The following is a 244,110-nucleotide window of genomic DNA, read 5'->3' as shown; positions in this document are numbered from 1 at the left end:
ACTTTCAGAAAAGCACCGATGTGAACGAAAATTGAATAAAACTATGTTCATGACTATATAATGGGCTTTATTATAGGCTCCTGTGTCCTACGTTATTGTCTTGTGACGAACGGAAGATATAAAAAAAATTATCAGCACAGATAGAACGTATTCTATGAAAATGTAATCTGTAGGCGTGATAGGCTAAAAATTCTGAAATTAGATAAAGGCCACACAAGCCATTTGGACCTTCTCAATGAGTGAACAACGATGGGCTCTCAGACATACATTGTCGGTAATTTACACCTGCAGCACGATCTTTGTTTTCCTGTACGCATTCTCTGGCATGTTGTCATAGGAACGAAATTATGACAACAACTACAGTGACGGCCATTTGTGATCGTCGAAAGCAGTGACCTCGAAAGCAGTAAGGGGTACCAATCCTCCCTCAAGATTCACACTTCGGCCAGTAATTGTGCGTGAGGTGTCGTAGCGTTCGGTCAGTGTATTATTGCTTCTGTACCACGAAAACAGGACAGGTGCTCTCCTTCTTCCTAGCTACCCTCCCCATGTCACATCTGCAGTTTGTAAGTGTTCAAGCACTTCCAACCATTGATCTTACGACGTGTAGTCTTACGCTGTTTGCTTCGCTGTTTGCTTCGCTTCTACCGATTTTGTCAGTTCAAGCAAGCACTGCTCAAAGTGCAGGCACTTTCACGGCCAGGACGCCAAAGAAGAGAAGGATCAACGTGGGGACCAATGACGATGCCGCAGCCGTCGAGTCGTCCGGAGGATCTTGCAGCCGGACGGCGTACACGACTGCACCGGGAGATGGCTGTAGCTTGAGCGGCGCCGGCTCGCCGTACGTCCACTGTTTGACCATGGCTGGAGCTGTCGGCTTCTTCGAGGGAGACGACGACGGGCCGTGGTATTTGCACGTCGTTGGCCAGGCCCGGCTTGTCACCTCCTGGCCACTCCTGTCGAAAAGTAGGGGATGTGGGAGCGTTAACGTGTCTGCCCCATGAGGACTAACCTCGTGGCACTAAAACGACATGTATAGCCAACATCCAGCTTTACGTCAAGCCTTACAGATAGCAATGAACAATACTCGCGCTTGATCACCTAAGTCATCCATGTTTTCCGAGATAAGCAATAGATGTCAGGCGCCCGTAAGTTTCACTATAGTGTAGACTTTTAGTAAAATTGGCAGAATACCACACGATTATTATTTTCGAAAGACTACGATACAGGAATAGTACAGATGCGAACAGCAAGTTCAGTAGTGCTGCTGGTACCACCATGTGAGGTGGACCACAGCGTGCGTATACAAATATTTATTTTCCATAAAAAATCTCAAGTTTATCATCATCATCACCACCACCACCACCACCACCACCACCACCACCACCACCACCACCATCATCATCATCCTGACTATGCCCCCTCTACTTCAAAGGCATCTCCCATGTTTCGCCAGTCAACACGGTCCTGTGCTTGCTGTTGCCACTTTATACCCGCAAACTTCCTAGTCTCATCTCCCCACCTAGTTTTTTGTCTCCCCTTCACTTGCTTGCCTTCTCTTGGAATCCAGTCTGCAATCCTTAATGACCAGTGGTTATTTTGCCTTCGCGCTACGTGCGGTGCCCATGACCATTTCTTTTCCTTGATTTCGACTACGATGTCCTTAACACCCACTTGTTTCTTTATATACTCTGCTCTCTTCTTGTCCCTTAGGGTTACACCTATATATTTCCTTTCCATTGCTCGCTGCGTTGTCCTCAACTCGAGTTGAACCCTCTTGGTAATCCTCCAGGTTTCTGCTTCGTAGCTAAGTACCGGCAAGATACAGCTGTTATATACCTTCCTCTTGAGGGATAGTGGCAATCTACCTGTCATAATTTGAGAGTGCTTGCCAAATGTGTTCCACCCAATTCTTATTCTTCTAGTTACTTCAGTCTCGTGGTTAGGCTCCGCGGTTATTACCTGCCCTAAGTAGACATAGTCTTTTACAACTTGAAGTGCACTATTACCTATATCGAAGCTCTGCTCTTTTCCGAGGTTGTTCTACATTACTTTCGTTTTCTGCAGATTAATTTTAAAACCTACCTTTCTGTTCTCCTTGTCTAATTCAGTAATCATGAATTGCAATTCGTCCCTTGTGTTACTCAGCAATGTAATGTCTTCGGCGAAGCACAAGTTACTAAGGTACTCTCCATTAACTATCCCTAACTCTTCCCATTCTAGGCTTCTGAAAACCCCCTGTAAGCACGTGGTAAATAGTATAGGGGAGATCGTGTCCCCTTGCCTTACACCTTTTTTTATTGGTATTCTGCCGCTTTCTTTATGGAGCACTATGGTGGGAGTTGATCCGCTGTAGATTTCTTCCAGGATGTTTAAATATGCTTCGTCGACGCCCCGATTCGGCAGTCTCTTGACTGCTGATATCTCTACTGAATAAAATTACTTGTCGTTATCTATGAAGGCTATGTATAGTGGTTGGGTGTATTTTGAGCCATTCTGTATCACCCGATTGATAGTATAAATTTGGTCGATTGTTGGGTATACGAAATCCTGCTTGATACTTATTATCAACGGTGTAGAAGCATCGGCAGAAACGTCATGATTATTGCGCAAAAGATTTTTTTTCTCCTTTAAAATTTAGTTCGACGAGGTTCGAAGGGCCTGTAATGTTATATACAGTAACATTTGTGACGCACTGTGGCTGAACAAGATGACAATTGAGGTCCCCCGGACAACACCGCTGCTTTCGTCCACTAAAGAATGAGCAAGTGATGCTACATCGTATAGGCTGCAGTGCGTCTGAACATTGCAGCCGTTCCCGCCCCGCCCTCTGATATGCGTGTGAGCATCGCCTTTTCGAGACCACTACGCCGAAGAGACAAATAGTCATTTTCCCTCCGATCATCTCACCTGTTAAGGACTAGCTGGAAACAGGAGCCCTCGAGGGCGAGCTTTTCGCCGCCTATGCTCACAGCCAGGGAACGAGGTTTGGTCAGATCTAACTTGGCCTCAAAGTTAGACCACGAATCCGGAAGCATCATCGAGACGCCATTGTCGCCAAGCACGACAGCATTGCGACCCGGCAGTGATGCCTTTCGACAGCTCCCCGTGTTGTTCGCCTCCACGCTCCAGCCTATGGCAGCGCTCTCGTGCATGGCGATTTCCGAGTCCATTTCAGGAACAGCCTCTTCCATGATGTTCTCCAGCCGGTGATCCTGGGGCAGGTCGTGGACGACGTGCGCCGACAGTCTTGCCATGCGGAGGGCGTGGGTCATGTTGGGGTGCGGCGCTTCGCCGTCCGCGTACCAAACGACAAGCGTCGCGTTGGGCATCACGTCGAACAGCCACGAGAGCTGCGCCAACGATGCCTCCACCATGGATGCCCGCACCTTGAAGGCCACGCGCGACAGGAAGGGGTAGCCGCAGCTCGCCAGCCGGGCCATGGATTCCACCTGCATTGTGACGGGTCGCAAAATTCACAAAGGAAATCGAGAGCGTGTCACAATAAGACAGGCATCAGATGCTAACGCCCGTATATTTATTGCAGCCTGTTCGAAACGCGTTTGTGCTGTACTGAACGCGGTGACAAGTCAAGTTCAAGTCAAGGAGCGTTTCTGAATACAGAAGTCAAGGTATCCTGGGGAACCAGCTTACATATCCACTCGCTAGAATAACAACCAAATGCATTTTGCTGTCTTTTTCCACGAAACAATATTAAAACGGAACGTGTGGCTCATCTGATTATAGATATTATTGAAGGCAAGTTGTTACCTTTTCTTTTTGTTCAGTGATGTTATTGATGAATTCTTCAAATACCATTGATATGCTTGTTATGTGTATAATTAGTACACTTATGCGCAATCACCTTCTTTATTCACTCGCCCTTATCCTGCATGTTTTACTTCCCTCCTCCCCTCCACCGCCCGCCTTTACTTTTTCCAGTTAATGACATCATGGCTATGTAGGTACGGTGTACAGAAGTAAAAATAAACTGCTTGTTCCTGATAGTACGAAGAAGAATAGTGGCAATTCAGCTGCTTGATTTTAAGGAGATACTGAAATAATACGTTCGAAATGCAAGTAGCGGCGTAATAGCTCTGGAAACATGGTATCATTCTGGTATAGAGTGCACAATTCTTTCACAACGCCTTCCAGAGATGGCTGTATCTTTTGAAGTTTATACGAGCGCGGGCCGACGCCCCGCCTATACTCAAGGCAGCAGGCACAGACGGTGGAGCACCATCGTGTGCCGTCATTTTATGTATAGGTGCATGCATGCGTGATCAGCAGCAACGAGTTTCCAACAAAGAGTTCCAAGGGCAAGACACCCATGGTTGTGACGGTTGCGCAGCACGGTTGTGATGTCTTAGTATGCTTTTGCGTTTACGCGTGGTGCTGCAGTTGTTTCACAAATCACATTGCAATGGCACACAGCTCGAGTGGACTGAAGGTGTACACCACAGAAAAAAAAATAGAATTGGCAGCTTAACGCAACTGAACATTGGGCGTTTGCACGGCACGGGCAACGGCTGACGATATCGATGGAGATGACTCGCACACGGTAATATCTTATCCTGAAAGTTTTGGGTTTGTTTCAAAGGAAGAGACAGCCACTCAAAACGCGAATTGAAATAACCCCACTAGTGGAAAGACTGTTTCTTGTATTTTTTAATACGAACACTGTTTTTTCTCGTTACGACTCAGATTTGTACAAATTTATTTCTTCACGCAAAATTTCTTTTGTCGCCTGACGCAGCCAAAAAGTGAAGATGCACTTGATATCGATCACGTGACATTTACTCGTGTACGCTGTCAATTGTCCCTACAGTAACGTTGAAAGGCGTTACACCTTTTTTTATTATAGCCTTTTCTAACTTCAACGTTCAGATAAGTCTTTGCAGAACAGTGGCGCCGCCTTCGCTTGGCGTGTTATTCCATGTTCGCGATCGGTAGCATGAACTATAGGGTATACTTAGCGGTATTTGCCATTGAGTTGGAGAAGTACGAGGACCGCTTCGAAGCCTCCACGATTAGCTCTATGGAGCACCACGTTGCCTGAGCTGATCTACGTCTAACGGGAAAAGATGGGTTCGTTTTAGACACTACATAGACAACCTTTCCAACAGTGATTCCTCGAATGTGTTGTGCAGGCAATCATGTTGCGTTCGCAAGCGTTTTTTTCTGTTGTTTCTAGCAGAAATGACTCTGACGATGTGGACTAATATAGTTCGAGCGACGAAAACCCATTGGACGAGCCCGGATCATAGTGAGATTTCAATCAGTATATATATATATATATATATATATATATATATATATATATATATATATATATATATATATATATATATATATATATATATATATATATATATATATATGTGTGTGTGTGTGTGTGTGTGTGTGTGTGTGTGTGTGCAGATCATTTTTTAGGCAGAGTGAAAGGTCGCGAGACTTTTTGCGCGGGTATATTTTATATTTGTATAGTGTTTCAGCAGTATATGGATGATCCAGCTTCAGCTAGCAGAGCATGATATTGAGGTGAAGAAGGGTACCCGGCCATTATTTCAGTGTAACTGTGCGCAGTTAAGCGATATATGCCGCAGGAAAAACCAGCGTTTCCCAGCAGAAGTAGGATTTGTGTAAAAAAAAAAGTGCAAGTGATGCTGTAAATCCCATAAAAGCAGTCTTACGCCGATTACGCCGAGTGTGGTGGTTCTTGCGAAATGGTCACAGCTATATACAGAGAAGGTAAATTTCATTTGCCCAATCACCTCTTTGGGCCAACGTCGAGCTTCCAGGACTGTAGACTTCCCCAATATAAGCACATTTAGAGCAAGTCCTATAGAGACAGGGGTGCAACCAGGGGGTGGCACATTGGGCACGTCCCCCCCCCCCCCCCCCCACTCCCCCGAAATGTTTTCCCGCCATGGCATAGAGAGCGAGAAAAGGCCATTTTAAGGGGGTGTTTTTCCCGAAATCAGGGTAATGCCCCCCCCCCCCCTCACCCCTTCAACCTAAAAAAATTTCTGGACACGCTTTTGCCTAGAGACCGACGAAGTGGAGAAATGACAAACGCCAAGGGGGCAGGAAACTTCACTACCAAACAAATGCCACTTGCAAGGCTGTTTTGCTCCGTGGCATACAAGCGTTAGAAAAAAGAAAACATGTTAGAGCTTTCAGGCATGGTTGCACCTGTTCAGGTGGTGTCATGCATCGAAATGTGAAGACTTCTCTTGTAGCTTATACGCTTGGAACATTGTTATTTGTAGGCACTGAAGCAACACATAAGTATGGCTTTGTGGCAGGCTCAGCACTACCTTTTAGTATATCTGAATTGTTCTCTCTGCTGTTATTTAGCATAATTGGATAAAATTTAGATCGCTAAATATAACAACTTTATTCCTCTGTTTAATTCCAACCATTTCATTACTGTGCTTGGAAAATTTGTTGAATGTAAAGTATATAATAGCGTGACTTGATCAAACAATACAGTTTTCACTCGACTTGACAAAAAAAAGGTGGGGGGGGGGGGGGGCAACTCACGCTTTTTTTATCTACATCACTGAAGTTTTCCTCTAATACAGGAAACTGCTGAGCGAAGAATTTGTTATTTCATATTATTTTTCTTAAAGTTTCCTGTAATGTTGGCATAACAATATGAGAGGCCTTCTAGGCCTTATTGAGCATTGTTTTATTTCAGAAATATTCTTTAATACTATACTTTTATAATAATTTGTTAAAATAATACCATAATACCATTGAAAAGTGCTAAACTTAGCATTACAGTGATGATATGATATTGCACTCTATCTGTAATATTAATAACAGCCATAAAAGTATTTCTAAAATCTACAATATACTGACTATTTTGAGACGGTAACGAAAGAGTTGAAAATGCAAGAAAAAAAGAAGAATCCTGTCCTGTGTGAGCGAAGGTTTTTCAGCGTACATAGCAGAGCGTACATACCTGTCCCCAGGAGTACGCGCCCTTGGGCTTGGTGTTCCAACCCAAAGAGATGATGGCGAACGGATGGAACGGCAAGCTCTGGCGCATGAACAAGTTGGCTTCCACGGGTGGCTTGCCAGCTGAACCGGAAAGGACGTCTGCGTGAATCCACAGGTCGACCAGGTTCTGCAAAACACGATGAATCACGTGCACCGTGCTGTTGTGATCCACCGCAGCGTCACCGTTCCAAAATAAAGCAACAAGAAAAAAACGGTAGGCTGTGAAGGGAAGCATCATAGGGATTGTAAGTTCACTTGCCTACTTTGATTATATCGTTGAATTTTTGTCGCCATAACTATCTTTAACGGTATTATCGGCGTTCAAGCATTCTATAGCTCTCTTTCTTTCTGCACTCGAGAAAATGAAGACAATAACGGAACCAATGACGGAAAGCAAAATTACAACCTATACAGGTGCCTACAATGGCGCTACGTCTAAGTCTTTTCGCCGTATAAGCTTCAGTCGTGAAATTTGAAATCAGCGCTCTCATGGTTTCGTTATGCTTATTTTGTTTTGTTTCGAATATGGCACATTTCACAAGAGAAGAAAAGAAATAGTCAAAAAAGGAAAACAAAAGTTGGTGTTACATATCTGTGTGTATCAATAAGAATAACCACTGATGACTACAGCTGTAGTCTACGACTCATATTTTAGCTGAATGCAGGTTTGAGATATTTTGATGACAGCTAGAAGCCCACTCATAAGAAATAGTTGGAGGAGGCTAAATCACACAATAGTTCAATTTTTTTTTTCAATTTCTTCCTAAAGTGGAATAACCCCCGCCAGCCGGTGGCATTGATTGATTGAATGAAGTAACTTTATTGGTGGCATCGCTGTTTAAAAGTGCGATTGTTCTGTGACATAACTCAAGCTTCAGATCCAGGCAGTGACTTCAAGCACAATCTCTCGATAAATACAGCTTTATTATTATTATTATTATTATTATTATTATTATTATTATTATTATTATTATTATTATTATTATTCAGGAATGTCCAAGGACACGGATAAAAAAAAAAAGGAGAGAGCAAGCTGACAGCTGCCATCTAGAAAGCTCCCCTACTCTTTCAGTACTAGGGATGAGACGAAAAAACATGAGTATAGAGCACAGAAAAGGCACAGGAGATTTGGAAATAAAAACAAAAAAGACGATGACTTGGACGAAATACCTGCGAAGAAGCCGTATGCACGCGCTCGCCACCGCAAGCGTACTGTAAAATCTCCGTTCGGTGACTCTAATGGTGAAACTAATAGGCGGTCATGGTTTAACACTACTTACCTAAACACGCTGATAAAAAAAAAAAGGCTTTGTGCGAAGAAAAAAAAATGTGGAGGTGCGGGGTATCGATCCCCGTACCTCTCGCATGCTAAGCGAGCGCTCTACCATCTGAGCTACACCCCCGACGGGCGTATTCGACAAAATAAAGGGAGGTGTTCGACGGAGCTCTTTTTCAGCGTGCAACTACTGGCAGGTTTTTGTTCGTGGTTTCAACAGACTAGGCAGTAATTAAATTACAACATTGTAAGGAAATCATACTTTTGCCATAACTAGTAATCTAATAAAATGTTTTTGAGGCCGGTATTGCGATGGATAATTTCAAGCAAGTGATTTCGAGAAACCACGTTGTGATGCTAGAAACACATTCATTACTTTCCATATTACTTTTGACCAAAATATGACGTGTCCGCTTCACATGTGCAATATAAAACTTGGCCGGATAACGAAGGAAACGTTCATCTTAGGGCGAACCGTCAGGCGTGCCGAAGTTCAATAGAGATTGCCGAAAAAAAAGTGCTGCATGCAGGAATAACTTTTTTTTTAATTTCACAGCAATTTAAGTACTTTTCAAAAATTACTATCATATAAGCGTTGTCTGTTTTTTTCAGACAAACAGTGAGAGGCAGCCAAGATCTCAGCTAAACCCCTCTGCGGCAAAACACGATGGATGGATGGATGCTATGAGCGTCCCCTTTATAACGGGGTGGTGACAAGTATGCCACCAGGCTCGACAAAAAAAAAAAAAAAAAATTTTTTTTTTTTTATGTTGGCCTAATGCCTCTACTTCGATAAATTCTATCTTAATGGAAAAAAGGTAAATTTTCAGCCTAAGTTCTCTGCCATTTACGGCACACTGTCCATATTTTATTTTTCCAATATTTATTTTTGTCCTTTCTCTCTAATTTTCTGCCACCAATACTCTAACCGTCTCTTACTTATTTCAATCGCGGGTGTGTTCAGCTTTCCATTGTTGTCCCTAAAACCCAAGGCTTCCTGTAGGCTCGTGCCCAAACGTACACCTGGGTGGATATCTCCACATTCAATCAGAACATGCTCCGCCGTTTCCTTATCTTTCCCGCAGCATGTGCATTGTTCTTCTTCTTTACTGAATCTTGCTTTATAACTACGCGTTCTAAGGCAACCCGATCTCGCTTCAAACAGTAAAGCGCTTCCCCTTGAATTATCGTAAAATGCCTCCCTCCTTATTTCATTTTTGCCCTTTCGGTAGTTACTCAAAGCCGGTTTTTTTCTCCATAGCTGCCATCCAGTAAATCCTCTCCGCCTCCCTGACTTTTCCCTTAACGCTCTTTGTTGCCAAATGGCTTACAATACCAGCCGTATATTTACTAGTGAGTCTTCTAGTTCTTTTTCTCCACTGTGTGTCCACGCTCTTCCTATACAAATAACGGAACACCTTCTCTGCCCATCTACTCTCCTTCATATTTCTTAGCCTTTCTTCGAACCTTATTTTGCTCTGCGCTTCCCTCGCCTCAAAACCTGCCCACCCCATATCGCCCTTTACAGCCTCGTTTGTCGTCTTCCCGTGAGCACCCAACGCGAGGCGTCCCACAGTCCTTTGATTTACATCCATTCCCGATTGCACCTCTGCCCTCATGCACACCACTGAGTTCCCAAAAGTAAGCCCTGGAACCATTACACCCTTCCACAGACCTCGAAGCACCTCATACCTATTGTATCCCCACAACGCTCTGTGCTTCATTATTGCCGCATTCCTCTTTCCTTTTGCTGCCGAGGCTTTTTCCTGTACCTCCATGTATCTATCACTCTCATTTACCCATACTCCAAGGTACTTGTATTCACTTACCCTCGGTATTTCTTGGCCTTGTATGGACACCGTCTGATCACAGGGATCATTGAATACCATCAATCCACACTTCGTTACACTGAATCCTAGTCCAAGAGCTTCACCTTCCCTTCCGCATATATTCGCCAGCTGCTGTATATCATCTCGACTGTCCGCAAATAAGACGATATCGTCCGCATAAAATAAACCTGGAAGCTTCTGCTCAATCATCATGCCGCCCTGTTTGTGTGACAGATTAAAACCAATGTTGCTACCTTCTAGCGCTTTTTCCATGCTCACCATGTACAGCATGAATAACAGCGGGGACAAAGGACATCCCTGTCTCAGACCCCTGCTAACCTCAACGTTCTCTTTGCTACGCATTCCTTCCCACTCTATGCAAACTGTATTTTCTCGGTATATCTCCCTCAAAAGCTGTATACAGTCGTCGCCCATGCCCATTCCTGTCAATATATCCCACAAAATTTTCTGATTAACGTTGTCGTATGCCCCAGTGATGTCTAGAAAAGCCACGTACAAGGGCGTACAAGCCACGTACACGATGCGTGCGCTGTTAGCGCCATCTGCATTCACGTGCGTCAGTTTCGGACGTTCACTTCGAGCCTCCGGGACGACCTACTGGCGGGGTTTTCAAAAAAGAAAACAGCCGACTGTTTAGAGTTTCATACAATATACCTAAAGACGAATCTGGCGCTGCGATCTTGTGCCTTCATGAAAATTAAGGAAAGTACAGGCTTCGGATTGGATAGATTTAGCTGACGAACTGTCTACGGGCTTTTTTTAACAGTTTCAGTCTCGTTCTTCGCGCAGCCCGGGTAGTGAGGTGCAGTGAAAAAGGCTGAAGCAGTGCCTTTGTTGTTCGAATAGGTTGACGACCACTATATCTCCTAATGTGCTGTGACGTTGGCGCTTTACGTGTCGCATTTGACAGTTTAAACGAAGCGTCGTCCACTCACCGCTGCGCATAGATGTAGCGTCTCATGGCAGTGCAGGATATTGCATCGAGTTAATGTTTTTTTTTCACGAGCGCGTCTTGCCTAAACTTGTTTTAAATTGACTGCAAAACTATGGCGAAGCTAAGCAGACGCACCGTGACGCTCCGCTGGCTTGACTTCACAACAAACCAGAGATGCATTGGGGGCAGACCAGTTGGACAGACGCACCTGGCATCATGACGTAACACTGACGTCACATTTTAGTGCTTATAGCGACCGACAGTCGCGCATAGTCGCTAGCGATCCCCAAAAAACTGCGATTTCAAACGGGCGTCATTAATTACAAAAAGCATATTGTGCCGAAATATTTTGGAATTGGTATCTCCATTCCTTATTAAATCAGGGAAAATTGCAAACGGGAAGTTGCATTTTCGTTTCACGACCCCTTTAAGTATTTCTCACCTAATAGTGTACTGTCATTTCAATAAATAGTTAGCGTGTACTTTCCAGAGCAAAACAAGCATGCTTGTTTTCAAGTGTTCTGAAAACAATTCTTAAAATCTTGATGCCGAATCTGGAATGCAATGGCAGAACAATGCATACCATGATGAATAAATTTGCCCACGTTTCATTTTTGCCACTTCGTCAGCAAAACTTTTTGCAATAAAGTTTATGTACAAATAAATAAAGCAATTTTTAATTAAATGTAACTCGATGGCACTTTGTTTCACATTCAGCAAACAAGCGTCGCGAATTTCAAAAACGCAATCCATCTGAAGCAGATCCGAAGCCTGTACAGTACTTCCCATAATTCCCATGGGGGTACAAGCGCCGCTGAAGGTGCCCGCGTAGACACTAGCGCCAGATTCCCCTCTAGGTGTTATTGTATGAAACTCTATCGTGTACCGGTGGTGTTTCCGAAAAAAAAAAAACAGTCAACATACAGTCTCGGAGGCCATGTTTCGCTCAAGGTCACCTGGATAGGCGTGCGTGAAGGGGTGGCCGCCGAGCGTGTCGCTCTATGCGCCCGTGGTCAGCTTATGCAAATTCGTCAAATAATGCTCCCACGTCCCACGTCCTTTGCTTGTCGCATAGGCAAATCAAGCGGTTGCATAAAGGCTTGCAGTTGTATGAGCTATTGATTTTCCTTCATGACATGCGCGGAGCTATTTAAAGGAGTACTAACAAAAAGTTTTGAAGGCGGTATAATCGGCGGAGCAAGTTTTCGTGGACACGCAGGTATCACCTACGAAATATCACCGGGTAATGTAGCCTGAGACATAGTATTGATACGACATCTTTAAGGGGACGTAACCTGTAACATATAGTTTATGTGGGCACGCGTGCATCATCTAAGAGATAAAAAAGGATAATAGTCGCGCCACTGCACGCGAAACTCGCCTTTGGTTTTCGTGTAAAGGAGCAACCACCACCTGCTTCACGAGCTTGCGCTTGCATCGCGAGTGCTTTCTCCTATAGCGTGGCTTTGAAGCATGCGCACGCGCATATGCCCAGAGGCATAGCGGACACATAGCTGGATGGTTCGCGCTATACCATCGCGAAGGCTGTTCGAGTTACATTTGCCGATGATAGCACATATTGAAAACAACAACAACAACAACAAAAAGGCGCGAGATGCGCATGACACCATCCATTAACAATCGCCTAAACGCCCATGTGCCGTAGAACCATAGAGATAAAAATTTGGGGACCCGTAAGGTTCACCTTTAACCACCGTATTCACAAACGCTCCTCGACTCGACTTTCATCCTTCACTTGACAGAATTGAGCACTGCGCCGCCACTTGGCTGAAAATGGCGCTGCGCTACTCAAGAATCGCAGCGGATTATCGTTGATATGCAGTGACTTGTCGTGACCCGAGACAGCGCTCCCATTGGCCTTCTGGAGTGAAGGTGGAGCGTTCTAGAATACGGGGGTAAGAGTCGAACGCGATAACAGCATGCGGTCCCTTTTGCGCACTTGAACCATTTACTGCATACTTTCTATTGTATGATTTATGATGATTTATTCAAGAAGTTTATATTGTGGATGACTACGATGTAATCGATAAAGTTGGAATTGGCTTGTGTCAGCGAAACCATCGAATTGGGCTGCGTCCTGCGTAATGGATAGCGTGTTTAAACCACGACCACGTGAAAACGATTATCGGCGCGAAATATTTTCGAACATTGTGTTCGTCAAATAAGTGGATAGCAATATGGTGCGTCGTCCGTTACGGCACTTTCGGTTCGAGGCCTATCTCTTCTCGACTTCAAGGTGCCCATTGCGAAGTGTAATCGGGTAGGAAACATGTGAAATTCTGTGACGCGTTTGTTGCCGCTTGTTCAGTGATCGTGTTCTTTTGTTAAATATTGTTTGGGAATGAATAGACGATATTTAGCACACTTCAGAGAACGAAGTGAGAAATAAAAATGGGCAAACACTGAGAACGGTAAGAGGCGGGTTCGGAACGCAGCATGTGATTATGGTTTGACAGAGGCATGCAGTAGCACTTTCTAGAACCACCGTTGGATTTAGTAATTTCGAGCCTGAATGGTGAACACTTCACAATTACTCGCACTTATTGGTACATGCTGCTGAATGTCGACTTACGTTCGATGACAAAAGAAGTATACTCTGTCAAATTCATGGAAACCACTGAGAGCGTCATACGCCCACGGGAGAAAACGGCTGTTCTATTCATGGTATCGTGGGACGTGAAGCAATTGAAGTAGCCTTTGAAACATCAAGTAGCATGGTATGGCGTACTTATTGTGTCAGACTTGCAAACCTAAAGTGCCGATAGGGCGTGTTATGTACGTTGTGTGCGACGAATTTCGCATACGTTGAAACACTATGTTCGAGAGCGTCAGAGAACGAGATCTCACGTTAAAAAGCTGGAAATGCGTAAAAAAGCCAGAAAACTACGAGCGCGTTTCATATTCATAGTAAAAACGGTTTACTATCGCCATTTATTCATATCGAGCCCGGAATGCCGTGTTTGTAACAGAAAAGCAGAGAGAGAGAGAGAGAGAGAGAGAGAGAGAGAGAGAGAAGAAATGTAGGAAAGGTAGGGAGGTTAACTAGACTATGCGTCCAGTTTGCTACCCTACAAATGGGGAGGGGGAGAGGGGAGTAAAAGAGAGAGAGAAGGATAGACACATGTCACATCACAAACACAATGCCGAGTTTCACAGGCGGTCCCTCCATGAAGTTGCTGTCAAGTATCTCAGGAGGGCTCGTGTGGCTTTATGTGCTGATGCGCTGCGCGACCAGGCTCCTAAGATCTTTGCTTCATTAATTGGCCGGTCATCGAGTCTATTAAAGGCACACTGGAGAGTCCGGCGATCTTCATCAAATTGGGCACAGTGGCACAAGAGATGTTCAATAGTCTCTATACAGTTGCAGCTTTCACAGAAAAGCAAATATTGTTACCGGTAAGCAGCATGAAACAAATGGTCGGATAATTCGTGATGTCTAGAAAATTATTGTATGCGACACAAGCTTGCTTGTACCACCTTTTGCAGCAAAAATCTAGCATGTGTCTGGAGGTGCATGCCGCTTGAATGAAGAAATGACCACTCGCACGATTATACCTATCTCAGAGTGACTGCATTTGTCATTCAACATAACTACATCGCTCTTCAAAATATTACGAAGGAATTTCTGAGAAAAGGGCACCGTGAGTGCTGGGTGGAACACGCAGAAAGCGACAGCGCTGAGAAGAATGCCCGTATGGCGGCACGGCATCTCAAATCGGAAGTCGATGCAGACGGGCGCCGTAGCCCACACTTCTTTGCGTGAGCTACGATATCGCTATCCACCCATTTCAGTGTGCACACGAGGTCCCGCGAGGACTACCGCGCTTCCGCAGTCTTCCTACCTCGCAGTGAAGCTTTGCCGATGTTTGGTTTGGTTTGGTTTGCTTTATTCAAGGCAAAATTGAACAAGATTGCCTTGGGGGACACGACTAAAGGCTAAGTAAATGCCTGACTTGGTCGTGCCACCCTGGCAGCAAAGCAGAAACATACCGCAAGTACAGTACGCAGAAAATTACAACATCACGTGTTATCTTACACGGGTACCATAGTCGAACATGAAGTGCCAGAAGTGTGAATAAAGGAATAGAAATATAAACAGTCCTTATTCGAGTGGTGGCAAATACAAACAAATGCATGTTTTCTATCAAATAAATTAACAAGAGACATCTTGACTAGGAAATCGAGTTGCTCTACAAGACAAATTAGAGTATAATAAAGAACAGGCAAAGGGACAATAATGAACAAGGTGCAACGAATACAAAAACATCATTAACTACAAATTTCAAAAATCAAGAAAAGCATCGGTTTCATCCACTAGAAACTCTTTCGTTATTTTTTTTTTCAATAATATAACGAAAACGTTCATCTGTCGAAATTGTATTCCCACTCCCACACCCTGGCTTGTGTAAGGCGCAGGCAGCACACTATACCTCAAGACCGTGCGTATCCTACCTAAACGGTCTTGCATGCCATAAACGTTGATCCCATTTACCCTGCATGCCATGAGACGCCCATCACATCAGGAAGAAAGGACTTGCTTGCTGAGAGTATGTCGTTGATTGCCCACTTCAGATAGTACGCTGCCTCGAAATGCGAGAAGGAACTGATTACCGCTGTGCGTTAAGCACAGCGGTAAGCCTTTCCTCTCTATTTATCTCTCTCTCAAAATGTTTTCAGCGACAACTTACCACCCAATAACATGGGTGAACTACTGCACGCAACCTGGAAAGAAACACGAGTGGTACCGCAAAGTCCCACTCTCTTATCTGGGTAGGCGTGCACACACACATTGCTCATCTCAGGGTAATATTGTAACGTAAAATAATCATGTAGGAAAACCTTTCACCTGTGCCCGTTTGATCGGCAAGAACACGAGCGGGTAAAGCATTCGCACGGACCAAAGAAATATATTGCCCCCCCCCCCCCCCCCCAAAAAAAAAAGAATGGTGAATAGCGAATGCGCAATATGAGCAGAGTAACTACAACAGCGCACACTACACCAGTGTACACCGGGATAGTGTTTACTGCACCACACATGCGCAGAATTCCGGAGGCATGCGCACGCGCTATGGGCACGCGCATACAGATTTTCACATGCGCGCGCGCATACACATTTAAACTTGCGCATGCGCAAACGCATTGGCGCATGCGCATACTAATTGGGGCATACGCACGTGCAGTCGCATTTTGGCATGCGCACGCGCATACGTATTCCTGCATGCGCATGCGCATACTAATTAGGGCATGCGCACGCGCATACTATTTAGGGAACGCGCACGCGCACGCGCATACTCAATGGGGCATGCGCATGCTATTTCGGGAATGCGCACGCGCATACGTATTTCTGCATGCGCACGCGCATACTCATTAGGACATGCGCACGCGCATGCAATTTTGGGAATGCGCACGCGCAACCGCATTTTGGCATGCGCACGTGCATACGTATTTCTGCATGCGCACGCGCATACTCATTAGGGCATGCGCACGCGCATGCTATTTTGGGAATGATCACGCGCGACCGCATTTTGGCATGCGCACGCGCACTCATTAGGGCATGCGTACGCGCAGTCGCATTTTGGCACGCGCATACTTATTTGGGCATGCGCACGCGCATACTTATTAGGGCATGCGCACGCGCATACTATTTCGTGAATGCGCACGCGCATACTATTTCGTGAATGCGCAAGCGCACACGCATTTTAGCATGCGCACGCGCATACGCATTTGAGCATGCGCACGCGCATACGTATTTCTGCATGCGCACGCGCATAATCATTAGGGCATGCTCACGCGCATGCCATTTTGTGAATGCGCATGCGCATACGCATTTCCGCATGCGCATACGTATTTCCGCATGCGCACGCGCATGCTATTTCGGGAATGCGCACGCGCATACTCATTAGGGCATGCGCATGCGCATACTGTTTTGGGAATGCGCACGCGCAGTCGCATTTTGGCATGCGGACGCGCATACGTATTTCTGCTTGCCCAAGCGCATACTCATTAGGGCATGCGCACGCGCATGCTATTTTGGGAATGCGCACGCGCAACCGCATTTTGGCATGCGCACGCACATACGTATTTCTGCATGCGCACGCGCATACTATTTTGGGAATGCGCACGCGCATACGCATTTTGGCATGATCAGCCGCGTATGCAATCGGATTAAAATACAAAGATTTCAGATTAAAATCAAAGGTTCACCAGGTTTAAAGTTGGCTAAAGCCAACTATTAAGTCGACGTTGATTGTTGAAATGGCGGTCCAGAAATTTTGTATATATAGTGTTACTTTCGTGCTAAGGAAGGGCCTATTTCGAAATAAAATCACGTTTTAGTGCTCCGCATCAAGTTAGCGCGCATCAAATTACCCGCCTCAAGAAGCGGACCGACTGGTCCGTCTCACGTCACTGTTGCCGTGCACAACGTTGCCCGGCTTTACTACGCTAGTAGCAGCAGACTGAGATAAGCGGGAGCCACAGCAGCAACAACGGCCCTTGATCGATTTCCCGCCATTGGCTTCGAGATTGCAGACGCTTCTTTTGTTTCAACTGCGCCACACTAGATGACACCACCTGTCCCATGTAACCACGCGAAAATTGAATTTGTTGAAACATTCGTGCCATTCCCCATAGTAACGTCCGGCGGTTCTGTTTTTCTATAAATCAAACAGAAACAAACAAGCAGCCTTTTATTGCGCCTCTTGATACACAGAAGGTCCTTTATTTAGTGGAGTTAGATCAATTTTTTAGTGATTAATTGTAGGCGGTTCGTCTGATGTCATGGGGATCATTATGAAGATGTCCTACTGCAGCGCTTGTGTTCTTGTGCATTTACCTTAATTTCTCCGTAAGTAGGGCACTGTTGTTGATATTATTGTCGTTTTAGATGTTGTCACACATTGAGCTTTCACTCTGACGTACATTGTTATTTGACTTTAGTGTCCCTTTAAGGATTCATTACCACAAAAATGTCTTGTGTAAGCTATGAACGTCGTCAACACGGATCGAACGGGGAGTGCTGAAAGCTAAGTTCCGCTCGCCTGCACTTGTATATTTGTCTTTTTACATCATCCCTCGGTGTAGAAAAACCAAAAAAAAACTACGTAAGTTCGCTTGCCAATCCTCCGTCAAAATATTTCCCTTTGGGGAAAAATGCAAGGAACTCCAACGCTCTTAAACGCAGGCGCATTTGAAACAGCCCCGGATGGTCCAAAATATTCAGAAGCTCTCGACTACGGTGTTCCTCGTAATCAAATCGTGGTTTTGACACGTAAACCCTCGGTAAAAATTATTACCCCTCTATCCAAATCAGAAAAATAAATAAAAGGAAGAAACAGGGAGGTTAACCTAGAAGTACTCGTTTGCTACTCTGCGCAAAAGAAAATAGATACTGCCCCAGAAACTTATTTCTTCCGTACCGCTGCTTTCATTTACACAGGAAATTGTCGAACAATAGCAGCATTTCTTTCATGTGTACGCGCTATAAGTAATTATTTGAAACGCGCAATTATTTCATATCAAGCACACAAGAGCAATGGAGTTGTTCTGCAAAATATATAAAGATTTGAACCACGCAAGTATTTCATAAACAGCACAGTAAGGCAATGCGGTTGTTCATGGCTAGAGTTACTGTGAGCATTCACATATTAATGCCAACGATCACTTTCAGATGACACTTTGAATCGAAGCATACGCTCTGCACAAGTCCGATAGCCAGAAAGTACAAAACACGTTCTACCCATTGCGAGAACCTCTCAGCAATTTGGTGTCACCTTCATCGATAGAGAGAGAGAGAATAAAATGAGGGAAAGGCAGGGAGGTTAACCAGAAATTGGATCATCCGGTTTGCTACCCTGCACTAAGGGAAGAGAGCATGAAGAAAGATGCGAAAGAAAGCGAAACACAAATTGACACGCGAAAATGAGAGAAAAAAATTGAGCTGGAGTGCTATAGCCTATACAATAGGCCACTACCACGCAAAAAGTTCAATTAGGCTTTCACTGATTTTCTGTGCGAAGACAGATCATGTCGCCTTTCAAGCACTGATTGTTCTGACAAAGGTCTTTCGTCAAGGCGAGCTAACGCAGCAGCTAGCAGCCGTTCTTGCACGCTATAACGAGGGCAGTGACAGAACGTGCTCTATCGTTTCATCGCTGCCGCAATGACCGCAAGCAGTACTGTCTTCCATGCCGATTCGGAGGCCGAAAATTTTGATGAAAGCGACACCAAACCACAGTCGGCAAAGCACCGTTGTCTCAAGACGAGAGTCCGGACGGAGGCCGAAGTCGACGAGACGCGTTCAGCCTATGCAGTTGCGTGTGCCCTTAAGCACTCAGCTTCCAAAACGAAGTGATTCGTTTACGGAACACACCTTGCTCGTCTTTGTGCTTTTCTGGATTTTTCGCCGCAGTTGTGGGGTCTATCGCCCCATATATCGTGGTGATGGATGTTCAACCTCACGGGGCACCGTCTGAGTCCGGTTCGATCGCGGGGACTGCTTCGAGGAAGTGAGGAAACGCGTCCAGTGAGAGTGAGGACACTGAGCTGTACTCCGCATCAAGCGACGAGTCCTCGGCCGACGGCTTCCAACCAGTCCTGTACCGCAAGGCTAAACGACGGATCGTCAATGCATCTTCGGCATCAAGCACGACCACCGTGAAAACTGCCCCTCAGCGATGGCCTCACTCTATCGTGTTTAAGCCGCTGAAGGCTACCGACAGTCTACGCGGGCTGAACAGGCAAGCGCTCTCTGTGTATCTCGAGAATATTACGCCAAATCAGATCAAAGAAGTACGTCTAAACGTAAGAAGGAACATCTTGGCAATCGATGTGCTGAACCCACGTGCGCTAAACGCGCTTCAGAAAGTAACGCAACTGGGTAACGTCAATGTCAAGTCTATAATACCAGCTGATAGCACCACTTCAACAGGAGTCATTTATGACATCGCCACTGAAATTCCAAACTCGGATCTCTCAGTGCTAATAAAACCGGCAAATGAGGATAACGTTATTGTGAATGTAAGCCGCCTTGGTAACACACATTGTGTAAGAATTACGTTCAAAGGGGACTGTCTCCCCTCCCATGTGAAGGTTGGCCACTTTCGTCACCAGGTCCGACCATTTATTCCAAAACCTATGCGATGTCATAAGTGCCAGAAGATCGGCCATGTGCAGGGAGCGTGCAGGAACTCCGAAGTGTGCCCCCGATGCTCAGAACCACACACCGAGGACAAATGCAGCGCAACCATACTAAAGTGCCCTAATTGTCCAGGTGCCCACAGTGCATCTTCCAAAGACTGTCCACGCATAAAGAAGGAGTTTACTATTCTTAGACAAATGGTGCGAGACAGCTCTACACACAAAGAGGCTGCGGAAAAAGTCCGGCGAAGACGACGTCACCGTCGAAGATCTTCGCGAAGATCCAGTCAACTACAAGAAGTAAGTCAACACATCTGGAAACGGCGCCCACTGCAGGGTACACCGCGGCGAACGCTGACGATGGACGAGAGAAAACAAGTAGATCTCTCTCTACTGAAGAGTGGCCGCCACTTACGCGCACGCAACTTGTGGAATAACCGCATCAGAAGCCGCATTCATCAGAGCAAGCTGCGACAACAGAGGAGCAGCGGAACTTGGATAAGCAAGTGATTGCTCTTCTACGGCCCATAATTAATGCCATTCGCACGGTGTTAAACAACATGCGCACAACGTCAGCCAGAAGTGCACTTTAAGTACTGGACGCTCTGAGTCCAGTACTGGCGGCTCTTGAGTAGATAATGGCCCACCAGCCACTGTCTTTCAGGGAAGAGGTCAAAAAAGCAACAATTTTTCAGTGGAATGCACGGGGACTGAAATCACGCATTGCAGATTTCCGTCGGTTCGTTTCCACCAATATGTTTCCCATCATCGTCATCTACGAGCCAAATTTATCGAGCGCTATCAGACTCTCCGGATACGGATCTTTTATGTCGGCTTGTTATAGTGGAAACAGCAAGGTCCTGCTGTTTATTCGACGTGACCTGACCTACATTCTTCGGCCTGTACCACCTGACAACGATAACCAATATATATGCTTAACAGTGAAGAAAAAGGGTCTTATTGTCACTGTTGTCGGTGCATACCTGTCGCCATCAAGTAGATTTGACCACAGAAGACCAGGACACATCCTATCATCCACTCCTGGCCCATGGGTGATCATTGGAGACTTCAACGCCCACCATACGCTACGGGGGAGCCCGAAGGTCAGCGCAAAGGGTAGAAGTCTGATAACGTTTGCTTCAGACAACGTGCTGTGCTTGTTAATTGATGGCAGCCAAACAATTTCACGTGGGCCTGGATACAGCAGTTGCCTTGACTTGGCTTTTGTTTCTCGAGGTCTCGTCAGATGTGCCAGATGGTTTGCGGACATAGAAACACATGGGAGCGACCACATCCCCACATATGTCAAGATCAGAGGATTATCACCTTGCAAGGTACGCGAAACTATCCAGAGTGGACTGGACCAAGTTTGAATCTCTCATGGAAGAACGCTGTCAAGAGAACACCTCATTTGACTTAGAAGAGGTGATCAAGTCCACAGTGTAAGACACAGTGTGCACCCTCACGTGCTCTTCGAGAGTAACCGCATTTGATGTGGAATTAGAACGACTTCGGGCTCTCCGATGGCGTGCGAAACGAAGGTACCGACGCACGAAAGAAATCCACGATTTACGAATCGCTAGACGTCTTCAGAAGAAGATACAACGCCGCATAGACAAGCTAGAGTCACAACGTTGGGCAGCCTTCTGCGCTTCGTTAGATCCTCGCAAGCCTTTATCACACTTGTGGAGGACAATAAGAGGGCTCCGGACAGCTCCCATTCAGCGGTCTCCATTCAAGGCTCTAGCCCTCTCTCAACAGAGATCGGAGGTCGACGTGGCAGAAGGGTTCTGTGCCAACTTATCTGGTCAACTCGCAGATCCCAACATCTCCACGCTCTCACGTGGTGGCACGACATCTCACCATCACAACATGGACCAATGTTTTTCTATTCATGAGCTTAAAGCAGCACTGGCTTTGTGTAGACGGACATCAGCACCCGGGCCTGATGGAATATCATACAGAGCACTGTGTCACCTTGGTGAGTGTGCGAGGACTGCCCTCCTCGAGATATACAACGATTCGTGGCGAGAGGGCACCCTCCCAGTTAACTGGAAGACCAGTCGTTTGGTTCCATTACTGAAGCCTGGCAAGTCACCATTGGTGCTCACATCATACCGCCCGATTGCACTGGCTAGTTGCTTGGGCAAAGTGATGGAGAGGGTGGTACTTGGACGGCTAGAATGGTTCCTGGAGCATCACAACATCTACCCGGACGCTATGACGGGATTTCGCCGTGGCCGGTCATCAATTGATAGCGTCATAGTACTGGTCAGCTACGTGCAACACGAAAAAGGCCGTAAGCGTCTCTGCGCTTCTTCATTTGTTGATGTTAAAGGGGCGTACGATAACGTCACACATGAAGCTGTCCTCACCGCTCTCAAGGAGGTAGGAGTGGGTGGTCGGATGTTTCAGTGGCTACGCAGCTATCTTTCTGAGCGATCCTTTTTCGTGAGAACCAAGGATGGTGACACTTCGCTACATTACAGCCACCGTGGTGTTCCCCAGGGTGGCATATTTAGCCCTGTACTATTCAACCTGACGCTAATAGCTCTCAATGAGCATCTGCCAAGTACTGTCAGATTGTCAATTTACGCGGACGACAACTGCATTTGGACGTCTGCAGTAACACGTCTACAGCTGCGAGCGCGAATTCAGAGAGCTGCCACTCAAGTTGCTATTTACCTCCGTCAACGAGGTCTGGAAATTTCCTCGGAGAAATGTGCACTTGTGGCATTTACGCGCAAACCAATGCAGAACTACAGCGTTCTGATAAACAGCGAAAGGATACGTCACCTCCGATCATACAAGTTCCTAGGTGTTATAATTGACAGAGATCCTTCATGGAGCTCACATGTATCATACATAAAAAGGCGATTGACAGGCATCTGTCATTTGTTCAAGTTCTTCGCTGGAAAGAACTGGGGAATGTCCACAACTGCTATGTTGCGACTATACAGGATTCTTTTCCTTGAATTCCTTCGGTACAGCCTACCTGTGTTAACCGACGCAAGTAAAACAAGCATACGAATGCTTCAAAGTGTCCAGACTCAAGCACTCCGGATATGTTTAGGCTTGCCCCAAAGTGCGTCAACAGCGGCAACTATCGCCATCACAAGGGACAACCTTATCAAGACCCACATTAATGTGGAAGTGCTGAGGACACATATACGACACCTTGCTCGAACCTCTCGACATCACCTAGCCTCTCTACCAGTGGTCCGACCATGCACATCTTACTGCAAAACAGTGACCGCACATGGTGAGTCGATCCCAACTTCGTTCTCTCCTGCCTAGACCTGTGACTCCGCCATGGTGCCTCGCTTAACCAATGATTAATATTAACATACCTGGCGTCCAGAAAAAGGCCAATTTGTCGTCACCGGCTCTTAAACAGCTCACACTACTTCTCTTGTATGAGAAATATCAAGACTCCACACATATATACACTGACGGATCGGTTCAGCCGGACAGCTCTACAGGAGCAGTAGTGATACCAAGGTTGGCCACGACAATTAAATTCAAGACATCTCACGCAACAACATCAACGGCAGCAGATTTGGCAGCACTTCGTGCCGCATTGCAATTTGTAGTTGATCAACCTACACGCAAGTGGACTATTTTCTGCGACTCGAAGGCGGCACTGCAGTCTCTGCTATCAGCCTTACGCCGTGGACCACACGAGCAGCTGGTACTAGAGATAGCAGAGGTTATACACCACCTGACTGAGAAAGGGCACAAAATTACATTTCAGTGGTTGCCCAGTCACTGCGGAATCATCGGCAATGAACGGGCCGATCAAGCTGCCCGCTCAGCCCACACAGAGGATCATAAACTGCGACTACCACTTTCTAGGACAGATGCTGCACGAAAGATCCGCAGGCTTGCTCGCCAGCAAACCACATCACAATGGAATCAGCCACACTTCAAGCATGCCCGACTGTACTCGCTTGACCCTACACTAAGTCTTCAAGTCCCGTCGAGGCTTTGCCGAGCAGACCAGACCCTGTTATGTAGGCTGTGGTTAGGCGTTGCGTTTACCAACGCCTACGCTTTCCGCACTGCGATGGCCGACACCGCAGCCTGTGGCCACTGTGGCAAAGAGGAAACAATTCAACATATTCTTTGTGAGTGCCTAGCGTATAGTAAACAACGACTATGCCTTCACAAGTAACTCAACAAATTAGATGATCAACCTCTGTCGGAGCAGGGAATTCTGCAGTATCGTCAGGATGCGACTTCACAGAAGAGGGCCCTGAAAGCGCTACTAAACTTTTTGCGATCGACCGGCCTTACTGAACGATTGTAGCTATAGGACGCCCTTCCTGTGTGTGTTTTCGTTTTTTTATGAGTGTGCGTGCGTTTTTTTTGTTTTTTTCTCTCTATCTACCCCCTCTTTCTTGCCACTACTTCCCCGCCCCCAGTGCTGGGTAGCAAACCAGATGCTAATATCTGGTTAACCTCCCGGCCTTTCCTTTCTCAAACTCTCTCTCTCTCTCTCTCTCTCTCTCTCTCTCTCTCTAAGCACTCAGCGTTACAAAGGGATTTTACTTCATTAGTCATTTTTCGGATTCTCATTGCGGCATCAGTCCTTGAAAAGTGTATAGATTCTTCTTCACCATCTTCATGTGCTGATCGAGCAGCTGCATCGGCATGTTCGTTGCCCATAATGCCGCAGTGACTTGGAAGCCACTGAAACATGATTTTGTGTCCCTCGTCGAAGAGGTGGTGAAGCAGCTCTCTATTTTACAGCACTAGTTGTTCATAAGGTCCCCGTCGTAAGGCGAATACTAAACACTCTAGTGCTGCATCGGAGTGCGTGAACACGCTCCATGTCTTCTTGGTGTTTAATGACTTCAACTATGCTAGGTAGAGTAGCAAGTTCCGCAGCTGTCGATGACGTCTGGTGGTATAACCGAATCTTCGTCGTTGTCACTGTTGCAGGAAAGATCACCGACCCTGCAGACACTTTAGTTGAAGCGTCAGTATATAGATTGGTATGATCACTGTACTTCTCGTACAACAAAAGAAGAGAAAGCTGTTTTAGCGCTGGAGATGAGAGCCAGGTTTTTGACCGTATGCCTGGAACAGCGAGTTCAAGATGTGGATGAATCATACACAATGATGGAGTTGCAATTCTGGGCGGAGTTGTATATCCCGTGGGTACGTGTGTGCGATATATGACAAGACTGTCTGTCAAAATGAGGCACGAGGTCCATCTTCTGGCAGTGAGGCTAGACGATGGGCAGGGGCGCGAGTAAGACGCCTAACGTGTGCTCTGAGCACTTCCATTAGGATATGCGTCTTGAGCGGGTAGTCATTTGCGATCGTGATTGTCTCAGCTGTTCTGTTCTAACTGTTTTGCTGTGGAGAGGTTGAGGTCCATGTTGCCCCGGCTACTCCAAATCAATAAGTTCTGCAGCGAAAGAAAAAAAATAATGCTGAATAGTACCCTAAAATGAACAATACAAAAAACAAACATATTAGCACACTGAAATCAGTTCAAATATCAGCCAATGGAAATTTTGCTTGCAGCAGTTCACAGTCAAACTGTTCACACACAAACCTCCCTTTTCTGCTGCCAGCATATGCATGTACTAATACATTTCATATACATCAAACCCTGGCTGTCTATCACAGACGCTTATCCAGCGCGGTCTCCACTAAGAATTTTGTCAGGAAGATGTTCGCTTTTTCCTAAAGATGCATCTCAGGCCGTGGTCCAAGTAATTTCTTTAACGTGAGGGGCCGTCTGTCCAAACTTGCTAATTTGTTTCTTAATTTTTCTTTTTCATTCGCGTATTTACCGCACTCCAAAAGAATATGGCGAACATTTTCTTCTGCATGACATCAATGGCATTCCGGTGAGTTGGATCGATGCATCTTGTGCAGAAAGCTGTTTGTGTATGCTACTTCCAATCGAAGACGGTGGATTAATGTCTCTAGGTGTTGTGGGAGGTCTGTAGCTATGGAAAATTTTCTGTGTGGATCAACTTCATAAAGTACCGTTTCCTTTGATTTAGAGCTCTCAAAACACTTCTCCATCGATCAATGGTTAGTTCCTTGCGATATAAAATGTCGAATATCCGCCCCAGACATAGGGAATGTGCAGTCTCGTCCTTCCTTCAATGCTTTCTTCGCGAGGCTACAGCCTCTTCATTTCCCTTTATTCCAATGTGGCTGGGTATCCACTGGAATACGATGTTGTGACCCTGCGCTGAGGCATATTCCACAGTTTCTGCAATACATTGTGCTATTTCAGCATTTTTGTAAGGTGATCTCACATTTCTGATTAGCTGAAGAACAGGTTTGCTATCAGTGCATATCACCCATTTTCGTGGCTCAGTATTCTCGCAGATAAGCTTAACTGCTTCAAAGACAGCCACAAATTCTGCTGTCGTTGATGGATATTTGTGCGGTAATATGTACATTCTCTTCTGAATTTCGGATATAAGGACGCACAGGCTGACGCTTCTTCAGTGCATGATTTATGTGTATATCTCTTCGCTTCTTCATTATGCATTATATGAAAATGATGAAGTACCATCTGTGCCACTTCTAGAGGCGCCATGTCTGCTTTCTTCCGTATGCCATCTATTTCACAGCTGTTGATTAACGTCGTGGTAGGCCCAGACAAACTCGCAGAGCCATAGCCTGGATGCTTTCGAGTGTGCGAATGGTGGTTCTGCATTTATTGGTCAACGCAGGCAAGCTGTATCGCAAATTTCCGAGAAAAAGCGTCTTGTACGCTTGCATCATTGCATGTACTGAAGTCCCCCAGGTTTTTTTTTTTCCTCCAAGATACTTGAATAAGTTAGCGATGTCTGTCAGCCTCTTCTTAAAGTGGGCCACATGTGGGCCCCAGCAGTAGTCTCTGTCAGTGAATACGCCTAGAAATTTGTTCATCCATAGAATAATATTGAAGACACGCGAACAACAACAACAACAACAACAACAACAACAACAACAACAACAACAACAACAACAACAACAACAACAACAACAACAACAACAACAACAACAACAACAACAACAACAACAACAACAACAACAACAAAACTGGCTTCGAAACTGCGTGGTCACACATGCCAACATCAAGATCGGCAGCAAGCGCATTGCTGCTGAGCGTGCCGCCGAGACGGCTGGATGGATGGATGGATGCTATGAGCGTCCCCTTTATAACGGGGTGGTGACAAGTATGCCACCAGGCTCGACAAAAAAAAAAAAAAAAAACTTTTTTCCTTTTTTTTTATGTTGGCCTAATGCCTCTACTTCGATAAATTCTATCTTAATGGAAAAAAGGTAAATTTTCAGCTGAAGTTCTCTGCCATTTACGGCACACTGTCCATATTTTATTTTCCAATATTTATTTTTGTCCTTTCTCTCTAATTTTCTGCCACCAATACTCTAACCGTCTCTTACTTATTTCAATCGCGGGTGTGTTCAGCTTTCCATTGTTGTCCCTAAAACCCAAGGCTTCCTGTAGGTTCGTGCCCAAACGTACACCTGGGTGGATATCTCCACATTCAATCAGAACATGTTCCGCCGTTTCCTTATCTTTCCCGCAGCATGTGCATTGTTCTTCTTCTTTACTGAATCTTGCTTTATAACTACGCGTTCTAAGGCAACCCGATCTCGCTTCAAACAGTAAAGCGCTTCCCCTTGAATTATCGTAAAATGCCTCCCTCCTTATTTCATTTTTGCCCTTTCGGTAGTTACTCAAAGCCGGTTTTTTCTCCATAGCTGCCATCCAGTAAATCCTCTCCGCCTCCCTGACTTTTCCCTTAAAAAAAAAAATTTAGCGGGTCAGCCGCTAAAACGAGCGGCTGACCCGCTCGTTTTAGCGCCATCTAGGAAGGGGCCGCTGAAGCTGCTATATTACTGACAACGACCCGAACATTAGCTGGATGCACTGGGATTGCGCTTTTTAAGACGTTGCGGGGAGATGGCAGCACCTGTATATTCTTACACCGTGCTCCTATATAGCAGACCTTTACAGCTGAAAGAAGGAACAGACTTGGACGGGTGTACAAAGGCTGATGTCATTGTCTCGGTGGTGCATTTCTGGCATGTTACACATGCTTACAACGAATCAAAAAGGCTTCGTTGAAAACATTTGTCAACGAGGTGCCAATGTGCACTCTGTTTCGTGTGCCCCCGTAGCGCGTTGCGTTTACATGAAAGCCACTATTGGCACCACGTCCCTCGCCGCTCTCTATTGCCAAAAGTACAGCTGGGTACTTCAAAGCAGCCTCCAAATATTTAGCCATCATGCGCCCGAGCAAACGAGCTTTCCAGAAGTGATAAAAAGCGTGTCGTTAGCTACTTATAAAAAAGAAACTTAATCATCATGAACTTCACGCGCTCTCTTCGTGGTATGCAATACGTCCTAAGCGCGAGCGAATGAACACGGAGAGCAAAAGAAGGCGATAGGTAGAAAGACAAAGGGATAAATAGAAAGAGGGGGAAGAAACAGAAAAAAAAAATGATACCACGACAAGAAAACAAGTGGACGCAGAGAGAAACAAATAAATAAAGATAAAAAGCGATAGGAAAAACAAGCGGCAACACAGAAATAAAAAGGGAGCGAGAGGTAGATATAGAAAGAAAAGGCAGGAAGTGAGGTATACAGAGACAGAGAAAGAAATATGGGAAAAAAGCAAAAAAAGAGAGACAAAAAGGAGATAGTCAAACAGAGAAAGATAGAGAAACAGAGACAAACAAAACGGGCCGCCCATCTTCACTATTTATTCCAGCATTGTACCGCTAAGCTATTGTTTTTTGTTGATGTCGAGAGCCGCAACATGCATTTATTATTAATTAATGAATTTTCCGAGTTAGCATGTATACCTACGACCTTATTGTTGTCGCAGTCTCTCGGTTCATGGCTTGCGCGACGAATTTATTATGTCACGAAAAGCCATATTTATCTAGTTTGCATATTATATACACATCTTGTCGTTCAGCAAATGCATTTTATTTACTAACTCGGGTTTAATTGATATTGTAATGCATCTTGTTTTAGCATGTGTAATATATTCACGTAAAGCATATTCCAAAGTTGAGACGGCTTCTTTTCTTTATATGCGTGTAGACCTTACCTCGTTCTTCGGTACGCGGATACACCTGTCACTTTTCGGTTCATTGACTTAGTTACTTTGTGTTGATTTGATTATTCGACACATTTTCTTTATTCATTTATAACTAATGTTGTTCTTCATTCGATGCTGGGGCTACGGTTTCCTAAATATTTCTTAGCGGACCTGTGATTAGCCTTTGGCTACAGGTCCGACGAGTCTGTTATTTCTATATATATGACACGAAATAAACGTATGATTTGATTTCAGGAAACAAAGGTTATGGCAGCTTCGCATTAGTGGCGGTAAGCCTGCAGATGAAAGAACGGATCTCGGTGACGCTTCTCCTTTTTTTCCCCCTTCTCTTTCTTTAATTCTCTCTGTTTATACAGTCTTTTTTAGTACCCGTTTCCTTTCGTTCCTCTCTTTTTATGTCTTCCTCTTTCTATTCGCAACTTTCAGTGACTATAGGGGGCGCCACAAGAAAACCAATATGGCTGTCGATGCGGTGATGCCCTGTCTGCGCAGAGCCTTCGTCACAGGTGTTCTAACTGTGACGAAGGCACGTGTAGGATAATTTGCTGTGGCTTTTAAATTGCCATGAAGGAAGCAGCTCATGCTAGAGTGCATAAAGTAGGGGGCACGCGGTGTGACTTCACCGAATTCGACGTCCGACGCGCTCCTGTAGCAGCCGCTGGTTCGGTGACGTTCCGTCACACTGAATTGTCGGATCGGGCATCAAACTCGGCAGATTTTTTTTTTGTCATCTACTCGGACGGCCGATCGTGCAGCCGTATATCGACAACACGGGAGACATGTGACGCAGGGCCGCTTGTGCTACCGGTCATTTCTTTACCACTTCGATCAACTTCACCGAGGGTGCCGGTTTCATGCCAGCGAAGATGGGTTACAATTGTTTCATCACACAAACTAGTGATTCACCCGATAAACTTGTGCTATCGTATGTCACTTATTCGAAACAGCGTCGGCTTACAAGGTAGGAGCGAGCTTGGGAACCACGATGCTTGCACATTTCGCAGGTATGAAACATTCGGCACCGGAGGCAATCTCGCCCAACCGGATTCTTTGCTGCGATCTTCATATTGATGTTGTGGAGAAAACTGCTTGCGTATCTCGACGCAGGCATAAGACTAGAAATGTCAATCACGTTGCTGAAACTTGAGCCCCCTAGACCGGCTTAGGCTCGATAGCGGACCGCGGCGGTGTCTGCCCAACATGCTGCACAACGGACGCATGCCGCTCGCATAGGCCAGTTGCGGGGAGCCGTTACGTGCTTTTCACTCGCGAAAGCATAGTTGTATTTACCGTGTTATTGTAACTCTGCTCGCCACTCCCCATCAAAAAAAAAAAAAAAAAGGGGCACTCGCCTGTTGCCTCAGGACTACGCACCATGGTGTAGCATATATAGCACGCTAAGTGCAGAACTGCTGAGTTCGGTGGCACGGGCTAGATTGCCAGCCACGGTGGGGAAATTTGGATAGGGCTAAATGCAAAAGAACAAACAGGTGCTAAAATTTAAGAGCACTTTAAAGCCCCCCAAGTGGTCGAAATGAATACCGATGTCCTTACTACACCGTCTCATCACTCATCGTATCGTCGTTTTTGTAAACAATATCTAAGCAGTTCTGTTGCGTCCCAAGAAGTGGCCACATTGTTATCGTGGAAAGTTTCAAGATGTGCAGTTCGATAGACCATTGCTTTTTTCCGTCGCCAGCCGAAAAGAAAACCAAGCACGTGTATGACGCGCCTTTCACGGTGCGCGGTTTGACCATTGCAGCCAGCAGTAAACGCGATTGCTCTTGTGTTATTTGCCCATTATTGAAGCTGAAAGGTTCCACAACCTTGTACCAAAAAAAAAAAAAAATTAGTGTACTTCATTTCCCGCAAGCGCAAGAAGTTGTCCGACAAAACGATCACGAAGCACGGCTGGCAATGACACGTTGTCGCCAGGCAAGTTTTATTCTATCACCGCATCACGGTTTTCGCCGGTTGCCGTATGGCGGCGCCACCGTAGCTGAAAGTTGCGAATACATTTCTTTCTTTCTCTAGCTTTTTATATCTGTATTTCGCTTTCTCCCATTCTTTATCTTTATCTGTCTGTTTGTCTCTCTTTCTTTGTTTCTCTTTATTTCTTCATCTCTCTGTCTTGCCATCTGTCTCTATCTTTTTCTCTCACCCCGCCGTGCTGGTCTTTTGGCTGAGGTACTCGGCTGCTGACCCTCAGGTCGCGGGATCGAATCCCAGCTGCGGCGGCTGCATTTCCGATGGAGGCGGAAATGTTGTAGTCCAGTGTGCTCAGATTTGGGTGCACGTTGAAGAACCCCAGGTGATCGAAATTTCCGGAGCCCTCCACTACTGCGTCTCTCATAATCATATCGAGGTTTTGGGACGTTAAACCATATCAATTATGATTGGGCAGATTTCAGCAAGACCAATTCCGAGTACTTCTTTGCCGTACATTGTGCGATCTGATGTCACTTTATCTTTGCATGCGAACTTGATAATTTCGTGACCACATCTAACGGGCTGCGTTCCCCGTCTCTTAGTATCGCTTCAGTTGTTGTAACTGGGCGCCCGTTGCCTTTACCACATATGACGTTACCAACTCCGGTCTATTTCTTTCGCTGAATGGGAACTGGAACAACGGTTATCCCTGTGCGTTCTCCGAACCACACTGCTCTCTTCCACTTTCTCAATGTGACACGTATTTTGATATACTGTCCTATCAAGTCCTACGCTTGTTCTCCATCAATCGTTCACCAGCGCGGAATACCTCGGTACATCAAAGTGCCGAGAAGAATTCCAGCATTTCCGCGCCTGCGTCGCGCTGAATGGGTTTCCAAGCACAATACGAGTCAAAGCAACGCCTGCAGACCGGGTATGACAACCGTATCATAGACAGTGCCAGCATAATCTCCGCCCTTCTTCCTGCGTCACTGATCATGTACCCTGGCTGTCAATATGCAATAAAAATAATCTGCAAGTCCTTTCAATTTACCCCCCCCCCCATGTGGCCAAGATAAGCTGACAATTTCCAAATCGCATCCAGCCCCCCCCCCCCCCCCCCCCCCACGCGCTCGATTCAGGGCGTGCTCACCGCGGAGTCTTCATCCCGCCCACACGCACACAAGTCATTGCCAGGGCACCACGGTCCTTGCTCTTCGGCCGTTATTCAACGGAGTCAGGGGCATTGAACCTAGAAGACAGCCTTCCTCGCGGCCGTGGCATGCACAATGCGGCGGCAGGGAAGGAGGCACGCGTTACGACGCTTTTCCGCGAAAACGAACACGGGGCTCTCCCACAAACGGAATGTAAACAAAGCCCGCGCCCTACTGGCTCCGAGAAGATGAACGCGCCCAGCGCCTCTTCCGGCAAGAACGGGACCGTGGCCAGAAGGGCGCGTACAGCAGGACGGGCGATGCGTGTAACGCTCAGCGGCTGTTTGTCTATACGCTGAAAGGCGGGCTTCATTTAGTTCTGTGCAGCTCTGCAGAGGAGAATGCCGAGTGCGATGAGAATCGAGCCTTACGTGTCATTCGCGACAGCCTCCTACAGAATTCGTCCATATAATAGCGTGCGTATGTGTCGTGCGCATGTTAATATGCAGGTGTCTGCAACAGCAGCTGCTGAAGAGACGTATAATGCTGACGAATGGGGTGGCTGTGTAAATCTATCACAAATGTTCTTTCATTCACTTATCAGATGTACTTTTTTTTTACTAATAGGATCTGCAACGATTTGCCTTGATGGTTAGAGAAGCTTCTGGATTCTACCGTGGCCGGTCTGAGGATCACTCACCCACTCACTCACCCACTCACTCACAGGTACCTGCTCTGTTTTCGACTAATATTTTTTTTCACGCACAAGAAAAACGACGGTTACATCACCTAGGTGGCCCGCGCTCGCGTTTACTTGGCGTGCTTTTCAATTATGGATTTATAGAGATGACACAAAGCAGCGCACCATGGCAGGTCCACACACAACGCTGCAGAGATTTGGAGAGGGGGAGCCAAGCTCTCGCTTCCTCTGTGGGAGCTGTCTTTCTTTTTGTTTCTTTCGCATTTGCATTTCCCGCGCTGCTAGTGGAGACACCTACACTTGCTCCACATCGCCCCCTCCTTGACTTATCGCCTCATTTACGCTCGACTTCTCAAGTCCTCCGGGGCGGAACACTATACGTGCTCATGTGGAGAGCATCCGCAACAGGCTTTGTAGCGAAACGAAAGAACAGCTTAGCGGGAACTCTTGAGGGTCACTGCCCTTCAGAGTGGTGCAACTGCTAGCACGTGACCCTACAGACATTAGCATCGCCAACGCTCTCTATCGGTATAATCGGTGACAACACCGTTATCTATATTCGGAAGCGTATGAGGACACTTACAAGGAGAAAAGGGGAGAGGACTGCATGATAGACAATGATAGAGTTTTTGTATAGAATAGGCTTTCTGAGCAAACAATATAGATACCCTAGGGGAAGTTGGTTCTATCACAACGCAGCTAAGGAAATTATTGATGATGAATGAATAATTATAATCATAATCATCATCACCGTATATCAACTTCAGGTTGAAGGTCACCCCACACGATCTATGATCGCCTCTGTCATGCACGACGTTCCCCCCCCCCCCTCCACACACACAAACGCGCGCGCGTGCTATGTTTAACAACAGCTTATTGAATATAACATTCGGCTTGACCAGATCGAACAGCGGAGTCTCGAACTCTCATGATCAATAGCATGGATAATAGGGCCACACTCGTCTGATAAGCCTTAGTGATCACGTACCACCACGCTTTTACAATTCCGTTCAACGAAAGTGGACCCTGTGCAGCTAAGTATATGTTACGCCTTCATGGGCCCTGAACATTCCGACACCCCTCGTGTGCTACTGCGCTCTTGAGGCTTTTTACACGTGCCGGCTTCGAGATTACCACACCACGTATATGCCTGTATCAGAGAGCTAAACAAAAGCCGTTATACGTATTCCCGATTCTAGAAGAAACCAGGCGTGTCTATTGTAACCACCACGTCCAGTGTCTTGGTCCCCACGAATGCACAGAATTAACCAGCAGTCGGCGGGAGCGTGTGGCCTTTGATGTACATATATATAGAAGGGTGGCGGAGCGAGGTATAAGCGGCATTACTTCACGATGGATATGTTATAGACCGCAGGTGGCGTTTGGTGATAGCCACGTATCTGCGGTATACACTTGAAGAGATCCTCCTGCTTGATGGGCTATTTTCGGTGGGAGGAGGCAGAGGAGGTGTTTCGGGAGCTTTGTAACAGTTCGCTCAGTCGCTTGTATCCATGCGAGTAAGCACTCATTGACGACCGAAAAGCAATTTGTCTGCCTGCCGTGGCTGGACTAGCGCCAAAGCCTCAAGCGTCTACAGCCACGGTGGTGCGGCGTGCGTCCCGTTTGATGCAATAGGTCCGGCTGCTCTCGAACCACGAGAGATCACGGCTCTTGATCTGGCCGCTATCCAACGCGAGCCACGGACATTGTGTAATGGGGCGCATTAGCTCTGTCCGTCATTGTTTCGCTTTTGTTACGCAAGCAATTCTCATGTGTTTTTTTTGTTTTTTTTCGCGCGTGACAACACACCTCCCATGCGATTGAAGCATTCGCGAAAGTCGCGGTCAGCGAAACAATTAAGGAGTGTATTAGGCATCACTGAATTACGATAGAACGCCCACCCTTAATGCAGGAATGCTGGCTGCGCAATAGGAAATGTATAGCAGTGACTGTTGTCCTTGCAGAAAAAATTGCGCTAAAAAGAAAGGACCCACAAACACTTCGACAGATCAGTCGAGCGCAAAACTGTTGTCTCGTTCTTGTTGTTTTCAGTTCGTGAATAGCTGGTTGCTCCATGTTTTGACATTGCAGGGTTAGGAAGACTCTTTCGCGGCGGCTGATGTGTGAGCACATGGGTTCGTGGCATGCAACTCGTAGGTTCTACGCGAATGCGTGCACTCTATGCGTGAGTGTAGCGTGTGATACACATGAGTGACTCCATAGGTGCGACCTTCCAGTGTAGAACGCTATAGAAGCTTGACCAGGTAAACATGTCTGCAGAATACATCAGAAAATGCGTCTAACAGTCTTATATTCGGCTGCCATAAACATTGAGCAGCTATAGCCGAGGATTCGTTAAAGGTTTGTCCACACGCAGCTCGGTGACCACAGGAAGCTCAGAGCTTGCCCACACATGCGTGCGTCCATATTTGGTTGAAACTTTTTGAAGACCGTTATCATATCTTCATGATGTAGCGTACCTCTATATGAGATATTTAAACGACGAAATAATGAGATTGTGTAAAGCTATGTTCACACTACGGTCGTAACGTGCGTAACAGCTCGTTCGGCGTATCGAACGCAACGGCTATAAAAAGCGTTACCGCAGTTATGCCGATACCTTTGTTCACATTTACACCTACGTACATTATGATTTTTACGATAGGCCAATCATATTTGTCGCTGTAGAATCGACGTCACTAGCGGTCCAATATGGCTCCCATCAACACGCGAGCGCTGGCCGAGTTGGAAGAAATTCACGCTCAAAATGAGCTTATAGTCGTGTATTCAATCGCCCGAAGACGGCGAAGGCGACAGAGAAGAGTTTGGGTGCGCCAAGTATTCCTCGACAGGGCCGTGGATGGTGACTTTCACAACCTTCTCGGCAAGCTCCGACTTGGAGACGCTGCGATGACAGTACGGCAGGCAGCGCGGAACAACTTTTTACGCACGTTGCGAGCAAACAAAGCCAACCCAATCGTCACCGCGGAATGGCGAAGTAGCACTTCCCGCACCGGCAGCTACCGCCATCGCCTCCGCGATGCTGCTGCAGCCGGGAGGACGGAAGTCCCGTCAGGTCTCGTGCCCGGTTGTTGAAAACCGAAAGCTGATCGGTCATTGGCTGTGTCGTAACGGTCGTAGTATCGCAGTCGTAAAAGTTGCCTAGCCTTTAACACTCTCACTCACGATTTATGCGTTCGTTGCGAACGTTGGTACCTTTACGTTCACAGTCTGAACTAGACGCATACGCTTGTTGTGCTTCCGCTTACGCGTGTTATGAAAAATCGATGCCTTACGTCCGTAGTGTGAACATAGCTTTAGCCTCGTTATGACGCATGTTTTTGTCGCTTCTACACTCCGCATTTTAAAGTTGGGTCGCCATGAAAACATCGTTGCGTTTTGATGCTTAGCTGACACTATTCTCCGCTCCTCATTCTGTTTGAACAGCACATGTTCCCCACCCCTTTCCCATCGCTGCAAACATAATAAAGTTTAGCCAGCGTTGTATCTAGAACAAATCAGAACACATGGATGGCAGCGCGAACGGGCACACAAAATCCGTGTCGGAAACCCCCGAGCTACAAGGGACTGCAATTGTAGCGCACGCGTTAAGGCGATACGCATGCACACACATTCGCTGGCATCAGACGTTGCCCCCTACCAACATCTAAAGCGCTGGCAGGCGTGTCGTGACGGCTGCGCGACAGCGAGCGTATCGGCTTTCCCGCCTTCCGGCACCGGCGACGCTGCTTTTTCAAATGTCCGCGCGCGCCGACACTGACGTATCGCTGAACAGACAGCGACAGTCGGTCGCGCTCTTCGCGTTTGCAAACACGCCGTTGGCTTGAGACTGCGCGGCGCTTGTTTTTGTGAGTCACGGGCGCGGGCGGCGTCTCGGGACTTCAAGAAGGGGACAGAGAGCGGTTGAGCCGCGGCAGGAAAGGATACGATCACCAGCAGTCATCATGGCGGCCTCGCCCTGCACATGTTACAGTGGTCTCGTGTGCGCGCGCCTCCCCCTTCCTGTAGCGCCGCAACGGCAAACGTGCGCAACAGGCGAGCAGGCGCGAGTAATTAGTGAGGAAGACCGCTTGTTGTGGCGAGGGCATGCAGTGAGGATGCCGTTGGTGCGGGAGGAGAGTCGACTCGAAGAAGGACTGCTGAGGAGGGAGAGTGGTGTGAGCGGAAGGGAAAGACGAAGAACCGCGTGGCTAATTGCCCGACACGGCTGCCCTTTGATAGCAATTGGAGAAACAAGAAGCGCCCATTGCGGCGGTGACTCGCCCACTTATGCCGCATACGGCGGCGATGACGGCGAAGGCGCGGGGGACGCAGCTTTGAAATATCGCGCGCGCGCGCTCTTGGGGGCCACATGCGCCGAAAAAGGGGGCGACAGCAAAAAGAGAAACAAGCGGCGTGGGGGCTGCTCTTCACCGTGGCCTCGATCGGGTGCCTGCTGTGTCGACACAGGGGCGGGCGTCTTCAACGAACCTTTAACCTAGTTGGCCCACAGCAACATAGGGGTCGTTGCAATACTGCCTCCGGCCTCGTACTGTATATGCAGTCAGATATCTGTCAATTGCCCGTGACCTGGGCGACACCAGTTTAGGAGATGGTCGCGGCTGAGGTGCAAAAAGTGGAACGGATATGGGCTAGAAACAGTTCGCACGCAGATGAACGGTCGTTTCGCCTTCTAGTTGGCGCACACAAAAGTGTGCTCTTTATATCGCGCCTGGCCTCCATGACCAGCGTATCACTTCAGGTCAGTTTAAAATCGAGATGCATGTTGTTACTACCTTAGAAGCTTATGACAGCATCTTGAATTGACGAGGAAGTCCACGGTTTAAAAGTTTCATGCAGCCCTGGCTTTGGGAGTACACTCAAGCAGATACGTAACGGGGCCTACAACATTTCCATCTATAATTGCTTTTTCAAAAAAAAAAAAAAACCATCACGTGTGTCATGGTTAGAATTTAGTCCGACATGGCGGCATTTTACGACATAGACATACTATGACCACCACGGCAAATATGGTCGAAAAAAGATGCGACAACTTCTGTGTGGCATGTAATGCATCTGCCCTGTGTGCATGTAGATGTCGGCTATCCGGCGACATTTCCGCGGTTTGTCCTGGTAGTGTTTTCAAAGTCCGAAAGTTTGTGCCGTCTCATCGTATCAAGCAATGCAGCAATGCTCAGGGCATATAAAGTGCTAGTCCGCCTTGAGGTACTTGTGCGTACGTTTAAGAAATGGGAATACAATCGGTATGGCTAGCTACATTCCGGTTGAAGTGGCATCCATTTCTAAACATAGAGCCCACCTCCCAATTAGTGTACAATGCAAATGAGTGTTGAACTCACCGACACAATCTTGCAACCCGAATGCGGGGAACTATCATAAAAAGGAAATCCGGTTCCCACTTTAACGCAGCGCTGAGCCACACTTTTTCGAAAGCTACGGAGTTGGAAAGTTTTCGCTGAATTAGGAATCCGCCGGGTCCCACACATCTCATATCCAACGTCCAATCGCTGTATGTCGGAGAAGAGAAACGGGAATTTGCAGTACAGGCACCACAAACGCGAGTCAAGAAGTCTACAAAGTGAAGAGACAGAACATAGTTTCTGCAAGTGTATACGAAAGGCGGACGCAGGTGGATCCGTTTTCCAACACAAGCACAGGCTATTGTAGATGAAAAGCTCAGGAGGAACTCATTTCGTTAATCAGCTCAACATAAGGGCAATCGAAAACATCCCGTAAAGTTTCGTATAGAAAAATTCGTAAACCTCGATGATGTGGTCATTCCACTACGCCATGAAAACGGACTCGTCCAATCGTATTGCCCATGACTGTAAGCATTGTTGCGGGGTCATATAATTAGGATTTACCATTTCACACTTTTACGCCACCCGTTTGTCATCGGAAATGTTATATCACGTATACAGTGATGCAGTGTTCATATACAGTGATATATACATGTTTACGTGAAACAGTAATTAAAAAAATGCGAGAAAGATATACGAACAGCAATCCCTCCCTGCCCCCTTTATATCCTTATACTCATCGGAGTAGCCAACAGTGCGGCATGATACTTATGCGCTGGTATAGACCACGTGGTCTGAAACCCGAGTTCCATCTTGATAGAAGACCACTATCGTAACAGAACATCCCTGGGACCTCATGGTTCCGTACATGCACAATGCCACGAAAGCCCTGCCGTGCTTCTTGAAAAAACACCGTACCTCACCAGTTCCTGTGAACCAACAGCACGAGTTCTTGTTTTGAGTGTTCGAACTCATTGCTCATTCTTCTCTCTCTTACACCTGTTTTTTTTTCTTCTCTATCTTTTCCATCATTCCTGCTTTCCCCAACCCACGTGTAGGATAGCAAACCGATTCAAAGCTTGGTGAACCTCCTTGTTTTCCTTGCCTCTTCACTTTTTCTGTATCTCATAAATGTTCATTGAACAACTTGTTTTTCTTAAAGCACTGCATGGAAAGCAAGATATATCTCTACCAACAGATGCACCGAATGTGAACTTTGGCATTTAGCCCAGGGCGTCGCTAAAACTTCACTTTCCGAAGTCGCAAAACTGTTTGATGTCCGACGTGGCGAAATGCTGGAACATTTATGTAATCTCCGCCACTTCCATGTTACCAGGACCGCCACCCTTAATACCGCCGCTTGCACGAGTGCCACAGTTTCACTTGTAGTATACGTTTGCCGGAAACCGTATATACGTGGTCGACCAGCGTGCAAGCAGACCCAGTGTGCATCGCCCCTCGATGTCGAGAGTTCGTCCTTCTTGCCATGCCAAGAATATATATTGCGCTAGAAGCTAGACCCCCTGTTCCACGCAATGCCTGGCATCAGCGTCATTCACTGCTGAACTTTTGCCAGCGCTGCTCACACTTTTACTCCGAGGAAGTTCCCGCCATCGTAGGTGTTATATCACGTTATATAGACAATGTTGCCACGTTCGCATGCAGTGTTATACAATGTTACATACAATGTTTACGCAAAATAAAAAGACAAACAGCTATAAACACGCACGGACCGCAGTTAAAAGCTGCTTGACACGGCTTTCCGCCTTATTCCCTCTAACCTTTTTGTACTGTACGGAAAGAGTGCACACAATAGCATGGGCTGCTCTTACCGGAAGTCACAGTTTTGTTTCGAATGATCGAAAAAATACGAAGATAAAAACTGGGAAGACGAGATGACCCTATAACATGCACAAGGTGTGCCGCTTCTTTTTTTGCATATATGGCACAAACACATGCCATCAATGTACTGACCCACCCACATGACGTCACGACCGCAGCTTCCCAACGTATGCTGGTGCCCCAACCTGGTGGCCACGATGGCGTTCACTTTGCACTTAGCTGCAGCGGGTGGTCACCTTCGCAGAAATGGGATAAACATTCAGCCGGAACGTCATTTGCCTGTAGGCCATGATAACGACAGCACTGGCCTGCGATGTAGCAACACGAACACAGCGTCGCGAACCTAGCTTCCTGTCGTACTTGTGCAACAACGCATGGCAGAGACAGTGAAGTCAGTGCACGCAATCTTCACCACACCCGGCACTGAAGTAAGGATTCTTTCAAAAGGCTTCAAGTCTAAGGTCAGCTGCACGCAAAGCTAAATAATCAGTGAGAATCCACTGAGCTTAATCAGGATTTGATAAGGCTTCCAAAATACCGTGCAATGACCTAAAGGCGGGTGCGTGCTCCCAAAGCCACCTAGAAGGTGGCTTTGGTGCTCCGCGGGAACGCAAGCACACCGTTAGGCTACAGACGAGTGAGTCGCAACACTGCGCCTGTTGGGACACTCACGACTGCGTCGGGCGTCTACGCTCCCGTCAAGCGTTATCTATTTCAATGATAGCGACACCCTTATCAGATTCTGATTAAGCTTGACGTATTTTAACCATTTTGCGCGCACATGCATGCCTCCACTCATTACGTTTCATTCGCTTGTGCGTTTGCGCTCCTACGCTATGAATCTATATGAACTAACCAAATGATCCACCTATTATTTTGCAGGGAGATACAGTGTTTGTTGTTTCGTACTCATACACTCTCTGCTGTCAGGATTAATGCTTCACGTAAGCATTTGCCTATGTATGACACTGCATTCGATTTCGCCTAAGCAGCCTTATGAATGTAAACAGTTTCGCCCACACCGTGCGTACAGATATACACACATTAAACATGAACAGCTGCTAGCTGCGTAAAAAAAGCAAGAGAAATGAGTGCACGATTATCTAGGTTTGAAGTGGATTTTAGAGGGAAAGAACGCTGACCTCGGTCAAGGCCACCATGAGCACTCCGAACGCCTGGGGCAGCACCTCGGTACTCCTCAAGTTCAGCTTGAGCGTCACCCGCTTGGGCTTCTGGGTGACCTGGTAGAGGAGCTCGTTGAGCGTCACGTCCCACAGGCGTCCACGGGGCGGCTCCAGCACGGGGATGCCGTTGTCAAGCACGACGTCGGCCTCCACGAACACCGGCTGGTCGCCGCTGAGCGCCGCACTCAGCCTCTCGCGCGTGTTGGTCGCGCGGGACCAACGCATGAACTTTGACGTCTGCAGCGAAGTCGTCGTAGGTTGAGAATCCGCGTGCGCACAGGTCAACACTGCGAACAGAGTGAATAGGAGGACTGCTACGAGAGGACGGCTACACATCATCCCGCGAGGACTGATCGTCACCGCTGACACCGCACTTGTCGGCGCCATGTGCTATCTGTTCTAGAAGCAGGGATTGAAGAACGCCTGGCCCCGGGTCTCGCCCGCGCGAAAAGACCACGAGACCTCCCTTGGAGTCGGTCGGCTGGTGTGGGCCAAGGACGCCAGATGAAGTGCCCTCCAGGCGGGCTCTCGACGCTAGACCAGCTGTCTCCGTACGTCCCGATTCGTGAACACTCAACTTCCCCCTCCACTCTTGACGCGTCGTCTTGGTCGGTGGCAAGCGCAGCGAAAGGGGACGGGCAGTTATTTTAAATCCCCGCGCCGCTGCCGCTCAGCTGGTTTCTGCCGCGCGTAAATATTGCCGTGAGAGGCAGGGCCCCCATCTACGCTCTTCTGTTCGAGTGGCGTCCCGCCAGGAAAGCTGTGGGCGGCTCTGAGGAGAGGGAACAAGAAGAGGAGGAGGAACGCGCTCGTCGTTGTTGCGTCGAAGTTGCGTCGTCGCTGTCGGCCGGCAGCTTTTCGAAAGCGTGTTCTGCAACTGCGCGCGTCGGACTCGTCGTACCGAGGCAACGTCGTACGCGCGCTCACGTTTGCAAGCCGAGTACGGTGAGAGAGAGAGTGCGTAGCGTTCGTACGTACTACGACTTTCCCGCTCGCTCGCCCGCTCACCCGACCGACGCGGCTGTTGTCCTTCCCCTAATTCACCTTCTCAATTGAGCCGAAGGCTAGCGGAGGCCGCGCAACAGTCTCTCAGAGGAGGAAGGGGCAATCTTAGCAATTCGCGGCCGCTCGATCTGCATGCTCTTCGACCCTTCCCCTCTTCCCCTCTCCTTCCTGTCCTGCGGTGCGTGTTTATGCATCGGGCGACCGAACCCTCCCCGCCAGGCCGACCGGACCACGAAGTGAGAGCGCGCGCGTGTCGGCGAGTTCGAGGATGTGCCTTTTTTAATGGTCGTCCAGCCAGCTATTCATGCATATGCGCAGGATATGCGCTGGCTCGTGTTCACACTCCTTCGGGGCGCGTGCTTACGCGTGGTGGCGACGGCATTGAGCAACGGTGTAATCTAATGGGAGAGGGTGTGAGCCAGCTAGACCTATTAGATTGCGCAATGGGCTCTTTTCGCGGGAAATGAATCGGTCGTCCGGCGCGGAGTGCGTCTCGCGGCTTTTTTTTTTTTTTTTTTTTTGCCTTGTTGGGACGCTGCCGGGGGTGAAGTGCGGTGCGATGGAGCGTTGAGTGATGGGAGGGCCGCAGTGTCAACAATATGGCTTTCGTCGGCCCCATTACGGAGGCCGCGTGCCTTTTAGCCTGTAATAGATGCATGTTTTGCCGGCCCTTTTGGACTGCGTGTGCGCTTGGCGGCTATGCAGTTGGGTCTCGGGGTAATAGAGGTTTGCTGTTAGCGCTATTACGATGTCGCGGTTTCCTTTGGCGTAATTCCTAAAGCTTCAACCTTGAGGCTTTCGGGCACTGCACTGCATTACAAGACGTTCAGTGGCCTCTCCTTAAGTGCTTAAAAATTTAAAATAAAAATAAACAATAACAGATTAAGAGAGAGAGAGAGAGTCCGTAATTTTGATGGAAGTTGATGAATTCATTTCAAAACGGTGTGTCACCGTCTTTTATTTAACCGCCTCCTCTCCAGCTGTGAAGAATGAACATCCGGCGTACTCTGCGCAGTGACCTCGGAAATCAGCCATGCGTCAAGCTGTCCGTTTCTCTCAGGTCATGAACAGACGCCCCTTTCATGCTGCGCCATTGTTAACTGGCCTACACGAAGTGTTTCACTCTTTTGATATTGCGCGACACCTTCAACGAACGCCAATGTCACTCTAAAATGCGTGGTCGCGTACTGAAATGGTTGCTCGAATTTCCGTCATGTCAGCAGACAACCACGCCCGCGAACGAGTAGGCGAGTTTTTACATGTACGGGGAGGTGTTTACATCGCCGGGACTTCTCTTACAAAGCCTAAATTACTTTTCCGCGACTTCATCTCGTAACACGCTGCCAGGAATGGACAAAGGCATACAGAAAACGATAGGCTCATGTGAGTGTGGATTCAGTTTTCCTCTGTCTTTGTCGATTCGTGGCCGCATGTTGCAAGACGAAGTCGTACCAGCTATAGCCCCCATGCATTCAACCTTATTAGCGTACTTTTCTGCGAAGACTATTGTTGATGTGATGGAACACTTATAAAACGGATCAAGCATAACATTAGGTAGTGCGACTGAACGGAACACAAGATAAAAAAGCGATACATGACCCAAGCACAATCCCATTCTCTATTCGGTACCGGCCCATTCTATGTTCTATGTTCATAGCGAAATCTGTACTGCGCAATGCACCCTGGGAGCGACACATAGGAGATGTTTGTGAGAGGGGCCCAACAGACGCTTGCGTACGTAAGCTCTTTGCGTTTTTGTGCATTCTCAATAGAGAGTTTTAGTACAGCGTACGTGGCGGCGTTGCGTACGTAAGGATGCCACGTTCTGCGTAGTGCGCATGCGCAGACCGCAACTCGCACGTATCGCGTTACGTACGCAGCCGCCACGTACGCACGCATGAGATGCGTGCGTGCGTACGTATGAGCTGATCGCGCCGCTCTCGAACAAGTTCGCGACAGCGCGAGACTTCGTTTTGCAAAATGGCGGCATCGAAGGCAAGCACCGACCGGCTCTGTGGCTTAAAATATGGCCGTAATCTGGCTATAACACTTGGATTGGCTCACATTGGCTGTCAACAACACGTGCTTCTGTTTTGATCTACCAGATGACGCAACACGCTTCACGCTCGTTAAGTACGCGGGTACTACGGCGTACTAAAAGCCGATTATTGGCAAACGACGCCACGTAACGCAAGGCGCTTGCGTGATGCGTACGTAGCACCATTCCGCAGTACTAAAACTCTCTAATGAGTGCGGCTTGGGGTACAAAGGAACGCAAGCACGTGCGGAAAAGGAGACTCAAACTGAGCATGCCAAGGAGCAGTCTTTAGCACGGTTGGATGCTCCCAAGGAGGCGCCTGTGGTCACTGAACAGATCAGTAAACTCTGCCACAAGCGGCTCGTGGTCCCCGGAACTAAAACTCTATTGATTCCAATGAATATACACCGCGAAAAACACGCCTCCCTGCATACAACATATCTTCTGCGTGTACACGCAAGCTTGACCTAACCACACACCTGGGGTGGAAGACACTATTGCCCAGCTATAGACACAGCTAGTCAGTTAAAGATGCAGCCAGCTAACAAATGGGAGCCAAAGACAACTGGACTGCGGAAACCTGCTACTTTTCAGCGGAATGCACTTTTCCTGTTAGTTCACTCGCTATGCCATTTCAACAAAGAGAAAGGAAAATATATTTTGTCGGTGGCCTTATATAATCAACTAACTAGCACTCCTATGAATGAAGAAAGGCAGAAAGTATTGAGAAAATTTACCTTCTACTCGGTCAATGCCCTCCATTGGGTATGTGCCATGTCCAGAAGAAAAAAAACAGCAAAAACTAGGGATGTGTTCCGCACACGTACCTGCTTCAGAAATTAAGACGAATAAGCATTCAAATTTGGGCAACGAGTCGTAAAAAAAGGGTTACCCCCCACTTCGCCCGAACGAAACTGCCGGACTTCAAATAATGTTTATTCATTTATTCAACTTGGGCGGAGACGCGAGGATTTCGTGGCTGATGGTTGTCCCTTCCGCGAAGTCCCCTTTTCGGCACTGATCGGGGCCCCGTCCGCGGGCTTCTCCTACCGTGTCCCAATCTTTACTTCTCTCCCTACATTTTTTATTTCCTCATTATCCTTTACCCTGAGAACCACTGCTGAGGTGTCACACTTTGATGCGGACAGTTGTGGGGTTTGCTTTTCTTTTTATTTGCTCCTTAGTAACACTTCCCAGAGGTAACTTGTAGTTTTGTCAAGCTAACCCGTAGACGGTGCTACCAATCCAAAATAATGAAACTTGATTATTTGGCAGATCCATGCAATCGAATTAATAGGGCTCTTCTGGTTAATGGTGTAATATGTAGCATTTAGTTCTTATTGTGGGATCCGTTAAGTCTCTCAGCAGTAACGTTGGTGCCGTTATGTCACTGCGTGGGGCACTTCCATTATGGGCCCGCATGCGACATGAGACGGTCCCGTCGATATAAATTTTATATACGATGTCAGAAAACCAGCACTTGGTCCCTTTTCTCTCTTTTTATGTTATTTATGTTATCATTCACGTGCATGGTGGATCTACGTCATGGAATTTCGACCAGAGCATTTCGAGCCCTTTTCAGTTGTATTATTTGGATGTCAGCTTTAATTAAAAAGCCCCTAAACAACGGCTGCAAATAGGAAAAAGAAGCACAATACTATTTTGTGGCATTCTCGGTTTTTTTCGGCACAAGTCATGACAACAGCATGCACGCTGTTCAAGTGACGTCATGATGAAATAAGCACTCTATTGATTTACCCCCGAGAGATATCATTTGCGAATCGCCTCCTAGTTTCCTTCGCCACGCAGTTGCACGGCCTTGAATGTCTTTTTTGCATCATTAGCATGCACGATCAACTGATTAACTGATTTCGCTTCGTTTTGCGGATTTTTAACTGCCCAAGAGGAGATATAACAGTGCGTAGACGAAAGGCGCAAATCCTGATAGGCTCAACGGTTACTGCTGGAACTGGCCACGTGTTTCATGATGAATCAAGCGGCAAGGAGAAAATAGCGTTACTATAGGGTAGCGAATGCGCATGAAATAAAACTGCTCTCTCGTATCTACCTAACTTCGAAGTGGTTTAGGGACCAGTAAGGAGGAGATCGAAGAAGGAAAAGCAGTAAGGTCAACCAGGCGAGCGTCCGGTTTGCTATTCTACACCAGTGGAAGGGGATTGAGGGATGAAAAGAGAGATAAAAAGAAGAGAACATAAAAAAAAACACAGGTGACCTTAAACTAGACTGCTTCGTTCAACCATTAAGGTGGCCTATTAAGTGATACAGTACTATAGGTGCACGTTCATGTATCATCTATACGCTTTTGTCACCGTTCATTAGTGATAAAAAAAAAAAAAGTCACTCGTACAACATTGCGGCGCTACATAGGAAACAGGCGCACATATATGAATAGCGAGAATTTCCAGCCCTGGTACCGTTCACTAAACTAAATTTACATATCAATAATTTCCCATGCTTCACCTGTTACACGTAAGTTAGCAGTTTTTCCTTTTCGTATAACTAGCACGTGTGGCCAGGAGGCGTACATGGAAAAGGTACCGCTTCTGAAGGCAGTTTCCTCTCCGAATACGCAACCCCTTTGGCACGCATTCACATATTTCCGCGCTTGCATCGCTATAGCATAAACGCATGCACCGGCTTCTGGAATGTTTTCTATATTCACTTTTTCTCCCGCTCCGATTCTCACTTGGAATGTCCGTATAAGTACACCGCCAGCATGCACACGCGATACCGGAAAGATTGTAAGCCTGCAACGCCCATAAGAAGTTTCCTATACGAAACTTACTAGAAGGATCTCGCGATCATTCAACGTGCACGCTTGGATATGGATTTGCCTAATCTTCGCCCTTGCAACTTCATACGTTCGTGTGACTTTATTTCTCACATTTATTCGTCTGTAGAGAGCATTCATACAATTACGGAAGCGGGGGAACTATATGTCTATATGTCACTCGGTGTTCATGTGCGCGGTCATTTGTGAACTATACAAGACTTTCAATGCAGCTTATAGTTTCTCGAAGTTTGTTGTTAACGATGTGGTGATGCACAAAACGAAGGAGACGTTTTACAGACAATATTTAGGGTCTCAAAATCGGAAGACTGAAGGGGGACCCACAATGAAGAAAGCACGTAAGAACAATTCAAAGGTGAATGGTAAGACAGCGCACAGTGTCAAAAGCCTTGAAGCTTTCTTCTACACGATAAAGTACGAATGTTAGGTGCTGAATTCACGCACTGCATACGATTCCGTCTGTGGCGAAACTAATTCTATCGCTGTGCTACATATTGCATATGAATAGTTCATTCGATTGCTTGCTCAATCATAAATTCACACAGAATCACTCAGACCTAGATAGACTGGCAAGTCTCAAGTTCTAGCAACCCCGTCCGAGATCAAGTTGGTTAAGTTTGAGTCTGACTGAATTGCTACGTGTAGAAAATTGGTGATTTGCGAGTTTGTGTGAGCGATGGAGCAAAAAAAAAATTAAAGCCTATAGTTATAACTATGATCGACAGCGAGCGAGAACTCATCTACAGCGACTCCTGACTCCAGACCAGCCATCAAAGCCTCCAAATGCGGATTCATCGCCGACCAGGAGTTACGTATCCTGCGCAGAGCGAACCCGAGTGCCCTGAAGCACCACACTGTCATCTGGTTCCCCGCACATCTCGGCCAGGTGCCGGGTGCCCTATCCAACCTCAACGAGATCGCCCATGATGCAGCGCGCGCACTTACCGAAAGCACCGCCACAGGGTAACCCCATCTTGCTGAGTTAGACACCAATCGGGATGCACCCATTACGTACAATGACATAACAAAACACTTTTACCTTGAACGCCACATTTTTTCACCCCACATCCGAAACTTAACAGACCGCAGGCATGAACCCTACGCCTATTACAGACACACACGTACCCAAACCTTGCCACGCTTCACGTTTATTATCCCGATGCATACCCCAGCGACACATGCCCATCATGTGGACACACAGCGACACTCGCACACATGCTCTGGGAGTGTAGAACAACTCCTCCCGACTCTACCTCAAGCAAGTGGGAGAGGTCCCTCAGGAGATCACTTCTCGCCGACCAGCAATGGGCCGTCCAGCAGGCCCACGAAGCGGCCGCCAGGTACTTCCTGTCGGTCCCTACGTGGGAGACGCCCGCTACGCGCTAAGCGCGTCCTGCAGGACTGAAATGAAGTGTTTTCATTCCATTTCATTTCTTCCACTACTGTGAAAATGGCAGCCAGTGAAGCTGCGGCTGCGGTGAGTCTAGTATATATAGTAATTATCACTATAGTGAACTCATGTATTGTCATTATCGACTATATTGATCAAATAAAGATACACAACCAAAACATTTCGGAATTTTTCTTGCACATTTCGAAAGAACAAAAGTGACATCACTTCCTATGGAAGTGGTCTTGCCTTTGAAGCAAAATTGTTCATGTCATTTCACCATGCCGGCAAAATTATGCACTCTTATGCCCATTTTTACGTCATGCCCATTTTATCACCGCAAAAATGTCGGAGTAGTCGACTTAATTGGCACGCAGACAATTGCTCTTCTACACAAGTTTGTCTGCGTACGCTATCGCCAGAACGTCACCATGCATATCAAGTTTCTTAAAAAAGAAGGCCTAATTATCAGATAGATTACATTACGCTTGGAACAGCGTATAAAAGTATAAAGTGTAGTGTGGCTTACAGTAACGTTAACCAGTGCTGAGAATGTGCTTTTATATACGCTGTAGTAGGAGACTGTCAGCAGTGCATACAATCTAAGAATTAGGATGGGAGAGGCACAATAAGGAATTTTATTCAAATATATGACATTCGGAATACTTAGCGCGTTCTTTTTTTCTCGTGTTGTGTATACGTTAAGACTAACCTTTACTTTTTTGTTACTCCCGCTTCTTAACGAGTTAATCTTTTTTCTCCATTCATGATGAGGCCGAACTATCTCGCTTTCTTGCTGGATGCTTCCCCGAACATTAATCACAGTTCCGAAAGGCAACCAAAGCGCTGCTGCGGTTTCTTAAAGGGGCCCTGCAACAGTTTTTGAGCATGGTCAGAAAGCGCTGCCGATCGGTAGTAGAGGCTCCCGACAACACGTGAGCCAAATATTATAGCACAGCACGCGGCCTGAAATTCATAATAAATTATCAAAATCAGCTCAAATTTGCTTTCTCTTTTCTCGACAAATCACGCAATATACCCCAAAATGACACGTTGCAAGCCCATCTATCAGCCATTGGCCGATTTGAACATGGCACGCTCGCTCGTTACAGAGATCGCCGCGGGAGGCCGCTACCTGTCCACGCGTGCGCGCGCGATCACACTGAGAAGCCGCGCATTTGAACAAAAAAAAAAGTTCTCAAGGTCACGGAGCGAGCGTGACGTTTCTCTGTGGCCCTGCCATTCCTCCCTGCTTAGCTTCCAGCGCTTTCATCGGGACAAGAGATGAGAGCTTGTGATTGCAGCGTGTGACACATCTTTGTAACTCCACTCGTACTAGGCCGGATTCTTAACATTTTTGCGGCATTGAATTCGTGAGGCAATAAGCCTTTTTAGTGAATTCATTCCATGGTTACTTGGAGAAGAGTTTCAGGGCCCCTTTAAGGATATCGGACTTATTCACCATGTGCAATACCAAACGAGGAACATGTTGCTACATCAGCTGCAACAGTGACTTTTCTCCTCCATCGTCCTGATGTGAGACCGATATCACAAATGAAGATCCTGGAGCGTTCACACACGGTTTCGTGCAATAGGGCCATGAAAGTCAAATAGTACTACTTGAAGACGGCCGGACTTTACGAGCGTCTGTGAACTACCGGCACCACTTCGTGTTGAGTACGTTCACATGAAATATTCAGTTCTTGTTCTTTATTCTGTATGCTTTCTATTATTCTCTCTTTCCTCCAGTGAAGGGTAGCCAACCGAACCAAAGCTTAACCTCCCTGACTTTTCTCTTCGTCTCTTTGTAGCTTTTCTTTCCCTTTTCTAGTACAGGTTAGCCAACCGGATCCCTAGTTAACTAAGCCTATAGTTAGCCCTTATTTTATTCTTTTCCTCCATCCAACAAGGCATCTCCGCTCGGTGGCTTATATTCCAGATGCGCAATCCTGCAATGCTGCCGCTGTCACTCGCGATTCCACCGCTCTCGAGATAACCACGTTGCCACCGCGCAGCCACCACGAGAGTTTTATTTCGAGACGAAGGTCGACGGCGCGGAGGGTTTCGAAACGAGGTCTTAATTCGTGACCGTGCGTCTCCCTCTCAGCCTAAATTTCGGTCTCGTGATTCTCGCAACATCACGCAACAGGGGCGATGGTGGTTGCTCTCTCCCTCTTCCATAGACGTTGGGTGTTTCCTTTGAGTGGGCGTGGCGTGGTTGGCACGTCGAGTGTATCCCGTGCCAAGGTGCGTGTGACAAGAGTGTTTCGAGGCACGTACGTATCCGTCACTCCTTTAGCGACTCGATTCTGTAGCGCTGGCTGTGCCCGCTTCTCTATGGCGGTACAGATTTGCTACATATTTATTTATTTATCACATACTGCGGACCAAGTATGGTCCATGCAGGAGAGGGCAATGCAGTTCAAAATTCTTCTACATACATACACTTCCGCTGCAGTATACATTCACTGCAGAACAAAATTCATGTACAATAAAAATTCGTGAAAAACAAGGGACAAATACAGGCAAAAAAGCAGGCTTAAGCGACAAGAAAAGGGAATAGTTTCATCTCGGCGTGTCGAGCATAGGGGAATCATGGGGCAGAGCATTCCAATCAGAGACAGTTCTAGGGAAAAATGAATACTTGTAAATGTTAGTGCGTGCAAATATAGGTGTAATGCTACGACTATGTTTATGACGTGAAGCCCTGGTTGTGTCCTGTGTTATGTAATCTGGTGCATGCAATCCTGATCTGGAAAAGTATAAAAGGCGGAAAAAGTTACTACTACTGTGTTACTACTACATAAAAGGAGTTGCTGCAGGCCCAGGAGGTGAATGCTGGTGATGAAACGAAGCTCCAATGAAGTAGAATGATAAACTATGTAAGGAATGTTTATTTTAAATAATTATGTGTGCTATGTACGCTCTGTAGACGGTACTGCGAACAGATGTTTCGCACCTGCGGTGCGACCAGGGACGAGGGCGATCCTCGACAACAATTATGGATGGACAACCTGAGGCAGCTTCACTCAGCATCCAGTTGCAGCATCCAGTTGCCGTTATTCTGGACTGCAATCAGTACTTACTGTTTCTCTGCTTTGTTTCCCTGTTTATGTTTTTCGAAACGTGTCAATTGTTGTTTTAGCCCCAAAATGACCATCCACCATGAAAAAAGTTTATCTGGTGATGCAGCTCGAGGGAATGCACCACGCAATCTATGCCGACAGTATTTATTACAATTTGCACTATAACACTGGCTCCCCAGCGCAAATCGAAGAGCGCCTACAAAAGGCTACCCGTCTGGTAAACGTCTACGCTGCTTCGTGGGGCCGAGAGTGCTCTCCGGCTAAATCGGCTATTCTCTTGGTATTCCACTTACATCCACCACAGGTTTTGTTTCCGTCTGGTTCCGTTCCATCAGTCGAGAAAATTTGAATTCTTAGGTTTCATATCACATCATCATTGGATCCCAACAGCACAATAGCAAGCCTCCGACGCACCAGCGAACAAGTCAGCCGTATGCTACCGAGGCCCTTCACAGTGACGAAAATACTAGGTCCATGGCCTACTGCAGGTCTTGAGCAAAGAGCACTTGTAGCCTTCAAGATATTTCTTGAGGAATTGAATATTTTATGGAAATATTGACCTACCGTATGCGATATCATCTTCATGCAAAAGGAAGTATGTAATACTTTTATACTGTGTTTAATATGTGTAATTATCTATCTCAGTGTGAACTGACCTTGTATGAGGAAATTGTGTACATATGTATCTATTAGGCAAACATGAATGGTCATGTGAAGAGAACTGACCTTGTGTGTGGAACATATGAACCTATTAACTGTATGTGAACTGATGTGTGAAGTTTCGTTAATGTGTACTTTCCCATCGTATGTTGTACAGACTCGCATTTTGTGCCCTTATTGTTGATCGTACGGCATATTTTGCCTACTGAGAGAAAAGGAGTAGCCGATGCCACCATAATGGCACCACCCTCTCCTATTTCATAATTTCATTAAAAAAACGGCGGGTATCTACCAAGCGTGGCGGCCTCCGTGGGGCCCAGTCCATGCGGTTGGCACATGCGTTTGTGACCAGTCGTGTCTCGTACGCCTCACCTTACTTTCGTCGGCGTCATCACCACGAGCACCAGCTGGACGTCCTCCTTTGCTCAGTATACAAACGTGCACTATACCTTCCCATTGCCACATCTCTCAGCCGACTCGCAGCACTGGGGGTACACAACACATTTGCAGAGCTGCGGCAAGCTCATCGCTTCAGCCAAATTAATCGTCTGTCGCAGGCGCCCCTTGGGTTACGTCTGCTACACAGTCTCGGCCTCCATGCGATCTCTGACCAAGGCACTCCGACGCCCATACCGGAATCGTGGCGTCAAAAACTATGCGTGGAACCACTACTCAACAACATGAACCCCGAGCTACATCCCGGTCGTAAACTAGCACGTTCCGAGGCCCTTCAGGCGTGACACTCCGATCGTCCTGGCGTGTTCTGCGTGGACGTCTCGGGCCCCTCCCCCTCGGGTCACTTCACGGCCGCCGTGATCATAGAGGGAAAACATGTCGATGGTGTCTCTTTTAGAGCCAACACTGTGACGCAAGCTGAGGAAGTAGCCATTGCTTTGGCCGCCTCGCATCCCACCTCACGCACCATCCTGACGGACTCGCGCTCGGCCTGTTCGCAATGCCTTCAGGGTTCCATCACCCCGCTGGCAGCTCACCTACTTCGGGCAGCCTCTTGGCGCTTCAACCTTCACCCCCTTGGCATATGGACCACAGGCCGCTTGGGCCTGCCCGGCAACGAGGCAGCGAATGCCACTGCCCACGCTTCTCTCATCCGAGCCGTTGCCTCTCCATGTCCCGAGTCGGAATCTGGCAATACGAACCGGACGTGCTTCCTCAAAACTCTGGCTTATCACCGGTCTCCGCACCGTCTCTACGCGGACCCCGCACGTGGTCTTGAGAAAGTGGACGAGCGAATACTACGCCACTTGTAGACGAACACCTATCTCAGTCCGGCGGTCACCAGGTATTTTTTGTCGGAAATCAGTGGCACTTGCTCGTACCCTACCACGTCGCCACTGTGTGCCCCACAAACCCGCTTCCTTTCTCATGCCCTTTCCCCATCTCAACTAGAGAGACTTGGGAGGAGTACCTGCCCGGCTGTTCTACCTTCGATGCTCAACGCTCTTCGGTGAGGCGCACTCAGGCAGTGGCCAACTCCATTGGCATCCCAGAATAGGGTCTTGCCACTCAAGAATGCAATATGCCGCAACTCTGTGGTACATTTTCTGTGATAAAATGTTTTAATCCACCACCATGTGTCAAGCAAAGGCATTCGTATAGGACACCTCAAGACACATGCGCCAGAGAACGGTTGTCTTAGCTCGGTATAAACCAGATGGAATCGTATAAGTATAGTATGCACCAATCCAGGCGATCAAGACGGGTGTGAAGAATATCGGGCGTGTTACACAGTGAACTTGCGATGCGCGATTGGGTTAATCGTTGCTGCTGCGGCACTTTTTGATTTGATTGATTTGTGGGGTTTAACGTCCCAAAACCACCATATGATTATGAGAGATGCCGTAGTGGAGGGCTCCAGAAATTTTGACCACCTGGGGTTCTTTAACGTGCGCCCAAATCTGAGCATATGGGCCTACAACATTTCCGCCTCCATCGGAAATGCAGCCGCCGAAGCCGGGAATCAAACCCGCGACCTGCGGGTTTGATTCCCGGCTGCGGGAACCGAGTACCTTAGCAACCGAGTACCTTAGCCACTAGACCACCGCGGCGGGGCCCACTTTTTGATAGCGTCCCGGAACAGGATCAATCTGGCCATTTCATTCTTTGCTGAATAGTCGGCATGCTCGTTATCGATGATACCACAGTGGCTTGTTAGGTAACCTTGGACAAGTTACATCTTGCATGTCCTAAGCATGAAGATGCAACCAATAATTGTGGAAGCCTTCAGTGCAGCATCGGGTTGAACCAACGCCACCTAGATATCAGGCCTGCTCACTGCCGCCGTGACGTCATGCGCCTTGACTGAGCTAGCGCGCATGGGAGGCTGTGAAGCCACTCGTACCATCGTCTTCCGTGAAAGAATAAGACGTTCGCGGCGAGTTTTGCATGTGTACAGCAGCTTGATTCAACCCTTTGTGCCCGGATTGGCACTTTTGCAACGATTGTATTGCGCTTTAAATTTTTTGGAGATTTATTCGTAAGCAATAATTATTCCATCTGGACGTAGTAAAATATTTTGCGCTATCAAACAAACAGCCAATTTATAAGAGTAAAGCTTTGTGGCCCGACAACGAGGCGAAATGTAGGTAAGGTAAATCTTATTAAGTTTTATTTAGGCACACAGACAAGTCCAGAAAATTCACACTAAGTTTTCTCTCCTGAGTGAGTGCGTCTGTTCTGTTGCGCATATTTGCGGATCAGTGTAATTGGTATTCGTCCTCAAGTATTTGGGCTTGAAATGAAGCTAACACACATAAAAGAACATTTAACAAAGCGTTTTATCGCAGGCTTTCTGCTACCCACGCGCCTTATTGAGAAGCCACAAAACAGGAAAATCATTGGGAGATGATTTAGACTCCAACCAAAAGTTTTTAAAGAAACCCGACTTTTCGGAACCGACTTGGTTCCTTCCTCAGGAGTAACTGCGGAGGCTACGTAGCAGCGTCGTCTGCAAAACACTCGCGGGGTGGCTAATGAGCCTACCTCTCTCTCTCTCGTTTTGCCGTGGAGCGCAGTCCGTGTGAATACACTGGGAGAAGGGTTCCGAGAGAGCGGTGGATATTATGGGCTGTCATTTGTATGTGCCACGACTTGAGTAACAACCTTCTCCAGTTCGGCTCGCTTTCAAGGATGGCCGTCGCTTCGAAATTTATTTTGTGATCCAACGTCTCAACACGATCGGCGACTGTGCTGCGCTGTTCGTAGAACTTCCGCACATCGTTGGCATCTCCCAGTTTCATACCCAAACAAACTTCTGTCGAATGTTTACTTTCAAGGAAAATTATTGAGGTATGAACAGGCATCAAAATTTGGCTGAAGAGCAGCAGCACATATTTCAAAGTACTCAAGAGACTAGTACATATCTATATTATCGCCAAGTTTCGATCGGAGCGGCGGTAAAAAATACTATGCAGTACACGTAAGGGCCGGTTCACGCTAGCGGCAAGCCTGCCGTAACGGCGCAATGCCTTAGACCGGCGGCCAGCGCCGCCCGCAGGAGAGCTGTTCGAATTGCACGGCAAGTTCCTCTGACAAACATGGCTGTCCTTGCAAATGCAGTTGTCGACCGCCTCGAATCTATCAAGCGGCCGCCGTGCGCTCTGTAGCTCGTAAGATCCGAACTGATGCTTCCATATGCTCTAGACTCATGTCCTTTAGCTTCGACAACATAGTACTCGAATGGATTCTTCACCGTTCTTGAGAACCATACTTAAACAATTGATGCTCTAGGCCTAAGCAAGCCTTTACGAATCTCGGAGGGCATAATTACACGTTGGTTTGTTGTTAACGCTGGATAGCTGGCGCCACTTGTCCAAATGCCTGCTTGGGGAACGTCATTCTCAATTGCTCTGCACTTTTTTAAATACTGGACAGGCGAAAATGCTCTATTCACTGCTGGAACGTAGTCTGGGCACAACACGTACGACATAGCGCGAAAACCGCGGAGCAAGAAGCAAGCAGCTCGAAGTGTCCCGCGGCAGACGCAGGCAACGCGGAGAGGCGAAATCAGACGACGCGGCTCAGCCATGTCACTCCTCCGTCGCTGATTGGCTGAACCACTCTTTGGCAAACGGCTCAAAAATGGGTCTCGGACCCATTTTTCGAACGGCGAAGAACGGCAGACGTGCGTGAAGCAGGCACGCACGGCTGCCTGAGAACGCCAAACGGCGAGACATGCTTGTCGTGAACCGGCCCTAACAGATGCACGACACCACGCACTAGCCCTCCTTCCCTCATCTAAACAGAGGAACAGGAGGTACTACAGTAAGCCAGAGGTTCTATGCGAAAATCGCAAAATATTTATCGACCCTGAAGGAATAACGCCTTTTCTGAGAATACATTGCCACGCGGTGATTGTTGCTTTATTTTGAAGTGTGGGCAGCGCAACCTAAAACGCAGCTGATTGAGTGAAGCTCCGTCTACTTCATTTCACCGTTCTTTCCAGCCAAGCAGACTGCGTCTCAGCAAATGCTCTCGTCAAAAACACACAAAAAATCTATGCAGTTTCGAGCACTATCCCGGGACGATACGTTATCGCGGGGGTGAGCGCCAGCACCGCTCAAGCTGAAAGTGTTCAAGGTCAAGGCTTCCGCTAACAGTTCAGAAGCGTACACGGCACCGTTTCACAGAAAGAACAGAACGTGCTAAAGGTTATACCTTTAAAACAACTCAAAATTAAGGAGTATAGACCAACACATACCTTCGAATCACGGAGAGAAAGCTATTGAAAACAGGGGAACCTTCGGCACATTGTCAATGTCGGTGGCAGCTGGATCCGCAGCATTGCCCCATTGCGAGATCTTGCAGGTGTACGCTACGTGAACAGTAAGTGCACGAAGCACTTCACGTGAACCCGCAGCACTTCGCATACGCAGAAAAACACGTTCATCTTCATGCAGTCGCCAAAAGGAACGCCAGCACTCCACGAACATGCTTCGTCAGGCTTAGCAATCCTGCTATCTCGAACGGCGGGAGCACGCATGTGCACGTGTACTCGGCAGGAGATGAGTGTGACAACTGAGTGACGTCTGAGGCCATGCCCGGAGCCGTTAGCAGGCCTGAATTATCTTTCTAGGTGGCATTGGTTGAACCCACTGCTAAATCATCGAAGTATACTGCAAGGTCATAGATAACACGGACGGGAAAATGACAAGGACAGGCGCAGCCCTTCCGTGTTTCTACCGTGCAGTATACTTCGATCACGTATCGCCCAACTTGCCAAATCATCCACTGCTAAACACCATGGAGCCGCACGTGTCAGTTTTAGGTAGTTAACCATTTGTAAGGGGTGCTGGGGCGGGAATGTTTCATCAGTTATTTTAAATTTTAACGTGATAGCGTCACAAAGCTCGTTTTGCAGAAATTCCGGTGTCGATCGATGACGCTGGCTGGAAGCGAAAAATCGTCATCTTCTGCGTGACCGAGAAATCGAGAAACATATGCAAATAATATAAATAATAAAAATTTCAGACTCCGAGTGAGAGCCGAACTCAAGCCGTTTGGGCGGCAAGCAGGTGTTCTGCCACAGAGCCACGCGTCTATTCTGTTTCAGCATGGTATTCAATCGAATGTGGAGTAAAAATAGTACACAGTATCGCACACTGTTGCAGTTCTATGGCGACAATAAGTGTCAGAAAGAAGGTCGAAAGCTAAAGTCTTATGCAAGGAAATGCAGTAACATCGTATGGTTGGAAATGCAGTGAAAGTGACTTGCATGATTTACAAACACACGCGTCCTGTGTACATGTTTCGCAATTCCACATGTAATATAGCAGTAATAATGCGTGACACAAGCGTACATTGCGATCGAACATCAGAACACGTGATTATCATGACTTTCTGGGTTAAAGTGTGATCCACTACAAAATTGATTTGGTTTATATGTGGGGTTTAACGTCCCGAAACCACCATATGATTACGAGAAATGCCGTAGTGGAGGGCTCCGGAAATTTCCACCACGTGGAGTTCTTTACCGTGCACCCAAGTCTGAGCACACGGGCCTACAACATTTCCGCCTCCATCGGAAATGCAGCCGCCGCAGCCGGGATTCGAACCCGTGACCTGTGGGTCAGCAGCCGAGTACCTTAGCCACTAGACCACCGCGGCGGGGCATCCACTACAAAAGGCACACACGTTTACGTACCTCGTCCTGCACTGTAGTCGGCGCATGGCAAAGTTCGAAGCGATTTCGAGCGCACAATTCGTGTTTTTTATTCAAATAATAATATGCATTAGATCAAGCACCACAATTCCCTAGGTCATCGGTAATCTTTCTATTATATGTACATTATTCTAAATCTGAACAATAATTTTTAAAAACACTCAGTTCTTGGCCAATCCCCCATAGTGGGTATGCGCCACGGACAGTAGGGGAATAAGAACGATTGCCCGTGGTTTAAAGAATGCTGCAGAATGGAGCCGTATGCGAAAGCTTCGCCGACGCAAGCCATTTTGAACTCAGTGCGCACTAACGACAGGGTATAGCTATCGCGTTGAACTATTAAAGGCGAAGCTTATCGATTGAGCGATTTTTGTGAGTTCATATTAACCCATGTTTAACCATTGCTAACCTTGTTATGGCCAGTATTGAGTGCTTCTCTGTATTCGTCATCCTGCCACATGAGTTAAGTGCTGCGCACTTAAAGATTGTTGTGGATAACATAGGGATGCGCGCGGGGAGGGGCAGGGGCACGGAGGCTTCTAAAACCCCTTAGAAGGGGGTGAAAAGCTGGTTCCAAACCTTTGCACAGTTCAACCGATAAAGAAGAACGTGGTGACTACGCCGATTTTCATAATAGTGGCTGCCAGAGGCTCCTGCTGTTTCATTTCCACAACATCTTTACGGCCCGAAAGTCCAGGGACCGAAGTCAGACCATTGTGAGAAGCACGTCATCACTGCATTTTAATTATTTTTTTCTCATCCATTGTGAAGCATGTTGTTTCAACTCAACCAACCGGAGCGGGGGAGGGGGGATGGACGTTCACTCCTCCTCCCATAATAAGGAACCCTGCGCACGCCTACATGGAGTATGAAATGGTTAGAGCTGGTTTCGACAATTACAATTCGCTTCGTCAAGGAAGCAAGAAGGACAACACTATGGGAACAGGACATCAGGGGCAGTTATTCACTGAACAAGAATAGGTCACTTGTTGAATCCTTGGCTTCATTGGTATGCCCGGTGCTTGCGTGCGTGCGCGCGCGTGTGTGCGTACATGTGCGTGTGCGTGTGTGTGTGTGTGTGTGTGTGTGTGTGCGTACGTGCGTGCGTGTGTGTGTGTGTGTGCTTCGTGTGAACCAAAGGGACTTCGTTCTGGATTTTTCGCCAGAGATAAGTGACGCATCCTTAGTAACAAAATAACTTTCAAGACTTGGAGACGACCATAAATGTTGACTTGAGCCTTCAGTAGTGGTCCTAGCCCCTTGTCGTTCTTGTGCTTTGGTGTATTTCAAGGGTTAACCTGGCGTTTCGTAGAGCCACCGAAGGGGATCCCCGAGACCACGTGGACAGACGTACGTGGCTGAGATGCGCTCCGCCTGGAGCTGCCAAAGATGGCAGCTGCTCAAAAGAAAAGCGTTCTGTGTTTCAATGAAGTAATTCCACTAATTCTGTTTGTTTATATCGACGGCTAATTGACCCTTATATTAAGCGAACGTATTTTCCAGTATATCATAAGTATCCAATATAACTCTGAACTTGAACCAGAACAACCGAATTCGTACCACTTTCCATTTTTTACCAGATATTTTGTGAATGTCTGAAAAACCGGAAGTGAGTACTAAAACAGAAATGCCTGAAAAAGAAAAAAAGAAGAGTGTCTCTCAGTGCCCGTGGCACCGATGAACACTACTTACGAACGAAAGACACAATAGATGTTACACTAAGAAACGGTCCTACACAAGTGTTGCTTGATATTGTTCTCGGGGCTAGAGGAAACCAGAAACGCCATTAAACGGGATTTGCAGTAACTGCGGGTGACGCCAGCAACGCCCAACTTTTGCGCAGTGTGCACACGGGCACCATCTAAAACTCTCTGCTTTTTACATCGGCCTTACGCGCTCTGAAAGCCTCGAGTCGGGCTGGCTTCCCACGAAAACGGGCTTCTCCTCCCACGTGTGAGCCCACTGGCACCGCACTTTGCCAGACGCATCACGTGCCGACGATAATTGCCCATATGGCACGGGGTGGAGGAGTTCGAGGCGCCGCCGCGAAGTTGAGGGCGGAGAGGCCGACCATTTTGTGGGCTTAACTCTCCCATAACTACGTATATACTCTCGGTGTACTAATCAGCATACGCATACATTTCACGGGAGATGATGACGCAGAAGTTTAATGAACCAAGGCGAGGTGGTCAGAGAAGGCACCGGGCACACAACCACGAACTAATCGCACGTAAGAACGAATAAGCTAACAATATATAGCAGCACACGCATTGTACCTAAAACGGTAAGAATGAGTAACGTTATACACCCATTTGAATAGTATATAAAAACTGTTGTAAAAATGCATATTGCAATTTATCTTCCTTCCTGTCGATACTAAAACTGAATTTTTTTCATGTTTACAAGGCAGGGTAGGGTGGGGTAAAATACGACAAAAATGTAAAATAGTAAATATTTATTTTTATTTCATTCCTTAAAACAAAACATCAATGCAGAAACTTTCCTTTTGGGTACAATGTACGTGCTACCTAAACATTGACACGTTGCCACCGTTCAAAACAATATTTTAAAAATAAATAAAAAGGTCTAGCTGTCTCATTTTGCCCCATCCGGTGGGCAAAGCAAGAGAGAGTGAAAAATGATTATTCCTTCAGTTTTCGCAGTGGAAATGCTTGAAATTCATTCTGTGGGCCCTTACGCAGTCTTAAGGAGCCCAGACCTTGGACTACACGCATCCAATCTAGACTGAACAAGGTCTTGTGTTGCCCCGAAACTCCCTGCAGATCAAACACCGCCATTCCCTCTTTGTGCCAATGTTGTCTTTTGTTGAACGCTTGCACCTCATTGGGTAGTCCTATAACTGGGTGCTAGAAATGTTTTGACGCATCTTCTTCACCTCTTTTTTGCCGTTTTGGTGCAGGACTGCTCAGGCGTTTTAGGGCTTTTATCTTCAACAGCTGGGCTTTATGAGGCAACAAAGTTGGGCTAGATTGAGATTTTTTACCAATTCACCTTTTTTTGTTCAATTAGGGTATTAGAGAAACGTCATTGAAACTCGATCTCAAGACGTGTTCGTGAACGACTTGACTTGAACATTCCGCCATTTTTATGCATTTTTTGAGAGCATCCTTGGAAACATGAAAAACCTAAATGCAGCACGAATGGAGGGAGCCATGTGCTGAATGGCAATCAGTGCTTCTTCGAGGCGTTTTTTTCCAAGGAAAATATTATTCTCTTGTATGTCGAAACCCTCTTAATTAAATAAATACAATATATATCGAGTGTAAGTTAATGATTCTTTCAATAAGACACTCTCTAAGCCAATTGGATGCCTTTTTTGTCGCGTTTTCGCCCTCTCACATGCCAGGATTAAAAAAAAAATCCTCTTTGTCCCGGGGCACAAAACGAACTAAACTTTTGTGTTGTGTAGCTCGTAGTCTAAAGTAACAAAATAAGTATTTACGTTGCTGTACTGACGCAGGAGTGGCTTCATGCACGGATCCGAAAATTTGGCCGAGCAGAATTTTGTCCCTTTTTGACGGGTCACGAAAATACCGACAGCAGCCGCGTAATTTTTTCCGACGCCAACGGTGGGAACAAACAACCACATGAAAAGGTAGACAGGGACCAGCACTTGTCACTGGAAAAGGAAAACAAAAAAAAAGTACTTTTTGCATTAGCTACAGAGGCTGGCAAATTGAAAACGTCGCGTTTCGCCCCGTGTCTCATTTTGCCCCACCCTACAGGTCCTCATTCAGTCTCCGACTCCAGACCTCTCACTGTATACTGAACTACAATAACTCTCACTCATGATTATGAAATTTCTAAATTTCTTAATTTTAAAAGCAAAGACCTTTCTTGGTGCAGTACACGTAACGGAATCTGAGCGCCAGTATAAAAAAAAAACTGAAAAAAAAAACTAACGTCTACCAACTCTGCAGCTTCTGAATGCTAACATGGAGAACCAATGTATAGGTATGCCGTAAAGTCAAATTATGCTTTTTTTTTACTGCACGCAACACTACAGGATTGTTAGTCCGTGGTGTCAAATGTGTGACCGATAAAAATAACTAGCATCGACGACACTGGCCACATTAAACATACTTGCAGGATGGAGTGCTTTGCAATGTAAACGTGTGGGACAAAAGCGTGATCATCTACACGAGCACAAGAAAAATAGTGCCTGGATGTAACCTGCTTCTACTTACTGTTTAGAAAAAAAAATTATGTACACTATGTACAGAGCACAAATTTTGCGCGACAAATCTGTATAGTATATTCACTTTTTGCAGCAGCATCCATATAAGTAAGCTTATGCTTAGATTCGAGATTGGTATACTTGGATAAAAGTTAGCTGGTTGCCGCGATAACTAAGTGGTTCTTCTGGTCGGCGTGTACATGCGTTTTGTATTAATTAATCAATAATTGAAATGACAGAACTTGACACAACAATGCACTGGCCAAAAACATTTTATTCAACACTTAAAGTAAGAAATTTTAGGGTGCTATAAATTTGCATGTTTTATACCCCACCACACTATGCTGGGCCTTGTGCTGTGAAGATAAAATTTAAGTATATGGCTAGAAGATTGGGTTCTGACAGTGGCTTTTAAATAAAGCAGAGTGTCGCCTGCCAACGCTGTTGGGAAATCTTTTTAGTCCTTTGTCCCGCATGATGTCATATCCGTGGCAATATTACGCATATGCACAGAAGAATTTAGAAAATTCTGATTTTCAGTCAGCAAGCTAACTGACCACCTTTAAGATAGAACTCAGCCCCTGGAAAACTGGCTGCCCCCTGCATCACTATCATCGCTTGCCGACACGTATGGCCAGAGTTATCACTGCAAAATAGTCTTTATTGAATAAGCCGTAATTAAAACAAGCTGGCATGTTGCAGGCGACCCCAGTATAGTTATGATAAAATTTATTTAGATGTGCATCGGCGGTTGTTGCAATGCTCGTTAATGTGCGCAGATTACAGACTTCAGCGGCATCACCTGCGAGCTATTCAAGTTCATGGACCTTAAGCATTTGGTAACAAACTGTTCAACTTCATTCATTGCCGCGGGTCTCGTTTATACTGGGCACCTGTTGACCAACGCGGCTAAGCATGAGGCAAACGTTAAGGAATCAGTACACACAGGACGAAGAAAATTACATGGAGAGCTTGAGTTTTCTCGTTTCTTCTTCTATATCATAGACATTATAGTGTCTATGATATGTGCTTCAGGCCATGTCTATAGATGCAGATGCACCAACTCGCATAACAAGCTGCCGTAACCAGTTGGCAAGTTATTCTGTTGTGGCATTCTGACGTTTAACTGCTTTCTCGTGATCTTTTCATCACAATATGTCGCCAGTGCTACCGAAAGCACGCTAATAATGTACTTTGTAAACAAGCGTCTTCAGCTCTCTACGAGGTATGACAAACAACAATTACCACGGCAGTATCAGAAGCAGTCGCCAGCAACGCAAAATGACAAGACGGCCAGCCGTCAAGACGTGTATTATTAATGAATTTAGTGCATAGATCCCTCGCACCACTTCTGAAGAATAGCGTACCTTCGCAGAGCCCATATCTTTTCAATTACCAGGCCCACAAAGAAAATATTAAACCTGAATTTCCACATGATATCCGTCCATATTCATGTTAAGGCGTCACGGCATCAGCACAGCAGTAAGGCAGCCAAGGCGGTAGCGACACACAGGAGCAGTAACGCAGTCAACGGTGTCGCACGTGACACGGCCGACGAGAACGAGATGCGGACATCGTACACCACGGCAGCACCCGGAGACTCGAACAGGAGCGAATTTGAAGGTGCGGACACCATGGGCGTCGGCGTTGATGTCTGTGTCGGCGGTGATGGCGACGACGGCCACTGGCGGGTCACCAGGGGCTTTTCCGAGCGCAAGGTGTAGCCTTTCTTGTCGTGGTCTTCTTCGTCGAAAGAAGAGCTAGTCGGCAGACAAGAGGAGGCCCACACCTGCGCCGTCACATTGGCGCCGTTCGTCAGCGCTATGTAGAAGCAGCCACCGTTGATCTGCACCTTGTCCGTGTCCTGTCCCCAGCCCAGAGCCAAACTTCCTACACGGCTCAGATCAACCTTGGCTTCCACCAGGTCCCACTTGTCCGGCATCAGGAGTCTGGCTCCAGGTCCGGCTAACACGACCGCGCGCTTGCCTGCTAGCGCCCTGTTTTGGCAGGAGTACCCGATGCCCAGTGACCATTCCGGCAGTGGGCCGTCGTCGACGTGATGATTGTGCGGAGTAGGTGACGATACGAGGGCTTTAGCGCGGTCGAAGTCTTCTTTCTGGTCAGATGGTAGGTCGTAGTACACGGCCGTCAAAGGAAGAAGGGCCCGTAGCTTCATCAGAGCTTTCGTGCTCCACGGATCCCGCGGTGAAGACCAGACGGTCAGCGTCGAGCCAGGGATGAGGTCCAGCAGCCACAGTAGCTGTGGCGTCGACGCGGCGAGCATGGAGGCTCGCACGGGAAATGTGACCCGCGGAACCCGGTACGGTCCGCAGACCAGGAGCCGAGCCATGGCTTCGACGTGAGCCCAACTGTACGATGACATGGGACGCGTGGTCCAGCCGAGCGACAGTGTGGCCTGTGGGAAGCGGCTGGTGCACAGCTGAAGGAAGTGCTGCGCATCCACGTCGGGCCTGCCACCTGGTCCTTCGACGATGTCAGCATTCAGCCACAGGTCACGCAAGTTCTGCGAATGAAAACAGCGATGTTTTTTTTATTCTTACTTCAAAAATAAATTATATGTCTGCCGGGGCAGCGCGCAGAGACAAAGGCCGAAAACGCGTCCATCTGGGCGAAGACGATCGAAGCAGCCGACAGGTGCACCGCGAATTGCCGTAAGCACTTTGACCTCTTCACACTAGTCTTCTACCGCCCTTGCACCCAGTCCTATCTTGCCATCAGAGGCAATGTATCAAATTGTGAAAATAAATGTATGGGAGAATTATTGAAAGCACGGCCGTATGCTAGGACACAGAAATCGCTTTAAGGTACGCCGTGATAGTTAGTTTTGTATCTCTTTATTTGTTCGCGCGGCCCCGCCGCGGTGGTCTAGTGGATAAGGTACTCGGCTGCCGACCCGCAGGTCGCGGGATCAAATCCTGGCTGCGGCGACTGCATTTTCGATGGAGGCGAAAATGCTGTACCATGTGCTCAGATTTAGATGCACGTTAAGAACCCCAGGTGGTCTAAATTTCCGAAGCCCTCCACTACGAAGTGTCTCATAATCATATGGTGGTGTGGAGATCTATCTATCTATCTATCTATCTATCTATCTATCTATCTATCTATCTATCTATCTATCTATCTATCTATCTATCTATCTATCTATCTATCTATCTATCTATCTATCTATCTATCTATCTATCTATCTATCTATCTATCTATCTATCTATCTATCTAAACACACAAACACACGTACACGGAGGGAGAGACAGAAAGAAGGCGAACGGCAGCACCTGTTTAAGTGCGCGTAGGTGCAGAAAGTAAATAAAAAAAATGAATGTGCGTCCAATTGCCCAAAATGGGGGCGTGTCACTTTGCCTATTCACCGAAATGGCACAAGGAAGTCACGTGTTGTGGATCGAATGACGAAACACGAACGCTTTGATTACTTCGCTACAAGTTGTGGACATATTCAGTTGGGTATCGGTGAGGCGCCCTTGCGTGTGCTCAGACACTTCGAGATAACATTGTCCTAGAGACACTTGTCATTCTGTAGCAAAGGAAACCTATGCCTAGCTTACACTTTCTTGCAGCTTTGTTCCTAGCAAAGACAATCACTGTAACCTAATCTATATTGCTGTGAATGAAGCCCATATGTTTAGCAGATGTGCTATATATATATATATATATATATATATATATATATATATATATATATATATATATATATATATATATATATATATATATTCGTATTTTATCGCAGGGCTTGTATATTGACGGCACCACCTTCGGCAACCTCTTGTTTCCTTTTTCTGTTGCTGTTTGATATCGTCCGAGTTTTCTCCAAGTTTTCCGTGCATGCACCGGCATTTTGCGACGGTGAAAGTGCTAAAAGGACATGGCGCACAAACTATACGTATGTACACATGCTGCCGATTAAAAGGCGGCGTGTTCGATCTCAGCCTTGGCAGTCACATTTCGATGGAGGCGTAGTGCCAGAGGCCCGTGTTGTGTTCAATGTCGGTGCACGTTAAAGAACAGCGGGAGGTCTAAATTTCCAGAGGCCTCCACTATGGCGTGCTTGATAATCATATCCTGCTTCTGGTAACGTGAAACGCCCGATATTATTACGCAAAGCGTACAAACCCTGAGCTACAAATATGCGTATCTTTTACGAGAAACCGTTATGAGGCGATATAGGTAACTACAATGGCACTTCTGTCTATTTTCTTTTACGAGTGTCTCATTTGCATGACTAATGTTTATTCCTACTTTAACGATGCGCATGTTTCGTTATCGGTAAGATATCTCTGCCCTTTTTTTGTGTGTGTGCGAAGCCCCCGCAATGCGATGCGCAGCCCAGTTAAATTGCTCGAATTTCCTAAATGTGGGCCGTTCTGCTTGAGGCGAAGTAACGTCACACACGTCATTTCCAGGTTTAGGTTAGGAAGTGCTTGGTCGTAAGATAGGAAGGACAGTAGCGTACACGTGGTCGATTACGTTTTAGTATAAGTGATCCCGTCACTTTTGTGAAGCAATCATCTGTACAAATGCACTTACACTGCGCAATGAAGTGATTGTTGTTGTAATAGGTTACTTCCTCCTCCATTTCAGTCCACTCGGACATATGTAGACATCACTTGCTGTATTCGTACAGCTATATGATTTAGGGTAATCAAAGGCATTAAGGAACGTGGGACTGGCACCAAGCTATGTGGAACGCACAAGAAATTGTCGGCCTCCACTATATAGTGTCACGACCAGCTGCAACCATCATAATAACGACCCGATACCACAATGTATCGTTTCAATTCATCCTCAACCCAAACGTTATATCACACATATAATGCACCCACGCACACCATACGAAATGTTTTAAGGGCAATTCTGCGTCACAATGAAATAAAAGAAATGTATCACTATGCCCATGCATGAATGATACCTTTGATATGTGCAGCATGAAAACGCACCTGAAAAACGTTGGACCTTGTCGTCTTACCATATGCAAGCCATCACTTATCACCGTGCATTGGATCATGCATCGTAAATACTGCCTACATAAATATATAACGACTGCCTTGCTCTAAACGATAACGGCAAGGCGTGGATCACGCTTTTATATGATTGACAAAATAACATTTCACCCGATTCTATTCACACTTTGGATCCTGAATGTAGCTGCGTTAGTCTACTTAGCGCAATAAAGAAATATAATAATGTTACCGCGCAGCCGTCGAGAACTAGTTTTGCTGTTATACTCTGTGTACAGTAAGCACATCGTGTCCCACATGCGTGTTAATGTTGCCGGTTATTCAATTCAGTTTTATTTTTTACTTACTTATAACAAACTTATTACATTAAGCTGGTGAGTTAAGAATAAGACTGAAAGCAACCATGTTCTAAGAAGCATGCATGACCATCGGTTTATTCAAAGTGCTGCACGCGGTATGCGTACGGAGTCCTGATCCCATAATCCTTATCGCATTGTGCAAAGAGGAATATGCATCGACAACCACCTGCGTAAACATGCGGCTTCACTTAAAGGCTTTGAGAACAGTCCCCGTCAGCTATATACTCGTCGCCAAAAGTATCAATTGACCCGGTGAGTACACTAGTACTTCTTTCTGCTCTCTATCTTTCATCTCCCCTATCCCCCTTCCTTGCGCAGGGTAGCAAACTGGCTGCCTACAGGCTGGTTAACCTACCTGCCGTTCTTTTCCTCCTATTTTCCTTCCTTCCTCATCTTTTTCTTGGCTGTACGCACCGCATTTGCAAATGAAGCATTCAGTCGTGAAGCATTAAGGCTCAGTGTGATTCGTCCTATGTTCACGTTGTTTGATATTTCTTCATTTGACTATGCTCATAGACAGACGCAACATTATTGAACACGATGTGTTGCCGGAGCAGACGTGTCCAATAGCAGACCTTTCTTCAAGGCTGCAACCTTGAAGACAGGTCCGCAAGTCGACAACGTTGATTCCGGCAACACCCCGTATACCCAGTAATTTTTCATGACTTCAGGATTCCACATTCACCTGAACTACTGCTTTTTCAGACACAGAGATAGTACTGAATGATTTACGTTGTTGTTGATGCATATTTGTAGCACGGAGGTATTCAGGTAAAGCGTCATCGCTCTGCTTCACAAAGGACCAGTAAGCAGCACAGATATAAGGGGATACTTAAGTCTGAGCGCTACATACAAGCCGACAAGTTACATGTACGAGCTCTGTCCTGCGTGTAAACGCGATGACGGCATGGTCTACAATACCGCAAAATTTCACAACGAAAAATTCGCAATTGTAGAAACGCTGTGGCGACCCGCACACGTACCTCGAGGGGCGCGCTCTCCAAGTCCAGGAAGGCGCTCTCCAGCACTTCGCTCGCCTTGAAGTCCAGCTTGAGGGTCACGTTGCGCGGCGTGCCACACACGATGCGCAGGAACTCGCGCAGGCTCAGGTCCCACGAGCGCACGGGCGGGTGCGCCATCACGGCCATACCGTCGGCCTGGCTCACGTCCGCCTCCACGTACGGAGCCGTGCGGCCGCTGAGCGCCTGTTCCAGCTTCCACCGACTGTTGGTGCCGTGCGACCACTCGATGAGGGACACGTCTTCTCCGGCCACACGTGCCGCACCGTACGCTGACGCGACTCCGTGGGGTGCCGCGAGGCAGAGCAGCAGGAACAGCGAGATGGGCGCGAAGAAGTCGAAACGAGACGTCGACAGTTTGACGACCAACCTCCGTGGTCCTCCGGGTATCGCCGGAGTCGTCGTCCTCCTGATCCGTTCCATGGTTGGCGTTGTTCTTCTATGTCTCACGATCAACGCCACGGCCGGTATAACACGCGCGCGGTTTCGTTCGGTGCTGCGGTCGCGTCCGTCCGTCACTCAAGGCGCGCGCGGCTCACAGGAAGCGTGGGACGGTCGGGGGCTCGCACTCGCGGTTGTCGCGCTGCAGAGGAGGACAACGCAACGCAAGGCCAATATGGAAGAGGAGAGGTGTCGCGCGTCGAGGGCCTCCTCTCGCGTTTGTGGCGCGTCACACTATAGCAGGGCGACGCTCGGGGAGCTTCTGCGCCGCCACAGATCGCGCCGTGGCGCCGCGGTCCGCGCTAAATTGCCGCGCTGATGCCACTTTCCGTGACCCATATACACGTGTCACTTCTTGGTGCTGTCGTCTATACGCGCCCGCCTGCTGGGAAGGGTAGTAGATACTACAGCGCTCGCGCGGGTGTCGCACTCCAACGACGACGCGCTCGCTTCCTCCGCATGCAACTGCGCGAAGCTTCGTCCTTCTTGGGCCGAAGCGCCGGATGCGCCGAAGCACGTCTTGGGAGATCGACGTCGGCTCGCGGTGTCTTGATCAGCTTCGAAGGCACGTCCGCTCGGGCTTGCTGTACGTGTTTGAGGGAAGGGACGGAGGTTATATTACGTATACGGACTTCCCGACTGAAGACGTCGCCTTGACCTATGCTGGCTGGATGCATGCCCGCGTGCTTCACCCTTCGCACAGTGCATGCAGCACTTGGGCGCTGCTGTAATCTAATATGCTTTTCTAATCTAAATCAATTTGCATAAGCGGACTTTTGCGAAAGCTTGCTCGTGGATGCATATCATCTGAGATTTCGAAAAACAGCAGGATTTTCATCAACAATACGTAGCCCTGATAGTGGTGTCACCTAAACTAGACGTTTTAATTCCGACTGCAAGAAAAAAGAAGGAAAGAACAATTGTTGAGAGTGAGGAAAGTTTGACGGTGCACGAAAAATGTACGCGGGTCGCAACACTTGAATGCTTTTTTAAATGTACGATTAGTGAAAGTTAAGTGCAGAGTGCATGTATGGAATTTCCGAATGCTGTGTTGTTTTCACGTATCCTGGCAGGAAATAGAATTTTCGAACCTACAGCTGCTTTCAAATACTTACTACTAAATTGCAAAAAAAAAAAACATCAACGCGTTCAGACTAATGTATACTTGAGATTTTCACAAACTATGCATGTCTCAAGCAATTAGTCTCAGCGAAATGAGCACAGAGTTGGCTTGCACCTACGTCGCTGAAATGTTAGATCAACAACATGGAGCATCGGCCACTTTGGAGCACCAACGTTGTGGGACCTGAAGTTCGTGATGTCACATTAGTGTTATCATTACACCGCAAACTAGTTGTTTCATTCTTAAAAAAAACGTTATGACACCTTTATTGCGCGGAATCGAGTTAATAACACCCCGTGATTATGCTGCCATGCCATGGTGTCTTCTAAGCCACCATGTTGAAGCATCTGCAGTACTTGAAGAACCTGTGTTCATGGCGTTATGTGCTAGCTATCAAGAGCAGGAACAGCAGCAGTCTGATCAGTGGCACAGTCACAGATACAGAGGAAATATACGAAAAAAAAAAAACCTGATGGCAACGAAACGAAAACCGGCAGATATACATTTAGAGCGATCTATAACAGCGTGGTCTTATTGTCAGATATGTGAGATTTGAAGCAATAAATTCCATTTCATTCACCCCCAGCCATGATTAACTAATATATCATACTGGGCTTTTGTAAACTAAAGGGTTGGCGTCTATCATAGCCTGAGCCTACTTTCGACGTAGAATTTTTTACAACAGCTAAGTAAACAAAGAGACTGGTCGCTGACCATGCACAAAATATAACTACACATACGTCAGTGCGCTCTCAAATGTAGTGAATCAAATTCTCTCCGCATTTGAGATATCGACAATAGGCGGAACTCAATTGTGACTAGTCTTGAAGCTGATCTTGCTAAACTGCGCAAGAACATGCACAGCGTCGTCTCACATGATGCGTTTTATTGTGTTTCGAGTGTGAAACCCACACCTACCGTCGCGCAACAATATACTTATCCACTCTGCGCACAGTCATATACAGCTGCTTCACTTTCAACGCACCAGGTGCGTGCACACAATACGCGGAAACAGTTCTCAACTCAGCGGCGACAAAGCAACCAAATGTCACCACGCACATGCAACAGCTGCGCCTTCGTTAACAAGTACCCCGCAGTGAACAAGCCAAATGGTTTTCTTTATTTATACGTTACCGAAATACTGCACAATCGTAACACTCAGAATACGGCTCACTGTTCGTAAAAACTGTTTCACAAACAAACGAGGGAATGGAGCTCGTTTGAAACATTTCTTGGCGCGCGTTCGACTCCCTTACACGCATGCGTCTACACCATTCTGTTTCACTAACCAGTAACGTTCAACCTGCAGTGGCTTCTCTTTTTTTTATTATTTGTGCATATATACGCGAATCGTTCACAAAACTTTAGGGATATAAGCGGCTGTCACTTGCAGAAAACGAGAGAAAAACGACTGCCGCGTTTCCGAGAGGAGAACAAGCCAACACACTATCAGTCATACACAACCCGTCATATACTGTCAGTCATATCAGTCATATGCTGGTGAAAGCGCACAGGAAGACGACGAATTCCCGTGGTGTCACGCGGAGCACTCGTATGCAGCCAAGCGTCAAAGTTACCGCGTGTTCGCGACGTCGTCCTCTCAATGCAACCGCAGTTCCGTGCCCGCCGGTCTCTTCACGAGCACCTGGAAGGTGTCCAAGGGCGTCGGCAGGGGTTCCCTAACGTCGCAAGCGTAAAGGCGCGACGCGTTGACCCGTACCACGGCTCCCAGTAGCAGCCTGCCGTCCGGAGGCAGCGGTCGGCTGCGGCCCACCGGGGTCCCTCCGACGGTCACTTCGGCGAGGTCGGGGGACGACGGCGACCCGGACAGCTCGTCACTGACGTTGCCCTTGGCGCCGCCGTCGCCTCTGAAGTCCACCCACTCGAACACTACGCCACGCGACTCCACAAGGAACTCGAAGATGAGAGCCACCTATACATTTGTGTGCCAAATGATTTGAATGTAATCCAAACAGGGTTCCAAGTACATAATTAAAAGAGCACTAATAAGAAATTTTTATGTTTTATCAAGAAACAAAGGGGAGAAATTTGGCAGATCCCACGTACCTTGATTGATATGTGGGGTTTACCATCCCAAAACCACCATATGATTATGAGAGACGCTGTAGTGGAGGGCTTCGGAAAGTTCGGCCACTTGGGATTCCTTAACGTGCACCCAAATCTGATCACACGTGCCTACAACATTTCCGCCTGCATCGAAAATGTAGCCGCCGCAGCCGAGATTCGATCCCGCGACCTGCGGGTCAGCAGCCGAGCACCACCGCAGAGGGGCGATCCGACGTACCTTCAGACTCGATGTTATGCGAAGTATGCGGACGGAAGATGACTGTGCTGTAATCTTCTTGTTGAGTAAAACATAACGAAGTGGCCCTAAAGATATATGTACGGATGCGCGCACGGACATACGTTAAACAGCTGCATATGTTTTCTATCACCCGTTGTTTATAGCTGCGTAACGATGCCAACAGCAACACGGAGATTAGTAACACCAGAAGTGGTAAGCTGATATGAAGCGCAGGTGATCGCGAGGATAGTAACCCGGCCTGGACACTGCCTTTGTCTTTCCACCGCCGTAAAACTGTCTCTTTCCACCGCCGCAAAAATGGCGATGTAGGTACTCTGTAAATAAATAAATAAATAAATAAATAAATAAATAAATAAATAAATAATACCAATTTTCGCATACGTGAAGCTAGCGAAACGGCCGCGAGGGTATGATAAGCGTGGCATGTAGCCATGTTGTTACATGACTCGCATGTCGTGATATCATGTTTGGATGCGTCATTTACCTATATGTCATCCGTTTGCGTTGCGTAATACCGAGTTTGGTACATGTGAAGGTAGCGAAATGACCGCGAGCGCATCATGTGCGTAGCATGTAGTCATGTTGTTACAAGACATGCATCTCGTGTTTTTCATGTTCGCACCAGTATCATACCTTCGTCATCCATTCACGTCCCGTAATACCAAATTTGGTATAAGTGAAGCTAGCGAGACGGCCGCCAGCGCATCATGAGCGTGGCATGTTGTCATGTTGTTACATAACACGCATCTCATGATTATCATATTTGCACCAGTTCCATACCTTCGTCATTCATTCACGTACTGTAATACCAAATTTGGTATATATGACGCTAGCGAAATGGCCGCGAGGCCATCATGAGCGTGGCATGTAGTCATGTTGTTACATGACACGCATGTCATGATTTTCACGTTACGGTCTGTCGCTTGTGTTCGCCATGCAATCATGCCATACTATACCAGTTTTGCAACATGCCATGTGAACGAAACCACCGCAAGAGCTGCAGAACCATGAATTGTAAATCATGACATTCATGACATCCATATCATGATTTTCACGGTATGGCTAGTCAAATAAGTTCATCATATTCGTATCAATACCAAGTTTGGTATCGATACCATTATCGAAACGGTTAGGAGAGCTAAAAGTCGTAGGCGGCTAGATAGATAGATATATGCTCAAAGCCGCCGAATTTCGCTAAGAAATGCTTCGCATTTAAAATTTACAGTTCGCAGGTATAACGTGGCAACGGAAAGCGCAAGACTGGGTTGATTGGCGCATCATGGGAGAGGCCTCTGCCCTGCAGTTGGCGTAGTTAGGCTGATGATCATGACGATGAGTAAAAAAAAAATTGGCAGATCCCATGTACCTGGAAACCGATGTAATGCGAAGCATGCGGAGGGAAGGTGACCGGGTTGCAATTTTTTCATTGAGCGACACGTCATGAAATGACGCTAAATATATATACAAATGGTGCACGCACAGACATATGTTGAAGAGTTGCAGATGTTTATATCAGTTGTTGTCCTTGCGTAACGATACCAACTGGAACAGGCGCATTAGCAACACCAGAAGCTGATATCAAGAGCTGATGCTCGCGAGAATGCTGGCTCAGGACACTGCTACATAAATCAACTTTAGCGCATGGCAACTAACCACAATTGACGGTAACCCGACGTGACTGCTGCCTCAAAGGAGTACATATGCAATGTTTAGAAAAATGGGTAGGCCGTGCTACACCCACTGTTGACGTTTCACGAAGATTACCATTTATTTGAAAAGTAATTCTGAGACCTAGCGTAGGTATGTGGTAATATGCCTCATTGCCACGCAGAATGCTTGGGTTCGATTTCAGCTGGGAACCTGATATATATTCTTTCCATTCGTTTGGTCGACGGCACCGATGGCTCATATTTCTTCACGCGTTGAAATTGCCCTTGTGTGTTCTCATCGTTCCTGGGTAGATATGACATGTCTATCACCTGGGGCACATACCCGCTCGTGGGTATGCGCCACTGTCTGGCGGGAAGTGTTTGATGACGTACGCGACGGGATTGTGACATTATTCGCGTCTTGACCAGCGTGTCATATTCGTCAAACCATCTTACCCTCCCATGCTAATTTTGGTCCCCGCCAAGTTAAGAGGGTGACCACGAGAGCAACCAAACGCAAGCGGCTATAGATGGATAGAAACGCTCAAAGTCGCCGAAGTTCACTAAGAAATGCTTCGCATTTAAAAGGGTGTCTTTTTGACCCACAACAATAATCTTTATCTGGCGTACTTGCGCTTCGTCTCGGGCCACTCACCTATAGCGTGCGGCGATGATGCAAGGAAGGAACGCAAGAGGAATGATGATTATCGTTGTGATACAAAATGACACCCTTTTGTAGCGTAAGGTACTCTGGCCGAGGTTGAGCTGTTTCGCGTGACTTATCGAGAGCTGTACTGCGTATTCCTGAGAAACAGTGACGGCACACAGCTGGCGTGCCGGAGAAGGCCTGGAAGCTTCCGGAGTGATGTGACCTGTGGGCTGGCGCTTGACTCGCGTGAGCTCACTCACTAGTCCGTCCATCCACCCGCAGTTCACGCTCTGTATATCATGGCATAGCCGAGCTAGCTTAGGCCACAGCTAATTCGTAGGGGCGAAGATCCTCTTAGTCTAACCTTGTCCTGCGTCAGGCATAAACGGCAGTATCAGACAAACAGGCACACAGACAAACAGATAGACAAACCGACAGATGGACGAACGGAAGCACGGATGTACGGAGGAACGCGCGGACGGACGGATGGACATGCTCATGGACGGACGGAGGCTTGGCGCACTCATCGCTCACTCTGTGGATATGCTGCAATTTTTTCCACTCGATCTTTTCTTAGAGTTGACTTCACCTATGTTATTCTTAACTCCTGTTTGTTCAATGACCCGCTTTGCTCACTTGCTGTCCCGTAAGGTTGGACCAATCATTTTTATTTCCAAAGCCCGCTGCGTCGTCCTGAACAGGGACTTTTCGAAAATAGCGTCCCCAACGAAAAACTCATACCCTGTTTGGATCTCGCGCATGCACAGTGTCCTATAAATAGCATCGGGGCCACTGTGCATGCGCGAGATATAAACAGGGTTCGGGTGTTCCGTTGGAGACGCCATTTCTCGAACTTAGCGGGAGCCTCATACTCTCCCAAAAAGCTTTGCGTCAGACAAACGTGATGGCACCCACTGAAGTGACAGCTATAGGCCAATACTAGGGTGACCTATAGAACAGCGGGAGCGTTTAAAGCATAGATCATATTCCAAAACTCTTAGCTCCTGCTGCTTGACCCAAAGCGTTCGTATGCAAAGCGCTTTAGGGCCCCAAACTTATGAGGCCTCTATTCGAAAACTCCCTAAATTTAGGGGCGAAGCTCCTTAGGGTGTTGGTCATTCCGTCGTAGTAGTACTACACTGTAGTAGTAGCCACAATTAATTAGCTTTAATAATTGCTCACTAGATGGCGTATTGCGCGTGTATGTCCTTGGAAATGATAAGATCAGATGGCGTTGGGGAGTTTCAGATGGAAATTCACAGCATATCCATGGAGTGAATGATGATGAGAGGGGCGAAGCGTCCATCCATCCAACCGTCTGTCCGTCACAGACGAATGGATGGACGGACGCTCGACCTCACTATCACTCACTCAGTTGATATGCTGTGAATGTTAAAAAAAAAGAAACCCTTTTAAGTAAGCCTTGTTTCTGACCCGTAGGTAAGTACGTTCCTCTCGAGGGATCCAGACAGCAATAAAGCGTGGACAGGTGAAATGACAAATGACTTCGATTAGAAAATCAAATTACCATACCAGAAACGACCGATCACCAATGGGCCGACGATCTAGAGACGAATAATTGTTGTGAAACGGCGCACACCAATGCACACGTGGCCAGCGCACCATTGAGGGCCGCATTACGCCCACCAGCGCAGTGATTCTTACTACCTATGCCATCAATAAAACATCATCTGAATCTGTCGATGCGCCGCATTACCAAAACACCAAACGCTAGAGTCTTCAGCTGGGCGTAACCTTCTTCATTTAGGCGGGACGGCTACGTGCTCTCCAATAATTCAGTACGAAGTACTCGAAGTCGTTAAAGATTTCTTCTAAACGCAGTCGCTCTTGCAGGGTGGTCGATACGGGCCCATGCGGGCTCATCAAGTGCGAGGCCCACGGGATTGCTTTCAGCTCTCCCACCCACTTTTTTCGAACACACACTGCGCTCAGTGCGTTCCATTTGTTCGATGTAAGAGTATATGGTCTCCAGAGTACAGTACCAAGTGAATCGTTTGACTACGCCGTTTTACACTTTCTGTGTAAACACAAGGTTTAAATCAATGAGGAAAAAAATTGGCAGATCCCACAGTGTACAGTGGGAATCGATGACATGCGAAGCACGTACAGTGGGAATCGATGACATGCGAAGCACGTATGAGAAATGTTGATATGTCGCTTTAAAATTAGCACAACGTTACGAGGTGTAGGTAAATGATGCCGTACATGACTTCCGTGTCATGATTATTGTGTTTGATAGTGTCGTTTACCTTCGTCCTCTACTCACGTCACGTGATACCAAATTTAGTATATGTGGAGCTAGCGAAGCGGCCGCGCACACGCTATGTGCGTGGTATGTTGTCATGTTCTTACATGACACGCGTGTCAGGATTATCATGTTTGCACCAGTCATATATTTCGTCATTCATTGACGTCACCTAACACCAAATTCGCTATATGTAGAGTTAGAGTGAAACGGCCGCGAGCGCATCATGAAGGGCCCAATATACTCCAATGTAGCGATGACGCGCGCGCACGCTGGGCACAGCGACGCTACGTTAGCGAAAATCGAGCACTCTATAGTTTGACGCCAGGCGCGACCAGCATCCGTCGGCGCGAAATTCGACATGCTGCATTTCACGCCGACGTGTTACCGAGACAACGCTGCGTCTCCCTCTTTTCGTGACGGAGGGATTCCGGGCGCGCTGCAACGCGCATCCATCAAAGCAACAAAGGCGCACGCCTGCGAGTATATGGCAGGACCGGCGACCGGCGTGGCAACGCCGGCGCGACGCGACGAAATGAACGCCGGCGAGCACGCGCACCGCGTCACTTCGAAACGTAGTGGCGCCTTGACTGTGGCATGTAGTCACGTTCTCACATGACACGCATCTCATTATTATCACCTTTGCACCAGTCACATACCTTCGTCATCCATCGGTGTCACGTAATACCGAATTTGGCGTATGTGAAGCTAGCGAAACGGCCGCGAGCGCATCATCAGTGCGGCATGTATACAATCATGTTGTTACATTACACGCATGTCGTGATCATCATGTTTGGATGTGTCATTTACCTATGTCGTCCGTTCGCGCCGTGTAATACCGAGTTCGGTACATGTGAAACTAGGGAAATGGCCTCGAGCGCATCATGAGCGTAGCATGTAGTCATGTTGTTACATGACACGCATCTCATGATTATCATGTTTGCACCAGTATCATCCGTTCGTCATCCATTCACGTCCCGTAATACCAAATTTGGTACACGCGAAGCTAGCAAAGCGGCCGCCAGTGCATCATGAGCGTGGCATGTAGTCATGTTGCCACATGACACGAATCTCATGATTATCATGTTTGCACCAGTCACATACCTTCGTCATCCATTCACGTACCGTAATACCAAATTTGGTATATGTGACGCTAGCGAAACGACCGCGAGCTCATCTTGAGCATGGCATGTAGTCATGTCACATGACACGTATGTCATGATTTTCATGTTAGGGTCTGTCACTTGTGTTCACCATGCAATCATGCCATACCATACCAGTTTTGCAACATGCCGTGGGAACAAAACCACCGCAAGAGCTGCAGGGCCATGTAATGTAAATCATGACATTCATGACACACATATCGTGATTTTCATGTTACAACTAGTCAAATATGTTCTTCATACAGTCATGTTATGTCATATTAAGTTTGGTATCAATACCAATATCGAAACGGCCACGAGATCTAAAAGTCGTAAGCGGCTAGATAGATAGATAGATAGATAGATAGATAGATAGATAGATAGATAGATAGATAGATAGATAGATAGATAGATAGATAGATAGATAGATAGATAGATAGATAGATACGCTCAATGTCGCTGAAGTTCGCTAATAAATGCTTCGCCATAAATAAAATAAACTGCGACGCTAGAAAGAAATAAAAAAACAGGAAAAGAGGACAAAACATACTAAATAAACCTACTCTACGGGCGCAGTTGCCAACTCCGCAAAAGAGCACTTCAGACGTTCGTGTATGACCGTGTTTCGTGAATCCGTTGGCGCTCCGGAACATTTAATTTCGCCAAAATCAACAACTGTTGCAGTCGGCTTATTCGGTGCCTGTCCTCGGCCGTTGCGAACTCCTGTTGTTTGTTCCACGAGGCTGGTTCTAAACTGTGTCGCATGAAACAATATAAAGCATTCCGTCCAATTATGGCGAGCATAGTGTGTAGTCGTAGAGACGCTTTTGCAATTGCCTAGCTTGGCACCGTCCCAGTTGTGCATACTTGTGCAAGCGTACACTTGTCCAAATGAGAGGCAACCACGAATACTTTCGGCACCACCCATAGCGTGTATGTGCTAAGCTACTACGTCGACCCACTGGTTCTCCGCGTCACAAGATTACGCAGTGTTGACTGATGCGGCGTTTACTTCAGTAGTCTAAGTAGGAGAAGGTGTTCCGTTATTTGTATAGGAAGAGCGTGGACACACAGTGGAGAAAAAGAACTAGAAGACTCACTAGTAAATATACGGCTGGTATTGTGAGCCATATGTCAACAAAGAGCGTTAAGGGAAAAGTCAGGGAGGCGGAGAGGATTTACTGGATGGCAGCTATGGAGAAAAAACCGGCTTTGAGTAACTACCGAAAGGGCAAAAATGAAATAAGGAGGGAGGCATTTTACGATAATTCAAGGGGAAGCGCTTTACTGTTTGAAGCGAGATCGGGTTGCCTTAGAACGCGTAGTTATAAAGCAAGATTCAGTAAAGAAGAAGAACAATGCACATGCTGCGGGAAAGATAAGGAAACGGCGGAACATGTTCTGATTGAATGTGGAGATATCCACCCAGGTGTACGTTTGGGCACGAACCTACAGGAAGCCTTGGGTTTTAGGGACAACAATGGAAAGCTGAACACACCCGCGATTGAAATAAGTAAGAGACGGTTAGAGTATTGGTGGCAGAAAATTAGAGAGAAAGGACAAAAATAAATATTGGAAAAATAAAATATGGACAGTGTGCCGTAAATGGCAGAGAACTTAAGCTGAAAATTTACCTTTTTTCCATTAAGATAGAATTTATCGAAGTAGAGGCATTAGGCCAACATAAAAAAAAGGAAAAAAGATTTTTTTTTTTTTTGTCGAGCCTGGTGGCATACTTGTCACCACCCCGTTATAAAGGGGACGCTCATAGCATCCATCCATCCATCCAAAGAAAACAACACCTTGCGGCCAGCTTAGGAGCTTAAAGCGGCTAGCGAAGCGAACGACAGAGCGCGGCTTAGCACCGCGAAAATGCGGCAGCAGCCTTCGCATGTGCTTTGCCTTGGTGCCTGTGACATTCCACACTGTTCACAGTACTGAGCGGCACTCGTAATTGTCCTGTAGTAGCCCGAAAAAGCCTGAAATGCTGATGAAAAAAGGCTTTGCTAAAACCAAAGTGCGACAAACGTGCCTATGCTGGTGTTTTACAGAGACTTTTATGCCTTTACCGCCGCCACCAGCCATCCGCCTCGGTAGCGCAGTAGGCAGCGCGTCAGTCTCATAATCTGAAGGTCGTGAGTTCGATCCTCACCCGGGGCAAGGCGGTGTATTTTTTTTTTTTTCGCGCACAAGTTTTTTTTTTTTTTTTCATTGTACAAATACTTCTGGTTACACACAATCAAAATATATTGTAGTTTTGGCGCTAACCCCTGAAGACCAAACGTTGCACGAAAAGCATTGCCGATCGTGTACAAATTCCAGATATACTTCAGTTTTACCCTTTGATTGAATCACAGAAATTTGTCGTGGTCATATTCGTAGTCTATAGCACAAGAAGCACCGAATATGTTTATTCATAAATTCCCAAATCATCACGCGACCACTGTGCTCTCATGCGAGCATAAAAATGAAGCGGGAATTAATGAACAGTACTGCGTTTTATGATGCGGCACCCACAGCAGTGAAAAAAGACATTAAGCAATACTCAGGTACATCAGTTCATCAAGCACTGTTGACATTACATCGAGATGTAGTTGAGTGTGCTACCAGGTGGTAAATGACCTCTGAGATAAAAGCACTGCTAATGAGCCTACCACACGCATCTCGAAGGCCATGCTTTCGGTGGGCCCTGACATACCATTAGTTCTAAGACGGGCGCAAGCTACGCGCACCAACATAAAAAAAAAACGCATAGAACACATTTAAATAATACAAAGTTTGCTCCCCAATGGCAATTGAGTCTGTCGAAAATTAACCGAAGCGCCAAATTAAAAAAAAAAAAAAAGCCTTGGATGTGCACCTGTCCGATACAGACGCAGGTTCTACAGCTTCCAACTACAAGCAACGTTTTAAATACTCCCATGTACATATATCGTGAAGTAACTTTTTGGAAATGTGTACAGTAATCGTTTGTGGAATATTTCATCGGTGTTACTTTCGAAAAGCGTTAGCGTCGGTCACCATTAAAAAAAAATAGCAGAAAACTCTAGTGAAAAGTAATTACCCTTTAATTGGAAAACGCGCGAACAACAACAACAACATTAATATAATAACAAAAAAGGGAACCGGCGCAACATAGTCTTGCAGACAGTCCCAGGTTCTTATAGTCTTACAGCTACTGATCGGCTTCAGTTCCTCCTGTCGTGCGTGTCCTACGAATGTCAGAGTCGTCTTGAGGTAGCGCTTTTCTTGCGTTATTTGAACCCGAATGTATTACCTTTTCGCTCGAATATTCAGGGTAGAGCAAAAAAAAAAAATGTTGCAAATGTGGGCACTATGGCTTTCAGCCCAACGCTGATACAGCAAGCTCGCCAATCCCATATCACCGTTCAGTGGTCATTGCTTTCTGTTGCAGAACAATGAGGCAGTGGGTCAGTTTGAAGGACGGCGCGACAACATTGGCGCAGGCACTCTCCCTCCCTAAGCCCCACCCCGTCTCTGACCACTGGCCACCGAAGGGGAAAAAGGGAAGGAGGGAGCATGACGTCACAGAACCAATCTTGGCAAGCCATGCATGCCGTATTGAACGAAGCAACATCGTCGGCCTAACTAACACCTGACATTATGAGCAAGATCACGCCAGCAACGAGACTTGGCGAGACTTCGAAGTATGGCGCACGGTAGCTTTTAATCGAAACGCGTTTGTTCGGCGGCGATCGGCAGACACACGCAGGAGGTTCAAAAACGGAACACCACCGAGAGTACTAAAACCTACCTCGCGCTCTGACGTTTTGATCACGTGTTGGGCCGACACGGTGGGCTTCACTGGTGTGACGTAATGCTCCCTCATTTATTTTCTCTTCCTCCTTGCCGCTGGCTATCCGCCGCGGTTCGAATTTTGATAGAGGTGACAGGCAAAATACTTAAGGCACACGTATACTGCGTGATTTGAGTGCACGTAAAAATCATCAGACTAACTCTGGATGATCCAGCAGGCCAAGGAAGCTGCCGGGAGACACGGTCTCTCGGTTAGCTCCTAGGCGGGAGCCCAGCCCAGCAATCTGCCGGAAATCAATAAAGTTTACCCCTCTCTCTCTCAACAATTCCCACAGCCTTCCGCTGTACAGCGTCCCTTATAATCATATCGTGGTTTTGGAACGTAAAGCTCCCAGAAATATCATTATCCGACCACTGGGTGTTGAGGTGACGCCAGGTGTACCTATAGACAGTTACAGCGCAGCGAGTATATCTGACGGCGATTTTTATCATACGCATTCAGTGCACGTGTTCATTTCAGGAGCAGCTCCTGGGATGAGCTTAAAAAAGAATGCAGCTTACACGTTAAATTTGTTGAGTGAAAATATCTCTAGTGATGTTAAGTTGAACAGAGCATCAAACGATGACGGAAAATTAAAAGAACACGAACTGATGCTCTCTATCTACTCGGGCATCAGTTCGTCTCTCTCTCTCTCTCTCTCTCTCTCTCTCTCTCTCTCTCTCTCTCTCTCACACACACACACACACACACACACACACACACACACGCACACACGCATGCACGCACAAAGCGTATACACTTCGTGCAAGCCATTTACTCGCAAAGTGATTACTCGCACAGAACCATCAATGTTAGTAATACTGGTTATAAAGCTGCTATTTACCAACAGATAATTACAACGTTGGCTATCCGCTGTTAGGTACAATAGTGTAATTCAATAATGCATGCGTATTATTTGACTCAGTGCATGGCACGTTACGCCATGGGTACTTGAAGAAATATGTTGCATCTTACTTTCTCTTTTCTTTTAAAGTCGAAGCGACAAATGAACCCCTTCAATGTTCACATACCTGTCCACCAGGCAGCACGCAGCCCACGGCGACAACCTTGCAGGGCGAGAGGCGGCCGTCGAAGAAGGCCCTTCCTACCAGGGTAGGAGAGCCGCCTTCCAGTCCACCGAACACAGCGCCTTCGGTCGAGCTACAACGGTCCTGGCACTGGTGCCAACGCTCCACCGGGTACCCAGGCGTGTTGCGCACCTGGTATCGGTCGGTGGAAATTATAGGACGCAGTCGTATCGGCCACAAATGTTATACTGATAAAAGAACTTCGGATTGTCCCCAAGCTTCTCGGCATTCGCCCATGATTGTGTAAATATGAGTGGCCTGATTATTGTGGTGTTGTCTGGCGGAGACAGATATCAACCAGGCAACCACAGAACTACCGCAATGTTCAAGCGTGTTCTTCTTCACTACAATAGGTATTTTAAAGCGTGGCATATTTGCGATTGCGTTATTTAGATCTTACAAGTATACAGGAGGTCCCAATGACCACGCAGGGCTATGGAAGAGGAACAGCGTTACACGAAGGAAACTAGTGAATTTTTGTTCCCAGTATACTGTAGCAGCCAGTACTATGTTTTTGTTAATGACATATAACTAATTAGTCCTAATTGCATTTGTAACTGAATGGGTCACATTGGTGCCACTACACTCCTGGAGTGTAGTGACACAAATGAAGGCCGTCAAGATAGGGAGCCTGTTGAGGACTTTTAATCAGGTTCAAAGGCAGCGTTGAAACCCGGCTACGACAAGAACATTTAGTTTGTTTTATACGTTCATCCCTTGGTAGCGGTAATCGTATTACGCTATCGAAAGAATAACTAACGGGTGATTTTCTAGTTGTGCCCGCGTACAAATACTCACGCATTTATAAACCCTCTGTAACAGAAAATTTAGAGCCCGTACGGAGGCTTGTACACATGAGGTTCATTCGTTAGTTGCTATGGCACGGTCACTCAATAAGAAAAAAAAATTGGTCCCCTAACTGCGTGTTTTGCTGCAAAGGTAGTTGAAAGACGAGTATTTTGTCTGGACGAACTCAGTGAGTAATGACGGCATCTGGCAGTAATCTAAGGAAACGAACGCAGAGCCACATGCAGGTGATAGCACCATGCTGTTTTAGCGAAGCATTGGAGAAGGAAGAGGAATAAACGCTTATTTTCGAAGCGGTGTAGGTTCCGCGTTCACCTTAGGTGGGAGGTCTCCTCATTCCAGGAACCCTCTGGCCTTCGCTGACTTCTTGGCCCTGGCGACGAAATGTCGTTGTTGGTACAGGTCCTCCAAGGCGAGCTTGGCCTCCCACGTTTCGAGGTGTTCGTTTTCTTAACCAGCGTCGCAGGTGTTAGACGGAGGTGATAGATCTGTATTTGTATTGCATGGACACTCGAGAATCAGATGGGCCAACTTGTCAGGTACAGCGCAAATCGGGCTAACATATTCATGTAAAGTTGGGTACAATCGGCGCATTAGTATGCCGTGTGTGTATGTCTTGCTCTGCAGTCTTCTAGGTAAGGTGCTGTCCTCTTTGTTGAGCTTCGAGTGTGGTGGTGGATACTCTCTACGCGCCAGACTATGGTGTTGCAGTACTGCAGAGGAAGTCTTAGGTACAGACTCAGCCTCTGCGGACACAGTCCTGGCGTCTAGAAAGCGGAAAGGGGTAGCCCGGTAGGCGTGATCGCGGGCCGCGGAATGGGCCACCTCGTTTCCCTTAGTGCCGAGGAACCCATGTCACACAGGTGAACGGCATCAGTGTGCTTCGGCACTTCAATATGTGTGGACGAGCAGCGGAAAGATTCTCGCCAGAAAGGAAGAATCCGCTCCGGTAGTGCGCATTCGCACTGCGCAGGATGTTGAAAAGTAGTGTGATCCACACCGCCAATTTCTATGTGTTTATCTTTATCTTCAAGATGGCTCACTCACCCCATGACGTCAATCACTTATTCAAATGATCATGCAGATATCATGCTCACATGTTTTCACTTAAACATTCGCTCGGCAAGGCATCAAGAGGACGAATTATCGGTCCCTTTAGATGCTATGGATTTTCAGTTTGACATAATCATGTCAACCGAGACGTGGTATGACTCAAACAGCAACATATGCGAACGTAACGGGTATCGCAGTTTCTTTTTTTATAAATATAGCTACACGTCAGGGTGGTGGTGTGGCTATCTTAGTTCAAAACGAAAGAAAAGCTGAAATTATTGCGGAAATCTGCACCATTACGAGCGATATTGAGTCATTATGTATACTATCCCACCAACAAGTTTTCTGTGTTGCATATATACCACCAGACGGAAACTCGGCTTGCTTCATCGGTCATTTGGATAAGATGCTAGCCTATGTAAATGACAATAGATATAAATTAATACTTGGGGGTGACATTAACGTAGACATATTGCAACCTTCCCGTAATCGAGCGGCCCTTCTCAGCACTGTTGAATCAAATGGCTATACGCTTTTAGGAAACACTGCGACGCGCGCCCCTCTTGGCACAGAATCATTGCTTGATGTGTTTATCACAAATATGAGCCCAGAAAGCGTGATATCAGGAGCCTCGTGCTCCGGTATCAGCGACCACTTTCCTATTCACATGCTCGCAAGAACATCAGTAAAACGTAAGCTGCAGGATGCAGAAGCAAAAAGAACAACTCAGAAAATCACCGTTGAAGCATGCTTTCCTTTCAAAGCTTCGAAAAGAAGACTGGGAAGAAGTGAGACGTAGTGAAACTGCAGATGCAGCTTACGAGGCATTTATTTCCATTTTCAAATGCATGTACCATGAGCATTTTATTCTAATAACGCAGACTATAAAACAGGGTAAGGGTCGTAAACCATGAATAAACCGTGAATGCTTAAAACGAATTAAACAAAAAACGAGATTTTTAAAAAAGTTTCTTAAGAGCAGACTGGATACGGACTTTGGTATCTTTAAGCAATATAGAAATAAGCTAACCTGTTTTATAGAAGTGAAAAGAACAAATGTCTGCATGACCAGTTCCACAGAGAATACTGTAATCAAAGAGGAGATGTATAGAAAAAACTAAATAAAGTGTTACACCGTACGCAACCGCCGTCGACTGTCGATGATCTCGTTATAAACGGTAAGCGCATATGCGGAAAAGAACTTGCTGAAGCATTCAATAAGTTATTTCGGGATGCAGTCAGTATCGTACAGTGCATTCCTTTTGCAACCTATGATATTAATGAAAATAAGCACAGTATTTATTTAGAGCCAACGGATGAACACGAGGTGCGAAGTATTTATGCGTCTTTCAAAAACAGCAGAGCTAGGGATATTGACAATATACAGATCGAGCCGGTAAAGTTTGTGCTTGACATCTTTGCTCCTTTGCTTGCTCACATATACAACCTTGTAATAGCAACGGGGTGTTTTCCGAAAATGATGCAGATCTCTAAAATTAGTGTCCTGCACAAAAAGGGCGATAGGAATGAGTGGTCGAATTATAGGCCAATTTCTGTATTGCCAATATTTTCGAAGGGCCTTGAGAGGATTATTCATAAACGAGTAATAAAATTTAGTCACGCTTTCAATTTAATTAAAGTGTCTCAGTATGGCTTTCTCCACGGCAAATCAACTGAATCTGCATTACTGACCCAGAAGGAAATTATTCTTAAGGCTTTTGAATTAAAACAGATATGTGTAGGCATTTACATTGATTTTTCAAAGGCGTTTGACCGGATTCAGCATGCAACCTTGTTAGAAAAACTTCAACTATATGGTATTCGCGGCACACCACTGCTTTTGATAAAATCCTACTTGAAGCATAGGTTTCAATGTGTCAGCTTAGGAACGGCAGTTTCATAGTTACAACAGGTAGTCACTGGCGTTCCGCAAGGGAGCATATTGGGTCCTTTATTGTTCATTCTTTACATAAACGACATAATCACTATCAACAAAACACCAACTTATGTAATTTACGCTGGTGACACCAGCCTATTTTTCACTGGAAAAAATTTGCAATGTTTAACAGCTGAAATAAATAACGCCCTTGAAGACATACAAAAACGGAGCAAAGAAAACGCGCTGTTGATGAATGATCAGAAAACAAAGGCCGTTCTTTTTCACCCGCGTCAGCTTTCAGTCACCATAGACAGTTCCTTATTTTTAGGCACGGCACCTATAAAATTTGTGAACTCAATAAAAATTTTAGGGCTGTTCCAAAAAAATATGTCCTGGGACGATCATTTTGACCACGTTCAATCTCACGTAGCTAAGAGTGTGGGTACTATTGCAAAATTTTGACAAATTCTTCCTGTATCGATAAAATTCATGCCCTACAACACGCTTTGTTTATCTTACATAAATTATTGTTTTTTAGTGTGGGGAAATTCCACACAAAGAAATAACCATAAAATATTTATGTTACAAAAAAGGGCTCTTCGATTCATAGCTAACGTTGAATATCATGCACATACAAAGGAATTGTTTCATCGTTTTAACGTTGTACCCTTAGAACAATTTTATGATTGAAAGATAGCTATCAGATATAAAAAGTCTGTTTATAAAAATCAGCATAACCGTTTAAATATTGCTAATTTAAGAGGAAATGCTCCTTTCTATTCTCTCCGCAAACTAGACTTCTGGAACATCCCCTTTTGCCTAACTGAATACGGATGACAAATGTTACAGTATTCTTTGCCTCACTTGCTAAATACACTCCTCTGAAGTGAAATAGAAGTAGAGAAATCTGGTATAATTCATATTAAAAACACTTCCTGTAACCAATCTCCGTAACACACACACACACACACACACACACACGCACACGCACACGCACACGCACACACACACACACGCACGCACGCACACACACGCACGCACGCACACACGCACGCACACACACACACACACACACACACACGCACTTTCCACTTCCTTCAAGTTCGCACTTTCCTTCAAGTGCATTAGGCATTTGAAGGACAATTCCCTCGCGCTGCTACCAGCCGATAAAGACGGTGGCTTTGCGGTTATGCGTAAATCATTGTATCGAGCGAAGGCGTCAGAGGCCATCAATTCTGTATTTGATACTCATAACAATATTTCGTTACAAAAAGTGCGAACTGCCGCGAAGAAGCTATGCAAAACCTTTAATCTTGAAGGCCTGGTTAGATCGATCGAGAAGACAAAAAAAGTGGATCTTGATATCTTTTTCACGGCAAAGACGCATAAAGTTGAATGCCCTTTCAGAGTGATCATCTCAGAGAATGAATCCTGGCAAAAGTGCATCGCGTTATTTCTACAAAAACATTTGAAGTTGATATGTCTTGACGACCCCTTTTTGGTGAAAAAGTCGGAACAAGTACTAGACTTTCTTGCAGGCAAGGAAAACGCAGACCTTTTAGCTTTTTCGATCGACGTTAAGAACCTTTATTACACCCTCCCTCAGGCAGAGTTGATGACGTGTGTATCGGAAGGTATAGACAGAGTAGGAGCGGTTGATTTTCAAAGTACTGCCGGTCTGTCGAGTGATCAGTTTTTAGAGCTCCTTTACTTTTATCTTAACTCGACCTATGCTTCGTGGAATGGAAACACTGTAAAACAAAAGAACGGGATATGTATAGGTTCCTGCATAGCCCCGTACCTGAGCGACCTGTTTTTAACAAAACGTAACAAGGTCCTTGACGAACGTATGAAGCACACTGACGTTATTGCTGTTTTTAGATATGTAGATGACTATATGATCGTTGCCAATAATGATCATAAAAATTTTGACGCAGTTGTCACTGAAACTCTAACCATGTTCTTGACAGTGTTATCTCCCTTGGTGCTGACGCATGAAGTACCACAAGACAATTTCGTAAGATTCCTTGACCTCGGGCTGTATTTTTCGCCAGCAAGAGTATGCTGGAGCTATGAACCGCGAGGGAATAAACCGGTTCTTTCGTTCATGTCCGCTCATTCGAAATTAGTAAAGCGTGCGGTGATAAAATCCTGTTTTCAGAATTCACTGATGAAGTCATGCCACCACAAGCTTGATGAGAGCTTGTGGGCTCAAGCAAAACGTTTATTGAACTCTGGCTACCCCTTGCACTTGTTGACCGCTGTCGCCGAAGGTATAAGCAGGAAAGGAAGGGCAAACGGCAAAAACCAGACAGCCGCCACTAAGGCAGGCAAGGTTGCTGTAGTGCCTTACATGCATGCCATTTCGCATAACTTGCGAAGAATAGCAAGAAAGGCGGGTGCGGATGTAGTGTTTTCTGCTCCCAAAAAGTTGCAAGGAATGTGCAAAAAGGTCAATGCAGGAAGTAGCGGGAAACAAGATTGTAAGATTAAGCAGCGGGAGAAATTTGTGAATTGTTGTTGTGGTGTTGTCTATAGCACTCCTTTGACTTGCGGTTGCGAATACATAGGCCAATCTGGAAGGTGTGTGAATGAAAGACTAAAGAAGCACAAGTACAATGTAGAAAGAGCTGTGTGTGGTAATTTGGCCCTTCACTGTCAGAGGTGCGGTTGCGTCCCTATGTTCCAAAACACCCGTATACTCTTTAAGGCCCGTGACAGAACCACACGTGAAATTATTGAAGCTTTTGAAATAGACAAAATGAAATAAAAATGCGTGAGTGTGGCTTCCATAGCATTATCATCTAAAGAAAAGAAGTATCTGGAATCTTCACTTTGACGGGCTAGTGTAGATTGTCGCTATCGGTGATGACACGTGCATGGGCTGTGCTGTATTCTTGACGTGACTTTATCCAGGTTTTATCGGTCTACTGTTGTATAAACAGCGTGTGTGATCGCAAATAAAACATTAGTTGCAAGTTAGCGCTGTGTGTGTGTGCATCTCTCCTTTGTGTGTGTCCTTGTCGTGGTGCGCTATACCAGTGAAAATTATGAAGAGAGATATATTACGTTACTTTTGTTTGTTTGATGTTTGCCTATAGTTTTGGATTAATTATTGGGTCAAATTATCTCTAACGATTGACTATTGGTGTGACTATCGGTACGATTGAATGTCGGCACGAAAATCTACACATACCCTGTATCATTATAGTCATAAATATTGTAGAAACAAGGTTCAAAGTGTTACATTAAACATTTTTACTCATTTCTCTTTTTTAATGTGACGTGCTGGTATGATTTCGTGATAGTATTTGTGTTAGTATTTTTTTCTTATGTATGTAACGCGCTAGTTGTTTTTTGATAGCATCATCACATCCTTGAGTGTCTTTACTGTATGCCTTTTATTAATAAGGGGGCTTGGGCTTTCCTCAAGCGAATTGCTTCGCTTTTCGCCCAAGCTTACCCAAATCTTCAGGATGTAAATAAAAACTGATTTAATTTGAATATTTGGATTGCTTGGGTGGACACACGACCTTTGCTTTAGTTTCGCACGGATGCTTGAGAGTCTGTGAATACCACAGCTGCATCCAAGCACGTTGTAGTAGCTGTAGGGCAATTGACACCTCCTCTGCAGTTTCTGAACTTCGGGTGTGTACTGTGGCAGATGCGGGCTCTACGCCCCGAGTATCAATGACGCTCAAAGCATAGGCGTATCTACCAGGATACTTGGCTGCGTCTATACATCTGGCGTCCAGATCTTGGCTGTGATTTCGTCATAGAGCATTCACTCGTGCCTGCCTTCTTTCTTTGTGATGTGTGGGGTGCATATTGTGGGGGATTCATGCAATGCGGAAAGATTCGCGGGTGTTTGGCGGAATCCGTTCTTTTCGGAAACACCCGTTTTTCCGCTCATAGTGTCGCGCTGTCAGCACAGTGTAATAGCCATTGCGGTCTTTAGAATTACGTACCTATGCATTTGGTAAATAAAGAAACAGACTACCTATATAGTACGTAGTGATATTGCGCTTCAAATATTTGCGTAATATTCGTTTTTTGATTGACAAGGTTCACAAGTATAAACGCTGCCACCAGATCGATACAGGTGAAAGGTTGGACAGATGGACCAACAAATAGGCAGACAGAGCAATCATTTTACGTTGAAGTATCCCAAAAAGAAGTGTTCTTTAAATTCAGCAAGTTCCACTGCCGAAACAGCGAAGTTTATGCCCGTCCTTTATAAGGGTATATCGTATTTCTTATATATTGACGCGCGTATGTGCCAGTGGCGGTGACAACGAAGCAGCGCGAGTGTCCTTGGCCAAGAGAAGAGACGAAATAGACGTTGAGGTCTTTTTCCTGTGATCAATAAAGCGTATTTGTTCGAGGTTCTTTGTGTGCTCGTCGATCCCGCGTCGTCACACTGGTGGAGGTGCTGGGTAGTCTTCATTCTTGGCACCCCTTCGCAGACCCGACATTCGAGCCCGGAATCGCCACCATGCGTCGACACACCAGTCCACCATTTCAGTCGCCGTCTGCTAGGCCTGGCTCCTGAGCTCAATCCCTTGCAAGAAACCGCCAGCAAACGCTTGCCTCCTTCAACCACCATGGCCACTGCAGCTCCAGTGCACATGACACTACAGAATCCCATGATTCCTGATTGTTTTCATGGTGAGACTTATGAAGACGCCCAAGACTGGCTGGACCAGTTCTAACGCTGTGCGAAGTACAACCAGGGGGCCACCCTAGAAGACAAGCTCGCGAATGTGTACTTCTACATGAAGGACAACGCCCAGACGTGGTACATCAACAGGGAAAGAAGCTTGGCTACGTGGGACGACTTCCGCAACCAGCTGGTTGACACGTTTACCAGTCTCGACAGAAAGAAAAATGCGCAACGCCTTTTGGAAGTTCGATTTAAAAAACCAAACGAGAGCGTTGCTATGTCCGCCGAAGACATGGCCCGTCTTTTCAGCAGGGCAGATCCCGAGAAGCCGGAAGACAGGAAGCTGCGATATTTAATGCGAGGCGTGAAAGAGCAACTGTTTGCTGGGCTTGTGAGAAATCCCCGAACCACAGTAGCTGAGTTCACGGAAGAAGCCACAGCTACTGAACGGGCCCTACAGCAACGGTACCGCCTGCAGAACCCGGTCAACTTTCGAACGAGTAGTCCTGTTACGGCTGTGGCGAGCCTCTCCGACAATGACAGGACTCTGCGGGAAGTCATCCGGGAGATTTTGAGGGAGGAGCTTCGGCTGCTTGGTTTAATTCCAGCAACCGAACCGACGCCGGCACTGTCTTTTGTCGCTGATGTCCGGGATGATGTCTGTCAGACTCTCTCTTCATCCGGCTATGGTGATGTGCGACGGCATCTTACTTATGCTGATGCAGTCCGACGCCCCGTCGTTGTGCCTTCGGCACAGCGAACTTCAATGACTGGACCACTACCAACCCTGCAAACACAGCCACTCTCAGCGCCGACCACTTTCGCAACCTCACCGATTCCTCCGACAAGACGAATGCCGTATAGCCAACATGCCCCACAACGTGGCCCCACAACGTGGCACAATAGTGAGTCTCCACTTACCTACCAGCGTCGGAAAACCGATTTGTGGCGTACCGCTGACCGTCGACCGGTATGCTTTAATTGTGGTGAAGCTGGGCACGTCTACAGAGTTTGCCGTTATCGCGGCGCTCTGTACTCGAGATTTCTTCGCTACCCTGATTACATTGCGTACGACGATCGACGCTTGTACAGCGACGCTCCTGTGAACACACCGCCGCAGAATCCAGTAATGCCCAGATCACGTTCTCCATCTCCTGCGTGGCACAGATCGCCTAATCGTCGCAGTTTTGCCGACGTCACCAGGGGCAGGTCCCCTAGCCCGCGACGGGGAAACTAGACGCAGCGACCTCGGGGAGTAGGGTTGCCAATAATCGAAATTCCGAACAGCCCCCATTGCAGACAAATGACAGCTCGAAGCCATCGATACCGAAGAAGACGACAGCAACGACTAATTCGACGAGTGAGACAACTGCCGACGTAACCGACGTTATCAGCGCTGACCTCGTCGTTCACATTGACGGCCACCAAGTGACGGCTCTTGTAGACACTGGCTCCCACTTTTCTATAATAAGCCTACAGCTAGCCGAAAGACTAAGGAAGGTGAAAATGCCATGGCATGGACCCAATATAAGAACTGCAGGAGGTCATTTGATGACACCGGTTGGAAAGTGCACGGCCCGAATTTTCATCGCTGGTTCCGCCTTTGTCGCCACCCTCGTCATTCTTCACGGGTGCTGTAAACAGCTCATATTGGGAATGGATTTCTTGTGCGAATACGGGGCTGTGATTGACCTCCACGACAGAAGCGTAACGTTCACTATAAGCTCGCACACTGCTACTGATGAGGAACCCCAGCCACCTCATTTCCGTATTGCCGATCACGACGTCATACTGCCGCCACGAAGTTGCTCCCTCGTATCCGTGCACTGCGACATCTTAAAAAACGGTACTGGCATCGCTGAAAACATCAAGGGGCTCGTATTCACTAGCGGCATTTCTAATGCCAGAGCTGTCGTCACTGTTGTTGACGGATGCACTGAACTCTTGTTGACGAATTTTAGCAGAGAACGCCGACACATAGCAAAAGGCACAGTTATTGCCTATTTCGACGAACTCGCTCAAGTAGAAGGTTGTCATTTAGGGGAGGAAGCAGCAGCGTCTACTATCACTACACCGACATCTGTCGATGTTAGTCCAACGTTATCTCCCATTGAGCGAGACCGCCTTCTCACGCTGGTCAACAAGTTCTACGGCTTCTTCTCATCCACACCAAGAGTTCGTCAAACGGCACTAACGAAACACCGCATCATCACGGATTCCGACGCCAGACCCATCCGGCAAAATCCTTATCACGTCGCCCCAAGAGAGCGTGAAGCAATTCAAACACAGGTGAAAACGATGCTGGAAGATGGTATTATTCGGCCATCTAACAGTCCTTGGGCATCACCAGCAGTACTCGTCAAAAAAAGGACGGCAGCTTGCGTTTCTGTGTCAACTATCGGATGCTAAATCAGATCACAAAAAAAGACGCCTATCCTCTGACGCGTATTGATGATTCATTGGATAGACTACGAAACGCACGCTACACTCTTAAAAAAAGTTTGTAAAAAGGTAGCAACTGCAAGCGAATAGGTAGTAACTGCAGCAGTTACTAACTTTCTTTGACCATTACTGTATTTAGAAAATAATGTTTAACGATTTCGAGTACTTCGTACTCAACTATGGGAGACCACTTAGCCGTCCCGCTAAAGGAACAAACGCTACCCTTTTGCTACCTGTTTACTACATACGTTAGTAAACAGTTACTAGCTGCTACCATTACTAACATTTTGCGACCTCTTTACTACCTACGTTAGTAAGCAGTTAGTAACTAAAATTAAAGAGGTAGTAACTGCAGCCGTTACTACCTTTCTTGCCCCGTTACTACCTCTTTCGTACAAGGCTTTTGACTATCTAATCCAAAATAGTGTGTGAATGCGATTCTAATCATTTATGAGAGGAATCGTCTCAACGTACTATCATTAAACGGAAAAATGACGAAGAAGGTATACATAGATCAAGAAAATACATTTCGTTCTAAATTACTCAACCGAGATACGTAAACTTCATTCTGATAGTCTAAACGGAGAAGTACAAGTTAACGAACCATAATCAAGTGCTACACGTGCCGTAATAGACAATTACAAAAAACTTAGTAAATTACAACAAACATTAACAAGACCGACAAATCAAAATAACCAGATGGTCACAATTAGCCTCGAGGACAGTCACAGTTATTCCACTGCGGCGTGTCTCTAAATATCATCATTGTTTTGCCGCGTCAAACCCCCAAAATGATTATTACCTTTTAAACGCTGATATATTAGTCATGTGAAGCATTAAAATGCACTGAGAATGAGTTCGGTACCTTGTATCGACCACTATGCATAATGCCTTTTTGTGGCCATTTTATAATAAATAAATATAACATATAATGTTTTATAAGTGAGGCTGATTAAAGGTCTTGTGCTACATCACCAAGCACACGTAACCAAGTAGTACAATATAGTGCTATAGGTTTATATTTCTTATAATTCCTCCTGAAACGCAAGTGCTCCTCTGTGCCAGACATGCCCCTGCGAAGTAGGGGCTATATATACCCCTCGCTAACTTCTTACTGCATGTATACGTGAAAAATAGTCGACTCCACTTTCGGCTTCGGCGGTAGACGGACGTGTGATGGCTCGATCCGTGCGAGGTGCTTCGGCGGCCGCTGCTGGCCGCGGTGTTAGGTTCCCTTCTGCACCATAAGATTACCGGTTTTTGTTGCCTTTATTGCCGTCGGGTGACAGTATGGAAGAGTGTGTGTTTCTGCACGGTGATTCGGAAAAAATACCATACCGGTTAGAAGACTTTCGGGCCCCGTTGGAAGAAGTGGGACTCATCAAGGCGATCACTGGCATTGGAGCCTTTCAGATGAATCACATATGACTGGTGAAGATGCGAAGCAAGGCTGAGAAAGATGAATGATTCAAAACAGGTGGGCTCCAAGTCAAGGGTGGCCTCTGTGCTATCATCGACCCTAACCAACATGATGTAATTGTGAAAATCCACTGGGTTGACTTTGCCGTCTCGAATGAGAGCATTCGACAAGCGTTGAGTGAGTTTGGTGAAGTTCTGGAGGTTTCGAACGACACGCTGGACCGTCGCGGGCTTTGAACACGCGACATCGACGACGAGGGCGGTGCGAGTGAATCTGAAGGAAGGTGTGGTGCTAGAACATTTGCCGCACCTTTTTAAGTTTGGTGGGGGGGGGGGGCACCGTTGTGGTTCCGAGTCGGGCACCGCTTTGCCTAAGGTGTCACATGCAAGGACATAGACGACGAGACTGCCAGACTCCCCGCTGTGGAGTATGCCGAGCGTTTGGACATGAAAGTCAAGATTGCGTCAGGAGTTACGTCAGAGTTACGAACACCGCGCTGCCAACAGACGACGCCCAAGATAATCTAATGGGCGCCGAAGAGGCTGAGAAGTTCGCTTCTGGCAGCAATGCCATGGGACCCGACGCCACAGTTCAGGCAACTGGAGAAGAGACAGTCGACGCGACAACGCAAGAAGGCAAAGACACAACGAAAGAATCCGAGGAGTTGGCCGCAACAGGCGGCCAGCAGGACATTCAAGAATCGATGGAGGAAGATATGGGTACCAGTGGCGAAATCGCTATGCCAGAAGCCAGCACAAAGTCTCCGGAAGTGACCACGGGACGAGGCAAGCGTAACCGAGTGGAAACCACGGAACGCAACCTGAAACGCCCGGAGCGTCTATGGCATCGGGTCACGGGCGCTAAGAGTAAATAATATGCCCTCGAAACCCGGTCGGCGTCATCGTCGCCGGTTCGGGGACAGGATCGAGACGTGTAAGACCCCGGTGTTCCAACTGCACGGTGTACGAGACACGGTAAGCGCAGCATTGTAGTTTTCATCTTTGTCATCCATGGGTAGCATGACTGCGCCTTTACGCATTGGTACGCTGAATGTACGTGGTCTAGGAACGCGTCGCAAACTGTACCAGTTGAAACGCTTGATGCAAGAAAAAGACCTTGACTTGCTCGCGGTCCAGGAGACTAAAGTTAGTACTGAGGACGCGACTGATAGCTTGGTAGCAGAATTTTCATAGTGGTACAATGCGTGTGTGAGCTATGCAGTGGGAGCATCAACCGGATGTATTATTTTTGTCAAGAACTCTCTTGGTATTGTAGTGGAAGAGGTCAAAAGTTGCCTACATGGGCGTTTTGTTTTGTGTGACTTTTGTTACGGGAACACTAAATTTAGAGTTATCTGTGTATACGCACCTACAAATTCGAGAGACAGATGTTTGTTTTTTCGGGAAATGCAAGCGTACTTTGAATGTCAGAAATGTGCGATTCTGTCGGGTGACTTCAATTGTGTTTTGGCCCTAGAAGATTGCCCTATGTACTGCTAAATTAAGTGATGGAAGCGTTGGTTTGCTTAGAGATAGCCTTAATAAGTACTTTATATGACGTAGCTCCGTTTGCGAAGGGTGGCAGTCGCCAACACTTCACACATTTTCAAGGTTCGAGTCACACACGACTAGATCGAGCATATGTTTGTTCTGAGATAGTACCTTTATGTCAGAACTATGACGTTTATGCTGTTTTCTTCAGTGATCATCGCTTAGTCTCGTTTGAGATAGGTATAAAGTGCAAAAAAAAGGATGTATGGGAAACATGGAAACTCAATACTAAGATAATTACGCACGAAGGGTTTGTAGATAAGACAAAGAAGGAAATCGAGAATTTTTTCAAAAACGCAGAGAAGAGTGCCACGGAAAGATGGGAATTATTTAAGCAAAAGATAAAAATGAAGGCAATAGAGTGTGCTTGCTACATGCAGTATCAAGCTCGAAAACAGGAACGTGAGCTACTGGCAGAGCTAAATGATTTGGTGAAAATTGAAGCAGAAAACCCGGGCTTATTTACACATCAACTGCAGGTTGTCAAAAACAAAATTGAATGTCTTGAAGAAGATAAATATAAAGGCGCAATTATACGAGCAAGAGCTGTGAGATACCTCGTGGGTGAAGCCCCGACAAAGCGAGCCTTGTCAGATGAAAAGGCATATGCGCGAGCACACGACATACTATAGATAGAATGGAATGGTAAAATATTGAGAGAACATAAAGATATTATGAAAGCTCTTGAAAACTATTATCAGGACTTGTTTGCTTATCGCGAACTAAAGGAGCCGGGTTTTGTAGATGAGTTCTTGATAGAAATGCCGACACTTAATGCTGAGGACACAAATTTATTTGAAATGTCTATTAGTATAGGGGAAATTGAGAAGGCTATCGATGATCTTGGCATGGGCAAATCACCTGGTCCAGATGGAATTAATGCCGCCTTTTACAAGGCGTTCAAGGAGGATATGGCCGCCGCAATTCATGAGATTTTTTCGGAGTCTTTAGATCACGGAACTCTGCCTCCATCGTTTAATCGGGCGCACACTGTGCTGATTCCTAAAGGGAAAGAGCAACATGTTTTACGCAACGAGACAAGATACAAGCCAATCACTCTAACAAACGTAGATTATAAGGTGTTTATGAAAGTTCTGGCTAGGAGGTTGCAAGGAGTTATATACAAGTTGGTCGGGTCACATCAGACTTGCGGCATCAAGCATAGGAGCATATTCACGAATATTCATGTTGCCAGAAGCATTTTGGAGTATTGTGACGCTGTGCTTCTAAAAGTAGCTATGTTGCAAATTGATCTATAGCCAAGGCTTTCGACATGGTTCCACACAATATACTCTTCACGCTAGCTGAGTACGTGGTACCCCTGGTACGTGGTGCGATCATATGTAAAGGTATTAGATTGGCATACAACACTTCAACCACAAATTTAATTGTAAATGGAGAACTCTCACAGCGCATACAAGTACTTTTCTCCGTGCGCCAGGGGTGTCCTTTAAGTCCTTTGCTTTTCGCTCTATTTTTGGAACCATTGTGTCAGAAAGTGATTCACCATGCAGGGATTAATGGTTTCAGGTTGCAGTCAAGTGAAGTGCGTGTTTTGGCATACGCCGACGATATTGCCTTTTTTGCTGTTGATAGAGAGAGTGTCACTTCGTTATTAGGAATCACTCAAAGGTTTTGTGACACGAGTGGAAGTTTAATCAACAAAGAGAAAAGCATTGCTTTATGGCATGGTAATTGGGACCTCACGCCCAGTTCCTTTGGAAATATTCAGTGGCTCACGACACCTAGTCGTTACCTAGGGGTACCATTGGACAGGTATCAAGACAGTGAAGCATTTTGGCTTGAAAAGGCTGATGAACTGCGCGCGACCACCGAAGGATGGGGCAGTCGTGGCTTATCAATTTTCTCTCGGTCAGCTGTATGCAACGTGTTTCTGGCTGCTAAAATTATGTACCTTTTGCAAGTGCTTAGTTGTACGCGTAAAGGCATTCACAAAGTCCACAGGATATTCGCCACGTTCATCTGGAGCTCTACGTGGGAGAGAAAATCTAGAACGAACTTGTTTCGGCGAGTTAATCAAGGAGGGCTGCTTCTGTGCCATCTGTTTATTAACCAAGTAATATCATGTTTCCTGCTCATTAGAGACCAGAGAGACTCTTTTTTACGTTCTTTATTTCAAACGACGCTGTTACACCACATGCCTGACTTCTTTGTATCTTCAGACAGGCGAGAACGACACCCCTTGTCATCATTCTTGCACGAAGTTGTGTTCTCATATCGTTTCTTAAGGGCGAGGTTTTCGATAGATTACCTAACTAATGTGAAAAGAAAGCGTCTTATGAAAGACTTAATACAGAATGTTTTTCCTGTGCCCCTGTACCGTTCAAAGTATGAAAAATTATATGGTCATGACGTACTAAAGCGAATGAAAAACATGTGTATACCACCCAATGTGAAAACCTTCTTTTTTAAACTTCATACGGGAACCTTGTTAGTAAAAACGTGGCTTGAAGAGAGAGGGATGTATGTACCATGGGGAAGCAGCTGCCTCCTGTGTAACAAACCTGAGACCATTGAACATGTGTTTATTGATTGTAAGAACGTTATTTTCTTTTGGGACTTTAAAAAAACAGAGGACTTTACAGCGGACTTTAAAAAAAGATTTACCTCTTACTCCATAAGGAATTCGTTTTTCGCCTTGTGATAGTTCTGTGCAAAATTTGGATGTTATATTTTTACTTGGTCTTCATTCGGTTTGGCGTAGTATGCTATTGTACAGACACTGTGATGTGAGAGTTCTATCCATTAATGGGTGTTTCGTGGAAGCTGCAGCTGTTATAAAAGTGCGAGATGTGTATAAGACTACCAACTGTGTTGAAGATGTAACATCTTTGTTTGACGCGTTATCACGCATAAAACACGTGTGATAGTGATTGTCATATTAGCTTGACCTGTAGTCAAGAAGGCAATAAAGAAAAAAAATACGTGAAAAATAGTGAACCTGTTTGGTCTATATTCATGGCACACCACGCTTCTTACCCGACTTTGTCTAGTCATTGATTAGCCACCATTAGCATTGATTAGCCAACATTAGCAGTGGAGAAATATGCCCCCAGTAATGAACTAGGTAGCATCGGTTACTACTTTTTTTGAAACCTCTAAATGTTACTAGCCATGGGTAGTAACGGCTAGGGTAGTAACAGTTACTAACTGCTGGTAGTAACAGCAGAAGTAGTAACTGTTACCACCCTCGCCGTTACTAACTGCAATTACTACCAGGGTTGTAACATATGTGACAAACCATTACTACCCCCAAAGTTAGCAAGTACTACCACCTTTTTTCTAAGAGTTTACTTTTCGTCCATGGACTTGAAAGCGGCTACTGGCAAATTGAAGTGGATGAGAGAGATCGCGAGAAGACCGCCTTTGTTACGCCCGATAGACTTTATGAATTTCAGGTACTTCCTTTCGGTTTGTGTTCGGCGCCAGCAACATTCCAGCGTCTGATGTACACAGTTCTCTCGGGACTTAAGTGGCAAACCTGCTTGGTGTACCTCGACGGCGTGATTGTCTTTTCGGCGACCTTCGAGGAACACTTACGAAGGCTTGAAGCAGTTTTTGAAGCGATACGCTTGGCCGGTCTTACTCTAAAACCCGAAAAGTGCCACTTCAGCTTCCATGAGCTTCAATTCCTCGCTCACGTCGTTAGCAGCCAAGAGATCCGACCCAACCCGGATAAAATTGCCGCCATGGCGAATTTCCCGACGCCATCAGACAAAAAATCAGTGCGACGTTTTTTGGGACTCTGTGCCTATTACCGGCGGTTTATTGCCAATTTTTCGCGCATAACATGACCATTGACACAGCTTACTCGAGAAGATATCCCCTTCACATGGGGCGAAGACCAGCAGCAGACATTTCACGAGCTTCAGCGTATGCAAACACCGCCCGTGCTAGCCCACTTCGATGAAGACGCGCCAACAATACTACATACGGACGCTAGTAATGTGGGTCTTGGAGCAGTGCTCCTGCAGTCGAAGGACAACATGGAAAAGGTGATCGCCTACGCCAGCAGGACGCCAGCAGGACGCTGTTCCGATCAGAAGCTAACTATACTACGACGGAGAAAGAATGTCTTGCAATGGTGTGGGCAGCCCTGAAGTTTCGTCCTTATTTGTACGGCCGCCCATTCACCGTTATTAGCGATCACCACTCGCTCTGTTGGTTAATCAAGTTGGAAGATCCATCTGGCCGTCTTGCACGCTGGAGTCTTCGGCTCCAAGAATTCGACTTCACTGTTACCTACAAGTCGGGAAAACGACACACCGATGCCGACTGTCTTTCTCGATCTCCTGTTGGGACGGCATAGCCTGATGACGACGACGACATGGCCTTTTTGGGAATTGTGGACACTGCCGCCTTTTCTCAACAGCAGTGCGACGACCCTGAACTACTACCACTCATTAATTACCTACAAGGGTGAACGAATAGCGTGCCGAAGTTATTTTCGAGAGGGCTGCCGTCGTACTGCTTGCGGAATGACGTTCTTTATAAAAGAACTTTTCACCCACCAGCAGCAGCTACTTGCTCGTCGTTCCTTCTTCGCTTCGCCGTGAGGTACTGCAAGCATGCCACGACGAACCAACCGCTGGTCACTTAGGTTACGCAAGAACATTAGCGAGGATAAGGCAAAACTATTACTGGCCAAGACTTGCCGGAGTTGTCAAAACGTACGTGCAGACATGTCCAGATTGCCAGCGTCGCAAACCATCATCCATCGAACCAGCCGGCCTGCTGCAGGCTGTCCGAGTGCCGGTGACACCGTTCGCACAAATTCGCATGGATTTTCTGGGCCCCTTCCCAAAGTCTGCCACTGGAAACAGGTGGATAATTGTCGCCACAGATTACCTGACTCGATACGCGGAGACAGGCGCTCTGCCACGCGCAACGGCAGCTGAAGCGGCGCAATTTTCCATCGAAGCCATCGTTTTAAGACACGGTGCTCCCGCAACAGTCATCACCGACAGAGGTACTGCGTTCACGGCCCAGCTTTTAGACACTGTTTTCCGACTAAGTGGCACAGCTCACAGGAAAATAACGGCTTATCATCCCCAGACCAACGGGCTCACCAAACGCCTCAACAAGACAATAGCTGACAAGATAAGCATGTACGTACATGTAGAGCACAAGAACTGGAACGACACGTTCGCGTACAACACGGCTCGTCAGGAGACCATTCAGAAGACACCCTTCCGTGTCCTTTACGAACGTGAAGTCACGACAACGTTAGACGCGATGCTCCCTCATGAAAATGATGGTAATGAGATGGACGCCAAACAGTTTACCCAGCGAGCAGAGGAAGCCAGACAACTTGCCCGTTTGCGAATAACCAAACAACAAGACGATGACGCCAAACATTACAACCTCCGGCAAGAACTGTCACATACAACGTGGGCGACAAGGTGTGGGTCTGGACACCTATTCGTCAGCGTGGGCTCTCCGAAAAGCTGTTGTGAAGGTACTTCGGACCCTACAAGGTTCTGCGACGCATCAGTGACGTCAACTACGAGGTTGTTCCGGATGGCGTTCAGTGTTCAAAGCGCCGCAGACATTCACCAGAGATTGTCTACGTGCTTCGGATGAAGCCTTACTTTCAGTGACTAACGGTGCAGTTTTGGTTTTACCTTGCTTTTGGAAGGTTTGACATTGGGCGATGTTTTTTTTTTGAGGGGGAATAATGACGCGCGTATGTGCCAGTGGCGGCGACAACGAAGCAGCGCGAGTGTCCTTGGCCGAGAGCAGAGACGAAGAAGACGTTGCAGTCTTTGTCCTGTGATCGATAAAGCGTATTTGTTCGAGGTTCTTTGTGTGCTCGTCGATCCTGCGTCGTCACAATATGTTTTTTCAAGTCTTCCATTCATCGGCGCTTACAGCTTCGCGGTTTCTTAAGGCGAACATCGCGGCTGACTCGGCGTCGACATGCCCGCTCTGCAGCTCCAAGCTAAGTTACTCAGCTTCTTCATCGGGATAATGAGAAATGTTCGCCATCTTGAAAACGCGAACTACGTAACACTGACAAGCTATCTTGCACTCACTGCGCCTTACCGTCATGCCATGTTGGCGGATTTTGCGAAAGTTGAACCAGTCAACGCCTGCAGGAGGCGTTGACCCAGTTCACTTCTCGATATCCTCGCCCTTGCCTCTAGCAGCACGCCCTCGCATCTCGCCACACACGCAGCCCTCCCTTTCCTACCTGGGAACACGGGGTACCCCACAGGGAGCAGTGTTATCACCACTCCTTTTCAACATTGCTATGATGCGCCTTCCAAGCGAATTGGCCAGGGTGGAAGGCACACAACACGCAGTATATGCCGACGATATAACAATCTGGACCACTGAAGGGAGCCTTGGTGAAATGCAGGAACGCCTTCAGCAGGCCGCATCCATAGTCGAGGCGTATGCCAACGATTGTGGACTCCAATGTGCTCCAAACAAATCAGAGCTTCTGCACGTTAGAGCGAATCCAAGAGATAAGTCAGCCATACACATCTCCCTGTCTGGGGTTCCCATCAGAGAGGTGGAGGAGCTCCGAATTCTGGGCCTGTTCATTCACCACAGACTCAGACCGGACTCCACTATAGCGAAACTCAAGAGAATAGGCGAACAGGTAGGGCGCATGATCCACCGCGTTTCCAACAAGCGGGGTGGTCTGCGGAGCAGAGACGCGCTTCGGCTCGCGCATGCCTTCGTGACTAGCCGAATCCTCTACGCCGTCCCATACCTTCGCACTAACAAGCAAGAAGACGAAAGAATAGATGCCATCATTCGTAAGGCTACTAAACGAGCTCTGGATCTCCCGGTGGCCACTTCCAACGCCAAACTGAGGGCGTTAGGTGTGCTCAACTCCTACCAGGAGTTGCGGGAGGCCCACCTTATGAATCAATATACGCGGCTCGTGCAGACGGCTCCCGGGCGCCGCCTGCTAAACCGCTTACATATACAGCACACTTGCACTGCAGAGGAGGCGGAGCGTATTCCGGAACTGTGGCGGCATATGCTCTCGGTCTCTCCACTCCCCAGTAACATGGATAGGCAGACGCACGAAAGCAGAAGACAGCCGCGGGCTCGGACGCTTGAGAGGCAACACGGCTCCCGACCTGGTGTATTCTACGTAGATATAGCAGGGCCTTCGCCCACGGGATTTTACACGGCCTCTGTAGTTCACCGGGAAAAGCATGTCAATGGGCTCTCGTTCCGAGCACAAAATCCAGAGCGCGCTGAGGAAGTCGCGATAGCGCTTGCTGCTGCGGACCCCAACTCGAAAGTTATCATCACGGACTCCAGGAAAGCATGTACTCATTACTTGGTAGGAGAGATATCCCCCCTAGCCAGCCAAATTCTAAAACGGGCTCTCGCTGATCCAGCCCCGAAACGCATCGTATGGGCTCCTGGCCATCAGGGCCTACGAGGTAATGAGGCCGCTGACGCGGCCGCCCGAGCGCTTACCCACCGGGCTCCTCACCTTGGCTCTTATGACTCGGAGGCCAATACACCGCTGCTACGGTTCAAAGAAATTCTCACCTATTATCGTGACACTCACCGCCTTTACCCGGCTCCTGCGAAGGGGCTGAGTAAGGCGGAAGAGCGAACTCTAAGGCGCCTGCAGACAGGTACTCTACTCTGTCCTGCAATCTTAAAGCATTTCGATGCGAACACAGATGGGCGGTGCCCACACTGTGGGGAGACGTGTGATATCTTCCACATGGTATGGGCATGCCCGAAAAATCCCCACCTACCCCCTTCCCCTACCCCTTCCCGAGAGGCATGGGAGACTGCCCTCCTCGACAGCTCATCACTAGAGTCTCAACGGGCTCTGGTGAGACGGGCGCGAGTAGGGGCCTCGTCATGCGGTGTCCCGGACTAAGGACGCCGACCATGTAGCAGGGTCATGCTTTGGCCCCGTACCTCTCTCTTTTACAATAAATGTTTTTCATCATCATCATCATCCCTTTCCTACCAAGACTCACTTTCACCACATTACGAGGCCTAGAGTTACTGTATATGCTACCTTTAGGTACCTAAAGGTAGCATATACAGTAACTCTAACGAGGCCCTGTGATCAGTGCCACCACAACCCTGGACATGAAAACCCCCACCATAATCACAGCTTCCTTGTCAAGAAAAAAATGGCAGCATATCCACGGAGTGAATGATGGAGAGTAGGGCGAAGCATTCATCCGTCCATGCGTCCGTCTGTGTGACCGTCCATGCGTCTGTTTGTGCGCCCGTCCCTGCGTTCTTTCATGCATCCGCCCCTGCGTCCGTTCATGCGTCCATCCATGCATCTGTTTGTGTGTCCGTTCGTTCATCTATTCAACACTCCAAGTCCCACCATCTCGCATCTTTTTATCATATATTCCCCATATAGAAGCACCGCCATCCAGCGGACATTCCAAGGACTAAACGAGAGGTGGCACACGCACACTTTCTTACGGCCTGCGCTTTGGGTCCATTTCCCACCTTTAACCACCTCGAGTTCATGGTATATTCTAGTTCACTGTATTCATGGCACTGCGACCAAACGCTCGCTAAACCTTTCGAAAACCAAGGAGGTTACGCCCAGCGAGTATAACGTAGCAACCTTTCCCTGTCAGATAGGGCTCAATTTACATGCCAATGGCTGCTAATGAGAAATGAGAGACAGGAGAATTCGGCTTTTACTTTCTTACGGCTTGCGCTTCGTATCTACTTCTCATTTTTAACCACCTTGAGTTCATTCATGGTATATACAAGTTCATTGTATTCATGGCACTGCGGCTCAACGCTCGCTAAACCTTTCTAAAGCTAAGGAGGTTACACCCAGCGAGTATAATGTAGCATCCCTTTCTTGTCCGATAGTGCTCAATGTACATGCCAATGGCTGCTAATGGGGATCGCAGCGTGCGCGTTGACTAAAAGCCGAATGCTCATGTCTCTCATTCCCCATTAGCAGCCATTGGCATGTACATTGAGCACTATTTTTTATTGTTAAACAACGCACAGAAGAGATCTCTCACTGGCACCACCTTGGAGGTCAAGTGTTATACCTATTTCGGATATGTGCCATTGGTGGTTACATACGAGGGACGCCCAAGCCACGCCATAAGGAGCGTCTTAGCGTCTCACGTTGTCGTTAGCGTCTCACGGCGTCTCTGGGCTGGCGGACGCCCGTCATGGCAAGCCAGCCCCCGAAGAAGGCGTTAGCCTTCGACGTAGTCGTCCCCGAGGGGACTAGTCCCGAAGACGTCGTTGACGCGACGTCTTCAATAGTAGGAATCGAAGAAGTATACTGCATTCAGCACTTTGGAGGCCGGAACTACCAAGTTACCGTCAACAGTGAGGCCGCACTGGCCCAAATCGTAGACGCGTCGCACCTTATCATCCGAGGAGAGCGCGTCGCCATCGTACCCCTGGGACCCCAAGTGACCCAAGTGACCGTCCTGTTCCTGCCGTGCCGCGTACCCAGCGAAGTCCTCGCACAAGCACTCTCTCCCTACTGGAAGGTGCTGCACATCACCAGAGGACTCATGGGATCGCGCCAAACCGTGACCACTGGGACGCGATACGTCCGCATGGAAATGAAGGCTTCGTCACCGGTGCCCAACTACCTCAAGGTCACGGGCCATCGAGTAACCTGTGACTATAAAGGCATCCAGCGAGTGTGCCGTCGATGTGGAGACAGTGGGCACTTCCGCATGAACTGCACAGCTCCGTTTTGTGGAAGGTGCGGCGTTTATGGCCACGACGGGAAAGGCTGCTCGCTGCCGTGTCGCCGTTGTGGGGACCCGCATGCCACCGTGGCCTGCACCATCAGGCCATCGTATTCCGAGGCGGCATCCAAGGATTTTCCTCCACTTCAACCAGGAACGCCATCTAAGAACAAGTGCGACGATTCGTCAACGCGAGCCGCGGTAACCGACCATGACCAAGGTGTGCCAATCGCGACGCTGCACCAGGCGCCCACTGCGTCCCCAACGATTCCGGGCCTGGTACTCCCTCCAGGTACTGAAAACTTAAGTTCCCCGCGTCCCGTGACCATTTCTGAGGAATCGCAGGCCAAGCCCTCGTCAGACGAAGCGCCTCGTGAGGACGGTGTCTCGGATGGGAATATTGCATATGAGGCTCCTCGCGTTGCTGCTCTGTCGACAACAAGTTCAGGTGTCATCGAGGAGTCTACATCTCAAGACGACGACGCCTGCATTAACGAGGACTCCAACAGCACCGCGAGTGAGGCGCCCCTACAAATTGACGAAGACACCAGCCCCAGTGACTTAAGCCAGGACAGTGGAGACGTCTTTGTACCATCCTCGCTCAAAAACCCGGACACCAAACGGCACCGGATAACTACTCGTGACTTAGAAGCCCCCACCAGGGACAGAAGTCCCCTGCGGACTTCGACGCGATCCCGGAGGCCCCGAGCCTCCGGTGGATCGCCTGGCCGGAAAAAATGACTCAGCCACTTGCGGGGCATTGGCTCCCGCACCTGATAAAGGTACCCCTACATTTGCGTGATTCTATACTATGTTTTCATTTTCCCCATGGCTCTTACTCTAAAAGTTATTACTTTTAACGTTCAAGGTTTCCGAAATCCACAAAAACAGGCTGAGGTATTGGCTTTTGCACGTTCAGTGCACTGTGATTTGCTGTTCCTGCAAGAAACAAATTTTTTCAAGCTTTCTGATGTACTCGCTTTCAAGCGCGCGTTCAATTTTGATTGTTTCTTTTCGTACGCCAGCACGCATTCGACTGGCGTCGGAGTCGTTATTTTTAACCGAGGTCTGTTACGTGACCATCATGTTTCCTTCGATGCCTTCGGACGCGTGCTGGCGTTCGACTGCACCTTTTTTTCATTAAGAATAAGATTTGTTGCCGTGTATGCCCCAGCGGCACGCGAGAACTCAAACGCGTTCTTCCAATCTCTTGATGCGTTCCTTTTAAATTCCCGACATGTGGTACTTTTAGGGGATTTCAATTGTGTCCTAGACTCACGCGCAGACGTTCGAGGTCCGGGTCGCGGCCGGTCAAACTGGAATGCCAGAGAACTCGAACGTCTAGTGCAGCAATTGGCATTGAGTGACATTCATCAAATTGTGCATGGCAGTAATTATGCCTATACTTGGCATCGAGCAGCGTCGAGCAGCCGAATTGATCGCGTGTATGCATCCCCCACTCTCATTACCTACGTTCACGACACCGGGGTAATGTCATTGCCACCGACACCAGTATACATTAGCGACCATCGGCCGGTTATGTTCTCTCTCCGCCAGCCAGCGGGGACGCCGACGGTTCACAGACCATGGCGTCTCGATTGCCGCGTCCTCCAGGACTCTCAGGCTACGGAGAAATTATCCCGAGCGTTACGCGCATCGCTTATTGGGGCCGATGTAGCTGATTGGGATCGTCTCAAAGAACAGTGGCGGCATCATTGCAGTGCGTCTGGCAGAGGACTTTGCACCCGTATGTCGAAAGATGCGTCATTGTTAATCCAGAAGATACGCATTGCCAATCGAGATCCCAGTCCTTCCACTCTAATGCGGGCATGGCAAGAGGAGCTCGTTGAACGGTACCAGCGTATTATGCGCGCTTCTTCACTCTCGGCTGCAGCTTGGCGCTGTAGACGTGCGCCCTGTGCGCACCCTGAGGTGCTAAGGTATGCACGCAGAGCTCTGCTTCGTCCTCCAGGCTCGCCTGCCCACTCGCTGAACTCTATCACCCCAGCTGCTGCGGGAACGCGCGACTTTCAGGAATTCACTCAACACTTTGAGTCAATAGCTAAATCTGGTGCTAATGTCTGTTACCCAGGATCCGTTTCTTCGCATCCTCTACTAACAGATTTACCTCATGATTCTAACATGTCAAATGACGTCCTCCTATCACCGCCATCCGATGACGAAATCAAAGGCGCATTAGACGCAATGAAAAAGGGATCGGCCCCAGGGCCTGATGGACTCCCTGCAGAGTTTTATGTACAGTTCTGGCCTATCATTGGTCCAACTATGTCACGCGTCATTCGCAAGTGTTTCCAAGATATTACACTTCCAACTTCTTTCCACAAAGGCCGTATAACACTAGTTCCCAAGAAAGACCCAATGTCTACGCGACCAGAAGATTGGCGCCCTATTACCCTGCTCAATGTAGATTACAAGCTCTTGGCTAACATTTTGGTGCGCCAAATCAGTCCATTTCTTGCAACATTAATTGCTCCCCACCAGGACTGTTCTGTTCCGGGCCGAGAAATACACACCCATACGTGGTTAACGCGTGACTTCATTCAATACACCATTAGCCGATGTGCGCAAAGACTGTTGGTTTCATTAGATCAAGAGAAAGCTTTTGATTTCATAGAACATGGCTACATACTAAATGTTTTACATGCATACGGATTCCCGGATAAGTTCATTGACCTTATCAACGCGATGTACACTAATTTAGAAAGTACCCTTTACTTAGATTCCCGTGAGAGTCACGCATTTAGAGTCAAGGGTGTCCCCTCTCCCCAGTGTTATTTATCCTTGCATTAGAGCCCTTCTTAAGGGCCGTTGAACATCACCCGCAGATTCGTGGCTTACCTCTACCCGGTAACACTCAAGTAAAAGTCGCTGCATATGCAGATGATATCACTCTATATGTACATAATGAACAGTCGCTGCAGCACGCTCTTGATACATTCCATGATTTCGGTATTATCTCCGGTGCAAGTTAAACTTTTCTAAAAGCCAGTATTTTTTCATTGGCAACCCCAGCAGTCGTATCAACATCACGTCGCCTTTACAGTGGTCTTCTGAGATTTCAATACTCGGAGTTACTTTCACTGTATTTGGTATAGAGGATAGCATCTGGTCATCCGTTGTTCAAACTCTTCTAAATGATATCAAAGCAGCCAGGCACTTCGAATTCCCCCTCTTGGAACGCCGATACTTAACTCAAACGGTGTACCTAGGAAAATTTTGGTACCTTTGCCATTCTGTTAAACCACCGCTCCACGTCTGCAGGAAAGTGCAAAGCTGCATCAGTTCATTTTTTTGGTCTGGTGGCACAGAACTGTTATCGCGTCCAGCGTTAGCTCAACCGCGAGATCAAGGCGGTTTTGCATTCCCCGACGTTTCCGTCACGGCTTCTACATTGTGCCTCCGCACTCTATTGCGAATACTAAGCAATGATGACATGCCCGCTCAGACACTGGCTCGTTACCATCTGGGGCCGTCACTAAGTGTCTTCTTGCCGGATAGCCAAATAAACAAAGGTCCCCAATCAACTGAATTACCATCTTTGTATCGAGCCCTTCTGGCATTTCACCGACGTTTGGAAGCTACGTGCCCAGAGATAGAGGTGGCCGATTCTAAAGTGGTGGACACAATGGCCGCCCTTCTACGGCCCTTGGTGCCCCAGCATCGTCAATCTGTATTGAACCGCGCTTGGAAACCAATAACTGCCGCAGTGTTGCCAGGGCATCTCAGAGACTTTGTCTGGAGGTTGGGCTGGGGCTTGCTCCCCACGCGAGATCGATTGCAGCGATGGCAGGTGGTTCGCACTTCCACTTGCCCCAACTGCGTCATGGTAGAGACCAATCGACATGCGACGTTTGAATGTGTGGTTTCCCGCCTTTTTTGGCGTGCGGTTAATGCTGGTTTTCGGGGACAGGGTGTGCGAACTTTCGTGTCCAACGGCCGATTTCCGTGTAGCCGCTTCTCCGCTCTCTTAATAGTTGCGGGGCTGTTCAGCCTTTGGAGAAACCGATGTGAGGCCGTAGCTGCAAATTGCCGCCGGCGTGCCTTGTGGCCGATACTGGGGAGAATGAGACGAGAGATACTTGCGTTCCTCTCCGAGGAGCTTTTCTTCCTCGGGGAGCAAGAGTTTCTGCGACATTGGTCGTGCCCTTTCGTCAAAGTGGAACACGAAAGGATACAGTTAATTTTTCGACCAACTTGGTGCTAAGCAGCGCCCGTTGAGTTGTTATATATGATTTCATTTGTTGCAAATTGTGTTTCATTTGAATCTATTGTATCGTTATACACTTGTATCGTGATATCACATTGAATTTTTGTGTACATGTATGCCAACATAATCATGTATATTAGAGCAAATGTCTTCACTGTAACGTAGTGATGTTAGTCGTGAAATATATATGTGCAGAAGTGTATGTGCCCTGTTACTGGATTGGTATGAAGCCTTTGTGTTCTGTACATGCTGTAAATAAACTTTTTCTAAACAAGGAGCTTTTACTGTAACGTAGTGATGTTAGTCGTGAAATATAGATGTGCCGAAGTGTATGTGCCCTGTTACTGGAATGGTATGAAGCTTTGTGTTCTGTACATGCTGTAAATAAACTTTTTCTAAACAAGGAGCTTCGCCCCTAAAGAAGAAAGAAAGAAATGGCAGTCAATTTACGAAGTGAGTGCTGATAATACACCGAAGCTCCTTGGATGATTATAAGATGTTTATGAAATGATTATTAAATTATTGAGGCGGTGCCAGGTGGCCACCAGGGCGTGTCAACGGAAAGCGGAATGCGTCGGTCGCGCCTCGCATCGGACTCTACACTCTTAAAAATAAGTTAGTAAAAATCTAGTAACCACGAGCAGAATGTTAGTAACAACAGCTGTTACTAACCTTCCTGGGCCATTACTATATAACCTATTACTACCCACGTTAGCAAACGCTTGACGGTTGCAACGGTTACTAAATTTTGCGCACACCTAGTAACTTTTCGTCATACATGTATTTAATGAGCTTGTTAAACAAATTTTAGAGGTTATTACTACGAGAGTCTAACAACTTATTAAATGCGAAGCATTTCTTAGCGAACTTCGGCGACTTTGCACATATCTATCTAGACGCCTACGACTTTTAGGTCTCCTGGTCGTTTCGATAGTGATATCGATACCAAACTTGGTATGCCATAACATGACTGTATGAAGAACATATCTGACTAGCCATAACATGAAAATCATGTTATGGATGTCACGAATGTTATGATTTACATTTCATGGTCCTGCAGCTCTTGCGGTGGTTTCGTTCACATGGCATGTTGCCAAACTGGTATGGTATGACATGATTGCATGGCGAACACATAGCGACAGACCCTAACATGAAAATCATGACATGCGTGCCATGTACCATATGACTACATGCCACGATCATGATGCGCTCGCGGGCGTTTTGATAGCGCCACATCTACCAAATTTGGTGTCATGGTACGTAAATGGGTGATGAAGGTATGTGACTGGTGCAAAGATGATAATCATGAGATGCGTAGCATTTAACAACATGACTGCATGCTTCGCTCATGATGCGCTCGTGGCCGTTTCGCTAGCTTCACATGTGCCAAACTCGGTAGTAGGCGACGCGAACAGACGACATAGATAAATGACACACACAAACATGATAATCACGACATGCGTGTCATGTAACAACATAACTACATGCCACGCTCATGAGGCGCTCGCGGCCGTTTTGCTAGCTTTACATATGCCAAATTTGATATTACGTGAAGCCAATGGATGCCGAAAGTATTTGACTGGTGCAAACGTGATAATAATAAGAAGCGTGTCATGTGAGAACATATGCCACACTCAGGGCGCCAATACACTTCGACGTGACGCGGTGCGCTTGCTCGCCGGCGTTCATTTCGTCGCGTCACGCCGGCGTTGCGATGCCAGGCCCTGGTCCTGCCACATACTCGCAGGCGCGCGTCTCGCTGGGTTGCTTTGACGCATGTGCGTTTTAGCACGTCCAGCGTCCCTCCATTACGAAAAGCGGGAGACGCAGTGTTGTGTGGGTAACGCATCGGCGGGAAATGTAGCATGTCGCATTTCGCGCCGGTTGCCGTTGGGCCGCGCCGTAGGATGCTGGTCCCACCTGGCCTCAGACTGTAGAGGGCTCACGTTTTGCTAACGTAGCGTCGCTATGCCCAGCGCGCGCACGTGTCATCGCTACATTGGAGTATGTCGGGCCCTTCATGATGCACTCGTGGCAGTTTTGCTTGCTCCACATATACCAAATTTGGTGTTACGTGACGTCAATAGATGACGAAATATATGACTGGTGCAAACATGATAATCCTGACACGCGTGTCCTGCTAATAACATGACAACATACCGCGCTCATAGCGTGCTCGCGGCCATTTCGCTAGCTCCACATATACTAAATTTGTTATCGCGCGACGTGAATAGATCACGTCATCACGAAACGTTACACGTCGCGTTTACCTTGCTGTTACGTGAAGGTAAACGACACATCCAAACATGATAATCATGACACGGAAGCCATGTACGGCCTCATTTACCTCCACCTCATAACGTTCTGCTGATTTTAAAGTAACATATCATTTCTCATTTGTGCTTCCCATATCATCGATTCCCACTAAACATGGGATCTGCCAATTTTTTTTTTACTAGCACGGGGATGCATTCAAGTTCATTAAGGCAATATATTCGAGCTTCTACACAGTCTTATGTCTTGAATATTGGGCCGTGTTGAGGCGGTATCATGCAAAATAGACATAACTAATTGTATTTCTTAACACGCTTGAATAAACGTCCTACACTGCGTTACCTTGCTCACCTAAAAAAAAAACTGTACAATGTACAAATAAAGGCTCCTTACTTAAATTATACATCCTACAGCATAGCCGCCCACCGGCACCAGCTGCGCTCCCCATAGTTAGTGCTATAAATACCCCTGGCACCGCTTAAGAACTGTACTTTTCGCGTCAACTTGTGTATGTGTTCTGTTCTCCTTTACGCTTAGATTTCAAAAGCGTTCGGGACTGCTTTAAGCTTTCCCATAGTAGAGTACCCTGTACTCTAAATCGTTACTCACTTTTTCTGACCCGCTCCTTTACGGCATATGTGCGTAATTACCAAGTGATATATCGAAATGTTGATGCTCGCGAATAGGACTGTTGAAAACGGGTAATTTGTAAGGCAAAGCGATTGCGCGAAGTAGATTTTTTTGTTAGTAACCATTACTAACTGCGTTAGTAACGGTGGAGGTAGTAACAGTTACTAACCTCCCCGTTACTAACCGGTTAGTAACACATTTGACAAGTAGTTAGTAAACTGAACTTAGCAAGTACTACAACCTTTTTTTTTTCTTTAAGGGTGCAGGGCTCTCGCTTTGTTTGCGCAGCGTCGCTGTGCCCAGCGTGTCCAAACATGCAAGAAGGGAGAGACGTGAGCATAACATTCCATTCTGACCGACCCCGTCTGAATGGGAAAAGAGGTTCCACTAAACATACGAAGAGACGGATAGACAGACGCAAGGATGGAGGGGTTCCCATCGATGGGGAGGGGGGTTCCCATCGAACCGAACCTGCATTTCGGTTTTTTTTTTTATTTTCAGATTTACTGCCAGCCTTTAAAAAAGGCCTTTGGCAGGAGCGGGCAGAACAAATAAAAGAATACGAGAACATACGCAAATACGTCCACAAAACAACCGCAACAATGAGCGGGAACAAAATAAAAACAAAAAATATACAATTACGCAATCAACAAAGTGACAGCAGGTACTTTTAACAACTTGTTTGGTACCAAGTCAGACCTACACTAATAAAAACTATTAATAATATACAAGACATGACTGGACAGAGCAGGAGAAATCTGGACCGAGGTGCACCGCTAAACAAAACAGAGCTACAATGTGACACACGCAACATCAACAACAAAAAAGAAAAAAAAAACATCAGAACAACATTATTGTTTCACAATCACATATCAGTTTGCAGATGTCGCGATACTAGGAAAGCGGAGTGACGACCAAGATACCGAAAAAATTACAGATAACCTGACAATGCTTTAGCAAAAGAATTTAGTGTAGTACAATCAATTACATTGGATGGAAGTCGATTCCATTCACGCGTTGTCCTCGGAAAAAAGGAGTTTTTGAATGTGTCTGTTTTACAGCTAAAATCCTTTATCTTTTTCGTGTGGTGTGATCGCGTCGAGCGCTTACCAACCAGGTCGATAAAATTACTCTTGTCTATTGCCAGCTTATCATGATAAAGGGAGTACAAAAACTTGAGCCGTTCAAGCTGACGTCTCTTTTGCAATGTATCCAGCTCCGATTCTTCCAAGATTGAAGTTACAGATACTTGCCAGCGATAGCAATTATGAACAAACCTGATGCCCTTCCTTTGAACGAGTTCTAGTTTATCAATGTTGTTTTTTGTGTACGGATCCCATATAACTGATGCATATTCGAGGGAGGGCCTAATGAACGTTTTGTAAGCCAGTAACTTTATTTCCTTGGTTGATTTTCGCAATGACCTTCGAAGGTATCCAAGTTTACGCATGGCTTTATTTGTAATATACGAAATATGTTCATTCCATCTAAGGTCCGAGGTAATAATTACGCCTAAATATTTGTACCTTTCTACAACGGAAAGAGTGTGATTATCTATGGAATATGGAAAGCTTAGGGGATGCTGTTTACGCGTTATTGACATGGCTACCGTTTTAGCCTTGTTAACACTCATTTGCCACGTTGAACACCAAGTTTGTATTTTCGCTAAAGAAGAATTCAAAAGAACTTGGTCGCAGCGGCTTCGAACTTCATGATAGAGGATGCAGTCATCTGCGAATAGTCTAATTTTTACTGGTATATCCTGTACTATGTCATTAATGAACACAAGAAAGAAAAGTGGAAGAAAAATGGGAAGACGATAGTTATAGCGCGAGAACAGAACGACGACACAGAGACACGAAGGACGCGATTATATGTCTCTGTGTCGTCGTTCTGTTCTCGCGCTATAACTATCGTCATGTCATACCAACTAGCCAAGCTGCCACACCCGAAGGGGAGCTTCGGCTATGACGTCAAGGGACATCGCGCGAATCTAACAAGTTTAGATCCTGAAGAATGGAGTGGCTGTGGCTACCGGTGCTTCCTTTAATTGTATCAGGCCCTTGCTTGGGGGGAAATTCGTAGCAGTATTTTAAGTACACCACTTAAAACATCTTTAATGAATTTAATATTTTGCTTAAAAGGCAAAATTAAAACCTAATTTTCTTTTAGCAGCATTTCTTATTGCAGACGTTGCAAATTAAACTAGTTGTAGGGGCAGCTAAACTCTCTATAGCTACCAGATTAATCCCGGTGGGTTTACAAGTTGATATACGCCAAATGTGCTTCAAGACTTCCACGTTGCAGCGTAAAACTGTTACTATGTTTAGTGAGTTGGTTTCTGGGACGGCTTCATGCTCTCCCATAGTAGAGTACCCAGTACTCTAAATCGCTATCCACATTTTCTAAACACGTGAGGTCTTCTGCTTCAGAGGCAGCTTTTAACTTTCTCATAGAGGAGTACTAAGTACTCTGAATCGTCAAGCACTTTTTCTAAACACGGTGTAAGGCCCCGGGACGGCTTTTTGCGCTCCCATAGTAGTGTACCAGGTACTCTAAATCATTTAGCACATTTTCAAAACGCATCAAAGACAGCTCAAGACTCTCCCATTGTAGAGTACTTCGCAATCTCAGTCGAACATTTTGCCTAAAAATCATGAAACGAAAGAACCAAACCTATGTATATCAATTCATGCCTTAGTAATCAATCGGGTCACCTTCACGTTCCCCTACTATCATCTAAGAAAGGAAGATACGGAAAAACTAAACTCTCTGATAAGACAAACATATGAGCGTTGTTGCGAAGCCACCTCCGTGGATCCCGCCGCTGACCTCCACTGTTGAGAACGACAGACCGATCCCGCCGAAGCCACCACTGTTGCGAAAGACGGCGACGCCAACACGGCCCCGGAGGCGCCACTGCTTTCAACTCCGCCGGGAAGGTCACCAGCCGTTTGGTAGCGTATGTTTATCAGCTCGCGACTGCTTCTGCGCAGAGCTGATAAGACGAGCGGACGAGACGACGGTGAGTTAAACAAGGTTTATGTACAGCATATTTACAGAGGCGTTACAATTTCGGCACTGGGGCCGACAGAGACTCGAAGAGCCGAGCTCTTCTCTCTAACACATAGTTCAGCCTTTCGCCTAAGACCGCTGACTCGCATACATGTCGGCCCTCCGACATGGGGTCTCCTCGCTCATAGGAACGCCGATCGCGACGCGCCGCAGGGCTTCTTTTATTTACACCGGGTCCAACCAAAATGTCCAATCAGAAGCGCCGCTGGTCGTCCGGGCAGATTCCGCCGATGGGGGTCGCCGCGCCATGCGTCAGACCACCAGGCACGAGAACGCCGGCTCGCTGTCACGTGCGCAACTGACTCACTGCACGTGGGCCAGAGGAGCGCCGCGCGTGTTCACGCCGTCGAGGTGATCGCGCCAGGCAGACTGCGGGCTGGCCTTGACCCAGATTGCCTTTTTCAGAGGCACGGTCGTGTGACGAGGACTCGCTGGCATAACAGCACCCCCGCCGCCAGACAATGCACCGGAAAGACGAGCTGCTTCCACGGGGCTCGGATGTCAGGTGCGCTCGTTCGCCAGGTCCCTCCAGGTTCGCCTCCAGGGCCATGGGGAGACTACAGCTCCAGACTGTTCCGGGAACACATCCCATTTTGACGACGGATCCCAGCTCCACGGGCTTGTCGCCACAACTTGCTGGCCAACTTCGCTCGTCTCTTCCGACCATCTTCGGTTTCAGCACTTGTCGATGGTTCTGCAACTTGCTAAGAACGGTTCGACAACAGACAACACACGACACAAGCAAGTGCCCTCGGTCACCCAACAGAACACCAGACAAAGTATAGAACAACAAATACCTATCTACGTGTCTATCGGAATTTCGTTCCCTCTACATCAAGAGGCACATGTGGGACACAAGACTCTTAGAATGACAACTCAATTTTTTTTCCCACGTACAACAACGTAACGAATTAGAATACCACATAAAGTTGGCCCCTTGAGATCACTCTGAACGAGAGCGCTCAGCCCAGGTCGCGATGAGGTCAAAATTTTGCCCCGAATCGCCAGCGAGAAAGCGAAAGGTTGAGAAGTTACTAGCTGGAACGCACTGCTCAATGCACCTGCATTAGCGTTTACCTTTCCTTTTTTCTTTAGCGAACGTCAAAGTTGCGCTGTGGAGCAACATGCTCCACTTCAGTAACCGGCCACCTTTAGGCGACGATACCTATGCGGCACCAAGAGTGGCTCACACTTGCGACGTTGCACAGGGGGACAACGATACGGCTTGCTACTGATTGACTCCTCACCGCTTTGCTCGATATCGTGTTCGATCACCCTCATGTTTCCGGGGCGGTCCGAAAACACGTCTTCAAACTCGGAACCAATCTTTCTCAGGTCCTCTTTCTCAGGTCCTCCTTCACTTAAGCTAGGCTCTAGGTTTATCTGCTCCCAAATTACTTTCGATCCCCCTTCGATCACCTCACTAGAACTCAAATTTTCTGCTCCCTCTTCCTCTGAAGCCTTCAACAGCTGATTTACGACCGCTTGATGTTGAACATTGGGTTTCATCAAGTTGTAAATTTTGTTCTGCCGCTTTCCTACTTGCACCTCATAAGTTGTATCGCAAGGCTTCGATAATACTGTGGCGGGCCCTTCCCAATCAACCTCAAGCTTGTTCCTTTTGGGCGGCTGCAGCAGCATTACCTGACTCCCTACTTCAAAAGCACGCTTCTTCACCGATTCCCCGTAGTGCTCCTTCGACAGCACCTTTGCCGCGTTTTTCTGGCTTTCCACTAGCGCTTCAATTTGGCTTTCCGCTAGCGCTTCAATTTGGCTTTCCACTAGCGCTTCAATTTGGCTTTCCACTAGCGCTTCAATTTGGCTTTCCACTAGCGCTTCAATTTGGCTTTCCACTAGCGCTTCAATCGAGAGATCCTCACTCTGCTCTCGAATGAGCGTTTCTCGATCAACTCTCGGCAGCTCGCTCCAACTTTCCGCTACAGGCGAGAGCATTGCAGCCCTCTCTCTCTGATCCAATGGCGCCATGTCGTCTCCCCTTTCTCCGGAAACCGCGCCGGTCGTGTCGGCGACGGGCCGCTCGCGTGACTGCTCACATGACTCATGCGGAAACTTTCCTTTCTGGGGTTCCGTCGACCCGCCGACAAGGTCACTTGAGAGTTCACCGCATGGAACCAGGTCCAGCTTCCGCGAAAGCTTTCGCGCTTGCGATCGCGTGAGGGCCATGCACGCTAAGTTGGGGAAGAACGATTTACCCTGCTCTTTGAGAAGCTGCTCTGAGTTGTTGGAGAACAGATAAGGAAAACGATCATTTAGCGCGGCAGACACAGCTGCTTCGGTGCAAAGCTTACCGAACGGGCCTTCAATGACAACCGTGGCGATTGGTAAGCGAACACTCTGCACCTCGGCGACTTGCCTAATCCACGCGCATTCTCCTGTGAAGTCATCCGGAGACACCAATGAAGGATGGACAACGTCCATGGTTGCCGCTGAGTCTCTAAGTGCTCGGCACGTTTTCTCATTCACCCTAATTTCTTGGAGATACGGCTCCAACAACCGAATGTTTTTTTCTGATTCTCGGATCGTTGCGAAGGCAAACTTTTCCTGACAGTTTCTCGCGATGTGTCCTTCCTTTTTGCAGTTGTAGCAGATTAGCGGCTTCCGTTTGTTTTCCGATTCAAATGCCTGTGTGGTAGAAACCTCACTCGATTTCTCCGCTTCTGTTTGCCCTTCCCCTACACTGTCCTTCGTAAGAGACGGGTCCTTCTTGAAATTACGGTGCGGAGCGGGTTTCCGTTGATCAGGTTTCTTTGAAAAGCCCCCTTTTCTCTCATCCTTTTCAACGCGCACTGCCCTGCTGTGCAACTTTCGGCGAGTATAATACTCCTCAGCTAACTCTGCTGCCTTGTTTAGCTGTACTTCCCCAAGTCTGTCCTGCAGCCAAAGTCTGACATTATCCTCGATGCAGCGGTAGAATTGCTCCAATGCAACGCATTCCACCACTTTATCGCGGTCGTCATAAACACCTTCGCCCTTGAGCCATTCAATTAAATCGGCTTTAAGACGAAACGCGAAGTCAACGTGTGACTCATTCCCCTTTTCAGCATACCGGAACCTTTGCCTGAAAGCCTCGGGTGACAACTTATAACGTCTCAAGAGCACTTCCTTAACCTCGTCATAGCTCTCAAACGCTTCCCTAGACAAGCAAGTTAATGCGTCGGACACTTCGCCGGGAAGAAGAGCTAGCAGGTTCCGCGCCCAAAGAGACTGCTCCAAAGCATTTCGCTCACAGACGTGTTCAAACTTGACGAGATACTTCGCCATGTCCTCGCCCACTACGAACGGTGGCAGTTGATCCCGAATTCTAATACCGCTGACCTGAATCGTCGGAGAAGCTGCGCTAGGCGCCTGCGAACACTGTAGGATTGCCAATTCTATTCGTTTCATCTCGAGGCGCTCCTGTCTCTCGGCCTCCTCGCGCTCGCGACGTTCGCGCCTTTCAGCCTCTTCACGTTCGCGAGCTTCTCGCCTTTCAGCCTCTTCACGTTCGCGAGCTTCTCGCCTTTCTTCACGTTCGCGAGCTTCGCGCCTTTCTTCACGTTCGCGAGCTTCGCGCCTTTCAGCCTCTTCACGAGCTTCTCGCCTTTCAGCCTCCTCACGTTCGCGAGCTTCTACTTCTCGCCTTTCAGCCTCCTCACGGCGTGCTTTAATATCCACCCAGGCCTCATCGACTTCCTCAGCCGACACTCCCTCATCCTTCATGATCTCAAGGATCGCTTGCTTTCGTTTCGCACGGCCCAAAGTAATGCCGAGTTCCTCACAAATTTCGATGAGTTCCTTCACTTTAAGGTTCTCCATCGTTCACACTAGCCTCTTGCTGTTTGCCCCTGTTAAGAATCTACTTGCCGTACCCACTATAAGTCAACTAGCAAGACGCGCAAGCAATTTTTCACTCTCCCGTGTTTACCCCCTCCGCATTAACTTTGGTTTCAAAGCACTTCGACTTTGCTTGAAACGATCAAAGCTCACTCTAATGCTTCACACAGCCCTTCTCTAAACTACTACAACCTGAGCTAGAGTAGTCTGGTGAACTGAGGGGAAAACATCAGGCACTCACCGCATCGATGTCGCTGACGCCGGCCGATCCCGCAGCTGCCAACCACTGTTGCGAAGCCACCTCCGTGGATCCCGCCGCTGACCTCCACTGTTGAGAACGACAGACCGATCCCGCCGAAGCCACCACTGTTGCGAAAGACGGCGACGCCAACACGGCCCCGGAGGCGCCACTGCTTTCAACTCCGCCGGGAAGGTCACCAGCCGTTTGGTAGCGTATGTTTATCAGCTCGCGACTGCTTCTGCGCAGAGCTGATAAGACGAGCGGACGAGACGACGGTGAGTTAAACAAGGTTTATGTACAGCATATTTACAGAGGCGTTACAATTTCGGCACTGGGGCCGACAGAGACTCGAAGAGCCGAGCTCTTCTCTCTAACACATAGTTCAGCCTTTCGCCTAAGACCGCTGACTCGCATACATGTCGGCCCTCCGACATGGGGTCTCCTCGCTCATAGGAACGCCGATCGCGACGCGCCGCAGGGCTTCTTTTATTTACACCGGGTCCAACCAAAATGTCCAATCAGAAGCGCCGCTGGTCGTCCGGGCAGATTCCGCCGATGGGGGTCGCCGCGCCATGCGTCAGACCACCAGGCACGAGAACGCCGGCTCGCTGTCACGTGCGCAACTGACTCACTGCACGTGGGCCAGAGGAGCGCCGCGCGTGTTCACGCCGTCGAGGTGATCGCGCCAGGCAGACTGCGGGCTGGCCTTGACCCAGATTGCCTTTTTCAGAGGCACGGTCGTGTGACGAGGACTCGCTGGCATAACAGCGTGCTCCGAGACTTCCAGGTACGCAAGCACCGAAAAACTATTGCGTTTTGGTATACACAACACAGTGGAGGAATTAATCGAATGCGTATAATGGCCCAAGAACAAAGACTTTCATGCATTAAAGCAGGCTTGCAGATACTCAGCCGTCTCGGGCGACGCACGTAGTTGCACACTCACAGACAGGGTTATCTTACCAGCAGCAACTCGTGCACACCTTAAAGTTAAACCCCTGCCCAAAAATGTGCTGGCAGGAATACATGATGAAAGAAGAAAGGTAAGGGCAGAAAAACTCGCACAAATCTTTTAGGAACGCCGAAACGTACTGTATGTTAACGCTGCTCGAGAGGCGAGAGACCGTTACACCGTATATGCACGATCACCGGCCATGGGCAACCTTTTACTGCAGCCACCGTAAAAAAAAGAAAAGATGGCAGCATATCCACGGGGTGAATGATGGAGAGGGGGGCAAAGCATCCGTCCGTCCATTCATTCTTGCTTCCGTCCGTCCATGCGTCCGTCTGTGTGACCGTCCGTGCGTCTATCCGCCCGTACGTGCATGCATCTGTCCGTGCGTCCACACGTCCATCCGTGCGTCCATCTCTGCGTTCGTCTATGCATCTACAGGTGCGTCCGTCCATGCGTCCATCCGTCCGTGCAGCCATCCGTGCGTCCGTCCATGCATCTGTCTGTGTGTCAGTTCGTCCATCTAGTCAAGACTCCGAGTACTACTATCTCGCATCTTTTCATAATATATTCTGCATATAGAAGCACCACCATCCAGCGGACATTCCAAAGACTAAACAAGAGGTGGCACACGCACACTTTCTTATGGCTTGCGCTTCGGATCTACTTCCCACCTTTACCCACGTCGAGCTCAAGGGTTGCAAAAATGAGCGTCTTATTCTCCACCTGATCACTACCAGCACGACCACACATGCGAGTCAAAGAGATGCTTCGCTTCTAAAACGTAGCAGGACCCCTTCGGTAGCGACTCCGGAGAGGCCGGGGCAGGATGACGGTAGGAGATTTTCTCCGCAATTAAGAAATTATCACGCTCATGCACTCGACTTCATTCTCCGAAGGCAGCTCCCACAAACTCTCCGAACCATGATGTTAGTTTAGAGCGTCCGTTTATACGCCTTTGAAAAGAAAATTTCACCAACTTTTTATGTTGTACCCTACACCTTATTATATAAAACTTTCGTGGCATAGTAACTTTTTGTTTTTGTTTTTAAAGCTAGTCCCACACAGGAAACAAAAGATATACTAACAAAGTTATCAGTCAACCCCGCCAATCATCCCTTACTACATGCCATGTTTGAGAGAGGCCATCAACTGTCGTGAGCACAGTACTCACGTGCGGTGTGGAACAGCTATGACGTTCACTATGTCTCCGGAGGACGCCACGTGCCGCTACAGGTTGCTCGCAGCCGACGCGTACATACGTCTGCGCTCCATACGCATACATTCAGTTACTCCGCAGCACATAGCTAAAAGGAAATGTATACATAAAAAAGAAAGGAAATGTCTATTTGCCTGCCTGTCTTCGATTGTCAGCGTGTGGTGCAATCTCAGACGGTCAGTCAGCTTCTTTTTGCAGCGCAAGCCAAAGCTTGCGCTGCAAAGTAATGGCCCTCTGAGCTGTTGCTTTTTCCTCGTTACGTGCAGGCAGCATATGGACAAGCAGGTCAGCTCCCCCGCTAGGAAGCAGGTTTGAGGAGGATACCGCCTCGGGCATCGTTTCGTCTATCGGTGCAACATCGCCAATGCCTATTTTTTATTTTATTGTTATTATTTTTTTTGCAGCGTTTCGAAACGCGTTAGCACGAAGCTGGCTTTTCAGTTTGTTTATACGAGTGTCCCAAGGAGGAACGAACGTACACAGGAACTCCGAATCGTTGGTTGCCGAGTGAGGTGCATTTACGCGGCGCATTTGTAAACACAGATGTTTCGAAATTGCATGATCAGCAATTTAAAGTTTCGCGAGGTGGGTGTGACGAACGAAGTGCGAAAGTTTCGAAAAGCGCATGACCGTCGAAGTTTCCTGTTTGCCGTCCCGCATTTTTATTTATTTTGACGAACCCACAAGCTTCGGGCACTGCTACCTCGTGGCACAAGATCAAGTATCGGAGCCGTAAGCATTGGCGTCGCTGCAATCGCGGCCATGTGACGTCACGGCAAAGCAGTATAGTGTAGCCACAAACATTTCCTGAAAAGGGGTGCAGAAGGTTCAATCATATTTCATGTGTGTTTGTGCATACATTTGTAAGCATATGTATGCACGTATTGTACTTATACGCTCTTGAAAATTCGCCCCCCCCCCCTTGCCTCTGGCTATACGCCACGGCGACACGTCTGCTCTCCAAGAACATTCTGTTCTTGGAGGCGCTGTGTTCTCCCTAGATCATGATACGATGGGGATTACACCTCGATTTCGCCATGCGAATCTCGCAAGGTAGAACGCGGAAGCAGAAGGCATGGGCAATATAGCTTGAGCTGTAAATCCCGTTTGAACGCTGTTTCTAAAAGGGTGATGCCCAAAATCAGCACAATCCTTGTTTTCACCACGTACTTCTAAAAATTGTTGCTGATAAAAGGTTTACGCTAAATGGTTGCAACTTCTTTGATGCATCGCTTGCACGGCGCGGTTAAAACATATGTCTCTGTCTCGAAGTGTTACGTTTCAAACGAGCACGTTTTCGATTCGTGAACTACTTTGAGGTTTGTCGCTGCAGTTAGTTTTGTCTCAGTGACAATATAGGTGATTTGACAGAATTGCACATTACGCGACAATACACTTTAGATGAATCTGTGTGCCATAAAAGATCACTTCGCATATTCGAAAGGATAAAATATGGAATAATATACTACTCATGGGTTTCTAATACTACTTATAGGTATTGTAGGTTTTGTAGAAATAGACACAAAACTAATCAACTAAAATACCTAATACCTTCTTTTCTAAATCAAAATCTGCAAGTTCTAATATATGTGAATGAAGCCATTTCTAAATCTGCGTTTAAGCTTGTCGTTAAATCTTATTTCTTCTCTCGTGTGCCTTCATAGTATGGGCAGGACCTCAAGCGTTATGTGGTTTACGACATTTGTATTGAAAAATAGTGCTTTTTTGTTAATTATCTTATGAGTGTCATGAACGGTTTCTGATACTACTGCCACGTTTTTTTTTCTCTTAATTACTTTGTTTTCTATTTAGGTGTATGTTTAATATATGTTCAAAACCGTGTTGAACAATGCTCGGGTGGTAGCCGTATCAGTGACATCAGTATCAGTGACGTATCATATCTTTTAGCCGTATCACATCTTGACATGTAACATTTTTAGCCGTAACATGCTGAAAAAAGCACATTATTATTATTATTATTATTATTATTATTATTATTATTATTATTATTATTATTATTATTATTATTATTATTATTATTATGCTGAGGTGTTGGTGTCCGAAAATCATGCGCGCATTTCTTCTCAACAGTGGTCAGCGATTGTGTAGTCACACGCCATGCTTATACATAGCGTGATCTGATGGTGCGTCAAACCACAGCGTCACAAACGGTGATGTTTCACTTCATGTGGAGAACTCCGGATAGCTATCGTTTGCAAAACAAATGCCAGAAACTGGAGATAACCATTCTGAACTGTTCCGACGACGCACTCCACGACGTGGCGCGCGTCATCGTTAAACGTCCTTCGCCACAGCTGAGGCAACGACTCCTCTCGCCAGTCATGTACACACATGCAACTCATCAAAAGAGGTACTTGCTAGCGTAGCTTTGCCACAACATTTCAGTGAAAAACTAGTCATAGAAGTCACAGGCTGAAACACCGCGCCATTTTGCCATGGCGCACGTGACATACGTGTGGAGCCGTCGTCTTTTACCGAGTTTCAAACTATGCGAATCGTTCAATTCCAGTTCCGAGCTGATAAAAAAAAAATCACAGCATATTCACGGAGTGAATGATGTTGAGTGGGGTGAAGTGCCCGTCCGTTCATTCGTCTGTCCATGCGACCGTCAGTCCGTGCGTCCGTACGTCTGTTCGTTCTTCTTTCCGTGCGTCTGTCCATCCATCCTTGCATCCGTCCGTCCGTCCTGTCGTTCTTGCTTCTGTGCGCGCGTCCATTCATCCGTCCATCAGTGCGTCCGCCCGTCTGTCTGTCTGTCCGCCCGCCCGAACCTGCTGAGCGAGTCATAGAACTACGTGGTCACGAGCCATGACGAGCTAGGAGGGACAAACTCACATCTTATTAGGTGCTTTGCCCGTAAAAGGCTAAAAAAATACTTCGATCTCACGCGTAGCTGACAACGAAACAATAACGTTCACCGCAATGTAGATGCTTGCACACCTAGCTACTTGTTGCGTCATGGCTTGCGAGGGCGCCAGTGTTCCTCGATTCGCGTGCCACTCGCGTGTTTACAAAGTACTGCGTATATGAATTAAGTACACGACCGAATGCGCTAAAACTTCGCCGGTATATTTGCGAATGCAAAAATATTAGCTCAAACATAACATATAATGGCCGAAAATTAGGTTTAACTCCTCGAAACTTGAAAAAAGAAATTTTTATTTAAGATAATGTTGTTTAGAATTCACCTTTCCCGTGTTCGCAAGCAACGTAATATATTGCGATCGCGGTAATGTAATACGGCGGTGCGCATGGTGACGCTGTCATAAATTATCTACATTAATTATGGCGAAATTTCTCCTAAAAGTGATAAAGTTACACAACTATATCATTGTATAACTTGCTAAATTAATTAATTTACATTAAAATAGCAGCTGGCTGGCGATAATGACAACTTGTTGACGTTACTTTAGAACAATAATGCATTTACTTTTAAATTACCTTAACAAAAGTTCATCATTCAAGCACTAACTCATTTAAGCTTTATTTACAGCACATTACATAGAAATCTCGGAGGTCATTGGTCAACTTTTATGGCTTAAGGAAAGCAGACTTATTGGGAAAGTAACGTCAAATTTTCTTAAAATTACTCACTTGAATTCATTACATTACATACTATCCCACAGAATTATTTATTGGGGCACTCCAATAACACTTATTTTGTTCATCCTGATTAAACATTAAAACGTCGGCCAGCCTGACAGGCACTTCCACTGTTCACCCTGATTATCGCACTACGTGTTTCTGTCGGCTCCCACTTTGATTTTTGAAAAACTGTAGTTTTTGGTTTTATTACTTTCGAGCCGACCAAGATTTTACGCTAGCGTGGTTTTAGGCATGTTGACATTAGTCACGTGGACATGCCGTAAGATCTGAAAAACGTACGGGCTTACGAGATTATGACAAAAAAAAAACAAAAACAAAAGACGATGTCCCTTTTTTTCAATCAATAAAACCCGGTTTCTGGAGTACGGTTATGCAGACCTAATGCAGGCGTAAAATGTGACGATCGAAGCGTGGAACCGACGATGTAGTGTGCATGCACGAAAACCCGTGCGCTCTCACCAGTAGCTCGTACTGCGGGAATAAGCGAACCCGCTGGTTGTCGATGACGATCAGCTTGGACGACTCGGAGAGGCGCACCACGCCCGCGAGCAGCGAGCTGCGGCCGAAGCCGGGGCTGCGGCCGTAGTAGAACTCCTCCGACTGGGGCTTGCGACCTGGTCCCGAAGACGTGGCCGTCAGGCGCACCACGTTCGACGGCCATGGATGGCCGGGCTGCCATGCGGTCCACGAGAACGTCACTCCCTCAGAGTGAGCCTGCAACACGTGACAGCACGAATAATCGCGATTGCGAACGGTATACCAGCACCGTCATGATCGTAGATGCTCGACCATCCATTAATCTGTACTCGTGCCCCGCCGCGGTGGTCTAGTGGCTAAGGTACTCGGCTGCTGACCCGCAGGTCGCGGGTTCAAATCCCGGCTGTGGCGGCTGCATTTTCGATGGAGGCGGAAATGTTGTAGGCCCGTGTGCTCAGATTTGGGTGCACGTTAAAGAACCCCAGGTGGTCTAAATTTCCGGAGCCCTCCACTATACGGCGTCTCTCATAATCATATGGTGGTTTTGGGACGTTAAACCCTACAAATCAATTAATTTGTGCTCGTGATCGTCATTGTTATCACCTTGATGGTGACTGATGCGCAGATAAAAAGCGGTACACAAGAAGGAACGCAGATGGTCCTTCTTCTGCCCATGTCTTTCGTGCGTATCAGTCCCACTCAAGATGAATCCCCAACAAGCCCACTAAGTTACGATGGAACCATCCTAAAGATCTATATCACCAGTTATCGCCACCACCACCAATAGCAGTGGTTGATACTTCCACGTGAGGGAATATCAAAACAAAAACTAAGTTGGTAAAAGGCAAATTTATTTGTTTCGAACCTGGGAATGACCATAAAGTTAATTATTTTCGTTTCTGTCTTTCCCCTTCGAAATGAAACCGCACTGATAACAAATGCCGGTTTCCGGTTGTTACGAACTTTCCCTCCACTTACTTATTACTTGCATTACCTATAAATTTTAGGCTGCATCATCTGTAAGACAACAACAAAAATTCGCGTGAACTTACTGTCATTCATACAAGTGGCTCTCTTGGTCGATAGCTTTTGATTGCGGCGTTCAGTGGGACGAATTCTAACCATCATGATTCAACTGTAGCTGAACTTGGCAAAAGTCAGGTATTGGTGAGAGGACTGGATAGATTTGGGTGTCACGGCAATTATGGAGCAAGCACAGACAATACAATGAAAAAGAAAAGCTGACTCATCTACGCAAAGATGACAAAGTAGCTTGACGCCGTTGACCATAAAGGCAGAATTTTTTCTGTTTAGCATCGAATCAAACAATTGAGATTAATTAAGCGGTCTCATATATGCCTTACACTTGTCAAGGTGTCAGTGATATAATTGTAGGAAGATCTAAAACGCAAAGCGACGGGCAGGTGCCACCACCGTTTCGTCTTATCAAAGTGTTAGAAACAGTTGCCCTTTTGAGCATCGCGTTGCAATGTCAGCGCAGGGTGATAAACGCTACGGTCCTTAGAATTACTTGTGCATGTTTTCTCTAGTATACAAACACACATATAAAACATTGACGTGTTATGATGCCTCAGATATGCGAAATAATTGATTTTTTAATTGACACAAGGATAAACGCCGAAACTTGAGCAATATTGGTGGACGCTGCGGATATATGGTTAGCTGATTGGGGTATTGTTTGAGGCCATTTGAAGTATCGTTACAGCGGACAAACAGACAAATGTACAGACAGACAGACAGACAGACAGACAGACCAAATTTTTTTTTGCGTCGAAGTACCCCAAGAAAATCTATCGTCTATAGAACGCCACCCAAGCAATGGTTAACCAGCGAGGCTGATACGTGTGGCCACAGGCGGTTGCAGACGTCGCATACGAAACCGGAGTGCCGCTCGAGATACTCCCGCCGAAAGCGGGCGTTGCATCTGGCCAACGCGTTTCTGCCATTGTCACTTTCAAGCTGCTCTGCCTGCGACGTCGCTTGCACGGCTCGCCGTTGTCACTCGCAATCGGCTCAGAAGTCTGCTGGATCCTCGGTGAGCAATCGCTGCTTGTGGCGGAGCGATTCGCCATCCGGGCCTGTTCTTGTGTCCGGACTGCCGCATCGGACCGGCGAACATGAATTCTCTCACGGATCAGCCGTCAGCACTGTTGTTAGAACGTTGTCTGCTGTTCGCGCCTTCGTCCGATCCATGCCCTCCCCACGTATAATTAAGCTGTAATTTAACACTGCAGTACGGGCTCGGTGGCACGACAGTGCTGCCAATGGCGCACTTGCCATGGGTGCGACGTACAGAGAACGGCGCAAATGGCGGTGCAGCCAGTGGTGACTATTATCGTTCCTCGTAGCGGCCAGATTTTCGATTAGTCTAGGTATAGTCAGTTTTCACTGTGAAAGAAGACTTTTATCCATAACTGCGAATCTGGAACCAAAGTGATATTGTGTTAAGCGCGCTTCGTGCAGACTAGTTCATAAAATGTTGATGAGAATGCACTGGGTTATTTGTTCGAGGGCCGACATGCGCAGTTTAATTCTACCAACCTCATAATTCGCTCACATTCATAAACAACGAAAACAGTCTTAAGTGATTGTGCTCAAATATTGATAAATTTTAAAACGTTTTTCTTGTTGGTCGAATGGTAGTTGAACAAACTCATCGTTGAATGACGTTGGGCTCATCGGTGAGATAAGCTGCCACGCTCTGGAAATGTAAATGTGTTTGCAGACCTTCCAACAATGTTTTGCACAGCCATGTGCCACGGGGACTTACACTTGAATCATTACAGAAGTTAATAGTTCAAGGCGGCCAAAATCTGTATCTACAGAGAGACATTGGGAAGCGATTGCGGGGCACTGCATGACATCATGCCACGACCGTTTGCCCAGCTCGGTAGTACCTATCTTAAAGGTACAATGTCAATATAAAGACAACTGCGTTGGCATTACAATGGCTTATTTACAGTCACACCACACACCGTGGCCAGACGTTCTACTGTTCTAGAGGTATGTGCATGAGTGGTAATTTTATCCCCTTCTTGATATGTTAACGACGGCCGTCTATTTCTCCCTACAAGGCAGCTTTCCTGGACGGCCAAGAAAAGAAAAAAAAAAGAAAGAAAGTAGTGAAAAATGGTGTTGCCTCCCATCCTCGCCACGATTGTTACGTGTAGCATTTCTCGCATTTTGCAATGGCCAGTCTAAACAACATGCCCCCCTCCCCCTCTCCCTCTTTGTGCATGAATTCTTTATGCCCATGTAAGCTGCCCTGTAGTCTTCGCAGTTTGTCTATAGCGTGCACATCCCTATCGAGTCACCCTTCCGAAGCATCGTGCAGCGCAACCAAGTATCCATTTCATTGCAGCCTGGTAACGACATACAGGTGGCCGCTACACCTGAGCGGCAATTTCATCGCTTTACACTCGATCATGGCCAGATGTTCAGCTTTTCCAGAGGTATGCGCTACATGGCTATTCACATTTTCCTATCTTTTCGTGTTTCCGCCAACCGCACCATTTAGCTGCTAGCCGCCGCAACGCTTTCCCTACGAAGCATCGCACAATAGCGCTATAGCTTATTTTATTTTATTTATTTATTTATACTTATACCTACAGCGCCCTCTGGGGCCACATAATGTTGTATAGCGCTACTATTTGACGGCACACACAAGAGATACGCACGCAACAGAGCTCTCCGTTGTGCGTGCATATCTTCTGTGTGCCCCCTTCGAATCATAGCACCATAAAACTCCAGTTGTGCTATATACTTCAGCACGCCAAGCATACAACATTCAGTGCCTTGCCCTTGACTTCAATATGCATTCCACGCAGTACAGCAACAATGCGTACAAAACGGCACCTTTATAGAGCATTCCCTGAAATCGCTTCGCTCATTTTACCGCTGCATCCACTGCATGCTTGGGCAACTGTGCTATTGCAATGTACATCGACGACAATATTATGTGAACCGCGCAATCTGTGCCATTTACTGGTCGGCTGCCTGTTGCGAGGAGCTTTGCCTGTACAACGGCTTGTATACGCGCGTTTCCCGTGATCTAACGCATTACAGAATGTCTCCCCCGCCGAGGGCTCGTGGACAATTACGATCTAGCTGCCAGATGCCGTTGCGGTAGAGATCGCAGTCACTCGTCTGTGCACGTATGGTGCATTGGAAGAGTTAGTGTCTTGCACACAGACCTACAGTATTTGATTACGCCTTTTGCGCATACAACCTGATAACTTTAAATGAATGCACTGGCTGAAGCAATAACCGGATACGAGAACACAATTAGAACGCGCGAGTCTGGCTGTATACACATTTGTCAGCCATTCCGGCGTGCGCTCAAGTGTTCCGTATTGTGACGTGGTCGACTGCTTGATAAACAGTGACAACACATAATCGCATACACCTTACATACAGTGCGCAGCTTTCTTTTTTATATCGAATATATACTTTTTCGTTGCGCAAGTGAAACGAAGGCGCTTTCCAGTTTTCAGAAGAGTATGGCGGAAGCGACGACGCCTGACAAGCTTATTGCAACGTCGGCCTCTGCGTTATTTTGCCGTCCGCGCCTGGCGATCATTTCAGCCTCTCGACCAATCTAACACCGGATCTCGCAGTGGAGGAGTCATTGCCGAATCTGAGGGCTACAACAGCGTTTGTTATCCGACGTTTTAATACGAGAGTATACACTATATCAACAGAAGGAGTAAGGATTTCGACACTTATTGCCGGATAGAACTTTGGAAGTCCGCGGCGTCGCTTGCACTAATGGGCGCGCACTTCTGACTGACGTCATGAGCCAGATCGCCTGCCACCCTGCCTTCGGCGAACATTGCCGAGTGCATTAATGGTAATATTAGGGTGAATGCCTTAACTGTCTCCCTCGCGTCCGTCCACCCGTGCCCTGTAACGGGGCCAGCTGTGGCCTCTACCCCCTGACAATCTGTCAGAACTCACATGATGCACAGCGGGCACACACACACACAAAACAATTAATAAAAGTACATGGCATATGTCAGTCGCATAGTCATAGGCTTTCGCCGAAAACACTTTGGTGTTTACAAAGTGTGTCAGGCGGTGATCGGCTTTCACACTTCGGCCATCTGGGCGGTTCCTCTTCAAGCTTCAAATCTGCATCCGACCATACATAGTTCTTCAATAAACCCACTGACCAAGCTATGGTGGTCCAGTGCTTGCGGTGCCCGATGGCTGACCGAATCCCGGCTGCGGCGGCCGCACTTGGCGAAAGAACACCAGATGGTCAAAATTACTAGAGTGCCCTATACATACTGCGTACCTCATACCATACAATATCGTATCGCTGTTTTTGGGACGTAAAATCCCAAGAGTTATTATTCACCAAACCCACTGGAAACACTTAACGCACCACTATTAATGGGTGTACAGCATGAGAGGCTGCTCCGCGGCACAAGCCAAGAAGGAAGAGCCTGCCGTCACAAAGACTATTTTACGGATGTGCATTAGTGCTCCATATTGGGCTCTTATTAACCTTTGTGTTACGTTAGACGCGTACCCATGGAAATGGTTGGGCTGGTGCGTGCCATGTTTCGTGACCTCATTAATTCACGTCGCGATATACAAAAGCAAGAGAACATCGACTTAACAATCCAAGATGGCAGCGCCCACATATGTTACTAATTTATAGCTGCTCGATACCCCTATATCCTACGTTTTGCCGAAGAAAATCGGTGGACACACATACACATATGTCACTTTCTACATTTTCTTTCTTTCGCATCTGCTTGCAGGCTGCTGACGCAGACAATCACGAACACTTGTTGCGCGAGTTCGAAGAAGTGACGCAGATCCGGCTTGGTTCCGTCGGTGAACGCAAGGAGCATGAGTTCGAAGAAGCGATGCAGAATCGGCTCGATTCCAATCAATCGCCATCGAATACTGAGGAGAAAAAGGAGCCTGACTGCAAGAGTGATCCGGTAATACTGAAAGTCCTCAATATGTGGAGCCAACAAGTAGAAAATGCGTAATTAGAAAATGCGGTATCAGGGATCTTGGTTTTAGAAAAAAAGGAGGAAAGGCGCGCGCCGCACGGCCCCGCTGAGGAACTGGGGTACAACACTGAAACGAAGCAACCAGGTTATACTGAATAATTATACTTTGTGAACTCTAGTGGGCATCGTTAACTTCACTACTCTAGAGGGATTAGTACAAGATTCGTCGGGAAGCCTCCCGCGTGCTCAGAGGCAGCTGTTCTGTGAGTTGTCACGTGATCAGAGAGTGTGACGGCGAGCTTTTGATGGGGCGGAGCCTACGTGCTGCGAACTCACTACAAGCGCCCAAGCATGTCGACGGCGCGAGGCGCTCTTTGAGAACATGGAGTAGGTCTACGGTTTGGTAACAAAGTGACCGATGGTGACTACTTAGAAGAGTTGCTTGTTGTGCAAGTTGGTACATACTTAGTGAACTTCGAAAGCCACAAAATGCTGAACTGTGTTTCTACTGCTCTGCCTTGTCTAATTTCGACATTTTGTGGCTTTTGTAGTTCACTAAGCATGGTGACTATGTCCGTCATCAACAGAAAACGGGTTCCACACGGAACCAATTGAAGACTGTGCTCATCGTACCTGTGTATCTTTACGCTAGGTGGCCACACTTTTACATGCTGAGCCATTTGTGTCTTGACACTGATGCGGTGAAGCCACCTTCGAGTTATCGTTTTTTTTTTTTTACATTCTTATATAGTGATTGAACAGAAAGCATGGCACCGCTTTATTCAACAACAACAAAAAAACTTTACAAATTGATGAAGGATGTTTTTGGTGATATTGACACGTTTATTATTAATTTGCGTTTTCATGTCCACGCGGAGATTTTTCTGGGGAGACTTGTTTGCACCAAAGGGGGAGAGTGGGCGCACCCTGGTCATTTGCCCCTCCCCTTTTCCCTAATGGAATACACAGCATGCGCCTATGGTATAAACAGACTGCAGGTATGTCAACTCCCACATGTTTCTTTGTGGCTGCTTACAGGTGTGCGACACAGAAAGTGCCTTTGAATACGTCTTCGAGAAGACAGAGGAAGAGTTGACCAAAGAGAAATCACTCCTACAGCCAGCCATCTGCAAACAGCGAGAATAATATGGCCGACACGATGGTTACACTGGTACAGAATATCACGGGAACGTGACGTCGAGGAAGAAGAGGAATGAATCGCCATCTTATCCGGACAGCAGGCCGCCGGCAAAAAAAAAAAAGGAAGACGTTTTAGTTCCGATCGAAAGGCACCGACAGGACGAACACACCGCGAAATGCAGTGTTAACATTATTTTTAATTAGGCACTTTCGTTCATAAATTGCTCGCCCTGCGTCACTATTTCAAGATTTCCGAAAGGTGGTGTTCTGCATGTGTAACGTACACCCAAGATCTTCTTCCTTCGATTTCCTTACATGGGGCCATGAAGGAAGAGGTGTTGAATGCGTAATTCTATCAGCCATTTACAGTCATTTTAATTGTTCTTTTGCATTCCTTTACGTGTAGGCGTTGAGTATCACCATGCTGTTTTCACTTGTATCTGGGATTTTATGTATCAAAACCACGATATGAGTCACGTTGGAGGGCTCCGGCAATTTCTACCATTTGATGTTTTTTTTTTAACGTCCACTCACATCGCACAGTACATATAGCGTTTCGCCTCCCTCAAAACGTGACCGTCACCGCCGGGATGGAGCCCGCTAACTTTGGATCAGCAGACGAGCCCCATCATGTACATCCGAGATGGACTGAAGATTGTTTTAATAATAATGAAATAAAAACTTTCTTCGCCGCAAGCACAGCCGCACGCTTTACGAAAGTATACTCTCGCTCTCAATGACGACCAACTATTCGTATTGCCATATATTCGTATTATCCATAGTCGTATTATGCGGTGGCTGTGATTGTGAAAAATGCAGCGCTGTAATGCGTAAAGATGAAACTTTTCATTCGACATGCTTCGCTGGCGAAGCAAGTATATAAAATTCACTGTGTGTGCAAGCAACATCGGCGTTTCAAGTAGGTGGCGCTAACACTGCATCGATAGCGGCCGGCACTGACAAAGGTAATTGACAAACCCATAGCCAAGAGTTTCCACCCCTCCTTTCAGGGGAGGAGGGGCACTTGTTGAATGCCTTGAAAACACCCATTTATATTGTCCTATAGCGGGGTAAAACACTCCCCTCCTACGAATTGGGAAGGGGCTAGGGCACCCCCCTCCCCCACTGGACTTGGTAATCGATAATCAAACGAGTGAGTTAAACACCACAGAAATCGCACGTGGGATGTCCTACGTTTCCGGATTCATCACCAGTGCTTCCGCAAGTTCCGGAATAGATTCATGAACTCGCGTAGGGCGCGCAATCTTGTCAGAACATTCAAAAAGTATCACGAATGTTGTCGTGCATTACAGCGGGTTCTGTTCCGAGTGGCGGTCGAATGATAATCGCGGCGGCTTTACATACGAAAGCGCGATATGATTGTCCGGCACGCTGTTTTGAAGGGCTCTGGATATAATTTCGACCCCTTCAGGTTTATTGGAAAACCTCCGACACCAAAATTTCCAAGACAAGATGCTTCTGTTGTTAGTCCTGCATATGCGAGTACTTCCGACCAGTCATTAGCGATGACCATTGCTTAAGCACACATTAATTTGGTTTTAAACTAAGTGTAAGTGGTCTGCTGAGTTAGCAGCACCTAATCACCATAGCGTGATGCCGACAAAGCCCACACTGTGACGTCAATCAGTCAATAATGACGCCACAAACGAGTTCTCGGGGCTATTTATCCTAGCTCCTCTCACCCTGTTGTAAAGCTACTATCAGGATGGATTTTCATTCATTTTCATTGCTTTACGTGACCTCTATACTATTTTACAAAAATTACGAAAGCCAGTTCCGCACGACTATAGTTATAGCGCAAGAACAAAACGACGACACAGAGACAAGAAGGACACGAGCACGTCCTTCTTGTCTCTGTGTCGTCGTTTTGTTCTCGCGCTATAACTATAATCATGCCATACCAACTAGCCCAAGCTGCCACACTTCTAAGTTACATTTCCAGTTCCGCAACCACGAAATTGCAGAAACGGGAGAGCTGGCAAGCAGGTGCTGCCACCTGCAGCTAACGCTGATTGAGTTTTTGATTCATACTTTTTTCATCTTATCTCTTTTTGTGCCCATTCTTCTTTGTGTCTTCATCGCTCTCTATATTACCTTCTCACCTCCTTTACCTTCTCACATCCCTCCTCAATCACACTTCTTTCCGCCCCCTTGCATGTTGTACTATACTGTACACGGCCATGCTATTGTTTGGTTTGTTTCTCGCATTGTATCCTCCTCACTGTAACTTACCTTTCTCACGCTCTGGCTATAGCATTATTCATGGCTATACCATGTTTGGCGCTGATTGGTACATGTATTCATGGTCTGTGTTGCATGCATAAGCTATACTATACAAGGCTGGCGGCTCTTCAGCCACTCATGGTCCTTGCGCCACAAAACTCCAGTAACCATCATCATACACTAAACAAAGCTATGCCATTCTCTACCCTTTTATCTTCACCTCTCCTTCCTCCTCGCCTTTAAATCACTCCTTCTCACCCTCCCCTTTTTTTCCCACCCCCTTGTTAAACTACACATTGCATGACGCTACGGTCGAGCAGCCTGGCACTGCCTATATGGCACTTAAACTACACACGTTGTTCAAAGGATGCATACCCACTTTATTTTCCTCGCATTTTCGCAATTTAGGTTCCCGTGTCGCCGTACCTTCTTCTGTCCTCGTTTTCTCTGTGCGGTCAAGATGTCGAACAGTGAGCACCAGCTATATAGCCAAACTCAAGTTCTCCTGGCGCTGACGAACGGACGTAGCTTCCTGTACCCTTGTCACCCCCATCGTAGCTTTCTGTGCACTGGCTGGCCCAAAAGGCGACACAATTAAAGCGGTTAAAGCATGCGATTGATATCTGTGACTGCGCTTGTCCTCGACATACTCTAAAGAATAACCTTGCGGCAGTATATTCACGACGCACTAAAACCCTTCAGTAGAGAAGTCGCGCGATCGAGAGTAGACGCAAGCACATTTCTTGCGCATGCGTACCAGGTACTCGAAGTCGTCCTCGAACCGAGGTGGCATCCCCTGCCATACCATGAGGCAGCGTCGCTGTGGGGCTGCGACCACGCACGGCCCCTGGTGGGAGTCCAGCGAGCGGCCGAAGAAGAAGCGGCGCCGGTTAAACAGGACCCCGGCGAGCACGGCCTCTGGCGGGAACACCAAGTCGTCATGGACGGACGGCGCCCATCCCCGAGTGCTCGCCACGTCCGATTCATGGGTGGGGCTGCCAGCGCTGCTGTTCGCGGACTTGTCAGACTCCAATTTTGCCCGGGCTGTGCGTGCGTGCAAGGCAACAGAGGGCGCGTTCACGTTTAATAAAGGACAGGTAGTCTGGCGCATCTGTTGTTGCATGGCTTCTTCTAGCTCAAAAAAAAAAAAGTCTCGAACAAAAACCTGGAAAAAGTCTGGAATGCGTAATGACAGACTTAGTACGTGACAATATTCGGATTTTTGAAAGAAATATACTTTCTTAGTGCGCAAGGAGCTTTTCAGAAGGAAGACAGATGACATTTTCTTTCAAAAGTGCGATCTATCCTTCTCTCTGAAAAACGGCCTAGCTGCGCGCTAAGAAAGTATATTTCTTTCAGAAATGCAAAACCAACCATCCCAAGTATAGCCACTCTTTTGCAGTATTATTCAGATATACAACTCAGGCATGCGTAATGTGGTATACTTAATATGTAATAATATTCAAGTTGCGTTCCGTCGTGCTGATTCTTCTTGCTCTCCCAAAATAGAGTACCTGGTACTCTGAATCGTTTCGCACTTTTTCTAAACACAATTTTCCGTACGTGTAATATGTAACGTTATTTCAGTGTACGTAAGGGCGTTTAGTTAATTACAGGGTAACCGGACGTTGCAGGTGACGGCATCTAGAGAAGCTTTGTCTTAATCACAGTGTGTCGGTGTATGGGTTTCACATGAACTCTTGTCGAAAATAAATAAGAAAGGCAGTGACTTCAGGTAGTTTTTTGCAGTAGCCTCCATGATCACCTCGGGCCGTTGATGCTGCCGTGGAGGCGACGTTTGTACTCGCAAATATAATATAGTTGAGCTCTGCACTATGAGACGGCCAGACCAAGCAAGCCATTAGCATTTGGTCCCCCGGTAAACAGGTAATCCGCAAACAGTCAGCTACTTGCGGACGAACAAAGGCATACTTCATAGGCCAGGCCGCTTTAGACAACAGAACGCGAAAAATTTGCGATCTCTAAAATACACGTGAGGGCGTTTACCTAGGCTAGTTGGCGTTGACTGAAAGCTTCCATATATTGCTTGCGACCGTGCACAAGGGCACAAAAGAGATAGGACGACCGCCACACTTCAATTGATTTCTAATCAACATGTAATACAGCATATAGGTATTTCACTGGGCACACACAGGTGCCACGTCACAGGCAAGGTGTTTTCAAAGTAAATTTAACCACCGCCTATCTTTTGCCGCCAGAACACACGTGGTTTTTGGTTGCGCAGGTAGCCCACTCTTTTTTTTTTTTTCGATAAAGCGATGGATGGAAGGCTGGTACATGCCGTGACATGCGCCATCCACCCTGTGAATTTCGAGAGCCCCTGCTATGCACCTTTATCGCTGTTGTCTAAATTACAGCTCGATACGTAAGCACATTCTTGGAACGTTTCACTGCGTATACAGAAAACTAAAACTTCATACGGACACCTGTTCACCTGTTACCAAGTTGATTGATTGATTTGTGGGGTTTAACGTCCCAAAACCACCATATGATTATGAGAGACGCCGTAGTGGAGGGCTCCGGAAATTTTGACCACCTGGGGTTCTTTAACGTGCACCAAAATCTGAGCACACGGGCGTACGACATTTCCGCCTCCATCGGAAATGCAGCCGCCGCAGCCGGGATTTGAACCCGTGACCTGCGGGTCAGCAGCCGAGTATCTTAGCCACTAGACCACCGCGGCGGGGCACCCATTACCAAGTTCCTGCATTCGATGATTACATGCGCTGGAAGCGTCGGGAAGTTTCCCACGCAGCAGACGCTACGTTTCAGGTACCACCAATAGTATGTGTTCAGAAAAAAAAAAAGGGTACGGGGGGCTTACGATTTAGAACACTATATGTACTCTACACTAAAGCAGAGCGCTGAGCAGTTACTATAACATTTATGCTTCAGAGTAATTTAAGTTTGCCAATAGGCGAGTTATAGAACATTCCTAAACGAAACTACATATATCGAGAGGCTGGCGCAAATCATCGATAACGTTTAGACATATCAGTTTAGAAAAAAAAAAGTGGTTAACGATTTGTAGTACCTGGTACTCTACTATGGGAGCGCATAAGGCTGTCCCGTGAGCCAACAAAACACACGGCAATCACATGTTTTACTGATTGTTCACACAAAAGTTGGTTCACACTGACCTCGAAGCTGGATGCATGGTCTGTGCGTGGGCTTTTGTGCAAGTTGATTGCATTTTATGTCTCCTACCTTTCTCGCTTAATCAATAGAGTTAAGGTTCAGTCTCTTTGGCTGCGCTTCCTGTTCCCTGGAACCCATTAGGTCGAACTGAACACTGATTAACTCGCATCGCGTGGTCTGCTAAAGGGTCATTTCTCCGCATAATGTGACACTAAAATATAGACTAAACCAAATTCGTTGTTGTGTTCTGATATTGTTTCCAGTTCCCTCAAACGCAATGTAGTCTGACCACTTCACCATGCATGTAGTAATTAGAGTCAAATCGAAGTAATTGTACACTTATCGGATTTACGGGCAGCCGTATATAAGTTACCTGATACATTTGCGGAATTCCGGTAGTATGCACCCCAGCACATCCTCATTCTTCGGTGAGCTTACTCTTTGTGACTAAGCTTCACTTGTTAGTAATTTGACCAGACACAAGTATTCTTTCACGCAAGGCTGTTGATCTAGTAGCTGGTTGCCAGTACTGTTTTTCGTAACCGCGGGCTATAGATGACCATAAAAGGACACGCAATTCCAGGGGCGTACAGAATTTTTTTTTTACTGGGTTGAGGGGGTGGGAGGAGGGGTAGGGCGTTCAACCATCTTCACATATGTTCGTTCGTGCGTGCGTTTTTATTTAAATATTTAAATAAAATATTTAAATTTGTTTGACCCCCCCTCCCCACACACACACAGCTTTTGGGTTCCCCCCTGCTCCATTCATTCCAGACGCGTTCAGTCGAGGGACCGAGCTACAATAGAGCCGCGCGCCAAACGCTCGCCAAACACACGCTTTGCCTGACTTTGCCTAGATGGCAGCACCTACAACAAAAAACTTGCCTTGGTGAGTAGGTTGCAAGCCCTTACAGCTGCAGATCGATACAAAAAACAAAAAAAAAACAATCAGTCCCCTCTAGCGGCCTCGGCGATAACTGCACGAGCCACAAGCAGGACGCGCAGCGAATACCAAGCTCGCCACGTGGAGGCCGAAGGTTGCGACCGGTTTGAAAACTTGCAACCGCGTTGCCGTCTCCGGCGTGGTCTAGTGGCTAGGATATCTGGCTTTCACCCAGAAGGCCCGGGTTCGATTCCCGGCGTCGGAAAAGCTTTGGTCTCATGGTGTAATGGTTAGCACTCTGGACTCTGAATCCAGCGATCCGAGTTCAAATCTCGGTGAGACCTGCTTTTTTTTTCTTTTTTAACACATTTTCTTATTTCTTACTGTATGTTTTTTTTTAGAATTATTCTTCCAGAGTTGCTTTTTTTTTTAATTCCTTAAATCCGGCTTCATCATTGCGGCATACTTGAGGGTTGTCTTGCTTTTTTTTTTCGTGATTACTCATGTACATTTTTAATTAAATACCTCTCTTTGTTTTCTTTCAATCTTTATGTTTGCTGTTTTCACTATGAGGTTAATGCACTGCCCCCAACTTGTTTGATAACATGTTGAATGCTTGTTCTTTTTTTGTTCATTTCCACCGCGTCTATTAAACGACTTTTTTTTTTTTTACTGTTAAAATACCATGTTACCATTACTGTTTGTTATAGTAACTCTTGCCGACATGCACAAGAGGCCCCATTTATTGTCACACATACCATGTAATTATCCCCCTTTATTAGCCTGTTTGAACTAGTTCCGTTTCTGAATAGCCGCATTTAAAACAACCACTGGTTTTCTTTCATTTTCGTTTTTTTTAGAGAAGGGTAAAAAAGTACTTTTCCTTCATACTGTTTTTTATAGCCTTCTTATGCTGCATTCTGGTGCAGTTATTCAGTATTCTTTGCTTTCTTTTTTTTTTTTAGGTGTGTCGAAAGGGTCTTATGTCACCTACATTTCAAATGGCACGCAATATTGTGAAATCGGCAAGAACACATATCACATTGCAGCAAACAAGCCAACGCTCTAAAAAAAGAGCAAGTATAAAAGGTGTATTTTTGTCCCACAACAATAATCGTCATCTATATATTGCGTTCCATCCTTGCGCTATCTCCCCCCCCCCCCCCCGCCCGGTACATTCCGGTCACGATCGACATGCCCATTATCAGGGTTACATTTCATTCTCGATAGGAAAGTGGCCAGCGCCGAGTTTTCAAGAAAGGGAACCGCACGCAAGCCTGACGACGATTATTGTTGTGGGACAAAAAGACACCCCTTTTTACTCGATATTTTTCAAAGTGAAGTTCCTCTTTTCATTGTATGGTCTCGCTGAGTACTCCAACAATTCACCCGCAGTGAAAGAAACCACGGGAATCGGTCCGTGCTGTGTCAGGAGTCGTCGTTATACTCGGTGACGTGTCAAGCCAAGGGACAGTAACTCCAAGGAAAGCAAGTGCAGGCTGTGGTTATTTGTAGCATTTAATGGAAGTGTAGTTGTAGAGCGACAAAAGTTATAATTGTGACTGAAAGAGCATAAGTGCCACCGCGCTTAAGGTGAAATGTTGGGCAAGCTGGTACGGGGGATGGAGCGCGTGATATGGGGTCCTGATGATAACCAATAATGATTGGTTATCATCTGTGACTACGTGTAATGTGCGTCGCATTGTTCTGTTTTGTTTCTTTCGCCCTGTTGCGGCGGTCAACTGGCTCAGGTACTCGGCTGCTGACCCGCAGGTCACGAGATCAAATCCCGGCTGTGGCTGCTGCAATTTCTATAGAGGTGAAAATGCTGTAGGTTCGTGTGCTCACATCTGGGTACACGTTAACGAACCCCACGTCATCAAAATTTCTAGAGCCCTCCACCACGGCGCCTCTCAGAATTATATGGTGGTTTTGGGACGTTAAGCCCCACATATAAATCAATCTATGCTTTGTTTATTTCGTTTTTTTTTTTTGTGCCACTGCACGCGTTTTTTGTTACTATGCTACAAGCATGGTGGCACACAACACAGGTAACGAGGAGTTACTCCCACTCCAACCATAAAAAGCTGCAATAAACGCCCAATATGTTTTCCTTAATCGCACCATATTAATAGGGTTGTGTGCTAAAAAAAAGGCATAGGTTGGTTCTCATTCTGTTCAGCATAAACCATCAATGTTTCAGTTAGACGCCTCACACACACAAAAAAAGACAATTGTTCTTACCGTGTGCCTGGTACGCATAAAACGTAACATTATAGGACGTTTTATCCACTGTGTCCGCTGATAAGTACTTAAATCATACTCCTTAATAAGTTTATTATACACCACACACACGTAAACTGAAAGCATATATATAGGCAGTTACCGTATTTCCTCGATTCGCCAATGAGCACCAGAAACAGAAAAAAAAAGCAGGTCTCACCGAGATTTGAACTCGGATCGCTGGATTCAGAGTCCAGAGTGCTAACCATTACACCATGAGACCGAAACTTTTCCGACGCCGGGAATCGAACCCGGGCCTTCTGGGTGAAAGCCAGATATCCTAGCCACTAGACCACGCCGGAGACGGTGGCGGGGAAGCGAGCTTTCGAACAGGCTGCTATCTTTAGCCTCCGCGGGGAGTTTAGTGCATTACCAAGAACAGTTTTATCGTGACAAAAAAGAAAGAAAGAAAAAAAGAAAGGAAGAAAGAAGGAAAGGAAGGAAGGCTGTGCGCTTGTTATTTCTGAAGGGCCAAACAATATCTTCTTTCAATTTTGTAGAAATATTCGACGAACACCACACCGCCTCCTTAAGAAACCGAATTTTGCCATTGTTCCTTCCGAAACACAAGCCGCTCGATATTCAACAGATTCCCACCACCTATTCCGTCTCTTCTTTCGCTTACATTTCCCACAGAACGAGTATTTATTTATTTATTTATTTATTTATTTATTTATTTATTTATTTATTTATTTATTTATTTATTTATTTATTTATTACTTGTCTATAGAGGCAATATTGAAAAATACGGGCACTGTTTTTAGACCATAGTCAATTAAACAAAAGAGAGAATAACCGGAAGACAATATCAGAAACGAGCAATAGCAGTCCAACACATTCGTTTTCAATCTAAACAGTCAAACGCACTTATCTCATAACAGGATTGATGCCATTGGTATAAGCTCACAATCGTCGATCAAGAGTTCGCGGCACCTTTTAGAGAGCCGCCGCAAACGAGTCGCACAGATGCGCATCGATTGAAAGCTCGAACCAAATGTCCTCACCGAATACGCTCATGCTCTGAGCTCACCTGTAGGACCAAATAATGCGAGCGGAATGGCGGAGGAAGTGGCTTCGCGGAAAATTTAACCAGCCGAGGCTGGCTGTTGGAGGTGATACCAATAGAAACTATGAAGCGTGGAAACTTGGGCAAGTTGGTAGAACATAACTGAATGCGGGAACAGCGCAACCTATAAGTAGTTACTTCGTAACTACGGAAGCGAAAAAAACAGACAGAAAAGAGCGCTGACTTTCAACAAAGATTTAATATCAAAGTGATGTACGTATACAGGCGAAAAAAGGGGAAAAATTGGGCATGCGTGGAAGGGTGCAGGAACAACCACTGCGATACAATGTCAGCAAAAATCTTGTCTCTTGTTGAATAAGCTGAAAACAAATACATCTGTAGCTTAGAAAAGATTGAGATACGCTTGCCTAATTTATTTTATGGTTCCGTGGTATTGCTCCTCGTCATAGAGGAAAGAAAAAAAAGTAATTACGAGGAAGTGCCAGCGTCCTATGAAGCCTCGTTAAAATACATTATTTTTACTGACAGATGTATGTAGGCTCTTGCTGATGCCATGAATATCTGTGACGTCACTGGGATCTGATGTGGGAACCTCAAATGGCGTCGCCACATGTACATGATTTCCCCCCCGTTTCCTACTTTACCGAACTTTTTCTGGTGACAAGAGCGATGCTTCCGATATCTAGCATTGCCCGCCATTTAGCAACTACCGAAGTACCGTTACCCGAAAGCTTTCTCGGGGAGAGAGGGGGCGTCAAACGTACTTTATGTATGTTCTTGCGTGCGTTTTTATGTGTACACAAGCCATATTGTTGTGTATGTATACGCAAGCTATGTAAAAAAAAAATGAATCCCCCCTCCACCCTGGCGACGCCAGTGCCAGCCAATGCTAGCCAACATTAGCAGAGACTATCCAGCGCGGAATAGATTTTAGCACTACTGGCTGCGTACGAGTAACTACAGTAAGTTTCTGGTAGGTTACTAGAACGCGAAGAGTGAGATTATGAGCCTAAAAGATCACAACGTTGGCCAAATAACGAATCCACCCTTCTTTTTCAGTGCATGTCGTACCTCGTTGTTGACGTGTCTTTTCCAGCGCGTACCTCTGGTACTCGATGACGATCAACACAATGACGGCGAGTATGATGGGGGCCGCGCACATTCCAGCGCTCACATTGCAAGCCGTGTTCACCCTCAGGTTCCTGCACGAGAGTGGAATATGAAATTAGAATCTTGCATTGTCCTCTACGAAAGGTAAGTGATCAATCGATCAACCAATCAACACGCTTTAATAGGCCCCTCACCAGGTCGAATCGGAATGGCTGGTACAGTACAGTACATTATCGGGAGAGCTTCGTCACAAGAGCTGACCCAATTTCTTTATTGGGTCTGTTCGATTCGCCTGCACTACGTGAACCAGTTCACGAGGTGCTGCACCTTTCCATTCGTTTCGGCGATGCAGCATTGACGACCTCTGAACCGTGCCACTCGTTTCGAAAGGTGCAGAAGAGGTACAGCACTGGTTCACAATTCTCCTGCACCTCGTATACGCTGACGGTGCCGGCTTGGTGCAGCCGCGCGTGCAGCTGGGCAGATGACGCAGCACTTAGGCGTAGGTGGCTTAGGCGCCGCACCCGCCTCTACAAACGCGGCTTGTTTTGCCAACATGTTTGGGCCTCATAAACTGTCCGTATGTGCGATTCGCCATTAGTGAGTGTTTGCTGAACGGTGTAAATTCAGCGAAAAGAAACAAGCCCTGCACCTTGTCGGCACACCGTCGTTCGTTTCGGGTGTCGTGCTGTGCCTGCACCGCTGAACCCACGCTGCACAATTTCCGAACTTCGCGCGCACAGCCGTGAACCGGTTCCGACTGGTGCAGGTGAATCGAACGCACCTATAGTTGTAGAGGAGTCAGGAACAAACTGGAATTTTGTTGTATTCTTGCTGCCAGAAGAAGAGCTTAACTGCCAACATGAATAGTATTTTTTTTGTTGCCTCAATGGTAAAGTCCGAAGGCATTAACCCATCCCTGCTAATGATATCTGGGGTTTTACGTCCCAAAACCACGACATGAGTATGGGAGACGCGGAGGGCTCCAGGAATTTCGACAATTTGGGGCTCTTTGACGTGCACCACATCGCACAGTACTGGCATCGCACAGTACACGAGCATGTACCATTTCGTCTGCATCAAAATGTGACGGCAGGAATCGAACCTGCGACCTTTGAGTCAGCCACCAAGCGCCATAGCCACTGTTCCACCAAGGTGGAGAGCATTAACATCAATTTCTTTTTTTTCTTTCTTGTAGCTTGGACGTCAGGAAGCTGACCCTAAATAGTTTCCTATCAGTACATTAGAAAGAACATGCCACCTATGTGTTTAGAAAAAGTCGATAACGATTTAAAGTGTGTTTAGAAGAAGTGGGTAACGATTTAGAGTACTTGGTACTCTACTATGGGAGAGCTGAAAGTCGTCCCAAGTTGGTTAGGAAATGCTTCACGATTAAAGTGATGTACAAAAAAATGTTTAGAAAAAGTTGCTAACGATTTAGAGTATACATGATAATAAGGGTTGCAGCGCGAGCACGAATGTGCTAGAAGAAACAGACGAAAGTCGAGGTACGGAAGGCAAAGAGGACAACACGAGCGCTGTCTACCAACTGAATTCAGTTGATAGACAGCGCTCGTGTTGTCCTCTTTGCCTTCCGTACCTCGACTTTCATCTGTTTCTTCTAGCACATTCGTGCTCGCGCTGCAACCCTTATTATCATGAATTCAAACCAACTAGTCCAAATCGCCATTCTTCTTCAATGGATTTAGAGTATACCTTGTACTCTACTATGCGAGAGCGAAAAGCCGCCCGCGGGCCTCACATTTTATGAGGCCTACAAGGTACTCAGGAGGGTCTCGAAAAGCATGTGATAAACGTGTATTACACGAAGCTTTGGCCATTCAGCTCCATCTAAGCCTATGCGGCCTGCATCCGCTTTGTCCCAAGGCGAAGTTCGGCGAACGTTCCACAGTTGCACTTCGCCACTTTAAATCGTTTAGGCTGAGCGATTCTGATCTGCTCACAAATTTCACAACGATTTCTTCTTTTATCTGAAACAAACGCCAAAACAATAATAAACAAAGCCACAACTGCGTTTGAAGAAAAAAATTCGAAGATTAGGCACTTCCGTGTGCTACCCATAATTTCCATGGCGGATGAGTGATCACAGCGACAGAGTTCTCCTTAGTTCCCACATAGGGCTCACTCTTTGACCGAATCGACTGCTCCACTATGATGGAACAGCCTCATACCCCCCCCCCCCCCCTTCTCTCGAACAATTGTGTTTAGAAAAAGTTGTTAACGATTTAGAGTACGATGTACTCAACTATGGGAGAGCAGAAAGCCGTCCCGTGTAAAGCAGAAATCAAATAACGTGGACTTCCTTGAGAAGGAGCGTTTTTCTCGCACGCCCAACGAGTTTAAAATGGCCACATTTTCGGGCCAGACAGTGCTCAAAGTGCATCCTTGTGTTACGAGTTTTCTTTAGTAAGCCTCGAAGTCAAGGCAAATTTTAATGGAGATTAAGTCACCGATACTACTCTCTGCAGAATATTTCTTCGGAAACAACTATCTCTTATTTAAAATTAACGTAGCTTTTAGACTAACAAATCAAAGCCACCTGATGTCCGTGTGATCACCACCAGAAAATAGCATGTTTTGGAGATCATTGGAGGGCAAAAGCTGGCTTCACTACTGCTGGCAAAGCATTGCGGGAGCTTCCATTCCAGAAGTTTTTTTTTAATTTCGTTGAGATGAGCTTTTTGAAACTTAATTTGATGGGAAATGAAACGGTTTGTTTGATGAATGCACATTTTAGGCTGACTAGGCGCGAGCGGCAAGCGCTTGAGATGGTATCAAAAAAACTTGCCTCATTTTTTTTTTTACTTAACCTACTGGAGTTTTCTGTGCATTTCCTGCGTGACACATTATCGACCTCGAGGACATACCGTGACGCCACCTACGTGATGACGTCACTCATAGAATGCCGGGTTGTGTGGTCGGCTAGAACACCGCATTTCCTGCGCTTTTGAAGTCGGACACCGTGCGTTCTTCCCTTTGCTTTGAAGCTCAGTGCTTGAAGAAGCGGTAAGACCTAATAATACGGGCAAGCAAACTATGAATAGGTGCCCCCGGTGGCACTCTCGTGTATATTGCCATCGTAAAATCGCGACTAAGAACCGGTGCAGCCATGGGGGACGACGATACAAGTGATGTCGCGAAAGCAAAGTTTCCGTTATTCCACAACTACGCATCCCATCTGTGACGTCAAAACGATCGCAGTGCTGACCTGTATCGTTATACCATTCATTGTGTCATGATATCGCATGAGTTCTTGTGTACACGTATGCCAACATTGTCATGTATATTAGAGTAATGATGTCTTTCTTTCAACGTAGAGATGTTTGTCGTGGTTACATAGATCTGCCGAAGTGTATATATATGTGCCCATTACTGGAATGTTATGAAACTTTTGTTTATTGTAAGTAGTGTAAATAACCTTTTTCTAAACAGCGGTTACCTCTTTAGTGGAGGCCCTCGCGGCCTATACGACTTTTCGAAGTCCTTCCTACGTTCATTCTCCTTTAATTCCCCCCCCCCCCCCTTGCGTTAAAACGAAATTAACACGCAGGCGTAATCGAGAGGATAAGTGCAAATGTGATTCGTTTCTTTCCGTTTGCGTAAGAGTAATTCTTAAAAAAATTTTTAAGCTACACAGCCGTATTCTAAGGAAGTGCTTAAAAAAAGCTTCCTTGACGTTTTATAAGTGCGCTTAACAACGCTTCCTTGCTGGCCCGACGCACAATCCCGTCGACCAGTTAACCTGATCAATTACAGCAATTGTCGGGTCTCACGTCCCGAAACGACAATATGATTATCAGGGAAGCCGTTGTGGACGGCGTCGAAAGTATTCGATATTGGATGTTTAACGAGCACTCAAATCCCAGTACACGAGCCTTTAGCATTTTTACTCCATCAAAATTCGATCCCGTCACCTTTGAATCTTGTTATGCCAGCGAGTCCTCGTCAAACGTCCGTGCCTCTGAAACAGGCAATCTGGGTCAAGGCCAGCCCGCACTCCGCCGGGCGCGAACAACTCCACGGCGTGAACACGCGCGGCGCATCTGTGGCCCACGTGCATTGAGTCAGTTGCGCACGTGACAGCGAGCCGGCGTCCTCATGTCTGGTGGCCTGACGCATCGCGCGGCGAACCCCATTGGAGGAGCCTGCTCGGAAGACCAGCGACGCTTCTGATTGGACATTTTAGTTGGGCCCGGTGTAAATAAAAGAAGCCCTGCGGCGCGTCGCGATCGGAGATCCTAGGAGAGGAGTCCCCGTGTCGGAGTGCCGACATGTGTGTGAGTCAGCGGTTTTAGGCGAAAGGCTGACCTATGTATTAGAGAGAGGAGCTCGGCTCTTCGAGTCTCTGCCGGCCCCAGTGCCGAAATTGTAACGCCTCTGTATATATGCTGTACATAAACCTTGTTTAACTCACCGTCGTCTCGTCCGCTCGTCTTATCAGCTCTGCGCAGAAGCAGTCGCGAGCTGATAAACATACGCTACCAAACGGCTGGTGACCTTCCCGGCGGAGTTGAAAGCAGTGGCGCCTCCGGGGCCGTGTTGGCGTCGCCGTCTTTCGCAACAGTGGTGGCTTCGGCGGGATCGGTCCGTCGTTCTCAACAGTGGTTGGCAGCTGCGGGATCGGCCGGCGTCAGCGACATCGATGCGGTGAGTGCCTGATGTTTTCCCCTCAGTTCACCAGACTACTCTAGCTCAGGTTGTAGTAGTTTAGAGAAAGGGCTGTGTGAAGCATTGAAGGGAGCTTTGATCGTTTCAAGCCAAGTTGAAGTGCTTTGAAACCAAAGTTAATGCGGAGGTGGTAAACACGGGAGGGTGAAAAATTGCTTGCGCGTCTTGCTAGTTGACTTATAGTGGGTACGGCAAGTAAATTGTTAACAGGGGCAAACAGCAAGAGGCTAGTGTGAACGATGGAGAACCTTAAAGTGAAGGAACTCATCGAAATTTGTGAGGAACTCGGCATTACTTTGGGCCGTGCGAAACGAAAGCAAGCGATCCTTGAGATCATGAAGGATGAGGGAGTGTCGGCTGAGGAAGTCGATGAGGCCTGGGTGGATATTAAAGCACGCCGTGAAGAGGCTGAAAGGCGAGAAGTAGAAACTCGCGAACGTGAAGAAGCTGAAAGGCGAGAAGCTCGCGAACGTGAAGAAAGGCGAGAAGCTCGCGAACGTGAGGAGGCTGAAAGGCGAGAAGCTCGCGAACGTGAAGAAGCTGAAAGGCGCGAACGTCGCGAGGAGGCCGAGAGACAGGAGCGTCTCGAGTTGAAACGACTAGAATTGGCAATCCTACAGTGTTCGCAGGCGCCTAGCGTAGCTTCTCAGGTCAGCGGTTTTAGAATTCGGGACCAACTGCCACCGTTCGTAGTAGGCGAGGACATAGCGAAGTATCTCGTCAAGTTTGAACACGTCTGTGAGCGAAACGCTTTGGAGCGGTCTCTTTGGGCGCAGAACCTGTTAGCTCTTCTTCCCGGCGAAGTGTCCGACGCATTAACTTGCTTGTCTAGGGAAGCGTTTGAGAGCTATGACGAGGTTAAGGAAGTGCTCTTGAGACGTTATAAGTTGTCACCCGAGGCTTTCAGGCAAAGGTTCCGGTATGCTAAAAAGGGGAATGAGTCACACGTTGACTTCGCGTTTCGTCTTAAAGCCGATTTGATCGAATGGCTCAAGGGCGAAGGTGTTTATGATGATCGCGATAAAGTGGTGGAATGCGTTGCACTGGAGCAGTTCTACCGCTGCATCGAGGATAATGTCAGACTTTGGCTGCAGGACAGACTTGGGGAAGTACAGTTAAATAAGGCAGCTGAGTTAGCTGAGGAGTATTATACTCGCCGAAAGTTGCATAGCAGGGCGGTGCGCGTTGAAAAGGATGAAAGGAAAGAGGGCTTTTCAAGGAAACCTGATCAACGGAAACCCGTTCCGCACCGTAATTTCAAGAAGGACCCGTCTCTTACGAAGGACAGTGTAGGGGAAGGGCAAACAGAAGCGGAGAAATCGAGTGAGGTTTCTACCACACAGGCATTAGAACCGGAAAACAAACGGAAGCCGCTAATCTGCTACAACTGTAAAAAGGAAGGGCACATCGCGAGAAACTGTCAGGAAAAGTTTGCCTTCGCAACGATCCGAGAATCAGAAAAAAACATGCGGTTGTTGGAGCCGTATCTCCAAGAAATTAGGGTCAATGAGAAAACGTGCCGAGCACTTAGAGACTCAGCGGCAACCATGGACGTTGTCCATCCTTCATTGGTGTCTCCGGATGACTTCACAGGAGAATGCGCGTGGATCAGGCAAGTCGCCGAGGAGCAGAGTGTTCGCTTACCAATCGCCACCGTTGTCATTGAAGGCCCGTTCGGTAAGCTTTGCACCGAAGCGGCTGTGTCTGCCGCGCTGAATGGTCGTTTTTCTTATCTTTTCTCCAACAACTCGGAGCAGCTTCTCAAAGAGCAGGGCAAATCGTTCTTCCCCAACTTAGCGTGCATGGCTCCCACGCGATCGCAAGCGCGAAAGCTTTCGCGGAAGCTTGACTTGGTTCCATGCGGTGAACTCTCAAGTGACCTTGTCGGCGGGTCGACGGAACCCCAGAAAGGGAATTTTCCGCATGAGTCATGTGAGCAGTCACGCGAGCGGCCCGTCGCGGGAGCGGCCGGCGCGGTATGCGCTGGGGGAGACGACGTGGCGCCGTTGAGTCAGAGCGAGAGGGTTGCAACGCTCTCGCCTGTAGCGGAAAGTTGGAGCGAGCTGCCGAGAGTTGGTCGAGAGACGCTCATTCGAGGGCAGAGTGAGGATCTCTCGATTGAAGCGCTAGTGGAAAGCCAAATTGAAGCGCTCGTGGAAAGCCAGAAAAACGCGGCAAAAGTGCTGTCGAAGGAGCACTACGAGAAATCGGGGAAGAAGCGCGCTTTTGAAGTTGATAATCAGGTAATGCGGCTGCAGCCACCAAAAAGGAACAAGCTTGAGGTTGATTGGGAAGGGCCCGCCACAGTATTATCGAAGCCTTGCGATACAACTTATGAGGTGCAAGTAGGAAGGCGGCAGAACAAAATTTACAACTTGATGAAACCCAATGTTCAACATCAAGCGGTCGTAAATCAGCTGTTGAAGGCTTCAGAGGAAGAGGGAGCAGAAAATTTGAGTTCTAGTGAGGTGATCGAAGGGGGATCGAAAGTAATTTGGGAGCAGATAAACCTAGAGCCTAGCTTAAGTGAAGGAGGACCTGAGAAAGAGGACCTGAGAAAGATTGGTTCCGAGTTTGAAGACGTGTTTTCGGACCGCCCCGGAAACATGAGGGTGATCGAACACGATATCGAGCTAAGCGGTGAGGAGTCAATCAGTAGCAAGCCGTATCGTTGTTCCCCTGTGCAACGTCGCAAGTGTGAGCCGCTCTTGGTGCCGCATAGGTATCGTCGCCTAAAAGTGGCCGGTTACTGAGGTGGAGCATGTTGCTCCACAGCGCAACTTTGACGTTCGCTAAAAAAAAAAAAAAAAGGGGGGAAGGTAAACGCTAATGCAGGTGCATTGAGCAGTGCGTTCCAGCTAGTAACTTCTCAACCTTTCGGTTTCTGGCTGGCGATTCGGGGCAAAATTTTGACCTCATCACGACCTGGGCTGAGCGCTCTCGTTCAGAGTGATCTCAAGGGGCCAACTTTATGTGGTATTCTAATCTGTTACGTTGTTGTACGTGGAAAAAAAATTGAGTTGTCATTTTAGGGGTCTTTTGTCCCACATGTGCCTCTTGATGTAGAGGGAACAAAATTCCGATAAACACGTAGATAGGTATATGTTGTACTATACTTTGTCTGGTGTTCTGTAGGGTGACCGAGGGCACTTGCTTGTGTCGTGTGTTGTCTGTTGTCGAACCGTTCTTAGCAAGTTGTAGAACCATCGACAAGTGCTGAAACCGAAGATGGTCAGAAGAGACGAGTGAAGCTGGTCAGCAAGTTGTGGCGACAAGCCAGTGGGGCTGGGATCCGTCGTCAATGATGGGATGTGTTCCCGGAACAGTCTGGAGCTGTATTCTCCCCATGGCCCTGGAGGCGAACCTGGAGGGACCTGGCGAACGAGCGCACCTGACATCCGAGCCCCGTGGAAGCAGCTCGTCTTTCCGGTGCATTGTCTGGCGGCGGGGGTGCTGTTATGCCAGCGAGTCCTCGTCAAACGTCCGTGCCTCTGAAACAGGCAATCTGGGTCAAGGCCAGCCCGCACTCCGCCGGGCGCGAACAACTCCACGGCGTGAACACGCGCGGCGCATCTGTGGCCCACGTGCATTGAGTCAGTTGCGCACGTGACAGCGAGCCGGCGTCCTCATGTCTGGTGGCCTGACGCATCGCGCGGCGAACCCCATTGGAGGAGCCTGCTCGGAAGACCAGCGACGCTTCTGATTGGACATTTTAGTTGGGCCCGGTGTAAATAAAAGAAGCCCTGCGGCGCGTCGCGATCGGAGATCCTAGGAGAGGAGTCCCCGTGTCGGAGTGCCGACATGTGTGTGAGTCAGCGGTTTTAGGCGAAAGGCTGACCTATGTATTAGAGAGAGGAGCTCGGCTCTTCGAGTCTCTGCCGGCCCCAGTGCCGAAATTGTAACGCCTCTGTATATATGCTGTACATAAACCTTGTTTAACTCACCGTCGTCTCGTCCGCTCGTCTTATCAGCTCTGCGCAGAAGCAGTCGCGAGCTGATAAACATACGCTACCAAACGGCTGGTGACCTTCCCGGCGGAGTTGAAAGCAGTGGCGCCTCCGGGGCCGTGTTGGCGTCGCCGTCTTTCGCAACAGTGGTGGCTTCGGCGGGATCGGTCCGTCGTTCTCAACAATCTGCATTTGAGCACCATTTGAGTAACGAGTGAGCATTTACAGGAAGCATTTCTACGAAAGCAAATGAGGGTGGAATAAATAATTTTCTATAATACATACTGGTGGTTTTATAAGCGTTTTGCAAAGTTCTTTTTTTTTGTCGTTGTATGTGTTGTTGTTTGTGCTGTTGATGTCCCTGATGAAGAAGTATGGATGAAGTTGGGCAAATTAAATGTAGGTGAGGTTTGTAGGAAACGGTGAACTACAAGAAAGTCCCCAAAAACTTACACGCAATCTCTGAGTCCACGTCTAGTCTTAGGTCTATTAATTGCAGCAACTTGTATACGACCAATAGCCTTAATGCTAACACAGTTATAATTAACAACGATCACTTTAACATTTAACAACGAACGCCCGGTTTCTCTTGCCAGTGGCAATGACCAATCACAGTAAACAAGTATGCATATTCAGCAATTACCGAACACTAGCAGAAATTAAACTTCAAGTTCTCCCATAGAATACTTCTAAGTGGATCAAAACAATAAAAAAGGAACAATAGTAGTATTTTTGAAAACATTCATACTGTGTGTGAAGTACTTCGTACAGAAAGACTCAAAGGAGTACCGGACATGAATTTTAAATATTTTCGGGTTTTCCTCTAAATAAAAACACGAGGGTCGAGAACCCTGAAATGAGAGTTGCAGTGCTTGACGATGCATTGAACATATTTTTATTACCAGTACTTTGAAACAGCAACTTCTGTTTCGGTATCGAAAGGGCGGTATCTAAGTGGCATGCCAACTCAAGCCTGACGTCGCGGGAAGACATAATATCGATATACTATCGCCAGCTGTCAGCTTCCTGTCAGTCGCACATGGTTCCTGTGAATAACAACGAGTAAATTATTGTTAAGAGACTGTTAGCAGCTTCTGCGATTCAGGACACAGATTTCGGAAACCCACTAAATTGTGTTGGCTTGTTGCGATAATGCCCGTAGTGATGTGGCTGACTTGTATATTCTGGGCGAGGAAAACTTCAAAATCAATGTCTATTTTTCATAAATGTTGTCTTGCTCCAGTGTGGGGACAGCGTTGCATGTGCACACCACAGAAGCGACAAATGTCTCTTTTTCGGTGCCACAAAATTGTGCCAGTACTCCTTTAAGCAACACCGCCTGTTTGGTCAACTCTATATAGAGACGGGCTGCAGTGTACGTGTGTGCCATTTTCACATTCATCCTATAATTCCATGATAGAGTCGTCGTCCTTGTTCTTCGAAAAAGAAGATTGGCGCGAATGGATGGCTTCTGCCCTCTCGTGATGCGTGTGCACCTGCGCCGTTAGAACTTTCGCGGGGCGCACTTTTCTCTTAATTTTCTCCAAAATGATTTCATCGTAGCCACTCCCTCCTCTATTAAGTCAAAGTACGGAGTAGACATCCCCCCTCCCCCTCATTGAAGCGTTACTACCCCCCCCCCTTGCTCCCCCCTCCATGCGCACTCCTGCAGCCACACAATCAAGGACCAACGATCAGGGTTGCTTCCAATTTTTTCTGGCTTTTTTTAGGACAGCTCACAATGAATGCACTAACCGTGTTGAATTAACAAACAAGCATCACTTGCCCCGCCGTGGTGGTCTAGTGGCTTAAGTGCTCGGCTGCTGACCCGCAGGTCGTGGGATGGAATCCCGGCTGCGGCGGCTGCCCTTCCCATGGAGGCGGAAATGTTGTAGGCCCGTGTGCTCAGATTTGGGTGCACGTTAAAGAATTCCAGGTGGTCAAAATTTCCGGAGCCCTCCGCTACGGCGTCTCTCATAATTATATAGCGGTTTTGGGACGTAAAACCCCACATATAGATCAATCAATCAATCAATCAATCAATCAATCAATCAATCACTTGCCTGTCATATGCGGAACGCGAGCGGCCACGCAGTGGCCGGTTGTTGGGCCATGTGGCCCGGATGCTCACGACGGGGTCTCCCATCCTTTTTCCTAATCCCTGTCTCAAGCGATGGTGCTCACCCACTACACTGTAGATTGGTCAGTTTTAAAATTATTTACTTATTAAACGCGATCCGATCTGGTTAAAAATTTCATGTTATCCCTAGAATGCACATACAGTTGCTATACTTAGCTATCGAAGGAAGTGATTTAGATATAATAACTTTTCTTTGTAATCCAGATTTTTCGAGAAATCAATTCGCTTTTGTGCACACGCTATATTTTTCGGATGCCGAAGACAGGTACAGGCCACCATGATGCAGCTTAAAGCCCGAGTTATAATTATGAATTAGGGCGACTGGGAAATCTATGCACTTTCTCAACTGCAGATCTCTTGGATGTGTCTCTATACTCAGTGTAAGTGGGCGTGCCCTATTGCCCACGAGTGATCAATAAAAAAAAAGAATGTTTATATTTAGTCTGGAGACTTTATTTAGTTGAATCCGAGGGCAGAATTGGTCTGACAACGCAATACAAAATGCAATGTTTTGTTCCCTTCAGGTAAGAACGCCGCGCTTGACGTACAAATGCTGTTTCGCTAGCAGGAAGCGCTAACAACAAATCACCATCATGACACTGCATATTGTGACATCATATTAAGACGTCGTCACATGGCATCATCGTTTGGTCAGGGGTGAGGCGGTCGTGGAGGTAATGCAAAACCACTTTCAGCGCAAAAAACTTTCAGAATGGCGGGAATCAGTACATATACCCGTATTCACAAGCCAACCTTAGCCTCAATCTCGCATTTTCTTCTTAGGTTAGCTTAGGTTAGGTTAGCAAGTTTCTGCGCTCCACACGTGCATTATACGGGCACAAACACGGTGACAGGGTAAAAGATCTAAACAACATTGGCTCGTGAATACTAGACTACATTGTTCATCAGGCGCAATAAGGGCTTTGCACATGGGCAATTAAGGCTGAAGCATGGACAAGAGTTTGAACGTAAAGAAAGCACTGGCTTAGATGGCGGCACGTGCGCGTCTTCCGAGATTCTGCGAGAAGTGAGCCGAGCGAGCGTTCCGTTATGTCGACGGGCGCTGCTGTATATCACTGTTTGCCAAGTCATGTGTGCACCTTGTTTACGCTTCGTTAGTGACATCGCGGAATCATGAGTATAGGGACACTAGGGCGAAGTTCAGTCGGGACCTCGCCACTCTGATTCATACCTACGAATGCCCGCACAATGTGAAATCCTCTTCGACAATATTTCTGTAAAGAATGGAGAAATGAAATAATTTTTCTTAGGCCCATTAGATGACGCTAGTTTTGTTGCCCGAAAGAGGCCGCTGTCTCATTGGAGCCGACAGACCACGCTTTTCAGCCACTTCCTTGTCCCGTTGGACTGCCCATGTCGCTCTAATGTGAGACAGCGTGGAGATACATTCAGGGTCGTTGATTGGGTGGGTTTGAGGCAAAAGTAGCCAAAGTAGCCATGCTTTTTTATTTTATTGGCAAACTTGTAGCCAAATGAAGTTGAAACAATATTGAAAAATAAATACTAACATTTTCAATGAGCAAAACTTCAGGAATAAGAGTACAATTTTTGATATATTGCTTGGTTTTCAAGTCACAGAAAAGTTGCGGTAGATTCGTCGGCTCATATCGCACCAGTTTTACTACCCTTAAAAGTAAGGGAGTTCTGCCTAACCTGTAGACATACGCCATTAGATTTCTAGACTGTCCTTGTATCACAAAATTTATCGTCCACTTCATTTTAACTCCCGCATTCAACCAGCCCATCGTATACTTAAGCCCGCACAAGTCACCACAACGCCGTATACCCTCCTCCTGCTGGCACCTCAGCTACACTGCATAAATTACCACATCCCACCATAATTTCTTTTTCTCTCATGCAGCCAGGGACTGGAATGATCTTCGATATCGTTTCATCATGCCTTGCAACACAGAACAATTTAGAAATGACACAGAATCATTGTTTTATTAGTGATGTATTGTTTTCCCCCACCCTCATATGAAGCAATGCAGAGCACATGTGACTGGGATCAGTGGTGTCTCCCGAGACAGCTCGTACGCCAGCGATCGTGACTATATACGCCCTTATATGATCAAAGCTCGCAGTTGCTGCTGGAGCTGCGCAGCCACCTCTTTTGCCCAATCACTCCTTTATGTTTTGTCGCCCTTACAAACACGGGTGGTGCCGTTGCATTTATCGCATGGTGTGGGAGTAGAGCAGCCCCGATAAATCTTGCGAATTAAGAGCGAGCTCGGATAAGCTCTTGTTTCAAGAGCCTTAGCGTATTAGCCTGAGCTCTATTTTGTTTACAGTGCGAAAAGCAAAAGAACGAAGGGCACTTTGGCCATGCTTTCTAGGCAGAACTACTTGGTTAGCTAGTTGTGAGAGAGGAGGAGATCCGTGCAATCTATGAACCTCGGCATCTTTTTTGCTTGTGGCTGCACGTTTTTCAAGTCCTCGTGCAGTATTGTGGGCCGATTTGTTGAGGTTTGCGGGAATGCTGTTGATTTCTCCCATAAGAGTAGCAAACGAGATTATCAAGTGTGGTTTGTCGATCCTTAATTCCCTCGAGAATCGCTGCAGGGCCAGTGTAGAATACTAGGACGGCTGCGGTTTCTGGATCTCGTCTAATAGCACCAATGCGATGGCTACTTGCTCAGAAATATCTGATTATTTGGTGTCAGGGAAAGCCGAGTCGACGACTTTCCCTTGTTTTGACTACTGTGAAGGCTCATTCTTTAAACATGAAAGCCACGACGACAAATGAGCGTTCTTCAGCCTGATCTTCAGCTTCTTCAAGCAGAGATTTTGCTATGGCTCGCCGTCTTTCAAGATTAGGAATTGTATGAACAATCCTGGGAACTGGCATTGCTGAGATATTACTCCGCAGATAGTTGGTAATTTCGTGATTGTTATTATCTGTTGCTGTAATTGATATACAAATACGTTTGAGGACGTGTCTTCTTAACCGCATGGTGGAAAGTCTAATTAACCAGGCTTTTTTATTGTGCCTCGGCTATTTCCACCATTGTACTGTATATCCCTGGCTGCATGTGTCAGTGTACATATGAAGCCCAAGAGCTCCTTGATTATTTTTCTTAACAATGCATTTTGTCTCTTTCGGATTTCTGCCAATCGTGCATGAGTGCTACGCAGGCGAATTAACATCGCAGAAAGACGTGAACTAGTCAGATAACGTCGTCTCCTCCAAGCCCTTATCGGTGCATAGCCGCACTTTTGATAAGCCTGATTCCATAGTCCACTTTCTCACCCCACGCGTTGAGTCGTTTGATTACTGGAGTCATTGGGCAAAACAACCAAGCCCAATCTTTAATTAACATGTTAATCTTACCGATCGGATTGCCAACAGAGATATAAGAAAATGACGTTATTGTTATTTGAATGTAGTTGGGCATACATGGCCTCCGATAAGTTTACTTGGGGCGCTGATATCTTTAGCTCGAGGCCTACCGCGCCTCGAGGTGAAAAAAAAAAAAGCGTGCACGCGTTACACAAATGTTCCCAAGAAATATGATCTTAGCCTCACGCTTTCTCGCTATCACAAAGCCCTAACTACAGAGGCTGTACCCCTACCAAACATACGCGTTACAAAGCATCAGAACGTGGCGTGTAGATCAGGCGCCGCGCCCTCACCCTATGGAGAGAGAGGGCGTGCAGCGTCGGGCAGCCACGTGCCCTCTCCCTCCGTACGGAGAAGGGTGGAGCTGAGTCTACACGCTACGTGATGACGCGTTGCAACACGTCAGACGCTGCGCCGTGCTCCCTTAAGGGCTGCACAAATGAGGCGCCTTTTCCTTTCTCTAACCACAACCACCACCGCCAAACACGTACGTCTGGTTAGTGCTTAACAAGCTTCATTGACGCAAACACGACGTGAACGAGTTGGCCGTCGATCCCTTGTCGTAAAACACGGTTGCATTAAATTCGTCTAATGTGACGAAACGTTAGCGCCGGGGCACCCGCTGAAGTGTTCTTCGTGCTCTTCATTATTACATCACGTCTTTTGCACGATCATTCATTGCTAATGTAATAGCACAGAGTGGAAATAACCACAATACTGTCTTACGAGAGAGTGGCAATCTTCTAGGTTCTTTTGTGTCCCGTATACCTTATGATCTACATACGGTTGCGTACCCATACATGAGCATATCTGCTACGCATAATGTCTGAGATATATTTGTTCTTTTTTCTTGTGTTTGTATGAGTGTTATTTATGCTGCTCACACAAAGTTATCGCGTTGGCGCGAGAGCTTTTTCAAATAGACAAATGAGCAGCTTTATTAACAACTTCTGTGTTTTAGGCTTTCAACGCAACAAATATATATATATATATATATATATATATATATATATATATATATATATATATATATATATATATATATATATATATATATATATATATATATATATATATATATATATATGTGTGTGTATATGTGTGTATACTAATTTAATGGATACGGTATCACAATAAATTACATATTTAAGCCCTGGCACTTAATAACATTGTGGAGAGCATAGGCAGTTATTTCAATGGTGCATGCGGAACACTTCAGAATGAGAGCATTCGCCTGTAACAAGGTGTTTCATTGTCGAATCAGCTTGATCGCAAGAACAGTGGTCGAGCCGTCTAGACTAAACTTGACCGAGGCCTACATGAACCGCCAATGTTTTGCCGGGGAACTCGTTTGTATCACCTCTCTAGTTACATTCTTTAGAGGTTCAAGTTATTTTACGTGAGACATCACCATTATCGCTCCAGCATAATTGACAATGAACACCATGGCCGTGAATGTCTTTCAGCATTGATTTACGTACAGGCCTTTTTTTAACATTGAAATACGGACGCTCTTGTGTGTCTGCTTAGCTACGATGCGCGCAATAAGATTAATTCTGGACATTACAGGCAGTTTCGTGCACTTCAGTAAAATTGGTTTGACTAATCGAGTGGTTATTTCGCACGCACTGCTAAATCGCCCTTTCGGTGATCCATCGTAGAGAAGCCAACCTTGGAATCGGATACCTCTGAGTGGCCCTGATCAGCGTATACGGAGCATAAAGCCGTGTTAACCTCGGTAAGGTTCTACACTGGCTGCAGCACAACGCACGCTGCACGGTACTAATGGATTCATACGCTCGTTGATGGATGTGACGCTCGCATAGCGGAAGATCGAGTGCACGTACCGTGACAGTCTCCCTGGCTGGCTGTTCAAACATGGCTCCGCCATGAAGGGCGCCAGTGAGCAAAACCTCGCGAGACGACGGCCATGATCGGCACGCTGCTGGCCGCTTCGTGGCTGCTCTTGGGGCTCGCCCGTGGATCACCGCTGGAGGACGCCTGCGGCCCCCAACCCAGTACGTTGGATCACCGGTAGACTGACGCAACGATGTCGCAAACTAGTGGCATAGACCGTATAATCTGTCGATACGGAACGTTCATGCAGTATTTGCCGAATAATAGCGAAAATGAGTGGTCTAGTTTTGTTTGGTGCGGTGTAGTTGTGAGCTGAGCCCAGAAGTGTGCCTATAATGCAGCGCAGTGCATAGCAGCGGGGTTAGTTCTACGCAATATTTGACGAGCGGGCGAACACAGAAGAAAAAAAAAACGTTGCATTCATATTCTAAGAGGGCATAAATTATAATTCCTGCGGTCTTACGAGACGAAACCGCGATATGATTGTCTGTTACGCCATTCTGACGGGGGGATTATTTTGGAGTACCTGAGGCTCATCGGGACACTCCCAAATCAAGAAGGCGGGTGTTTATTGCATTTCGCCCCATTCGAAATGAGGTTGCCGTGACCGGGAATCGAACCCACGTGTTCGAGACCAGCAGCGTGACGCTTTGCGTGCTAATCTGCCATGGACGGTGGGTCAGTAGGCAGGTATTGAAAAAAGGGGGACAAAAGATGGGCAACTTTCTTTGCTTCTTCCAAACTTTTCATATAGTAACAAGCTCATGGAGTAATACTTGCGTACAGGACTGGTGACGTGATCATTAGGATCGAAAGAGGGAACCCGCCACGGTGGTGTAGTGGTTATAGTGCGGTCCGATATCGGGGTCTGAACCCAGCCGCGGAGGCCACATTTTCGGTGGAGGCGAAACTGTTTGAGGCCCGTGTGCTTGCATTTGAGTACACCTCAAGGAAGCCAGTGAAATCGAAACTTACGGAGCCTTTCACTACAGAATCTCTCATAATCATATCGCAGCTTTGCACTCTAAACTTCAACAACTGCAATACACAGTCACTTTATAACGCTAGCGGTTAACATGTTCATCGGTCAACGATAATCTGGTCTTCGGTCAGACGCATCAGCACTTATACACGCGCCGTCGTACATTTCAGCGTTGTCGTTGGTGTTTTTCAAGTTTCAGATTAGTATTTCATCGTCCGTAGGTATGTGAGGGCGTGTGTACGAGCTGCATGGGAGGTGGGATGTACCGCTATAGGACAATGGGATCCGAACCAGACTACATTTATGCACACTGCACGTCAGTAGTTCTATGGTGATATCAGAATCAACTATCTATGCCAAAACCTACGTGGCGCAACTTCTCAAACAGCTGTTATAGGGCTGAAAGGGTCCGAAAATACGCGTCTTCGTTCGCACTGCCCAGCTGGGACAACTGTCGACGGACGCCAACAGTGCCGGCGAATGACTCACCTTCCAGACGAACTCGACGCTTCCGCCTAGCGTTCGTTTCTGGAGTACCGTTCCGGTGCGTCATTCACGGTGCAACATCCGGCTATATCGTTAGAGACCGAAACGAGACAAGCGCGAACACTTGACTGCTTCATTAGAAACAAGAACGGCACTTAAGTATACGTCATCCTTGCAAGAGCACCGGGCGGTGCTCTAAACACGTGGTCGAATGGAAACGCCGTGTTTCGCTTTCAAGTTTTCATATATATGGTTAACAAAGAGAAACTTTTATAAGACTTGTAGCGTCGCATGCTGCGCAGTAGAAAAACTGTGATATCGAGATGGACTTATCACCACAGGTTGTTTGGGTTTCTTCTTTTCACTTGCCTATACTCGGGGACAACTTTATGTGGCAATGAAGGGAAGCCTACGGAGCCAAAGTGAGCGTATGCCACCGCTGTAGAATATAGCGCCACAAATGCGCCCGTGTTTTCCGCGTGAAAATAATAAAAAAAGAACAACATTATTTTTTACTGGATGCTGTTTATAAAGAGACGCTGCACGCACTGAGGAGATATTCACATCTGTTGCTGCTTTTTGAAGAGTATAGCTTTGCGTTTTTGCGCGTCTGAAAACGTCGCACGTTTGACGGGCACCTAACAGTCAAAATGGCCTCTTCGTCGTAAGCGCGTGCCGCCCTACAACTATTCCGAGGACTGGCTGAAGGAGCTTGTGTCGAATTTCACTCACAAATAACTGCACAAGCAGACATATATGAAATTGTGTGCCGTGGAATTACCTGAACACGGCCGTCTTTGAAACACGAGCAGAACCGGACTACTTCGCGGAGGAGTACAGGAGCAGTAGCTCCGCCCACGTAGCTTTCCCTTCATTGCCACAGAAAGTTGTCCCCGAGTATAGCGTTGAGCATTGCACGATAAATCAGTGGCCATTCGCCCAACTGTCAGTTCTATCGCTGTCGGGGTGATTTCCCCATGAAATGATGAAACGGTAAAAAAACGTGGGGCTTACGGACGTTATTTAAGACCAGAATGTTCATTATACTTCTAAACGGTGCTGTTATCTATGGCGATTGGCTGCTAGTTAGGCGAAAGACAAAGATAAGGCCATAGCGTCATGCCCAAAATTAAATAGTTCACGACCCGTTTTTATTGCGTGACTGCTGCGTTGTTCACTTGTGAACCATGGACTGTGACGTAATGAAACCAGCAGTCTCTGTGCCGGCTGCACCGTCAGGTGATAACCGCAGTCAAGATAATGAGTGGTTCTTCAATGCGCAGTTCCAGAAGGCAAATAAAGATGCGGTCTATAAAAATAATAATAGAGGACAAGCGAAATTGAAGTGGGCAAGACGTTGACTATTACTTCTTGAATAATGATTTAAAGTTTTTAAAACTTCCGTGAGGAGTTTGTATCCACATGACCTGAAACTCCGTGGGAAGTAAGTAAGGTAATGCGGTTTTTACGCTCCGTCAGTTAGCAATAGGAGCATAATGACCACATGTATGCCATTTTCACTGCGCTTTGACAGAGTATGGGATTCGGGCACGGGAGTTTTAGGGCTGATGAGCTAAGAAAACTATCATGACAAATAAATTTTGTTTACAGTTCACTTCTCTCCATGTCATTGACATGACGTGCTATCAATGGCGTAGCAAACTGGGCCCCTGTCCCCCTCCCCCCCTTGTCCCTTTTTTTGCCATGACATAGAGAGTGGAAAATGACCACTTCAAGTAAGTGCCATTCCTCACCCCTTCCCCCTCCTAAATCTTTCACCTAAAAAAAAAATTCTTCTTACACCCCTATATGTTACATGGCTTCACGTACAAATCACGTGAACTATATTGTAAAGTTTTTTTTTTCTTTCTTTATCCTCTATCGACAGACAAGAAGGAAATGATGTCCATGCTGACGGCAGCGGCAGATATGTTCGTTGACTGCTACGAGAACTACGACCAGCACGGAATTCCGTCCAAGTACTTGACAAAGGTATACGACCTGATGAACGTGCTGCTCGCCAACTCGAAGGGACACTAAAGATCAAAGCGAATTTTCGCCTATCGATACAGCACAATTTCACAACCCAGAACACGCCACTTTTACCGCGTCATGACGCTATTAAGTAAGCGAGAAAACACGAGAAAATAGAATGCGGGTGTAAACGCCACTGTAAGGTTCCCGCACCAAATCATCACTTAGCAAATTTGGAAGGCGTCTACTGGATCCTATATATCTTCTACTGGATAAAAATGAGATGCATCGTCTTCTGTGTGTGTTCTGGACGTGTCATACGAAGTTTGAAAAAAAAAATCATTGAGCCAATGTCACAGAAATACGAGAAAATCCATTTGGAAAATTTTAACGTCTCGCGTGGAGATTTCGTTGAGAAATAAAAAATAAATAAAACTTCAACCCCGACTTTCCCCCGTTAATAATGAACTTATGACAGTAAACGTATAACATTACAGTTTTCAGAGTGAAGTTTATCAATCTAAACCAAGTCAATGTTTCTCTTTGGTGTCCTGTTAAACACGTGTTAAGTATTTCCCATTATTATAATACGCTGATCACTACAACCTTCTACTAAAGCGAAATGAAAACGAACAGCCACTGAACCACACCAGATGAAGTTTTGCAGAATGCAACTCGACCTTTTTCATTTTAGTTTGCCTTTCTTCGTTACGTGGCTGCATGCGGGTAAAGCAATGCTTACTTAAACTAACCATGCTCTTTTACGCCTAGTTAGCTGGTTATTTAGTTGTGCACACTGTCGGTGAAAATAGGCCTAAGTTTGGAAGAGCAAAGTAAAAATGAGTACAGTCAGTAAAATTTCAATACCACCTCGTTGAAAAAGAAGAAGGACAGAAATAAATACAAGTTAGGCAGGATGCCTCTTCATGTTGTGCAAAGGCATTGCGATGGCCGCTTCAAAACAATGTCTCTTCAGTAATAACTAATGGCACGTTATGGAAGCCACTGTCTTTCGCAGTGATTTACAAATACTTAACAAATAGTGGTGATGCATCTCGATGCTTCAATACCAAGACAAAGTTTCCACCTAATTAGGCGGCTAAAAAAACGGAGCAGTTGCATGCATTCAGCTCAAAATATAAATGCTACGCACCCTCAAAGTGTACATACGTACACGCAAACGCGTATTAGTGAATTAAAAAAAAAATAGGGTGTGTCTTCTGAGACATATTTTCAGGGGCTAAGCAATTGCGTTGCAAAGCACAAGAACGCCGCTTCGTTTCCAGGCCATGGGTGCCACTATTCGACGCGTAAAAATAAAATAAAAATAAAAATAAGTGAACCACTCGCGTTATTTTTAGTTGGAGAAACCAAGGCTGTCGAATTTAACCAGCAACACACAACGGCGTGCCACACACTCAATAACTCTCTTTACTTTGACGTGTGACACACTCTAAACCTAATTTTAAAAAGTAACCAGGAAAAAAAAAATAGGTCTCACCGAGATTTGAACTCGGATCGCTGGATTCAGAGTCCAGAGTGCTAACCGTTACACCATGAGACCGAAAGTGTTCCGACGCCGGGAATCGAACCCGGGCCTTCTGGGTGAAAGCCAGATATCCTAGCCACTAGACCACGCCGGAGACGAAGAACCGCGGTTTAGAATCGCTTGTCAAGCCGGCGCTGTGCCCGCCGGCGAAATCGATCTCTTAGACGCAGAGAAAACGAACGGTGCAAGAAGATGCAACATATTGCGAAACACAGGAAAGCGTTATTCAACCTGCAGGAAGAGTGCAATCTTCTTTTCTTTTTTTTTTCTTTGTTCGTTTTAGTTTCGGTCTCATTGAAATTTACATTTGAGCAACTGCCCCCCCCCCCCCCTCCAAAAAACATACTTAAAAACCTCCCTACTTACTTCGTGTTCTTTCTCTGTCTCTCTTCCTCTCTCACTTACATCACATACACACTTCTTTTTTTATTCATTGCTTTATTGGCCTTGCAAAAAGAACGCGGTCTTTGTTGATGATGATCATAATGGCTATAATGATAATGACGATATCCTCCATCAATTGCCCGCACCCTCTCTGGGGAATGAACCGGGATATACGAGTGAGTTTTAAAAAAATGGTTACAATTGAACTGTATCAACCACGATAAAATAAAATTTAATTTTAGAAGTTCACATGGGTAATTTGAGAAGTATAGTCAGTAGTATTGGTATATATTTATTAAACTTTCATTGGTGATTTGAGAAGTTATTATTAAAATCATAATATTGTTAGTAGTTAGTCTCAAAATTGATACTATCATATTTCCGCTGGCATACCTTTACAATTAGCCAAACGACAGGGCTCCCAAATGCTATATTTGATGTAAAGAGGTCCAATCCACTTCGAATGAATTATTTTATGAGAACACTTTCCACGGGAAATTAGATTTGACAATGTGGTGACAAGAAATATTGTTTATTCATCAATACACAACGTGAAACTTTTAAAGAGAGTGCGCCAGACCAACCAAACGTTTACAAAGTTTAACCAAGCAGTAATAATATCAATTATACTAGCAATTATAAACTAAACAATATTAGTTATATATGTTTTCATCAGTCAATAAAATTAATATTCACAGTGTTAAATGGACGAATCTAGTTTAACACGAATACTTTGTAATGAAACGTTATCCCTCTAGCGCACGGCTTTTATTTACGCTACGCTATCTCTATATCTCATTTTTTTTGTATCGCTTTTTTCTAGTATTTACCCTGAAAAATTATCTTTATAGTGTCCTTACTCCTGTTATGATTTTCTCATTCTATTCGCTCTTTATATACAGACACGACCATTGCTGTGAGGAGACACTTGGTAGCCGAGAAGACGCACTAAAAGAAAATGTGGGTGGTAGCGCTGAAGTCCCTGCACCAGTTGACGCGACATTGTAGATTTTGATCGCGTCTACTAGAGCCTAAGAAGTAGGCAAAAAAAAAAAAAACAACGAAGTACTTTGCCTTCTGGGGGTGGCAGAAACTTAACTTATTAAGATTCAAATACAGTTTTTGAACCAATAAGGTAAACAAACATAATAAAACCAATAATGTCATGATCTGACATTTCGGCGGGAAAATTAAGAGGGATACTTTCGACGTTGATTTTCTCACCTATTAATGAACCTATGGCGGAAAAACTGCAACACTAAGAGTTTTCAGCGCATAATTTGTCAGTCTAAACTACCCTATTCTTTCTCTTAAGTGTCCCCGTGGAAGATCAGTCAAGCCGTTCAATAGTTCTCCCGCTCTATAAAAACATTTACTTGTCTTTTTTTTCTCTCTCGCCATCTTTATGTTTGAGCAGAGTGCAGTGAACTTCCCTGACGTTCACAGGTATTGCCGACCATCTGCACCGAATACGATGGCTGTCTGTCATCCGCGCAGCAGGGTGATGGTGAGCAGAAGGAAAAGATTGTCCAGTGCATCGTTGAGAAGATCAAGACCCAGCTGGTGAGGCGGTGTAATTTCGCCGAGGGCATATCTATCTATCTATCTATCTATCTATCTATCTATCTATCTATCTATCTATCTATCTATCTATCTATCTATCTATCTATCTATCTATCTATCTATCTATCTATCTATCTATCTATCTATCTATCTATCTATCTATCTATCTATCTATCTATCTATCTATCTATCTATCTATCTATCTATCTATCTATCTATCTATCTATCTATCTATCTATCTATCTATCTATCTATCTATCTATCTATCTATCTATCTGTCTGTCTGTCTGTCTGTCTGTCTGTCTGTCTGTCTGTCTGTCTGTCTGTCTGTCTGTCTGTCTGTCTGTCTGTCTGTCTGTCTGTCTGTCTGTCTGTCTGTCTGTCTGTCCACCTACGACTTTTAGCTCCCCTGGCCGCTTCAATAATGATATCTATACCAGAATTGGTATGCCACAACATTAGTTTATGACGAGCATAAGTGACTAGTCATGAAATGAAAATCATGACATGTATGTCATGAATGTTATGATTTGCATTACGCGGTCTTGCTGCTATTGCCGTGGTTTAGTTTACATGACTTATTGCAAAACTGGTATGGTATGACATGACTGCATGGCGAACATAAGTGACAGACACTAACGTGAAAATCATGACATGCATGTCATGTAAGTCATGACTACACGCTACGCTCATGGTGCGCTCGCGGTCGTTTGGCTAGCTTCACATATTCACAGTTTGGTATTACGGGACGTGAATAGACGACGAAGGTAAATGACACGTCCAAACATGATAATCATAGTATGCGTGTCATGATGAAAAATATGACTGCATGCCACGCTCATAGCAGGCTCGCGGCCGTTTCACTAGCTCCAGATATACCAAGTTTATTATCACGTGGCGTGACCAGACAATAAAAGTAAATGACGTCCGAACATGATAATAATGACATGCGTGTCATGTAAAACATGACTACATGCTACGCTCGTAGCGTGCTCGCGGCCGTTTCACTAGCTTCACATATACCAAATTTTGTATCACGAGACGTGAATAGACTACGAAGGTAGATGACACGTACAAACATGATAATCATCAAATGCGTCATGTAAAACATAACTACATGCTACGCTCATAGCATGATTGTGGCCGTTCAGCTAGCTTCACATATACCAAATTTGGTATTACTTGACGTGAATGGACGACGAACGCAAATGACAGGCGCAAGCATGATAAGCACGACGTGGAAGTGATCTACGCACGGCATAATTTACGTTCGCCTCATAACAGTGTGCTCAATTTAAAGTGACATATATCAATCTTCCTCATTCGTGCTTCGCATATAATCGATTCCTACTGTGCGTTTGATCTGCCTATTTTTTTTTGGTACCTGTTGATGTTTTCAACCATCTGTCTTTCTTATTTGCAAGTCCGGAATGCAAGACCTGCCCAAGCCCGCTGGCGAAGTCAGCGAAAAGCTATTCGTAAGTGCGTCACTCGTGTGCTGACACTCTTCAAATGTAGAAGCAGTAGAATCGTGCCATATACATGTGATGTCAATTTGGGTTGTAGCTTTACAGTTAACGTGACAGTGTGCTTGAACCACAATGCGGTCATTAAGCAAATTTTGCTGCTAACCATATGTCTACATCTTCAGAAGCAAGCTCTACAGAATAGCTAACAAGCAACTGACTTACTAACTGATCAACTGAACAAATAAATAAATATCGCTACTAACTATATGCCTCCATCTTCAGAAGCAAGCTCTACAGAATAGCTAACAAGCAACTAACTTACCAACTAATCAACTGAATAAATAATAAGAGAAACAAATCATACAAAAGGCAGTTGTTGTTTTTTTGTTAGACAAGATGCAAACCGACACTGAAGGCGACGAAAGTGCTGAGTAACTTCACCTCGTTCACCACTTGTATCACTCAAGGTAATAAAACGAACGAAAATAAAATCGGATGAAAATGCAACTTGCCACCGGCTGGAAGCGCAATCCCCATAGTCCATCGAACTGGACGGTATCGCGGCAGTTCTCACGAACACATTGACGAGCATACGGATATTATAAGATTAGTGCCCCTCTTGGGACTATTCCCCAGTAGCCACTCCATGGTTAAGGTCAATGGTAATGTTGAGTTATCTATAATAACGCCTAGGACAACGTTGCCGGACTACCTCTCTATAGTATAGCTATCTTCAGAGGCGAATGTACAACGATGGCTAATGTAGTGCATGCGGAAGCTGCATTGCTGGCATCACCTAGTTCGTGAGCTTGTAGGAGCAAATTAAATGGCCAGTCGTAGCATTGCGTCAGAACAAGACGAAAGCCGGGGGCATGAATGAAATGATTCCATCCGCAATTGATACCGTATTACTTGTAGGGACGGCGGGCAACGGACAGAATGGGTGTACAGATGGCCCTTAAATTACACGGGCCAAGTTCACAATAATCTACATAAGCTCTGCTTGCGGTTGTGCGTATCGCTGGCAACGTCGTCACATCGTTACCGGGCTACCGGGTTACCCTATCACGCCGCATGGCGTCCCAGCGTTGCCCAAAGAGGAAGCGCAGTCAGGCTGTATACGTTCTATAGGCACAATCCTGTAAACTTCTTTTTGTCGTCCAGTAATGGGTGATAAAACGCGCCTCCCTTGCACACTTGTTACTGGAAGTTGCGATATAACGAACTGGCGCTATCAAAGATTGTCGAAAGGAGATCAGTCGAAAGGAGCTTGTACCAGGATATATGAAGGTCACCTTTGCTTCAGCTAAATTAAACCACAAGGCTCAAGAAGCGTTCAGGAGGAGGAGGAGGAGGAATAAATGAGGAAGGACAGGGAGGTTAGCCAAAGAAGCGTTCATTGTGGTAGAAGAGCTATAGGACGTGAATGAAGTAAAGCTGCTCGCGGCTCTATAGGGAGCAACAAAAGTATGTAGGCTGTAAATAATGCATTACCACAATGGTCAAAATCTAATTAAGCATACAGTTGTGCCTGAAGCCTGCTGCGCGAACTCTATATACACGTTTCCACCCATGGCTTCCTCGGTGCTTCCATAATCCTCGCTGGCCAGTGGTAAATATGCTTCACCCTGAAAATGTCCTGCCAAGGCAGTGACGTCAGAGTAATCCCGTGCCACAGTACCGAAAGGAGGCGCTCCCCCTCGCTGCTGAAAGGGTGTATAGACCACAGTTACTCGTACAATACCAGCACCACATATTGCTGGTCGATTTCGGTACCGATTAGTAGTGTCCGGTATTGGTTAAGATTATTTAGGGTAACTCGAGTAAAAAAAATAATGTGCATGCTGACGCATTTAGCTCACATTAACAGCTAACTCACTTTAAAATTTCGATATACAAACACCCACACATATGGGGAAGAATCGGGTCAATTATTATGGCCACTATGTTATTTAACTGAAGTAAAGGTGTGCCGTCAAATAAAAACTTTATTTTCCATCTGCTTCGCAGGGCTGCAGCTTTCGGAGACCTACGGTGCCGGTTGCGAATCGCAAAAACTTCTTCGTGTGTATCCACTGGTACCAAATCGCTGTGTCCATAGAATAGGCGCCCACAAGCACTGAAGATCCGTGTCACTTTCTTCTCGTCTGTCCTGTCCAACAGCCCGTACTCGGAGAAAAATAAAGCCTCTTTTTACACTTACGCGGGCCATTCGCTCTTCATGATGACTGGGCTTTCATGTACATTTGAACGCCTTTGCCGCAAATTTAGCTGCGAAACAAAGGTTCTCTCACGTCCTCGTCATGCATCGAGCATTACATTCATGGTGAGTGCGCTTTACGACAAACTGAGCTGACGTTTTAAAGAAGTATACTGAATGTTCTGTACCATTTCACTGTAAATGTGTTTGACTGAGCACAACATTCACGAGCTTAAATATTCCCACTGAGTGGGAAAAGGCGTCGCGCGAAAATTCTTGAGGAGCAGAACTTTCAAGGGAAAAGTTTTCTTGCTCTGTTTAAACGAAAAGCGTTCGATCTCGGTTGGGCTTCAGAGTGAATGGCTAAGAATTGAATTCAAATTGAACAGGTTTACGTTCATTGCAAGAACTGTTGCATAGTAATGGGAAAATAGTGGAGGTTTATTTAAAACCAATTTAAATATTTATTCAGCAATAGCTTAACATTCCCAGGTCGTGGGATCGAATCACAGCTGCGGCAGCTGCATTTTCGATGGAGGCGGAAATGCTGTATGCCCGTGTTCTCAAATTTGGGTCTCAGAAGAACCCCAGGTGGTCGAAACTTCCGCAGCCCTTCACTACGGCGTCTCTCATGATCATATGGTAGTTTTGGGACGTTAAAATCCACATATCAATCAAGAGCTTAACATTCTTTGGAAATATATCATCAAATTATGTTACCCCTGTGCATGGGCGTCGGCAGGGGGCTGCAAAAGGGGCACCTGACCCTCTCAAGCCTCGTTAAACTTTCTGTCACATAAGCTACACTAGAACTCTTCGCCTCCCCCAGCCACGATGTAACACTGTTTTGCACCGCCCAAAAGAAAGTCCTTCCGACGGCCACACCCCTGTGGGCATAAGACCGTTTGGGTACATTATATTACGAAATGTTACTTGTATCGGGTCCAAAAACGTTTCTGCGAAAATTATCTGAGGGCGATGTAGCCCAGACCACTCACACTGAACAAATGTGGACGGCTCACAAAGGAATACATATCGAGAGCGTCTGTGTTGGGAGGCGCATTGGTTAAGAAACGTTTTAACTGTTAGCATTCGAAACTTAGTCATCGACCACAGCACAAAGTACACACAACGTCTTACAGATGTGTAGCGGGTACCCCGTTTATCAGCAGAATGACGATTGGTGCAGTGACTTAGTGGGCACTTCCCTATACTTCGCGAAAGTTACGGTACCTTGCGTGTACTGTGCCGGACAAGGTACAACACACAACGGAGAAGCCTGAACGGTAACGTGCTTCACCCCTAATAATAGGCTTCGGTAGTGCGCCAAGGTAGAACGCACGTATACAAAGTCATCCTCTGGGTTTGTATCGGGATGAGTACCGCTATCTTACTAAGAAGAGCAAACGAACATAAAACTAACCGGACTGAACGACCGGACGGAGAAAGTTTGTGTGCAAAAGATCTCTCTCTCTCTCTCTCTCTCTCTCTCTTCGGCCAGGGTTTAGTCTGCTTAACGCACTATAACCCCCACGCTAACGCAGTTAATTGCAGCACCCCCTCCCCTGTCAACTTAATGTACGAGGCCAGGCGACCGCGCCGAGTGCGACTGCCTCGGAGAGTTTGAAAATATCGCTTTTCGTGAGCGATGACCGGCCGCACAAAATACGCGCGCTTCCTTTAGCTGCCTATACTCAGCTGCTGCTGGCATGCGCGCATTCAAGGACATCGCTTCAAAGCAAACAGGCGGAGTGAACAGCTTCAACGGCGAAGTAATCAAACACGCTCTTCGTGAGGTCACCTGACGAGACGGACCCTGGTGGATAGTCGCGACACTATCAGCCATCGCGTGGACGCGTAACATTGGGATAACCAAAACTAAACGCGCCGTGTTCGTTCTTCTCTCTGTCATGGTCAGTCTGGGATTACTAGACGGTGCTCGCTCGAGGAACGTCGTGATCGTCGGTGCCATTACCACCGCACTGCTGTTGCCCGGGGCCACTGGTGCCAACGAGGGATGTGGCAACACACCAGGTGACATGGCGTAGCAATGCAGACGTTCTGTCAACGATCGCGCCCGGTCATTCGGAAACGTACCCAGTAATAGCTCACGGCACATCGGCGCCGATAGCTCTTGAATCTTGAAGAAAAAAAAATTGATTCGGGGCCGTGTGAGATTCCTGATACCCTTACGTGACGTACAAGAATCAGTAGAATCTCTAATAACCACGTGTGCCTGCTTAATTGTGTTGTTTTTGAAATGCCCACGGTATCATCGATTAACGGGCGGTAAGAACAGGGAGAGTACGGGGGTGGGGGAAGATGAGATCTACGCTTTTACGGTGTCAAACATCGCCATGTGACTTAAGTGGCGTTCTTGTTGAGCTCTGTTGCCTATGAACTTCTCTGTCGAAATTGAATTAAAGTCGAGTACAACTTTGCCCGAGAATAATGTACAAGAAGTAAAGTTCAATTAGCGGCCGCCGCGGCTGCATTCTGAATGAGGGTGAAAGGCGCGAAAGGCCTCGTACCGCCTGCATGCTCTGGGTTCGACTTCAAGTGCAGACGCTTAGCCCCTGCACGGGAACTGCTGAACATAACCAATAGTGCAAGGGCTTAGCCAACGGTACAAAGTTGTAGCTGATTGGAAAAGGCAGCCTTGTAGACCTGTAGACTCCCCCTCCAGCTTAGTTACTTTCAAGATAAGACACACCGGTTATGCTTGCTTACGAGGGCTCACATTCACTTCCACCCAAATTTCAATCACAATCAAGCGACCGAAATATTTGTTTAATATCATTGATGAAATATTTTTAACGTTGAGGCTAATTTTCTCATGAGAGAACGACACATTTGTTTCAAAATTGCTATTTTTTAGTAATGTTCTTAACTCTACGTGCACATTGGGTGTAGCGTGGTGTGGGTATAACGTGGTGTGTTGTACCTGCAGGTGGCATTAGCTCGTCGTTAGCGGGTCGGTATTTATTGCTCCGCCTGAATTAACATCCTTCGTGGTATCACTGAGTCACTAGGTTGTTTACCTCCTGGTGAAGGAATCGGCGTCTTAGGAATTCGAGAAGGCGTGAGAAGATTAAGCACGGCGTTTAAAAGCGCTCTAAAACTGGACGAGAGAACGTATCAGATTCAAAATGTTGTTAAACAATGTGTTCGCGTGTGTGAGTGCTCGCGGAGGAACAAGAGGGACACCCCGTCAAAAATCGCTCCACTGACGAATCTGCACATCAGCTTCTAAATATAGTTTGATAGGGCACCACCATAGCAGCTGCATACTTTATCTACAGTACCCGACATGAAATAGCGCCCCAAGTGCGGCAGCTCATGACTACGTTCTCATGAGGGAAAAAAAAAAGTAACAGTTTCGTCGCAAGGGCGGAAAAATGAATGCGATAGCGAGAAATTGGAATGTCACAGGAAGAACGGCAAGTAGCTTGAAACTTGCTGCGCGCTGCTCAAGCAAAGGACGCTCAAAAAGAAACCACACAAGGCGAGCGCGAACAGCTGTCACAGCTCGACACCAGCAGCGCGCTGCTCAAACAGGACGCATACACAGAACAAGCGCGAACACAGAACTGTCCCAGTTGTTACTTCTACAAAACCCTATACTCCGGCTCTCATAGCTAGCAGCCCACTCCTTTCACAAATGCGGCCGCTGCAAAAAGCAAGACATGAGGAGGATATCCTCGTTGCTGACATATACATTCGATATTATACGGATTTCGTCACTGAACATTTTGTCCGCAGGCCTGCGGTTCAGTAAAAATGCGCGTATACTTGAATAATGTTAATTACCCATCTGTGCAGATGACAGCCAGATGATGTCTGTTCTGAAGCAAGCTGCCGACATGTTCATGCCTTGCATAGAAGGCCTCTACGACATGCCCATTCATGGCAATATCATTGAGGAGGTAAGCACACGCAGGGACGTAGGCAGAGCATATTTTCGGGGGGGGGGGGGGGGGCACTTTTTTTTAATTCAGAGGAAGAACCTCCTTGCAATAGTCATTTTTCGCTCTGTATGACATTGCGAAAAAAATTCGGGCGGAGGGGGGGAGGGGTGAGGAGGCACGAGTTTGGTGTGCTTGCCATTCGCTGGCTACTACACGGAGCACACGAAAATGCTAGACAGTTATGCACGCTTGACGGGCACTCATGTTGCGACAGTTTATCAGATGTTTCACAAAAGACTACGCTATTCATTACACAAATGTACGCGGTATAGAGAACCAATATGTTTCTTAGGTTCGCACGCAATCAGTGCCGTAATGTATACGAAAGTTGCCGGTGACGTATATTCGTGAACTGGTTTATTACGATGTGAAGATGTGTGTAAAAGCACTGAATAGTAACTGGTCAATGCTCAAGGCATGGGGAACTGAGTACCAAATAATTTCGTCGATCTGTCATGCTGTATTTGTGCAGTAACAAAACAAGAACGACTTATAGTAACACATTTTACGGCGCCAAGTGTTTTAGTGAATAGTTGGCGGTTACGACATGAAAAGAAACCGCTGAATTTAGCAATAAAACGATAAGTAAACAAGCGCAAGAGGGGAAACTCAAGGAAGACTATACGTATCATATTTAATTAACGAACTACTAAGTGCTGTTTTTTACGCATAACGTTTATTTAGTTAATTATAGACAAGCTGAACTTCCTTTGAATCATATTCAAGTTATGCACTAATTCGCAGCACCGTAGCCAGAAATGTTTTTTTCTGGGGGAGGGGCTGGTTCAACTATGCTTTATGTATATTCGCGCGTGCGTTTGTATGAGAGCATGTATATGGCGGAATAAAGTGCGACAAAAATAATAAAATAGTGATTACTTATTTTTGTATCACTTTTTAGAATTAAGCATCAATGCAGAAACTTTCCTTTAGGTGCGAGGTATGTGCTGCATAAATATTTCCAAGTTGCCACCATAGAGTATATTATTTTATAAAATAAATAAAAAATGCTCCAGAAATCTCATTTTGCTTTAACCTATACGGGCAAAACTAGACATTGCGTGGGCCAAAACGAGACAGTGCGAAAAAAATGACCGGTTTCCCGAGTGGGAACACTGGTTAGCCTGCGGAGCACATATGTTGAACTGCGATAAATGTGGTTTGTAATTTGCGACATGCGTGTGTGTTATGAGTGAACACGAGTTAGCCTGCGGAGCACATATGTTGAACTGCGATAAATGTGGTTTGTAATTTGCGACATGCGTGTGTGTTATGAGTGAACACGAGTGAACGCGCACGCACGTATGCTGCGAAAGACGATGTTTATTGATGAGACGCTTTGGGTATTTTGAGCAAGATGGCTTTATGGTCCGTAAAGTGAAGGGTGAGTGGGTCTGGTTGCAGCGGTCGAAGGTCGAAATTGGCAAAGACGTGGTCGATGCACGTCCCACGAACCGTGGTCGGATGATGTTTGCCGTCGTGCGTTGCTCGTTTCAGCGAGTACCGCGACTCTATGTAGTCGACCACCAAATCGTCCTTGAAGACGTCGACGTTGAAGTCGCCGACTATCACAAAGGGTCATTGTTGCGGTCGTTGTTTCATGCATTCTTCCGCGGCTTCGTCGACGTACGTCTCCAAGGCGGCACGCGATAGGTTGGGCGCGAGGTACATCATCATGACGTCGACTCCGCAGACGCTAGCGACGCAGTGCTCGCCGTTGGCGTGTTGTTGAGCGCGCGGAGAGGAGAAGCGAGCGCAGCGCGCGCTGTGTCGAGAGGAGGAAGGGATGCACAGATGGATGGCGGAGGAGGAGTGGAGGCTGCGGACGGCGACGGCGCATCACTAGCCCCTTAGTATAACATGCTCCGCATGTAAAAAAATTCATTCCTTTAATTTTTGCAGTAGAAATGCTTGAAATTCACTCTGTGGGCCCTTACGCAGTCTCAAGGAGTCTAGTCCATGAACTCCACGCATTGTATCGAGGCAGAACGGGGTGTTGTGTTGCTCCGAAATTGCATCCTCGTCAAAAACCACCAGTCTTTCTTTGTGCTGATGTTGTCTTTTGTTAAACGCTTGCACCTCATTGGATTATTGAACAATTCGATGCTAGAGATATGTGCTTGATTGGGCGAGTTGGTGATACATGATTGGTTGAAATGAGAGCGCACAACGTATATACGGTCAAAATAGACAGGGACAAGCGCTTGTCCCTGTCTATCCTGTCTGCGTCTACGTAGTGCGCTCTCACTTCAAACAATGATGCTAGAGGTGTTTTGACGCACCTTCTTCCCCTCTTTTTGTCATTCAAGTTGATGCAGAACTGCTCAGACATGTTATGGTTTTTAACTTCATGTCCCCCCGGATTTCTGAGGGAATCAATTTCAAACTGTGCCAGAATCATACTTTCTGAGCACTTTTTTTATATTTGGGGTATTGGAGAAACGTCGTCAAAACTCAATCGTAAGACGTGTTTGTGAATGACCTGACTCAGAGAGAGAGAGAGAGAGAGATGTAGACTATTAATTTCCGGCAGATTGCTGGGATGGGCTCCCACCTAGGGGCCAACGGAGAGACCGTGCCTCCCGGCAGCTTCCTTGACCTGCTGGATCGCCCAAAGTTCTTTATCCAGGCCCTAACTGAGCGGCGCAGTCCGCCAACGCGCCCGAAGGTCTTTATTGGAGGCCGCGACCCCAGAATTTCTGACTAATGCTGGACATTCCCATAGGATATGGTCAAGAGATTCCACCTTTTCTTTTTATGCGTCTCTTGAGCGCATCCTTGGGAACACGGAAACACCTCAATGCAGCGCGGATGGAGGGAGCCATGTCTTGAACATCAGTTGGTGCTTTTTCATGTCGTTTTACTTGCAGGAATCTCTATATGATATCCTGTTGTGCGTCCAAACTACCCTAAACAAATAATTGCAACATATAATGAGTGCAAGTAAATAGGTCAATAATGAATATTACTTTTTAGACAATTGGATGCTTTTTTGTTGCATTGTATCCCTCTCACATGCCAGAATTAAAAAAAGACCGCTTTGTCTCCGGGCAACAAACGAACTAAACTTTTGGTGTTCGATAGCTCGTAGTCTGAAGTAACAAAATAAAATATTAACATAGGAGTAGCTTCATGCACGGATCCAAATATTTGGCCGAGCAGAATTTCGTCCCTTTTTGACGGCTCAAGAACACACTGACACATGCTGCGCAATTTTTCCGCGCGAATGCTGTGAGCGATCATCAACATTTACACATGAAAAGATGGAGAAGGACCAGCACTTATCGCTGGAAAACAGAAAGAGAACAAGTTGTTTTTATGTTATATAGCTACAGAGGACGGCGAAGTGAAAATGTCGCGTTTTGCCTTGTGTCTTAATTTACCCCACCCTACTTTATACGCACAATCAATATTCAAACATTTTCCAAAAAGTTTAAACGCCCCCCCCCCCGGCTACACGCATGCTAATATGAAAGATTATCACGTGAGCGTTGTCTGGTACGCTGAACTGCAACTCAGAAGCGATAGTTACCTGATGAGCTGCATGTATAGCTTTTCGAAAATGAATACAAAGTTCCTTCGCCGTGACCTTGTATATAAGATAGGACCACGACAAAAAGACGTGTGGCGGTTCTTCACAGAAAAGGAGTTCAGAAAACCCACTAGATTAACGTGCGTCTGTCTTGCGAAGCAGTGGAGAGAAGGCACTGTTTTGCATAAGCGGCACGCACTGTACACACACCGACAAGCAGCTATGCAACAAATACGCTCTGGGAATGTTTTCGAGAAACAAGGCGCGGAGTCAGCGTTCTCCGCGCGTTGTTGACTCGGGGCTGCGCTGCGCAATATCCCTAGCCACTGCGAAGGTCGAATTAAGCAAAATTAGGCCGGACGACCCGAGACGGCTTAGGCAAAGGCGCGGCTTATGGGCTCCACCCTTCTTCGTCATAAGCAACGGCCTTGACCGGTGAAGACGGCCGTTTGCCAGCTAGGGTCCGCGCATGGCGGCGCTAACCAAAAGGAAACCCCGCACACCACACAAAAAGAAAGAGTGTTGTCACGGGTTTGGCGAGTGCCGACATGTGCACGTCTGCGACCCTCAATGCTGCGCGCCAAGTTCACCGGAGCAAACTGCACAGCAAGAGCGCACTCGTTTGTCATTGTTATTAAAGTGGGTCTCCTTGTCAGAGTTGGCCCACGTGTGAGATCAAATGTGCACTGAAAAAAAAAAAAAGAAAGTAAGAGATAAGCTGCCGTCTTAGAAGTAAGATGGACCGCCACTTCAACAAATTTATTTGCACGAGCACCCACGCAGCGCTTTTCAGCACCGGTAAATAAGGGACGTTGCGTATTATGTGAGCTTCCTGTTAGCTAAGAAATGCAGTTTCTTACGTAAGTAATTTAATACTGCCTACTAACTTCGATAAACTATTATTGCTTGCTGAAAAAAAGACTGACTTCGTTTGTTAACGAATGCAGTCATAATCAAGTAAAAAGGTTTGTTTCACGAGCGCATAGTTGTACGCTTATTGAAGTAGTTGAGAGTTTGACGCTATACCATCTGGTCAGGTGAAGGCATTGCAGAAAAAAAAAACGGGTCACTGACCAATGTCAGCATAAATAAAGAATGACGTTTCGGGATCCGTGCCCCTTAATCACAATGGAATGACGGCCGAGCAACAGGTTCTTTTGTAGCGTTGAGCGCACGGTGCAGTCCAAGAGTATACCAGTGGTTTAGCGTGGTAGATTATCTATTTAATTGCGTTAATCGTTCTCTGAATGATTAGTGGTTCGAGGTTGAGTCTGGTTGTGAAATTCCTCTCCGTAGCAGTGATGTGTGCGTTGTCCCAGTTTATCTCGTGGCCCGTCTTCTCGGCATGCTCCGCGAGTGCATTAGTCACTGTGTGACCCTTGGTGACGTCATTCTGTGTTTGCTTTAGACGCCTGCAGAAAGAACAACTTTCGCCTTGCTATTACCGCGCCATCCCTGCTTATCTTCATTACTCCCTCGTTATAACTTTACACTCGCGTGCTATCCCTCCCTGTCAGGTTTCAGCGTGTTCGTCGGGGTGATAGAAGAGAGGAAACAATCACAGCGAGCAACAAACCGCTGTCACGCTGCTTATACCTGACGGATTATATATATTAAAAAATTGCGGTGGTCGATCCGTGGGGCAATAAAACCCTTTAGCGAAGTCATTTTACCCTTAATTGGAAACGTATTGCAGGGCTCCTTCAACACATTGACAGCTGCCGGTGAAGCTGTGACATGACGGCACCCTTTTGGCTGCATAAGGTGGTACCAAGACGATGTAGTGCGTTCCTTCCGAGCTCGCTTCCAGGAAATCGGCCAATATCATACGCTCCCGTCCCGTATGCTGCGTAGTTGATGACGACATTGCCAAAGAGAAAGGGCAGAAATAGCTAGCTATTTCTTGTTGTCTTTGACACGAAACTGCAAATTCCGTGTCACTTGCAACGAAACAGAATATACTTGATTCGCATGTTCCCACTGCAAGAAGCTTGACCAAAAGCGTTTTTCTAACTTTGTTGAACAAGCGTAACAAGACCCTCTGAAAAAACAGGCCTGCCACATAAGTAAAAGCGCTAAAAGGCTTCATTCATAGACACGTTATTCTTTATCAGCGTTTATGAGTCTTACATTTGTTTGAATTACTCGTAGCAGGGACATTCAATTCTGCTTTTGTGCCGAAGTTTGATAATGCAATAGCCCTTCCTTCCCATCTCTTCCCCTTGCTCTCAGGCCATTCAGAGAGTGTGCAGAACCTACGACAAGTGCAACGAGGTGAGTTCGGCTCTCATTATATACGCGCAAAAACTCGCCCATGCCACCTGGTATTACGGAAAAAATTCGATCATTTATGGTCCAACTGTCTCCAAGAATCAAAGAATGTACGATTTTCGCAGTTTCTTCATGTCTGGCGTAGGAAAAAAATGTACTGCTTCTCAGAAGCTTAAAATTTATGGTATGTATACATTTATGTTCAGTGTTAGGCTGAGTCTCTTACCATATGTGTAGCATTAGTCAAAATCATATATGCTATGCTGCATGCGACTACCAGGCTGACTATAAGCTATAGGAAAACTTCATCTGGTATGTCCGGTTAATTAAAGGTCCTCAGGGATGAAAAGAATACATGCATTCGTCATAAAAATAACTGGATTGCTAAAACGCACTAAAATAACGAGAGAAAGAATGAGGAGAGTACAGCTCTAAAAACATTGACCTAATACTTGCATGTTTCACTGCAAATGTCGTCAAAAGACGATAGTCTGGCGTGTGGAGAGAGTGGACAAAACGTTTATTTTATGTTCTGCGCGGGAAAATCGGTGAATTGTATTCTGGAAGCGCTGCGTTAGAGAGTCTCGATTCGTGCTGCGAGGGCTAGTGAGCGCATCGAGGCACGTCACGTTAGACACGAGCGCCATCTGGCCGTTATCTTCGAAAACGAAAGAAGGCGTGCGCGCCCGCCGAGAAAGATGCGTGCCTGTCTCGGAGGCGATATGGAGTAGAACGCAAAGCGACCGGCAGGTGCCACCACCATGTCGTCTTAGCAAAGCGTTGGGAACACTTGCCTTTTTGAGCATAGCATTGCACTGTTAGCGCAGCGTGATAAACGCTACGGTTCTTAGAATTACTTATGTGCGCTCCTTCTCTTGTATAAAGGCACAAATAAAAAACATCAACATGGTGTTATGGTGCCTCAGATACGCGCAATAATTGCTTTTTAATTGACAATCGCACAAGTATGAACGCTGAAACTTGAGCAATATTGGTGGGTGCTGCGAATGGGGTTGGCTGTTTGAGGTATCGTTTGGTCATTTTGGTGCCAAAGGGGAATCAAGTAAATAAATCATTAACAACTTTTTTCAAAACACACACAAACTCCATCTTTCTTTTCCAAGGGACGGCTTTCAGCTCTCCCACAGCAGAGTACCGAGTACTCTAAATCGTTAACCACTTCTTCTGAACACACGACATAGCATTTGCCCCATTGTGTTGTCTCGGCAGGGCCGCAACCACGGTTGCGGCTTTACGATGAACACGTTTTGCTATCGGCCACAAAAACGATAACCACTGTGACTGCTTATTGTTGTCATGAACCGGTGCGAGGGAAGCGTGCCGTTCGTACGCGGAACGTTACGAAGCACTAGAATCACCGTGCACACTGACGCGCGAGCGGGTTTGTCACGTGGTATTTTTTCGTATTTCACGGGTATTTGTAATCAGCAGAAAAACACAATACTTAACAGATATAAAGTTCAAAACTATCTATTCGGACGTTTTGCAACCCGACCTACAACTTACTCGTTGAAATCTTTATCCATCTTTGTTCTTCGAAAAGTTAGTTAATTAAACACACATAATTAAACTATATTTGAGAACACCAAAACTAGTCTTATTAACTCCAGGTAACAATGAGCAACACGCATTTGGTGGCGTCGTAATTGCGTGTGCCGGCATATTTCTAAACTCTGGCTAAAGTTACCTGGGACACCCTGTATATTGTCACGGGGTCGTGAGGCAGACGAAGGGAGCCGACTTAGTGTTCAGGTTAAACCGTTCATTCGGCCGAAACTGTGGCCACGACAAAGAGAAGTCAGATTACAGCAACGCACTGGCAACGATAGCGGCGAGCAGAGCGTCGGCCGTCGATCAACTGACAAGCGCCGATCGGCATTTATACACTCACCATCGAACATTCTAGCGTTATCGCTAGCAGCGACGTAGGTTCCAGAATAATCAGTCATGTTCACGAAGTTGGCGTAATCTTGGCAAAACGATCTACAATTACCGTGCACCTTCTGTAACAATGAGGCGTCGTCGGCGCTGAACATTCCAGACAGCCTGACTTTGTGGGCGAAAACCGATGAAACCTAAGTGTAAAGAAGAAACTTGAAATGGCAATATGTACGTACACCAACAAAGTAAAGCTGTAGTCTCAGATGTCCTTCAACGCTCAGCTGGGCTCACGAGGCGATTGGGAGGCCGCGTCGTGGGCTCCCTGAGCCTTCGCCATAGGTTTTGGGACAGCACTTCACCTGGTGTAAGTCGACAACGCCTGTAGCCTGCGTGCAGTGAATGGCTGAAGTAGTGGCGAGGCGCTGGAATACGGTTGCATGCTTACCAAAAAGTGGAATGTAGGGCTGGTATATAGCGAGAGTAACTGTCAGCGAAGTGCTTGCTGCACATGGTCGATGAAGGCATGGGGCGCTCTCCCTCTCTGAGTTTGACTATCCACTTTTTTCTAAGCTTCGGGTCCTTAGGATAGCTGTGAAAGCTAACGCCGTGTTCACAGGTGGGTGATCGTTTAGAGGCACAGAGCAGTACTGCTCTATTGCGCAGCACTCGCCGCGGAGACAAGCAGCCGCAGTTAAAAAAAAAAAAAACCAAAGCGCTGTGCTTTTAAAATGAGCATTAAAAGCGGACACTCATGGTTGTTAGAACAGCGTCGGTAGAGCCATCACACACAAGATAATCAACCGAGCTCCGTTTTTGCCGAGTTTCACCGCGACCGTGGTTTCTATACGGCTCCGAGAGAAGCGCGCGAATTTTCGAACTGACATCATACAAGCGCGGTTCGCAGCGCCGCCATCGGTCGCCCACCAGGCCAGATCTCATTGGGATGTCGGCTTATATCGCGACTTCATTTGCTTTTCTTTTTTTGTTTGCAGATACCCGAGAATGTCGCTGATTGCCTCATAGAAATGACGGTTGAGTATTTGGTGAGTAAGACAAGGCTTAACTGTGCTCATAACGCCTATGGGTAATGACAAATATTCAGTGAAGGGCACCGAAATCGGCAAGATAATTTCGAAAGACATTGGAGACAAAGCGTTTGAGAGAAGAATAAATAATAGGGGAGGCACAAACCACGAAGCTCATGTACACTGTCGTCCTTTATGAAAGGGAACGCGAACGCGTGGTCTGCGCTCAGGATGGATGGATGGATTGATATGGCTGTACCCTATAGATCGGCTGGTGGCTAGCGCCACCAAGCCGTAATACTTAATGAACCAAAAACGAGATTTATTTTTTCTCCTTTAAATAGTGAGATTGAGGATTCGTACTTTGCAGCGAAGGGTTTAATTTTCACTCGTGCCTTGACTTTAGCCACCAATTTCGGAAAGTTCGCCCTCACCGGATATATAAAATGAGGCAGGTTCACGAGCATGCGCTGCTGCAATGCGGCTGATCACGGCTGCAACGTCTGCCTTGAAGGCGATCACTGAAAAAACAAAACAAAACAAAAAAACGTCGAGTGTGTTGATATAAATATTTCACGCCGAGAAGCACATACTTTCGGCACACTACCGGTAAATGTCGAAGAGAAAACTGCAGCTGTCTCGATATGAATGACCACGGCAGTTGCTCGATTTATTACTCGTGCGCTCACGTGATGTCTTCCGTCGATGACGATAGTTATAGCGCGAGAACAAAACGACGACACAGAGACAAGAAGGACACGAAAGACCATATGCCATACCAACTAGCCCAAGCTGCAACACGTCTTCCGTCGGGTTACTTTATATGCTCTGTATATGCACTGTATATGCTAAGACAGCATATACAGCATTTCTAATCTTCTGTATCTCGGATATGACCATGCATCATAGAGGCCCGAATGTTATCGCCTTAAAAAAAAATGTTTTGTTCACCCCTAACGGAGTGCCGAAGCAATTAACGTATTGCCAGATTTAAATGAAACTCGTATAATAAATGTCTGTGGTTTCAATGAAGGTGAGCCATTGAACTGTGTTTGTAGCTTTGGTGAAGCTGAAGCTTATGTGGCTTCCTGAGCGCTTGGAGGACGCCTATGTGTGCGAGGCACTGCAAGCTTTTGGGAAGGTCAAGACAATATCACAAGAAAGCTGGAAAGTAGCGGACATGGAACAAATGCGGACGCTAAATAGGGATGTTGTTTTGTCCCTTGCTGATGGAGTTCGCATTGCGGATATTCCTCATATTCTTGTTGTCTGCGGAATGCAAAGCTTCGTCCTGATACCTGGCCGCCCACCACTTTGCCTTCGGTGCAGTAAGGTTGGACACATCCGTCGAAACTGCAGGACCCCTCGCTGTGACAACTGTCGACGCTTCGGTCATTCGGCCGAAGATTGTGTTATGACATACGCCAACAAGCTGCGACAGCACACAAAACAGCCAGATGATAACCTACAAGAGCATATTATGGATGCCACCGAGGTTCTGGACGCAACGGGAGACACTCCGTCAATGTCATATGCTGCAGGATCTACCACAAGGAATCCAAAAGAGGAAAGAAAGTCACTCGCTGTTGACACAGTTGAAACTTCTGCGTGCAAAGAGCCAAGTGAATCATGCAAGCAGCATACCCAAAACGACTCCGCACAACCCATAGCACAAGTAGGAGTTCCTATGAAGAGTGCTGTTGCGCTGACCCATAAAGATGCCGAAGAACCACCAGTACAAGATACAGACTCTGGGCTGGATGCCGCAGAAAGTTCAACACCTGCTTGCGCTGCAGCTCCGCAGCAGCTTTTTCATCATGGTGCAGTGTCGGAAGATGATATGCAGATCTCTACGGATACAGCAATACTGAAACGTCGCGCATCCTCCAGCTCGGATTCAAGCAAAGAGAGTGACCCAGCGTCAGTGACTAGGGAGTCACGCCGTCGCCGAAAGTCCATGCCAAAGGGGAAGTGTCGCCGATCCCGATCTAGGAGGCCTGCTGGGGGCTCACGGGAAGCCTCAGCGCCAACTCTTGGGACTGATCAAGAAGGACAATAAGCGAATTAGAAGGTAGTCACCATGGCGCAGTCTGAGCGACTCATATTTGCCACCTTGAACGTACGCGGCCTTAGGTCTTAGCAGAAACAAGCACAGATCTGTACACTTCTCAATCGGAAGCGTCTCGACTTTGTCGCCATCCAAGAGACAAAGATCGAGAGCGAGGAAGAGACCGAGAAGGCCCTGCGACCTTTTCTGTCTCAGTTTAATGTGTGTGTCTCACATGCTAAAGGTTTTTCTGCGGGCTGTTGGTTGTTTCTGAGAAAAAGCCTACCCTGTTCAGCATTCTGCACTGGTGTTGATGAAGAGGGCAAGTATATATGCTGTGATTTTTTTTGTTGCAAGGAGTGCCATGGAGAATTATCAATCTATATGCGTTTAGTGATGTTCCGAAAACACTTGCGTTTTGTAATTGAACGACTTGAAGTGCGTAATTTAATTGACGTCGACAGATGCACGGTACTTATGGGAGATTTCAACTGCGTATGTGAAGCTATTGATCGTTATAATTCGTCTGGAAAGAGAGACAGGAGTGGTGTGCTTTTATCCGGTATTGTAGATAATGCAGGACTAATTGACATCGGGGTCTCGAACCGGGCAACAGCATATACAAGAGTACAAGGCAGCTCTCATGCTCGCCTTGACCGGATTTACGTGTCCTCATCACTCCTATCTCATAAAATTTCCTGCAGCACTGAAGCTGTATCATTCTCAGACCATGGTATTGTCATAGCGCAAATTGGTGAAAATCGTCACAAACAATTCCGTTCCCAGTGGGCCCTTTGGAAAATGAATGCGAAGCTCCTCTGTGATCAGGAATTCATGAATCGCGTCCAGATGGCATTGAGGCAATCTTTTTCGATTGGTTTTCATATCTTCGCTGCTTGGGAGCTTTTTAAACAAAAAGTTCGTGCTATAGCTTTAGAAATTGGGGCTGTTAAGCCTTTCTATAGAAAGACTTAACAGTCTTTCTATAGAAAGAATGATGAAAAGATACTTGTTAAAAGTCTTTGCAATCTTTATGAGATGGAATGCGAAATGCCGGGAAAGTACATCAAAGATATTGAGAATATTAAGTGCCAACTACAGAGATATGATGCTGCTCGCTACCAAGGGGCACGTATTAGATCTCGGAACCAGCGCACTTTAAATTCTGAGCAACCGACGTGCCAAGCTTTACTTGATGAGCAACGCCATGCGATTTCTAAAGTTATTCCAGACTTGTACTTTAACAATGTGCTCATAAAAGATAACGGAGACATTACTTTGGCGTTCGAAACGTACAATAACAGCTTATTTAGCTCTCCCTCTGATGATCTTGACGCTCACCTCAAGGCTAGTTTTGTTTCTCTTGTGAACCCCTTGAAGGACAATGATTGTGCAGTCATTAATGGGCCCATTACTATACAGGAAATCGAGCAAGCAATCGACAACTTGCCTTTATTGAAAACACCGGGGCCTGATGGCATCTCAGGCGAATTTTACAAAGCTTTCAAGAAAACGCTTACTCCTATATTGCTGAATATTTTTCAGATGAGTTATGACATGGATACACTCCCACAATCTTTTTGCAAAAGTCACACTGTGTTAATACCAAAAACAACTGACAAGGAAAAACTTTGCTTCGTCGAGGGCTATAGACCAATATCGCTGTCAAATGTGGACTACAAAATTTTTGCAAAAGTATTAGCAAATAGGTTGCAATTTGCTATGTCGATCCTCATTGGGTCTCATCAGACATGTGGGATTAGAGGTCGATCCATACAAACCAATATACATGTCACTCGAACAGTGCTTCAATACTGTCATGGTTCTCAAAAACATCTTGCAATGCAACAGGTAGACCTTGCAAAAGCTTTTGATCGTGTTCGTCATTCCTTCCTTTTTTCTCTTCTCGAACAAGCTAATGTTGGCAAAGTTGTTCTTAAAGGCGTTAAATTATGCTATAATGAATGCTCAACTCGTCTGATAGTTAATGGCCAACTCTCTAAGCCAGTTTCTATTCGCTCTTCTGTAAAACAGGGATGCCCGATGTCACCTCTTTTATTTGCACTTTATCTACAACCACTGTGCTTAAGCATAATACAGTCGAGTTGCATTCGTGGCTTTAGAATATTAGGCAGCGAGGTTAAAGTATTGGCTTATGCAGACGATGTCGCATTCTTTTGCACAGATAAACCAAGTGTCGAAAATGTGATATATACTATTGAAAAGTTCGGCGTAGTATCAGGAGCTCGTTTAAATGCCTCTAAAAGTTTAGGATTGTGGTTTGGCTTGTGGGGTAGCACACCAAACCACTTTGCAGGGATTAATTGGACAAGAACTCCTCCAACATACCTCGGTGTACCATTGCATGCATATAGATTCAGTGCGCATTACTGGAAGGAACGCGTCCCTAAGCTTGAACGACAGGCGCAGACATTTGTGCTCTATCGACTTTCGATATTTGGGAGAGCTGAAGCTTGCAATACTTTCTTAGCAACAAAACTTTACTATGTATTGCAACTTCTTCATTGCGCAAGATTCTATATACAACGCTTTCATCGGATTTTCGCTACTTTCATGTGGTCTTCGACTTTTGAGCCCATGCGTCGTGATAATATATTCAAGCCAGTTAGTGAGGGTGGGTTAGGACCAAAACACCTTTATCTATGGCAAATAGTGCCCCGATTCTTCTTTTTTCGAGACAATTCCCATCCTGTAATCCGTTCCTTCTTGCAGGTTACACTTGTTGATTGCTTACCAGATTTAATTGTTTCATAGAACTTTTCCGAACGCCCATGCTTGTGGAGATTCATGCAGGAGGTTTACCTCGCAGTTCAGTTCCTTAAAGCTCGCTTCTCTGTAGAATACCTGTACACAGTATCGCGCAAGGTGCTGTATAAGGACCTACTGAGTACACTCTTCCCACCTCCATTGTACCGTTCACTGTACGCCAATCTTCCAGGTCACGATGTGTTGAAGCGAGTGCGCAAAATGTACGTTTTACCGAATTCAAAAACATTCTTCTATAAACTCCACTCTGAAACATTGGAGGTAAACACATGGTTAGAAAGAAAAGGTATTTTCATTCTGTCTGTTAACTGCCGTCTATGTGATGTGCCGGAAACGATTGAACATTGCTTTGTTAGCTGCAAAGATGCCATACTGTTTTGGGATGTCCTTCAGCGAGCACTGAAAAAACGTTTCGTCATTAATTCTCACACAATACATTATCTTCTGCCAGCAGCGCTTGATGAAGTACCATATGATATGTTTTTCCTCATGGGTATGCACAGCTTGTGGAAGACACGAATGCAAGACCGCAATGTAGAGCCCACCACCTCTTCAAGCGCACACTTCATTCAAATGGCTATCCATCTAAAAAACATTTACGACGAGCTAGACTTTAGACCGGACTGGTACTCCGTCTTAGAGAACTGTTTGACCTCACCCCTTTTTTGTTTGTATAACACAATGTGAAGAACTCTCCATGTGAAGAACTCGTGCTGTGTTAGGCATTTAGTGTTTATGAGTAACACTTGAACGCTTACTTTCACGATTTGATTGTACTTTTGTTCGCTTGATTTTGTCATGATTGCCCAAGTACTTTAATAAATACCATGGTAGAAAAAAAAAATGTGTTTGTAGCTTTGGCACTAGTGCATATGCTATGTGGGTTTGTTACGCGTATTTCTTTACTTCTTTTTTAATAGCAGCAAAACGGGAGTGTTTCTTTTTTTCTTCATATATGAAAACAAGAACCTTTTTCTTTTCTTACAGTCAACGATAAAAGATTTTCCCTACGACCCAAATGTAATGGCACAGAAGACTTTGGTGAGTTGTACGACTTTTAGATTATGTACCACATGTTACACTCTTGAACTCAGTTCAAAAATTGGCACCAACAAGCAGGCATTTGTAGGTACAAACAAATGCCACCAAAATTGGCAGCTGTGCCGAAAAAGAAAGGTTTTCATTATTAAGTATCAATGGCACCTGTGAGGTTGAATAAGAACTGTAATGTTAATGTACAAGGGAGCAAATAAAACTCACAGAATGCTTTGCAAAACTGGCAGCAGAGGTTTAGTCACATTAGCAACATCGCCGTTTGCCACTTAGGACAGAGAAATAGTAATCAGCTGGTTGACGGGCCCTGACGTCCCATCAGGGCTACAACAGACGCCGTAGTGGTGAGCTTTAGATTTACTTTCAATGCTCATAACCACTTCAAACATAAAGGCACATCTAAATAAAAATATCGTGGGTTAGCATCTTACTGTGCTTCATGGTTTATCCAAGCTGCTGGCATCTGAAGTCACTTGGCATACACGGCATCCTTGATGCTTACCTGATGATTTTATCAACAATAACATGGGACAGTGCTTTCAGCTACAAAGTGCCATAACAATGGCATTCTACGTACATAGAAAATCAGTCCAATCCATGTAGTGTTTAAATTCTGAGCACACTGAATATTTCGTTTTGCAAAGCTTCAACATGAAGAGCATCCTCCCAACAGCTGCCAGGCACAGACTGTACAGTAAGTGCGTTTAACATTCAAGATTGAATCATGCTTTCTAGCTGAAAAAACAAGAACAAACACAGCATATTTATGGAGTGAATGACGATGAGTAGGACAAAGCATTTGTTCAAACGGATGGTCGGACAGAGGCACAGACGGCCGGCCGGACGCTTTGCCCTACTTATCATCATTCACTTCGTGAATATGCTGTGAATATCCACTAATGCCATCTATTTACATTCTTCCCATGGATGGATGGATGGATGGATGGATATGGCTGTACCCTTTGGATCGGGTGGTGGCTAGCGCCACCAAGCCGTAATACTTAATGAACCACAAACTAGATTTATTTTTTTTCTCTTTAAATAGTGAGGTTGAGAATTCGTACTTTGCAGTCAAGGGTTTAATTTTCACTCGTGCCTTGACTATAGCCACCAATCAGACAACCTCCTTCTAGTTAATTCTACCCGCTTAAAGTCTATTTTGCTCTCCCTGTCCCTAAACCCCAGGGCTTTGAAAAACTCTGCGCCATCATCCTGAACAATAGGGTGAAGCCCTTTACAGAACACTATCAAGTGTTCGGCACTTTCCTCTTCCTCTCCACACGCACTGCATACTGTGTCTACCCCTTCGTATTTGGCCCGATAAGTCTTGGTTCGCAATACTCCCGTCCTGGCCTCAAACAGCAGAGAACTACTTTGAGTATTATCATAGATCCTTTCCTTGGCAATTTCCTGCTTAAAAGTTCGATAGATCTCTAGTGCAGACTTCTTAATCATGCCAATTCTCCACATATCAATCTCAGCTTCCTTCACTTTCTTTTTAACCGATAACTCTTTTTGATTTGGCCCCCTGCTGTTTTCTAAGTATTTACCAGTCAATTTTCTGGTTCACTTCCTCTGTTTTGTATCGAATTCTTCATGTACAAGTAGCTGAATACCTTCCTAGAAAAACGCTCCTTCCCCATTTCTCTCAATAGCTTCTAAAATTTTATCTTGCTGCTAGCTTCCCTGCCCTCAAATGATGTTTATCCCATATCACCTTGTACTCCCTGATTTGGTGTATTCCCATGAGCTCCTAAGGCAAGCCTACCTATTCTACGTCGCTAAATTTCTAATCTTGCTTGAACTTCTGATCTCATGCACAAGACCGCATTGCCGAACGTCAGACCAGGAAGCATGACTCCTTTCCATATTCCTCTCACCACATCATACCTATTGTAATTCCACAGTGCCCTGTTTTTCATCACCGCTGCATTCCTGTTACCTTTAGTCGTCACGTATATTTCGTGTTCCCTTAGGTACTCGGCCCCATTGCTTATCCATACGCCCAGATATTTGTATTTATCTATTATATCTAGCGTGATCTCTGGTATTTTAAGCTCACTACCTTCATTGTCATTAAAAATCATGACTGCTGATTTTTCCTCACTGAATCTGAAATCTAACCTATTTCCCTCATTACCGCAGATGTCCATCAATCTCTGCCAATATTCCTTGTTGTCGGCCATTAGCACTATATCATCGGCAAACATCAATGCTGGTAGTGCCTGTTCAATGAGTTTTCCTTGTTTGACGAAAGAGAGGTTGAAGCCCAGTCCACTTCCCTCTAATTTGGCCTCTAATCCTTGCAGGTACATCATGAGTAGACAGGGGTGACAAAGGACACCCGTGCCTAAGCCCCGTTTTACCTCTGCAGGCTTGGATACCTGTTTTTCCCACTTTATAACTACCTTGTTACCTTTATAGATATTCTTTAAAAGATTAGTGTCTACATCTTCCATGCCTAATATGTCCAGTATTCCCCACAATTCCTCTTGAACCACGATATCGTACGCTCCCTTGATATCCAAAAATGCTAGCCACCGGGGCCTGTGTTGCTTTTCTGCTATTTCGATGCACTGCGTCAGTGAGAACAGATCGTCTTCCAACCTCCTGTGTTTCCGAAACCCCTTCTGCAGTTCCCCCAGCACCCTCTCATCCTCTATCCATGCCTGCAGTCTTTCCTTTATAATCTGCATCGCCAGCCTGTAGACCGCTGATGTCACTGTTATAGGACAGTAGTTGTTTATGTCAGCTTTGTCCCCTTTTCCTTTATAGATTGTGCTCATCCTGCTAAGTTTCCATTCATCGGGGACTTCACAATCGATTATTATTTTGCTGACTGCCTCTCTCAAAGACTGCTTATACTTCGGACCTAATGTCTTTATCAGCATAATTGGAATGCCATCTGGGCCTGTTGATGTACTACTAGGAACCCTCTTCTCAGCCCTTTCCCACCCTCGTTGTGAAAATGGAGCCATTGGGCCACTTGGTTCATCCTTGTCTATTGTGGCGCATAAAGCACTTCTTTGTTGAAATTTTTCTGTCGCACTTGTTCTTATTTATTCAATAGCTTCGTCCCCTTCTAGCCTAGCACCTTGAGCTGTAGTTATAAATGTCTGCTCTAGGCTAATCTCATTTCTTAGGGAGTTTAGATGGTTCCAAAATTCGAGCATATACAGACAACGCATGGGCATATACAGACAATGCCTTCTATTGAGCAAGACATAAACTAGAGGTGGCTACATACAAATGGAGGAGAGAATGACCCACAGCCTAAGGAGCTTCACCCCTGAAAAAAAAAAAGCGAACAATATTTCGCTAGCAACGTACTGATATCGCGCAATACATAACATGTTGTGTTTATACATGTGTTGTCGGCAGTGAGCTAGGGTTGAGCCATAATGCCGTTCTTCTCAAATGCCACATTATCCAATCCATGAGCATGAAATCATTAGAGCAAAAAAGCTCACAATTATCATAAAGCTGGCTTCGCTAGAAAACTGACACAGAAGCAACACATCAGCGAACAATATAACTGGCGCTTTATTCCGTGCACTATAGTTGAATACAGGTGCAAGAAAGCAAGAAGCTTTTAAGGCTACAATAGTGATCACAGCATGTTTACACTTAACAGCATAATGCAGTTATTCATTGAGCAGCAGAGACTAAGAACATGTGCATAAAAAACCACATAAACATGACTAAAAGTGTCGCTTCAACAGTGACTTCCAACAATGACTGCCATATTGAAACACTGCTAGATGTGCAAGTACCCTTTATGAAAAGAATGAAGCAAACAAAGCAAAAGTTTTTTTTTGCATGTTTTTCTATCACAATGACATGGCAGACATTCTAACCATAAGCAAAATCATCCATAATTCAAGAACAACGTTGTGCAGCATAACGAGGCTTTAAGCTAGTTTTAAAATGAGACTGCAAGACAAAACAAGCCTACGAAGAAACATCTTGGAAACTTAACCATACACAGCATTTCTCCGCTGCTGTGCTGCATTCTGAAATTCTGAAAAGAGTGTGCATGAAAAATGCTACACAAACAGCTCCCACAAATGCCACTGTATTTGCGAGGCTGTTTCAAATTCAGCACATGATCAATACGCATGAGTTTTTTATGTAGATAATCCATCCTCAATTGTGACCCATTTGTATGTCCAAGCTAGATTTCCCGTGAAACTGCAAAATTTCTCTCAGCTTCGTAGATTGACCCATCTGTGAACAGTCCAAGTAATATGTAGTACTTGATAGTGGACAGTTACCAAAGGTACAGTCATGGAGAAATAAAATGCCAACAAGAAATTGCAAGCTAGGATAAGTTTCGCGACAACTCTACAGCACTGTTAAAGACAGCTAATAGCTGGTAGTCAAAAATGGTTTGGGCCTTGAATTAAGTGTGCAAATTGAAATGATGTCGACAAAAAGCATGTTAGTGAACTCTGGCTTAACTGTACCTACATTTTTCATGACTGTACGCTCACTGACTGCACCTATACAACAATTCTGAGCTTGGCACAGCAATGACAGCAGCTCGGTGCACACACAGCACTAAAATTAGTGAATTGAAAAGATGCGTATTTATGAAAGTATGAAAATATTTGGGAAATTTTGAATAAATAAGTGAATAAAGAATTTACGTTTTCGAATCAAATAGCTATACTAGGAGAATTTTCACGTTTGGCCTTTCTCTGCAGTAGTAGTGAGAAATCATTAAAGTGAAACCACAGGTGAACGTGCTTCATTCAATTGAGGTAAAAGGTTCATGCCGTTCTAGGCACACAATGTTTCAAAAACTGAGGTGCTTCATTATATAGAGGATTTGACTATACTCATCTTAGCTGCATAATAAGGTTTAATCATATTCAAATATAAATGTGTTTGAACAATTCTAGAACAACTTGAATGCAAACGTAAAATAGACGAGATTAATTTAGGCTACCATAGCAGATGTAAAACGAGAGAAGTTGCACAGCGATACTATGTCAAGTGAGGTGAGACATAGACTGTCCAAGACATCTTGGCTATGTGAAAGAGCTGCTTACTTCTTCCTCATCCTTCCTTCAAGCGTCTTTTCAGTAAAAAGAGCTCTATTACCTACAGTGCAATGACAGCTGATAACATTTCTGAGAAGCAGACTTCAAAATGCAAACAATGTTTTGTACTAATTACGTGAACAGCCTTTATAACAAAAAACTCTGGCAAAATCACTTCAGTGTTTCATTTGGTGTTGACACTACTCAATCTGTAAATGAATTATCAATAAAATGTTTACAAACCCTTTCGTTACATCTCTGCAGTTGCTTTTCTTTTTTTGACGGTGTTGTCCACTTGCCATTCTATATAACGCTAGTTTTCAGAGACAAGTTTGAACCTAGTGTAGGCTGCAGTACAGGAGAGATAATGCGAAAATGAGCAAATGATAAGAAGCAAATTTGTGCAACATATGATGCAAGTCAATGCAAACACCTTGAAGCCTTTTCACATGATGGGTGTGCAAGAAATAGAAGCAAAAGAAATCACTTTAAAATATTTCGTCATGTCAGAGTCACTTTCAAACTTGGGCAGGTACATGCCTCAGTAATATCCGAAAATCTTTACTAGACACATTTCCAAATTTATGAGGATGCAATACGTACTACTACACATACCCTGTAGAGTTTTTTAGATATGCGGTAATACATGCGCTCCGAGTAACAGCACGTAACCAAGCAAGTACAGGCACAGATGGGAGTATCCACATGTACATTGGAGACGTACTACACACAAGGACGCCAGCGCCCCAGTAAGCAATTTTTTCTCACTCAGCTTTTCACGCATTCTCCCAATAAAATAATCTCGCAACAGTTACACAGTAATGACTAGCCCAACTAGTGTTCTTCCTAGACAATTATAATGCCGGTAGTGTGCAAATGAGGTTATTTAAGGCTAACATATTTTAACAGTACCGGAGTAAAAGAAAACAAAAGCTTCACGCCCTACAGCTGAAACTTCCCAATGAGGCTAGCTATGATAAAAGGCATAAAGTCAATATAAACTACCATGCATGCTTTTTTACACTGGTTTTATTTAAGGCAAAAATTTTAAAATCCAACATTCAATAATGCAACGAGACGGAGGCTAGCGAATGGGATAATCTGACCCAAGTTCTTCAAAAAAAGACCAACAAGTTTTACACAAAAAAGCTCAATATGAATTGTACAATGGGCTAAAAAAAAAGAGTGATATGCAGAATAAACACCTAAAAGTAAACAAACAGAAAGGATGCTGCAGTACGTGCCAAGTGGCTGGTTATAATGAGTAGCAAAGCAACGGCTCCATTAAAAACACTGGAACTCAGTAACTTACAATATAATAAGGAATGTCGCTACAAAACTGGCACTCATGTGCGCCATATCTCTGCAACGGTTATTACATATTGTCTTGCCCATACTGGAATGTTGTAGTAAAAAAAAAACACATGCTGCACTTAGCAGCACAGTGTTGTTTGAGCTTTATGGCAGGTTACAGTTACCCTGCCTATTTCTAAGAAAGATGAATGACGGCAGCGATTTGATAAAAAAACCAGCTCAAAAATAAAATGATTTTGCCTGAAATCCAGCACACCCACCTATCATCCATCAAGCACCAGTACTCTATTCTCACTTGTTTGCGACCCCATTGAACACTGCTAAAACTAACCATATGGGCCTGCCCCTGTACAGTAAAATCTCATCATCTTGCGTCTCACATAGTCAACTAAACGAAGTCAGATTAAGGGTTCTTATTTTCAATGTACAAAGTGAAAGAAAATCTATTGGTAAAGTGTTCACAACAGCTCACTGAGATATGCGAGTACTTCCTCAAGCTCACTCTGCACTTCTGTCATGAAAAAATTTTCTATAGTACGGTATTCCTTTTAACCTCACATAACATGGCAATAGCCACGGTTGTCAGCTCTGAACAGCTGAAGCTCTTCAAAAGGAACACTGACATGCATGCCATCATTTCTTTTCAAAACGAACACCTGAAGAAAAAAAGATCTCTATGAAACACTTGCTATGACAGTATGCGATGCACTGTTTTAGAGATACATAAAATGTAGTTTTTAGCAAGTTTAACAGTCCCTGTGTAACGTTTTTAGTTTCTAATGCAGCTTTGCCTTTGGTCAAGAGGCAAATGCCAACTACTAAATGCATATGCACAGGAAAGAAGCAATGTGAGCAAACTATAAAATCTCCTTCAAAGAAAGCATGCCTGCATGCACTAGGAACTGCAAGTTCAGCCATCTGGGGCAGTATTTTGAAAGCATTCTGGCTTAGAACGGGAGAGGGATTGAACAAAAAGACGAGAAGAAGCAAACAGCCAACAGGCCAGCTGAGGGTACTGAGATATGCTTTCAGCGCATGAAGAAATATAGCATTCATACAGCTCAACATCGATATTGATGACAGGCACTGTTTTTCAAAGCTTCAAATTTCAGAGCAGGATGACTTGACAATTTATTTGTGTGAATGTCTTGAGTGAACACTAAGTGGTGTCGCGATTTGACGAGTTGTTCAGTAGCGATTTCAGGTGCGAGATTGAGGTAAGCCAGAAGCAAAACAGACTAATCTGATTCTCCGGGCTCAATTGCTCACGTTTTGATCCAATTCAGGCTATCCGGAGACAGTTTTTATATCTATGCTATCGATAGAACGGGGTCCGAGTCTCTTCCGACATCTCCTAGCCCATTCTATGCAAATTTCGTGGCTATCCGTCAGAATAGCCTGAATGAATCCCATGTGGCTTCCCCTCATCCTTTTGATTGATCGCTTCTCCATTCTAAGCAAGAACGCTTACAAAATACCGCACCCTGACGCATAGTGCTACCAACACATGTGCTCTTGATTTGGCGCTTCGCGTGCATGCTGTGGAAGTTGTGTGAGCAAAGGCCACAGTATGAAGCTCCCTATGTTCAGTTACGGAGATGGCTTCAGAGATTTTCTGTGCATGCCTCTGTGATTCTTGCAGCCTGTATTTTGTTACAAGGTCAAGCTTACATGTACAACACGTGAAATGCTTTGGATACACTGACGCAACAAAATGTGAACACCAGGGGTGAACATCATGCGCAAACATTAGGTGTGATTTTCTACATCAGGGGCCCTCAGCACATTGGTGTCAGAGAACCCTTCTAAGCTTCATTAAGTGCAAGGAAAACTACCCCCTCCCCCCTGGCGAGTTTTTTTCATTTTTACTTTTAATAAAAATAAATGCGTTGAGATGTGCTTATTGATGCTTGGGCTTGAATAATCGAGGCTCCCCAAATCGATCACAACTCGGGACCGACATCTAAGTGAGTTCAGTAGGTTAGTGCAAAACAAGGGAATATCTATCAGCGGCCTGCAAAACCCACTTTGAGAACCCCTGTTCTACTGGATGCAGAACGCTCAACAAATGCTCATATTCGAAGCATACAACACACACAAGGCTGCATACGAGAAGCATCACAAACCGGTGCTAACTCTAAGTAATATCTCGCTATCACAAGGAAAATGACTCTACTAAAGAATGCCCTTCGCAGCACCATTTGCCGCCGTGCGGCACATGCAAAAAGGCGATATGCCGTTTCATGAAAGCTGCTATAATATCACACGCCAGAATTCGTTTCTCATATCCCGGCATAAAACGCTCGTACAAATCCTGCCAACTTCAAATTCTACAGCATTCACAATAAGTATGGTGTTTCGAAAGCCATAAAAAAAGCTGTAAGCTCAAAGAAAGATACAATGGTTGTTCCCTAAGCAACTATCTCTATTAAAAAAAACTAAAAGCAAGAGCTATGTCAAGCATTGTTGACAGATCAGCACGATTTCCAATTTTCGTCATTGCTGTCCTAACATATAAGCAATAAAATATTTCTGCATTTTTTAAGGGAAATTTAAGCTGTAGCAGATTTATACATTCCGTTTCGTGTTGTCCCAGAAATTAATGCCCCTGTAACAGAGAGAAATGCATTGTCTTTTGCCACATTTAATGGTATTAGACTTGTGAAAAGACGCACAGCAAAAGCTGATGCACTTAGCTTAAAATCAGAGCAAACATGTATGAAAGCATTGAAATAAAAAAAAATTCATACTGGATGCACAAGACATCTGGAACAAAGTGTATCATTGTTGAAATTTGGTTTACTTCCTATTTATCGCGACCATCACAGCAATGACTTCAGACTGCATTATTAAGCGACCAATACTCATTCATGCCACGCTGCACTCGACTCAAGTTTGATGAGCTGTTTACAAAAAATTTGACTAATGCTATCCTAAACCCAATAATTGTAATGTCAGTTGCTTGTCTAGTAAAGGATATGTAGCAGCCTTATGTAAAAGATAAGGCTGCTTGAAAAAATCTGCATTGTGCATTACATTTTTCCTCCTGTTCTTGTATTTCCTTTCTTTAATGATCTTCAGAGAAACAAAATACTGTCAAACACGTATATAAAATCCATATAAAACAATTCTACGTGTACCTCAAACAGTTGTGAAATCCCCTTGCATATATTTTCAATATATAAAACGCTTCATGTAATGAATTAACTACATGTACAGCTCTTTTGTGTTCCCCTTCAGGTTCGGTATATTCACATTAGACTGTAGAGCGAATTTGAAATGCGCCTAAACGAGTTGCCGTAAACTATGTGATGCAAATGTTCTCTTCAAACGACATAAAATTTCATCGGGTAATTAAAGTAATGCCACAGTGTATATGCAAATATAAGATTAAAATGGGCTTTAACTTATATGCAGGAGTAATGAGTTCTCTTCTGGCGAGGAGCAGATGTAGAGACTTCACATTAGCATTTCATTAGCCTTTAGTATTTCTTTAAAGGGGCCCCGCAACGCTTTTACAAGTTTTCATCGAATGGCTTCATGAAGAGTGAATTGCTTCATGAATCGATTATCACAAAAATGTTTCTAATCAGTCAGGCATGAATCAAGTTACAGGGATATGTTGCGTGCTTTAGTAAGCGCTTTCTCTCCTCTTTTAGCATGAGCAAGCGCGCTGAAAGCTACAGAAATGGTGTTGACAAGGAGGCAAGAACATACGTATACTATAATTGGCGTGTATTATGAACTTGAGCACTTTCTTCACTTTAAGAATTAAATGTACATTCCCGGCCGTGCGCTGCGCTATAGCGCTATAGTGTTTGCCACACATGTTCTCAGTTGCCTCAACTATCAATCGGCAGAGTTTTTTACCCTGCTAAAGAAGCGTTGCGTCGCCCTCTTAACACAAAGGCTGTAGCCTCGTTTAACATTGCCTTTTCCCTTCACATTTCCAGGGTTGCATGATGAGCTCGAAGACGGTGCCACGAGAGAAGCAGCGTTTCTTCGCCGCGCTCCACTGGCTCCTACTGCTGCTTAAGTAGCAATGTCTCTGCTACTTACTACTCGTTCTTTGGTTAGTGCTGAATAAAAACCTCCTCTGGTCGCCCACATGACCTGTGAGACCGCAGTATCGGAGGCCGTCCCTTAAGCTCGGTTCCTGGTACATTGCCAACGGGCCACTTCCGAGATGTTCCACTGGCTTGTCTTCATATGTCTAGCTGCAGCCAGCACCATTCATTTCATTTGTCTATTTCATTGCTCATGTCTTTTGTTCCTATGCAGAAAACAAGTGGACAAAAAGAACGAACTGTGACATACTGCATGTGACATACAAAATGAGCTAACTGCAAGAAATGAAAGCATACACAAAATAAGCCTTAGTATTTTGTATCCAACAACAGCAAGTAAAAGTGCAGTAAGAAAAATGGCAATAAATAGTGCCATCTTCGAGACTGAGCTCATGCCTTCCAGCTTTCATTATTCTCTGTCCTCCTGTTGTGACCTGCTGCTGCAAAGCTCAATGGCAGGTTTCTACTTGGTAAAAAAAGGCACCTAAAAAAACTAAAGGCCTCGTAATGTTACAGGTAAAGAAAAGCAAAAAATGAAACCTCTTCTAGTTTCAGGAAGGTAGATACAGTTGCCAACAAAAGCTTACAGAGGAAAATAGCTGTGAAACATTTGAATTCTCATGAAGCCCGACTACATGGCTTCAAATTCAAAACTGAAGGACAGTTGAAGGGAGCACTACGCTCGTATTACTTTATTAAAGTGGGAAGTTTGTACATCGAGAAAGTTTTTTTTTTTGGTTTACTTGCAACTATAAAACTATAATGCATGTGATATCCGAAAGTTGCTGCCGCACTGTATTTGCCGCTAACCCACACTGTGAATGTACGAAGTTCCTGAACAAGGCTCAAAGGTGGTCCAGAGATGGAGCCGCCCCTGTCACTTGGACATGGGAGGATATCGCATCAAGCGAGATAACTTTTTGGATACCCTTATACAAATATCAAAGTAAATAAGCAAATGCATAACTAAATAATAATTACCGATTTCTGGAGTTTCATGAGCCAAAACCGCTATTGGAATATGAGGCGCGCTGTAGCGCACGGCTCCAGGAATTTCGACAACCTCGGGTTCTTCATCGTAAAGCGACCATGCAGAGGAGACGAGGATCTCGTAGAGTTTCAATGCCATTGAAATACTGAGCCGAGATCAAACCAGTGTCTTTTCAGTCAGCGACTAAGCACTGTAGCTACTGTACCATTGTGGCGGCATAAATGCACAGCTAACTAATCGAATCAGACAGTGCTTGTCACTGCCTACTTTTCGATGACAACTCCTTTCTGTACAAACACCAATATGGTACGTATAATGGACTGCCTACTATCATGTCCTTACCTTAGTAATAGCAGCAAAGGAACCATCCCTGCCTGTTAGAGTTAGCTGATAGATGCTCTAACCCTTGCAGTGCTGAGTGTACCACCAGCTTGCTGCGGGTTTCTTAGGCTCTTAGAGATGGCGACGTAGTTCATCCAGGCATCGAAGAGGGCATCTGCAACTCGGTTGCTTGGTGTTGTCACGGCGCACACCTGCTTTCGTAACTTCACAGCATCGTCCAGGAGCCTCAAGCCGTAATGATACGTACCCTGTGTAAAGAAAACAGTGCTATGTGAACCCCTAGAAATGGACACAATTTTTTTTTACTAATAATTTTTTTAGTTCTTTTTTTTTCTGCTGTAGATTAAATTGACGTGGGACATGCTGCACATATATCATGCAGCTGAAATCAAGGAGAGTGAAAACAAAGCTGTCACAATGCATACTATGGAAGTGCAAGTGAACTTTACAGAGAGGCGTTAATTTGCTGTGAATGTTTTTTTTTTTTCTCTGCGAGATTAAAAAGCATACCTAGTTGCCGGCATGGGTTTCAAAGAGAGTTCATTAGCTATGCCAAAAGTTGTGTAAAAAATGACATTGCTTCCGTAAATATGTAAACCTAGACTTTGGTGATATGATTTCGTAGATACCAAAATTACAAAAGGCTGCTTGCACTCCAAAAAGTTAAAGGCGTTACTTTCCTTTGTCCTCCCTCAGGCACCTAGTTCCTTACAAGAATAATAATAAAAATAATAGTAATAATAATAATAAAAGGTAACAAAAATGGGTTTTCTAGGAAAACTGTTCCCTTGACGAGAACAGGTTTTCCATAAAAAAGAACAACTTTCCCAGAAAGATATAGGTCTATGTTAAAAAAAAAACAAGAACAAAAAGGAGAACAGGTATCTGCAAAAGGGTTTTCGTTAAAGCCAACTGGAAAAAAAGACTACAGTGCCACTCACACGAGCCAGCTCGTCGAGTCTGGAATGCTCTGCCGCTGTGAGCTCATAGCCGTCCTGACTAAATTTGGGCTGAAGACGAACAGCGAGCTTGTCGAGCCACGTAACCAGCTGTTGAGAAGAGAGGTCGTGAGGTTCAAACACGAGAAGTGAACAAGAGGGGCGTGTCTACTGTGTGCACAAGAAAACTATGGTAGAAAAAGGAGAAATATACCAATAACAATAATTGTTGCCTTAAGAGCAAACTTTTTGATAGCTTGTTTTTTCACCCTCTTGAACTCATACAACTTTCTCACATTCTGTAATATTTAAAGCGAAGAGCCTCACCTGCAGTGCATTTTCCTCGCAGCAGAGAAACTGCCCCGCCTGAATGAGCACTTGCTTTCTAGTGGCCAGCTGGCCCTTGACGTGAACGACCTGCTCACGAGCGAGCCAACACGCTTCTCCCTCAGTGTTTTCGCCGTGGTTGTGGAATGCGTCTAGCAGTGACTGCAGCTGGCTGTCTGTGGATAAGTACGAGAAAAAGACAAATACAGTAAGAACCTTCTCTAAACTGGCTGCAACAGATGCTAAATAGACAGTCACAGTTTCACTGCAGTGTGAATTAATGCAATAGCAACCAGTTTGAGTGTTATGCAAATAAGACTAGTCCCAAGCCCTTTCAGCATTAAACCAGGAGTAACTAAAAAAACGGTGGTGTACGGAAACGAAGCCTCCGCAATGAGTGAAGCAACTTTAGCGCTATCTATTGCATCAATGCAAACGCAGCAAAACGAAGCCTGCACACAGGTCTGAGCAGTCTCCTGATCCGTGTCAAGATAGTGTGCACACAGTCACGCCTGGCCACAGAAAGTAGGCAACTCTTGCTGACCCTGTGAAGCCAGGAACCCCAATGGGCCTTCAATGCAACGAATGATAGCAGGCGAATTTCCTCTCCACTTGAGTCGAGATCAAGGCTGCCTTCGCACACTTTCACTCACACACAGAACATATGACGCATGGGGCAGGCAATGTTATTGCAACTTGGACTACATAAGGAACCACAGGACATGCCTGTAGCCAAAAGGGGGTGACCCAGCCTACCCACCACCTTTTCTCCCCGAAATTCTCATGGAGGGGGGTGTTTTACCCAAAATAAGCAATGAAAATAGGTGCTAGTATTCGAAAATAGCCAAGGTCTTAAGCAAGTGGACTCCAATGAAAAAAATTCTTGGCTATGGGCCTGTGTGATGAGTGAAGAAAACGACAACGACGGAAGTGCGGGGCAAGGCGCGTGTAATGTGCGCGTGAGTGTCAGCGAATCAGCTGATGACCTGTGGTGGCCCATAGAGGTGGCGTGCGACGATTGGGCCACGGGCGACCATCACGCGGCAGTGGGCTTTGTGGCTTGGGACGAGCCGAAGCAGCGGCAGACGGGAGACAGCGGGCCGAAGCGTCGGACGCAGGCGATCCAGGTTCCGGCCAGGGAGCGCGGCCGTCCACGCTGCTGCCGTCCAACCACCAGCTGGGGCGGCATTGCCGGCACGAGTACTGCATCTTGGGGCGCGGCCTGGCCTGCTGTTCTCTTCCTTGCCGAGGGCATCGCGGATTTCGGCGAGGCGTCTCCACGGTCAGCCGTTCGACACAGTGATGAGCGTGGCCTGGCTAATGGTCACGGTTGCGTCGAGCATTGCGTCTCGGCGCACGCTCTTCGCTGGACGGGCTGGCCATTCCCCGCATGGAGCATCGCGTCTCCGATGCGGGTTGACTGCTCAGTAGTCGCACCCATGCCATCAAGCGCCGGTGTAACCAGAGCGTCGCACATCGGCAAGGGACGAGCGAGACGTTCTGCCGGGCGAGACGCGGGTGTGTGCACGGACCACGGAGCCGTGCAAGGTCTAGGGTGGCCGAGGGTCAAGGTGCCAGGGGAGTTGCTGGCTGAATCGAGGATCGCCAGCGGTGCCGAGACGAAGCGGTGCGCCGCTCGAGAGGAGGAGTTCATGCCAGCGTTCCTGAGCCGGACGTGGGACCCGTACGTGTCGGCCAGGTCGAGCTCCGGTGTGTCGGTTCGAGGCCGAGTCCGTCGGCCTGTACAAGGTCCAAGGACGGGGCCTGCTGAACGGCTCCTGCCTGGGTGCAGTGGCCGCGAGCAGGTTCGTGGGCGAGGCCTACCGGGTGTGGTCCTCGTGAGTCGTGGCCTGATCCTGGACCTCAGGAGTTGCGACCCAGGCTGCTGGGTTGGTCGCGACGTCCGATTCAACGGCGCTGCACACGGTAGCGCATCCGTGTGCGGTCAGCCGTTCCAGCCGTGCCATCTTTGCCCTCGCGCACGTCGACGACCGCATCATGTCGGGACAACGGGGACCCAAACTGCGACGTTCCGATTCCTGGACCAGGAAGTGCACAAAACCGAGAAGAACAAGGTGTGCCTGTACAAGTAGGTGTTTCCGCCGCACCTGCCGCACCCGACGCTGGCCTTCATCGGGCTGCTGCAGCTGCTTGGGGGCGTGTTCCCCGCGCAGGAGTCGCTGAGCCATTGGTTCGCGCAGCTCATCAACAAAAAAGTGTCACTTCCTTTTCTAGTGTGCAATATAAAGCTTCTTTTGTTCGCATCAATTGTTGATGTTGATCCTTTTTCCTCCCTTATCGACAAGCATAGTGACGAACGTCCGTAACCATCACAGCCTGCATCATGGCTACGCACGCTGATGGCAAAAATATGTCTGTAGTTTGCATATTGTGATGACGCGGGATGATGGAGCACATGAAGAACCACAAACAAATATGCTTTATTGATCACAGAAAAAGACTCAAACGTCTTATTCGTCCTCGCGCTCGGCCAACGACCCTCGTGGTGCTTTGTTGTCGCCGCCACTGGCACATACGGGCGGTATTATTCCCCCTTTAAAATAAAACATCGTTGCAATGTTAAACATTCAGGAAGCAAGGCTAAAAAAAAAAAACGGCAGAGTTAGTCACTGAAAATATGGTTTCATCCAAGCACGTGCACAATTTCCGGTGAATGTCTTCGGCGCTTTGAACACTGAGGTATGTCTGGAAGAACCTCGTAGTTGACTTCACTAATGCGTAGAAGAACTCTGTAAGGTCCGAAGGATATTCACAACGTTTCGGAAAGCCCCCACTGACGAATAGGCGTCCATACCTACACTTTGGTGCCCACGTTGTACATGACGAGTCTATGCCATAGGTTGCAACGTTTTCCATGGTCGTCTTGTTGGTCGGTGATTCGCAACCTGGCAAGTTGTCTGGCTTCTTCTTCTCGCTGCATAAACTCTTCAGCGTCCACCTCATTGCCATCGTTTTCGTGAGGGAGCATTGTGTCTAAGGTTGTTGTGACTTCACGTTCGTAAACGAGACTGAAGGGTGTCTGCCAAGGGGTCTCCTGACGAGCTGTGTTGTATGCGAATGTGATGTAGGGCAGGATCTCATCCCAGTTATTATGCCCTATATCTACGTACATGCTTATCATGTCAGCCAGGGTCTTGTTCAGACATTCGGTGAGCCCGTTGGTCTGGGGATGATGCGGCGTTGTCTTCGTGCGAGTTGTACCCCTTAGTCGAAAAACTATTTCCAAAAGCTCGGCCATGAACGCAGTACCTCTGTCGGTGATGATTACTGAGGGAGCACCACGTCTCAAAACGATGGCTTCGATAAAAAATCGCGCCGCTTCAGCTGCCGTTGCCTTTGTCCGGGCACCTGTCTCCACGTATTGATTTAGGTAATCTGTGGTGACGCGGGTTCAACGAGCACACGGAGAACCACAAACACGTACGTTTTATCGATCACTGGAAAGACTGCAACGTCTTCTTCGTTCCCGCGCTCGGCCAAGACCCTCGCGCCGCTTCGTTATTGCTGCCACTGGCACATACGCGCAGCAATATGATTGATAAAAATGTTTCAGAGTGAAGACTCGCCTTTGTGAAGTATGCATGCATGCAGACACATAGTCATGTTCTTCGCTACGAGCAACCACCTTCGTGGACGTGACCTCTTGAAAAATCATATATCAGCAAACTACTTGGTGGTATTGAACACTCTCTACTTTGCCACCAAGAGCGTCCTTTACCTGTACTTTAGGAGTGAACAGCAGAAGTTGACACTGACGGCTGGTGCGGAAACAGGGCGAAATGACAGTGAGGAGAATATGTGGCCGCTTAAGGGGACAGACTGGTCTTTGGAACCAAAAAGTGAAAAAAAAAAAAAAAAATCATTTTTTAAAATTGGCATATTTCGTTTCCGCAAGTATTTTTCTATCTTTCAGCAAATTTTCACACACCAGGAAGTCGTAATTTTTTTGTAATGTCATTCTAACTGTCCAGATTCTCGGTGCTGTTAACACGCAGAACCTGCAAAAAAAATGGGAAACCGACTTCGAGGCTTCTTCTTTACAATTTGCCGGCACCTGCATTAGAAGCTCTGCTATGAATTTATAGCACTTTTATGAGGATTGCAAAACAAGTGCACCATGATTGTTGCTTTTTGAATAAGTTGTGTGTTCTCAGTCTTTCCATTTTTCTCAAAAAAGTAAATTTACGACAGTTTGATTTAGAGGCTTCAATATCTGCAGCTAGAGCTGGTACAACAATAACTCTTTTTGCAATGGAAAAATTGTATGTGTGTAGAATGCAAGTATGGGAGCAGAATTTAGAGCCCAAGCATTTTAATTAATTACTCATCCAAATTGTAACATAATTACAACTGCTTTTAAAAATGGATGGATAATTTTGCTGTAAAATAACCAAGAAAGGCCTAAAAACAAAAAAAAACTCGTGCATACTTTCAATCTATAGTTATTAGTCTATGTTGGCTTATCTTAAATATCACTTTTAATTAAGCAATTTTTTTGTGGCAGCCTTAAACAATAAGGAGTGGACTTAAGTTATTTCAGGAACAAGATGAGTTACAGAAAATTTAATTAAATACTTGAATTCAGCAGAAAAACTGCATAAACCTGTTCAGCTTGATCAAGATCACAGAAGAAATAAACAAAAAAATGTCTAATACCAGTCTGCCCCCTTAAGCCTAAGTACTTAGAGCTGTGTGATCAAAAACCATGCTGTTGGTCTTTGGAAATGATTTAACACATATTTAAAGCACTGAAAGCCAAAGTTTGCATTTATCAGTGTAGGTTTTGCCACATTTGCAACTTAAGTCCCCGCTAGTGTACATGCAATCTTACAACTTGAAAGAGTGTAACGCTTTTTTCTGTGATTGTGGAACCACATGAAATATTATTTTAGATGCGGAAGCATCTCATACTCGCGCCTTGTAGTGCGCCGTCCGCGCCGTCCGCACCGCTTCTCGAACATTCGACAGCTGACGCGCGCGCATGCGCCGTCGTGCCGTCGCCCACTCTTCCACCATCTGTGCATCCCTTCCTCCTCTACACACCGCGCGCGCTTCACTCCTCCACCATCTGTGCACCCTTCCTCCTCTACACACCGCGTTCGACATCTACAATTCTCCTGATTCTCCAGTGGACGCGCATGTGGCGTCGCCCTTCGAGAACATTCAACAGCTGACAGTGCATGCGCCGTCGCGCGGTATATATACTCAAGGTCGGCGCTCGCTCGCTCAGTTGCCGCTGGTCGGTTGGTTTGTACGGCGCGTCGACGTCCAAGGTCGCGTGAAATGAATTCCAACGAATCCACAAACACAATGATCGACGTCCCTTCGACCAGCGCCGCCCTTTCGCATACGTGTGTACGTGTTCACTCATTTAACACCCCCTCCTACAACCACGTTAACCAATTTAGCCATCGACCCAAGTAAGTCGCAATTTAACACCCCATTTCACAACCACGTTAACCAATTTAGCCATCGACCCAAGTAAGTCGCACTTTAACACCCCGTTAACCAATTATATGCTCCGCATCCTCCTCAGTGTTCCCCCGAGGGAAGCTGCGGGCAATTTTTTCAAACAGCATGCTTTTTTCTTGCCTACATTTTCATTTGATAGTGAAGAGGTTTCAGGGGGCAAGGGGGCTCCACCTCCCCTCCCCATACTGTTGTGCAGCAGCTCACATCTCTAATGAACAGAACAGCAATAGCCACTATTACAAGTAAAAGAAAAGGTAAAAGCCCTTTTTCTCACCTATCGTCATCTCTGTTTCCTGAAGCTCTGTCAGAAGCTTTTCGACTTGTGCTGTTGATGTGATGGGCTCGTCGCACGACGCCCTCAGCCGTGACTCCGTGGTGTTGACAAGCTCTAGAAACTATCGGAGTAAAATCAAAATGAGTGAAGAAACGGAATAGGTTGACAGCAATGAACGTGCGATAATAATGCTGAAATGAAGAAGATAAAAACATCTGTTCTTCCACGAAATGTGTAAGTCAAATTGTAATGCGGGCAATCCGCGTGAGCCATTTTGGTTAATTAACAATTTTAACATATGCTTTGGAATCTCTCTTTTTAGCTGTCTGATGAGTATTTTTCATGCGTGTATGACAATGAATGATCAAACAGCACAAAACATGGCGCATAAGTTCTGTGGAAGCTCACAATGTGAAGGAAGACTTACAAAAGCAAAAGAGTGCCACCTGAGCCATTTGTAGCATGAAGCTGAAAGAAATCTATAAGCCTTTCAGAGAAAAAAGGGCCCTTAGTTGATATCATGAAATGCGTTTCCTGTACCAGAATAAATTTTTTGAATAGGCAATGTGAAATTCGTGCTGATTTCCTTCGTATGTCCGCACTACGTTAAGCAGGTTGACAACATTCTTTCCTTTCATGAGACAGCACAGACGTATAAGAAAATTGCAGAAGATGAAATTGGTGCCAAGAGCAAGAAGGCCAACTCACAATGATGTTACGTCAATGAGACTAGAATTACAATGAAAGCTTCGAAGTGTGGCTTTCAATTAATGAATTAACAACTAATTCTAACATGAGCTATATGATGCAACAATAAATTTCCTAAATAAATGTATGAAGAAGTTCTTTTACTGGTGCAGATACCTCAATGAGATTAGAATCATAGCAACTCCGAACACTGCTTATAATCTGACAAGCAAAAAAGGGGTGCTAAGACATTTTCTTGAAGGTCATAATTAAAGTACTGAACGAAAACAATACATTAATATTACCACTTAAGTATGAAGCAAATCATTTCATACAGGTGCTTACAGTGTAACTTCGTTAGAGAGAGCACCTGGTCAGCTGAAATGATGGGGTCAACTGCACCAACATATTTGATTCCCAAACATACTACACTTTGAAAGCTTATTTCTTTATAAACCCACATTTGGTTCCCATTGTAGCCTTATGCTCCTCTTCACTATACAACGATTTCCCCATTTCGACAAGATAATACCATAAAACCCGAAATCCTGCAACTGCAGTGCATATAGAAGAGAGTCCAGAAATAGGCACTCTCTTCCAATCAAAGAAACACCAAGCAAGTTTTCTGAAAGAGCGAAGAGACATTCGTGTCAGCTATAATAAGCACAGACTAGACAACTAATCAGGTATTACCTGCTGTAGCTCGTGTTCCAAAGTCGGTGAGAGTCCTTCCCTGCTGCGTCCCCTGAATTGAGAAGTGAGGCCCTCGCAGGCCAGGTCGAGCCTGTTCATGGCAGCACATATACTGTCTGCCTCCGACGGCAGGTCCTTGCACAGACTGGCCGACCACTGGCGCAGCTTAGAGTAGCGGGCGAAAATTTCCTGTTAGGATAGGGATAAAAACGGAAAAGTGGTGGGTAATGCGAGCAGAGGTCTTATACTTCGTTCCGTAGATCAGCAACAATGGTGTGGAAGTTATGCAAGATGTTCAGTCACCTAAATGTGCAAATTCACGCATCTTGTGTTTGAATTTCAACGTTGTAAATGTGGCTTCTGCACAGGGGCAGATCAAGCCGCTTATTTTATGAGAGAAGGGGGGGCGGTTGTTTGAAGTAAAAGCGTAGAGGGGGTTCCTTACTCATGTGCTTTTAGTAGTTACATCATCCCAAGAGCCTTGTAACAGCTTAGATATACTTAATTTGTCCTAATTAGTAGTAGAGGTAGACGAGAGGCATTTAACGGAGGGGGGTGGCAGTGCTGACGCAGGGTCTAGGGGGGGGGGGGGGGGGGCCTCGCCTCTACCACCTTCCCTCTGGATCTGTCACTGCCTTTGCAATGGGCTCTGGCTGCATGCTACTAGAACTAAGTCTGGATGCTACAATATCAAAACAAAGGAACTGAAATTGCAAAATAACCTCTTCAAAACCATATAAATAACTGGATTTGCTTATTCTAAGACACAGGAAATCTTTTTTTATTACTTAGTCAAAGTAAAAAAAAAGCTCAATTTACAGCTGGCAAAATCACAACTATTTCTTGGTGCGAACAGATCTACTGCAAGAAGTCTCGCTAGCTTTCCCAATATTGCACCTTATGCATGAAATAGAGTATAGGGAATGCCGCACGACTTCAGTATGACTGCCATTGGCGTAGTAACTATTAAGTGACTGCTTTCATTTGCTTCACATTTAGCAAGTCGGCACCAACAGGTCTCATAATCAGGAAGCACACAAGGGCCTATCGGTCTGCTACCTACTCGTGAAATTCACACACCAAGCGATGCTGTCCTCAAAAGTAACTGCCAGGAAAATCTTTAGCTAGAAGACGGTGCTTCTCTTGGACATTTCCCTTGTGTCTCGTCTTATCTTTACGTGCTGCAAAGATTCATTCATTCATTCATTCATTCACTGTTTATTCAGACAAAAGCAATGATTGCCTAGGTTGAAGGGACTAAAGGAAGATTACCTCTGCCTGACTAAGGTCCCTCCACAAATACATTTGCTCAGGTGAAGTGGAATAAAGGATACAAATTTTATTTGCTTTTGAATGAGGGGACACAAAACTCAAATTCAACAAGTATAACAGATGTCGACACATACGTTTTAAAATAACACATTACAGTCATCACCAATTTGCAGTACCAATATAAAAAAATATATATATATATAAATATGCAACAAGGAGAAATTTCTGACCGAATTACTAAGTACCATAGAGAAATACATTTGAAAAGAAATAAATTGAGCAATTTTCATCTAATATGCAAAAGCACGAATGACACAAAAGGAATATTTATAATAAATAATACAATTAAGGCTCTTTACAAGAAAGTAAGTACATCTTAACTTTTTTCTTCACACTGTTTTTAGTGCTATGTTCTTTCAAAAGTTCACGGACATAGCTATTTTCGTGGAGTAGATAAGGTATTTGATATGATAAAGTTTGCTTACCATATGTTGTTCTGAAAAAAGGCAGTCGAAAACGATCAAAGCGTAGTTCATAGAGAGTATTGCTTGAGTATCAATGCTTCATATACAGTATTTTTGCGCGTATAACCCGCCCCTGCACATAATCTGCACCCCCCCTTTCAGCTCACCGAGAAAGAAAAAAAAATCCTTGCGTTTCGCCCGCACATTTGATATACAGGAAAGGCTGTACAAAAGCTACTGCTCAAGCAACATAGCAAATATGTAGACAGAAAAAGCTTTATTTAGCAAGCAGAATATGTTGTCTGCAAGGCCAGTCACAATTCACTCGCTGTCGCTGCTCTCGCTAGAGCTATCACTTGAGCCGCAGTCCTCACTATTATGCACAAGGTCATCTTCGGTTCCATCCATGTCGTTTGTGATGCAGCATTTCTTGAAACTTTTTCCCACCATCTCACCTGGAATGGCCTTCCATGCCTCGACAATCCACTTGCATAATAGGGCAATATCAGGCCTTCGGACTCGTCTTGTCGGCGTCAAGTCGAAGCAGCCTTTAGCCATCCACTCGGCGTAATAGCGCTTGACATGTGCTTTGAAGGGCTTGTTAAGCGACACATGTAGAGGCCGCAACATTGACGTCATTCCACCGGGTATAACAACTAAGTCGGTGCCGTTGCGTGAAAGGCAGTCCACTTCCTCAGTTGTGTGGGCGCGGAACGAGTCAAGAACGAGCATTGACCTCTTTGCGAGCATTGCACCGGGCCTCTTCTCCCATACAGTCTTGATCCAGTCTACGAACAAGTCACTGTTCATCCACGCGTTCTCGTGTGCGCACACCACCACACTAGCAGGCAAATGAACCTTTGGTAGAGTTTTCCTTTTCAAGATGACGTACGGTCCCAGTTGCGTGCCGTCGGCGAGGGCACAAAGCAAGACTGTGATACGCAACTTCGTGTTCCCGCCAGTCAGCCCGCTCACCGAACTGCTGCCCGTCTTCCCAATCGTTGTGTCCAACGGCATTTCAAAATAAATAGGAGTTTCATGCGCTTTGCCGATTTGCGAGAAAGTGTAATTGTGCTGCTTTCGCAGGCCAATTACATATCTCTGGTACTTGAGCAGCTTCTCCTCATAAGAAGCCGGCAAGCGTTGACATATTGTAGTCCACCGTCTGATTGAGAGCCCTTGCCGCTTCATAAAGCGGTGCAGCCATCCGCGGCTCGCACGGAACTCGTGAGGTAGGTTTAGCTCCCTCGAAAGTCGCCGCGCTTCCACTTGGGCCATCTCGATCGATACGGCGTGACCCCTGCTTCTCACATCTTCGATTAACTTTACTAGCTCCGCCTCTAGCTCAGGATAGGCACCGGTCTTGGGGCCACAAAATGACCTACGGTCGCGGTGCACGGCTTGTAGGCTCTCTTTCTTCTTTCTCCACAGTCGCACGCAGGACTCGTCTACATTGTGCCGTCTTCCCGCTTCGCGATTCCCGAATTCCTCGGCGACGGCGATGATCTAAAGCTTTTGCTGTGCCGTGAAGGCCCGCCGCCGTACACTACTCATGGTGACAGAACAGATCGACTTAGGCTTGGCGAACGGGTCGAGATGTGAAGAACTAGCGGTATCAGCGAGGTAAAGAGCGCTCACACTCGGCGACAGCTTGACAGCACTACTCCTTCTAGTACACTGTAACAACACCCTGGAAACAACAGAACCGAAATGCATGCCTGCTACCGCGTCAAAAAGTAGTACATTAATTTACTGATAATACTGCTGCTTACTGCTTTATTTATACATACTGCTTTATTTATAATGGAACTTACTTCCTTTATTATAGAACTTCCTTAGACAGCACCACCTTTTTGGCAAGCCCTTTCCAAAAGTAAACATGGCGTCCGTGACGTAGGGACATGTGGAGGGTCACTGAGCGGCCGCGAACGTCCAAAAAATATACTTGTGGTGTGACAGTGAGATTTTACACTGAACAATCGAATTGTCACTCCCCAAATGTTTTTGTAAATGCTTCAACGATGCAAGCAAGCGAAACCTAAATCGGCCGCAAATTGCCGTGCTACTTGCGGAGCAACACGAATTTGCGGAAACCACCTCCGTAGCCTTCGCTACACTGTTAAGGGGCTTCACAGCACAACACGCATTGCTGTGAAGCAGCACTATAGAAAAAACCCCGCGTATTATCCGCACCTCCACTTTGCCACTGGAATTTTTGGATTTTTGGTGCAGGTTATATGCGCGAAAATATGGTAAGTGCCAACGATGTTTCCTATTTCATTAATGACATATAAGCTGAGTTTAAGATTGTATAATTGGTAGACAGTAAGTATCTGAAGCTTGCCAAAAAATGGAGGAGTATGTTCTCTAGGTTGCAGATTTTCTATGTAGCGTACAGACCTTTTTGTAAAACTAACAGCCTGTTAAGATTGGTTTTTGAAGTTGTGCCCCAAAGATACGTCCCGCAATACTGTCAAGATGCTGCGTCACTCACCATTGCTGTGGCATTGGCTCGCTCCAAGTCAAAACAGTTCTGCGACAGCCTCAGATTGTTCTGTTCGTTTGTTGTCCAGTTAATCAGCTGCAGCGAAGGAAGAGAGATGGAAAAGAAAGTGAGAAATCTTTGAAAAATCGCAAAATGTGACACACATGATTCTCACATGAACAGTGGGAGATGCAGCTTAATAAGGTGCATGCATTGTCAGGAAAAACATGGTTGGGAAAAATCAAAGGAAAAAATCAGCTTCAGAACACAGGACCAAATAGAATCATGAAAAGGGCCTTTATGCAAACTGGAAACAGCCTAAATGTACAGTCAGATTATTGACGTCTCCATTCAAGAAAAAAATTCCCCCATTGAACCAACAAGGCACACCTGTCCTTACCTATGATCACACTTCTGCATCCTGATAGGCTTAAACACTCATTCCCCCAAGCGATCCCAAAATTCAATTTTCTTATTCACTTGCTCACCACTATTAGTGCTCTATATTTTACACAACCATCTTGCATTATCACTGGTGATTTGCTATGACAATTCATGATTTTGTTATGCTACCTGAATCAGTATTTAATGTTGCATTGTATTTGGTACCTTTAAGACTTCATGTGGTGTTTGCCGCATACTGTTCTGGACTAAATCTTTTTGTTACACTGCATGGCCTATAGTGGAATTAGCCTGCAGTATTCCATAAATAAACAGAAATGAAGTATAACAGTGTCTGAACAATGAAGGAACACAGATAATGCCTGTCACCGCGTATTTTTACAGTATTGTTACACTGAGCGTAACAAACTATTATGTATACCACTTCTTTCTTCTTTTTTAACCGGCTCCAAGGAAGCATGTGAGTGCACCTTTATATGCTCGAAAATGTGGCTTCGAAAAATCATGGAGAGATCTGTGACTACAATGCACTGAGCACCAAGTTAGTTGTAGTGAAAATAATTGACTCCAAGTGGCACGTATAAAAAAATGAATTAAGCCTACAGAAGTTTGAATGTACCAGAGGGTGAAAATTACCACATTAAATTAAAATATACGCTACACGACGCCAAAATTACATTTCAAACAGAGCTTAAATCAGCTGTTTCTCAATTACCAGCTTAGAAATTTTGGTTTGAGCAGCCAAGAAACTTATTGCACAGATGCATATCATCATTACCTATGTCATTTAAATACAGCAGGAAACTAAAATAAATTCTTATCTAGAAGGCAGCACTGGTATAGTAGCAACTGCAGCTCGCTATGTAGGTCAAGTGGCCGTATCCTATGGCAACCACTGCTAAAAGAGCAGATAGAGTGTCTCTGCTGCAATACCTTTCACACCGTCTCTTCTGTTTGCAGATACCCAGGCACTGGCCGACAACGATATAAACACAGTACGTGTACAATACCTTTGTTAATTCAAATTTTTTTCCCTTCTTATGAAAGGCTTCAAGTGCTGCAAAGGTGAAGAGGGATCTCACAAGAATGCATTAGGAAGTAAAAATTGCATTGGCCAATAAAACCTTATACTAAAGGCTATAAATGTAATAAAAAGTAAGACTCAAACATGCCGTTCACACAACCTGTGCTATTATGCCATCACACTCCCACATAACGATGTCCTGAAAGTCTAAATTTTAGTTTATTACATACAGTTAAACCTGAATATAACGAAATTGATAAATTCCTGAAACAGGTTTGTTATAAAGAGGATTTTGTTATATGCAGATTCAGTACCAAAATTCGGAAAATAAACACGCAAATTAAACAAAAGGGAGACTGATGGCAGAGCTAAACCGAAACACTTATTTTACAGTAAAAAAAAAAACTGCTTTATTATTGCTATAGAAATTATATAAACAGTCTCGACGGGGTTTTGCCGTCGCTGCCATATTTCGTAACAAGTCCAAATTGATAACATGCCTCCGCGCCTAACTTTCACGAGCGGGTGAAAGCGCGCGAGCACTGCTGAAGCAGAGATCAAATGAGTCGGGGTCCATCCCTATCGCCTGGAAAGTGTGTAAGATAATATATTTGGAGTGTTAAAACTGCTGCCGTAGGCTCAAACAGAAAGTAAACCACCCGTATTCAAAGAGCATGAAACAACACAAGGAGGGTGGGCGGGGATCGCTCGAGTAGCAATAATGAACTTGTTTTTTAAGGGCGGTCGCGATCAATCGCTGGCGCATTTGATCTCGGCGGCGAGTATCAGTGTGGTTTCAACTTGATGGGACTGTGTGAAAAGAGCGCTTTTCCCTGGAGCGGTGGTATTTGCTCATACCAGCGTTTTGTAGGAGTTCCGTGATATCGGATCCAAAAGAGTTGGCTGCCAGCCTTACTTCTTATAACATTACAATTTTTTACTATCGCGTTCATTACATTGCATTCAACGCGCCGCCGTGTTGCCAGAACTAATGGGCTAATCACGAAAGTTACCAGCCTGCTTATTGGCGGCGCGGTGCAAGACGGAAGCACGTGACGAGTCGAGCTCCTAAGATCCGTCATCACCGTAGTCTAAGAGAGTTTTCATCAGCGCCTAATCAACCCTCTCCTAGGTGGCGACGACACGGTTGTCCGAAATGAAGAACAATCCCAGTTTCGCCACAAGAGCGAAGCAATAAATGCAATAGCAACTACTTGAAATGTAACGCTGAGAATGGCTAGCAAAAAAAAAAACGATGCATGAAACGTAATCATTGGTAGAGATGAGTGCGAACTAACAAGTGCTCCAGTTGTTACTTCGCTAGTGCGCCGTGCGCACTGCCGCCGCTTAGTGCTTCGGTGGCGGCGAGGCGCTCGCGGAAGATGCATGCTCCTACCAAAATGAGGAGCAAAATTCCTAGATTGTCAGTGAGGAAAATTCGCTACATCAAGGTCGTCTCCCGCTGTTACTTTGTTACATAGAGGTCGAAAATACATGTGCTTCTATGGAGCAACAGCGGGGAATAGAAAAACTTTGTTATATTGAGGAATTCGTTATATAGAGGTTTGTTATAAGCAGGTTTAACTGTAAATATATATTATATATATATATATATATATATATATATATATATATATATATACACACACATACACACACACACAGTTAAACCTGCTATATATATGGTGCTCTAAGCACAGCATGCATATATATATATATATATATATATATATATATATATATATATGCTGAAGCTGCTGGTTCAAATGTTCAAACATTTGGGAAGTAAAATACAAAGAAATCGGCACAGCTCAACACAAGTGATGTAAAGACTGAGGCAGCAGTGAGGCTAGCTACTACTAATGACGCAAGGCTGGAAGCGAAAGTGAAGAGAGGGCTCGGACTGCCGAGAAAGAAGCTGCCTTCCCAACCTTTTGTGCCTTCCTCGCTCAAATAATGTGCGTTTGGTGGGAATGTGTCACATGACTGGCGCTACGCAATTTTGGCAGGGCCATGTCGCACGACCAGTTGCGATATTATGCAATGCTCCCAATCTCCTCCTTTTATCTTTCTCACTTTCTGTCTTTCTATCTTTTTCGTTCCTTCCTGTCTATTCCTGTCCTTTTTCTACCTCCTCTTTTTTTGTCCGTTTGTAATCTTCATTTCTCTCTCTCTGTATGGGCTCTCTCGACAATCTGAGTTATTGCATCCCACACAGGCGTAATCAGGGCAGGGGGAGAGTGCCCGTCAGGAGCCTATGTTAGGAGAGGCGAAGACAACCAACAACTACAGAGGGTGCGTGTCTGCATGACGATGGGCGTACACTTTAATGGGGATGAATATGACAAAAAGAGCATGTGCCAGCACAACGATGACATTTTATTGCGGCACCAGACAAACTACGGCCAGCTTATATAGACGTTGTATGTGCACCCCCCCCCCCCCCCTCCCCGAAGAAATGTCACTACGGTATTGCTGGAAGTACGTAAATAAATAAGTAGATAAAGTAGCCCTATGTAAATATTTGAGCCTTTCGAATATTCAAATGAGTATTGCAGCATTAGAATCCACTTTGATTCAAGCTTGAATTATAGGGAAATTTCGAACTATTCGAAGTGAACGACTAGGAGCATTTTAGTTTGCATGTAGCCTCCTGTAAAAATGGTTTCGCTCCAGTGGAGGTATGCTACACTGTGAAGATATCTATCCAAGGAAAATCCACACTGCCACAAAGCCCTACCTGAACGTTTAAATGAACATATTACTCTCCCATTGATTCACGAGCTTGTAAGTTTCAGAGCTTGTTGTACAAGCTTATATGCTGGTCTAAGCACAGCAAATTTTAAAACTCCAGTTATTTCACAGATTATGGCATTATACCAAAAGTCAAATTCTGCTACAATTCAAAGTTATTTCCACTTTCTTTGAACGAAAAAGAATAACATTGGCACAGGCCTTGTTTCAATTAATATCGCTATTCCCTTTGAATTCGCTTCGAACCTGAAATTCATTACCCGCGCAAGCCTAGACATAACATTTCTAGACACAGCTGTCACAAACAGTGATCCCAACAGCTTACACCATAAAACCGCAGTTCTGACAACTGAGACTTGCAACTTCGGTTAAAATTAGTTTTTGCCTCAGTTTCTCGACACGCCATGATGTATCGTAATAATCAAATAAAAGAGGTCCTTAACACTGGTATAAAACTAGCAAGTACAGAAATCCACACACACTGTAGTTTAGAGTTTGGCTACTGGAACTCACGAGACATATGGCAGCCCAATATTGGCACTTATGAAAATTTAGGAGCATAGTTCGAACAGATTTGTAATAGTACTCAACTGTGTCTACTTCTGCAAAGAACCCTTCCAGGAGCCGGGTACTCTCCAATGCCTCCAGCTCCTTAGCCCACTCTTCCTGGAAAGACTGCTGCAGCTCCCGTACTGTGTCCAGGGCAGTTTTTACCTGCACAGTGAGAAACCAACAAAAGAAGAACATTACATTAAGATGACAATTTAACGAGGCCAATTATCATCATGAATGCAAATAATATACAGTCGAACTCCGCTTCAACAGAATTTCCGCTACAACAAAAAATTCACTATTCCCCATCAGCAGTTCATAGGAGTTAATACATAAATATTGTCACTACAACGAACACTTTTTCTTCGATCATCCCACTTGAACGAAATTTTGCAATGAAATTCTAGGCTGAGGTATGTTATTGCTATGCAGTAAACCCAATTTTTAACATTTCAATGCATTTTCAGAGCTTGAAAATGCGTCAACGAAGTCTAAAACACGCGTTGGCACCACCAGAAATCACTTCTGTTCAGCAAGCATGGGCGCCGCCATTGCTAGCTAGCGATGGCACTGAGACTGCCCTGCCTTATTTTTGAGCCGTAGATGATCCAAAGCTGAAGCTCAGTCGCTCAGTTCACGCAGCTGCTGGATGCAACCGCGAAACGATGCCTTTTCAGATTCCGATGCTTATCATTATGTTCCCGCTTGGCCAGAGTGGTAACTAATCAGAGTGGCTGTTTGTCTGCATTATCAACAAAATCGGCTAGCCGGGAGTGATGGATGATAAGAATGCCATAAAATAATGCGATAGTCGCCGCTCCATGATACCATCCATCCATCTCGAAGTTGTCGGATACTTTTCACGGCGGACAGTTGCTGGTGTTATGCCTAGTTCACACTGAAACAACCGCTTTCTACAGCGACCGAAATTCCCCTGCCGCCGAAACGCAGCGTCGTTCGCACTGGACGCGCCCCGCGCCACCGAATATGCCATCTACTACGGTGCGAACGCGGGATGGATGCGCTGTCACCCTGTTGTTGTCGCGGCTCACAAACGCTACTACGATATCCGGTGGTGTATACTTCGACGATTCTTGTACGCAAGAAGCAAGAAAAGACAGTACTGCTTACTTTGCTGGAAAGTGGTTGTCTTGTAATGCACGAAGAGCAGAAAAACCACCGACGCCAGCGGCGTTGGTGGGTTCGTTCTGCTTTGCAAGACCGCAACAAGCTCGGTCACGCCAACAGCAAGCTCGGTCACCTCTTTCGCGAAATACGGAGGCGAAGTAGGCACAGAGTAGGTTAAACTTTCGTTGGTTTCAACATTCAGTTACGTGCACTGCAGCATAACAAGTGAGTAGGGCTTGGCTGCCATTTTTCAAAATTGCTTGACTAGCGCTCCTATTGGTCCGCAGTGACCGATTCGGCGGCAGACGCCGCAAAAATCGGTCCGAGAGCGACCGGCGCGGAGAGGGCCCTTTCGGCGGATCCCGCCACCGCCGAACCGGATTCGGAGCACTTTCGGCGGCCGGAATGCTCAGTGTGAACGCGGCCTTAACGTGGTAATGCAACTGTTTGGTTCATTCGCGAGAGCGGTTTTAGGCGTTGTTTCAGCGTTGATTGATTGATATGCGGGGTTTAACGTTCCAAAACCACCAAATGATTATGAGAGACGCGTAGTGGAGGGCTCCGGAAGTTTCGACCACCTGGGGGCGTTGTTTGAGCGTGCTTTTCACTATAGCCTCATTATGCATGGGTGAGCATGACGTCGTGACGCTGCTGGGAAAAAATAGGAAGCAGGGAACATTTTTTGAATTTCGAGAATAAACATTCCCTTGTTTTCTTAGCTCAGATCAGCAACATTTTTTTCTATTGCACTACAACAAAATTTTTGCTTCAACGAAATTTTTTCCGCACTGCGCCAGTTTCGTTGTAGTGGGATTCGACTGTAACAGTGACTTGTTCGTTGCATTTTGAAAATACGCCAAACGACCTGACATAGGTACGAATATTCGTCTGGCCGAAGAAAATTAGCAAGGAAACCATCAGTACAGTGAAATCACGCCAAGTGGCTGAATGTGTTTCCATGCATACCAGACGCTCGCAGCATTGAAGTTACTTGCGCATGCATGCAGGCTCTGGGGGAATGGTTTATGCTACATGGGAAGTTCGATCATCCAGTTTTCTGGAATGAATATTGCTGGCCAAAGAAATCGTATTCATGAAGCTATATACAGTATAACATCTGCGATACGATTACGCCTTGTACAAATGTCCGGGTGATAAGAATATTTTATTCGTCCTGACCTTAGTCCATTAGCCTGCCATGTAGTTAAGTGCAATTGCTTCAAATCGATTTTCGCTCCGTAATGCTTAATAAGAACGTACGGAATTAAACAGGTGGTGCTTGCGCTGTGACGAAATATGCGGTAACCACGTGGGGGCGTGGGAATCTGAGTGCGGGCATAGCAGCGCCGTAGTCTTAAAGATTGTGTGCACGAATCTTGGAGGCCTTAATGAGCCTTCATATGACTTCACGTATAAACTGCTCATGACATTGGTATAGGGCAATTTTTTTTAACACGAAAGAGTTTTATGCCGGGGTCGACCAAGGCTCCGCTGACGTACTTTCGTCACGATAGTGACGTTGAGAAATTTATACTAATAAGAGATTGCAAAAAAAAAAAAAACCAGAAGGCAAGCATTTGTCGCGCGGATTCGAACTAACAACCTCTCGATTCTCAAAGCGCGGTGCTAACCAGTATGCCACAAAGCGTACATTGCCTGGAACGCCAACGGCAAGCCATTTATATACACCATACACCGTTTGGCAGTTCTCAGAGCTTCAAAACTTTAGTGCGTTTTTGTTATCACAGGCGAGATGGTGCAACGGGCTTGCGTTGGGCGTACTGTAAAGGTTGACGCCTTTACGAAGTGCCGCATTCACGGAGCGTGGTCTCTCCTGCGCGTGCGCTTATTAGACTTGCAATGAAGGTCACTTCGGATGCTGGCACGGCCGTGTTTACGAAAAGTGCGCGCAGCTGACACACTGCGCAGGGAGAATTGAGACAGTTGTTCCCACTTGTCCTGTGTATGTACTTCTTCGCTCGTTTCGTGAGTCTTTCGTTCTGTTTGAACAGCGAGCTTTACGTGTCAAGCTGTAACAGTTATTAGTCCGTGCTCGCCTTGTATATGCTAATTTCGTGCATGCTTTCTGCTTGAGGTGTGCGCTGCAAGTTTCAAGCTGCTTGCCGTTCCTAAACTGACTTTGCAATTTGTTTCTGTTGCTGAAACAATGCACAATAAATGCTCAATTACCTCTGTAAACACAGATTTCATTTTCGTATCCGATATAGAGGGATCAGCCACGTTATTTCTCTTAATACATCGACGCAAGCTCCTGTGCTCGAGCCATTGTCGCTGGACTGTGTTTACACGTGCCTGCCACGTTGATACTATCAAGGTCCTTGCAATTATGAAAAGCAGATGAGAACCAAAAAAAGGAAGTGGATGATCTTGGCAAAAAGCTGGGCCTCGCAACGTCAACATGCCAGTTCGGTGGGAGAGCGCACACCTAAAAACTTTTCAATTTGAGTAGAAAACTTTCCAATTGTCAGTGCAAGGTCGTGAATCTCCCCAAAAACATTCTCACCCCCCAGCGATAAAAAAATTGCAGGTCAGCGATTCTAGAATTTCTCGGCTTCTATCGAACACATGCAAAGCGCTCCTCAGGTCACTTTTGTTGCAGTACTCTGATGTTAGCGGAAAAGCATATTGAAATTTTAAATAGGCAACTGGCTGCCGCAGGCTGTGTGTCTACAAGTACGAATAATCATTGACATGCATAAACTTTACTAGCGATCATTCAAAGCTGTTCGTGAGTTGCTGTTACCCTGAAAAACAACAAGAATGTAAGATGGCTTTCTTTTATCAGATATTTCTTTCATGTTTTCTGGCGATATGAACTTCAAATGATACGAATATTTTTGGTGACCCCGCAAGGTTCGTATCTGAGGCTTTACTGTATTATGTATATCAAAAAGTGCTGTGAGATGACAATGCACACAATCATCATTATATACCTCGTCGAGTTCACTGAAACACAAAAGACTTGATTTGAAAAATGCCTTTAGCGTGGATTGGATCAATACCACATTACTCATGCACAATAATTACTTCTGTAAGGCCCCGATTTCTTTTTGAATTACACAATGGGGGCATCACACCAGTCAATCTTACCACTAGTCATTGGAGCCTGTAGCTGTGCTATTTTACCCCTGCACCAGTGCATCATTGGTGAAATGGTAGAGAACCTGCTGCACATGTAGGATTAAAAAGGTTCTACGATCCCAGTTCCATTAAAAAGCTACCAGCTTTTGTAGATGGTTAAAATTATGCTGGGTCTATGCTCAGCTATTTACGGCTGTTCTAACCACAAAAAGAAGATGGCCTTACAAAGATTATTTCCGTGAAATTCCAAGCAAGCACCCCACCCTTTTTTTCTGGAGATTCAAAATATCCTCCAATGATTGATCAAGAACCCTTTTTTGGTTTCCTGCCATTTTCACTTAATCATTCACTGTTTTCAATCGCCCGATGAAGGCTAGTGACAATGAATGCATGGCGATTCAATAAAGCATTTTATTGGAAGCATGTGGAGCTCTTCCGCTGCCATCTTGAATTTCGATCCTGGACTGAGGCAGGGCCCATCTCCGAAATCTTGCCGCATTATCTTTCTTGAGATTTCACAGTATGAGGTCCCCCTTTGTACAGCCACAGACAGCGTATTCTAATAGTGTTCATCATGGCCATAGCAGGCAGAAAGAAGTTGCTAACGAGTATCTATTCCCGAAATAGTTTCAAACGCATTTTCGACCAGATGCTTGACTAACACAACACCTCAATGCTCTGTAAGAGCCTCCACCTGGTCGACAATTGACAGCACAGAACTGGCAGACATGCTTTTACAATTTAGTTACAGATGCAAATGAAAGAGTTTGAAATGCCACTCTACAAGGTTTCTGCTCTACTGAGCAAACAGAATGGGAAGGAACGAGATAAGCTTGTTGTTTATTTACCTTGTGATATGCATTGGCCCTTTCCTTGGCCACTCTACGGCCACAGTGAGACTTGAAGCCAAATTCAACGTCCACCTGAAGGCTGTCCAGCAACCTTTGGCCTGCAAGAGTGTTGAGTCATGCAGGTATGGACTACTGCAGGTGTAATGTGTAAGCAAGATGGCCAAGTATGCATGAACTTGGTTACAACACACTATGGATATCTGCTTGCCATAACCTATACTAATCATGAAACAAAATACCGTATTTACTCGATTCTATCGCGCCCTCGATTGTAAGGCGCAAACGATTTCCACGACGAAAAAAAAACTAAACGTAAGACATCGATTGCAACGCGCACCCATTTTTCTCGCTGGCCCGTACGATCACACCCCTCGAAAAAACGACTCCTTTCGGGAGCGTCTTCCATTTAAATATGAGGTACGGCGAAGCTTGTGCCCATCTGACGTGTAACAGAGCATTGCCGTCACTGTAGTTTTACCGTGGACCGATGTCAGCACCCGAACTTGCTTCGCCCCCTTCTTCTTGACAGTTGTGGTGCCAGGCATGTCAAAGTAAAGAGGCGTCTGATCGGCATTCCCGATTTGCCCAAGCAGGTAGCCGTTGTTGTGCCGCAAGTTTAGGACGAACCTCTGAAAACTGTGAAGCTTTTCATCGAACTCCTCGCAAAACTTTTCGCATATGCCCGGTCGCCTTCGAAGGGAAAAGCTTTTTCTCTTCATAAAGTTAGTTAGCCAGCACCTGCTCGCATTAAACTGGCTCTGTATTAGCCCGTTTTCTATTCTAAGGCTAACTGCATAGCCCGCACTTGGAGCAGTTCTGTCGTCACGGGCCGCCGTGCCGCTCGCTGCTCAAGCACATACTCGCCGAGCAGCTCTTAATTTGCGGAAAGCGACCTTGTTGTGGTCCACTGAAGCCTTTGCGTGAAGCTTTGCTGTCGACAATCTTCTGCTTTTGTTTCTGCCAGTCCCGCACGCACGTTTTGGGAACTCCGAACGACCGCGATGCAGCCCGATTTACGTCCGTTTCGGCACACACGATGACTTTTCTTTTAAAAGCGGCACCATGGTGCACGTGTCGAGTTTTTGAAGTCGGCCCTTCCATGCCGTCGATGCTAATGCACACAAAGATGACGAACTCCTCAGCACACGTACGAAGTGCCGCACATGGGAAACACATAGGCAGAAATGGCCGACGCGCCATGCCGACGCACGTAGGGGGCAGCCATTTCAGAATGCCGATGGCAATAGAACGACCGTATTCATTTTTTTTCGTACTCGATTCTAACGCGCATGCAATTTATAAACTCGCTTAACCGGGAAAAAGGTGCGCGTTAGATTCGAGTAATTACGGTAAACACCACTTGCAGACTTACTATGCTGACAGTAATTTAACAATACTGAATACTGACTAAATTGTAGGCTGCCTTTCTCGATAGAAAAGAAAACAAAAAAGAACGCAACTTTCCACAGAATTTTATGAGAATGGTCACTCATAATTGCCAGGAGCTGTATTCGTACAAAGTGCATCAATTTATAGTGCAAATGATTTGATGTTGGCGAGCTTGGGCCTCACCATCATCGAGCTTACAACATTCCAAAATCATTTCAGAGTCCCTTTAGCAAGTTAGCAGTTTTAACAAATGAAAAGCAACCTGTCTTGCCATAGCAAGATTGACGTTTCTGAAATTGTGGAGTAGTACCTGTCTAATAGAACAAACTCTTTTTTCTTATTAGTAGGCTTGTGCGAATATTCGAATGCTTCGAATATTCGAACGAATAGTTGGGTATTCAAATTTAAATTATCGAATATTTTTGAAGTATTCGCAATGAACGAATAGGTGTATATTAGTTCGCATGTCATTGCCTGTAAAAATGATTTCACTGCAATGCCTGTAAAAGTGGTTTCACTGCACTGTAGAAGTGCTGAGCGGTGAAAGCACTTATCAAAAGAAAATTCACTTTGTCGCAAAGCCCCCTTCAAATTTAACGGGGCCCTGCAACACTTACTGAACATGGTCAGAAAACAGTGCCGATCAGTAGTCGAGGCTACCAAGAACACGGGAGGCAAATATTACAGTGCAGCACCGTGACCTGTAATTCACAATAAATTTTCAAAGCTAAAAATTGCTTTCTTTCCTCAACAAATGACACTACAAGCTCCAAAATCACTTGTCACAGCCAAGAAGGAATAGTATACAGTTCTGGTCACAGTCACTGGCTGATTTGAGCATGGCGCGCTTGTCGTTACCGCAGCCTTCATGGGAGGCCTCCGCTTGTCCACGAGTACGTGCGTGATCGCATTGAAAATCCGAGTATTCAAAGAAAAAAAAAAGATGCTCAAGGTCACAATGTGCATGTGACGTATTTTCTTTTGCCATGTCATTCCTCCCTGCTTTACTTCCAGCAATTTCGTCAGGGCAAGAAGAGATAATGCAATTGCAGCATGCAGCAAATTATTGGAACTCTGCTCATACTGAACTGAACTGATTCTAGAAACTTTGGGGTGGTAAATTTGTGAGGCAACAAGCATGTTTACTGGCTCCATGGCTACTTGAAAAAGAGTTGCAGGGCCCCTGTAAGAGAACATGGTACCCTCAAATAAGTTCTTCATTTTATTAAGCTTTTTATGACAGCTTATATGCTCCAAGTATAATAAATTTTGAGACATTAAGTATCTTATTAAGGTTATCACTCACACCGTACCAAAACTACTACTGAAGGTTGTTTTGACCTCCTCTTAACGAAAAAAAAATGGCATTAGCACACAGCCTCTATTTCAATTCAAAAGAAATATTGTTCAGGTTGATTAGGTCATGATAATTACTCCTTTTTTTTATATGTCATACATACCATTCGAATTTGATTCGAAATTATTCGATCAAAATCACTATTAGCTTCGAACCTAAAATTCCCTATTCGCACAAGCCTACTCTTTATTTTTGCTTTAAGCCGCCTAGGGGACGTGTGATGGAAATAAACTTCTGTGCAAGTTAATCCATAAAGATACGTTGCAAATTGGTATCAACATGAATGATTCTTACCACTTTGGATTGTTCGAGCAATCACCTCCACCATGGTAGGGCCGATTTCGAGGGGAACTCGAGGAGATCTGGCCGAACTCTGCTGATTTCGGCAGGCACTCAGTGCACCATCTGCGTGCTTCACCAGAAGCTGCACCTCTTTCACATACTTCTCCACAGCCTGAAACAAGGACACCCAATACATTTGTTACTGAACCGACAAGATCAGACTGACAAAGACTGACAAGATCAGTGCCATAAATATTATGACAGTTGACATCACAAAAAGTGACAGACAATATAGATGAATCTATCGTGACAAATATTGTGACAAGTTGATGACAAAGATTGTCACGAAATCAAGATGATGAAGGTTATGACAAGAGCAAGGTGACAACGCAAATGACAAGGTTAAGATGAAATATTGGAAGGAAACAGTGCAAAAAACGAGAAACCAGGTGAAGAAGGACACATACAGAGCACTCGCTTAAAACAAATTTTATTCTTCAAACCACGCACACGTGCCTATGCAGTGTAACGAAAATAGAAGAAACAAAAGTGATGGTCGAAGATAAATGAAAAATGAACATCATAATGCCATTCTCAAAGCACGTGCAGTCAACCAGATAAAAAAATTGGCAGATCCCACGTAGAGTGGGAATCGATCACATGCGAAGCACGAATGGGAAAGGTTGATATATGCCACTTTAAAATCAGCAAATGTTAATAGGTGGAGGTAAATGATGCTGTACATGACATCCGTGTCATGATTACCATGTTTGGATGTGTCCTTTACCTTCGTCATGTATTCACGTCACGTGATACCAAATTTAGTATATGTGGAGCTAGCGAAACGGCCACAAGCACGCAATGAGCGTGAGCCTTTCTCGTGTTCTTACATGACACGCGTGTGAGGATTATCATGTTTATACCAGTCATATATTTCGTCATCCATTGACGTTGCGTAACACAAATATGGGATATGTGAAGCTACCAAAACGGACGTGAGCGCATCATGAAGGGCCCAATATACTCCAATGTAGAGTTGACATGCATGCACGCTGGGCACAGCGACGCTACGTTAGCAAAACGTGAGCACTCTGTAGTCTGACGCCAGGCGCGACCAGGGTCCGTCAGCGCGGTTGGACGGCAACCGGTGCAAAATGCCACATGCTGCATTTCGTGCCGATGCGTTACCCAGACAACACTGCGTCTCCCTCTTTTCGGGACCGAGGAACGCTAGACGCACTGAAACACGCATGCGTCAAAGCACCGTAGCGCGTTGTGTGCCTGCGAGTATATGGCAGGACCAGCGCCTGGCGTGGCAATGCCGGCGTGACGCGAGGAAATGAATGCCAGCGAGCACGCACACCGTGTCACGTCGAAATGTATTCACGCCTTGACTGTGTCATGCAGTCATGTTCTCACATGATACGCATGTCATGATTATCATGTTTGCACCAGTCACATACCTTCGTCATTCATTGATGTCACGTAATACCAAACTTGGCACATGTGAAGCTAGCGAACTGGCCGCAAGCGCATCATGAGTGTGGCATGTAGTCAGTTACATGACACGCTTGTAATGATTATCATATTTGGGTGTGCCATTTACCTATGTTGTCTGTTCGCCTCGCATAATACCAAGTTTGGTACATGTGGAACTAGCGAAACGGCCGCGAATGCATCATGAGCGTAGCATGCCGTCATCTTGTTACATGACATGCATCTCATGTTTATTATGTTTGCACCAGTATCATATCCTTTTCACCCATTCATGTCCCGTAATTCCAAATTTGGTATAAGTGAAGCTAGCGAAACGGCCGCCAGCGCATCATGAGCGTAATATGTAGTCATGTTGTTTCATGACACGCATCTCATGATTATCATGTTTGCACCAGTCACGAGCCTTTGTCATCCATTCACGTACCATAATACCAAATTTGGTATATGTGACGCTAGCGAAACGGCCGTGAGCAAATCGTGGGCGTGGCATGTAGTCATGTTGTTACATGACTACATAGGCGGGCATCTAGTTATGTTACATGACACGCATATCCTGAGTTTTATGTTAGCGTCTGTCGCTTGTGTTCGCCATGCATTCATGTCATACCATACCAGTTTTGCAACATGTCATGTGAACGTAACCACCGCAAGATCTGCAGGACTATGAAATGTAAATCATGACATCATGACATACATATGATTTTCATGTTATGACTAGTCAAACATGTTCTTCATACAGTCATGTTAAGCCATACCAAGTTTGGTACCGATACCATTAACGAAACGGCCAGGAGAGCTAAAAGTCGTAGGCGGCTAGATAGATAGATACGCTCAAAGTCGCCGAAGTTCGCTAAGAAATGCTTCGCATTTAAAAGACAACTTCCTTTTCTTAAAGGGAAACCGAAGGCTAACTCAAGCATGTGTCCCTCAGTCCTAACTCCCTGCAGGACCTTCAGTAATTGATGAGTAAGCTGGGAAGCACTCTGTATGTGTCCTTTGCCTGGTTTCTCGTTTTTCGCGCTGTTTCCTTCAAATATGTTGTAACAACACGCCCAAGCAGTCACTTTAGTTAAGATGAAAACTACGACGATAAATTACAACAAGATGAAAATAGCAAAGTTCATGACAAGGTTAACTTGACGAAGAGTATTATGGAAGAATCTGACAAAATTAACGTGACGTAACTTACAAGTAAGTAAAGATGGTGAGCAAACATAAAACGATTATCACTCACCAACTGCCTGCTTAACCAGTCAAGATGATCATACTGCAAGGTACCACCAAATTCAGGCGTCAACTGGAGGGGACTGACTAGTTTGAAGAGCTTAGGCTGCGTCACATTCTTCAGCTGTATTGAGACAATTGCAGACACTTTGCATAAGCTAAGGATGAAACTTGAGCCACAGTGACTACAGAGCAATTCTACAATGATACTGGCACATAAAAATGCAAAAAGACAAAAGAAGGGATAAAAAAAAATGCAAGCTTTCAGAAATAGGCCACCATATAATGGATTCCTACAATGCAATGTGCAGAACCATCTCGGGATGATATCCACGAGTGCCGACTTTTGGGGACACATACTTTCCCTTTCACAAAATCGTTTGCAACACTGTCCCAGTGCATTAATGCTCACAAACGGCAGAATTCCTCGAAATGAAATGTAATAAAACTCGCTCAAGCAGGATACTTGGTAGAGTGGCTGAAAAATTGTTGTCTGGAGACATAGATGCCATTTAGAAAAATAACTAGAGCACCAACACATGGCACATTCACAAGTTGTGCCATAAATCCACGAGCTTTTCCATAATATCAAGAAAGTCACTGGCAGGCACGGAGTATCGCTGGTGTTTTTTGGCACCTGAGAGAATCGGGAAGGTGTGTCAACAAAACTGCTGCGAATATTTAAGCACTTAAATAATCAAATGAATATATTGCATTCAAGTTTGCTTAAATTCAAATTTAAGTTATTGGAAATGAAGGAATAGGTGTATATTAATCCACATGTAGCCCCTTGTAAAGGTTGCTTCAGTGTGGCGAATGGGTGATATGCCATGATTGCACCTCCCCCCAAAAAATCCGCACTGCCGTGAAACCCCCCTTTAAAGTTAAATGAACATATTACCCTCAGATCGACTCTTCCTTTTTCAAGTTTAAAAGCTTGTTTATATGCTCACAGTTTATAGTCACAGTTTATATGCTCTAAGGATAGCAAACTTGAAGATCTAACATATTTTAGATGTACCATTAAAACAGCACTTAAAATAGACGAGGACAAGTAAAGACAAAACACATAACTCGCAACACCAACTAGCCCAAGTTTCTCTTCTAGTTACCAGTTATCACTTGCATTCTACCTAAAGTCAAATCACGCTACTACTCAAAGTTGCTTCCACTTCCTTTAAACAAATAAGAATGACATTTGCACATTCCTTGTATCAATTTCAAAAATATATATTTTGCAGGTTAGTTGGCATATGACAAATGTGCTCATTTTTCTTTATATTATGGCAGATATACTATTCGAATTCAGTTTGAAATTATTCGAACTAAATCAATATTTGCTTCGAACCAAGAATTTACTTATTCACACAAGCCCAATAACAACGCTTTTCACAATAGCAAAAAGCGCAGCTGCATAAGGAAGCTTGAGAAGACTTTTGTAAAATGTTCCCTGGGCGTCATGTACTTGATACCCTTATTCTGCTGCAAGGTATACATTGGTCAAAGCAAGAGATGTGCTATTGATCGGATAAAGAAAGATGCCCAAAAATTAACTGATTAATTGATTCGTGAAGTTTAATGACCCAAAACCACCGTATTATTATGAGAAACACCGTAGTGGAGGGTTCCGAAAATTATGACCACTCTAATGTGCACCTAAATCTGAGCACACGGGCCTACAGCATTTTCACTTCCATTAAAAATGCAGCCGCCGCCGCAGCCGAAATTTGATCTCGCCACCTGCGGGTCAGCAGCCGAGCACCTTAGCCAATAGACCACTGAAGCAGGGCTCCCAAAAATTAACCAAGAGAGATAAAAAAATGTGCGCACTTGGTTGTGCAAGCTATTATTGCATGAATACGACCCACGATTTTCTCAGACAATTTTTCGCAGAAGCACATGTGTATGTGTGTGAGGTTTGAGAGGCTTTTTTCATTGAAAAGAGTGAGAATCGCTGCATAAGTACACATTTACTACTTTTGCTTCCTGGTGAAACTAAATTGATCATTTCTGGGCTGTGAGAAAAAAAGAGGTATGTTCTTAATAATATGTGCATTTGGCTTCACTAGTTTTAAAGAGACCTCAAATCAGTTTTGACGATTTTAAAAAAACATAAATAGATTGAGCCAGTAAAGCAAGTCCTCAGGATGATTCGAAGATCAATTTAAGCTCTCTGCGTCAACTGTGTTATTTATTAAAAGGCTTTAAACATGAGAATCGCTACAGATCACTGCGCTCAGCAGAGTATTTCAACTTCTCGTGTGCCTTTTTCATGTCGAATTGCATGTCGAAACTCGGCGCCAGTGACTGATCTGATTGGATATCTCCATTCTAGTCCCCGAACCTCCTGTGGGCAGCGAGCGTCGTCTGCGTTTGTTAAAATGTGCTTCATGTTGACAAGAGCTGAGTGACAGTGTTTATCTCGCGGGTTCTTTTCTAGGATGCAATGGATTACCGGAGCTGTGCTGTGTGCCACATATATAACAATTGATGACTTGTAAAGCTGCGATATTGAGTAATGCCAGTGAGGCATTTGGCGAATGAAATCGTACAGGCTCGTTGCTACACCGAGCATCGTTATTTTCTCGATATCTGGTCAACGCCACGATCCACGTTTCTGCAGCCGTATCTTCACCACAGAAGACACAACCACACTGCCCAAATTTACGATTATCGTGGGTCGCTTTCTTTGTTGGTCCGCATGTCTTCGAAGGTTCTCCCCATACAGGACAATAAAAAGGATGAGCTCGTATATTGCAAATATGAACCACTCCATGAGCTTCGCCTCTGTTGCCAGACGGTGTGGGCATAGTGGGCCATGGCCTTTGTGATGATGCACGACCGATAGGGCCGCAATCTTTGAGACTATGAATTTGTGAAGCTAAAACCATCCAGCGCATTGTTTAGAGCGCCGAGATAACCAGCATGTCGCACGAGTAGAGAAAGCAAAGCAGTGATGAGGAGGAAGGTATAGATATAACTGCCTGTAGTGGCCTTGGTACTTAATTTGTGGCATGAATAATTTTATGATGCTCGAGCTTAAACACTTACAAAAAATCATTTCAGGGTCCTTTTATTGCGTGCATGTGCCACATGATGCATATATTCAAGCATTTGCAGAATGAATAAATAGTCGGAAGCGAGCACTGTATGTGTTCATGCCAGAATGTGGGTGTGTGTGTGTGAATGTGCCGTGTGTATGCACTGTATTCTTTGAAGGTTCTACGCCCTAGCCTGACATCAAGTTCTGAAATGGATGCCAGCTTCACAACAAAATGTCACAAGATCGAAAGCACTACTTAAAAAAGGGATTGCCTACACATTTCCAAGCAATTGTCAAATGGCTTGATTTAGTAAGTTAGTTGTGTTCCGACTGACACCCATAAAAATGTTCAGACTCCGTCAAGTACGAGCATTGTTATGGAGATTCTTGACACGCATTACCATATTGACTTGCGTAAACCTCGCACTCGCATAATTCTCGCACCCCCCACATCGCCCAAGCAAAAATACGTTTTTTTTTCCTCGAGTAATTATTGCACCCCTGAAAACTGCGGCAATAATGTCGTCTGCTCGTTCCAGCCATTGATGATGATAGCGCACACCATCTGGCGCCATCTCTTAAGCATCAAGCGTACAGTTGCAAGGAGATCCAATCCAATCAAAGCCGAAGTGCGCATTGCGGCGTGTTTTGTGTGTTGTGTCGGTAATCTTGGCATGTTATGGGGCGATACTGAAGCCACATGGCTGCTTTAAGTTGCAAGTGATAGATCATGCGCTAAACAACGGCAACAGGGCCGCCCGTAGGCCCTTCGGAGCCTACCAGTTTTGTGTTCGCTACTGGTGACGGCAGCTGAAAGCCACCAAGTAGTGTTCGGCCTGCCGTGTGCCTAAAACTGGGATTGATGGTAAACTTTATTTATTCAGAAGGGAACTGCGGACGATTCTGTTAAATAGCCATCAGCCCAATATTGACGTCCTACGCTTACTTTTTGAGGGCTCCTGTTGAGCGCCGATCGCTACCGCTACGCCGGCAACGCCCACAAGCTTCGCGTATAGTATTCTAATTCTCGACTATTTGCTTCCACTTTTTGTGTCTCAAATAAATCTTGCCTTGTGTTGAACCTCTGCTTTTATTGTTGAGGTAAGTTCCAATTAGTACTTCTTAAAACTTGCTGTAAGGTACTTTTGTAAAAATTCCGATTTGCGGCCACTTCGTTTTCTTTTTCGCTCTCTGCGTTTTCGTAGAAAGTTTTCCCCGCGTAATTCTCGCACCCCCCAACTTTGCATCGGTTTTCTGGCAAAAAAAAGTGCGAGGATTATGCGAGTAAATACAGTAATTGGTTTTTCTCTTCCCTCACGCCATCGAGCGCGCTGGCAGCTAGACGGGGAGGGATGGCAGGGAGGAAAAAAAAAGTTATGTCATGTGCGCATCATGATCTTGAGCCCCATTTATTTATTTTCCAAATGCAAAGCTTACTTTCTGTGTGACCGTAACCACATTTGTGGGCACTTGGCAGCCTCCTACAGCAGATCCAGCAACTATGAGGCTCACGATGCTCGAATAAGACAATGGCGTCAATTCTGGGTATAGTATGGCATAATTTGTAAAAAGAAAAAAGAGCAATTTTTAGCTGAATAGGGTAATTAATTGTGAATTCTTGGCCGCGTGCTGCACTACAATGCTTGGCTCACACATTCTCAGGAGCATCCACCACCGATCAGCAGCATTTTCTGACCTCACTGAAGAAGTGTTGCAAGGCCACATTAAGGTTACCTTAGGTCGTATGTAAGTGCTATGCACATTAGGCGGGTCATATTCCGCACCAAATTTGTGGGCACTGCATTGAAGACCTAGAAGATACTTCACAATAAATAATAAAAAAAGTGCAGGACATGCTCTGTGCATATGCGTGCCCCCTCATCCCACTCTAAAAAATGTAGCAGGCTTCTTACCAATGAAGTATGCTTTTCCCTAAAAGATGACCGGACCTCCCAGGATTTGTGAGGATGGTGGACTAGGATGGCATTCAACCTTGGACCCAACACTTCCTGCAGAAAAAAGAAAAAGAGAAGGAAAAGTAAGCAAGAACAAAACATTGAGCGAGTCTTCATACTTACGTAAAGAATGTTTAGAGATACACTATTTTTAAAGCAAGCACGGTTATCTCAAAAGAAGTAAGCAGTTTACAGCAGGCAAAGCCGTTAAGTGAGCATTCCCGAAGCTATGCGGCCAGAATAAACCTCAAAGAACTTACACACGCCATTCCGCCTGGCTGACTAAGCCGGTGCTGTTCCTGTCCCACGTAGTTGGCGTCCATTAGTACAACAATTAACTTGACTAGCCTGTTATTTCAAATTTAGTGAAAAGTTTTCTGTGCATGCATACTTTAATCTTTCATGATAATTGTTGAGGTTTTATATCCCAAAACAACAATGTGATTATGAGGGATGTCCTAGCGAAGGGCTCCAAAGATTTTGACCACCTGGTGTTCTTTAACATGCATTTAAATCTAAGCACATGGGCCTCTAGCATTTCATCTCCATTGAAATGGGGCTGCCGTGGCCGGAATTCGATCCCACGACCAGGTCAGTACTTGAGCACCACAACCACAAGACCACTGTTGTCGGTCATCTTAACTATTGGCTGCCTCGTCAAAGCGATGAATGTGGCGTTACTAGGAGGACGCTTAAAAGGACACTTAAAAGTCGACGGTGATTGTTGAAATAGCAGTCCAGAAATACTGTAGTGTTACTTTTCTGCCAAGGAAGGGCCTATTTTTAAATAAAATCACGTTTTTAGTGGTCCGGATTGGCTTAGTGCACTTCAAATTACCCGCCTCAAGAAGCGGACCGACCGGATTATTTCACGTCACTGTTGCCGTGCACAACGTTGCCTGGCTTTACTGCGCTAGGAGCAGCAGACCGAAAGCAGCGGGAGCCACAGCAGCAACAACGGCCATTGATTGATTTTTCACGATTAGCTCCAATAATGGAGATGCTTTTTAATTCCATTGCGCCCCACTAGATGGCACAACGTGTCCAGTGTACCTATGAGAAAATTGAATTTTCGAACTATTCGCGCCATTCCCCATAGTAACGTCCGTCGGTTCTTCCTTTCAGAAATCAAACAGAAACGAACAGGCAGCATTTTATTGTGTCTCATGATGCACGGAAGGTTCTTCATTAAGTGCTGCTAGATCGATTATGAGTGATTAATTGTAGGCAGTCCGTCTGATGTCATCAGGATCGTTTTGAGAATATGCTACTGCGGCGCATGCGTTTTTGTGCATTTACCTCAATTCGTCGGTAAGTAGGGCACTCTTATTGATAATATTGCGTTTTAGATGTCATACATTGAGCTTTCACTCTGATGTAAATTGTTATTTGGCTTTAGTGTCCCTTTAAGCTTTGCCTTCAAGAGTGGAACACGATAATGTAAATAAGCTCCATCCGCATAACCTTCTCATTTCCTTACCACGCTTTATTCTTTGGTGGACACCTCAACCATGTCACAAGGAAAAGAATGTCTGTGTGTATAGTCTCGGCTGTTTTTAAAACTCTCCTTCAATGACCACAGCGAGAACAGTTCTAAAGTGCCCACTATGTCATAATTCATCATCTTGCAAAACAACCACTAGAGGTCCATAAGGCAATATTTGAAGCTATGCCACTGCACCCTTTCATGATGTTGCGGATGACGATGTTAATGTGTAAGTGATAATGCTGTGAATGATAATATTGGCTGAGTGCTTTGTAAAGAATGAAATTTCAAACCGCCCGCTCGTGCGATTCACAGAGTGATGCCTGGTTCGATTCTATGACATCCCATTACATGTGTTATGCACAGCTCGTCGCACTACATAAAGCCTGTTCAGGGCTTTTTCTGAAGCAGTTTGGCGCACTGGCGTGACTCTATGCTACACCTGACTGCCCCACAGAACGTTGAGTTTGATTCCAGCATGAAACCCTCGTTTTTAATGTTTTGCATCTATTGTGTTTTCTCACTCACGAACAATGCCGATTTCTCGCTCACCGCTAATGTCCTCAGTCATTCACCAGTCCTCTGATTGAATAATGCAGATAAATGCAAGCAGTGTGACTATTACTGAAGAGCACGGTCTAAAGCAAGGCAGATACCAATACAAAACAGTTTGGAGACAGGCCACACCTGGGCTTAGCGTATGGCTGGCGATGCACACGCAACGCCCAAGACAATATGACGACTGGCCACGATTATTGTTAAATGGACAGTAAAGGCAGCTATTAGGTCGACGTTGATTGTTGAAATAACGGTCCAGAAACCTTAATATGTTACCTTTGTGCCAAGGAAGGGCTTATTTCAAAATAAAAACCATGTTTTAGTGGTCCACATTGGGTTAGCCAACTTCAAATTACCCCGCCTCAAGGAATGGACTATCTCACGTCACTGTTGCCATGCACAACATTGCCAGGCTTTACTGCGGGGTCGCCGACACTAATAGACAGAACGAAAGCAGCTGGAGTCACAGCAGCAACAATGGCCATTGATCCATTTCCTGCCATTGGCTCTGAGATGGCAGACGCGTTTTGGTTCAATTGTGCCCCACTAGATGGCACGACCTGTCTAGTGTAACCACGCGAAAATTGAATTTTCGAACCACTCGCACCATTCCCCATAGTAATGACCGACGGTTCTTCTTTTCACGAATTAAACAGAAACGAACAGGCAGCATTTTATTGTGTCTCTTGATGCAAGGAAGGTTCTTCATTAAGTGGAGCTAGATCGATTACGTGTGATTGATTGTAGTCTGACCGTCTGATGTCATCAGGATCGTTTTGAGAATTTGCTACTGCAGCGCATGTGTTCTTGTGCATTTACCTGAATTTCTCAGTAAGTAGGGCACTGTTCTTGATAATATTGTCATTGTAGATGTTGTCATATTGAGCTTTCACTCTGATGTAAATTGTTATTTGGCTTTAGTGTCCCTTTAAAATAAAACATTATGATGAATTTTGAGTGTAAACGATAGCTGACACGACACAGCTTATCGACTCTTGATGTTGTCAATACTGGAAATTTTCTGAATAATGCTAAAATTTTGAAATTTATTACAAACTCTTATTCAGGGGGCCTCAACACTGATTATGATGTCCTCCAAGGGTACGTAATGTGCCCTTTGAATTACGTGCCCTATGAGGACACATAATTAGCTATTAGAATTAATGTAATTGATTAATGCAAGTCAAATGTTGTCTAAACTTTCAGACAAAAAGATTATAGAATGCACAGCTGCATGCCCCCTGTTCATAACATTTAAAGTCTGCTAATAAGTCGCTCTATCACAAAGTAAATACCTACACTTTCACAAGAACTCCTGTCACCCAAACGATCAATGAACAGAAGCAACCATGGCAGGAAACAATTACCTGCAGTGCTGCCTTGACAATTTCAAGCTTCTTGCCCCAAGCACCGTCTCCTTGCACCACCACAGTAACCTTCTCATCATCACCTTCACTGATAAACAGAAGAAAGCAAGGAAGTATAAAACAGTGTCATTACTTGTGAGAAGAGAGAGAGAAAAAAAGAAAGGCTGCCTCTTTGAACGTCGATAAAGATAAGTTTGCAAACAGTATGAAGGTGAATGCTTTGAAATGATCAGTAAAAGCTACGATTAAAAACCAAATTTCTATCGCATAAAATTATTCCCCAGCAGTTTATAACCATCCAGTACAAATGTTTATCTTCAGAAGAATGAGAGAAAAGAAACAGAAGCACAGGACTTACTCCATAACTCCCCTAAGATAGACTAGTGTTTCCCTGAAGTCTTGCAACATGAAGTCGTCACATGGTGCAGGTACACATAGTAACGTACAGCCATTTTTATCAACCCCTCCTGCGCAGAAAGCGTTGGGAAGCATGCTCAGTGTCATATAATGAAAATCGAGAAGCACCTCTATGAACATAAGCGTGCTACCTAACAAAACGTGTTATACGGTTATACCATATAAACCGGAATATAAGTCGAGATTTTTTCAATAAAATAATAAGCTAAAGTCGCCCCTCGTCTTATATAGCGGTGTCATGCCGAAAGTGCGACTCCGTCTGGCAACATATGGCTTGATGTGCTTGTGAAGCCAGACGCGGCCATATCCGCATCCAAATCCAATCGCAGTCTGTTTTCTTTGTGTTCGTGATTTGCTTCCGATCTGTCCCGAGTTTTCGCTCCGCTTGACATTGCGTTGCATCTTTAGTGGCCTTTTTTTTTTTTTCGTTCACTGAATATGTCTAGCGGTTCGAGGAGGCAGTACTCAGCTGCGTTTAAAGATGTTAAGTTCGCAGAAGCGAACGGGAATATGGCTGCTCAGTGCCGCTTTGGTGTATCAGAAAAAAGCGTGCGCTATTGGAGGGCGCAGAAAGGGAAGCTGCAAATGTGCAATCCTCAAAAAATGTCATTTCGTGGACGAAGTGCCGTTCATCCGCAGCTGGAGGATAAGCTAGCGGACTTTGTGCGGGAAGTTCATGCGCACTCGCTGCCAGTGACCGTGGATACCATTCGCAAGAAAGCAGTGGAACTCGCCCGGGAAGCTGGGCTCACGAGAGAAGAGTTTCATGCACCGAACTCTTGGGTGCGTCGATTTATGCAACACAGAGGATTTTCTATCCAGCGGCGCACATCCACCTGTCAAAAGTTGGCGGAGGAGTTCGAGGACAAGCTCATAAACTTTCAGCGCTTCGTAAACCGGCTTCGGGAGCAGAACGACTACATGATGGGGCAGATTGGCAACGCCGATGAGACCCCCGTGTGGTTTGACATGCCTTCGTCGACCACGGTCACGCAGCGCGGCGCCAAGGATGTGAAGCTGCTGTCCACTGGCAACGAGCACTCGCGCTTCACCGTCATGCTGGCATGCACGACAGATGGTAGAAAGCTTCCGCCCTTCGTCATTTTCAAACGCAAGGCAATGCCAAAGGAAGTGTTCCCGCCCGGTGTTGTCGTTCGCGTCAACAAAAAGGGATACATGGACGAGGCCATGATGCTCGAATGGATACGGGTGGTGTGAAACCGTCGGCCAGGTGCACTGCTACGTCTTCCCAGCATGCTGGTGTTGGATGTGTTTCGTGGCCACTTGACCGACGCAGTGAAACGCCCACTCGGCGACGGGAAAACGGACCTAGCCGTGATACAAGGTGGTATGATGTCCACCCTCCAGCTGCTCGACGTTGTACTAAACAAGCCGTTCAAGGACCGAGTGCGCCTGGAATACCAAGAGTGGACGTCCGGCGACAACCCCAAGACACCGACAGGGCGCCTACAGAGGCCTCCGTTTGCGACTGTTTGTGGCTGGGTGCTTTCCGCCTGGCGCTCCTTGCCGGATTCCATGGTGGAAAATTCTTTCAAGAAATGTTGCATCAGCAACTCGCTGGAAGACGACACTCGCTGGCACTGAAGACGACGCACTGTGGGAGGCGGCCAGCGACAAACTCTCGTCTTCAGAAGACAGTGGTGCTTCGTCGGACGAATAGGAGCAGTTGCGATGGTGATAGAGGGGAGCTCCGACGATCGGGATGCGGTGCGCCCAATTCGCAAATAAATGCGGTTCAGCAGTTTTGGGTTGTTTTCTTTTTTTTTTTTTCTTTTTCGGTAACCTGAACTTGGGGGGTCGACCTATATTCCCATTCCACCTATAGTCCGGTTTATACGGTGGGTAAGCAGACCTAGTGCGTTATCAGCAGTATATAAAACTTTGATAGCAAAAACCTTGTTGGCAGATGTATGCTTGTAGGCTCTGCAAATGCCACTGACAAGCAGTCTTACTATTAATAAATAATGACGTGTCTTCAATAAACAGTACAAACAGCATGGACTACAATTCTTATGTTTCATTCACTTTAACCTATTATCCAAATATATGTCCATATTACATGCATCCTTGATGGCATTGACAACAAAAACGAAAGAACTGTTGAAGCCATAACAATAATTTTCAACTTCTTTCATCTAGTACCAATGATTGTTAGCCTAATTTTTCAGGCTCTAAAACAGCTCATTAAATGCAAGGATGTTACTACGAAAGTTCAAGAACATGCGGCTTTTATAAACTTAAGCACTGCAAGGCAGCTGCTGGGATGAGCCGTCATTTCGCTTTTACGAAATTCCAACTGAGTCAACCAAGAAACTGGCGAGCTGAGCTATATTTTGCAAACTCTTGGCTTTGCAAACCTTCGCAAACACCTTTTGCTCACGATGGCGATGCACCAGCTAGCTATGCCCTCAGCTGTCCTTATCACTCAGGTAACCTGAGATGAAGTGTTCTTCAGAGAAGCCCCTGCTGTGGTATATGCTATCAACTGCACTGCAAACATGTTTTGCTTGACTACACATACAGACGAATCCAGCTAGAGTCAAAGGCTGTCGCGATGCCTGCAAAACATGGCCCCGTATGCCAATTATATTCACATAAGAATGACACCTTTTAAGATCCTGTTAAAGTGTGCAGGTAATAATGAGCGACTTCCTTTAGCATCATTTGAAGAGACAAGAGATTACATAAGGTGAAGTTAATAGAGTTTTAGAATACCGTACGCAAAGCTTGCGGGTGTTGCGTTTGGGTTCGTCACTTAATGGAAACCCGCAAGAAGTGGGCGTACGACACATGGACAATGCAAACTCACAGCTTTGCTTTGCACTGTTCTAAAGCTCTCTACGTCTTTCGCAGTACGACACATGGTTATTACTAGAAGGTGGCCTAGTATAATATATAATGCTGAATTTTGATTTCAGTAACCTTATTTGTGACACACATGTCAATGAAGAGTTGAAAAGTTCTTACATTTGGCATCACACAAATGATTTAAACACATACAGCTGACTAGGCAACCAGCTCTTGTAGAGGTGTTCCATGGTAGCTAATATGATCAAAATCCCAACAAATGCTTATCAAAAAGACGCATACGCGCTCTCTTTTAATAAGCACACAATACCTACTGCAATAAAAAACAAACCAAACAAAAATGTTTATGTAAACATACCCGACAGGAAGGCTAATCGTTTCTTCAACACTTCCACAATATCCGCAGCTTCTGGCAGCCCTGAGAAAGCAATGTGATATTTATAAATTGCCGAAGGTGCACCAAACTTCGTTCATAATTTACGATTGCATGCTAAAGTCTCGCACACTACCACTTCATGCCTCATGATAGCACAAACTAAAACGCGACCGCAAACAAAACATCCGTACGAAAATCCAATTCATCAAGTGCACCGTTTAGGACGCTAAATCAGACAATAAACGCGTGCAAGAAATACAAAAAAATCATGACAAATGATTAAGTAGTTCATGGAGCTTTTTTTAACAGCAAACTGTAAAGCTTATCAGATGCAGGGACCGACAAACACAAAACGACTTACTGGATCTCGTCTTGTTCACATCGCCGTTTCTGCAGGTCTGCCCAGTGTGTTTTCGCTCCAGCGTCTTAGACATTTTAAAGAAACCTGGAAGGAGAAAGTAAAACCGGTCGTGCTCAGGAATAGCTGCGCGCTCTGCGCACTTGCCACGGAACCTGCTGTAGCACATTTCAGAAGCAACGAGCCTGGCCGTCGGTTACTCGGATCGTTTTGAAATGCCGGGAAAGCAAAGATCGCACGCTTTTCCCGCTGGTTTCAGATGTCAAAGCGAACGATCCGCACATCCAAAGTTCCCAAATCGGGGAGTACGGTGCTTTAACAATTGATAACTACTACAGGCGTTTCTATCAAGGGGCAAACTTGTTTCAGCAGCGGCACAAAAGACGAAGCACCACCGCCGCATAGTGCACGCCGACTGTGCGAGGCATGGGGCGAAGCGCACCGAGGCTGATGCTTGCCACTCACCTGTTGCTGCAGGCGCTAGTCGCGTCGGCCACCGCTGTAAAGTGTTGAGCCAAGCGCTCGTCACGCTTCCGTACCCGACAAGTACCCCCCGGCGAAGCCGTTGTCTGGCCGCAAGGTCATATCAATAACGCAAGCAGCAGAGCGACGACAGAGCACGCTCTAGACAGTAGCTGACGATGCCCCGCCGGTCCAGCGGAGGCGCCCATTGCATTCACAATGCGTCACGCCTTGTGGTCACATGGCCACCGCAGGCGGCCAGCTGACGCTACAAGAAGAAAGAATGAAAGAACAGACAAAAGCAAAAAAAATACAAGACAAAAGAAAATAGAAGTGATGTCGAAGTCGCTCAAGCTGTTGCGGATAGGATGGGTCCGCAGTTTCAGTTTCTTTTTCAACGTTGTTCGTGGCGTGAGCGCCAACTTGAATTGCACTTTTGTGCTTTCCCCTTTCAATAACTCACATTTGTTTGCAGCGGGAGTGTTATAGTAT

At 45.9% G+C, this 244,110-nt stretch overlaps 6 protein-coding genes and 8 non-coding genes across 18 annotated transcripts; 6 read left to right on the top strand and 8 right to left on the bottom strand.

Annotated features, from left to right (window-relative positions):
* Positions 1–232: 232 nt before the first annotated feature.
* LOC119174205 (uncharacterized) lies at positions 233–42,189 on the bottom strand. Of its 2 annotated transcripts, none has more exons than XM_075889693.1 (4): positions 41,429–42,189; positions 6,971–7,135; positions 2,911–3,452; positions 233–956 (listed from the first exon to the last, which is right to left on the bottom strand). In XM_075889693.1, exons 1-4 carry the CDS (start codon positions 41,855–41,857, stop codon positions 677–679), a joined length of 1,416 nt encoding a protein of 471 aa, XP_075745808.1. In that variant the 5' UTR covers positions 41,858–42,189; the 3' UTR covers positions 233–676. The 2 variants fall into 2 exon arrangements, with proteins under 2 accessions (XP_075745808.1, XP_075745807.1); XM_075889692.1 differs by lacking the exon at positions 41,429–42,189 and adding an exon at positions 10,114–10,537.
* Positions 8,339–8,411, bottom strand: TRNAA-AGC (transfer RNA alanine (anticodon AGC)). The gene has a single exon. It is a non-coding gene; the product is annotated as a tRNA-Ala (tRNA).
* A 20,902-nt stretch (positions 42,190–63,091) lies between the features above and the next one.
* On the bottom strand, positions 63,092–145,713 carry LOC119174193 (uncharacterized). 3 transcript variants are annotated; one of them, XM_075889685.1, is made up of 5 exons: positions 145,589–145,713; positions 137,923–138,209; positions 127,774–128,028; positions 83,654–83,842; positions 63,092–65,361 (listed from the first exon to the last, which is right to left on the bottom strand). In XM_075889685.1, exons 1-5 carry the CDS (start codon positions 145,677–145,679, stop codon positions 64,309–64,311), a joined length of 1,875 nt encoding a protein of 624 aa, XP_075745800.1. In that variant the 5' UTR covers positions 145,680–145,713; the 3' UTR covers positions 63,092–64,308. The 3 variants fall into 3 exon arrangements, with proteins under 3 accessions (XP_075745800.1, XP_075745801.1, XP_037280918.2); XM_075889686.1 differs by lacking the exons at positions 127,774–128,028; positions 137,923–138,209; positions 145,589–145,713 and adding an exon at positions 123,643–123,956; XM_037425021.2 differs by lacking the exons at positions 83,654–83,842; positions 127,774–128,028; positions 137,923–138,209; positions 145,589–145,713 and adding exons at positions 69,174–70,543; positions 123,643–123,710.
* Positions 80,893–80,965, top strand: TRNAM-CAU (transfer RNA methionine (anticodon CAU)). The gene has a single exon. It is a non-coding gene; the product is annotated as a tRNA-Met (tRNA).
* LOC119182665 (uncharacterized) lies at positions 131,146–135,573 on the top strand. The gene is made up of 3 exons (XM_075888323.1): positions 131,146–131,264; positions 133,581–133,766; positions 134,820–135,573. The coding sequence occupies exons 1-3, from the start codon at positions 131,238–131,240 to the stop codon at positions 134,925–134,927; spliced, it is 321 nt and encodes a 106-aa protein (XP_075744438.1). The 5' UTR covers positions 131,146–131,237; the 3' UTR covers positions 134,928–135,573.
* Positions 141,401–141,472, top strand: TRNAE-UUC (transfer RNA glutamic acid (anticodon UUC)). Its single transcript has one exon. It is a non-coding gene; the product is annotated as a tRNA-Glu (tRNA).
* Positions 141,480–141,551, top strand: TRNAQ-CUG (transfer RNA glutamine (anticodon CUG)). The gene has a single exon. It is a non-coding gene; the product is annotated as a tRNA-Gln (tRNA).
* On the bottom strand, positions 143,642–143,713 carry TRNAQ-CUG (transfer RNA glutamine (anticodon CUG)). The gene has a single exon. It is a non-coding gene; the product is annotated as a tRNA-Gln (tRNA).
* Positions 143,721–143,792, bottom strand: TRNAE-UUC (transfer RNA glutamic acid (anticodon UUC)). The gene has a single exon. It is a non-coding gene; the product is annotated as a tRNA-Glu (tRNA).
* Positions 145,714–161,627: 15,914 nt separating the features above from the next.
* On the top strand, positions 161,628–172,230 carry LOC119160039 (uncharacterized). The gene is made up of 5 exons (XM_075888322.1): positions 161,628–161,782; positions 164,978–165,081; positions 168,443–168,559; positions 169,984–170,037; positions 172,039–172,230. The coding sequence occupies exons 1-5, from the start codon at positions 161,695–161,697 to the stop codon at positions 172,132–172,134; spliced, it is 459 nt and encodes a 152-aa protein (XP_075744437.1). The 5' UTR covers positions 161,628–161,694; the 3' UTR covers positions 172,135–172,230.
* Positions 166,556–166,627, bottom strand: TRNAQ-CUG (transfer RNA glutamine (anticodon CUG)). Its single transcript has one exon. It is a non-coding gene; the product is annotated as a tRNA-Gln (tRNA).
* TRNAE-UUC (transfer RNA glutamic acid (anticodon UUC)) lies at positions 166,635–166,706 on the bottom strand. The gene has a single exon. It is a non-coding gene; the product is annotated as a tRNA-Glu (tRNA).
* Positions 172,231–174,015: 1,785 nt separating the features above from the next.
* On the top strand, positions 174,016–201,298 carry LOC119174184 (uncharacterized). The gene is made up of 6 exons (XM_037425011.2): positions 174,016–174,262; positions 176,051–176,154; positions 181,961–182,002; positions 184,894–184,944; positions 190,748–190,801; positions 201,126–201,298. The coding sequence occupies exons 1-6, from the start codon at positions 174,139–174,141 to the stop codon at positions 201,210–201,212; spliced, it is 462 nt and encodes a 153-aa protein (XP_037280908.2). The 5' UTR covers positions 174,016–174,138; the 3' UTR covers positions 201,213–201,298.
* Positions 201,299–201,361: 63 nt separating this feature from the next.
* Positions 201,362–243,760, bottom strand: LOC119174177 (SEC14 domain and spectrin repeat-containing protein 1-like). Of its 2 annotated transcripts, none has more exons than XM_037425000.2 (17): positions 243,622–243,760; positions 243,160–243,243; positions 242,781–242,840; positions 239,535–239,643; positions 239,177–239,264; positions 235,724–235,819; positions 230,778–230,891; positions 228,059–228,218; positions 225,016–225,116; positions 219,977–220,099; positions 215,215–215,301; positions 210,985–211,173; positions 209,605–209,725; positions 203,838–204,013; positions 203,514–203,621; positions 202,573–202,820; positions 201,362–201,445 (listed from the first exon to the last, which is right to left on the bottom strand). In XM_037425000.2, the coding sequence occupies exons 2-16, from the start codon at positions 243,230–243,232 to the stop codon at positions 202,614–202,616; spliced, it is 1,812 nt and encodes a 603-aa protein (XP_037280897.2). In that variant the 5' UTR covers positions 243,233–243,243; positions 243,622–243,760; the 3' UTR covers positions 201,362–201,445; positions 202,573–202,613. The 2 variants fall into 2 exon arrangements, with proteins under 2 accessions (XP_037280897.2, XP_075745798.1); XM_075889683.1 differs by lacking the exon at positions 243,622–243,760 and adding an exon at positions 243,300–243,323.
* Between the last annotated feature and the right edge of the window lie 350 nt (positions 243,761–244,110).

Source organism: Rhipicephalus microplus, chromosome 3 (assembly GCF_043290135.1).
Source record: "Rhipicephalus microplus isolate Deutch F79 chromosome 3, USDA_Rmic, whole genome shotgun sequence".
In the NCBI taxonomy this organism is placed as follows: domain Eukaryota; kingdom Metazoa; phylum Arthropoda; class Arachnida; order Ixodida; family Ixodidae; genus Rhipicephalus; species Rhipicephalus microplus.
The sequence above is the reverse complement of the archived record's forward strand: the minus strand, read 5'-3'. Positions and strand labels throughout refer to the sequence as shown.

Bases quoted from the DNA above. Each gene is read 5' to 3' on its own strand.
- LOC119182665 (XM_075888323.1), top strand. From the start codon at position 131,238: ATGGCCAGATGTTCAGCTTTTCCAGAG. The intron at 131,265-133,580 runs GTATGCGCTACA...ATCTGCTTGCAG, and splicing joins GATGTTCAGCTTTTCCAGAG to GCTGCTGACGCAGACAATCA. The intron at 133,767-134,819 runs GTAATACTGAAA...GGCTGCTTACAG, and splicing joins CTGACTGCAAGAGTGATCCG to GTGTGCGACACAGAAAGTGC.
- LOC119174184 (XM_037425011.2), top strand. From the start codon at position 174,139: ATGGTCAGTCTGGGATTACTAGACGGTGCTCGCTCGAGGAACGTCGTG. The intron at 176,155-181,960 runs GTAAGCACACGC...CCTTGCTCTCAG, and splicing joins ATGGCAATATCATTGAGGAG to GCCATTCAGAGAGTGTGCAG. The intron at 184,945-190,747 runs GTGAGTAAGACA...CTTTTCTTACAG, and splicing joins AAATGACGGTTGAGTATTTG to TCAACGATAAAAGATTTTCC.
- LOC119174205 (XM_075889693.1), bottom strand. From the start codon at position 41,857: ATGGCGCCGACAAGTGCGGTGTCAGCGGTGACGATCAGTCCTCGCGGG. The intron at 3,453-6,970 runs GTATGTACGCTC...GTCACAATGCAG, and splicing joins GCGCGTACTCCTGGGGACAG to GTGGAATCCATGGCCCGGCT. The intron at 957-2,910 runs GTGAGATGATCG...ACTTTTCGACAG, and splicing joins TTCCAGCTAGTCCTTAACAG to GAGTGGCCAGGAGGTGACAA.
- LOC119174177 (XM_037425000.2), bottom strand. From the start codon at position 243,232: ATGTCTAAGACGCTGGAGCGAAAACACACTGGGCAGACCTGCAGAAAC. The intron at 239,644-242,780 runs GTATGTTTACAT...CTTTCTGCGCAG, and splicing joins ACGATTAGCCTTCCTGTCGG to GAGGGGTTGATAAAAATGGC. The intron at 209,726-210,984 runs GTAATACCTGAT...TTACTCCGATAG, and splicing joins TGGAACACGAGCTACAGCAG to TTTCTAGAGCTTGTCAACAC.
- LOC119160039 (XM_075888322.1), top strand. From the start codon at position 161,695: ATGATCGGCACGCTGCTGGCCGCTTCGTGGCTGCTCTTGGGGCTCGCC. The intron at 165,082-168,442 runs GTATACGACCTG...TGACGTTCACAG, and splicing joins CGTCCAAGTACTTGACAAAG to GTATTGCCGACCATCTGCAC. The intron at 170,038-172,038 runs GTAAGTGCGTCA...TCTGCTTCGCAG, and splicing joins AAGTCAGCGAAAAGCTATTC to GGCTGCAGCTTTCGGAGACC.
- LOC119174193 (XM_075889685.1), bottom strand. From the start codon at position 145,679: ATGTGCGCGGCCCCCATCATACTCGCCGTCATTGTGTTGATCGTCATC. The intron at 128,029-137,922 runs GTACGCATGCGC...CACGTGTTGCAG, and splicing joins AGGACGACTTCGAGTACCTG to GCTCACTCTGAGGGAGTGAC. The intron at 83,843-127,773 runs GTGAGAGCGCAC...GACCGATACCAG, and splicing joins TCCCGCAGTACGAGCTACTG to GTGCGCAACACGCCTGGGTA.